We start from the raw sequence: 288358 nt of genomic DNA, 5'->3' as shown, positions 1-288358 counted from the left end.
AAAGAAAGAAAGAAAGAAAGAAAAGCACATATTTCGCCTAGTTTCTGTGGATCAGAAATCCAGGAGCAGCTTAAGTGAAGACCCTAGCTCAGGGTCTCTCACAAGGGTGCAGTCATCTCAGAGCTCAACCGGGGCAAGATCCACTTCCAAGCTCAGTCACGTGGCTGTCACCAGGATTCAGTTCCTTGAGGGCTGTTGGACTAAGGGCCTCAGCTCCTCTCTGGCTGCTGGTCCAAAGCCTCCCTTGGTTATACACTGTGTGGGCCTCTCCACAGAGAAGCTCCCAACACGGCAGCTGGCTTCCCTCAAAGGAAAAAAGCAAGAGAACAAGAAAGAGCAAGGAAGACAGGAAGCCAGTCTTTTTGTAAACTAACCTCAGAAGTGACATCTCCTCGGTTTTGCCACATTCTATTCATTAGAAGCAAGTCACTAGGTCCAGCCACACTCAAGGGGAAGGGATTGCACGAAGACATGAATATGGGCATTAGGGCTGACAGGAAACCAACTTAGAAGCTGCTACCACGGTGACACTGGACTTCATGCAACAGAAGGATTCAGGTCAGCACCGCAGGCCTCAGTGCTCACCCCTGCCCACTCTCTCCATCAACAGCAGCTGCTCAGTCCTGGATGACGCATTGGTACACTACCAGGACCTGCTCCAGACGAGGTGGGCTTTTGTTTCTGTGGGGTTGATTCCACTTGGCAATATTCCCTGAGATCTCAGTTCATCCTAATAGAGCAACACTACAGAAAAACACACACACACATTTGGGGTGAGCAAATAGGACAAAATGACAACATCGTTTTCATCCTTTTGAATGCAAATACATACCTAGGTATGTAACATCTCAAAGAATGAACTCCACAAAAGTGGTGAAAACAAAAAGACACTTGAAATATCAGATGAAAGTCTTGAGTGCTAGCATTGCCTAAAACAGAAACTAATTGTACAAACTTTGGCACATTATTTAACCTTTCCTCACCCACTAAAAGAAGAAGCAGAAAAAGACTTATCTAGTCCAACTTCCTCAAAGACTCCCTCCAGCTCCTTCTCAAGGAGAAAAGGTTCTCTCAACCCCTCCCTTAGGGAACCAATGTCAAAAGAGGTCATTTTCCCTCTTCCCACATACTCCCAGGGCATCCTGGAACCCTGGTTAACAAATGCATTTAAATTCCCACCGTAGCCAAAGGCTTTTTTGTTGGAGCCAGGTTATTCTGGATCAATACATGTACCAGGACATGTTTAAGCCATTTAATTGGTATTCAAATCGATGGCCCAGATTCCTTATCCTTCACAGAAATAGATGCTGGATGGTACACAGGATGCTGAGATATTCCTGTGGAGGGTATGCTTTGAAAAAGCTCTTGCAGTCTCATCCCTCCCAGCAGTCTCACATATAAAATGTTTGATAGCTGACAATTTAACACATCCAACCAGAAACAAATCATCATTGTTATGCATCACTGATAGGCCATCCACTAAGCAGATGTATGAGAATTTGTGTTGTAATTACCTACAGAAGAGTTGCCAGCAGCTATTGCCCCCGAAAATTTTTTCAGGCACACAGGCGTATTTTATATCTATTGTCTAATATGCTGGGAATCAAAGGTACTTTGGCAGCAGTATTAGCAAGCCAACTATCGGTAGTAACCTATTTGGTGTCCTGAGTCTCAAACCAGTACTCTTCCTAATTACTCTTAACTCCTTAATTTTCACTGTTTGTCTTAGTCTATTTTCTGTTGCTATAACAGAATACCTGAGACTGGGCAATTCATAAGGAAAAGAGGTTTAATTGGCTCACAATTCTGGAGCCTGGAAAGTCCAATATCTGGTGGCCACATCTGGTGAGGACCTCATGCTGTTTCAACTCATGGTGGAAAACAAAGGGAAAGTGGTAGTGCATAAAGAGACCAAACACGAGAAGCAGCCTCCCTTTACAACAACCCACTCTCGAAGTAACGAATCTAGTCCCACAAGAGCAAAACCCACTCACTCCTGTGAGATAGCATTAATCCCTTCAGGAGGGCAGACTCCTCATGACCTACATAGCTCTTACAGGTCTCACCACCTCTCATCACCCTTACGCTGGGGACCAAGACAACATGACTTCTGCTAGGGTCAAACAATATTCAAACCAAAGACTGTTTAATCTTAGGTTGCAACTATATTTGTGTGTGTGGTTTTGATTTTTTGTTTGTTTGTTTTTTGTGTTTTGTGTTTTTTTGAGACAGAGTTTGGCTCTTGTTGCCCAGGCTGGAATGCAATGGCATGATCTCGGCTCACTGCAACCTCTGCCTCCCGGGTTCAAGCGATTCTCCTGCCTCAGCCTCCCAGGTAGCTGGGATTACAGGTATGCACCACCACACCCCACTAATTTTGTATTTTTAGTAGAGACGGGGTTTCTCCATGTTGGTCAGGCTGGTCTCGAACTCCCAACCTCAGGTGATCCACCCGCCTCAGCCTCCCAGAGTGCTGGAATTACAGGCGCCCAGCCACAACTCTATTTGTAAACCACCATAACTTGGAAGCAGTTATTAAATGGCCCACCTCCTGGCCTCTACCAGTAGCACCCATGCCTTCACCCCCACAAAAAAAAAAAAAAAATAGAAACCCCTGCCTTTGGATTACTAGTATATGCAGTGCACATAGAATCCTTAGTGTTTATATCAAAACTTGGAATGTGATAAGCTACACTAAACTGTCCAATGGTAAATAAACTCCTCTCAACACTCCCGACACTTCTATCCCTCCCCACCACACTATCAACACCTATCTCTTTGCCCCAGTGACCCACAATTGCTTTCGTAGATTCAAATAACTCTGCACATTCTCTTTTTAGACTCCTTTTGTCTCTAATCCACTCTACTCTCTCCCTCCCCAGGCTCAATCAAGTCTTCTCTTTTCTTCAGCCATGCTCATATCAGAAGAAAGATTGTTTGAGTCCATCTGCCTCTCAGATCCTACCTCCTCTCCCCTTCCACTTCGTCTCCTAAACCGCAACCTACTTTTCCCCTTTCCCATGCCATCCAAGGAAGACCGCTGCTTCTCCTACTCACTCCAGTTCAATAAACCAGAAGGAAAAATCCACATATTTCTCCCTCCTTAGTCTACTTCACCACCTCCTCTTGTATCCTCTTGAATCAATTATTCCACCTGACCTCTCACCTACATTCTTCAGAACTTCCCAACCTTTGCTCCCATCATCGTTGCCAATATACCCTTCCTTCATCCTCAGAGATGTGAATATCATTCATGGTCCTGAAACACCCCAGTGGTCTCCCTTGCCTGCAAACACCCTCATGTATTGTGTGAGCATGGGCCTGTTTTATCTCCAAAACATCAAAGTGTAAGCTCTTGCTCTGAAACTCCTATCCAACTGCTACCTCTCCCTAGGGCCACAATCCCCTCTCTTACTGAGACTGTTTTGAAGCAGGTATTCAGCCCCTTTCTCCACTCAACCAGTCCCCCTCTGGCCTGGCTAGTCCCCAAGATCAACCACGTCTGATCAACCGCCACTTAATTCTGCTTTTACTAATAACCCAGGATTCGAATTGCTCCTGGCTTTCCACCCACTAGGACCGTACTTTGTAAGAGAACCAGCATTGAAGGGTGATTTTGCCTGGCAACATTAGACAAAGTCAGGCTGTCCAGTCACAGCTGGGTCCCAACTAGGGGTGAAGGATTGGGTTACAAGGCATTTCCCCACCCCTCAGTTGCACCCAATCATTTTCATTCTACTCGTCCTCGGTCTCACCCTCTCACCCTCAGAAAATGACCTCAACTCCCGTTTCACTGAGAAGAGCTACCTGTTATTCCTCCCTCGGTCTACTCTGATCTCTCTCCATCTCCACCTTCACCAACTCTCAACCCCAAACCTATCCCCCATCTCCCTGCCAACTTTTCCTTCCTTCTCTGAAGAACATATTACTTTCCCGTGTGGTTTTTGCCCAAGATGTTTGCATAGTTTGGGCTGGCAACTGCTTGTGCCAGAACCTCCAACCCCAGCTGGTTGAGTTACAGAGGAACCATCCTTTCACCACTGCAAAAGAAAGTAGTGGAAGCAGAGACTGCAAGCTTCTAGGCAAAAAGTAAGGGCATCTCATAGCATGCCTGGCCTCTTTCATCTTGCCATAACTGCCATTGCTACTACAACAGGGGACTTTCCTGTGCGGGGGTCAAGGCCCAGGCTGGGGATTTGCAACAAATAGATGCTGGTTTTGAAGGTGTTGGGTATTTGCTTACCAGGGAAACATTCTGGGTTTTCTACTTGTTTTTTGGGGGTTTTTTTTTTTAGCTTTTTTTCTTTGTGATTATTGCTGAGAATTTTATCTTGGTTTGTGCTCATTTAAATTTTCCTTTCCTTTACCTGGGTTGATTTTTATCTATTTTTCTAAATTCAAGCTTCTTTTATTTTCTTTTTAAAATATTTCTCTCTTAATCCTCTTTGTTAAAGTATTAACACCAGAAAGAGCATTCTTAATTCCTTAATCTTGTACTTAAGCTTCAAAACCATCTACTTTTATGTTTTTATCAGTTTTCCCCATGGGGTTTAGTCCGTTATCCTCTTAATCTTTTATCTCTTTCACTTTGATGTATTTAACCTTTTACCTTGTTGGTTTATATTATTTCATCTTTTATCTTAAATCTGATTTATTTATTATCTTGTCATAACTTTTTAGTTCTTAGTTTTTATTTTGCTTTTTAACTTTTATTCACAGTTTCTTAATTTTTTAACTTGGATTTAATTTTAGCCTTATTTTTTCACTCCTCTCATTTTCTTTTAGTAATGTCACTCTTCTGTATTCTTATCTTAAAACGTATTTATTTTATCTCTCACTGTGGCTTTATGTCTTAACCTTTTATCTGCACTGGGCTTTTATTCTGTGATTGTAATATTTATCCTGCTCCTTTTCCTTCACCTTTCTCTTACCAAGTATCAATGCTTTATTTTTAATATTCTCTTAAACTTCTACCCTTCCCTTGTTATTTTGCTTAAGTTTTCTCTCCTTCCTTTTTTCTCTTACGTTTGTATTTATTTTATGACTTGGTTTAAAAATCACTAGCAAGAGTAAGGTGAGAAAAATCTCATTTCCCTCATGCAGAAATTGGAAAGCTTCTCTCTCAGGGTGTTTGTTCTCCCTTACTGCTGCCCCTGTGGCCCCACACATCATGCACTGGTAGATTCCACAGCCCTTTTAAGGAGACTTGAGATACCCTCATCTCCAAGGTCAACATTCTTAGTGAATGGGGTAGGGCAGTGGACGCGATGTGTTTACTCAAGGACAGTGCTTCCTGACATCTTACACTATCCCATATATGTTTTAAATTTAGGTTTGTGGACATATTTTTTGGATTGGGGGGCTGCCCCAAGCCTCAGCCTACACTAAAGCATATTAAAAGAAATAGCCCTAGAAAAACCAAACAGTGAGGGTTGTTGAGGACGAGCCTTGTTACATTTTTGAGGGCCCATGATAGGAACATTATCCTGAACTTGGCATCAGGAATAGGAATAGTGACATGGGTTCCTCTCTCTTGCATTAACTGCTCATGTTTCTCTTGTTGTATTGGCTACTAAACATCTTAAAGGTTGGGCACGGTGGCTCACGCTTGTAATCCCAGCACTTTGGAAGGCTGAAGTGGGTGGATCACTAGATGTCAGGAGTTCAAGACTAGCCTGGCCAACGTGGTGAAACCTTGTCTCTACTAAAAATGCAAAAAATTAGATGGGTGTGGTGGCATGCACCTGTAGTCCCAGCTACTAAGGAGGCTGAGGCAGGAGAATTGCTTGAGCCCAGGAGGTGGAAATTGTAGTGAGCCAAGATCACACCACTGCATTCTAGCCTGGGCAAGACAGCAAGACTCTATCTCAAAAAATAATATAATATAAGATAAGATAAGTATAATATCAACATCTTAAAGCCGAATGTATGCCCAAGCCCCAGGCAAGTTCCCTCGGACAAGGCAGGCAATGCACGGCTAACTTCCCATCCCACTTCATCCCACCTTTCTCTCAGCTGCAGATTTCTTGTTTGTTTGTTTGTTTGCTTTTTGAGACAGGGTCTCACTTTGTTGCCCAGGCCAGAGTGCAGTGGCACAACCATGGCTCACTGCAACCTCATCCTCCCCAGGTTTAGGTGACTGTCCCACCTCAGCCTCCAAAGTAGCTGGGACTACAGACGTGTACCACTGCACCTGGCTTTTTTGTAGAGATGGGGTTTTGTCATGTTGCCCAGGCTGGTCTCAAACTCCTGGGCTCAAGCAATCCTCCCACTTTGGCCTCCCAAAGTGCTGGGACTACAGGCATGAGCTGCCACACCTGGCCTTCAGCTACAATTTTCTGACCTACTTGTATTTTACTTTACTTCATAGTGTTATGTGTATTTTTAAGCAACATAAATCCTTTTCAAGACAAAGCTGGTTTGACTTACTACTTGCGTGACCTTATGCAAGATCACTGTTCTCTCCCTACTTCATCTTCCTCATCTGTGAGGTGGAGATGATGATTATATTCACGGGCAATTGTGAGGATTAAATAAGATTACACATGTCAAACACTTAGCATGATGCCTGGCACACACCAAGTGCATTATAAATTATAGCTGGAGTCCAGAAGTTGGAGACCAGCCTGGGCAACATGGCAAAACCCCATCTCTACAAAAAAATTAAAAATTAGCCAGGCCTGGTGGCACATGCCTGTGGTCCCAGCTATTTGGGAGGCTGATGTGAGATAATCGCTTGAGCCTGAGAGGTAGAGGTTGCAGTGAGCCGAGATCTCACCACTGAACTCCAGCCTGAGCAACAGAGCAAGACCCTGTCTCAAAACAAACAAAAATGGTAGCTAAAATCAAGAGAGAGGTCTTGAGAAAGAACTGGAGCCACCTAAAAAGCTAAACAAAGCCAGGGTCCTGATTGATACCTTCTCATTTCAAACATTCAGCCTCACTAGGATCTTTAGATAGAATACATCCCTAATTTAAGTTTTAAAAATAAGGTCATCGTGTGCATTATGGGCTTCAAGAAGTACTGATCACTCAGTGACCAACTTAACCACAGCTCTATAACCCAGCTTTCAAGACATACATGAGCAAACCCCAAATCATTAATTATGCATAAAGATGATAAATGGGGTCTCATTTCATGTGTTAACATGAATTAGTGGGAAGGGGCTACATAGAACAGAGTACTGAGAAGAATTGTAGGGCTATATCTGGGCTCTGCAGAAATAAAATCTGTGATCAACTAGACATGCCTGCACAGAATGAGGAGTAGCAGCATTTGAAACACATGTGTCTTTTCAGGATATGGTTTTACTATTACTGCTGTATCACCAAATGCCACTGGTGCCTTCCATAAATACCTTTTTCAAACATTAACACATGAAGACCTACGATGACTCTTGCACTTTGTGCAAATCTATTTCCTTGAGTCAGAGAGTTTTTCAGATCAACTAGAAAATCAAGGAACTGAGCTGACCTGAGGCTTATGATCTTGAAGCCATCAATACAGAGCTCTGGCTGAATCAAACTAAACTTCAAGCTCCAAGAACTTCATACACTCATAAAATCTGTATTTCTTTTACTATGGAACCACCAGAGTGATTTTAAAATTTTCCTTAGCAACAGAACTCTTCATTTAAATTAAATCTCACACAAAACCATACACAGATAAAAGTAGATTTGTTCTGATTAAAGAGAGAAAAGCCAGCAGCCCATCTTGCCTTTGACCTCCACCTCAAGCATCTCATCAGGTCTCTGAGATCTGGAGGGCTGTTTGAACACTAAGAGGAAACCTCTTAAGTTGCTTGGAGCCCTATGTAATTGTACTACTACAATATTGCGATCAGTTAACCAACTCTTTCACCTTGATATCCTCAGTTATGTTGTACGAGTCAACCCCATTCATGCATCCAAACAGGAGGCATCCAATGCCTAAAGGAGGATTCATCCCATGGAACTGCAGAGCCAAATGGTCACATGATTAGCTTTTGTTTTCAAAGGCAAGGTCCAGATTGAGTTGGTCTGCCTGATGAATGCCGGGCTATACTACAGCAAAACTGAACCAGAAATATCAGGGGATTGGCACAAGAAAAGTTATTTGGGTTGGGCCTCCCCATTCTAGCTTTTAGCAACATCATCTGGAATACAGATGCCCTGAAGGTCAATAAGAGAGGAAGAGAGAATGGAGAACTCACACCCACTGTTAAATTCCTCGGCCTGTACATCAGTCAGTTAGGGCTGCCATCATAAAATGCTCTAGACCGGGTGGCTCAAACAACAGAAATTTATTTCTCACAGCTCTGGAGGCTGGAAGTCCAAGATCAAGGTGTTAGAGATTTGATTTCTCCTAAGGCTTCTCTCCATGGCTTGCCGATGGCCACCTACTCTCTGTGTGTTCACACGAAGTGTGCAGACCCCTACTGTTTCTTCCTCTTCTTATAAGGACACCAGTCAATTGGATTAGGGCCTCACCATTATAACCTTAATTACTTGTTTAAAGACTCTGTCTCCAAATACAGTCATATTGGAAGTTAGGGCTTCAACATATAAATTGGGGTTGAGGGGATGGGGTGAGACAATTCAGTCCCTAACAGCCTGGAAATATGAAATACTATTCCCATTCAAATTGTATTGGCTAGAACAGGTCACATGGCTCCACTAATTACAAGATGGGCTGGAAAGCTTCATCTTCACTTGTGCCAGGGAGGAAAGGATAACCAGGTATGAGTGAGCACTAGCAGTTTTTACCTCACAAGAATATGGTGAAATGATTTAAGAATATGTGTGATTGGTCACAGTTTTCCCACTCCTAGAATCAGAGCAGTGAAAGAAAAGTGAAGAGGGGAATTGACAAAGGGCCTTATTTGGAGAGACCGTGTGGACAGAAGCACAAACAGACAGCATCCAGAGACATACCCCCATAACCTACCTCATCTAAGCAGCAACCCCCAGCACCAGGGAGACAAACAGAACCTGAGTCAGTGCTACAGACAGTCAGATACTCCAGACTCCATTAGTGCTCTACGTGGCCAGGGCTGAGGAGTCACACTAGTCATCCTTCCCTCCGGCATCTGGGCAGGACCTTTGATCAACAGCAGCCAGCACACTGCCCGGTGACCATCCACACGACTGATGCCCACAGGAGCCCCCAGACTTAGTCATTATCTGACGACTCCAGTGGACAATCCCCCTCCACACACATTCACATCTTCTTAGAGATCCAGAGGCAGACAGTAGGGATGGTGTAGGAGGGTGGTACCCAGTTCATGGTACTCTGTTAGAGCAACAGAAAATAGATGAAGACAGGTCAGTACTCTAAATCTTTCTAGGTGGAGGGAAAGAACCTTCATCAGCCATCCTCCTCTCCTGTGGGATTGAAAAAAATAGCTCAAGATTTCCCCTTAGGCCAGGGCAAAACTGAACTAACCTTCTACTTTGAGAGGCACCAAACTAACTCCTGTTAACTCAAGGAAAGCCATACAGCCATCTACTGGTCACAAGTAAAAGGAGGAAGTCATCTAGACACAACAGAAAAAAGTAAAAATATTCATATTCATCTCTAATAACTTCACTAGAGAAATGTGATAGGAAGCATCCTCTCGTTCCCTTCAATATAAATACATGAGAATATTTTCTTAAATATAAGAAAATACAAGAGACACCTGAAGTCAGACATGCCTTTAGTAAATGTGTTTAGGGAATTAGCATCGTAATATACTAGGAGGTCATCTAGTCCAGAATTCTTAGGTGCTCTTCAGTTCTCTCAATTCTACATGTTCAAATTCTGTAAAAATGAGACACGAAGACATAAATTCATTTTTTTAAACCTGAAACCTGCAAGTTTAATTAAGGAATTCGAGATCCTCCAGTTTGGCTGACAAATGATCCACTCAGCACCCAATATTCTCCTATTAGGTGATCTGCAGTGCACAATCACAGAGCCTCTATGCCAGTGTAAGGCCAATTTTCCTGAGTAGTCATAAAGGTTTTTAACAAAGAAAGAGCTCCAAAAACTCGGGAATGGGATCGGGGCAATAAAGACTTCATTCAACCAGGGGCCCACTTTAAAGGGCAATATTGGATTGAAAAATTGAGCTACATCCGTGAAAGCACCAAACGGCCTTGCTGCTTAAAGATAGCTGATGAGTCATGTTCAACTCAACCTCCCCCCAGCCTCCAGAGACCTAGCATGTGACCCTAATGTAATTTGTGCTTCCAAATACAAAATCCAGAAACGACGCCCCGGCAAAGGCTCGGAAGAAACACCTTAGGGTCATTTTCACAGCCTATGAGCATCATTCCAACGCCCAGCCCAGGACATCATGCAGGGTACGGTGAATGCTACATTCGAGCACAGGACGGCTGACCTTCCATTTAGGGTCAGAAATTGGCTAATCTGTTTCTCAGACTTGCTCCACAGAAACTAAACCGATAGATCACGTTTAACTAAAATGATGCCAGACGCCATCCGTTCTCCAAAGAAATCTTCGAGACACACTGGCCACAGGCATCAAGTACACAGCGCCACCTACAGCATTATTGGTGCAATTCACCATCGCCCTCTTCACCGGTCGCGCTGGAATCGCAGATACAACCTGAGAGAAAAGCTACATCAGGCAGAAAGGATCTGACCTAGACTTTAAACGTCACAGGTATTATGCTTATTTGGGGATTAAAAAAAAAGAAAAGAAAAGAACGCGCGATAGCAGGGAGGAGGCTGCGCTGATTGGTTATATGCCTGTCTGCTTTCTTGCTTGTTTCAGGCTAACATCATTGAATTCTAACACGGCAGTTCTTTTTTTCCAAGATCTGCTGCAGGGCAAATCATCATGGCACATGTTTACCTATGCAACAAACCTGTACAGCCTGCACATGTACCCTAGGAACTTAAAATATAAAATAAAAAATAAACTTCATAAAAGACTGCTGCAGGAATTCACCAGGGTGTAAAATCAATCAGAAATAACCATCAAGAGCAGTTGACATGAAAATATGATGTGAAACTGGCATTCAGTCATCTGCCATCTATGAAATTAGAAAATAAAACCCTAGCTCTAAATCCTCAAACGCAGAAGATGGCAGGTGGGTGAGATCATAGCCGAAGATTCTAGAAAAAGTTGTTACAGGCCGGGCGCAGGGGCTCACGCCTGTAATCCCAGCACTTTGGGAGGCCAAGGCAAGCAGATCACGAGGTCAGGAAATCGAGACCATCCTGGCTAACACGGTGAAACTCCGTCTCTACTAAAAAAATACAAAAAATTAGCCAGGCGAGGTGGCGGACGTCTGTAGTCCCAGCTACTAGGGAGGCTGAAGCAGGAGAATGGCCTAAACCTGGGAGGCGGAGTTTGCAGTGAGCCGAGATCGCGTCACTGCACTCCAGCCTGGGCAACAGACCGAGACTCCGTCTCAAAAAAAAAAAAAAAAAGAAAGAAAAAGAAAAAGTTGTTTCAATCATCTTTTCACTAACTTCTAAAAGTCTGCCATCTTTCCCATCTCTCTCATCTTCGCAGGTCCTTCTATTTATATATTATTTATATAAAATTATAATGCTTGGCAGTATAACTTTATCACTTCAATATAACGTGCTCTAATATACAGTACAGACCCATGTTTTCTACTTGCTCTTTGCTGCTGTTGTTCAGAGAAGGATCACTGGGTCTGGGGCAATCAGAGGAGACCTCATGAGGATTGGAAAATCATATTTCTTCAAGTTTAAGCTCAAGTGTCAACAAGGAACAGCATGCCAAATAGAAGGAATGATATGAGCAAAGGTGGTGTGGAGGTAGGGAAGTTCTAGATGTGCTCTATGTAAAATATCACTTGTGCATCCACACACACAAGTAGAGAGACAGACACGCCCACAATCACGAAACATTCACTCTATCCCCTCACTCTGCTTTATTCTTTCTCACAACATTTATATTACCTGATTCATATGTATTTGTGTGATTACTGTCTCTTTCCAGGGCAAGCTCCATGACAGCAAGAACTTCATTTCATTCACTGCTGTGTCCTTAGTGCCTGGTTTGGTGCCTGGCACATTGCAGCTTCTAGATAAGCATGGATGGATGGATGGATGGACGGATGGATGGACAGATGGATGGACGGATGGATGGAAGGAAAGAAGGAAGGAAGGAAGGAAGGAAGGAAGGAAGGAAAAGGAAGGAAGGGGAAGGAAGGACAAGGAAGGAAGGGGAAGGAAGGAAAGAAGGAAGAGAAAGGAAGGAGAAGGAAGGAAGGGGAAGGAAGGAAGGAAGGAAAGGAAAGGAAAAGAAAGGAAAGGAAAAGAAAGGAGGATGAGAGGATGAGGAGGTGCTCAGAACATCCATGGAGAAACACATCAGGGAGTCTTGAGAAATTGAAGGTCAAGGCCGATGGGGACAAAGTGTGGAGCATCTGGAATGCTGCATGAGAAGCTTGGGTTTTTTCCTGCTTCTTCAAAGATGCCAGAATGGTCAAAAAATAAGGACAGTAGCTATGCTTTTAGAAGATTAATCTGGTGCAAATATTGGATGAATTTTAGGGAAAAGAGACTACAGGTAAAATTAGCAGTTACTTTAAAATAGATAATGATAGTGATGGGTTACAGCCATTGAATAAAATGGGAATCAATGAGACCTTAGCACATAAATAATTAAATAAATAAGTACAAAGTATAAGGTGGATTTGGAATATCTTGTTTCAGAAAGTAAAGAAGTGTTCGAAAATTGATAAGGACGTGTCAAAAGGACTTAGGAGCCAGCTTGAAGGGAGTTTCACTAGCCAAATTTGGAAAATTTGAACTTTGAAATAAATAATGATAGTGATGATTTACAATCCATTGGATAAAATGAGAATCTATGAGGCCTTAAATATATAAATAAACAAGTGGGTGAGAAGGCAAAGCTCTTCCTTACAGTGAATGCCAACTAATAAAGGTAGATAGGATGATAGAAATGGGAGATTATAGATCTTCTTCTATGATGTGGCAACCATGATAGAGGAAGGTGTCAATAATTGCTAAGGATGATGGGTAAAGGTTCAATGAGGAACAGGATATTGGTACAATGCCAGAATATCTCCCTACAAAATACTCATTAATCACAATGGAATAAAGACAGTGGCTTTTTGGAGGAGAAATATGGCAGAAATCAACTTGGCAAAGTGGTCAAGGTAACACCAGGGGAAGAATGTAGCATCCTGCGCCTCCCGATGTGATACACCAAGAAGAGCACAGCATCGTTTTCTGGAATTCTTCCGGGAATGCATGGCTTGAGTCTGGCCACGAGGACACATTGGACAGACCCAGCTCAGCCTTCAAACTCAAAGGTCATGCTGTGGTTTGAATGTGTCCCCAGAAGTTTATGTGTTGAAAATAGAATCCCCAGTGGGATTATATCTAGACATAGGTTTTTAGGCGGTAACTAAAGTTAAATGAGATCATAAGGATGAGGCCCTAATTCAGTAGGTCTGGTGGCTCTATAAGAAGAGCAAGAGAGACCTGAGATGGTATCTACTGGCCCTCTCACCATGTAAATGCCTTCTACCTACATCAAATGGGGGCCCTAGACCTCGAACTTCTCAAGACAATGAACCCAAGACATTTCACTATGATTTGTCAGGAGTGAAGATTAAAGAAAAAAGCAGGGGCCTGGCACGGGAGCTCATGCCTGTAATCTCAGCACTCTGGGAAGCCGAGGTAGGTGGATCACTTGAGGTCAGGAGTTCGAGACCAGCCTGACCAACACGGAGAAACCCCATCTCTACAGAAAATACAAAATTAGCTGGGCATAGTGGTGCATGCCTGTAATCCCAGACACTCGGGAGGCTGAGGCAGGAGAATTGCTTGAACCCGGGAGGCGGAGGTTGCAGTGAGCTGAGATCTCACCATTGCACTCCAGCCTGGGCAACAAGAGCAAAACTCTGTCTCAAAAAAAGAAAAAAGAAAAAAAAAGAAAAAGAAAAGGAAAGAAAAGAGAAGGGCCAGGAAGTTAGTAACATTTGCAGATAATCAGTGTTTATCAGTGGCTTCACTGATTTGTTTACAGCCCACCTCCCTCAAACTAAAACTTGAGGACTTCTCAGGCAAAGCACTGCTCTCATGGAGACAGCATAGGGCATTTAGACAAAACCTTGGATTCTAGCCTCAGCACCAGTGCTTGCCATGTGGCATTACTGTAGTTGCCCCCCAAGCCTCAGTTTCCTTATTTGTAAAATGGATATTTTACAAATAGTTGCAACTTCAGAGATAAAATATGCATAAATCAGTCCCATCTATTTTATAATTAGTGAGTGCCATTGTTCAGAAATCAAACATTTTAGCACTGAAACGTGCAGCTGGCTATAATCATGGAATGACATTGCTCTGCCTGGTTTTACTGGCTTGAACTTCTGACAGTGCTTCCAGCTGCCTAGTTTTCCATTCGTCCAGTCATATTGTTTACATGGAATGACACCCAAGATTTCCTGAAGCTTATGGCTTTATTTGCACTTCTGGCTTTGCTGACTCCCTCTCCGGTGCTGTCAGGAAAGTGAGCCAGAGCAGCCCTGGGCTCATCAGCCACCAGCACTCTTGCCTTACTAGGAATGGTGGCCCTGCACAACAGCACCTATGGCGGCCGAGAACGCACAACCTGCTTGCAAGGGAACACCAGACAGATGTAACATGAGGAACGTCCTATTAAAACAATAGGGGGAAGGGAATTAAAACAACATTATTAACCTTCAATAATGTCAAGGTTATAAAAGACAAAGAAAGGCTGTGGAAATGTTCCAGATGAAGGAAAGCTGAAGAAACAGGGCAACTAAATGCAGCCTGACCCTACATGGGATTCTGTGCCAGAGGGAAAAATGCTGGAGAAAACATCATTAGACCAACAGATAAAATTGATATATGAACAGTAGATCAAATAACATATCGTATCAGTGTAAATGTGTGAGGCTGACAACTGTGCTGTGGTTATAGAAGAGATCATCCTTTGTGTAGTATTTAGTACTCCTGGTATTATAGTTTAGTATTTGGTATGATGTAGTATTGAGGATTAAAAGCCATGATGTCACTCACCTTTAATTCCAAAAAAAAAAAATGGGAATGCATATATAATATGTGATAGTATAAATAAATATTTATATATGGATATACATCTATATCTGTATATATAAATATGTTTGTATATATATTCCACAAATATAGAGAGATAGGAAGAAAGATAAAGAACATGAACAATAGGGCCAGGCATGATGTCTCACGCCTGTAATCCCAGCACTTTGGGAGGCCAAGGTGGGTGGATCACGAGGTCAAGAGATTGAGACCAACCTGGCCAACATGGTGAAAGCCCATCTCTACTAGAAATACAAAAAATTAGCCAGGCGTGGTGGCAAGCGCCTGTAATCCCAGCTACTTGGGAGGCTAAGGCAGAAGAATCACTAGAACCTGGGAGGCAGAGGTTGCAGCAAGCTGAGATTGCACCATTGCACTCCAGCCTGGGCAAAAAGAGCGAAACTCCATCTCAAAAGAAAAAAAAAGAAAAGAACATGAACAATAAAGCAAATGGGAGTAAAATGTTCCAATGTGTGAATCTGAGTAAAAGGTATATAAATGCTCCTTGCACTATTTTATGCTTGCAATTTTTGTAAGTTTGAAATTATTTCCAAATAAAAAGTGGAGAGGAAAAAGGAAAGCAAGAAATGGTCATCCTGCTGCCTGTTGCTGGGTTCTCAAGGAGCCAATGGACAGGAAGAATGAGGCGTTTTTGGCCCTCATCAGTGACTCCTCTGTATCTCAACCTCTGTTAACAGTAACAATTACTAGCAAAAAAACACCCAATCCTTTTATAGTGCTCTTGTGCAACTGAGGCACTGTTTTACACACCTTATGCATATTAACTCATTTAACAATGGTTCACACACGGCAATCCTAGCTGATATGTTGATCACAGTTCTAATGAGAAGAGTATAAATGAGTAAGTCAGTAACTGTGATCCTCACCTCAGCCTGTGACAAAGGGAGGTCACCTTGGGCAAGTGATGGCACCAGGACTCACACCCAGCTCTTCCTCCTCCATGTTTCATCCTCTTTCCACCCCCTGGTGGTTCTTGACCCAAGGAGAGTACCTGACGTGCCTTAAGAGCCCTTAATAATACAGATTCCCACTCTGAGACCTCTAGTGTCCCACTGCACACACACTACCAGGCCTGACCTCCTGCTCCCTCTGGCCTCCTGTTCTCTATGGAAATACCTGCATTCAGAGTCCCTGGATGTCTCTGGGGGCTCTATCTAAGGGACATCTACCACAAGCTGATTCCACCTGAGGGGTCGAAGGCCCACCAGCCATTGCATCCTCCTTTAGGCTGCCAGGCCATGTGGTGTGTGGTGGGTCCAGAGGACCCCATGCTGGCTGCCAGTATCACATCTTCTCCACTGTGAAATGGGCCTCTCACCTGAAAAGCTGTTACATGGAACCCCGTGTTGGTAAATCCTTGGATGATACCAGCAGAGGCATTGGAAGGGCAACCTGATGGTATCTGACGGAATCAATTCCAAAACAGAATGAATCACTGTCCCCTGCAGGGTGAGAAAGGCCTGATGGAATCAAGTTTCCTGCAAATGTCTAGCTAGACTCTCCAAGAAGTAGGACCATACTGAGGGGTCGTCTTCGGTCTCCACCATCAACAGGTCGGGTATTCAGCAGTGGCAGTAACTGGACCAGATTTGGTCAGAGGGGGCCCTTGCTGTTGGTCCTCTGCAGAGCCTCTATCCCCACTACCGTAGCTCCTCCAGCCATGAGCCCAGGTGTGAGTGTCAGAGGTGTTTGAGCCAGAGCATCTTGAATAGGGGCTGGGTAAGATAAGGCTGAGACCTACTGGGCTGCATTCCCAGGAGGTTAGGCATTCTAAGTCACAGGATGAGACAGGAGGTCCACACAAGGTACAGGTCATAAAGACCTTGCTGATACAACAGATTGCAGTAGCAAAGCTGGTCAAAACCCACCAAAACCAAGATGGCAACAAAAGTGACCTGCTCATTTTTTGCTAATTATAATACATTAGCATGCTAAAAGACACTCCCACCAGTGCCAAGACAGTTTACAGATGCCATGGCAACATCAGGAAGTTACCCTATATGGTCTAGAAAGGGGAGGAACCCTCAGTTCTGGGAATTGCCCACGCCCTTCTTGGAAAACTCATGAATAATCCACCCCTAGTTTAGCATATAATAAAGAAAGAACCATAAAAATAGCCAACCAGCAGCCCTCAGGCTGCTCTGCCTATGGAGTAACCATTCTTTATTCCTTTACTTTCCTAATAAACTTGCTTTCATTTTACAGATTAGCCTCCAATTCTTTCTTGTGCAAGATCCAAGAACCCTGTCTTGGGATCTGGATCAGGACCACTTTCCGGTAACAGGAGCGCTGGAGTGACCAAGGGCAGAGGCTGGCAGGCGTCTACGAGACAAGTCGTCTGTCCACCCGGGTGTTGAGCGACTCCTCTGCTGTGCTCCCCATCAGCTGGGTATTGATGGCCAGCAGGGAGATCTGAGTGCTCTCTGCCCACCCCTGAAGGTTCATCCACGCCTCACCCAGGCTCCTGCTCTCAGATCTTCCACTCCTGCTCCTTCCAGACTTCCAACCAAATCATTCACCACTCCCCAAGAGTCCATGTGAGCGACCTCGGGCCCCTTCTCCTTCCATACAAGATGGACAAACAAGGGTACTGCTCACAGCTCTGCTCATTAGGAAGACTCCCTCCCCGCTGTCCTTTAAAGCCACACTGGAGAGGGCAGCAGTCCATTTTCCACTCCTACCAGCAGACCCAAGCTTTTCTGCAAGTGTCACAGGAACACCCTCTGGCCCCATGCAGCCATGATGTGAGCTGGGGAAGGCATCAGTGCAGCAGAGGCAGATGCCCCAGGGATGGAGACCAACTGTTCATGTAGCACAGTTCCCAGGCTTCATCCCAAACACCTCTAGACAGAATCTCCAGGTGAAGGTCCAGAAAGCCCTTTTTTGAAAAAGCTGATTGGGATGTGCCACCAGGTTTGGTTATCAGAATCGTGCAGTTACCCAGCATCAAGGCCCAGTAAGGATACACAGAAAGGCTTTCACGCATAACGTAGACAGAGTCTGCCCTTCAGAAGCCTAAACTCTGGCAGGAAGGATCAATGGATACAAAATGCCTCAGTGAAGATCTGAAAACTATCACTTTTTAAATCAATTGACAATTCAAAACTAGATTGTTTACTTACAGACGGGGCAGTCAGAAACAGCCAGTACTACTCCTCCATAAAGAATAAGTAGAATTTTGGCCAGGTGCAGTGGCTCACACCTGCAATCTCAGCACTTTGGAAAGCTGAGGGGGGCGGATCACTTGAGGCCAGGAGTTCAAGACCAGCCTGGTCAACAAAGTGAAACCCCATCTCTACTAAAAATTTAAAAAAAAAATTAAGCCAGACACGGTGGCTCATGCCTGTAATCTCAGCACTTTGGGAGGCCAAGCGGGGGCGGATCACAAGGTCAGGAGTTCAAGACCAGCCTGGCCAATATAGTGAAACCCCATCTCTACTAAAAATACAAAAAAGTTACCCGGGCATGGTGGCGCGCACCTGTAGTCCCAGCTACTCGGGAGACTGAGGCAGAAGAATCGCTTGAACCCAGGAGGCAGAGGTTGTAGTGAGCCAAGATCGCGCCACTGCACTCCAGCCTGGGCGACAGAGCAAGATTCTGTCTGAAAAGAAAAGAAAAGAAAAGAAAAGAAAAGAAAAGAAAAGAAAAGAAAAGAAAAGATTAGCCCCACTTGGTGGTGCGCACCTGTAATCCCAGCTACTCGGGAGGCTGAGGCAGGAGAACCACTTGAACCCGGGAGACGGAGATTGCAGTGAGCCGAGATTGCACCCCTGCACTCCAGCCTGGGCAGCAGAGCAAGACTCTGTCTCAAAAAAAAATAAATAAATAAAAAAGAGGTAGAATTTAGTTAAACATGCGGAGAGACTGCAGAAATTAACACCAGTGACAGGAAAAGCATGAGCAAATACACAGAGGTGAAGGAGACTTCAATCCTAAGTGTAATCAGGGAAAGGGAGAACCCAGGAGTAACCTGGAGGAAGCCCCAGGGAAGCTCGCAAGTGCATGTGTTCATACACACCCCTCGTGGCTTCCCAGCCACAACTCACCACGGCCGCTCATAGCTTTACAGTTTCCTCCCATGTGATACTGATGACCAACATCTAGATTTTACAAGACTCCCACATTCAAAAATGTTGCTTCCCGTTAGACCAGATGTAGCATAATTTTCAGTTCCAGAAATGTTGTCTTCCTACCTACAGCCCATATTCCCAAGGTTGCCCATCCCCTGAAATAGATAAATAAACAGAAAACAAGGAGGAAGAGAAAGATAAAAAAAACAAGTCAGGAAAGCGAGAGAGAAACTGAGAGGAGAGAGACAGACTGAGAGGAGAGAGAGAGAGACTGGGGAGGAGGAGGAAGAGAGAGAAACAAGGTGTTTATGTGGGGTTTTTACATTTGTGGAAGGCTCCCCTGAGGAAAAAATGGAAACTATAGACAACAGAGAACAGAAAGGGAAAGAGCGCCCTCTTGTGGCTCTGACCTGACCTTGTCGCTTCCTAGCCACGAGACCTGGGCAAGTTACTGTTCCTTAAGCGTCAGTCGCGGTAAAACACGGGTCAAAAGCACCCCCTTAAGGTGGTCGTGAGGATTAAATTAGAAATTGGAGGCAAAATGCCTAACCTGATGTCCGCCTCAAAGAGCTCGATCAATGGTAGTTATTAATTTTTATTACGATTGTGATTATGGCAATGGCGAGCAAACTCACCTCAGCAGGAAATGGTATTGCCCTCCTCCCAAAACCCGTTGAATTTAACCAAAAAGCCCATATTTAACTTCGAATTACTTTTGTCTCCTACTCTTACCCTTATGTACATTAAATCTCACCTACCGAAAACATAACCCCACGTCTCATTAACGGCTTGTCTCCCAAGCGTCATGTCTCACACTAGAAATTAGAAATCAACGTTCATCAGCTTTGCTCACAAATGCTTTATAATTAATATGGGGCTGAAGTAAAACAATATCATCTTCCTTTCTGTACATTTGTATAATGGTAAGCACTTTGTTATCTCACGCACTCCTTTAAGAGATTTTTATTGAGCACCTCAATAGATTCACTTGCCTTTGTTTAAGAGACGTTTATTGAGCACCTCAGCCGGAAAAGCAAAGCCCCTGCTCTCCCAGGCTCGGCGAGGAGGGGACCGAGAGCCTTCGGGGGACTGGGTGCCGTAGCGGGGGGCAGGGAGGGACTGGGAGCCGTGGCGGAGGCGGGGGACCGGGTGGCCGTGAGGGGACTGGGTGCCATGGCGGAGCGGGGGGACTGATGCTGGGGGGGTGGGGCGGTGCTGGGTGCGAGGGACTGGGTGCTGTTGGGGCGGAGGTGAGGGCGGGGAACTGGGTGCCGAGGAGAAAGAACTGGGTGCCGTAGAGGACCGGGGTACTGGGTGCGTGGAGGGGCCGGGTGCAGTGAAGAGGGAGCCCAGTGCAGTGGGGGACCCAGTGCGGTGGAGGGGACTGGGCGCGAGGCTGCAGCACAGCAGAGTGAGCTGCACTTTAAGGACTGTTGTTCCCTGAGGGCGCAGAAGAAGAAATCTTTCAGGTCTGTAGTTAGCTCTGGGAAGGAGTCTAGAAGGATGAATAGGAGTTCGCCGAGCAGAAGGGGTGGAGCACTCCGGCAGAGGGAACGCGCCTGGAAAGAGAGCGCGCGGCGCCTCTGGAAGCTGTGGTCCTTGTGCGTTGTGGGCTGGTGGGAAGGTAGCTGGAGAGAGGAGCAGGGGCTCCTGGAACCGGGGGTTCGGGCCCCCTTACCCAGCGCTGACAGTGCGCAGGTAGTAAACATTCACAGCCTGGCGTTACTTCTAACTGGTCAAGCCAAGCGTTTCTAAGCATGGCCTATAAAAGGCCAGGAAGCGAGGAAAGAGAGAGACCCTCTCATATTGTTTTATATTGTTTTACACTCAGTACCTGCTTTAAGAAAAAAACAAGGAAGTAAAACCAAAGACAGGCAGCCCCGCGCCAGGCCCAAAACCAGGCCTGGGCCTGCCTGGCCTAAACCCACTAGTTAAAAATCAACTCGTGACTTCGAAACCGATGTTATTCATAGATTCCCGACATTGTATAGAAGAACATTGTGAAAGTCCCTGCCCTGTTCTATTTCTCGCTGACCACCGGTGCATGCAGCCCCTGTCACATACCCCCTGCTTGCTCAAATCAATCACGACCCTTTCATATGAAATCTTTAGTGTTGTGAGCCCTTAAAAGGGACAGAAATTGTGCACTCGGGGAGCTCGGATTTTGAGACGGTAGCTTGCGGCTGCTCCCAGTTGAATAAAGCCCTTCCTTCTACAATTCGGTGTCTGAGAGGTGTGTCTGCGGCTCCTCCTGCTATGGGAGGACCGGGACCCCTCAGGTTTCCGGGCACGCAGTGGGCGGCCGCAGCCCTGGCTCCAGGAAGGAGCCAGGTGCATTCGCGCGCCCTCCCCGCGTGCCATTACTGGCACGGTTCTGTCACAGAACCCACCGACAGGCCCTGCGACGTTGAAAGGGCTGTGGTAAGCAGGTGCTGGCAGGAACCATGGTGTCCTCTGGCAAAACAAACAAACAAACAAACAAAACCTATCGACCCCGGAGGAGCAGCAGTTCCCTTCCTGGCCAGCAGGATGCCGCGCCAGTGTCCCAGGGGACCCTCTCTGGGAACTCTGGCTGCCTTAGACTGGAAGCTCCTCCAAGGCTGGAGCCCGTCTTACTCACCTGAGGAACCCCGGCAGACGGCCAGGCCCCATGCGGTTGCTGATTGTAGAATGAATGAATACATTAACACTGTGAATGGAAAAGGGAGGATGTGTCCACCTTCCTATCCTTGTAGTAAATGCGGGTTTTTAAACCCCACACCTACACTCATTCTCGGTCCGTGTGGCTCACACACGGCTGACCTAATCCTCTCCTTCAAGGGTGAGCACCTGGTTGGTTCTGGGAAGCTCACAAACCCAGCTTGAATCCTCAAAGTTCTCACCAGATTTTTACTGTTAACAGAAAAGAGGCATTGTCTCTGGGCCTGTGGGCTCTAGACCAGGAAAGTCCAACCCCGCCCAGGCCCACTTGGTCAACATGTGAAGTGAGTCTACCTGAGAAAGAACCCAACACAAAGAAAGTCAGAGCTGAAAAATCAAGAAATTAAGAAATTAAGCTTCTTGATCCACCCATGCTTGATCTCCTTCCCAGACTTCCTAGATACTTAAACCAATGAATGTTTTATTTTTATTTATTTATTTCTACTTGGCAAATGAAAGAATTTAGACAAATGCATCTCTCCCCTTTCCTTTACTTCCTAAGCAGAAATAGGACAGTGCTGGACAGGAAAAGAACTCCAAAGTAATCCTGACATCGACAAGATCCCCCGAGACACTGGGAGGACAGACTGAGGTTCATATCTCGGTTCTAATTCTCTGTCGCCTCGTCATCTCGCACATGTGTCAGGCCTTTTGACAATGAACATGTTGTTGCTAATCACAAATGACAGCCCTTTTCTAAATTTGTAAATTGAATTCCAGAAAAGTTTCATCTTAACCACAACCATGCAAATACTTTTTTAATCAGCTTGAGCTACTATAACAAAATACCACAGACTGGGGTGGATTAAAGAACAGAAGTTTATTTTCTTGCAGTTCTGGAGGTTGAAAGTCCAAGATCAGGTGCCAGCATGATTGAATTCTGGTGAGGGCCCTCTTCTTAGTTTGTAGACAGCAACCTTCTTACTGTATTCTTACATGGCAGAGAGAGTGTGCTCTGTGGTTCCTCTCATTATAAGGACGCTATTCCTTTTGGATCAGGGCCCTACCCTTGTGGACTCATTTAACCTTAATTACTTCTGTAAATGCTCTATCTGCAACTACAGCCACATTGGGGTTGAGGGCTTCAACATATGAATTTGGGAGAAATACAAATATTCAGGCTATAGCAATTACCATATTGTTTGTACCATTATTGATATTTAAGCACCTGCAGTATTGTATTTGCACATAAAAGTGATTGGAAGGCATTCCTCGTTTAGAAGACAATCGCTAACTAGTAGGATATAACATGGATTAGGGATTAGTAGGCTGTAAGGATGGATTTGTGAGCTGGATTACTACCAAATTGGGGGAAGTAAAGCTAATAAAACCAACTTTGCTGAAGTGAAAAGTCACACACCTGAGGTCCTTGAGTCTCTGCCCAGAGAAAGATATAGGATGGGGACGAGTTTTCTGCCAAATCTTGCTAAATTTCACAGCACAGTCCCCAGTCAACAGCAGGGAGCCTGCTCTGGAGGAAGCTGAAGCTCTGACTGACAATAAGCCAGGTGGAGGCAGAGGCCTGGGCTGGTCAGCACCTGCGGTCCCAGCACCCTTTCCCCACATCCTCCATTGCTCCTCCCTCCACGGGCATTAGGTGACCTCTCACCTCAGTAATGAGGCTCCTCCCCAGGGCTCCCTTGCTCTCCTCTCCACCCCTTTACCTCTCACCTCCTCTCCCTCCAGTCTACTCTCCTCACTTGGTGACTTTGCTTCAGGCCTCTCTGGCATTCACAAGACCATGCATGCCAACAGGGCCCCAGGCCAAACAAATTGCCAACGCTTTCCAATTCCTGGAAGGTCTCCTTGAAACCTACCAAAGGAAGATTTATAACTGTGTTAGCTTGTGAGCTAGATATCCATCAGCCATGGCAAAACCTGTTCATCCTGGGCTCAGAATACCAATGTTTTATGTCAAAAGTACTTTATGGTTTTACTCCATGAATCAATCTAAGTACAGCCCCACTGGGGCAGGTGGCTGTGACTCTACTCCACAGTTGGCAGGGGTTTGGGAACCTAACCTCCCAATAGAGCCTCCCCTCCTGTCTAGAATCTTCTTCTTTTCTTCTTCTCTTCCTCTCTGTGGGTATCACAATTCATCACTGTCACCAAAGCCTGGGAGTCCTCCCAGTCTCCGAATTCCTACCCTCTCTAGTCATCCCAAAGCCCCGGGCTTCCCTATCCCTGCCCCTTCTACGCTCACCACTGTATCAAGAGGAAAAGCTGGACAAGTACATCAGGTTTACTTCGTGCCAGCCAATGAGGGGCACTCGTGACAGATGGGAAGGCAGAAGAGAAGAGCCCTTCCTCCTGTGGTGTTGGTGGGCGTCTCCATCTACAGACATGAGGCCAGCATAGGTTTCCAGGTGGTCTCCTGCAATCACCTACTTTGATGTGGCTGATCCACAGCCAAGATCACTGGGACCAGTATTTCCGCAGTTTATTCAGCCCCCTGATCTGAAAACCAACAGTAGTTTTCCACGATTCTTGCTTGTTCCCCTAGAGGTCTGTAAACATTGCCGTCCCAGTATTCCAGGAGTCAGCAAGCCCTTTCTGTAAAGGGCCAGAGAGTAAATATTTTAGCCTTTGCAGATTACATATATGGTCTCTGTCACAACTGCTCAACTCTGCCTTTGTAGCGGAAAAGCACCCCAAACATCACATAAATAAATAAGCATGATCATGTTCCAATAAAACTTTATTTATAAAAACAGGCCACTGGTTGCATCCGGCTCAAAAGTCATAGTTTGCCACACTCTACAATATTTAATTCCTTTCTCCTTAAGCTTAATGGGACCCAAATTGTAGAGCTTAATGGGACCCAAATCTAAACAGGTTTCTGTTTTCCTGACAGGATATCTTCAATATCTATATATTTTTTCCTGCCCTTAGTACCACTGCCTTAGTTCAAGCCCTCAGCATTTTAAAGTAAGTTGGCCCTGGCATTGGTCACTCTGTCTGGTGTCTCCTCCCTAGTCCATACCTCACGTGGCTACAATCTCCTGTCATTCCTCCATAAACTCTCTCAGTAGCTCTGCGTCACTTTTAGGTTGCCTTGTGTCCATTGGGGTCCCAACAGGAAGCAGATGGCACAGTCAAATTAAGATAATTCAACATGGGCTTGTTTACAAACGAGGGGCCCAGGTGTAGGGGAACGACAGGCACAGAGTAGGTGCTCGGGTTGACAGCAGTGAAGCTCTTTCCCCTCCAAGCCCACCAGGATAAGGGCAGGGAGCAATTTCCAGAACCCAAAAGAGTGATGGAGAGTCAGGCTTCTCTAATGATCTGTGCTGAAGGACCGGGTTTGGGTTTCTGTCCTCATCGTGTTTGATTCTTTTTTAATCCTATTCTCCTCAGACTAGTGCTTTGGTAACTTACAATTAAAAATTATTAGGAGACAATGAGATGAGAAAACCCACAGAGAGTACCAGCCCAAATGTTTTTCATTACAAATTAAGTATCCCTTATCTGAAATGCTTGGGACCAGAAGTGTTTTGGATTTCAGATTTTTTTCAGACTTTGGAATATTTGCATCTACTGTGCATAATGAGATAGCCTGGGGATGGGATCCGAATCTAACATGAAATTCATTGTATTAGGTATACCATTACCCATAGCCTGAAGATAATTTTGTACCATATTTTAAATAATTTTGCTCATGAAATAAAATTTTGACTACAACCTATCACATGAGGTCAGGTATGGAGTTTTCCATTTGTGGCATCATGTCAACCCTCAAAAAGTTTCAGGTTTTGGGGCATTTAGGATTTCAGATTTTCAGATTAGGGATCCTCAACCCATATTAGATTCAAAAGATAAAATTCTCTATCAAATTGCTATAAGAATTTTTAAATGTATATTCTTTTTTTCTTTTTCTTTCTTTTTTTTTTTTTTTTTTTTTTGAAACGGAGTCTTGCTTTGTCGTTCAGGCTGGAGCGTAGTGGTGCAATCTTGGCTCATGGCAACCTCTACCTCCTGGGTTCAAGTGATTCTCCTGCCTCAGCCTCCCAAGTAGCTGGGATTACAGGCACCCATCACCACATCCAGCTAATTTTTTGTATTTTTAGTAGAGACGGGGTTTTGCTATGCTGGCCAGACTGTTCTTGAACTCCTGACTTCAAGAGATCCACCCACCTCAACCTCCCAAAGTTCTGGGATTACAGGAGTGAGCCGCTGCGCCCGGCCGTAAATGTATAGTCTTAATTTCCGTTCTGCCCTCATCATGGGGCCAAGACAGCCCTGCAGGGAGGGAGCCAGAGTAATAAAAAAGCCAGTCTCACTCTCCTCCCTCTCTCCCGTCTCCTACCAACACCCTCCACTGGCCAAACCCAACCCGAAACCAGATAATCAGGAGAGGACATTGATACCACGCCTGTTAGCCTCCTGGGGCACAGGGCAATGTGCACAAAGTGGAGGGTGGAGCTGAAGGAACAAAAGCAACAGAAAAAAAAGCAGCCCAAGGGACTTCAAAAGACCACTTCCCAGCCTGTCTTCAAGTGGTCCAGTAGGCCACCCCTACCAAACTAACTCTAGGTCCTACATCCCCTCACCTCTACCCCTTTACATATACTGTTCCCTGTGCCTGGGAACTTTCCACTCCTGTTTGGCCAAGTCTTGCTCTTGGTTCAGGACCATAGAGATAATAATGGTCTGGCACTGCTCAGAACATTTTTCTTCCAATGTCCTTCTCTGGGTAGCAAACCACTCCCCTGGGCAATGAAGTGGGCAATGACCAAAATTTAGCTAATTTGTTCAGTTATTCAACAAATATTTACTGAGTACTTAATGTGTGCCATATTTACTATTCTAGGTCCTACTAATACAGCACTGAACAAAAGATGACAAATTCCTGTACTCATTCTGATAAGGAAAACACATTTATTTATCAGGTGATAATGATAATCCTCACCTAAAATTGATCTATGAACACTTAGAAAGCAAAGTTTGTTGCTTTCCTCCAAAGAGACAAATCTGGGAGGCCATGAACATAGCCCTCTCCCCTGGCCACACTAAGAAAATGTGTCTATAGTAGAAGAGTGACTCAGAGATGGCCAGGGGTGGTGGCTCACACCTGTAATCCCAACACTTTGGGAGCCTAGAGGTGGGTGGATCACTTGAAGTCAGGAGTTCAAGACCAGCCTGACCAACATGGTGAAACACCATCTCTACTAAAAATACAAACATTAGCCGGGCTTGGTGATACATGCCTGTAATGCCAGCTACTCCAGAGGCTGAGGCATGAGAATCACTTGAACCTGGGAGGCGGTTGCAATGAGTCGAGATGACACCACCACCTTCAGCCTGGGTGACAGAGTGAGACTCTGTCTCAAAAAAAAAAAAAAAAAAAGTGCTTTAGAGGGAAAAATAATTGGGAGATGAAAAGAGAGAGCACTGTAACTATATTATTTGACTCCTGGATCCAGCCACACCTGAAGTCTACCCTTAGATTTCCCAGTTACACAAGCCAATAAATTCCCTCTTTTGCACAGGCTTATTTGGATTGGATTTCTGTCACTTACAGTCAAATGAGCTCTGACTAGTATAGGAATTCAGCTCAAACTTCCTCTTCTTTTCCCTGAATGTCTGATATAAGCCAGTGGGATATTCTAAAATATGCTATCAGAACATATACCTGGGACGTCTATCTTGGCAATTCACATGATAGACACATAAGTAATTAAACAGATCTCATTGAGGGCAAAGGCTTTCATCTATGAATCCCCAGAGCCCTACATATATTAGATGCACTAGAAGTGAAATGTTTATGGGAGTGACTAGTAAGAAATTTTTTCTTCATTGGTCCTCTATAGCAAATAGCATTTCTAATAGTATGTCTCTATGGTATGTATGTTTTCTGAGGGTTTTTTTTGAGACAGTCTCACTCTGTCACCCAGGGTGGAGTGCAGTGGCATGATCTCGGCTCACTGCAACCTCCGCCTCCCAGGTTCAAATGATTCTCCTGCCTCAGCCTCCCAAGTAGCTGGGACTACAGGCTCGCACCAGGACGCCAGCTCTTTTTTTGCATTTTTAGTAGAGACGGGGTTTTGCCATGTTGGCCAGGTTGGTCTCAAACTCCTGACCTCAACTGATCTGCCCTCCTCAGTGTCCAAAAGTGCTGGGATTACAGGCATGAAGCCCCTGCACCCGGCCTCTATGGTATGTATTTATATACCCTGTAGAGAGGAATTGATTTGAGATAAAGATAGGTTGAATACGAAGAGCCTTCCATAAGCTAAACCTGTCAGAATCCACACACCTTGGGTCAGACGGATTTCGCTCCAGTAAAGGAGCCATCTGTTTCTATGGGATATCTCATTACAAGTCACGAGGAAGCAGCCAGTCAATTTTCATTGACTTGAGGCAATTAATAATAGCTTATAACTAGAACGGTACTTGGTATTTGATTAGCATCATGTAAGAAGTATTTGACATATTTAATCTCCATAACAACTCAGCAAGGTAGATGCTATTTTAGTCCCCAATTTATAGATAAGAAAACTGTCATGCCTGTAATCCCAGCACTTTTTGAGACCAAGGTGGGGGAATTGCTTGAGCCCAGGAGTTTGAGACCAGCCTGGGCAACAGAGACCTTGTCTCTACAAAAAGTAAAATCATCCAGGCATGGTGGTGTGCACTTGTGTTCCCAGCTACACGGGAGGCTGAGCCTGGAGGATCACTTGAGCCCCAGGAGGCGGAGGTTGCAGTGAGTCAAAATCACACTACTGCACTTCAGTCTAGGCAACAGTGAGACCCTGTCTTGAAAAAGGAAGAAAGAAGAAAAACAAAGTAAGAAAGGAGAAGAAAGGGAGGAAGGGAAGGAAGGGAAGAAAGGAGGAAGTGAAGGAAGAAAGGAAATGAAAAAGAAAGAAAGAAAGGAAAGGAGAAAGAAAGAGAGGAAGGAAGGAAGGAAGAAAGGAAGGAAGGAAGGAAGGAAGAAAGGAAGGAAGGAAGGAAAAGGGAAGGGAAAGGAAGAAAGAAAGAGGGAAGGAAGGGAGGGAGGGAGGGAGGGAGGGAGGGGAGGAGAAGGAGGAGAAGAAGAGGAGGAGGAGGGAAGGAAGGAAGGGAGGGAAGAAATGAAGGAAAAAGAGAAAGAAGGGAAGGAGAGAAAGAGAGTGAGAAAGAAAGAAAAAGAGTGAGAAAGGAAACTGGATCACTTGAGGTGAGGAGTTCAAGACCAGCCTGGCCAACATGAGGAAACCTCATCTCTACTAAAAATACAAACATTAGCCAGGCATGGCGGTGGCCTGTAGTTCCAGCTACTCTGGAGGCTGAGGCGGAAGGATCGCTTGAATCTCAGAGGCAGAGGTTGCAGGAAGCCAAGATCTCTCCATTACACTCCAACCCGGGCTACAGAGCAAGACCCTGATTCAAAAAAAAAAAAAGAGGAAGGCAGGAAGAAAGGCAGGAAAGCAAGAAGGCAGGGAGGCAGGAAGGCAAGAAGGCAGGCAGGAACGAACGGAGGGAGGGAGGCAGGCAGGCCGGCAGGGAGGCAAAAAAAAATTAGGTAGGTGTAGTGGTCCCCCCCTGTAGTCCCGGCTACCGGTAAGGCTGAGGCAGGAGGATCAGTTGAACCTGGAGGGCGGAGGTTGCAGTGACCCGAAATGGTGCCCCTGCACTCCAGCTTTGGCAACAGAGTGAGACCCCGTCTCCAAAAAAAAAAAAAAAAAAAGAAAGAGAGAAAACTGGGGCCCAGAGAGTTGAAATGACTTCCCCTAGACCGTACACTCAATGAGAAGCAGATCTAGGATTCAAACCCAGAGGCGGGATCCACACCTGCACTTTTACCCACTACCCGACATTGGCAAATCTGTAACACTGGGAATTTCCCAATGCTGAAAGTCTGAAATGAGGCAGAGAGATGTAAGGGGGGCAAGTAACAGAATCTGCACTCTCTTTGACTAGTGCAAGGATGCTGGAAACCCCTGTCATGATCCCATTTCTGCAGGACTGATAGAAATTTCTAGTTTCAGGGGGGAGTTATACTTCTGAATGCTTTGTTGGACTCCTAGAGTTAACAACAGTAGCTACTGTCTAGGTGCCAAACTGCTCAGAGCTTTCCCTTGATTTACTTAATCCTCATATGAACTCTGTGGAAATGGTATTATTACCCATCCTGCAGGTGAGGAAATGCTGACTAATATGCTCGAGCTGGACACTCTCAGGCAGGAGTCGGTGGGAGAGCCAGGATCCAAATCCAGGTCTGGGGCTCCTAGTCCTCTGTTCTATCGGCTGCTCTTCAAGAAAACCCGACCCAGCTGGTCCCTAGTATACACCAGAGGATCTGCCCTTCCGCAGCCTCTGTTCTGCTGTAGGCCTCGGAGTGGCCCCAAATTGTCCCTGAGAGATGCAATCACAGGAGTTTTACTTCATGCAAATATGGAAAGTTATGACCTCATTTAGGATTGTTCATAGCATGCTATACTCCAGGGAAATTACTTTTAAAAAATCAATACTGAGGGAGAAAACTGCCTAGTATTTCACCATCCGTCTTCTTCTCAATTGCTTCTTGTGACCTTTCCACCTATCTATTGCCAAATGTTAACCTTGACTTCTTCCAGCATATAGACAAGCAATTTTCTTAGGTATTTGACAGTTAACCTAACTGGAGAAATATAGTTTGCCTTAATCCACTCAAAAGGCTTCATCTTATCCAAAGCATTTCTTCCCTCCCTGAGATGATCACAGGGAGGCCATCCTGAATGAAAACTCTGTGGTCTTAGGATGCGAAGGGGGAACTTTGTTTTAATGTCGGAACAGTTAACCACTACATTTAAACCCAAAAAATCCGGAGGAGCTACTTTTATACGTTGCATTGCAAAAGCCACCTTTCTCAAAAGGAATAATATTCCATGTCTTTGAAAATTTCTCCTGCAAGGTTGTTGTAAGAATTACATGAGAAAAAGACCAGGCGTGGTGGCTCAAGCCTGTAATCCCAGCACTTTGGGAGGCTGAGGCGAGTGGATCATTTGAGGTCAGGAGTTTGAGACCAGCCTGGCCAACACGGTGAAACCCTGTCTCTACTAAAAATAAAAAAATAAAAATAAATAAAAATTAGCTGGGTGTGGCAGCACAGACCTGTAATCCCAGCTACTCGGGAGGCTGAGCCTGTGAGGCAGAGGTTGCAGCAAGCAGAGATCATGCCACTGCACTCCAGTCTGGGCAACAGAATAAGACTCTGTCTTAAAATTAAAAAAAAAAGAATTACATGAGAAAAATACCTAATGCTGACTATGTACCAATACCCTACTTAGCACATGACATATATATGTTACATTAATTGGTTAATGAGCAGTTTTCTCAGCAGGCACAAATGCCTTCTCTCCTTGAGAGATTGCCCACTGATTACCTCCTCTCCACAACCAACCACTGGGTCTTCAATGTCTATTAAGCATAAAATGCAGGCCACAGAACACTACTTACAATATCATCCTGTTTTAGTTTTCAGAAACTTGATATGTAATCATATTAGGTCACTTGAGAGACTCCAACATGTTACTAGTTATTATAACTGGGTGGCAAATGTGGAAGTGATTTTTATTCCTTTTGTTTACACCTGTTCTCTAAATTTTCTGTAAAATTTATACAAAAAAAGCTTTTAAAATGTTAATATCGATTTTCCATTCCAAGATGGCTGAATAGGAACAGCTCTGGTCTGCAACTCCGAGCATGATCGACACAGATGACGGGTGATTTCTGCATTTCCGACTGAGGTACCTGGTTCATCTCACTGGGACTGGTTGGACAGTGGGTGCAGCCCACTGAGGGCAAGCCAAAGCAGGTGGGACATTGCCTCACCTGGGAAGCGCAAGGAGTCGGGGGATTTCCCTTTCCTAGCCAAAGGAAGCCGAGACAGATGATGGTACCTGGAAAAACAAGACACTCCCACCCAAATACTGTGCTTTTCCAATGGTCTTAGCAAATGGCACACCAGGAGATTATATCCTGTGCCCAGCTCAGCGGGTCCCACGCCCATGGAGCTTTGCTCACTGTTAGCACAACAGTCTGAGATCAACCTGTAAGACAGCAGCCTGGCAGGAGGAGGGGCGTCTGCCATTGCTGAGGCTTGAGTAGGTAAACAAAGCAGCTCGGGAAGCTCAAACTGGGTGAAGCCCTCTGCAGCTCAGCAAGGCCTGTTGCCTCTGTAGACTCCACCTCTGGGGGCATGGCATAGGTAAACAAAAGGCAGCAGACACTTCTACAGACTTAAATGTCTCTGTCTGACAGCTCTGAAGAGAGCAGTGGTTCTCCCAGCATGATGTTAGAGCTCAGAGAATGGAGAGACTGCCTCCTCAAGTGGGTCCCTGACCCCCGTGTAGCCAAACTGGGAGACACCTCCCAGTAGGGGCTGACTGATACCTCATATAGGTGGGTGCCCCTCTGGGACAAAGCGTCCAGAGGAAGGATCAGGCAGCAATATTTGCTGTTCTACAATATTTGCTGTTCTGCAGCCTCTGCTGGTGATATCCAGGAAAACAGGTTCTGGAGTGGACCTCCAGTGACCTCCAACAAACCTGCAGCTCAGTGTCCTGACTGTTAGCAGGGAAACTAACTAACAGAAAGGAATAGCATCAACATTAACAAAAAGGACATCCACACCAAAACCCCAACTGTAGGTCAACAACATCAAAGACCAAAGGTAGATTAAACCACAAAGATGGGGAGAAACCAGAGCAGAAAAGCTGAAAACCAGAGTGCCTCTTCTCCTCCAAAGGATCGCAGCTCCTCACCAGCAATGGAACAAAGATGGTCAGAGAATGACTTTGATGAGCTGACAGAAGTAGTCTTCAGAAGGTCAGTAATAACAAACTTCTCCAAGCTAAAGGAGGATGTTCAATCCATCACAAGGAAGCTAAAAACCTTTTTAAAAAAAAGTTTAGATGAATGGCTAACTAGAATAAACAGTGTAGAGAAGAACTTAAATGACCTGATGGAGCTGAAAACCATGGCACGAGAACGTGACACATGCACAAGCTTCAATAGCCAATTCAATCAAGTGGAAGAAAGGATATCAGTGATTGAAGATCAAATTAATGAAATAAAGCAAGAAGGCAAGATTAAAAGGAAAAGAAATGAACAAAGCCTCCAAGAAATATGGGACTGTGTGAAAAGACCAAATCTACATTTGATTGGTGACAGGGAGAATGGAACCAAGTTAGAAAACACTCTTCAGGATATTATCCAGGAGAACTTTCGCAACCTAGCAAGGCAGGCCAACATTCAAATTCAGGAAATACAGAGAACACCACAAAGATACTCCTCGAGAAGAGCAACCCCAAGACACATACTTGTCAGATTCACCAAGGTTGAAATGAAGGAAAAAATGTTAAGGGCAGCCAGGGAGAAAGGTCAGGTACACCCACAAAGGGAAGCCCATCAGACTAACAGCAGATCTCTTGGCAGAAACTTTACAAGCCAGAAGAGAGTAGGGGCCAATATTCAACATTCTTAAAGAAAAGAATTTTCAATCCAGAATTTCATATCAAGCCAAACTAAGCTTCATAAGTGAAGGAGAAATAAAATCCTTTACAGATAAGCAAATGCTGAAAGATTTTGTCACCACCAGGCCTGCCTTACAAGAGCTCCTGAAGGAAGCACTAAACATGGAAAGGAACAACGGGTACCAGTCATTGCAAAACATGACAAATTGTAAAGACCATTGCTGCTAGGAAGAAACTGCATCAACTAATGGGCAAAATAACCAGCTAACATCATAATGACAGGATCAAATTCACACATAAGAATATTAACCTTAAATGTAAATGGGCTAAATGCCCCAATTAAAAGACACAGACTGGCAAATCGGATAAACAGCCAAGACCCATCAGTGTACTATATTCAGGTGACCCATCTCATGTGCAGAGACACACATAGGCTCAAAATACAGGGATGCAGGAAGACCTAACAAGAAAATGGAGCAGAAAAAAAAAAAAATGCAGGGGTTGCAATCCTAGTGTCTGATAAAACAGACTTTAAACCAACAAAGATCAAAAGAGACAAAGAAGGCCATTACATAATGGTAAAGGGATCAATTCAACAAGAAGAGCTAACTATCCTAAATATATATGCACCCAATACAGGAACACACAGATTCATAAAGCAAGTACTTAGAGACCTACAAAGAGACTTAGACTACCAAACAATAATAATGGGAGACTTTAACACCCCACTGTCGATATTGGAAAGATCAACCAGGCAGAAGGTTAACAAGGATATTCAGGACTTGAACTTATCTCTGCACCAAGCAGAACTAATAGACATCTACAGAACTCTCCACCCCAAATCAACAGAATATACATCCTTCTCAGCACCACATTGCACTTATTCCAAAATTGACCACATAGTTGGAAGTAAAGCACTCTTCAGCAAATGTAAAAGAACAGAAATCACAACAAACTGTCTCTCAGACCACAGTGCAATCAAATTAGAACTCAGGATTAAGAAACTCACTCAAAACCACACAACTACATGGAAACTGAACAACCTGCTCCTGAATGACTACTGGGTAAATAACAAAATGAAGGCAGAAATAAAGATGTTCTTTGAAAACAATGGGAACAAAGACACAACGCACTAGAATCTCAGGAACATATTGAAAGCAGTTTGTAGAGGGAAATTTATAGCACTAAATGTCCACAAGAGAAAGCAGGAAAGATCTAAAATTGACGCACTAACATCACAATTAAAAGAACTAGAGAAGCAAGAGCAAACACATTCAAAAGCTAGCAGAAGGCAAGAAATAACTAAGATCAGAGCAGAACTGAAGGAGATAAAGACAGGAAAAAAATGCTTCAAAACATCAATGAATCCAGGAGCTGGTTTTTTGAAAAGATCAACAAAATTGATAGACCAATAGCAAGATTAATAAAGAAGAAAAGACAGAAGAATCAAATAGATGCAATAAAAAATGATAAAGGGTATATCACCACCAATCCCACAGAAATACAAACTACCATCAGAGAACACTATAAACACCTCTACGCAAATAAAAAAAAAAAGTCCAGGACCAGAAGAATTCACAGCCAAATTCTACCAGAGGTACAAACAGGAGCTGGTACCATTCCTTCTGAAACTATTCCAATCAATAGAAAAAGAGGGAATCCTCCCTAACTCATTTTATGAGGCCAGCATCATCCTGATACCAAAGCCTGGCAGAGACACACAAAAAAAAAAAAAAGAGAGAATTTTAGGCCAATATCCCTGATGAACATTGAGGCGAAAATCCTCAATAAAATACTGGCAAACCGAATCCAGCAGCACATCAAAAAGTTTATCCACCACAATCAAATTGGCTTCATCCCTGGGATGCAAGGCTGGTTCAACATATGCAAATCAATAAACATAATCCATCATGTAAACAGAATCAATGACAAAAACCACATAATTATCTCAATAGATGCAGAAAAGGCCTTCAACAAAATTCAACAGCCCATCATGCTAAAAACTCTCAATAAACTAGGTATTGATGGAACGTATCTCAATAAGAGTTATTTATGACAATCCCACAGCCAATATCATACTGAATGGGCAAAACCTGGAAGCATTCCCTTTGAAAACTGGCACAAGACAGAGATGCCCTCTCTTACCACTCCTATTCAACATAGTGTTAGAATTCTGGTCAGGGCAATCAACCAAGAGAAAGAAATAAAGGGTATTCAATTAGGAAAAGAGGAAGTCAAATAGTCCCTGTTTGCAGATAACATGAGTGTATATTTAGAAAACCCCACTGTCTCAGCCCAAAATCTCCTTAAGCTGATAAGCAACTTCAGCGAAGTCTCAGGATACAAAATCAATGTGCAAAAATCACAAACATTCCAAAACACCAATAACAGACAAACAGAGAGCCAAATCATGAGTGAACTCCCATTCACAATTGCTACAAAGAGAATAAAATAGGAATCCAACTTACATGGGATGTGAAGGATCTCTTCAAGGAGAACTACAAACCACTGCTCAATGAAATAAAGGAGGACACAAACAAATGGAAGAACATTCCATGCTCATGGATATGAAGAATCAATATTGTGAAAATGTCCATGCTGCCCAAAGTAATTTATAGATTCAATACCATCCCCATCAAGCTACCAATGACTTTCTTCACAGAATTGGAAAAAACTAAAGTTCATATGAAACCAAAAAGAGCCTGTATTGCCAAGATAATCCTAAGCAAAAAGAACAAAGCTGGAGGCATCACTCTACCTGACTTCAAACTATACTACAAGGCTACAGTAACTAACACAGCATGGTACTGGTACCAAAACAGATATATTGACCAACGGAACAGAACAGAGGCCTCTGAAATAACACCACACATCTACAACCATCTGATCTTTGACACACCTGACAAAAACAAGAAATGGGGAAAGGATTCCCTATTTAATAAAGGGTACTGGGAAACCTGGCCAGCCACATGTAGAAAGCTGAAACTGGATCCCTTCCTTACACCTTATACAAAAATTAACTCAAGATCGATTAAAGACTTAAATGTTAGACCTAAAACCATAAAAACACTAGAAGAAAATCTAGGCAATACCATTCAGGACACAGACATGGGCAAGGACTTCATGAATACAACACCAAAAGCAATGGCAACAAAAGCCAAAATAGACAAGTGGGATCTAATTAAACTAAAGAGCTTCTGCACAGCAAAAGAAACTGCCATCAGAGTGAACAGGCAACCTACAGAATGGGAGAAAATGTTTGCAATCTACTCATCTGACAAAGGGCCAATATCCAGAATCTACAAAGAACTTAAACAAATTTACAAGAAAAAAACAACCCCATCAAAAAGTGGGCAAAGGATATGAACAGACACTTCTCAGAAGAAGACATTTATGCAGGCAACAGACATATGAAAAAATGCTCACCATCACTGGTCATCAGAGAAATGCAAATCAAAACCACAATGAGATACCATCTCACACCAGTTAGAATGGCAATCATTAAAAAGTCAGGAAACAACAGGTGCTGGAGAGGGTGTGGAGAAGTAGAAACACTTTTACACTGTTGGTGGGAGTGTAAGTTAGATCAACCATTGTGAAAGACAGTGTGGCGATTCCTCAAGGATCTAGAACTAGAAATACCATTTGATCCAGCCATCCCATTACTGGGGATATACCCAAAGGATTATAAATCATGCTACTATAAAGACACATGCACACGTATGTTTATTGTGGCACTATTCACAATAGCAAACACTTGGAACTAACCCAAATGTCCATCAATGATAGATCATATTAAGAAAATGTGGCACATAAACACCATGGAATACTATGCAGTCAAAAAACGATGAGTTCATGTCCTTTGCAGGGACATGGATGAAGCTGGAAACCATCATTCTGAGCAAGCTATCACAAGGACAGAAAAACCAAACACTGCATGTTCTCAATCATAGGTGGGAATTGAACAATGAGAACACTTGGACACAGGGCAGGGAACATCACACCCCAGAGCCTGTCGTGGAGTGGGGGGATGGGGGAGGGATAGCATTAGGAGAAATACCTAATGTAAATGACAAGTTAATGGGTGGAGCAAACCAACATGGTACATGTATACCTATGTAACAAACCTGCACATTGTACATATGTACCCTAAAACTTAAAGTATACTAATAAAAACGAAATGTTACTATCAGCCAGGCATGGTGGCTCACACCTGTAGTCCCAGCACTTTGGGAAGCCAAGGTGGGCCAATCACCTGAGGTCAAGAGTTCAAGACCAGCCTGGCCAACATGGAAAAACCCCATCTTTACTAAAAATACAAAAATGAGCCAGGCGTGGTGGCATGAACCTGTAGTCCCAGGCACTTGGGAGGGTGAGGCAGGAACATCACTTGAACCTGGAAGGCAGAAGTTCCAGTGAGCCAAGATCGAGCTACTGCACTCCAGCTTGGATGACAGAGCAAGACTCCCTCTCAAAAAAAAAAAAAAAAAAATTAATACCAAAAAAATTATATTAAATCTCAAATGCTATGATCCCCAAGTCAACTTAAGCCTAGCCTACCTTCCTGTACCCCAGTGGTCCCTAAACTACAACCTCAGCTCTGTTATTACACCCACAGCTCACCCAGGGCTGACACCAAAGCAGGAATTGAGAAGGAAGAAGCTCTAGAGGAAAGGGGTGGAGGGTTTCAAGAGATTCCCCAAGTTGGCAGTCTCAGCACCATGTCAGTTATGGACTCTGAAGGCCTGAGTTTGGAACCTTCTGCAGGGTGGGACCTACAACCTCCTCCCCACCCCAAGGTAACACCCTTGGAGAAATCACTACCGTTATCCCTACCCTGGTCTTACCTCCTCTTCCTGCTGCCCACTCCTAAATATGGAGGCAGTGCCAAGGGAAGCCCTCTCCCTTGGCACCCCACATTTGTGGATAAGCTTTCAAAGGCTCAGCTTTTCTAGAATTCAGCACGTTTTGTCTTTCCCAGCCAGGGGAAGGAAAACTGTCCAGTCATGGTCACTGCTGTCTCCAGCCTTGGCAATACATCCTACCCAGCATAATGTGAACCCGGAATCAATTCCCTGATGCTTGAAGGTTTCATTCAGAATGCATCATCTAAAACAGACCCAGGAGGCTCGAGGTAACTCCGCAAGGGATTTCAAAGTTACTCCACCTGGAGTCTCAACCATTCCCAGGAATCACAGCCCCATTCTCTGAAAATGCAGAAACCTGCTTTGCCAGCACTTTTGTCTACATCCAGGGAGAGAGTCCTAACTGAATTATCCCCAAGCCTTCCTAGATCCTGCAGGGGAGAACCATTAGAGGCGAACAGCTCCCAGCCCTCCCTGACTTCCATGCCTGAGAGAGCGAGCAGCCCACCCGGAGCCAGGCGGCAGCAATCTTGGGCAGGAACTTCATAAAGGGATGGAGTTTCTTTGCCAGGACTCAGAGAACAAGGCGGACTAATCCTACTCCTGCTTGTCTCATGAGCACCATGGGAAGGCCAATGAGGTGACAAGTCCTGTCTTAGCACCATTCATAGCACTGCTCTCCCATTCTGGGACTGGGGGGTCGGGGGTGATCCCCAGAGTGCTCGTAAATCTATTGTCTAAATTGCGACATCTTGGAGAGCTAAAGGGGACACTATTTAGTTATGCCAGGACAATAGGTGTTAAACAGGACTATCCCAGGCAAACTAGGATGTGTGGACACCCTAGAGGACATCTTCCAGCCCTGTCACCAGGGTAGGGGCCTGCTGCTAGAGCAGTTAGTTCCCTGCCCTGCCCCAGAATGTATGCCCCTGAAGAAGGTCTACTTCCCTAATCAAGCCAGGACCTCACTCAACAAGCTCCCTTGGCATCCCAAGAAAAGAAAAGGAAACTCTCACAGGCACCACAAAAATGTGGACAAGGCCTTATTTGTCTGTTCAACACAGGATGCCCTGGGCCAAGAATAGTACTTGTAGTACTAGCAGGTAGCATCTGCTCAATAAATGTTTGTTGAATGAGTGAGTGAATGCCCAAAGTCTCTAACATCATCAAGAGAACTCTAGGAAAACGGACTTGGCCGTCTAGTAACACATAAAAGGGTTTGAACTCTAAACTTATAAAAATTTAAGGTACTGTGGTGGGCCGCGGTGGCTCACGCCTGTAATCCCAGCATTTTGGGAGGCTGAGGCGGGCAGAGCACAAGGTCAGGAGATCGAGACCATCCTGGCTAACATGGTGAAACCCCGTCTCTACTAAAAATACAAAAAATTAGCCGGGCGTGGTGGCGGGCACCTGCAGTCCCAGTTACTCGGGAGACTGAGGCAAGAGAATGGCATGAACCTGGGAAGCAGAGCTTTCAGTGAGCCAAGATCGTGCCACTGCACTCCAGCCTGGGTGACAGGGCAAGACTCCGTCTCAAAAATAAAAAAAAGAAAAAAGAAAAAAGAAATCTAAGGCATTGTATAGACTGCCATGCCTTTCCCTTTGGGGCAGTTTATAAATATGAAATGTACACAGCTTTAAAATGCCAGATTGAACTGAAACTATGAACTTCTACAATAAACTAATAGAAAACAAATTATTTTTAAGCCACTGCTGAACTTCAAATAAACTGGAACTATTTCCTGCAATATCTCTCGTACAAACTCACTCAAAACTTTGTTGGCAAAATTGGGACTGCATCTAGCAAGTGCTTGCTCTACACATCAGGATTCCTCTAACCCCAGTCTCACTGTGTGTAGGTTCCCTGAGAAACAGGTGCCTGGGGAGAGCTAGATTTGCAGGAGACTTAGTGGGGGAAATGGCTGGGAAGAATAAAGGAGAAGGAACAGGAGAAGGCAAGGCGGGCCTTCACACCACAGTGCAAGATGGACACCTATGAAAACAGAGGGGGAAGGAAGGAGGACTGGATAGAAGAACCTCAGACGCAGCGCAGTTCTAAGGAAGTTTCAGACAGGTTGATGGGGGGTCCTGGAGCTAAAGTTGTCCAGTAGAGAAGTCCCACATTCCAAAGAATGGGCCAGCACTGGTGCCCCACCATGTTCAGTCACTGGCTGGAAGAAAGTATGGCCTCAGCACAAACAGGGTGGTGGAACCAGAGGGGTGGCAGCTGGGCTCTTACTCCACTGTGCTCCCGCGGCAGGAGTTCTAAGCAGCACGTGTTCAGGGCTACTGCACACTATGTTTGAAACAATATTGTCCCTGGAATGACCCTTTTCAGTGAATCCAAATAGGCTCTTTGAAATCATGCCATCTGTCAGCTGAATACTCACAGTAGATAACACATAAGCTAGCTCACCACCACCATGGTTTTCTCCCAAGTGCTGGAACTTTTCATCCCTACCAGCCAAGATAAAATTTTCTCATAGAACACAATCAGTGACATTGTTATTCAGAAAATAAAAGCATTATTTTGTTTTATTATTCCCAAAGAATCAAGCCCGTCATGAGCAGCCCACATGGTTGCTGTTCAAAGGTACTGAAAAGGGAGGCATTTAGTCACCATTATCCATCAAGAAACTCTTTACAAGGATAGGTTCCAAGTCGTTCGTGCTGCTCTTGGTCATTCAGTGACTGCAGTTTTGGCCCAGAAGCCATCCAAATGAGCAAGTGCTGAGCCATCCTCAACTCATACCCAGATGAAACAACTTGCGCAGAATTGCTGGTCCGCCCCAGTAACCCCTGTAAGAAATAACACAAAAAAATGTACTTGCAGCAAGAGAGATGGGGCGACTTCAGTCAGGAGGATGCTGAAAGGGAAGCCGGGCTGCACACAGAGCACGTTTATCAGCACATGAAGCAAGATTGTCTAGTGAGTTGGAAAGATCCCATGACTAGTAGGGGACAACCTACTTTCAGTCCTAGCTTTGACACTGACTTGCTGTGTGAGCCTGGACGTGCTGACTCAATTTGGCAAACGTGTCTAAAGCCTCTACTACATGCAAGCTGCTACTCTTTCTGCTTCCAACAGCTCATAATTAACTGTAGGTCAGCATTTCACAATCTCCGCCCTATTGACATTTTGGACCAGATAATTCTCTGCTGTTGGGGGCTGACGGGGCATTATAGGATGTTTAGCAGTATCCCTGGCCTCTGCTCACTAGAAGCACCCCTCCAGTTGTAACAACCAAAAAACGTCTCCGGAAATTATCAAATGTCCCCAGGGCAGCAAGGGATAGGAAGATCACTCTTGGTTCAGGACCACTGGTGTAGACACCTTGATTTCTCTCTCATATGAGTTTGGAAAAGTAAAATGAGGTCATCAGCTTTTAGAATGAAGAGTGGCTGGGTGCACTGGGAGGCTGAGGCAGGTGGATCATTTGAGGCCAGGAGTTTGAGACCAGCCTGGCCAACATGGCAAAACGCTTTCTCTACTAAAAATACAAAAATTAGCTGGGCGTGGTGGCGCATTCCTGTAATCCCAGCTACTTGAGAGGCTGAGGCAGGAGAATCATTTGAACCCAGGAGGTAGAGGTTGCAGTGAGCTGAGATCGCACCACTGCACTCCAGCCTGGGTGACAGGGCAACACCTTGCCTTAAAAAAAAAAAAAAATGAAGAAGAAGAATTTTTATTCCTCTGTTTACTTATTGAATCCCTACTATGTACCTGCCTCTTTATGTGTTATCTCATTAACCTCCATCTTGTGAGGTAGGCAATGTTACTTTCATTTTGCAGATGAGAAATGTAAACAAAGAGAGTGTTTAAATTAAATTAAAGAGAACTTTCCCTGGGACAACAGCTATGTATGTCCTGCTAACAGCATGACACTGCTGATGACTTCTGTCATGCTAATGACAGAAGTATGACTCAAATACAGGTCTAACTCCAAAGTCTGTGCTCTTACTGTTTGGTTTTTCCTATAACATAATAAAAACAAAGGTAAGGGACCAGGCGTGGTGGCTCACGCTTGTAATCCCAACACTTTGGGAGGCCGAGGTGGGTGGATCACTTGAGATCAGGAGTTTGAGACCAGCCTGGCCAACATGGTGAAACCCCGTCTCTACTAAAAATACAAAAATTAGCCAGGCATGGTGGCAGGCACCTGTAATCCCAGCTACTCAGGAGGCTGAGGCAGGAAAATTGCATGAACCCCAGAAGTGGAGGTGACAGTGAGCCAAGATCGTGCCACTGCACTCCAACCTGAGGAACAGAGCAAGACTCCATCTCAAAAAAAAAAAAAAAAGTAAGGTAGCAGATGACAGAGTACTTGATATGTGAAAGTGATTTACTATTATTATTTATCCTGCAGCAAAAGAGGGCCTAGAGTATGGAAGACAGAACACTTGGTCACTGCTAACAATGAAGAAAAGAGGCTACATCCCGTGCGGGTGGAGATGTGCTATAAATCCCTTTCCTCATCCAGGAACCAGACAGCACACTTACCTTAGCATCATATTCCAATACAGGAAGGGCATCAGGTCAGCTTTCATGACATACATGGAAAGGCGCTCTTTGCTTTGATCAAAGGGGAAGGTTTCTAGCGGCTCTGCTTTGTAGTCAAACTCGGCAAGAATCACACGGTTGTAGCCGGTCACCAGTGGACATGATGTGTAGCCATCATACTAAAATTGTAAATCAGACTGAGTTGGAAAGTAGATTTTTTTCATGGTCCTATATGAACACTTTAGAATTTATTATTTGCTGTGAGTGATTATGTATTTTTTTCTTTTCTGTATATTCTTTTTGTACTGTGAAAAATGCAAATTATATTACAAAAAAAATAGTACTAATGGCAAAAACAGTAGTACCCACACTGGAGACGCTAATCAAGAAAGTGCAAAACTGTGGGAAAACATGACTTTCACACAGAATGGAAGATGCTCATTGAGACAGTGATTCTTATAAGGCATACAAACCTTCTTTGTTGGTGTTTGATTCTTCATAATCAGAGAAATTGTTCTATCAAGTATTCCTGACTGGGCAGCTATAAGAGAAATGGGAAAGTCGGAAAAATGTAAGCATCTAGGTTTTCCATGAAAACTAATTTGCAAATAACTTTAATGTAAACAAGTTAAGAAGATTCCATTTCCCATCCCTCGAAACGGTGACTAGAACATGAGCTTCTTACTAATTGAAATTGACTACCAGAGGGGATTCTTTAATTCGTGAAAGGCCTGCACATGTGTTTCCATGGGTTTGAAACTAAAGAGCCGACTCTCTCCAGTGTGGCTATAAGGATGGACCTACCCCAAAACCACTGCCTCTCCTCCTGGGGTTGAGGCTGTCAATTTAGTCTGTGTGTCAACTTAGTCAGTGTTCTTGGCCATGCGGGTTATCCCTGTGTCCCCGTTCACAGGCAGTCTGGATTGGTAGCCCCCAGGCATTTCCAGTAAGACAAAGCATGCCTTCCTCTCTCCTGCACTGTCCTGGCTGAGGCAGGACCAGGTGGATATAGATATACATATAGAGATACACCTGTATTTCCATCTCTCTGTCTCTTTCCTAGATAACCAGATGGACACAGACAGATACATACATACATCAGGATTTTTTTGTTTTGTTTTTCTTTGGCAAGAGTGGGGAGACTGCCTTTTTTATTAGGAAAAAGTTCAAATTCCATCATTTTGTTTAATCCATCTCATCACACATGCTATTTTTTTTCCTGCTGTATTTTTAGAGCAGATAACACATCAATTCACTCATAAATCTTCCTGTCTGTATCTCTCTGATGGGGAATTTTCTTCACACAAACCCACAGTATTTTCACACCCCAAATATTAGTAATAGTTTCTTCATATAATCTAAACCCAGTTTGTGTTCAATTTTGAATAATTAAGACTGCCCAGATGGGCACTGTGGCTCATGCCTGTAATCCCAACACTTTGGGAGGCCGAGGAAAGTGGATCTTTTGAGGTCAGGAGTTCAAGACCAACCTGGCCAATATAATGAAACCCCATCTCTACTAAAAATACAAAAATTAGTCAGGTATGATGATACATGCCTGTAATCCCAGCTACTTAGGAGGCTGAGGCAGGAGAATTGCGTGAACCCAGGAGGTGGAGGTTGCAGGGAGCTGAGATCGTACCACTGCACTCCACCCTTGGCGATAAAGTGAGACATCATCTCAGAAAAAAAATAAAAAGACTGACCTTTTAAGGAGACAGCAGTTTGTGGCCGAGCATGGTGGCTTATGCCTGTAATCTCAGCAGTTTGGGGGACCAAGGTGTGCAGATCACTTGAGGCCAGGACTTTGAGACCAGCCTGGCCAACATGGTGAAACCTGTCTCTACTAAAAATACACAAAATTAGCCAGGCATGGTGCTGCTCCTGCAATTCCAGCTACTCAGGAGGCTGAGGCACAATAATTGCTTGAATTCAGAGGCAGAGGTTGCAATGAACTGAGATCGCACCACTGCACTCCAGCCTGCATGAGGGAGTGAGACTCTGTCTCAAAAATAAAATAAAGATACAGCAGTTTGTGTCTCTAGAAGTAGAACATGGGATTCACTTTTGAGGAAAGATGGGTTACCTTTGTATTATAAAATGCTTATTGGAGTGGTTATTTTGTAATCTCCCAAATCAGGGGTTAGCAAACTTTTTCTGTAAAGAAAAATTGCAGGCCTTGTGGGCCAATGGCAAATCAAAGATATTATGTAATGACAAAAAACAAAATTTCCACTATACAAAAACAGGCAGTGGACTGCACTGGCCCATAAACTATAGTTTGCTGATGCCCAAATCGAAGAAGCAATGATATTTTTTCTGGAATGGGTGGGGGTCAAAAAAATGAAGAGTGAACAACTCTGCTTAAAAATATTAAATAAGGCTGGGCGTGGTGGCTCACACCTGTAATCCCAGCACTTTGGGAGGCTGAGGTGGGTGGATCACTTGAGTTCAGGAGTTCAAGAACAGCCTGACCAATGTGGTAAAACCACATCTCTACAAAAAATAGAAAAATTAGCCAGGTCTGGTGGCAGGTGCCTGTAATCCCAGCTGCTCAGGAGGCTAAGGCAAGAGAATTGCTTGAACCCAGGAGGCAGAGGTTGCAGTGACCCAAGATCATGACACTGCACTCCAGCCTGGGCAACAAAGCAAGACTCCATCTAAAAATATATATATATTAAATGAGGCCAAGCGTGGTGGTTAATGCCTATAATCCCAACATTTTGGGAGGCCAAGGCAGAAGGATTGCTTGAGCCCAGGAGTTTGAGACCAGCCTGGGCAATATAGGGAGACCCTATCTCTACAGATATTTTAAAAATTAGCTGGGTATGGTGACACATGCCTACAGTTCCAGCTACTTGGGGGTGTTGAAGTGGAGGGATCACTCGAGCGCAAGAGGTCAAGGCTGCAGTGAGCCATGATTGCTCCACTACACTCCACCCTGAGCAAAAGAGCGAGACCCTGTCTCTAAAAAAAGAAAAAAAATGAAATGGCTATATTCACTGTGGGCAAAGCAACATCTCTAAAGATCATATTTCCCTTTTGGAAAACTGTGTTCCTCTTTGAGGGCCATAAAGAGTTTGGAATCTGAACTGAGAACACCTGAGGAGGCCACAGCAGCAGGACATCAAGGCCAACAGAAAAGGAGCAGAGACATCCACTGGGTGCCACTGCAGACAGGTGAGGCCTGTGAAGCCAGGCAGCAGTCACTCAACATCTAGGCTTAAAGCGTGCATGGGTGCAGGTGTGCGGGAGCTGGGTTTTGCCCTGTATTACAATCCCCTTCTATCATGCCCAGGCCTTCAGTTAACTTTGGTTAAATGCCACATCCTGATCTCAGCTGTGTTGAGAGTGATTAAAGGAGCATCCTGGGGCAGAGAGAAGCAGAGAAGGGGACATGAGCTCAGGAAAGCCAGATTCAACATGGCAAGATGGGTCTTGCTCACAACAGCATAGGGGTCTGGACGGAGGCTTGGTGGCAAGTAAACCCAAGGACAGATTTGTGGGAAAAGTGTGGCATTGCCTTGGGATACTCAGAGGATTTGGGGAAGGGAATCTAAGAAGAAATGAAGATCTGCTTGGGAAAAGCTAGTACTATTGTAATTTGGGCATTGAAGAGAAGAGTAAACAGACTTTTACACAGGTGAACTATTAGGTTGGTGCAAAAGTAATTGCGGTTAATGGCATTACGCTTAATGGCAAAAACTGCAATTACTTTTGCACCAACCTAAATAACAGGTAAAGAGCACTCATTATGGTACTGTTTGAATAAAAATGGGTCGGACACAATCCAGATATAATTAAGAGTGGACTCATTATATAAGCTCTAGAGCAACCATAGAATAGGTTGCAGATTGTAAGACACAAATGTAAAAACAATGGGGACAAGCCCTCTGTGGTTGGGGGACCGTGGAAGCCACGCAGATGCACTGCAGGACTGGGAGCAAAAGACTTTCCACTTAGAATATTTTTGTTCAGTCATATTCAGTCTTATCTATCTGGAACATCGAGTTAAATATTTGTTTGAAGAAGGCTAAAAGCTGGGTAATCTGGGCCTCATATCACAGGTAGTTTCACCACATAAATTCAGCAGGCTTACATTAAATGAATGTCATTTCAAAGTATCACCCCACAGACTACCTATAAATTACAAAGAGAGAGAGTACTTTTACAATGAAAGAGAGAGAGAGAGAGAGAGAGAACACCCCTTAACCCAGTGAGAAAGTCAAGCTTCACCAAAGACAAGACAAACTAACATGACAGGCTCCTGAGGTGCTGCAGAGGGAGGTACACAGCCTCAGGCACGGAGATTTTTGCCAAAACATATAACCCGAATCGAACCATAAGAAAGCAACTAGACAATTCTAAATTGTGGGGTATTCTACAAGGTAACTGGCCTGGAATCTTCAAAAATGTCAATGTCATGAAAGTAAAGAAACAAATGTCAGAAGGCCTGCTGTATATTAAAGGGGACCAAAGAAGCATTTCGCCCAATGCAGTGTGTGATCCTTGACTGGCTGGTGGATTTAAGGAGGGGCTGGGATGACAAAGGACATCTTTAGGAAAATATACATAAATACAGGCTGGGTGCCGTGGCTCACACCTATAATCCTAGCACTTTGGGAGGCCAAGGGGGACAGATCACCTGACTCCAGGAGTTTGAGACCAGCCTGGCCAAGTTGGTGAAACCCCATCTCTACTAAAAATACAAAAACTAGCCAGGTGTGGTGGTGGGTGCCTGTAATCTCAGCTACTTGGGAGGCTGAGGAAGGAGAATAGCTTGAACCTGGGAGACAGAGGTTGCAGTGAGCTAAGACTGTGCCACTGCACTCCAGCCCAGGCAACAAGAGTGAAATTCTGTCCCCCCACCAAAAAAATATATATATATACACACACACACATTATATATATATACATAATATAAATAATATACATATATACATAAATATGATGAAGCAAATGTCACAAAATATTAATAATTGGTTAATACCTGAAAGGTATATGAGTATTATAATTTATTTCAAATTTGTATAGGTTTGAGATTTTTTTAAATAAAAAGTTGGGAGGAAGTTAACATGAATAATGAAAAAGACATTCAGTGAGTTTCCTAGATAGTCTACCTTGAGGTTGAAATAGTCAGCAAAAGCACCACAATCTGTTCCACAGGTGTCTCATTCACAGAAAACACTACTGTACTGGAGGTCTTGTGTTTTATAGCATCCAGAAAAGACAGTCCTGTCAGTAGAGGACAGAATCTAAAAGGCAATTCTCCCCATCACTGCTGGTGCAGAACATCGAGGTGAAGAATTTAGTTTTCCAGGCTGAGGCCTTAATCATGTACTACTCAGGACATGCTCCACTGTATTTGTCTTAACAGGACAATTTTCTGGTCTGCAAGTTTCATTGACTTGCATGTGTTTTCTGGGAAAACAAATGCTTCCCGAGCTTTATGGTGTTTCAGGCAGAAGAAAAATAGCCAACCTGCCGGATGGCAGAGGCAAAGAATACCAGGGATGCCAGTATGGCAGTATGAGAAGTAACAGAATTCAAGAGAGCTGGAAAAGTGATGCACTCCCTCTAAGTCCCCTTCTTCTGACAACAACCCCTCTGACCTAGAAAAGATAGATAAGATCATGCTATTCTGGGGCAAAACACTCAAAAGGCACTTTTTGCTTTCTATGACACTGGGTTCGTTGACAACTTGCTTCTGTCTTAGGAAGGTCAAAGTCATTTTTAGGACACAGAACTTTCTTCATTATTTGGAATGCTGTTGGTGCCAAGTCTTTTTTTTTTTTTTTTTGAGATGAAGCCTTGCTCTGTCATCCAGGCTGGAATGCAGTGGTGCGATCTTGGTTCACTGCAACCTCCACCTCCCAGATTCAAGCAATCTTCTGCCTCAGCCTCCTGAGTAGCTGGGATTGCAGGCGCCTGCCACATGCCTGACTAATTTTTGTATTTTTAGTAGAGATGGGGTTGCACCATGTTGGCCAGGCTGGTCTCAAACTCCTGGCCTCAAACGACCTGCCTGCCTGAGCATCCCAAAGTGCTGGGATTACAGGCAGGAACCACCATCTCTGGTCGATGCCAAGTTTTTGTTTTTGTTACAGTAGTGCCCCAAGGTGACATCTTTTTGAGAAAGAGAGAAATAGAGCTGGTTATTTTACCTACTGCAGCAGCGGTCTTTGACGTAGGAAGGTTGGTGCAGTCCCCAATCCCAAACACATTTGGGTACCTCTTGTGTTGCAGAGTTTCTTTATCCACATCCACCCAACCAGCAGCATCAGCCACAGGACTGGTCTTGAGGACATCTGGTGGGCCCATTGGTGGTGTGACATGAAGCATTTCATACTACACACAAGGAGAGAATTCACATTTTCATTTATTCAATATTTCCACAGCTCCACAAGCTCTCCCCTGACCTTCCTTACTCCATACACTGCGCTATGGCTGCACGAAGCATTATACAATCAGCACTTGTATCAGTCCACACCCTCTCCAAGATCTTATGTGTTCTCCTGGGGGATGGTGATAAGCTAAATAACCATTCTCTCAGTTGACATGATCTCCCCTTACAGAGACCAAGAGATCCCTGTGGCCACACACATAGGGGTACATGAGATATTGGAGTAAAGCTTACTAATAACTCTGAAAGAATCCACTGATGTTTTTATTAATACTAAAATAAAGGGGTGGTGTATTTCAGTTGCAGTCTCTCTGACCCTCAGCTGTCAACTTGTAAAGTTTAGCACCTCAGTGTTATTCTGTAAGGTGATGCTCAGCGTCCATTAAACTTGTAAAGGACGTGTTAGGAGCTGGTAAGAAAGCATCATTCCCAAATATGTGTCAACTTCAAAACACATAAAGGAAACTGTCAGAACACCAATTTAAGATGAAAAGGGGTGGTAAAAATATTAGCTAGCTCTTTGGAAAAGGAGCCAGGGGTCTGATTCAGTACTGGATTTACTTTTCAGTGCAGAAGGCAGAGGTGAATTTTTTTCCAAAACACCGTTATCAAAGCTACCCTTGGTAGTGGTGCACTGACCCATCCTAATCACTTTTCAGGGTTCATTTAATTTTTTTGTTTATGTAATATTCTTTCACATTTTGTAGTTGGTTCTTATTATGCTTTTTATTTATTTTTAACAAACTCCATCCAGCAACTTCATCAATTTGCTAGTGGGTGCAGTTAAGGACACACTGATTGAAATGTTCACGACATGTCATTAGGGTAAAAATGTAAGCGTTTCAAGACAATTCCAACCTTGTGAGATAGTCAATAGCCCTCCATTTCCATAAGGAGTCCAATGGTCCCATGCCCTCAGAAAGGCTCAGCAGTCACTGATGGCAATGGGAATTAGGAAGATGACTTGTACTTATTACAACTCTCAGACAAATATAAGCTTAATTAACCTCAGGGAAGGAGCACTGCAAATGGCTGCTGCTCATCTGCAGGATAATCTTGGGTGGAGGGTGGCTCTTGGGGACATGGGTCCCTGAGGCCAGGTCTGTTAATGAACATTAAAACTGAATGCATGTTTGCAGGATAATGGATGAAATGTCAACAACTATCATCCACCAAATTATTAATGCCCTGTCTGCATTTCTGCAGTCAACTAGAACTACTTTTGAGACAGTGTTTCATTCTGTTGCCAGACTGGAGGGGAGTGGCTTGATCATAGCTCACCATAACCTCTAACTACTGGGCTCAAGCAATCCTCCTGCCTCAGCCTCCTAAATACCTGGGACTACAGGCATGTACCACCACATCCAGCTAGTTTGTTGTTGTTGTTGTTGTTGTTGTTGTTGTTGTTTTTCTTTTAGTAGAGACTGAGTCTTGCTGTGTTGCCCAGGCTGGTCTCGAACTCCTGGGCTCAAGCAACCCACTTGTCTCAGCCTCTCAAAGTGCTGGGATTACAGATGCAAGCTACCATACCTGACCTAGAACTACATTTCTGAACTGAGGTCTAAACCTTACTAGCGTCATCTTGGTGGAGTTAATGTGTTTGAATTTCACAAGTACACATAAATTCCACACCTCTTTTCTAAAAGAAAAGCTAAATACTTTCACATAATCATCATAAAGGTATGGAGTTTGACCTAACACTCTACAAAAGAAGAAATACTAGGGTCTACTTTATGGATTTATTAGAAATTAATGGCCAGGTGCAGTGGCTCATGCCTGTAATCCCAACACTTTGGAGGCCAAGGTGGCCAGATGGCTTGAGCTCAGGAGTTCGAGACCAGCCTAGGTAATGTAGTGAAACCCCTCTCTACCAAAAATACAAAAAGTTAGCTGGGCGTGGTAGTACATGCCTGTTGTCCCAGCTCCTCAGGAGGTTGAGATAGGAGGATGGCTTGCTTGAGGCCGGGAGGTGGGGATCGTAGTGAGCCAAGATCAAACCACTACACTCCAGCCTGGGTGACAGAGCAAGATCCTGCCTCCAAAAGAAAAAAAAGAAAGAAAAAGAAATTAACACTGGGTCGGGTGTGGTGACTCACACCTGTAATTCCAACACTTTGGGAGGCCAAGGCAGGCAGATCACTTGAGCCCAGGAGTTTGAGACCAGCCTTGGCAACATAGTAAAACCCAGTCTTTACAAAAAATACAAAAATTACCCGTGCATGGTGGTGCATGCCTATAGACCCAGCTACTCAGGAGGCTGAGGTAGGAGGATTGCCTGAGCCTGGGAAGTAGAGGCTGCAGTGAGCCATGAGCCATGGTTGTCCACTGCACTCCAACCTGGGTGACAGAGTGAGACCCTGTCTCAAAAAGAGAGAGAGAGAGAGAGAGAGAGAGAGAGAGAGAGAGAGAGAGAAAGAAAGAAAGAAAGAAAGAAAGAAAGAAAGAAAGAAAGAAAGAAAGAAAGAAAGAGAAAGAAAGGAAGGGAAAGAAAGGGAAAGAAAGAAAGAAAGAAAGAGAAAGAAAGAAAGAAAAAAAAAAGAAAGAAAGAAAGAAAGAAAAGGAAGAAAGAGAAAGAAAGAAGGGAGGGAGGGAGGGAAACAAACATTGGCACTTAGTTGTAACTTGTTCATTATCCATCATTTATTTCTGTAACTATATAGGATAAATAACTTGGTTCTCCTTTGTTAACATACATAGTCCATTCAGTGTGGTGGTTTTCAAACTTTAATGTTTATTAGCAGCATTTGGGAGACTTGTGGAAAATACAGGTTCCCAGGCTGTACCATGCCGAGATCCCAATCTAGTAGATCTGGGTAAAGCACAGGAATCTATACTTTAACAAAATCTGCTAGTGATTCTGACATGTAAAATCTGTGGATCACATTCCTACAATCTCGAAGGAACAGGTTCATTTACAAAGAAAAATAGAATGCTATTACTTGGACAAGTCACTTCACCTCTTTGGTCTTTAATTTGCTTATCCATAAAGAAATGTACTAGACTAGACAATCTCCAAAGTCTCTTCTAGTTCTTGGACTCTGTGGTGTAAAACAAGTTTAGATTTGTTTAAACTTAGGGGACTGGGATCAATTCACAAGTTCTCTAATAAAGATTCAAAATTATAAACTTTGGGTTACATTTACTTTTTTTTTTTTTTTTTTTTTTTTTTTGAGACTGAGCTTCCATCTGTCACCCAGGCTGGAGTGCAGTTGCACAATCTCAGCTCACTGCAACCTCTGCCTCCCGGGTTCAAGCAATTCTCTGCCTCAGCCTCCCGAGTAGTTGGGATTACAGGCTCCCGCCACCACACCCGGCTAATTTTTGTATTTTCAGTAGAGACAGGGTTTCACCATCTTGGCCAGGCTGGTCTTAAAACTCCTGACCTTGTGATCCACCTGCCTGGGCCTCCCAAAGTGCTGGGATTACAGACGTGAGCCACCACACCTGGCACAATTCTTTCCATCAGTTGTTCTCAATCCTGGTTGAACATGAGAGTCATTAGGGGAATTTTTGAAATTTCCCATCCTCAATCTGTACCCCAAACCAATTAACTAAAACCTCTGGTAGGGAGACCAGGCATCAGCACATTTTAAAAGCTCCCTAATGTGTAGCCAGGGTTAAGAGCCACAGCTTTAAATCCTTCTGGTGGATTTTTTGAAATTCAGATTTTAAGAGTGGAACTAACTGTCTGACCTGAAATCCTATAATTCAAAAGGGACACAAATATCTTCTTTCATTACAAACTCTTTAGAAGAATAATAACCATTCATTTATCCACACCCCTACCTATAACCTCAGCTATCCAGAGGACAGTTGAGAACCAAAGTACTGACAAAATTAAGTTCATGCACTCAAGTTCATACACTTTGCTCATAAAAACTTGCTTCGGGCTCTCACTCATAGCCCATTTTAGTGAAAGCCCAACTTGGGCTCACTCAAATGGGCTCCTTTGTGAAGTAAAACTGAGCTCACTCATATGAGCTCTCACTCACAGCCCATTTGAGTGAGCCCATTTGAGGAGCAGCAATTTAAAAGAGCTAAAGCTGGAGGGACTGTCCAAAGTCACTTACAACTGCCTGACAGCCAGGAAGAAGGAAAACTACACAAAGGACACACATAAAAACAAAGAGCAGTAATTTGAGACCCTTCCATAAAGTGATAACTAGCTCCAAACATTCCGGTAGCCTCTTTGTGCATAACTACACAGGAGCTATTCAAAACGATGACCCTGAGCTGCTGCAGAGAGATGCTGGATGAGCCTGGGACAACCTGTGACACCAGAAAGTAAAGGAAGTGCCCAAACACATGATGGGGCACAAGAGCCAGCTGGAAGGGGCACCCACTGACCAAATCCAGAACAATTTGAGCACCAAAATAATTAAAAACAATAATGAATGATACACCATCGGAAAAAAAAAAGGAACCCATGAGTTCATACCAATAGTAAATTAACTAAGAGAGAAGCAAAGACTCTTGCTGAAAGAATGCCAAGAGCTTGCTGGCAAATGTGCAGGAAATATTACGGTTAGAAAATCATCATTTTGCAGCCACCCAGAGTAAAGATTTGATTAGGCAAGGATCATCAATGGATGCTAACTCTAGTGGGGAGACTTGAACGAGTAGATTATGTGCATGGTTTTAAAGTGTCTTCCCAGACTTCTTATTAGTAGCAAGGGAGAAAACAAATTGCAATTATTCAATGGAAAAACTGGACCACATCTTGTCTGCTGATCAAAATTAACATCACCAATGAAGGGCAGATGAACATTGTATGCTTGCAAATGTGATACCTTAGAAGGGCACAATGCTTTCGCGAATGTTCCAGTCTAAAAAACAGAGCCTGAGGCCGGACGCAATGGCTCATGCCTGTAATCCCAGCATCAGGAGGCCGAGCAGGCGGATGGTTTGCAATCAGGAGTTTGAGACCAGCCTGGCCAACATGGTGAAACCCTGTCACTACTAAAAATAAAAATAAAAAAATTAGCCAGGCATGGTAGTGCACACCTGTAGTCCCAGCTACTCCTGAGGCTGAGGCAGGAGAATCACTTGAACCTGGGAAGCAGAGGCTGCAGTGAGCTGAGATTGTGCCACTGCACTCCAGCCTGGGTAACACAGCAAGACTTTGTCTCAAAAATAAATAAATAAATAGCAGAGCCTGAAACTAATCACAAGAAAACATAGACAAACCCAAAATGAGGAACATTCTACTGAAAGAAAAGCGGTGGCAAGAGGGCTGTATTATTTCAAAATATCAACATCATAGAAGACAAAGAAAAGCTATAGAAATGTCCCAGATTAAAGGAGGCTAAATAGACCTCACAATTGAATGCAGTACCTGACTGTAGCCTGAGTCCTGCACTGGAGGAAAAAATGCTATAAACACAGTTGGGCCACTCAACTAAACTGGAATACAAATAGTAAGTTAAAAACTTGTATCTGTGCTAAATTTACTGAGTTGATAATTGTACTGTGGTTATGTAAGAGAACACTCCTATTTTAGAAAATTAACACTAAAGTATTTGGGGCTAAAGAGACCTGATGCATGATATATGTAAATTTCCTTTGGAAAAACTAGATATGGATGGATGGATGGATGGATGGATGGATGGATGGATAGATGGATGGATGACAGAAAGATATAGATAGACAAAGACAGAAGAAAGAAAGAAAGAAAGAAAGAAAGAAAGAAAGAAAGAAAGAAAGAAGAAAGAAAGAGAGAAAGAAAGAAAGAGAGAAAGAAAGAAAGAGAGAAAGAAAGAAAAGAGAGAGAAAGGAAGGAAGGAAGGAAATCAAATGATAAAGCTAAAGCAAATGGGGTAAAATTCTATAAGTGAATCTAGGTAAAAGCTACATACAATTTTCTTTGTACTATTTTTATTTTGCAACTTCTCTAAGTGAGATTCTTTCTTTTTTTTTTTTTTTTTTTTTTTTTTTTTTGAGATGGAGTCTCACTCTGTCGCCCAGGCTGGAGTGCGGTGGCACAATCTCGGCTCACTGCAGCCTCTGCCTCCTGGGTTCCAGCGATTCTCCTGCCTCAGCCTCCTGGGTAGCTGAGATTACAGGGACGTGCCACCACACCCAGCTAATTTTTGTATTTTTAGTAGAGATGGGGCTTCACCATGTTGGCCAGGCTGGTCTCGAACCCCTGACCACAAGTGATCCGCCTGCCTCAGCCTCCCAAAGTGCTAGAATTATAAGCAAGAGCCACAGTGCCTGGCCTGAGATTATTTCCAACCAAAAGTTTTTTAAATTATGACCCTGAATCATCAGTAACATTTCAAGTGATATTTAGTACACTATTTTAAAAAGGAAAGATGTATCAATAAGTTTTAGGAAGAGCAGAGCTAAAAAGCTTAAAATTTGAAGTTTTGAAGTTTCAAAGAAGTCTAGTCTTTGGTTCACTTCAAAATTCCTTTTTATGGAACCCTTCATTTCTTGAAAACTTCTGAATGAATAAAATGTGACTCTGTAACATTTTCTCATCGCCAACAGCTTTTGCCAAAATGATGTAAACAAATATTCTTCCATGCATGCTTCTCCAGATGCTTTTACATCTTGTTCTTAACCTCATAACACCTCCAGAAAGTACTATTCCCTCTTCACAGAAGAAGAAACTCAGACACCAAGACCAACCCCATGCAACAAAGGCCAAATCTTTCCAAGAAGCATGGTAGCTCTGGCCAGATCCTTCAAGGGGAAATATTTTTATATTTTTAAAGATAGCCTCTTCCACAGGTGAAAGACATCCCTGTTGTTCTTTTTTCTTTTTTTTTTTTTTTTTTTTTTTTTTTGAAATGCAGTGTCGCTCTGTTGCCCAAGCTGGAGTGCAATAGCATGATCTCGGCTCACTGCAACCTCCACTTCCTGGCTTCAAGCGATTCTCCTGCCTCAACCTCCCCAGTAGCTGGGACTACAGGCACCCACCATCACGCCCAGCTAATTTTCGTATTTTTAGTAGAAACAGGGTTTCACCATGTTGGCCAGCCTGGTCTCGAACTCCTGACTTCAAGTGATCCACCTGCCTTGGCCTTCCAAAGTGCTGGGATTACAGGCGTGGGCCACCATGCCCAGCCAATCCCTGTTTTCTTGAACTACCCACAGGGTTACTTCCTGCTCACAAGCAGGACTGTTTCTCACATGCTGCCAATTGAGACAATCACCAGGTCTTGCATGCGAGGAAGCCCTCCCTTACCTCTAAGCAGTAACCGAAGTTGTGGAATATTTTTGGCTACCTCAAGTCACTCGATGCCAGGAAAAGTTGAGTCAAAGGAATAGGACAAAAATTCCCTTGGCACCAGTTAAAAACACCTTCTCACCTCCCACTGACACAGCCTCTTACATCTTTCTCTTCCCCACCCATTTTGGCCTACTTTCTTGCCCTATCACTTCCCTAAGATGCTCATTTCACCCGGTCTTCCCCAGCACACAATGATGGCAGACAGGGTGGTGCGAGCCCCCATGTGTCTATGGCACGTTTCAGGAGACAACGCTGCAGACTGACAGCTTAGCCTCACCACTCACTGTAATCACTTGGGTCTCTCCAGGTTTGTCCAGGTTCTCGAATACAGCCTCTTGTTTATCGGCTCGGACTTCAGTGAGGTTTTGCTTGTAGTTAACAGTGAGGTTCCGCTCCCGGATGATCTCCTGCAGGGCATCTGCATACTTCTTAACCCCAAAAATGGCTCCAAGAGAAGTATTGAAAATGATATTGGCCTTGGATCGCTTCCCTGTCTGAGAAAAAAAAAAAACCATTAACACCAAAGCATGACTCCAGCTGCCTTCTTTTAAAAAAAAAAAAAATCTAGACAAGAATTAAAACCCTCAGCAGAGACTTGGCTAGTTTTTGCCACCATTATGTCCTGGCAGGGCAACGGGTAGACCAATCCACTGCCTCCTCCTTACGTTCTGCCCATGACATACAACTAAGTATACACTTGAGTTGGGGGCTGAGGTGGGCACTATTCAGCTGAAGGCCAGAGGTGAAGGTTAGGTCCAGGTCAAGATAGAATAGAGCAGAATGGAATGTTTATTCATATGTTCATCTATTCATTCACTCAATAAATATTTAACAAAGTTCTAGAGTTGGCCAGATACTATCCTAGGTGCTGAGGGAACAGCAGTGAGCAAAACTGAGTTCCAGCCAGGCGCAGTGCCTCACACCTGTAATCCTAGCATTTTGGGAGGCCGAGGTGGGCAGACCACCTGAGGTCAGGAGTTCCAGACCAAACTGGCCAACATGGTTCAAGATCAGCCTGTCTCTACTAAAAATACAAAAATTAGCTGGGCGTGGTGGCAGGTGCCTGTAATCTCAGCTACTCAGGAGGCTGAGGCAGGAGAATCGCTTGAACCCCAGAAGCAGAGTTTGCAGTGAGCTGAGATCGCACCATTGCACTCCAGCCTGGGTGACAGAGCAAAACTCTGTCTCAAAAAATAAAACTAAACTAAAAAGCAACAACAACAAAACCTTGATTTCCTACCTTCTTGATATTGTTCAGAGAGGCCAATATTCTCCCAAATGCCGAAGATCTTATGGTACACAAAAGAGAACTTTCCTCTTAGGTCATCCAAGACTTGGGAGAAAAGAATTACACAAAGGAAGTTTCCAGGATGGAAGAAACAGCTAGTTTCTTATTCTTTCCTTTGCTTGGCTCCTTTCAGGACTTGCTCACCCGGATCTCACCATTTGAAGAAGTTAGGTGAGTAAGTGCCTCAAAAGGTTATGCCAACCCCTTAGGACCCAGGATGAACTTTCTTGGAGTCAGAAATGATTACTGGAACTGTCTTTAATTCTCTACCTCACAGGGCTGTTGCAGTTTAAAGAATTCAGGGGATGGTCTTGCCCAGTCCCAGCCTCCACGCACACATTCAACCACTCCCCAGCCCATTCTTCCCCACCCTTCTTCCTGTGTGTTCCCGTACATGACTATGGGCTGCTTGGAACCCTGCCACGGTCTCAAGCCAAACCACACTTTGATAAACTAAATGTCACACCCCAGGCAAGAGCAGGGAGGGCAAGAGCAGCTTCCCTCACAAGATTAAGCCAGGTGTACTGGAGCTGCAGACACCTGCTCTTACACAGAGAGCATTTGGAGAATGCTGAGAAAGTCTCTTCCTGCCCAAATATCTCTTTCCATGAAGGTTTAAAGTTACATGAGAACATTTTTTTGCTTTCAAAGTTGGCATTTTGCCTATCCTTTTTTTAAATGTATACCCAAAGGACAGAAAATATTCATCAGCTTAAGCTTGAGTGGAAGTAGTTGATAGCATTATGGATAAAAATGAACAATCTGCAACTCATTGTCTAACTATATGGAAATATTTAAACAATCTCTCCAGTAGACTTTTTTTTTTGAAGACGGAGTTTCGCTTTTGTTGCCCAGGCTGGAGTGTGATGGCCCGATCTGGGCTCACCACAACCTCCACCTCCCAGGTTCAAGCAATTCTCCTGCCTCAGCCTCCCAAGTAGCTGGAATTACAGGCATGTACCACCACGCTCAGCTAATTTTTTTTGTATTTTTAGTAGAGATGGGATTTCTCCATGTTGGTCAGGCTGGTCTTGAACTCCCAACCTCAGGTGATCCACCCACCTCGGCATCCCAAAGTGCTGGGATTACAAGTGTGAGCCACTACACCCAGCATCCAGTAGACTTGTACACACATATTTTAAAAGTATGTAACAAAGACTATTTAATATTACATAATACATCTAAATTTTTCATGTACACTATGACTGTAACCCTATTTAAGTATACAGAAAAGAAGCTAGAAAGCCATGTCAAATTGAAAACTGCAGCTTTATTAAAGCAATTGGGTCATGAGTGATTTTCTCCTCTTTTCTATTTTATAAACTTCCAGTTATCTAATTTTGTACATATGTAACAAAAATGTAGAGATAAAAAAGGGATTACGATAGAGATAAAATGGAATTCCTGCAATGAGTGAATGAGCACCGTCTTCCCTGCTCATCTCTGTCCCCGGAAAGGAAGCACACCTTCCTGAAGTAGGCTTCTGATAAATACATGATCTTCTGGGGGGCTCCAGCACACTTCACTGGAGTATTTGGGAAGGTGAAGATGGCATTGCCCTCCTTGAAGTCCTGCAGAGCTTTCCATGTCTTCTCTACAGTCTTAACTGAATAATTCGACCCTATTTTGGGATGAGCAAAACCTTCAGGTAGGCCTTTAATCTGCAACAAAGTACACAAAAATCATTTTAAACAAAAGTGCCAATGTCCTTAGAGTCCTTGTTCTTTGCCATTTCTACAGCCTTTCAAATATTTCAGTACTATGATTATCCACCAGTACCCACATGCCTACAGCAGGCAGGTGGGTGAGGGTTCCAAGACCAGAGCTGTGGCACCTGCAGTCACCTGTCAAACTGCAGCATGGGCTCAGCTCAGAGGAACCCTCCAACTCCCTGGCCTTGAGAACATAATTTGAATACAACTTTTCCCACCATCAGAGTGAGGACAAGACGCCAGCCAGCCATCCTTTTAGGAGAACCAGTTGACTTACTGGAAAGAACAATTGGCAGGACCAAGAGCCATTTATATCGTCAAGAATTTAAATCACCCTTTATCAGGTTGTACCAGACCAAACTCTAGGTAAAGGCATAAAGCCAGGTACCTACAAACATGGACTTTAGGATCCCACATGCCAGTCTGAGTCCTGGCTCTTCCACTTACCAGCATTGTGACCCTGCATAAATTACGTAATACTTCTAAGCCAGTAGGTCTCCGAGTGTGGTGCTCAGACCAGCAACACAAGCACCACCTGGGAACTTGCTAGAAATGCGGATTATCAGGCCCCACCCTAGACCTACTGAATCAGAAACTCTGGGAGCAGGCCCAGCAATCTGTGTTCGAACAGGCCCTCCAGGTGATTCAGATGCACACTCAGGTTTGAGAATCTTAACGTTCACCATCTGTGAAATAGGGATAAGGTATCTGCTTCAGAGGGTTGTGGGCAGAAGCAAACGAGGCCATGCATGTAAAGGACACATGCACATGGCAAATATCCTGTAAATGTTAGCTGATTATTGCCAGTAAGATCAACTAGATACCTATTATAAATGTTAGAAGGCTCATAGAGTGCAATGAAGATGTCACCGACTCAATTAGAGACTTAAGCCCCAGTTCTTAGCAAGAACAGGTTCAACTTCAATCATCAAGAAACAGTCATCCAGCCAGGCGCCGTGGCTCATGCCTGTAATCCCAGCACTTTGGGAGGCCGAGGCAGGCAGATCACGAAGTCAGGAGATTGACACCATCCTGGCTGACACAGTGAAACCCCATCTCTACTAAAAATACAAAAAATTAGCTGGACGTAGTGGCGGGCACCTGTAGTCCCAGCTACTTGGGAGGGTGAGGCAGGAGAATGGCGCGAACTCGGGAGGCGGAGCTTGCAGTGAGCCAAGATGGTGCCACTGCACTCTAGCCTGGGCAACAGAGCGAGACTCCATCTCAAAAAAAAGAAAAAAGAAAAAAAGAAACAGTCATCAAGATGAGCCGGTCCTTCAGAGCCTCCCCAGGCCATTCTCTGGGACACCTCCAAAATTACTCCAGACACCCATCCCTGAGGTCTCAAGGAAACAAAGTCCTCTCATCTCCTCAGTGGCCTGGGTTCATTACTTATCCACACTCAATGTTAAAAGCAACTATTTCTTTGTTACTGTTCACCCCGTTCCAGTTAGATAGTAGTGACATTGGCAATCTCAATAATAATAACTCTATCATAAAATCACCTTGCATGTTAATGTTTTCAAAGTTTCAATCAATGCCAACACTGGACAGTCACTAGGTACCTCTGAGGGAGGCAGGGGAATATTATTAGCCCATAGAATGGATGGAGCCCTGCCCAGAATCTTAAAGAACCAGACACCAAGGCCTCTGCCCACCTGCCTGGGGGTCTTCCCACAGGACCGCCATACCTTCTAGTTCCCAAAGCAAATCTCATTATCCAAGAGATAAACAAGCAGTTGATGTCTTATCACCTTCATTATTTTTCCCTAGTTTTAAGAAAGTGTCGTTGATAGAAAAGGTGCCATAAAGTGGTGACCAAGCTCCTTTCAGGAAAACCTGTGTCAAAAACGGTGGTTTTGACCCCTCATCCAGTCAGAGTTGCTTCCCTGGGAATTCTGAAGCAGAGAGAGCTAGAGAGGAGGGGAGAGAGGAAAAGGGAGAATCGGGGAGAGAGGAAAAGAGAGAATCAGGAAGAGATGAGATGTGACTTCTCCTTTGGCTTCCAGCAACAGGCTATGCACTGGGGAGCTGTGGACTATCCTATCACAGAGAGTAGACTGGCAGGCAAGATGGCCTGCTGCAGAGACCCTGTGAAGCTGGCCTGAGAAAGAGGCCCAGAGAGATGGACAAAGAGACACTGCCTGAGTCCAACAGAACTCACAGTGGAGATCCAGTCCTGCCAGAGGCCCACCTACATTCCTGCCCTAGTGTTCCAGAAACATCTCAGTATTTTCATCAATGATCTCCAGTTTTTATGTACACCAACCTGAGTAGTTTCCTCGAATTTGCCATCAAAGAGTCCCAAGTAGCACAGCGACTATGGTTAAGTTACTACATTTCCTTAGCCTCAGTTTCCTATCTATTAAGTGAAGATAAAAATGCCTCCCTCAAAGTAATTGTAAAGAATCAATTTTTGATTCCTGGCTGGGTGCAGTGGCTCATGCCTGTAATCCCTGCACTTTGAGAGGCTGAGGCAGGTAGATCACTTGAGGCCAGGAGTTTGAGACCAGCCTGACCAACACAGTGAAACCCCGTCTCTACTAAAAAAAAAAAAAAATACAAAAATTAGCCAGGCGTGGTGGTGGGCACCTGTAATCCCAGCTACTCTGGAGGCTGAGGCAGGAGAATTGCTTTAACCTGGGAAATGGAAGTTGCAAGTGAACTGAGATCATGCCACTGCACTCCAGCCTAGGTGACAAAACTCCATCTCAAAATAAAAAAGAAACAACACTTGATTCCTAGCATGGTTCCTGGTATGTAATAGAGATTCCATAATAATAGCTACTTTTAAATTCTCTGTGACTTGGTTTGCTACGAGAGGCTGCTATGAACTCTGAGCACTGGCCTCTGCAGTCCTTCTCACATGACACTGGGACTTTGGAAAGACAGCACCATGGAGATGCATTGCCTTTGCTAGGTCAACACTGTGGGGGCTTTTTTTGGAAGGTATGCCCCTCTTGAAAGTAGTTGTAATAGGCACCTTTCTCCATATCGTCTACTTCATAGCTTGCCTGTCATTCTAACAGACTCATGGCCCATTGCACCATGACTCAAAGCCATCTTACAACATACACAACAACTTGTAGCTTCTCTGAACTTACCCACAACACATCCCAAGACATTCTCACTACCCTTCCTCTGGACATGTCACAGTTCAGGTTTCTTTACACAGAAGCACACTTCAAAGATGCTTACTGGGCCAACTCGGATGAAGCCCTTCACATTCCTGAAGCTTGTTACCCAGTTAGCACAGATGTTTCCTGTACTCCAACTATTTACCCGTGGTCCCCAACAAGCTTCTGGAAATGATAGTATTTACCGATTTACTCTGCTATGTTTTAGAAAAATAAGCTTGAATCTCACAACTTTCAGATAGCATCTGGCTCCCCAGCTCACTGAGAAGGGAGCTCTGAGGAACTTCTGGGTGGCATTTCCATTGCAGCGGTTACTTCACACTAAAACCCTGGCATCTACACAACAAAACCCAGATGGCCCTCCAGCAACTGAGGAGCTAACTGCTGGTGTTCCACCCCTTAAAGTCTGTTTTAAAATTTATAATCTAAACCCTCCTTCCAAAGTGGAATTTAATCTTCAATACAGCCAATTCAGTCCCACGTAGAAAGACAGGTTTCTTACAAATGTAAAAGAAAACTGCTGTTTTGCAGGAATTATCATTAAGGCATGAGCATGCTGAACTCTAATTAAAGCTTAAAGCTAGAACATATTATTATTGACAGAAACTTAGAGAAGACTTCCTTCAAACTATAAAAGGACTGCCAAGAAATAAAACCAGAAGAGATTTTCTTAGAACCCCTTTCTTGTCAAAATGAATACAATAAAGCAACTAAACGCAGCATTTGCTCTTGGCATAGATAAGCCAGCATAACACAGAAACAGTTTCACACAGTACCTTCTCATAGTGCAGCTGGATTCCGAGAGCAATAATAAGATATCGGTAGGAGATCTGTAACACAAAAAGACATTATTTTAGACCAGGACCCAAGAAGCAGCAGCTCAAGCACTGACTCAGGCCCCAGATGTGGTTCCGTGTGGTCTGCGGGAGGCAGGGAAATATTACTAGCCCACAGAACAGATGAGAAAACCAAAGCAGAACAAGGTTGGGAGTCCTGCTCAGGTTCTCATTTTTTAATCTGAATGTCCTGGGGCTGGGGGAGGTGGGCCGACAGGCCGGGAGGGATGCACGTCCACTCCCATCATGCCCTCTGCCATCTATGCCTCATACCTCACTGCTTCACAAGTATTCTGTAAGCTGCCTACATCCAGAAAGCTTGAGACAGCTATGTGTCTACACAGTGAGAGGCCACAGTTATTTGTACAGTGCTTGTATTAACACTTTTTCATATTGAGAGGTAAGAAAGGGCTTCCTAATCTTAAAAGACAATCCACTGTCTAAAATCTATGGGGCAGGCCAGGCACAGCGGCTCACACCTGTAATCCCAGCACCTTGGGAGGCCGAGGCAGGTGGATCACTTGAGCTCAGGAGTTGGAGACCAGCCTGGGCAACATGGCAAAACCCTGTTCTCTGCAAAAAATACAAAGATTACCCAGATGTGGTGGCATGCACCTGTAGTCTACAGGGGGGTTGAGGTGGGAGAATCGCTTGAGCCTGGGAGGTGGAGGTTGCAGTGAGAAGAGATCACACCACTGCACTCTAGCCTCGGTGATAGAGTGAGACCTGTCTCAAATATACATATAAATACATTATATGTTAAAAAACTAAAATCTATTGGGTAATATGTGAATCCCAAGCAAGTCTGACCTGTCATGTGGATTGGACCAATATCGTAATCGGGAGATTGCTCTTTTGAAGGTCATTGAAAGGCTATGACATAGTTCACCTGATCTTATTTAATGACCTGTATGGGGTGAAAAATGTCCCTTCTTCAAATGTGGGTATTGTATCCATAAGTAGCATGATGGAAATCTGGGTTTAGGACAAAGAGGAAGACAAGTTTAGGCCAAAAAGTGTAAGCAAAGTAGCCTTAAAGTACAAGAACTTGCCTGGAAAACTGGAGTTGAAGAATGATTGCAATGAGACTCAGGAGCCCAGAAAGAAGAAACAGGTGGTGATTACTACGATCCTGTACTAAATGGCGGAGAAGAGCAAGCAACCTGAGAGAATCATAGTTGGAGAGAGAGGACTCCAAGACCTGAGAGTGCTTGGCTCTGGCTGAGGAGCCAAGGGAAGTAACGTGCAGAATAGGTCCTGCCCTGGCATCCGGGAGCTTCAGCCCCAGGGGCACCTCCGCAGCAGGCTTTCCCATTATGACACGATCACCCTCACCACTGGCCCCTCCCAGGAGTTCCCCAGCACAGTGTGCATGAGGCTTCCTAGCACGTGTTCTCCCCACCACGATGGCCACTCCTAGAGGATAAGAGTTACGTCTTATTCCTTATATTCCTAGAATCTAGCACAGTCACTAAAGTGAGGAACTCTGTAATGTTTGTTGGGTGAATGGATAGATGAATGATTTCAGTTGCTTGTGAAAAATACAATTTCCCTAAGTGGATACATAATATAAGCATTTTCATCTGTATGTTTTCCCTATCCATAGAAAGATGATGTCTCGGCCAGGCACAGTGGCTCATGCTTGTAATCCCAGCATTTTGGGAGGCCGAGGTGGGTGGATCACGAGGTCAGGAGTTCGAGACCAGCCTGACCAACACAGTGAAACCCCGTCTCTACTCAAAGTACAAAAAATTAGCTGGGCATGGTGGCGGGCGCCTGTAATCCCAGTTACTCGGGAGGCTGAGGCAGACGTTTGCTTGAATCCAGGAGGTGGAGGTCACAGTGAGCCAAGATCGCGCCACTGTACTCCAGCATGGGCGACAGTGCGAGACTCTATCTCAAAAAAAAAAGAAAAGAAAAAAGAAAGAAAGATGATGTCTTGAAATTCCATCTTCTGCAGGAAAGGGCACTGGGCCCGTTAAGTGGCTGGCCAAACCGTGTTGAGCAATCCGGGCACGTTAGGTGAGAGCTAGCACGGCGTCTGGCAGTGATGATCTACAGGTGAAACACATGACCACTGCCAACAGAGGAGCTTTTGGTTTGTGCAGGCCACCACCAAGCATAATGCAACATAATATTGATTATGCTCTGTTTTATTCGAGCATAATATTCGTTATTTCTAAGGACTAAAACCACGCCAGCTTAAGATTATGGGGAAAAAAATCATTAAGAGAGAATAAACCCTCCATAGCAACAGAGCAAGAAAAAAACCTCAAGCCTTTTAAATGAGTTCAAGTTTTCAGGTTAGATGACCTGAACCCTCAGGAACAGCAAAAGATTATAGATAAGACTTTAGAGCAGTTATGCACAACAGTATAGACCTTGCCAGAAGGCTGAGTATCTGCAAGTATTCTCATATTACACAGGGGTCAGACGACGTAAATTCTGACATGAACGCCTTAGTAAATAGGCTATTAATCCTTTGCAAAAGTCTAGGCTCAACTACTAAATAGACATTTCATAGTACTTTTTTAAAAGATTAGCTGGGCATGGTAGTGTGTGCCTGTAAGTCCCAGCTTCTCGGGAGGCTGAGGCAGATCGTTTGAGCCCAAGAGTTCAAGTAACTTGAGCTGTGATCTCACCACTGCACTCCAGCCTGAGCAACAGAGCAAGGCTGAAGGGAGGGGAGGGAAGGGGAGGGAAGGGGAGGGGAGGGGAGGGGAGGGGAGGGAAGGGGAGGGGAGGGGAGGGAAGGGGAGGGGAGGGGAGGGAAGGGGAGGGGAGGGGAGGGAAGGGAGAAAGAGGGAGGAAGGAGACAAAGAGAGGAAGGAAGGGAAGGAGAAAGAAAGGAAGGAAGGAAGAAGGAAGGAAGGAAAGGAGGGAGGGAGGGAGGAGAAGGAAGAAAGAGGGGGAGGGGAGGAGAGGGGAGAGGAGAGGAGAGGAGGAGAGGAGGAGAGGAGAGGAAAACGAGCACCAACATAGGTTCACAGATGATAAGCCAGCTGCTTTCAATCAGCAATCCAGAACTGCTGGCATATAGTAGATACTCAGCAAATAAATCCTTTTCCTTTTCATGTATTCTTTTAAAAATAACAGCAACGTTTATCGAGCATTTGCTCTGTGCAAGGTGCTGTTCTAAGTGCTTCATGTGGTTTCATTCATGTAACACTCACAACTTCATAAGGTATCTAAGTACTATTATTATTTTACAAATGAAGAAACAGACACAATTTCCTCACAAATATTTACTAAGCACCTTCTATGTTCCAGATATTGTGCTAGGTCCTGGGCATAAAACAATGGACAAGAAAAATACACTTCCTGCCCCTCAGGAACTCCATCTAGTGCGTGAGATGGGCATTACCAGATAATGACACAAATAATTACTAAATCACAGAATGCTGTGATAGCACATCAAGGGGTAACCTGACCTAGTCTGGGAAGTCAAGGAAGCCTTGCCTGAAGGAGTCATATCGAAGCGAAAGATGAGTAGGAGATAGCTAGGGATAGAGGTGGAAATAGCATGTGCAAATGTCCGAGGGTAAGAAAAAGGCTGAGGCATTTGAGGAAATAAGAGGCCAGTGTGGCAGGAGTAGGAACAAGGGGAGAATAGAACTGGGTTAAGCCTGGAGAAGGAGCAACGGCCAGTCTACATGGGGCCTTGAGATGTGTTTCAGACAAACACACCCTTGGAACAGGGAAGAGTCAGAGACACACTGAGTCTGGGTTTCAGCAGTGCCTCCAGCTCAGTCTTTCACCAATAAGCTGGGAAAGTATAAACTAAGAATAGAATGGGCCGGGCACAGTGGCTCATGCCTGTAATCCCAACACTTTGGGAGGCCGACGTGGGTAGATCATCTGAGGTCAGGAGTTCGAGACCAGCCTGCCCAACATGGCGAAACCCTGTCTCTACTAAAAACACCAAAATTAGCTGGGCGTGGTGGCACACGCCTGTAATCCCAGCTACTCAGGAGGCTGGGGCAGGAGAATCACTTGAACCCTGGAGGCAGAGGTTGCAGTGAGCCAAGATCGCAGCACTGCACTCCAGCCTGGGAGACAGAGTGAGCCTCCATCTCAAAAAAAAAAAAAAAAAAAAAAAAAAAAAAACCAGAATGGAATGATTTGGTCAATTGAATAATATTTGCTAAAGAATATTGACTAATTTTATGCAATCTAAAAAAGCTCTCTAGCGACATGTTTGTTACAGAATTAAAACCTTGAACTTATATGAAACCACCTGTGAATAACAGGAAAAACTGCTAATGGAGTGAGAGTCATAAATCCAAAAGACCCAGATGGGTTGGGAGGATGAACTAAAACCAGCAGGATGATTTCTCACATGAGATGTCGAGTGTATTTCTGATTTCTGGATATGAAGTAGTTTTGCTTCATAAAATATTGGAAGAAAGTCCCACTACAGTGCACCAACTTCTCTAGCCCTAAAACAAGACACTACAGCTTTCCTAAGTGTCTAACCTTAGGAGTAATAGGTAGGACTCAGCAGTGAGAACACCTACGAGTGCCTGTCATTCCCAAGAGATGAGTAAAGTACCTGCTCCTTGAGATGAGCATGAACCCAACCACAGAGGGCTCCGAACTGCAGCTTGAAGGGGTCCAAACAATGAGGCAGGCCCTGCCGTAACAAAGAGATGCTGTGTGTGATATGAGAGAGGTCTCCTGGCCCTGTATGCAGAAGACTGGCAAGGTAAAAGAGCCACCAAGCTCAACCTTGTGAATTGAGAACAATCTTGACTGTAATTCAGTCCGGTCTTCTGGAGACATTGAGAAAAATTAAAGTTCTGAACTATTAACAGGGCAAAAGCCATATATAAAATCTTTAATTAAAATAAATATATATGCATATAGGTATTTGCTTATATATATTCATTCCTGCCTTTAGGTAAAATCAGTAACAACTGTACTTTTTCTGGATGGGGAAAGCCTGACTCGATTGTGGGTCGTATGAAAAGGGCCCAGATATTTGCACCGACCTCAAGCCCAGCATGAATCAGCACCATGGTAACTGTCACAAAAAAGGTAAATGCTAACTTAGGCAGCATGAGCTCCTGGGAGAGAATGGCTCCACTCTATTCCGGGCTGTTCTAGAAAGTTGCCTTCTCTTCCAGGCACCTCTTTCATGGGGCACTAACAAGCCAGATGGTGTTTAAAGCAGAATAAAGAGGGGGCTGGGGGGACCAGAAACCATGAAATGTGAGGAAGAATTGAGGGACATGAGGACAGGGGGGACACATCTACCTAAACAGAAAATTTATATAAAACGTAAGAGCCATCTTCAAATAGCTGAAGGGTTTCTCCACAGAAAAGAGAGAAGACATTCTTCTCTCTTCTTCATACACAACAGGACAAAACAAGGAATAAAAGTATTAAGAAAGGTATTAAGTGTATTAAAAGCAATAACATCCTGGGTGTCCAAGAAAGAATACAAAAAAGGTTACAGGAAGGTGGATTCTGGCTCAGTAAAGACAGAACTTTCATATAACCCACCTGTCTGAAAAAATGAAGTTAACTTATCAGAGAACTCCTTGGCCATGGACTATGTAAATACCAACCTATTTTAAATTCAATCCCCCACCTCCATGTGCCCCAATACCAGTTAGCTCCAAATCAGCTCTATTTTTTCCATGAATAACCATCATATTCTAACATAGTATATAAGTCTATTGTTGATTGTATGTTCTCACTGACTAGAATATAATATCCAGTTCAGTAAGAATTTTTGTCTGTTTTTGTTCACTCATGTATCCTTAATACCTAAAACTGCACCTGGCTTATAGTAGATGCTTAATAAATATTTGTAGAATGAATGAATGAATGGAGGCCAGAAAGCCAAGGATCATAAATGCTATATGGCAGGTACTCTTTTTTTTTGTTTTTGTGTTTGTTTGTTTGTTTGTTTCTTTTTTTGGAGACAGCTCTGTCACTCAAGATGGAGTGCGGTGGTGCACTCACGGCTCACCACAGCCTTGAACTCCTGGGCTCAAGTGATCCTCCCACCTTAGCCTCGCAAGTAGCCGGAAACACAGGCACACACACTACACCTAGCTAATTTATTAAATTTTTTTTTTTGTAGTGACAGGGTCTCACTATGTTGCCCAGGCTGGCCTCGACCTCGTGGGCTCAAGTGATCTTCCTACCTCAGCCTACCAAAGTGTTGGGGTTACAGGTGTGAACCACCATGCTCAGCCAAAGTAGGTTCTCTTGATCAGGGTCCAGGGAAAAGCTACAGAAAGTCTCTGAACTCCCTAAAAGCAAATGCAAAATCTGGTACATAGGTGCATTTTTCTAGAGAGGGCTTTCGTCTGGTACCCAGAAAGATCCATGACCTAAAAAAGCCTTAAGAATGCCTCAACAGGCTGGGCGCGATAGCTCACCCCTATAATCCCAACACTTTGGGAGACTGAGGCAGATGTATCACTTGAGGTCAGGAGTTCAAGCCAGCCCGGCCAACATGGTAAAACCCCATCTCTACCAAAAAGTACAAAAATTATCTGGGCATGGTGACACAAGCCTGTAATCCCAGCTACAGGGGAGGTAGAGGTGGGAGAATCACTTGAACCCAGGAGGTGGAGGTTGCAATGAGCCAAGATTGTGCCACTGCACACCAGCCTGGGCGACAAAGTGAGACCCTGTCTCAAAAAAAAAAAAAGAATGCCTCAGCAGATGAATCTCTGTTGGAGGGAAGGGTTGGACTTGAAAACATTTTAGGATCCTCACCAACTCTGATTCTACAATTCCGTGAAAATGCTGGAGTCTCCAGTTGAAGGGGGAAGAGGCAGAGGATTAAGACCAATAACACTCTGGGAGCCCCAAAACCACAGGAACCTGGAACAGGTCAGAGCACGGTGCTGCACTGCCTGCCCCTGTCCTGGGCTCAGCAGCAGGTGGGGGAAAGAAAGCTGCAGATGGCTTCCGAGCAGCCCTTCCACCATCCTGCTCTTATCACCTCAGTTAAACATGGGGCAGCCACTGCTGAAAAGCTTTGACCCCTGAGTGGTGAGAGTGGGTGACTTCTAAAAGGTGCTGAGCAGTTACGAGCCTCAAGCTGCAGCAACAATTCTCCTTAGCGCTGGCATGAACCTCAGAGTCACAGGATTCCCCTACAGTTCTGGCAGAGTGCCCCCTAGGGTGGCTGGATGGATACTTTCCAGTATCCTATTGCTCTGGGAGGCTAGGCATCAGGTAGAAAATCTGATTGCTTCAGAAAAAGAGAAAGAGGAAGGTGCTTGCTATTTTAACATGTAGCAACATATAAACAAATGGTTTGATAAACATTCAGGTGCCAGATACTATACTAAGCAATAGGGTACATGGTGGGTGTTCAACAAATACTTACCTTAGTTGTTTATTAACTCAATATCACTCAGTCCTTCCATCTATCCTCCACTTACCACATACCCTGCCATCTTGTGCAGTATTCAGCACACATACGTTCATGCACACTCATGCATATATACTGCTCTTTCAACACAAAGCTATCCAGTTTAAGATGGTTGCGTATTAATACAAGCCATCAGATTAACAAAAAATCCAAAGGCCCCAGTGGTTACCTGCTCGTCGTTGTCTGTGTGAATGCAGTTCTTGTCTGGGTTCAGCTCAGTCACTCTAGCTTTGATCCATTCCACACCAGACGGAATCACACTCGCCATGGGACGACCCGATGAGGACAATTGTTTGGCACCAGCACCCACCAGTGTCCAGATTGGCTGGTAGAAATGTCTCTGAGAAACAAAGTATTTGAAGATTTATTACAATTTGACACTGATCAAAAGGGTGTCATAGCTAACAGTATGAGCTAGATTCCCTCAGTTACTCCCTCCTGACTCTTAGAGCATTGTATGGAAAGGCCTCCACAAAGTTAGCTCCCTCTATTAGGCGTCTCCTATTATGGTAAGTTCTGAAGGACAGTCATTCAACACAAGAATCTTCCAAGATCATCAAAAAAGCTATAAACTATCTTTAGTGACCACTGCATTATTTATTGCTGAAAGTTGATTTGGTGTTTAATATGTACATGTTATATACACATGCATATCTACACATATATTATGGATACTTCATGTGAACAAATATTTTAAAAATTAAGCCCAGCAGCCTAAATATGGTCCCTCAGGAGCATGTAGAGACAGTGGTAAGCCTGGAAAGTTTACAGCCACTTCCAGGGGTCCTCTAAACTTCATTCACTTCCAACTGTGTTTCCCAAGCCCAGTGAGGGCTGTGTTTCCTGATCAGCCTTTCTTCTACTTTCTCAGACCCTCAGAGACTTTACACCCAAAGACAGTAAGTACTAGATCCTACTCCACAATGCAATGCATGCCCAAACTTTCACTATCTTCTGGAGTTTTCTTGCTTCAGATGGTCCATTCCTTTTTTTTTTTTTTTTTTTTTAAGACAATCTCACCCAGTCACCCAGGCTGGAGTGCAGTGGCATGATCTCAGCTCACTGCAACCTCCACCTCCTGGGTTCAGGTGATGCTTCTGCCTCAGCCTTCCGAGTAGCTGGGACTACAGGCATGTGCCACCACACCTGGCTAATTTTTGCATTTTTAGCAGAGAGGGGTTTCACCAGGTTGCCTAGGCTGGTCTTGAACTCCTGACCTCAGGTGATCTGCCTGCCTCAGCCTCCCAAAGTGCTGGGATTACAGGATGAACCACTGTGCCTGGCAACAGATAGTCCATTCTTGATCTAAGTTAGTTGTGAAAGTTCTGGACATGGGGCAAAGGGCAGATTTGTATAATGGCCTCTAAGAATTCCAATCCACTTAGAGTAGACCGTGGACCAAGAACTCTCAATATTGCCAAAATGCCTCAAAGTGGCGGGCCAGCACTGCCAAAACCCACAGAGAGGTGAAGAGGACACCAGGAATGACTCTGCAGTCTCCCTACAACCAATAATGTGATCCAAGAGGAGGAAGACAGTGGTCTCCATTTAAGAGAGCTCATCAATGGCCAGTCCATCTTGAACAGTAAGAGGAGCAAAAATACAAGCTCAGATTTTATTTTTAGACTATGAACATCAGCTCCAGCTATCACTAAACCAGACTCAGCAGGCAAAGTACCAAGCCTGGGGCTCTGGCAGCTCCTTCCAGAAATTCCTGCCCTGTACTTCCTCACAGGGCAAGACAAACTGGATTCTGGCCACCTGAATTGTGCCCAGGTCCCAGAAGAGCCAGTCTCCTTACAAAGAGAAGCCCGACTGGGAGACCCACCCATGCATTAGCTAAAATACAACATATACCAGAAAGAGTGGCCACCTGACACAGCTCTCAGACCACTGTCATTTAAAGTAAGGTTCCTGAATTGAAGAGATGCCACTTTACAAAGGCAATTGATAGAGACTGCCCCCTAGTTTCCTGTCAAATCATGGCCCTAGGTAACATCATTCCCTTGAATGGGACAAATCTTGAAAAGGAGTATGTCTTCCTTGTCCTGTCCTCCCCCTGAAACAGGCACCTGATCCATTTTGCTTTTTTCTCCCAAGGATGCAGCTCCCAACTGGTACATGCCTAGTTCCGCAGGAAACATTAGGCAAGCCACCAAAAATCTTGAGTATTTTTCTGAAGCTTTTGGACAATCTTAATATGTTTTTTGCGAGACAGTGCCTTACTCAGTCTTCCCTCCTAGTGTCAGCTACCTTTTCTCCCTTATAATCTGCCCTTGCATTTAAGTTTGTAAGCCCACTGACAGCTTTCCAGAGGCTCCCTGTGCCCCAATGCATCATCCCTTCTCCAGACAGGAATGGATAAGAAGGTGCAGTGGCCATTGATTTTCCTCTGGGCAGGAGGTTGGCATTGGGAGAGTGTCGTGGGTTGAATTGTGTCTCTCTCAAAGAAGGATGTTGACATTCTAACCCCAGTACCTGGGAATGTGACCTTATTTGGAAATAGGGTCTTTGCAAATGTAATCAAATTAAGATGAGGTCATTCTTGAAGAGTGTGCCATAAGTCCAACGACTTTGGATTTCTAGGAGGGTCATGTAAAGACACAGGGACACAGAGACACACAGAGGACATTCTGTGAAGATGGAAGCAGAGAAGGGAGTGGCACAACCGCAAGCCAGGGAGTGGCAAGGATTTCAGGGTAACCACCAGAAGCTGGGAGAGAGGCCTGAGACAAAGCCGCCTCCCATCCCTCTCACCCAGGCTGCAGGGGGAGCATGGCCTTGCCCATAGCTTGGTTTCAGGCTTCTAGCCTCCAGAACTGTGAGGGAATAGACGTTTGTTGTTTTAAGCTACCCAATTTCTAGTAATTAGTTATGGCAGCCCTAAGAAACTAATACAGAGGAGAACAGTAAAAGCCAAGAGATCTGTCCTCCCTCTCTTTCCGTCCACTTCCTCCCAGTCCTTTTGGATAGGCTGCTTTCTGTGCCCAGGAGAAGCCCTAGCCTGGACACATGAAGACCCATTGCTTGATAGTCATACCCAACCCCAGAACACACACACACACTCACACACACACACATATACACACACGTACACACACACCCAGGCCCTCAAAAGGGGAGGCTTACCTCACTGGGCTCAACAACGGCCACATTCTCTGCACCCACTTTCCTCTTCATGCGGGCGGCCATGGTGATCCCACCACTGCCCCCACCCAGCACCAGCACCTCATAATGGTTCCTGGCTGCATGGCTGGCCCCGGTGTGCAGCTGAAGGGGGCCGGCCTGCTGAGTGCCCAGCCTGAGCAGGCAGGCAAAGAGCTGGGCACGGGGCCCCGATACCACAGCCACCAGTGGCACCATCTTCAGGCAGGATCAGTCTGGAAGGGAAGAGACAGGGCTATGAGTGCCAAGGTAGAAACCATCATGGGACTGAAGCGTTTTCTTCCCAAGAGGAACGGAGGCCTGCATCTGGCCCACTCCCACTGGTCCCCATCATCTCTCAGGACCACTTTCCCCACTGGCTATGGTCCCAAGGCCTCCTGAGAGCACCCAATTGGTAGCTATCAACTGACTATACTTTCCATTTCTCCCCTTCCTCCTACACTCAGGCTATCGAGGACTTTGAACCAAATTCCCCAATTCTTTAATTCTTTCCTAATAACCTGTCTGTACCCATCCTTGTCCATCCATAAGATCCAGGGCACCATCTGGTTGCATCCAGCTGTTGGCCCATTCTCCACTGAGGTACACTCCCCAATGCTTTCTTTGGGTTTTCAGTCCATGAAAACTGATATACGAGTCCACAATCAGAGACCTACAACATTCCTTGCAGTAAAAAGCACCTGAGACCTTGCTGAAACAGAAACCAACTAGAAGAAACCCACCTTCTGCAACTCAGAGTACCCACCAAGGCCATCAAGGCCGCAGCCCCCCTCCAGAGGCCTCCTGGCTCTGCTTGCCCAGGGAAATACAATGTAATTAAATCACCGGCCACAGACACACAAGTGTAGGCCCTCCACACCTCTAGCAATTTCAACCAGATGATTTCAGAAAGCCATAAAAGGAGCCCTACCTGGTATCATAAAGTTTTATTTTACTGAAGGAATCTGCACATGCTGCTGACCAGTCTTTTATTACATCCAATTCAGTAAACATTTCTCCTTAACAGTTCCTCCGAGAGACTCACTTTACCTTTAAGAAAACCTGTTTCTGCTCTGAGCAGTGAGGAAAGTAAGGCTTCTCAGAGACTGACCTTTGCTTCACCCCACGCACAAAGCTGGCCCGACATCCAGGACCCCATCCACCTGTAAACCTTGAGTGACCCCCGACTCATATCTCCCTCCCTGGGTATGACAGTGCCCCAAATCCTACCGTCAAGTCCAGTGCTTAGGGTACAACACTGCTCCAAGAACCCTTTATTAAAATGCAAGTGTCCAGCTGGGGATTAACACTTACAGCTGCTAAGGTTACTAACTTCTTAATGAAATGACTTCATTATATCATTTCCCCCCTCCCGACTGGAGAAGAGGAAGTCTGCACAAGGGGATTAGAGAAAGCTGAGAGGGCAAAGGGGTTATAAAAAGAAAGGCCTTGGAGAGGCGGAAAAATAATAGGGAATGGGAAGGAGGAGCCGAGGGGCTGTGAAGATTAACTCTATTCCAGAGTTTTGGTGCCCCAATAACTTCTCCAATATTTCAGATCTGAGAAGCAACCTAGAGCTGTACGAAGGGGACTTGGAGGCCCACGGTAAGTAGAACAGGCACATACAGTGTTTCCAGGAGTCTAGAGTCAATACGACCCTTCTGGAAACTTACACTTTGACCCTGCATTTCCATTTCTAGGAATCTAATCTAAGGAAATAACCTCTAATACTGAAGAAGAAAAACCACTACAAAGATTTTTTCACAAATGTATTCATAATCTGATCACCCCTCTGTTAATTGGCTTGTGGATTAGGGCTAATTATGTCCTGGGGACAGAAAAAAAAAAACTGCAGGCTCCACACAGGCCGGGAAAGGCTCAGGTCACCACTTTAATATGGGGGCAGAGAGCAAACCAAATATCAAAACACTGGGGAAGGGTTAACTAAAACATGGAACCCAAGGTGATTTCTGTAGTCTTTTAAAATTATGTTCATAAAAAATACATAGGCCAGGTGTGGTGGTTCACACCTGTAATCCCAGCACTTTGGGAGGCCAAGGCAGGTGGATCACCTGAGGTCAGCAGTTCAAGACCACCCTGGCCAACATGGCGAAACCCTGTCTCTAGTAAAAATACAAAAATTTTTAGCCAGGCGTGGTAGTGTGCACCTGTAATCCCAGCTACTAGGGAGGCTGAGCCATGAGAATTGCTTGAACCCAGGAGGCAGAGGTTGCAATGAGCTGAGATCATGCCACTGCACTCCAACCTGGGTGACAGAGTGAGACTCTGTCTCAAAATATATATATATAAAATATATATATTATACATATTATATATAATATATGTGTAAAATGTATATAATATATATAAAATATATATTATATGTAAAATATATATATTTTATATATATATAATATTTACATCATGATCAGGAAACAAATTAGAAATGCAATATTCTCTCAACTATGTAAGAGAAAATGTATTAGAAAAATCAAAGCCAAAATCTTAACACTGGTAAGTGGTTTTCTCTGGGTTTTAGAATAATGAGTGATTTTGATTTCTTCGGCTTTTACATATTTTATAAAATTCTCTACTATACACATACATTAATATTGGCTGGGCATGGTGGTTCACACCTGTAACCCCAGCACTTTAGGAGGCCGAGAGTGGGGGATCACCCAGAAGTTTGAGACCAGCATGGAAAACATAGGGAAACCCCATCTCTATTAAAAAAAAAAAAAAAAATTAGCCAGGCATGTTGGTGCATCCAGCTACTAGAGAGGCTGAAGTGGAAGGATCACTCAAGCCCAGGAGGTCAAGGCCACAGTGATCTGTGATTTCTCCACTGTACTCGAGCCTGGGGACAGAGGGAGACCTTGTCTCAAAATAAATAAATAAAATTAATATTAATAAAATATTCCTTTAGATGATAATTAACATTTACTAAGTCCTTTACATAAGCATTTAACTTGTGAGTTGGCTACCACTATCATTCCCATTTAACAGATGGTACAACTAAGGCAGATAGCAGTTAAGTGACTGTCAAGGTTATACAGCCCATGGGTGGACTGTGATTTGTACCCAGGTATTTTGGTATCAGAGCCTCTACTTTAAACTACTACACCATACTATCTCTATGACCTTTAGAACAATATGTCTCAACAGCAACAAAACAATGCTTGTGTGATAACGTTAAATGGGAAAAAAAAAAAAAGGTATACTTTCTACAACTTCCCAGAAAAGGGAAACCATTTTTCAAGGTACTGATACCTAAATATTAGCAATGGTTTTAATATGATTATAATTATTTTTCCTCTTCTTTGTGTGTACTTTTCTCAAATTTTCTTTAATACATTATACATTTAAAATTTCTTAAATTACTCAAACAGATTTTTTTTAGATTGAAGAGAAGAAGAAATCACCAAGTAAGATATGGATGTTTCATACAGAAGGAAGAAGATATTTCATGGTGCATACCCAGTCATCGCATCCTGCCTTTCTTTCTTAATGTCCACAGAATGATAGAATCACAGCGCAAAAATTCTCACTTTCCAGAAAATAAAAATCATGTTTTCATGGTCCTGACACTATATCTATCCCCATGGAAAAAGCCCCATAGAAAGAACCCCATGGGGCAGGGGCAGGAGGAGGCCTGGCTAAGTTTCTGACTTCCAGCCACCCCATCTGAGGTTGTTTGGCCTCCTAGTGATACAAGAGTTAAGAAAAAATTATTTAGGCAGATAGTGAGGGTATGGAAGTCCTCGGTAAGGTTTTCATTTTAATGAAAAGCAGCCCCAAGTCATTTTCCTGTCTAACAAAGAGCAGCCTGTAAAATCGAGCTGCAGACATAGATGCTGGCAGTTGTGCCAATCATGTTCAAGATGGAGGCTCCATTTTCCCTCTGTCAGCCATGTGTACAGTAAGGAGCAGACAAGATGGCCCCAACTAAGGGGAACGTTCATTTGCATAATAAGATTAGGGTGGGGAGGCCAGCCTTCCTGACGCACTATGTAAATATCATACCTGATCAAACCAATCTGTGAGCCCTATGTAAATCAGACACGGCCTCCACCAACCTGACTATAAAATCTGACACATCCACCACCGGCCGGGTCTTTCCACTCAGAAGACCCCTCTCTCTCAATAGAGTTGTTTTTCTTTCTCTTTTCTTCTGCCTATTAAACCTCCACTCCTAAACTCCTTGTGTGTGTCCGTGTCCTAAATTTTCCTGGCGCAAGACAATAAACCATGGGTATACACCCCAGTCAATGTAGCCACTTCACTAGCTCCCTTCCAGGCTAACACCTCATGGTTCCTCTCTTGAAAATGTACACAAGCCGGGCGCGGTGGCTCAAGCCTGTAATCCCAGCTCTTTGGGAGGCCGAGGCGGGCGGATCACAAGGTCAGGAGATCGAGACCACAGTGAAACCCCGTCTCTACTAAAAATACAAAAAATTAGCCGGGCGTGGTGGCGGGCGCCTGTAGTCCCAGCTACTCAGGAGGCTGAGACAGGAGAATGGCGGGAACCCGGGAGGCGGAGCTTGCAGTGAGCCGAGATCGCGCCACTGCACTCCAGCCTGGGCAACAGCATGAGACTCCATCTCAAAAAAAAAAAAAAAGAAAAGAAAATGTACACAAATATTTCTCTCACTCAGCCAAGAAAGCTACTTCTGCTTTATTTCATTAATTATCCATAGCCTATTCCTGGATTCAGTATTTATAAACAAAAAGTCCTCTGAACCAGTTTTATTGACATCATTGACAGTCACATAGCAGAATGTCCTGACCTTTGCAGTCAAATTTCACTTTCGAACTATAAGCAACAACTTCAAAAACACAACAGAATATGTTAGAGGGAATGTCCAAGTTTCAAAATGCTGAAAAATCTCAATTACTCTCTAATTCTAACAATGTAACTTCACCCAAACTTCCAAATCAGAAAACCCAGAACCATGATCCAGCCCTGCCTGTGGAGAAGGTGGAGCATGATGCAATGTCAAAGAAACAAACCAGGGCAGGAATCATAATTTTTTAATGCCACTTCTTTTTTTTTTTTTTTTTTTCTTTTTTGAGTCTGGCTCTGTCACCCAGGCTGGAGGGCAGTGAGGAGATCTCAGCTCACTACAACCTCCACTTCCCGAGTTCAAGCGATTTTCCCGTCTCAGCCTCCTGAGTAGCTGGGATTACAGGCACGCACCCCCATGCCCAGCTAATTTGTTGTATTTTTAGTAGACACGGGGTTTCACCATTTTAGCCAGGCTGGCCTCATGTAATCTGCCCACCTCGCCGTCCCAAAGTGCTGGATTACAGGCATAAACCACCCCACCCAGCCTAAATGCCACTTTTAAACCATGGTGTAATATAAAACATATTCTGTCTTTGTTCCTGTTTCCTAGCTCAAAGTTCCTAAAACCTTTGGGATTACCTGAGTGATGGAAGTGTCATTTGTTTTTCATAATGAGTCCCTGAGTTTATGCTAGTAAGGTGACTCAAGGTGGGATCCCTAGATGGCTTCAGGATGGGGCTGGTCACCAGAAAAACCAAACATGTCACTATGATTAGAGGGCTGGAACTCTCAGCCCCGCCTCCAACCTTGGGAAGGGGAGTGAGGCTGGAAATTGAGCTCTATAAAAACTCTTCAACAATAAGACAAGAGCTTCCGGGTTGGTGAACTCACTGATGTGCTGGATGGTGGTGTGACCGGAGAGGGCCTGGAAGCTCTGCACCACCCTGCTACCTTGCCCTGTATGTCTCTTCCATATGGCAATTCCTGAGCTGTATCCCTTATACTAAACCAGTAAACTCAGGTAGAGTGTTCCCCTGAGTTCTTTGAGTAGTTCTAGCTGATTATCAAACCTGAGGAGGATGGATCATGGGAGCCTTGGAATTTGTAGTTGGCCAGACACAGGTGTGGGTCTCCTTGGGGCCAGCAGCAGATGCCCTGCCTGGCTGGCATCTGAAGTGAGGGCAGTCTTGCAGGACTGAGCTTTAAACTACGGGGCCTCCACTAACTCCGGAAGCTAATGCCACAATTGAATTGAATTACTGGGCAGCTAGTTGGTATTGATTGGTATTGAAAAAGATAACAGGCTGGGCGCGGTGGCTCAAGCCTGTAATCCCAGCACTTTGGGAGGCCGAGACGGCGGATCACAAGGTCAGGAGATCGAGACCATCCTGGCTAACACGGTGAAACCCCGTCTCTACTAAAAAAATACAAAAAACTAGCCGGGCGTGGTGGTGGGCGCCTGTAGTCCCAGCTACTCGGGAGGCTGAGGCAGGAGAATGGCGTAAACCCGGGAGGCGGAGCTTGCAGTGAGCTGAGATCCGGCCACTGCACTCCAGCCTGGGCGATAGAGCGAGACTCCGTCTCAAAAAAAAAAAAAAAAGAAAAGAAAAAGATAACATATATTTGATACTAGAATATTAGAAGTGGCATCAGAAAACATCACTTAGGAACCAACAGGAATTACTGACATTGACCTAAACTAAGTCTATAGCAACAAGCAGAGAAAGATAGAGTTGAAGGAAGCAACAGCCACACAATCTTTCTTTCTTTCTTTCTTTCTTTTTTTTTTTTTTTTTTTTTTGAGGCGGAATCTTGCTCTGTCGCCCAGGCTGGATCTCGGCTCACTGCAACCTCCACCTCCCGGGTTCAAGCGATTCTCCTGCCTCGGCACCCATGAGTAGCTGGGATTACAGGTGCCTGCCACCGCACCCAGCTAAGTTTGTATTATTAGTAGAGATGGGGTTTCACCATGTTGGCAAGGCTGGTCTCGAACTCCTGACCTCAAGTAATCTACCTGCCTCGGCCTCCCAAAATGCTGGGATTACAGGTGTGAGCCACCCTGCCCGGCCAGCCACACAATCTTAACCAGAAGGCACACAAAAAAAAAAAAGGAGGCTTATGCCTGTAATCCCAACACTTTAGGGAGGCTGAAGTGGGTGGGTCACTTAAGATCAGGACTTTCAGAACAGCCTGGCAATGTGGTGAAACCTGGTCTCTTCAAAAATTAGAAAAAATTAGCTGGACCTGGGGGGCATGGTTGCCGGCACCTGTAATCCCAGCTACTCTGAAAGCTGAGGTACAAGAATTGCTAGAACCCGGAAGGCAGAGGTGACTGTGAGCTGAGATCACACCACTGCACTCCAGCCTGGGCAACAGAGTGGGACTCTGTCTCAAAAAAAAAAAAAAAAAAAAAAGAAGACGACCAAACTGGACCCTAAAGTCAGCAGAGCAGAAATAGAAAACTGAAAACTTCTGTCAGCAAGGAGCATAAATCTGATATGATTTCCTAGTCTCCTCAGAAGATAGCCTGAAACACTTAACTTTTTTAAGAAATAAGAATTAACTATTAGCCGGACGTGGTGGCTCATGCCTGTAATCCCAGCACTTCAGGAGGCCAAGCTGGGCAGATCACTTGAGGTCAAGAATTTAAGACTAGCCTGGCCAACATACCGCAACCCCCTCTCTACTAAAAGTACAAAAATTAGCCAGGCGTGGTGGCACACACTTGTAATCCCAGCTGCTTGAGAGGCTGAGGCACAAGAATTGCTTAAACCCAGGAGGCAGGGATTGCAGTGAGCCGAGATCATGCCACTGCACTCCAGCCTGGGCAACAGAATGAGACTCTGAAAAAAAAAAAAAGAAAGAAAGAAAGAAAAAGAAAAAAATCAATAAAGTAAATTTAACTTTCACGTACCAAATGGCACATGCAATACATATTTTATAATCAAATAGTATTATGCTTTTAAGTTAGACTAATATTCCTCTATTCTAAATTGATTGCATCCCTCCTTCAAAGAATCGGAATGAATGCTTTGATATGACCGCAGTCTAACTGGAAAAGTAAAGTCCCTGTTGATTGAAAGATAAGACAGCTGACTGGGCACCCCCTCCTTCCATCACTGGCCCCTGGGTCCAGACCTGGTCTGGACAAGTCTTTGGGACTTCATACCTTTCCACTACAGCCCTTCCTGGACAAGCAATACGGACTGCCTGTGTCAAAAGTTTCCTAATCTTACGTCACACGACATGGTTTGTGAGCAGCCAGGGCACCTGGCAGAGTTCAAACAGAGCTGCTGGCTAAGCAAGAATTACTCAGAGCATTCTTAATGAAAGATCCACCAAGCCAAGGACTGTCATCAACTCTTCAGCTATTTTTGCTTTTGAGGACACAGTGGGTCTTTGACTTACAATTGTCTCCTCTCAAGCCTAGGCCAGGCTGGGCCCACTCTGCTTTGGGTTTCAATAACCACAGGGTCAACCTTTAACAGATCACTTTGCAGAACACTTCCAAAATCAAAGAGGAAAACAGACAACAAACAGGCTCCAGCTCTTGTCGCCTACCCTGTTCCTCCCGCCAGACCCGAGCCAAGCTTACTGTGAGCTGTCAGTCTGGATCTCTGTAGCTTCCTGTCTCAGGGCACCAGTGAGCACTGTGTACACAGCACGGATCAGGCTTACACCTGGTGCCCAGGTGGAGTGACTGCTGGAAAACTCCTCCTCCTCCTCAACTAAATCCTCCCACCTGGGCTTTCTGGGCCTATTAATTAATTAAGTCAGCCCTAATGCTATTATCCGTTATTTACACCTCTTAACCAAATGTTTTCTTATTTCACATCCAGAAGGCAGGATTTGGTAGGAAAATAACCTATTTTGGCCCGGTGTGGTGGCTCATGCCTGTAATCTCAGCACTTTGGGAGGCCAAGGCAGGTGGATCATGAGGTCAGGAGATCGAGACCATCCTGGCCAACATGGTGAATCCCTGTCTCTCCTAAAAATACGAAAATTATCTGGATGTGGTGGCGCATGCCTGTTATCCCAGCTACTGGGAAGGCTGAAGCATGAGAATCGCTTGAACCCAGAAGGCAGAGGTTGCAGTGAGCCAAGATCGCGCCACTGCACTCCAGTCTGGCAACAGCGCAAGATTCCGTCTCAAAGAAAAAAAACTATCATCGAAATAATAACTAACATTTCTTGTTTACCAGTTGTGCTTGTGCTGTCTCAAAGACTCCTCATAACCTTATAAATAGAATTCCCATTTTACAGATGATAAAATTGAGGGTTTGAGTAGAGATAGAGAACTTGCCTAAGGTCACATGACTAAGCAACAGAACTTAATTCAAACTAATAATTCAGGAAAAATGCCTATTGGCTGAAATTATTTTATTTTGTTTTTGAGACAGTCTCGCTCTGTTGCCCAGGCTGGAGTGTAGCAGCATGATCTCCACTCACTGCAGCCTCCGCCTCCTGGGCTTAAGCGACTCTCATGCCTCAAGTCTCTGGAGTAGCTGGGATTACAGGCACCCACAACAATGCCCAGCTAATTTTTCTACTTTTAGCCCAGCTAATTTTTCTACTTTTAGTAGAGACAGGATTTCGCCACGTTGGCCAGGCTGGTCTCAAACTCCTGGCCTCAAGAGATCCACCCGCCTCGGCCTCCCAAAGTACTGCGATTGACAGGCCTGAGCCACCAGGCCTGGCCCAAGCTACTTTAAATTTGAGTGAAAATAAAATAATCCCAGCACTTTGGGAGGCCGAGGCGGGTGCATTGCTTGAGCTCAGGAGTTTGAGACCAGCCTGGGCAACAGGGAAAAACCCTGTCTCTACTAAAAATACAAAAATTAGCCAGGTGTGGTGGTGTGCTCCTATAATCCCAGCTACTAGGGAGGCTGAGGCAGGAGAATCACTTGAATCCAGGAAGAGGAGGTTGCAGTGAGTGGAGATTGCCTCACTGCACTCAAGCCTGGGCCACAGACCAAGACTCTATCTCAAAAAAAAAAAAAAAAGTTAAAGTAGCTTGGTTGAATCCCATGGAGTGAGGTGGGAGATGAGAGTGAATATATGTTTTATTTTGTTTTTTTCTAACAGAGTTTCACTCTGTTGTCCAGGCTGGAGTGCAGTGGCATGATCTCGGCTCACTGCAACCTCCTCCTTCCGGATTCAAGCGATTCTCCTATCTCAGCCTCCTGAGTAGCTGGGATTACAGGCGCCCACCACAACACCCAGCTGATTTTTATATTTTTAATAGAGACAGAGTTTCACCACGTTGGCCAGGCTGGTGTCGAACTCCCGACCTCAGGTGATTCACCTGCATCAGCCTCCCTGTTATTAAATTTTAGCTTACTAAATAAACTGAAAAGAAGGAAATTAAGTTTTTTGGCAGAGAAGGGCAAGGTACAATAATAGTACTGATTTAATTTTTTAAGAGTCTTTATCTTTGAGAAATATACACTGAGATTCTTATAGCTGAAATGACTCAGAATGTGCTTGAAAATATTTTAGGAGGTGTAAGTGGGTAGGGGTGTAGATGAAACAAAATGGGCCATGAGTTGGCAATAATTTGAAATCAGTGGATGGATATATATGGGCGTTCCTTGTGGCAGTCTATTTTTGTACATGTTTGATGAAAGTTTACACAATAAAAATTTAAAATGAGTGAATGAATGGAAAATAAAAAAAACAGTATGTCAGAGTGAACACTGGTTTTGCTCTTTAGTCACTGAAATGTTAAGGTTTGGACATATTTCAATAATAGCAAGATATTAGCAATACAAGTAATAGCAACACAACTTATAATCATACATCCTCCCATGTGCATAGAGCTTTACAATTCAGAGGGCCCAAACCAGAGCCCACACTGGAAGTATTGATATCACTTTACAAATGGGGAAACTGAGGTTCTAAGAGGCGAGGTCACTCAAGGGTTTCACACACTGCATCAGCAGCAGGGCCAGAGCTAGCATGAATTCTTTTTCAGACGAGGAACTTTTTCTGAATATCCTTTGCAGCAGCAATGCAGGCATTAGCAGGAGCTAGCAATTCAGAGAGGGAGCAATTCCCAGTCTGCACCTTCCAGCTCCAGGGATGGCCCCTCTGCTGCGATGGGGCAGAACAGAAGAGTCTGGCATCCCTGGGTGGCCCCACATGCTGTCTCCTAGAGGGGCAGGCTTCTAAGAAGGGGCAGATCTGGGTTTTATGGGCATTGAAGCCTATATAATTTGGGGCTTCAAATTTGGGGTTTCATAACCCAAAATTACAAATACAAAATTAGATACCATATCTAATATGTATTTTGAATGAGAAAGTAAATCACAACAAATACCTGGATCCTTGGTGAGTCAGGACCCTTTGTTCTGAGATCTCTTTTAGAAAATTTATCAGAAATACAAACATAGCAATGCTTGCTAGTTACAGCCTGGCTACCTCCTGGAACATGGGAAAGCTCCCTGCGCCCACAGCCAATGAAGGGTCAAAACAAGATTTAACTAGAGGAGGTGAAAGGAACAAGGGAGGCAACCAAAACAAACATCATCATTTCCCTATTACATGAAGGACATTCCTGGAAACTGACTCACAAGATTATGGAAGCTAAGTCCCAGATCTGTAGTCAGCAAGCTGAAGACCCGGGAGAGCCTATGGTACAGTTTCAGTCTCAACACCAGCTCAAGACACAGGACAAGCCATGTTTCAGTTGAGTCTCCAGGCAGGAGAACATCCAATGTCCCAGCTCCAAGATACCCAGGCAGGGAGGGCTGATTGTCTCTCATTCATGGGAATGTTAGCCTTTTTGTTCTATTCAGGCTTTCAGCTGATTGCATAAGGCCAACCCACATTGGGGAAGACAATCTGCTTTGCTCAATCTACCCATTCAAATGTTACTCTCATCCAGAAACACCCTCACAGGCACACCCAGAATACGGTTTCACCAAATTTCTCGGCACCCCATAGCCTACTCAAACTGGAACATAAAATTAACCATCACACCCTCTGACTTAAACTCTAAGAAGGCAGGTCTAAATCTGGAAATATCTCAGAAAGGAAATTGTTACTGTCACCTGATTAGCACAACTTCAGGCGCCAAGAAAATGCTGAACAGCCCATAAATGAGATTCTTAGCGTGATCTCATCTTAATCTGAAATACATGCAAGTAATGGGTCCAGTAATATTTACAGCACATATCAATGGCACTGCATTAGATACTTCATGAAACCGGGAAGGCAACTGACTGTTTCCCCTTGCTGTAAATATTCTGAGTCCTGCTGTATTAATTCTGTTTTTCATTGTCTGTATTTTTTTTATGGTTTGACATTTGGGGGCCTCGCTAATCCCAGAGAGACTGCCCCTCCCACAACTAACTCATTCTGAGAGATGGTAAAAGGCTTGCCTGACTTGCCTATGACCACATCTTTGATGTGTAAACCAACCAATCCAGAGCCATATTCTGAACCAGCTCCTCTATCTGGCTTTTACACTCCAGGAGGCAATTTTCCTCTGCCCTGATTATTCCAGGGCCAGGCATCAGACAAATACTACTACAGGCAGCTCATGCACCCTGGAGCACTCTAAAATTATTCAAACTAGCCCATCTCAAACCTGGTCAGCCCTTTCCCCGGCCTCCCAATACCGTCTTTCGCCTGTTCTTTCCCGTCACTTTTTCTGCCCCCTGACCTACACAGGTGCTTTCCCCTATGGCCCCATGTGGGGTGTTATGCCTCCTGATTCTAGGGAACTGTAAGTAAGAGCTTCTTCCTTCATGGCAGTCACCTCCTGATCTGTTGGCCTCACCATACTTGATTAAAACAAATCCCAGGTACATTTTAATATATCTAGATTAAAATGCATGTGCTAACTATTCAGTCAGATAGAAGCTTTTACATGTTTAACAAATTTTTGCTCAGCTCCTTCTCCTCACATATGCACTAAACTGTCAGGTGGCATTTAAAATGCAATTTAAGCCAGGCGCGGTGGCTTATGCAGGTAAAAATTCTCCTAATAAAAATTCTCCTAATCCCAGCACTTTGGGAGGCCAAGGCAGGTGGATCACTTGAGGTCAGGAGTTCAAGACCGGCCTGGCCAACATGGTGAAACCTTCTCTCTAAAAAATACAAAAACTAGCCAGGCATGATGGTAGGTGCCTGTAACCCCAGCTACTCAGGAGGCTGAGTCAGGAGACACACTTGAACCCGGGAGGCGGAGCTTGCAGTGAGCCAAGATCCTGCCACTGCACTCCAGCCTGGGCAACAGAGCTAGACTCTGCCTTAAAAAGGAAAAAAAAAAAAAGACGCCACCTCTAAAATGCAATTTAATTACATATTACCGAAGAATGTTACAATTATGTGGGTGATTGAGCTAAATTTTTGCAACTAAATAACATAGTTACAGTTTGAGTTTTTAATGCAGTAACCGCTCTAGAAGCAGCAGCACGTGGCCTTCCTTTCCTTTGTCATATACTATCCTCCATTCTATTGAAACTTAAGATATCTTCTCTACCAAGAAAAATCTTCACATCTGTTTTATCCATTTAACCTTGATAAAGGAGGGCATCCGCCAGAAGTGCTGGGAGAGGAAGGTAAGAAACAGGTTTTCTGCAGCATATAAGTCTGTGCAAATTCAGGTTTATACCTACACTGAATTTGTCTCAATCGCACAGTGGCTAAATTTGCAGAAGTGAAAATCAGGAAACATAATCTAAGCTGAATTTTTCTTAGGAGAATTTTTACCTGCACAAATGATATAGGATTAAATTACTTACATTTAGCTATGCTAAATATGTAAGTGCATCTTTACAAAACAGACTTACATGAAATCCGCATAGTCACAATTCTGCTGCTATTTAAGAATGTTTCCAGCCTGGGCGCGGTGGCTCACACCTGTAATCCCAACACTTTGGGAGGCTGAGGCAGGTGGATCATGAGGTCAGGAGATTGAGACCATCCTGGCTAACACAGTGAAACTCCGTCTCTACTAAAAATACAAAAAATTAGCTGGGCGTGGTGGCACGCACTTGTAGTCCCAGCTACTCGGGAGGCTGAGGCAGAAGAATTGCCTGAACCTGGGAGGCAGAGGTTGCAGTGAGCCAAGATCGCACCACAGCACTCCAGCCTGGGCGACAGAGTGAGACTCTGTCTCAAAAAAAGAAGAATGTTTCCACAAGTATTCATTTAGCGCCTACTATATATAAGGATGCATGCTGAGAGACAGCAATTTCTCCAGGCCTGGCCCCCTCCCACTCTTTTAGCTAGGGCATTGAGGCTTTACACCGGAAAACAAAGTTCTGGAAAGTGATCGCACAAAGGAGCAGCTTTGAGTAGGAGAAACTTCTGGTGTTGGAACAAATTAACCCTGCTGTTGGAGGAGAAACAAAACCAGTTTGACACAGGCTGATTTTCACAAACAGTTAGGAGACTATTGGAGTGGTCCAGGTGTGAGCATTAGAAATGCAAATAAACATTCAGATAAGATAGAGGCTGGGAAGAGAGAAAAATTTCAGCAGATGTGGGAAAGGTTTCTGGAAGAAAAAAAAAAGCCAAAGCTGACATCTAGGCAGCTGAAGAAAAAGGAATTATATGAGCAGAAAAAGGGAAGTTATGGCAGGGACCTGTTTGGGCTACTTTTGGACAGTTGGGTTCAAGATTTTGAAAGTAGAATCACTTGCAATGAGAATCTCCTAACTGTGGATATAAAGGAGGGCAGTCGAGCGCACTGGGAAGAGGGAGAAAGAAGATTGGCTAGGCATGTGTTACTAAAGTTTACGTCTGAGAGCTTAATCCCAGACAATGGCAATTTGATCTAGGGGTCACAAAGCAGCAACCTGCAAGCCAAGTGCAGGCCGGAGCCGTGTTTTGCTTGGCTCACAGTGCTTTTCTTGAATTTTTAATTCAGCATCAACATTAAAAAATTTGGAAATCTCGCCAAAAATATTCCGGATTCTTGGCCTCTAACACTAAGCCCACATTCTCACATGGAAACTCTTGGCTGGAGCTGAGCAGTCATTGGTCTTCTCCACCCTGCACAAGGTTTCAGTTCACTCCAGCCCCACTCAGCCTATGTTGTTCATTTGTTACCTACTCAGCCCTGGTGTGCATTTAAGCCTGTGGTTACCGCTAATGGCAGTGAGAGCCCTTGGAAGGTTTTAATAAAGCTGGGTTTAGGCCGGGCGCAGTGGCTCAAGCCTGTAATCCCAGCACTTTGGGAGGCCGAGACGGGCGGATCACGAGGTCAGAAGATCGAGACCATCCTGGCCAATACGGTGAAACCCCGTCTCTACTAAAAAATGCAAAAAACTAGCCGGGCGAGGTGGCGGGCGCCTGTAGTCCCAGCTACTCGGGAGGCTGAGGCAGGAGAATGGCGTGAACCCGGGAGGCGGAGCTTGCAGTGAGCTGAGATCCGGCCACTGCACTCCAGCCTGGGCGACAGAGCGAGACTCCGTCTCAAAAATAAATAAATAAATAAATAAATAAATAAATAAAGCTGGGTTTTGAAAGACTTAGAAAGAGTCCCCAGGAGAAGTTGAGAGGATGAATTGGAGCAATTCAGTTGAGTTCAGCATTTTTGAGTGTTTACTAGATGCCAGGCATTGTGCTAGGCACTGCAGAGTCAATGACGGGTAAGAAGAGTCTATCTGTTATAAAAGGAAAGACCAGGAATATGAAGATCCATTAAGTGGCTGTTTCAGAAATTCAGGCACCAGTGAGGGCGGGGTCTGGGCAAAGGGAACAGAGATGAAGGGTGTGAATGTGAGACACACATTGACATTTTTGCGACAATCAGCTCTAGGGGATAAAAAAGAAGGAAGAATGTGAACTATGACATTATATCCACTTGTTCAGGTGAATATAATGAAGACAGGACGTAAGTAGCCATACTAGAATTATTCAAAGTGGAGTAAAGGTCCAAGGCACTGTGAGAGAGAAGAAAAGCACACCCCTTGAAAACTGAATGAGTGCTGTTCCGAGAAAGGATAGCAGCTGTGCTCTTCCTCTTGGCACACCTCCTCTTGAGTAATGACAGTGTTATTATTCTTGCCTGTGTGTTCAGGAACTGTATTAGTATATTGTTAACAAATAAAGAAAATGGAGCAATCTTCACTTAGCCCTGCAGGGCCATGTTGAAACTCTCCCTCTGTAGCTGTTATAAATCCAAACATTTGTTTAAATATTAAGCTGTGAAGCAAGTACACCAGTAGTGGGCCAGGACTGAGTCATCGGGAAACAGGAACAATCTATATAGCTCTCTGATGATTCAAGAACTGGAGCCGCACTGGGGTTCTTTAGTTCCCTCACTCTTCAGGGCAAAACTGTAGGAATTTTCTTTACAGAGTTACTGATTAAGAGTTGCTAATGAGGACTTTACAATGAAACAGTGGCTCCCTTTGCTCCTGAGAAATGTCCTACACATTTCCCTGGCCTATGCTTCTTTTACAATCAGAGAATGCATTATAACAAGAGAACTGACAATTTCACCAAACCAATACAATTGCTAAGCAGAAAACAAGAATTATATTTACACAAGGAAAATGCTTGCATTCAGATTCCAGGAAAGAAAACACATGTCAGTCAATTGGATTATTGCAACTGAAAGTTAAGAGTTTTGACTGAATTATATAGAAAAAAAAAAAGAACACCTTGTTTTTCTGCTTGCTGTAGCCAGTGGGAGCCTGACTTCTCACGTTCTAGTACATAAATAAGCACAACTTAGCTCTACTTCAACCCCACCACTCATAGTTGGCCTCTGGTCAGGTAATTTTCAGGTTTCCTTCCCTAGTCTGTATATGCCTGTGTGTGCCCATCTGCAGACTGTAGGACACGACTCACTGGAAAAAGAAGTCTGATGTGGAATCAATGTACTCCCAGTCACACAACAGGGATCAACTTGTTTTCCTGAGTTTGTTAAATCACCACATTAAAACTACTCATCAGCCTCAGGAGCATTGGGATTTCCACTCAGAATCTGACATGCAAGAAGTTCACTGTAAACCGGACTGGCCATTTCATTCAGGCATATCATTCCTTGGAATCCAGTGTGTGTGGTCTTACATAATGAGAAAACACTCTTTAATTACAAGGTATACATCTGCTATTTGAACATAGTTGGAAAGACTCTAAACTCAATCCTTTAATAGTTGGGATAGAATGAGGTGTAGACAGCTCACATGTCTCCTATGTCCAGCTAGATGACACTGACCCATTCCCAGTGAAGCTTTGTCTGAGGGCATATCAAAAGTCAAAAGACCGAGGACCACAGCCCGGGGAGTGCTAGGTACAGCTCATCCTGACCCATTTTGGGCCATGTTTTCTTCATCAATGGAATAAAGGAGCAGGCTGGGTGGCATCAAACTTTGCTATCCTCTAAAACTTTGCTATCTTCTAAACGACAAAAGGAAAATAGAAGTTCACAAGCAGGCTTTCAAATGGGGACACTTGTTCTAATAACTCCTTAGATTGACCCGAGATGTGAATTTTTGTGACAAAGAATAACAAGGCTTTAATAAGCAGGCCTGGAACATAATTAGAACGGAAACCATTCCTCCCAATCTCTCCCCCCAAGTCCCCAAATCATTTGTGGAAGTCTTGATATGTGACAGGCATTGTGCTATGCACTTTACATAATTACTCACAAAAACCAGAGAGCTGGGAATTACTATTCCCATTTTATATAAGTGAGGAAATGGAGATTGTGAGACCATGAGATAGTCATTTAGCCATTTTGAGTCCATTCCCTGAGTATAAAATAAGTGGAGGTGTCTAGTTGCCATTAAAGACCTTTCTTATTCAATGATTCAAAACAAGCTTGGATTTCATCACCTAGACCTTGAAAGGCTCATGACTTTCCTCCAAACTCAGATGCCCCTCATCCATCTCAAGCATCATTTATGTGCTCACAAAAACACGAAACCACATTTACTAGACCAGCACTGTCTTGAAAAGCTCTCACAATCTATACTGCAAACACGGTGGTTGTTAAAACGCATCATTTTCCTATAAAGACATCATGGGCTACCTTAGAACAAATAGCCAAAGATATAAAAAAGTTATCATAGAGTGAAATCACCACAATCCCCACTTCCAGAAGCAGCCCTCCCTCCCAGAAGTCAGAAATTGGTCCCAGGATAAAGACAAGCCATTTTCTCTCCATTCACGTAGCTAGGGTCAGAGCTGCTGGTTCCCAGCTGGGCAGAATGAAAATTCCCTGAGGACTGGGCTAGAGCCAAAACATGGAGATTCATTATGATCAGAAGGGAGTCACCCCATGGTATTCAAGGATGATCATCAACATCATCACCCATCACCCACCATGCATTTATAAAGTACTTACTATGTACATGGCACAACAACTAACCTGCATCACTTACTGAAGAGGCCAAGTTTCTCTCTTCCTAACAATCAAAATCATGAAGGTGAATATGACTTTAACAACCTCAGGCAGGATCCTAGGGACTACACAGGGTGTCTCTAGAAGGAAAGTACATGGGAGACTCTTCTGCCTAGGTGGGGTAAGGGATCCTAAGAGCAAGTGATGGACATGTCGGGATCATGACTTAAAAGAGATGTGCCCAGTTGTAGCCATTTTTTTAAACCAATTGTCCATTTGGTAGAACCAGTTGTATTAATTTGCTAGGGCTGCCATAACAAAACACTATAGACTAGATGAAGTCTAGAACAGAAATTTATTTTCTCAAAGTTCTGGAGATTGAAAGTCCAAGACCTCGGTGCTGACGAGACTGGTTTCTCCTGGGACCTCTCTCCCCAGTCTGCAGAGGGCCACCTTCTCACTGTGCCTTTGCATGGCCTTTTCTCTATGCACATGTGCTCCTGACGAGTCTTCTTCTTATAAGGATACTATTCATATTTGATTAGGACCCCACTCTAATGATCTAAATTTAATTATTCTTTTTTTTTTTTTTTTTTTTGAGACAGAGTCTTGCTCTGTTGCCCAGGCTAGAATGCAGTGGTGTGATGATCTTGGCTCAGTGCAACCTCCTCCTCTCGGCTTCAAGCGATTCTCATGCCTCAACCCCCTGAGTAGTTGGAATCACAGATGCACACTACCCCCCCCCACCAGCTAATTTTTTGAATTTTTAGTAGAGGTGGGGTTCCCCTATGTTGGCTAGGCTAGTCTCAAACTCCCAGCCTCAAGTGATCTGATCACCTCGGCCTCCCAAAGTGCTGGGATTACAGGCGTGAGCCACCATGCCTGGCTAATTATTCTTTTATTGAGACAAGGTCTTGCTATGTTGCCCAGGCTAGCCTCAAACTTCTGAGCTCAAGCAGTTCTCCCACCTCAGCCTCCCAAGTAGCTGGGGCTACAGGTGCTCACCACCACTTCTGACTAAGGCACTATCTCCTAATACAGTCACATTCTAAGATACTGGGGATTAGGGTTTCAATATATGAATTTGGTGAGTCCATAACACCAGTATTTGCCCTTCCCAAAGTTATAGACATAGATAGTCCCAGTGTGCTCTAAATTTCCGGGGGTTTTTTTGTGGTGGTTGTTCTGTTTTGTTTTTTCCACAAAGTTCTCTACCTCCTGTCCCAATTTAGCACTTTCTCAATGTAAATCACAGGGATGATTGGCTAGATCTACTTTTCTTTATTATTATTACCATCCACATCTGGGGATTACAAAGATTTTTAAGGTTGGGATTAAGAAGCTACTGGTTGCCCAGCGCAGTGGCTCACGCCTGTAATCCCACCACTTTGGGAGGCTGAGGTGGGTGGATCACGAGGTCAGGAGTTCAAGACCAGCCTGGCCAACATGGTGAAACCCCGTCTCTACTAAAAATACAAAAATTAGCCGAGTGTGGTGGTCCCAGCTACTCAGGAGGCTGAGGTAGGGGAATCACTTGAACCCAGGAGGTGGAGGTTGCAGTGAGCTGAGATCATGCCACTGCACTCCAGCCTGGGTAACAGAGTGAGACTCCATCTCAAAAAACAAAACAAAACAAAACAAAAAAGCAACTGGTTGGCTTCAAGCCAGGTCTGGGCAGCTTTTCATAAACTACCCAAACTGCTCCTATTTACCAAGTCTTCAGAGTCAACGAGGAGTTATATAGTAGACAGTGGAGCAAGGAAAGGTGAAAGGAGAAGAAAAAAGTACATCTATGCCCAGAAATGCCTTGTCATGGATCTGTCTCCATTCTTTATAAGACATTTCCTGTGTTACAACACATCGGATTAACAAAGCTAGACACAGGCAACATGGGGGAGAAACTGTTCTGCAAAGGAATCCAGTTTCCTTTCAACATTCAATTTCATTTTCACTGGCAGAACACCAGCCACGCAGACACGCACACACAGACCCTGGGCCCTGACTGACATTTCAAGCACCCCCGTTCCAGATGTGTTTATATATTTGTCCAGCCAGAAAAAAAAAAAAAAAAAAGCCCCAAATTTAAACAAAGTCATTTCCCAAACCACGAGCTGTCTCCTTAACAAATTTGGTTTTTTGGACTTAGTCACAAGCAACCCTTTCCAACCCAACTATTCATTCAATAAATATTGAGTACCTCCCCAGGCTTGGGGATATAAGGCCATAAGCTTGGGAAGGGATACAGATAAGTTCTGATAAATGGTACCTACTTCAGCCCTCTATACCAAGTGCAGTGCTGGGTGCCTTAAATTCTTGGGAAGGTGTTATCTCCACTGTACAATGAAGAAGCCGAGGCTCAAAGAAATTCAAAAGCCAAGGTTAGGTTGGGCGTGGTGGCTGCTTTGGGAAGCAGGGAAGGGCAGATCGCTTGAAGTCAGCAATTCAAGACCAGTCTCCCCAACATGGTAAAACCCTGTCTCTACCAAAAAATACAAAAATTAGCCAGGTGTGGTGGTGGGCAGCTGGTGTAATCCCAGCTACTAGGGATACTGAGGCAGGCGAATCACTGGAACCCACAAGGAGGCTGCAGTGAGCGGAGATTGCCTCACTGCACTCCAGCGTAGGTGATAGAGCAAAACAATCTCTAAAAAAAAAAAAAAAAAAAAAAGCCAAGGTTACAATGGACCTTGGAAATATCAATGGAAGTGTCAAGCCCAGAAGCCAAGTCATCTGGTCAGAGCCCTTTCTACTATCAGAGGATCCTAACCTGGACCCAAGAACGTAGAGGGAAAATTTTTTTACATCTTTATTTTTACGGATATTTAATATGTACATCTTTTATTTCTCTAGTATCTAACTGAAATTTAACATTTACTTCAATTATGTATGTAGCCAACAAACTACAGCAGTATTGGCAGTACTAAGACTTTGTCACCAATAGAAATCACAGATATTGGCCAGGCACAGTGGCTCATGCCTGTAATCCCAGCACTTTGGGAGGCCAAGGCGGGCATATCACGAGGTCAAGAGATCGAGAGACCATCCTGGCCAATATGGTGAAACCCCATCTCGACTAAAAATACAAAAATTAGCTGGGCATGGTGGCACGCGCCTGTAGTCCCATCTATTCTGGAGGCTGAGGCAGCAGAATCGCTTGAACCCGGGAGGCGGAGCTTGTGGCAAGCCAAGACCGCGCCACTGCACTCCAGCCTGGTTACAGAGAAAGACTCCGTCTCAAATAAATAAATAAATAACAGATATTTTCTTATATTACAAGTGTTACCTATATCTTGAAATATTGTTTATTTTCTTTACTACTTCAAAATTATGGTAACTGATCCACTGCTAGATCTTCTTTAATAACCTTGTTTTAAAGACATATATATTACTATAGCATAAATTCTTTTAACGTTTTGACAAGTGTTTTGCAATTGGTTTCCTTTATAATACTCCTCCTTTTGTTTTATATCTTTAAAAAAGCATTGTTCTGGTCCGGCCTAGTGGCTCACTCGTGTAATCCCAGCATTTTGGGAGGCCAAAGTGTGCGGATCACTTGAGGCCAGGAGTTCGAGACCAGCTGGACAACACGATGAAACCCGCCTCTACTAAAAATATCAAAATTAGCCAGGTTTGCTGGCCTGGGCCTGTAGTCCCAGCTACTCGGGAGGCTGAGGCAGGAGAATCGCTTGAACCAGGGAGATGGAGGTTGCAGTGAGCCAAGATCGCGCCACTGCACTCCAGCCTAGGCGACAGAGCAAGACTCTGTCTCAAAAAAAAAAGTATTATTCTGAGAAAGAGTCTTTAACCTTCCCAGAAATGCCAAAGGGGTACACAGCACAAAAATGGACCAGAGCCCTGCATTATAGCAACGGGCAGCCCAGGCAAAGCCAGGGGCTCTGCACAGTGTCTTTGAGCAAAAAGCCAGGTTAGAATTACCATAAATAAAAGAGACAGATGAAGAGGAAAGGAAATGAGCCCAGATTCCACCAGAAGACCCTTTCTCCCTTTCCGCCAATTCCTGTTCAGCAGGTGCCCTAAATCCTCTCCCCTTCAGGTTTCAGCTGCAGCCGACCCCTCGAGCGCCCCTCTGTCCCACGCGCAGTGTCGGTGGATGACTGTCAGTCCCTGGTCCCCGGATGCCGAGCACTCAGCCCCGCTCAGGGACGGTGCCGAGTGACAATCAACAGGTGGAAGGCGCCAGAAATGTCCACACACCAAGACCACGGATACTTCGGTTTTTAAGAACCCCTCTCGGCTTGGCCTCTCCGCGGCCCTGAGGCTCTGACACTCCGAGAAGGAAGCGAGTCCCAAGACCCGGGTTCTGGACAAGGGCAGCAAGAGCTGCGGGTGTCCGGAGTTGAGGAAGCAAAGTTTGGGGCGCGGCGCACCGGGTCTGCTGAGCCCCAGCTGCGGAAACCGAGTTAAGCCAACAAACAGCCTCAGTGGTAGGCACTGTCCCTGCCCAGTCTCCCTCCACTGGCCCAGGGCCAGAGATCGGCCGCCGATGCCTCTTACCCAGGCGTGAGCGGAGCCTTCCGTCACTGCGTTGGCGCAGCAAAAACCGCCGCTCCCTTCTGGGTCTCAAGGCCTGTACCCGGGCCCCGCCCGCCCGCCCTCCAGGCGGAGGCTGGAGGCGGGGAAAGAGAGGCTCCCCCCAGGAAAGGTCCCGAAAGGTCCCGCCGTGCCCCGCCTGGCGCCGCAGCCCTGGCACCATGGTCAGTGCACACATCAGGGCTTTGAGCGCTCACGGGGCACAGAACCAGGAACAAGCGTCCATCTGGCCTGGGGCGCTGCTGGCTGTGCAGACTCGCCCCTTGCGCGCCCTGAAGGGCGGCCCTGCAGGCTCGGGCGCACAGGCGAGGACACCGAGGCCACCTGACGCTTCCGCCCCCTGGGTGCCAACAGCGTTTTGTAATCAGGGCAGGCAAAAGCGCAGGCGGGGCGCTGTGCAGAGAGGCCCTGGCTGTTCCCACTGGGTCCTCCTATGTGCCCTGGGCTTCTCACCAGGTTCCCACAGCTGCCCAGAAACACAGGTATTCCCGCGCTCATTCCACAGAGAAGGTGACCGAGGTTCAGCTTTGGTATGCGCTGGAGCCCTTCCCTCAAAACGCGCAGGCAGGGGTAAGCTGGCTTCCAGCCACTGGCCTCCACAGTGTCCCGTCCCATATTCATGACTGGACATTTTCAATTGGTGGCTCTTTCCAGGTGGATGTAAAGTGTCAGTGAGTGGTTCTCCCCCATACCAGATTCAGTAACCCTTTTTACAATAAATACAGGGTGTCCCAAAAGTCTCGTAACCTAAGAAGTGCAAGTGCTAGAAGCGTTCAAAAAAACAACCCTTGAAAGTTTGAGTTTCTTTTAGGCTTACTTGGTTTTATGAATTTTGAATAATATATATATATATATATATATATATATATATATTTTTTTTTTTTTTTTTTTTTTTTTTTGAAACAGAGTCTCACTGTGTCGCCCAGGCTGGAGTGCAGTGAGCAGAGCAATCTCGGCTCACTGCAACCTCTGCCTCATGGGTTCAACCAACTCTCGTGCCTCAGCCTCCCGAGTAGCTGGGACTACAGGTGTGCGCCACCATGCCCGGCTAATTTTTGTATGTTTCAGTAGAGATGAGATTTCACCATCTTGGCCGAGCTGGTCTCAAACTCCTGGCCTCAAGCGATCTGCCCTCCTGGGACTCCCAAAGTGCTGGGATTACAGGCGTGAACCACCATGCCTGGCTTGAATTATTTTTAAAAATGTTTTCAACTGATGCTTTCTATCTTTAATCAAAGGAACTGACTGTGTCTAGGCAAAATCATCATGAACAATATAATACAAACACAGACTGTAGACTTTTATTGGTAACTCAATTCCATCTGCAGCATTGCTTCTGTGACATGATTTCCTTTTCTTTTTTTTTTTTTTTTTTTTTTTTTGAGACGAAGTCTCACTCCCTTGTTCAGGCTGGAGTGCAGTGGCATGATCTCAGCTCACTGCAACCTCCGCCTCCCAGATTCAAGTGATTCTCCTGCCTCAGCCTCCCGAGTAGCTGGGACTACAGGCATCCACCACTACCCATGGCTAATTTTTGTATTTTTAATAGAGACAGGGTTTCATCATGTTGGCCAGGCTGGTCTTGAACTCCTGACCAAGTGATCCACCCACCTTGGTCTCCTAAAGTGCTGGGATCACAGGTGTGAGCCATCACACCCAGCCAACATGATTTTTTGAAATGGCAAATAACTCTGGTAAAGAAGCTCTGAACAAAACAAAGTATACTCTTTCCTTCCTTTATTCCAATGTAACCATTCCTGGAAATTTTAGTATATTAAAGCCATGCAAAATACCTAATGTTTATAATTATCTGAACTAGAACCTAAATAACTTTACCAAAAAAAATTGATTTTGCATACTTGAATGTTGGCACAAGGCACAGGATACCAGAAATTGTGCAGGACTCTGGACAGTTAACTGGGTTTTTGGTATTTTTGTTTTTTTGGGTTTTTTTTCATTGAGACAGGGTCTTACTCTGCTACCCAGATTTGAGTGCAATGGTGCAATAACAGCTTACTGCAGCCTTGACCTCTGGAGCTCAAACAGTCCTCCCACCTCAGCCTCCCAAGTAACTGAGACCACAGGCATGTGCCACCATGCCCAACTAATTTTTTTCTGAATGTATTTATATTTTGTAGAGATGGGGGCCTCACTATATTGCCCAGGCTGGTCTTGAACTCCTGGGCTCAAGCCATCCTCCTGCCTCAGCCTCTCAAGATGCTAGGATTAGAGGAGTGGGCCACCATGTCCGGCCAGGACAGTTCATTGTTACATGGCACTGTTCACATAGCACGGGAGGTTGGCTTCCTTGGTTCCCGCTCTCTAAATGCCAATAGACTCTGTCCCAAATTTATGACAAATAAAAAGTCCCCTCCCATATTTCCAAAATGCTTCACCCCACGTCCCAGTCCCATCACCCTCCACATCCAAGCCAAGAAGCCCTGGTTTAAATGGGAAGGATGCAGGCAGGAAGGAGTCACAGGGGATGTGCTGCCTGCTGGGTGGTTTGAGACTAATGGCTGCGGAATCAGATTCAGAGTTAAGAAACATGTCCTGGGCCGTTGCGGTGGCTCATGCTTGTAATCCTAGCACTTTGGGAGGCTGTGGCGGGCGGATCACGAGGTCAGGAGCTCGAGACCAGCCTAGCCAGCATGGTGAAACTCTGTCTCTACTAAAAATACAAAAAAATTAGCTGGGCATTGTGGCACGTGCCTGTAGTCCCAGCTACTCAGGAGGCTGAGGCAGGAGAATTGCTTGAACCCAGCAGGCGAAGGTTGCAGTGAGCCAAGATCGTGCCACTGCACTCTAGCCTGGGTAACAGACTGAGATTCCATTAAAAAAGAAAGGAAGGGAGGGAGGGAGGGAGGGAGGGAGGGAAGGAGGGAGGGAGGGAAGGAGGGAGGGAAGGAAGGGGAGGAAGAGAGGGAGGGAGATGTCCTGACCATATCCCACATGCTGAGAGCCTCCAGTGTATTTGTTCTACTATCTCACTCAACAACCCTCCTTCCAGTGCAAAAGAGAACACTTCAAAGGAGAACAGAAGTTGTAACTTGCCCATCAGAAAAGGAAGGGGACTGAGAGTTGACTCACTCACTCTTGCAGTCATTCTTTCATCTGATGGATATTCTCTGAGTCCTCGCCTTCTGTGTCCAACTAGCCCTGTGCCTGCTGTCTAGGCATACACTGTTGAAAAAAATCAGACTTGATTCCTACCCATGTGAAGTTTGCAGAGGAATGAAAGTGCACTTGGGGATATGGGAAACTGAAAGAAGAATCATTAAAGGGTGGGAAGTGATAGGAGGAGCTAGCACTAAGAGGAACACACCCCAATTCAAGAACATCCGGGAGAAGGAACACAAATCCAAACCAGGGCTCTGGGAAGATCTGCAGGCACATGGGCAGAAAGGGCTGGCAACAGGAACGGGTGGAAATAGCGAACGGAACAGTGAAAGGGATCCTTATCACAAGAAAGGGAAGGCTCAGGAGGAAGATTAGAGCAAAGAGGCTGATCCTCCTGTACTGTCCTTCCTGCCTGATCAGCAAGCCCCACCCTCATCCCTTCCCTGCAGCAAACACTTCCTGGGTGAGTAGCTAGAGAAACAGCTCATACCCTAGCCTCCCCAGCAAACCCTCCCTAGCTGGGACAGTAACCTAGCCAAGGCTTCACAGCTGCAATGAGACTTGTGGGAGAGCTGGGAATGAGTTCCTGCTATGCATCAGGGAGCAAGCACCACATGGTGTTTCATCCTGCCAAACCATAAGGCAGCCTCAGAACCAGATAGGCAGATGAACAGGGTGTGTTAGTTTGTTTTCACACTGCTGATAAAGACATACCCAAGACTGGGAAGAAAAAGAGGTTTAATTGGACTTACAGTTCCACGTGGCTGGGGAGGCCTCAGAATCATGGAGGGAGGCAAAAGGTACTTCTTACATGGTGGCAGCAAGAGAAAATGAGGAAGAAGCAAAAGCAGAAACCCCTGATAAACCCATCAGATCTCATGAGACTAACTCACTATCATGAGAATAGCATGGGAGAGACCAGCACCCATGATTCGATTATCTCACCCTGAGTCCCTCCCATAACACGTGGGAATTCTGGGAGCTACAATTCAAGTTAATATTTGGATGTGGACACAGCCAAACCATATTACAGCATAATACTTGTGTTTTATGCCTTGCTTTTAACAGACATCCCCAACACCTCCCAAACATGCTGTTTTCCTCACAGCTAATCTGCTTATCAAATAATAACCAAAACTGCCATGGAGTTTCCTCATCTGTGTCATTGAAGGTCAAGTTATTGTTGTTGTTGTTGTTGTTGTTGTTGTTGTTTTCAGACAAGAAGCACTAATGTATATGGAGGTTCTATCTCAATCAGCATTCTCGGTTGCAAGAAAGAAACCAGCTCTGGATGCTTTAAGTAGAAAAGGGACATTAGGCTGGGCACGGTGGCTCACGCCTGTAATCCCAGCACTTTGGGAGGCCGAGGCGGGTGGATCACGAGGTCAGGAGATCAAAACCAGCTTGGCCAAGATGGTGAAACTCTGTCTCCACTAAAAATACAAAAATTAGCCAGGCGTGGTAGCAGGTGCCTATAATCCCAGCTGCTCGGGAGGCTGAGGCAGAGAATTGCTTGCACCCTGAGGTGGAGTTTGCGGTGAGCCAAAATCACGCCACTGCACTCCAGACTGGGCGACAGAGCGAGACTCCGTCTCAAAAAAAAAGGAAAAATGGGGGGACATTAAAAGGCTCTCAAGGATTCACAGAACCATCAAAATGATGGGTAATGATGGGAGGAGAAGTACACAGGAATGAGGACAGCTCTGGAGAATCAAAAAGCAGAAAGTACACCTCGTTTTAGCAGAAACAGCCCGGCTACCCACAGGATGCTCCCACGTCATCACAAATTACTCTAGAATGATTGACACAAATATAAAGAGAGTGAAAGTGAAAGTTCTCAGTGGGAGTTTCCAGTTGACCAACTGTATGTCAAAGGCCAGCATTGTAGCTGTCAGAGCAGGGAGAGAATGTACTTGGCCCTCTTACTTCTGCCAGAACTATTATGATGGGTATTCCTTCAAAAAATGGAAAGGGAGATTGAATACTAGCAGCAGCGGATTGGGGGAGAAAGCTGTCTACTATAGGCTCCACAAATATAAGATCTTCTTATCATATACTGTTTTCTACATATATAAACAAAGTGGTATAATAGTGAAAATTGGCCGGGCACAGTGGCTCATGCCTGTAATCCCAGCACTTTGGGAGGCCAAGGTAGGCAGATCACTTGAGGCCAGGAGTTCAAGACCAGCCTGAGCAACATGATGAAACCCCACTCTACTAAAAATACAAAAAAAGAAAAAGAAAGAAAGAAAAAATTGCCAGGTGTGCTGGCACATGCCTGTAATCCCAGCTACTCAGGAGGCTGAGACATGAGAATCGCTTGAGTCTGGGAGGCACAGGTTGCAGTAAGCCGAGATCATGCCACTGCACTCCAGCCTGGGCAACAGAGCTAGACCTTGTCTCAAGAATAATAATAATAATACTCAGTCCTAGTGCCACAAAAGGTTCTGCTAAATACATGTATTATTAGAGTACTGGAGAGCAGGGAGGGGTGTGGTTCAGGCAAGCTTAGACTCCACCCAGAAAGGTCTCCTAGGACATAAGAAAAGTACTGGATCTAAAATCAAGTCTTTCTCAGAAATCTAGTCTCAAATTGGGTTTGGGGCAATTCTTTACACCTAAATTTTGTCGTTGTTAAAATGGAGATAAGGCCATCATCATGGTTGCTCTTGTGCTACAACAGCTGAGCTGAGCGGTTGCCACAAAAAGCATATGACTTGCAAAGTCTGAAATATTTAGCCCTTTACCTGAACAGTTTGTTGACCCCGTCATAGATGCTAAAAGCATCCTTGTTGACTGTCTGCCTATTTTGCTTCTAAGTTCAAAAGAGACACTATGCTCCATTAACCATTTCCACAACCCCCTGCTGGTAAAGCCCAGTGATTGCCCCTCAAACCCTGCCTTTTGGTGGGTAAGGCAATTAAAGCCTCCTGGCTTCTGGCAGTTAAGTGCCACCTCCTGGCCCCATCATGCCCACAGATGCTGACAAGCTCAGATTGTAACCGCCACTCTTACCATCGTCCCAGCCTGCAGAACTTCTTAGCGATGTTGGTGCCCTTCTCATCAGTGCATTTTGATGGCTGGGAGAATGGTGTATCTTGTGTGCCTTCTCATGGGACATATTCTCTGGTAGGTCTTTTGGCCTTATATATTTTTGAATTTTAAAATAAATATAATATCTTATTACAAAACTAGAGATGGGGATTCACTGTGTTGCCCAGGCTGGTCTCGAACTCCTGATGAGCTCAGGCAGTCCACCAGTCGCAGACTCTCAAAGTGCTGGGATTACATGTGTAAGCCGCTGTGCCTGGCCCGGCCTTATATGATATAGCCCTTCGAACACGTCCACTTCCTTCAGCCTCTTTATTCTTATCTGTACTATCTGCCTGAGTGAAGAAGAAAAGGAGGGTTGGGGAAAAGCATTAAACTACCAAGCAGAGCTTCAGGAAAGCTAATACAGAGTCCTTCAACCAAAGTCAGAGAAGCCCCATGTCTTCCAGGAATGGGCCTGTCTTAGTATCCCTGCCAGCCTTAACTATTTGCTCGGAGTGGCCCGTGTAGGAAGCATGCCTGGGTGCAAATGCAGGTAGGTCTCAGAGCACAGCACCGGAGCCCTTAGGCCATTTTGCTCCCTGTGGCTGGAGGTGTGTGAGGCACATTCTCCTGGCCACCATAGGAGCCCAGGATGGGTGTGACACAGCCTGATTTAAACACCAGTCTGCATCTTTAATAACAGGTCTGACTGGTAAAGTAGCACAAGCTGCTGCTCAGGATAGCACTGCTTTCAGGAGTGTCTTTTGAGTCAGTAGAATAAGAGCGCTCCCAGGCAGACTGCATGGAGACAAAGTGATCTGTGTGTGCCTCACCTCCTCTCTCCCTGCTATTATACTTGTAATCCAAACAGGAAAGAAGTACTTGCCCTGACTCAGAGGCAGTCTGTTCCCTGTTCCTCCATTCTGAGAGGGTGAATTTACAGATCTTAGGATTCCTCACTTGAGGCCTAGGCTGTGAGGTGGTTAAAGGCCAAAAACAACCCACCTGCAATGAGTGCATTGTGCCTGGAAGCTGCAACTGCAGCAAGAGCCATTGATGTCGCAGTACGTAACGCCAGTAAGAGTCTTAGGGATCACCTCCTGTCTGTACATTTATCTCTAAGGGAAACGAACTTTCTCCAGTGATAAAAATTTGGCTTCTAGTACTAGCTATGCTCTTTCTTCAAAGCGATAACGGTGCAAAATAGATGGAGCTGAGTGGTAGGTTACAGACCCAGAAATGCAGGCCCAGGAAGGCAGCATCAAAGGTAGATTTCTGCAGATGGTGGTGGGGATGAAATGTTTCAAAATAGCCCCGCCTTAACGGGAATGTCCTAACCATCCCGGAGTTGTTAATTTCTCCTAGCAGCTTTGCCTTCCTTCTATCAGCAGCATTGTTATCTCAAGGAGACGCTCCTGCGCCAAATCTCACCCAGTTCCAGTCTCACTGTTGCTCATTTCTATCCCTAGAGGTGTGGAGTTTTAGTGGTTGTCTAGAATTAAAGCAACCTTGCAGGAAAATAACAGTTCTGTGTATCCTCACCACTAGGCTCTCTCGTAACAGAGAAACTCATGCCTCCTTCACTTTTGTTCTTCCAATATTATCAGACTGGATAAAGAAAAACAGCAGATAGATTGGTGCGGCCCCATAATTCCCCATTATGGATAGAGTTTTATCAAGATATTTAAAGTAAAACTCCTAAGGTCAATTTCTCTCTCTACTCCTAGGGTCTCCCACTTAAGAAAACTCACCTCTTTCCAGAAATCAAATCCCAGCCCCACCACTTATACCCGTGTGATCCTGGGCAGTTATCAGATGCAACGTGTCTCAGCTTTCTCATCTGTAAAATGGTAATAACAGTAGTTACCTCCTAAGGTTGCTGTTATGAGATAACATGTATAAAGCAACTGGAATACAATAGCTGCTCAACAGAGCTGGGGCTCTGAATTTTAGGTTTAAGAAGGAGCTGATGTAGATCTGGTATTAGAAATCCAGCCAAATATGAGAATAAGAAAAGAAATTGGACAAAATAAGGGAAACACCCAGCAACGAAATAAGGGAAACACTCAGGTGTGTGGCCGAGAGCAAGATTACATCTCTGTGCTGGTCATTGATATCTTCGTCCTTGAATTCCTGGATTAGCAGACATGGAAATATATAAACTGCTAAGTAGGATCCTTATTATTAAAGTCAATAATATACATTAAAACATTTTGAAAAATATAACTTACTAGAATAACCTAAAAGACAGTGATATGCTTATAGTTACAGTATGGTAAAAATGTTTGTGAAAATGTGGAAAACAAGAACCTTAGCCTAGGAATCAAATCCCATGGGAACCCAAGAAAAGTCTAGCGCTCAAGTCTCAAAGAGCCCATACAGGCAAATTGGCTCAGGATCCAAGGCATTTTGAGGGAGCTGATTACTTTGTCCCCTTTCAGAAGCAGAAGTTCATCGATCCCCTACTCATCTCCACTTAATACTCATCCAGTCTCTGTTAGTATCTGTGTGCCCTCTCACTTGTTTAATTACTAAAGGGCTGACTCTCTCTAACTATTCTAGTGCCTATTCCCAAGACAGTAATTGACTAAGCCATTGAGATTCCCTGCAGTCTCCATCTAGGCAGAGTTTCTCCGGCCAGACCAGTTCATCACTGACTAGCCCATGGGTTGGCTACTCTTGGGCCAGGTATCCACCCCATATCCAATCAGCTAAGGCCTGACATCATAGGCTCAGATGAATAAAAGCATGGAAATACATGGGATCCCAAAGATCCCAGCAAGATCTTTGGACCAGAATGTTTTTCTTAAATGACAATTCTGAGCATGACTGTTAATAGATGACAGATGAATTGATCATTAATTGATCAAAACCTCAAGCCTAACATCAAACTAGGAGACTCAAAAAGTTAGAAAATATCTTAAATCCTATAAAATGTTTCAGATAGATTGCTTTCAAGCATCTCACTGTTTAAACAAAGCTCAGACAATACAGAAAATCCTAACTTGCCTAAAAAGCTATAGTTAAAAAGGCTTAGGCCAGCCAGGAGCAGTGGCTTACACCTGTAATCCCAGCACTTTGGGAGGCTGAGGCCGGTGGATCACTTGAGGCCAGGAATTCGAGACCAGCCTGGTCAACATGGCAAAACCCCATCTCTACTAAAAATACAAAAACTTAGCTGGGGGTGGTGATGGGCACCTGTAGTCCCAGCTGCTTTGGAGCCTGAGGCACAAGAGTCACTTGAACCTGGGAGACAGAGGTTGCAGTGAGCCAAGATCGCGCCACTGCATTCTAGTGTGGGCAACAGAGCAAGACTGTCTCAAAAAAGAAAAAAGGCCTAGGCCGGCTGAACATCAGATCAATTGAGACAATACTAGAATTTGTAGAACTAGGGGAACAATACCACAAGATGGCAGCATTACCCCTTTTGTGCCTTGTCGTGTTAAAACGTCTGAGAGCCGGATTATCTGTTGAGCCTACTCTCAACTTGCCCACCTCTTTCTGAAGCTATTTTTAAGAGACCTGAGCAGCCCCTAGTTGATGGAGAAGATATAAATCTAAACAGATATGGCATCTATTTTTGTGTCCTCCAGTTCACTCATTATCTCTGAGCTCATTTTATTTCTAAAATCTCAGGACCTGTTATCATTATTTTTTAGTCTAACTAAATACATAATTAGGCATGGAAGCAGTGGCTTATATTATCCAAGGATTACAAGCTCCTTAGCAATGTCTGAATTGCAGGAATTCAATTTTTTAATTGTAATATTCTTTATTTGGCATTTATATAATCCAGTTTTTCATTATAGCTTTTTAAAATCTATGTATATCTCAGGCCGGGTGCGGTGGCTCACGCCTGTAATCCCAGCACTTTGGGAGGCCAAGGCGGGCGGATCACAAGGTCAGGAGATCGAGACCACGGTGAAACCCCGTCTCTACTAAAAATACAAAAAATGAGCCGGGCGCGGTGGCGGGCGCCTGTAGTCCCAGCTACTCGGGAGGCTGAGGCAGGAGAATGGCGTGAACCCAGGAGGCAGAGCTTGCAGTGAGCCAGGATCGCGCCACTGCACTCCAGCTTGGGCGACAGAGCGAGACTCCGTCTCAAAAAAAAAAAAAAAAAAAAATCTATGTATATCTCTTTGCTACAAGATTCAATGCAAGCCCAAAATACATATTGAAAACCAACTATGAATGTTAATTTTATGTGGGAACTTGGATAGGCCATGGTGCCCAGTATCTGGCCAACTACCAGTCTAGATGTTGCTGTGAAAGTATTTTTAAATGAGATTAAATTTAATTCAGTAGACTTAGAGTGAAGGAGATTGTCCTCCATAATAGTGGGGGCCTCATCCAAGCAGTTGAAGGCTTTAAGAGAAAAAGACTGAGATCCCCAGGGAAGAGGAAATTCTGCCTCCAGACCGCCTTTGGACTCAAACTACAACATCGACTCCTCCCTGGGTTTTCAGCTGTTGGCTTGCCCTACAAATTTCAGACTTGCCAGCCCTCACAATAAACTATAGATAGACCAGGCACCGCACCATGGAATACAAAGATAATTAAGAAATATCTTGGGCTGCGTGCCTGTAATCCCAGCTACTCAGGAGGCTGAGGCAGGAGAATCGCTTGAACCCAGGAGGCAGAGGTTGCGGTGAGCCAAGATCGAGCCACTGCACTCCAGCCTGGTGACAAAGCAAGACTCCATCTCCAAAAAAAAAAAAGAAAAAGAAAAAGAAATATCTTTGATCTTATGTTAGGAAAACTCCCTACTGGAACCAATAATGGCCTCCATAAGCGGAGGGCAAGCTCAGACCAAAGAAAGAAGCAGACCACTCCAGGTTGGTAGGTAGCCAAAAATTTATTCAGGGGAAACTTACATAGTAGGCAGTCTTGGGCAGCAGCAAGACAAGGTACATCTCAGGACTTGCGATATACACCTTACCTTTTATACCATGAAAATGAAAGTGCACAGAAAGTCTCTGATGACATGTTAAGCCATCTGGTTGCTTTCTTAATCTATTTACTCTAGTTACCTTCTATCTATTTACCTCCTACTTACAGGGATTGTTTGGGTTCCCTACAATCAACTTTCCTAAGCATGCTGGGCAGAGGGTAGGACTGCAGGGGAATGGGGTTGGGGTAGGTTCCAGGCAGCAGCAGTTCACTGCTTCCTACGACTCACTTCAGTCATACCCAGAACACATCTGAAAAACACATGAACACATAACTAATACTGTTTAAGTGTTAAGGCAATGTATTATGAAAGTACTGTGGGAACACAGAAAAATGAATTCTTTGGGTGGCAGTGAGAAAAACCATAAAGAGGTGCCATTTGACTTGCAAAGAATAAACAGGTGTCCAACAGGCAGACATTATAGGCAGTGAAAACTCCGATGAGCAAAAATAGATGTGCAAAAGGTGGCAAAATAAATAGTCCCCCATGTAGATATGTGACTTCGAGGTACTAAGATATAATATCCAACATTTGAGCTCTTACTATTTTGTTAATAAGGGCTTTTATATAGATATCATGAAACTTTACATCCTTATCAAGCTACAAGCTCTTAGTATCCTAACTTCACGGTTTTAGAAACTTAGGGACACAGAATTTAAGCAATTTGTCTAATGCCCCAAATCAAGCAGGAACATGAATCAAAGCAGTCTGACTTTATTTATTTATTTATGTAGCGACAGAGTCATGTTCTATCACCAGGCTGGAGTGCAGTGGTGGGATCATGGCTCACTGCCTCAACCTCCTGTGTTCAAGTGATCCACCCACCTCAGCCTCCCAAGTAGCTGGGACCACAGGCATGTGCCACCACACCTGTCTAATTTTCTCTTCTTCTTCTTCTTTTTTTTTTTGGTAGAGATGGGGTTTCACTATGTTGCCCAGGCTGGTCTCAAACTCCTGAGCTCAAGTGATCCTCCTGCTTCAGCTTCCAAAAGTGCTGGGATTATAGGTGTGAGTCATCATGCTCGGTTTCAATCTGACTTGAGTTCATAATCCTAACCACTATATTACTAAGGCAACTACATGCTTTAAAATTTTTAACTTTATAATCAAAGGGAAGGCTAAGAACCTTCAGGTTTATAGACATATTTTTGTTTCTTAGTATTCCCTTGTCTTTTTTTTTTTTTGAGATGGAGTCTCACCGTCACCCAGGCTGGAGTGCAATGGGACGATCTTGGCTCACTGCAACCTCCGCCTCCCAGGTTCAAGCGATTCTCCTGCCTCAGCCTCCCGAGTAGCTGGGATTACAGGCACGCACCACCACGCCTGGCTAATGTTTTGTATCTTTAGTAGAGATGGGGTTTCACCATGTTGGCCAGGCTGGTCTCGAACTCCTGACCTTGTGATCCACCCGCTTCGGCCTCCCAAAGTGCTGTGTTTACAGGCATGAGCCACCGCGCCAAGCCTGTAGTCCCTTGTACTGTTTAACTGTCTCCTCTAATGGACTAATAAAAGTCAGACCAAAAATAAGAGCGAAAATCATTCTCAGAGTGATTTTCAGCCCATCCTTATCAGGATTTGAACATTGCAGGCTTCCTAGAGCTCATTAGGAATATATTTATGGTTTAAACCAGGATGAACAGCTACAAACTTTTCCTCCATTTACAATAAAGTGACAGTAGGGGGCGACTTTTTGTTACTTTTAACCAAAAATAGGTGGCTTCTGTTTATTGTTCTTTACATGCCTGCAAGCCTCCCTTATTCAGGGTACATACATGAAGCATAAATTACCTTGACCTTCTACGTTGGTCTAGGCCTGTTGTTTTCTCTTTCTCAATCACCACCCCCATCCCATCCCAAATTTTACCCACCTTCTCTTTGATTGCCCTTCTTTTACATTGTGTTTCTTTGGAATTTTTGCTTTAAGTGCTTTTCAAATTGCAGTCATTAGAACTGTCTCTCTTGATTACTCACTTCATTCTCTTACAGGTTTTGAAAATAAACCTAGTCTCACTCAAATGCTAACCTGAAGACTAAATGACCTCATACATACGAACTGAGCTAAAACAGTAGGAATAAACTTGTAATCCCAGCACTTTGGGAGGCCGAGGCAGGCGGATCACGAGATCAGGAGATCAAGACCACCCTGGCTAACATGGTGAAACCCGTCTCTACTAAAAATACAAAAAATTAGCCGGGCGTGGTGGCGGGCACCTGTAGTTCTAGCTACTAGGGAGGCTGAGGCAGGAGAATGGTGTGAACCCGGGAGGTGGAGCTTGTAGTGAGCTGAGATCACGCCACTGCACTTCAGCCTGGGCGACAGAGCAAGACTCCGTGTCGGAAAAAAAAAAAAAATAGTAGGAATCAACTAGCAACAGAACAAATCTTAAATATCTGATTAATCTGAACGAACCTATATGGGAACTATCTTCATCAAAATAAATATTTAGAAACGAAGTAACTTTTTAAATATGTGCACAATGAGGCTTGGAGGTTTACTGATCAAGAATCACCGCTTTGTAGGAAATTTTACAGATTCATCATATGAATCTGATGAAATCTGGAGACCCAATCCTGGGAAATACACATACACAAAATTCTGTGGTACAATTATAAGGGTTTGTGTCCCCTCCAAAAGCCATTCACAGAAGTTCCTCCCTCAGGGATCCAAAAACTCCAAGGTTAAAAAAATTAAAAATCTGGATGAAGGGGTCCTAGCATACCACAATCACGTCTATTATGTCCTATAATGGAGGGCCTGTCATGGCCATGAAGGGGAAGAACTGTGTGGCTATCGCCACAGACAGATGCTTCAGGATCCAGGCCCAGATGGTGACCACGGACTTCCAGAAGATGTTGTTCATGGTTGACTGGCCATACACCGGGCTAGCTGGGCTTGCCACAGACGTCCAGACAGTTGCCCAGTGCCTGAAGTTCCAGCTGAACCTGTATGAGTTGAAGAAATGTTGGCAGACCAAACCTTATACTCTCATGAGCATAATGGACAACCTCTTGTATGAGAAACAGTTTGGCCCCTACTATACTGAGCCAGTCATTTCTGGGTTGGACCCAAAGAGCTTTAAGCCCTTCATTTGCTCTCTCAATCTCATCGGCTGCCCCATGGCAACTGATGACTTTGTGGTCAGTGGCACCTGCGCCAAACAAATGTACAGAATGTGCAAGTCCCTCTGGGAGCCCAGCATGGATCCAGAATACCTGTTTGGAAGCATCTCGGCCAGGCGCAGTGGCTCACCCCTGTAATCCCAGCACTTCCGGAGGCTGAGGCGGGCAGATCACGAGATCAGGAGATCGAGGCCATGGTGAAACCCCATCTCTACTAACAATACAAAAAATCAGCCAGGCGCAGTGGCGGGTGCCTGTAGTCCCAGCTACTTGGGAGGCTGAGGCAGGAGAATGGTGTGAACCCGGGAGGCAGAGCTTACAGTGAGGGATCGCGCCACTGCACTCCAGCCTGGGCGACAGAGCAAAACTCCCTCTCAAAAAAAAGAAAAAAAAAGCATCTCTCAAGCCATGCTGAATGCGGTTGACCGGGTTGCAGTGTCAGGCGTGGAGTTGTTGTCCACATCATTGAAAAGGACAAAATCACCACTAGGATTGAAGGCCTGAATGGACTAACCCTGTTCCCAGAGCCCACTTTTTTTTTTTTTAATAAAATATCCTTAAAAAAAAAAAAGTTAAAAATCTGACCTAAAATATTCTATAAGTTGGAAATTTTCATTTTTTATAAGTCATACCTGCAGGGATCCTTTTGAAGCACTTTCTACCTATCAAACTACTAATAGTAGGTATTTTTTTTGTTCTCAAAGAAAAGTGAAAAACTTTATGAAATTGGTTTGACTAGAATCTTTTCACACTATTTTTTTTGCGGGGGTGGGGGATGGAGTCTTGCTCTCGCTCTGTCACCCAGGCTGGAGTGCAGTGGCATGATCTCAGCTCACTGCAACCTCCACCTCCTGGGTTCAAGAGATTATCCTGCCTCAGCCTCCCAAGTAGCTGGGATTACAAGCACACCACCACACCCTGCTGATTTTTGTATTTTTAGTAGAGACAAGGTTTCACCATGTTGGCCAGGCTGGAGGCTGGTCTCGAGCTCCTGACCTCCAGTGATCCAACTGCCTCCCAAAGTGTTAGGATTACAGGCATGAGCCACTGTACCCAGTCTCTATCCTTTTTTTTTTTTTTTTTTTTTTTTCGGATACAGCATCTCACTCTGTCACCCAGGCTGGAGTGCAGTGGCGTGACCTTGGCTCACTGCAACCTCTGCCTCCCATTTCAAGTGATTCTCCTGCCTCAGCCTCCTGAGTAGTAGCTGGGATTACAGGCATGCACCACAACACCCGGCTAATTTTTGTAATTTTTGTAGAGACAGGGTTTTACCATGTTGGCCGCGCTGGTCTTGAACTCCTAGCCTCAAGTGATCTGCCCGCCTTGCCCTTCCAAAGCGCTGAGATTACAGGCATAAGCCACCGCGCCTCCCTTTTTTATCACCTTTCTAAAATAAATTTCATGAGTGGACCCATAATTTTGTGACACAATAGATGGAGAACATTAAGAGAAAGATAACAGGTGAGAAGAGAAGATAGTAGAATGTTTGAAATAATGTACATGAAGGGGAGTATATAGTGCTATGCACAGAAGGATGCTTGCTAAATGATATCAGATAATTCAGAGACTTTTTTTATTAAATGTGTAAAAAGCAGTTCTCATGTTACAAGCTCAAAATCAGACGAATGTATGAGGGTATATAATTGGTATATTTATAAACTGTATCACCCAAAAACTCAATGAGGACACAATCTACATTACATTCAACATTTGCATATTTACATGATATATACTGCAAAGTAAATACAAAATGAACTCCCATCATTTTAGTTCAGAACACAGGTGATATAATTTGAAAACAAAAGCAATTTTTTCAACAAAAAACAGAAGTCTCCCAAGTACCAATTCACTATTTTGTGGAAAAATACAAGACTAATTATGAGTTCCATTCCAGTTTAGTCAGTAAGATACCTTGTTTGTTTGTTTGTTTTGGTTTTAGAAACAGGGTCTCTCTCTGTCATCCGGGCTGAAGTTCAGTGGTGCGATCAGAGTTCACTGCAGCCTTGAACTCCTGGGCTCAAAGAATCTTCCCACCTCAGCCTCCCAAAGCACTGGGATTACAGGTGTGAGCCATCGCACTCAGTCTAGTAAGATATGTTTTTGTTACTGAAATACAGCTAAAGTTTTGGATTTTAATCACCAAAATAACAGTACTTCTGGTTTACAATTGACTTTAAAATAGAGGATACTAATATATATTCATTTTCACTTTTTAAAAAATCTTCAAAACTTAAATACAATTCTGAAAGTATTTGTGCCTTGCCATTTGTTCAATAAATATGATTTGTTTTTAAATACATCACAAAAGTTCAATTAACTAACCAGAATTCTATATCTATAGCCTGTCTACTGGGGTTCAGTCTTAAGTCTGACTATCAAAAGCAGCAGCTCAGAATTTATTTCATAAAATTAATCCCAAGAGTTACTGGGTAGCTTTTAAAGTATCTCATTGCTTATAACACAACTCACTAGATAGATAGTCTATACTAGTGACTCCTGACATCAGAATTATCTGGGGAACTTTTAAAAAAATACATGGGATCCACACCATAACTACACTAAGAATCGAGAATGTCTGTATTTTTTTTAACGTTCCCAGGTGATAATGCCATGCAGCCTAGTGTGGGAAACCCCGACCTACCACTAAGCCTGTGGTTCTCAACTTTTCAGGTGCACTGGAATCACTGAGGGAAACTTTAAACACAAAAAGCAAAGCAAAACACAGAAAAGAGCTGTGCTTCAGTAGATGGAGAGTCATGTGCAGGAATCAGCATTTTAAACAACCACGCAGTTGGTCCCAAATGACTCAGAAACACTGTACCACCTTTGTCAGATATCATATTATAATGAGTACATTCAGCAATTAGGTGACATTGTCCACAAGCCCCAATGAATCCTGCCCGAGGCAGTTTTAGCAAGTGTTTGAGGGCAACACTCAGCCTTTTCAAGTAAAATATATTTATATTCTTAAATATTAGGTCAAAGTCAACTGAATTCTGAGACCATCATTCATTAAAGGAGGCAAATGCTCTTTCCAACAATTTAAACCTTTAAACAAACCAGTTCTTAGCCCTCAACTTAAACCGAATGCTTTCTCCATCATTAGTCTGATATATGTGATCAGAGGTAGTGATTCCATCTTACCAAAAATGTATTGTGGACTATAAAAGATACACATTCATACATCTTCACAGGCTCTGTACAGTCCCTATGTAATGGAGATTGGAGACCACTTGGATATTAAATAATAGTGTGAAACAGTAAACAATACACTCTTGATTTTAAACAATGAAACCTCATAATATTTCCCTCAAACAATAAGTTCTTACATACAATATACAAAAAAAAATTCTAGAAAACACTAAACGTATCATGCTGCCTCTTTTGTGAAGTTATTTACTAGTTTTTCACCATCCCTGCAATTATCTATAAAGTCAGTAGTTGGTGTACATCATTCCACTTCAAGAAATTTTCTGGTTTTTTTTTTTTTGAGACAGAGTCTTGCCCTGTCACCCAGGCTGGAGTGCAGTGGCGCATCTTGGCTCACTGCAACCTCTGCCTCCCGGGTTCAAGCGATTCTCCTGCCTCAGCCTCCTAAGTAGCTGGGACTACAGGTGCCCGCCACCACACCCAGCCAATTTTTGTATTTCTCGTAGAGACGGTGTTTTACCATGTTGGCCAGGATGGTCTCAATCTTTTGACCTCGTGATCCGCCCACTTTGGCCTCCCAAAGTGCTGGGATCACAGGCGTGAGCCACCACGCCCGGCCTCACTTCAAGAATTTTTTTTTTTTTTTTTTTTTGAGACGGAGTCTCACTCTGCCGCCCAGGCTGAAGTGCAGTGGCCGGATCTCAGCTCACTGCAAGCTCCGCCTCCCGGGTTTACGCCATTCTCCTGCCTCAGCCTCCTGAGTAGCTGGGACTACAGGCGCCCGCCACCTCGCCCGGCTAGTTTTTTTGTATTTTTTAGTAGAGATGGGGTTTCACCGGGTTAGCCAGGATGGTCTCGATCTCCTGACCTCGTGATCCGCCCGTCTCGGCCTCCCAAAGTGCTGGGATTACAGGCTTGAGCCACCGCGCCCAGCCAAGAATTTTTTACAAGCACAGAAACTATATCTCAGTGTATGATAACTGTTATTATAATACTATATTGTATGATAAATATACAAGCTCATTTGAGTGTGTGATAGCTCCACCACCTCCACCAAGCTTTAGGAATAGATATAATCTACTCTGAACCCAAAAGCTGCAGAAAGCAGTGACAACGACACTAAGAAGCAGGGAGAGTATATGGTTAGTAGAATCTATCTGGCATCTTGCTCACCTGAACTACACCTAAAGTGCTGTTATTTCTCATGCATGCACTTCTCCATTATGTTCTTCACAAACGCTCATCTCTTCTCCATAAGCCACCATGGCCAGTCCACAAACCAAACTATTTTTAATGTTCAACAGAAAAGAAAGGTAGCAACAAGTTCCTTATTTTTGTTAATTCCTTGTTTCTTATAATAAAGAGTATCACTTCCTCTCACCAAAAAGCTATAGAGCTTCTGATGAAATTCAACTGTTCAAAAGGCTCACTCACCTCTTTTCCAGGGGTAGGTGTGATTAAACAGCTGGCATTTCTTCTTAACTAAGCAATGAAAAGGCAATTACTAAAAAATCAGCATTGTATTACCAGAAAGGCAAGTCATTTCATAAAATAAGAACTGGAGAGTTTTAAATCTGTATTCATCAAGAAGCTAAAAAATTCATACTAATTTTTAACCATTTAGAGTTTTGACTCACAATAATCAAACCATTTTCCGGTTTATAAATAATTCAAGATCAAAATAATAAATTTTAAAATTAAACAAAATTTGAAAAACTTACATATAAATATCAAAAACCAAGCAACATGACGTCTGCTACTTGGAAAAAAGGCATGGAGACACAGTAATACCGGAATAAGGATTTCAACATATGACATAATGGCATAAGGCACTACCTCAACTTCAGTCTACATTAAGTCATCATAACGCAAATATGGGACAGGAGAAGAAAACACACAAACACAACTTTTCACGTCCTTTTGGCTGGTCTGGCAGTTAACTGCTTTTCTCTTTCAAACTCCTTCTCTCGTTGCTGCTCCCTTTCCAACTCTTCTTTTTGCCTCTTCTGCTGCAGTTTAAGGGCTCTTTTCTGTGTTAAAAAAAAAATTAAAAACCAAGAGAGCAATCCGGGGTTACAGGTATGGTCTAATTTGAAAATAATAGTGCTCTGCTTTGAGGTAATTCATTCACACTAATAAATTTCATCTTGGACATTTAAATTTGGGATAATTTAAGGTCCTTCTGATTCAAAAAAAATTTGTTGCTCTAAGCTGTTATTAAATGAGAACTGTAGTGCATATCCAGAGAATCTAAGCCTATCAACCCAGCTATTAGTAAAAAAGCTCAGTGTGCAGTTCAAAAAAAATGACATTTTTTAGGCTGCATGCGGTGGCTCATGTCTATAATCCTAGAACTTAGGGAGGTCGAGGCCAGGGGAGCTTGAGCTCAGGAGTTTAAGACCAGCCTCAGCAACATAGTGAGACCCTGTCTCTAATATTTCATAAACAATGACATTTTTTAAAAGAAAACAATGTACCATGAATTAATTATGCTATTGTAAATGAGGGTATAAAAGTCAAAATAAGAATACTGGCTGGGCCAGGCGCGGTGGCTCAAGCCTGTGATCCTAGCACTTTGGGAGGCCGAGACGGGCGGATCACGAGGTCAGGAGATCGAGACCATCCTGGCTAACCTGGTGAAACACCGTCTCTACTAAAAAATATGGAAAACTGGCAGGGCGAGGGGGCGGGCGCCTGTAGTGCCAGCTACTCGGGAGGCTGAGGCAGGAGAATGGCGTGAACCCGAAGGGCGGAGCTTGCAGTGAACTGAGATCTGGCCACTGCACTCCAGTTTGGGCAACAGAGCGAGACTCCGTCTCAAAAAAAATAAAAATAAAAATAAAAGAATACTGGCTGGACACAGTGGCTCACGCCTATAATCCCAGCACTTTGGGAGGCCAAGGCGGGCGTTACCACCTGAGGTCAGGAGTTTGAGAACAGCCTGGCCAACATGATGAAACCACGTCTCTACTAAAAATACAAAAATTAGGTCGGTGTGGTGGCGGGCGCCTGTAATCCCAGCTACTTCGGGGGCTGAGGCAGGAGAATCACTTGAACCCAGGAGGCAGAGGTTGCAGTGAGCCGAGATCGCACCATTGCACTCCGGCCTGGGCGGCAAGAGCAAAATTCTGTCTCAAAAAAAAAAAAAAAAAAAAAAAAAACACAACAATTAAACCTCTACTTTTGTAAAGAATGTGAAAGAATTTTCAACTCACTTTTAACTTTGATGTTTTTTCATGAAGCATCAGCATCTCTTTTCTTATATTCACCAACTTGGCATGATAGTGTTTAGCCTCAGCAAACTTAACGTGGAAAAATAAATGAAAAGTCAAGTTAAAATAGACTAAAATATCAAAATGAATAAATAAGTCAATATATAAATGACAGTTCGTGCTTCCTAAATTGGTCAAAATTTTTACAACCTTATCTCAACATTTTAATTCCAAAATAAAGATTTCCTTATATCATTAGTAGGATTTGAAAGACATTTGATTTAGTTGGGATAGACAAAAGTATTACTAAATATAAAATAGACATATTAAGATGGGAATAGACAAGATTTTGCTTTAAAAACCTGTAATTATAAAATTTCAGGTAAGACTGTCTAACAATGCTATCAGTTTCACTGAAGAAAAGTAAAGCGTTCTCTCTGCCTTTAAAGAGAGAGACTGAGCCAGAGCACATGAAACAGTTTAAGTGAAGTGTCTGCCCATATGGAAAACCCAAGCTGTGGCCACAGAGCCCTGAACAGAGAAGACTGTGGACAAGTTTAATCCTATTCCTTGGGCTCTTTTAGTCAGATTAAGCAGAATGATCTCTGTGAGGACACTTTCATTCTCGAGGAATTGTAAGTACAGACTTTACAACTCAGCCAACCTGCATAATCTAAAATGAAGTCTTATGTCAGGAGAAGATGGGAGGATAATGCAAGCCTAGAGATGTCACAGAGAAGGAGAAAAGCACCCTATTTTCAGACAAGGTTACAGAAAGAGAAGAAATGAAGGAAATGTCAGTAGAGAGATTCACAGCCTTAATGTAGCTGCAAGTAAAGTCACTGTCTGGTTATCTCAGAAGTTACAGTCCCTTTTTACATATCCTGGGCCTTCCAGTTTTCAGTTCCCAGATGATAATAAAAACTACTCTTGACTAAGAGAAGAAAAAAGAGGAAGACTCCATCCTGCCCCTTCAGACCAAAGCAACAGTATTACATCTGCTTGGTTAATTCATTCAACATTCATTCATTCAACAAATATTCCTTCTGTTGCAACAGGATCTCAGTGGGGAACACAAAAGTAGGTCAGTGTAGCCTTGCCCACCTCCCTCACAAGAAACCAGGAACTACCGGGCAGATGACTCTGTATTTACTTCCGCAGGCCTCTGTCTAATGCCAGAGAATATGAATTTTGTTTTTAATTGTTATAAATGGAAAACATTAGTAAACCATCTTTGTCCAAAGAAAAGTCCATTTTTTGAGGTATGCATGAATGGCTACAGTCATGCAAACCCAGCTTCTTTTCTTCTTAATAGAGATGGGGTCTTGCTATGTTGGCCGGGTTGGTCCTAAACACCAGGCCTCAAGCCACCCTCCTACTTCAGCCTCCCAAAGTGCTGGGATTACAGTCATAAGTCACCATGCCCTGCCCACAAACGAAACTATTTTTAATGTTCATCAGAAAATAAAGGTAGCAACAAGTTCCCTTTTTGTTAATTCCTTGTTTCTTATAATAAAGAGTATCACTTCCTCTCATCAAAAAGCTATAGAACTTCTGATGAAATTTAACTGTTCAACTATTTATATTGAAAGCTATAATTGATCGTTCTCAAAGTGGCCACTTCAGCCTATGGCATTAATTTATTATAGCATTATGAATATGCCATATAATTAAATAAAATGCTAATTTAAGAAACCATGTAATTGGTAAAGAGAAATACACTTTCTTTAAAGAAAAAAAAATGGTACCCCAAAGGTTCTTTACTTCCAGTTAGTTTTGTTTTTTGTTTTTTTTTTTTGAAACAGGGTCTCCCTTTGTCACCCAGGCTGGAGTACAGTGGCACAATCACAGCTCACTTGTGGCCTCGACCTCCTAGGCTCAAGCAATCCTTCTACCTCAGCTCCTGGAATAGCTGAGACTACAGGCATTTGCCACCATACCGGGCTATTTTTTTAAATTACTTTTTGTAGAGATGAGTTCTCACTATGTTGCCCAGGCTGGTCTTGAACTGCTGGGCTCAAGCAATCCTCCAGCCTCAGCCTCCCAAAGTGCTGGGATTACAGGCATGAGCCGTTGTGCCCAGTCTCAGTCCTCTTTTCTAAGTCTTCAATTATGAGCAGGTCTATTCCAAATGCACAAATAAGTTCAACTTCTACAAATTACTACAATTTCTAAATTACTACAACTACTAAATTTCGTAGTTGAATTACTACAAATTCAACATTTGAAAGATAACAATTCAACACAATAGAAGTTCAATCAAGGTTTCTTGTTAAAAAGACAAATTCTAAACTTAAAATCTAGCTATTGCTAAGATGTCATTAAGTTACATCAACTAAATCATACTTACCAAAGCATTAATATCCAACATAGAATGACATTCTTTAAATTTTGAAATCTCTTGTTCCAGTGTGTCTAACAATACAACTTGGTTCTGTCTGAAACAAAAACACACAGCCAAGACAAACTCTACATATTTAAAATACTGGCCCATTAAAAGGAATCATATTCATCTTGGTTAATCGTAACAGAAATTAAGTAGGAAACGTATTAACTCTCCAAGGTTTATTTAATATAGAATAGGATTTTTCAAAATAATATTCTAAAGCCACATTCTGATAACTTTTTGTGTCTTTTATTCTTGCTTCAATTTCTAATAACTAAAATAATCCAATCATTTAAAAGTATTTTATTACCTGTTACTTTTAACAACTCTCTGTATTATTCCAAAAAAGAAGTTTTTTGTAGTATTTTGCCCAAGAAATTCAATGTTTTGTATATCTTAAAATTGCAACATTCCCATAAAGGAAATGAGGAACAATGGTTTTCAGATTAGAGTTGAGAAAGATGCAGTATCAAGGGATAGTAAGTCAAAAAGGATAATTAAGCAGCAAGATGAAAAAAGCATAGGACTGGAAATCATAGCTTTCCCCAGCCAACAGCCAGTTATGTGATCTCAGAAATTCAGTTTATTTCTCTGGCCTAAATCTCCTCTTTTACAAAGTGAGAAGGTCAGACCAGATAATTTCTAATGTTTCTCTTTAAAATTAGGATTCAAAACTCATTGAGGAAGAGAAGCCAACTTCCTTGATATTTCTTTCCACATCAATCAATGTTAGGATCACAGGAATAAGTGACATTAAAAGGGTCACCTTTTAAATATTTTAAAGAATATTTTAAAGAATGCTACAAAGAAAAATATGATGTGATTTGCTTGTAAAACTGTGCTATCTAGAGAATAATGATAAAAAAAGAAATAGCAACGAAGAGGCTGACGGCAATTACAACATCTCTACTATCCAGCACTGAGTCTGGCATAAATTTGTCTCTTGGCCAGACACAATGGTTCATGCCTATAATCCCAGCATTTTGGGAGGCCAAGGAAGGAGGATTGCTTGAAGCCAGGAATTTGAGACCAGCACGGACAACAAAGCGAGACCCTCTACAAAAACTAAAAAAAAAAAAAAAAAAAATTAGCTGGGTGTGGTGGCACACACCTGTGGTCCGAGCTACTTGGGAGGCTGAGGCAGAAGGATTGCTTGAACCCAGGAGTTAGAAGCTGCAGTGAGTTATAACCACACCACTGTACTACAGCCCATGTGACAGAGTGAGACCCCATCTCTACAAATATAAATAAATAAATAAATAAATAAATAAATAAATAAATAAATAACGTTGTCCCTCCAGCTTGGACTAGAGATCACAGAAAGTGAAATACAGAATGGATGAGAGGAAAACCCAGCAAGTCAACCATCCGAGATAAGCAGAACAGCAAAAATAGGCTGTTAGAACTAGAAAACAATAGAAGGGGGAAAACAAAAAAATCAATGAAACGAAAAGATCGTTCTTTAAAAGATCAATAAAATTGATAAACCTCTAGTGAGACAATCGAGAAAAAAAAAGACCCAAAGTATTAGTATTATTCATGAAAGAGCAATAATCACCACTGATCCCAAGACATTAAAAGGATAATAAATGAATACTTTCAACAATTCGGTGCTCATAAACGTGATAATGTGGATGGAATGGACTAATTCTTTGAAAGATACAAACTACCAAAACTTATACAAGGAGAAACAGAAAGTTTATATAGGCCTATATTTATCAGACAAATTCAATCAGTAAGTAATAACCTTCCAAAAAAGACAGTGCCAGGACCAAATGGCTTCACTGGTAATTTTTACCAAACATTTAAGGAAGAAATGATACCAATTCCCCACAGTCTCTTCCAGAAAATACATCAGCCCTCCTTTATCTGCAGTTTTGCTTTCTTCAGTTTGAAGAGGGGTCTCACAATTCCTATTCAACATCATACATTAAGTCCAAACTAATACAGTAAGACGAGAAAAAGAAATAAAAGATATACAAACTGAGAAGAAAGAAATAATACTGTCTTTGTTCCCAGATGATTTCCTAGTGGGAATTCCCAAAGATTCAACAAGAAACCTCCTGAAACTAATATGCAAGTATAGTAAGATTTCAGGATACAAGGTTAATATACAGAAGTCAATTTCTTTCCTGTGTACCAGCAATTAATTTGAAATTTAAAAACAATACCATTTACAGTAGTTCTGCATCCCCAGTGAAATACTGTGGTACAAATATAACAAAATATGTACAGGATCTAAATGTAAAAATTATAAAACTCTAACGAAAAATATCAAAGAAAATCTAAATAATAGAGAGACATTCCAAGTACATAGATTAAAAGACTCAACTGTTGTTGTTCAGATAGGGTCTGACTCTGTCATCCAGGCTGGACTGCAGTGGCATGATCATCACTCACGGCAGCCTAGAACTCCTGGTTCAAGGGATCCTCTGCCTCAGCCTCCCAAGTAGCTATCACTACAGGTGTACACCACCATGCCAGGTTGACTTTTTAAATATTTTTGTAGAGACAGGGTCTCATTACATTACCCAGGCTGGTCTCCAACTCCTGGCCTCAAGAGATCCTTCTGCCCCAGGCTCCCAAAGTGCTTGGATTACCAGTGTCAACCACCACGCCCAGCCCATCAATATTTTTTAAGATGTAAATTCTTCTCAACTTAATCTAAGGATTCAATGCAATGCCAATCAAAATCCCAGCAAGTTATTGTATAGATATCAACAAACTGTTTGAAAGTTCATATGGAAAGGCAAAGACATAGAAAAGCCAATACAATATTGAAGAACAAAACTGGAAGACTCACAGTACCCAATTTCAATACTTACTATAAAGCTACAGAAATCTGGCCAGGCACAGTGACTCACTCCTGTAATCCCAGCACTTTGGGAGCCCAAGGCAGGTGATCACCTGAGGTCAGGAGTTCAAGATCAGCCTGGCCAACACGGTGAAACCCCATCTCTACGAAAAATACAAAAATTAGCCCAGTGTGGTGGCACACACCTGTCACTCCAGCTACTTGGGAGGCTGAGGTGCAAGAATCAACCTCCCAGAGGCAGAGGTTGCAGTGAGCTGAGATCGTGCTACTGCATTTCAGCGCAGGCAACAGAGTGAGACCCTGTCTCAAAAAAAAAAAAAAAAAAAAAAAAACAATAACAACAAAAAGCTACAGAAATCAAGACAGCATGGTACTGGCAAAAGAACAAACATATTGATCAATGGAACAGAACAGAAAACCCTTAAATAAATCTACACAGAAACAATCAACTTCTCTTTGACAAAGTTGCAAAGGCAATGCAGTGGAGAAAGGATAGTCTTTTCAACAAATAGTGGCTGGGTACAGTGGCTCATACTTGTAATCCCAGCACTTTGGGAGGCCAAGGCAGGAGGATCACTTGAGCCTAGGAATTCAAGACCAGCCAGGGCAACATGGTGAAACCTTGTCTCTACAAAAAATACAAAAATTGGCCAGGTGTGGTGTTGTGCGCCTGTAGTCCCAGCTACTTGGGAGGCTGAGATGGGAGGATCACTGAGCCAGGAAATCAAGGCTGCAGTGAGCTGAGGCTGTGCCACTGCACTCCAGCCTGGGCAACACAGTGAGACCCTGTCTCAAACAACAACAACAACAAATGGTGCTGAAGCAACTGGCTATCCATGTGCAAAGAAATGAATCTATTAATAAACACAGACCTTACAGCCTCCATAAAAACTCAAAATAGGCTGGGCGCGGAGGTTCACGCCTGCAATCCCAACACTTTGGGAGGCCGAGGCGGGCGGATCACCTGAGGTCCGAGACCAGCCTGACCAACATGGAGAAATCCCATCTCCACTAAAAGTACAAAAAGTAGACAGGCGTGGTGGCGCACGCTGTAATCCCAGCAGCTCAGGAGGCTGAGGCAGGAGAATCGCTTGAACCCAGGATGTGCATGTTGCGGTGAGATGAGATCGCGCTATTGTACTACAGCCTGGGCAACAAGAGCGAAACTCCGTCTCAAAACAAAAAAAAAAAAAACTAACTCAAAATAAATCACAGGTCTAAATGTAAAATGCAAAACTAGAACTTCTAGAAGAAAACACAGGAGAAAATCTAGGTGACCTTGGTTTGGTGATGAGTTTTTAGATACAATACCAAAAGCACAATTCATAAAAGAAAAAACTGATTTAATTTTTTCTTATTTATTAAATAAATTTATTAAAGTTAAAAACTCCTGCTCTGCCAAAGACACTGTAAAGAGAGTAATAAGACAAACCACAGTCTCGGAGAAAATATTTGCAAAACTCATAAAGGACTCATATCAAAAACATACAAAGAACTCTTAAAACTCAACGATAAGAAAAATAATCCAATTTTAAAATAAGCAAAAGATCTGAACAGACATCTGTTATCTAACAAAGAATTTGTCTGATCTTTGTCCCAGGTTTCTGGCACAGAGCTTCTAAAATCCTTGGAATTTTCCAAGTGACAGAAGTGTCTTTGTTACCCATGAGCTCCCTGGATCACACGTGAGTTTACACTAATAAAGTGACTCATGATGGGCCCCTAGAGCTTCGAGATGGGAGACTAATGAAAAATAACAAAGAACATCTAAATAATAGAGACATTCCAAGTACACAGATTAAAAGACTGAATTTCTGTTGTGGAGATACGGTCTCACTCCGTCACCCAGGCTAGGGAGCAGTGGCATGACCACAGTTCACTGCAGGCTCGAACGCCAAGCTGCTGAACACACTGATGTGCTGGCAGCAGGGGTTTCCTCTCACTGGGAGAGGAAACAGAAGTTCTGTGTTCAGGAACCTCCCAGGCAGTACCCTGTGTATCTCTTCATTGGCTAGTCCTGATCAAACTGTAATTTTAAGTATAGTGCTTTCCTGACCCGTAAGTCTGGCCACTCTCAAAGAAGGTTCCAGAGAATGTGGCTGGGCACAGTGGCTCACACCTGTAATCCTAGCACTTTGGGAGGCCAAGGTGGGCAGATCAGTTGAGGTCAGGAGTTCAAAACCAGCCTGGCCAACATGGTGAAACCCGTCTCTACTAAAAATACAAAAAAAAATAGCTGGGTGCGATGGTGTGCCACTTGTAATCCCATCTACTTGGGAGGCTGAGGCAAGAGAATCTCTTGAACCCAGGAGGCGGAGGTTGCAGTGAGCCGAGATCCTTTCATATGCATTTAGCACCTTAACACCAAGGATTATAACATTACTTATAATTATAAAATTAGCACAGTTATTATTCCTCTCCTTTTGCCCTAATAAAGGCCTCTTAAGTAAGTTTTCAAAGGGTAGGTCTCAGAGCAGCAGCAGTTCGTGGCCAGTGTAAACATGACCACCACAGAAAGAAATGACAGGCCAGCCTGGGCTATCCAGAGAGGCTCTGACCCAGGAGGCAGAAGCTGAGTCTGTTGTCTGTGGATGGGAGCTGATAAAGCCTGAGTATATGTTTTTGTATACTGATCCCACTCTATGGGTTCTGTTCTATCTTATCCGTTTTCTTAACATAACCTCCAATCTTTTTTTTTTTTTTTTTTTGTGAGACGGAGTCTCGCTCTGTTGCCCAGGCTGGAGTACAGTGGCATGATCTCGGCTCACTGCAAGCTCCCCATCGCGGGTTCACAACATTCTCTGCCTCAGCCTCCCGAGCAGCTGGGACTAGAGGCGCCCGTCAACACGCCCAGCTAATTTTTTGTATTTTTAGTAGAGACAGAGTCTCACTGTGTTAGCCAGGATGGTCTCAATCTCCTTACTTCGTGATCCACCCGCCTTGATCTCCCAAAGTGCTGGGATTACAGACATGAGCCACCACGCCCTGCCCCATCTTTACTTACTAGTAAAGTTATCTACTGGGAATGAAACAGATCATCTCAGGAAAGATACTTACAGATCTCTGGCAACTCATTTGAACTAGCAACTGAAAACAAGTGTGACTTTTATGGAGGCAGTTTTTCAACTCTACTCGGAAACAGGTATATATCCACCTGAACAATCCCCAACAGGTAATACTTTAATAAAATAATGATAAAACACCAAACCTAATCACAGAGGCTAGGTAAGATTTAGGAGGACTTCTTAGAAGAGATCAAACACCCTAGGAGTATTCATTTCACTTTTTACATTTAGAATACTACGTACTCCTCTATTCCCATCTGCTATCAATAAAGATATAGACATACTCAATTATAATTCCATGTTAAAAAATATTATGTCTTAACACAGTATACAAGTATACAAATTATGACTATGCCACAGAGGAAATTAGTGTATATCTGGTTTTTTATTAGCTTACGTGAGTTCCTGGAGGGCTTGTTTTGATCTCTGCAGATCTGGCAAATAATGAGAAAGCAATCCTTCTGCCAGTTGCTCCACAGCTTTGTCTTCTACAGTCAAGTCCTCTATTAACCCTTCATCTGGAGAAGTGTCACTTAAACCTGTCCCCAGCAAAAATCAAATTTAGGAACCTTTTATTTATTTTATTTATTTATTTATTTATTTATTTATTTTTTAGGCTAGTCAACTGAAGCAGTGGGATTAGAGAAGGAACAAAGAAATCTGTAACTGGTTGTGATCAATTAGTTGTAAACACCACTGCACTCTGACCAGTCGGAACCTTTCAAATTGACACAGATAATAAAAGGAGGCTGGGGAGTAGCAGGTAGAAAGGAAGCCCACAAATGGGGTTGAGAGCACACACACACACACTCCCAACCACAGGTATCCTTCTTTTCTTTTTAAACTTTTATCTCTGAGCTTCCTCTAAAAAATGAGTTATGAATGCTCAAAAAATGTTTTTAAGTTACTACTATAAGGTAAAGCCTATGATAAATGAACATTTACACAAAATTCTGTATCTTTATATATTTTTCAGGGCAGAGGACTTATAGTTGTCACAGGATTATCAAAGGAGTCTGAAGGCCAGGAGCAGTGGCTCACACCTGTAATCCTAGCACTTTGGGAGGCCAAGGGAGGAGAATTGCTTGAGCCCAGAATGGCTGGGCATGGTGGCACACACCGGTGGTCCCAGCTATTCAGGAGGCTGAGGTGGGAGGGTAACTTGAGCCCAGAAGTTCATAGCTACAGCGAGCTATGATCATACCACTGCACTCCAGCCTGGGCAACAGAGTGAGACCCTGTCTCAAAAAAATAAATAAATATAAAAATAAAAATAAAATAAAGGAGACTGAGGCCAAAACGTGGGTAACAGTCACTGAACTAAAGCATTCTTGCTTTCAAAAGCATGAAAAAATTATATAAACAGAAATGCAATGCCTAAAGAAGTATGTTTTCAATTCTGTGGAAACAAAACTATAGGTCAACATTGATTTTGCATATAGTTTGATGTGTTATTTACATGTAAAAGGGGGGTTGTTGTGTTATTTGTTAGGGAGGAAAAGAGGGATTTTCTAAGAATTTCTTCTCTCTTAAGATTCAGCACCTTAATTTACCCTAGAAAATAGTGTATCATCATAGTCTTGTGTATAAATCTAGACCTGATGCTGGGATCAGTGCCTCATCACTTTCCTTTGAATAATAAAAGTGTAAGCATTGTGCCAGGTATTCAAAAACATCTAAGATGAATAACTATCAATCACCATTCCTACCAAGAAAAATACAATTTCTAAATAGGGTTTAATGGTTTGTAAGATGGAATCACTGATTTATAATCAGAGGAAAAAAAGTAAGATAGTCACTTTACTAAAATTATACACTAAAATTATGATTAATATTAAACTCTGAAACATCTCTCTTCAATTATAGTCTAGTAACCATCAGTAACATCAAATTAGATCACTCTACAGAATACAGTTATCACGACACATTACTTGTGACACATTTCTAAGTATAATTTGTACCACAGATTAAAATTTTGGCAAAACTGAGAAAAACCGGCTCGGCACAGTGGCTCACGCCTGTAATCCCAGCACTTTGGGAGGCTGAGGTGGGCGGATCACTTGAGGTCAGGAGTTTGAGACCAGCCTGGCCAACATGGTGAAACTCCATCTCTACTAAAAATACAAAAATTTCCCGGGCATACTGTTGTATGCCTGTAATCTCAGCTACTCGAGAGGCTAAGGCACAAGAATTGCTTGAACCTGGGAGGCAGAGGCTGCAGTGTGCCAAGATCATGCCACTACACTCCAGCCTGCGTGACAGAGCAAGACTCTGCCTCAAAAAAAGATTGAGGAAAACAACATGCTATCATATTCAAAGTAAACTTTTTGAAAATCAAAATAAAATTATGTAATTTTTATTTTAACCCTAAGAAACACATGAACAAACATTGGACTTCTCAAAGTTGCAAGGCAACGTTCAAATAGGTAAGAGCTAACTAGAAACTGAAGCACTCCACATATAAAATAAAAATACAAAAACCAACAAAAGAAAAAAATCTATATATATACATATATAGAGAGAGAGAGAGAGAGAAAAGTGAAGCACTTAGGGATATTAATGTACCAACTGTATAGGAAGTGAATAAATTATATCCACCAATTATGCCATTGCTTAAGGCTTGATGACAATAACAATGCAATCGGCAACTTTAAGTATTAATAAATATAGAAAACAATTTTCAGGCCGGGCGCGGTGGCTCACGCTTGTAATCCCAGCACTTTGGGAGGCCGAGGCAGGTGGATCACCTGAGGTCGAGAGTTCAAGACCAGCCTGACCAACATGGAGAAACCCCGTCTCTACTAAAAATACAAAATTAGCCGGGGTGGTGGCACATGCCTGTAATCCCAGCTACTCGGGAGGCTGAGGCAGGAGAATCGCTTGAACCTGGGAGGCGGAGGTTGCGGTGAGCCGAGATCGCGCCACTGCACTCCAGCTTGGGCAAAAAGAGTGAAACTCTGTCTCAAAAAAAAAAAAAAAAAAGAAAACAATTTTCTTAATGTTTTATGAAAGGAACACCCCAAAAAAGGACATTTCAACTTTAAGGAGTAACAACTAATTCACTTCACTTAAAATATATTCATACATTTTAACTCACAAACCCTCCTCCCACACCAATGTTCTGGTTAATGAGTCTCAGTTACTCATGTTTTTTGTTTGTTTGTTTGTTTTGTTTTCCTCTCTTTTACCCTCTGTTTCTAATGGTTAAGAAGCTACTCATGTTTTTATATACATTTAATTACTAAGTTCAAGGTGCTTTATTGAGGGAGAGTAAAGAAGAAAGGGAGAGTCCTTACTCTATTCACACAAGAAAGGTTTGCTGAACATCTATATTATGTACCAGGTTGTGAGGCTACAACAATAAATAAGGCAAGTCCCCTTCCCTGGAAGGGCACAATACAACGAATCACAGAAATGAGAAGTGCCATTAGAGAAACAGAAAATGTTATGAAAATTCAGGGGAGAGCGACTTTCATTAGGGAAGTCTAAGAAAAATTCTAAAGGAAGTGTGGACATTGAGCTAAAGCTCAAAGAATGGATGGAGTTTTCATTTCTCTTTGTCTATTTGAGTGTTACTCACTGTAAAAACTTAAAACACTACAGACGGAGGCACAAACTGAAAAGTAAAAATACTCCTTCTTACTCCAGCAGGAGCTACTCTGGAGTTTCTCACAGAGCCTTCCAGAAATTGTCTTTGCATGCCTATGCATATATTGTTTTTTATCACAAACAAAATATTACTCATACCATTCTGCAACTTTTAAAACATGTATCGTATGTATCTTTCCATACCAACATATAGGGATCTACTACATTCTTTTTAACAGAACAGAATTCTACCATAGTTTGTTTAACCAGTCCCCCATAGATGGATTATTTAGGTTATTTTCACTTTTTGCTATTTCAAACAATGCTGCAGTGAGCTTCCCTGTTTATCTGTATATTTGTGTCACTTTCCGTAGTATAAATTCTTAGAAGTAGACTGTTGGGACAAAGAGTTTATGCATTTTTTAAATAGACATTGCCAAACTGCCCTCCTAAGAAACTGGCACCAATTTGCACTCCCACCAACAATCTGTGAGGACTGTTTCCAAATGGGGAAGAAATCTGTGGCAGGAGTGGAATGGATGCAATATGGGTAAAGAAGGCAGCATGAGGAAAGGCTGGAATACAATACAGGCTTCTTCTGGAGACGCATGGAGCATATGCAGCATAGCAATAGCGAGCTTATTTAAGACCATGTGGAAGGTCAGTAAGGGCCTCTAACTGCCAAGTTAACGGTTTGGAGCTTTGTTAATAAGTAGTGAGGAGCTATTTAAGGTTTCTGAGTACAGGAATGACATGACTGAAGCTTTATCTTGGGACAGTGATGTGATAGCAGTGGGACAGATGCGTTGAAAGAGTAAGACTGGAGGTGAACTAGCCTTTCAACGGCTGTTTTAAGGGTGAAATTACAAGGAGATGGAATTGTATAGGAGAATCCCTTAGAGGTGGAAGGAGAGAAAGGAAAAAGTCCAGAGCATTTTCAAAGTTTCAAGTCAGAGTAACCTACCACCATTAACAGGATGAGACACGTTTTCATTTATGTACATGCCTTACTGTGAGATTAGTGCAAAACAGCCACGTCAAAGTATCCAGCTAGCAGATGGAGAAGCACACTAGAGTAAACAGAGGCCCAAGTTTCAAATACATACAAGGAAGTCACATTTATAGAAGCGACTTATGAAAGTGTGAAGAGATCTTTGAGGAAAAGCATGAACAGGAAAGTGCTGAGAGCACTATTTGGGGGTAACCCCTATATTTCTGAAACAGGAGGTAAAACAAAAAGCATATACAAAGCCCTGCAGCCTTTCTCATCTAGGGCCTCATCTGAATCAGAGAACACAGAAAATGCTCTGAGTGACCATTTTCTCACTTCTCCCAAGGATGGTACATAAATAGTACCATTTTGGGTGCACAGCAAGTTAATTCATTCCATTCAATGGATGCCTTAGGGCATTAGAGCTTAAATCCCTCCTGGAACTCGGTCGAGAAGACTGCTGCAGGAATAGGGATGAAGCAATTATCACCAAGCAGACCACGCATTTCATGAGTGGTCAATATTATAGGATACGTCACCTCTCTGAATTATAAGCTGATCATCTTTCTGGTAAATCCATCCCCCACCACTGCCGTATGAAAAATAACTAATGACGTATCGGAGTCAGAAACTCAGAATGGCTTCACCATCATCCGCCTCCAATTGCAGCCCAATACAAAGCTTGCCCTCGGGACTTCAGTTCTGCCCATTGCGCTGGGTAGAGGGGCCAGCGCGGTTCCCCATTTCTGCACTAGGGGCAGAGCCCGGCGGCCGTAGCTGCCAAAAGCCGCCTACTCCCTCACGGTTTCTCCGGAGTCCTACCCATTCCGGTCCCGGCCCCTCACACCCAGCCCGGGCCGCGCTTCCTACCCGACAGTACGTACCAGGGGTCGGCTCCCCGGCCTCCAGGCAGTAGGGTGGCCGTGTCAGGGCCCCGTCCGGAGACGACGGCCCAGGGACACTCATGTCCCTCCAGCTGGGAACAGAGAGAAGGGGCAAACGTGTGGCCCGTCAGAAGCAAGGAGGCACCTAACGACTCCAGTGTCTGGCCGGACAGAAGAGACTGTCGCACCCGGAAGTGACGGAAGCTAAAAACTGCAGGCTTCGGTCACGCGCTCGAGAGTTGGCTCTGCCCCATGGCGTTGTGGGGACCCCGCGCTGATGTCGTCGTCTGGCCCCGGACGCAGTGTCAACGGACTCAGCAGTGCGGGGCTCGAGGCCCTGCGACCCGATTGGTGGGAGCTGAGGGAGGACGGTGGCGGGTTTGGGCTGCTCACCGGGTGGGTCACGAAGACCGGAAGAGCGTTGTCTTTGTTGGACGCGGGCGAGCAGTCAGGCTTTGTTCACTGAAGCTAGGGAGAAAACAGGACTTTCAGCCTTCACGCGGGACAGCTTTTTAGTGTTATCTCCCTGTTTAGGGAAAAACTTAAGAACAGGGAGTGCGCGCTTTCCCTGCGGTTTGGACCATTAAAAAATTCGATGCCTAGGTCTCTGCGAGCCTCAGCCTTGCTAACTACGGTTTTGCCACTATTCCGGTCTCCCCTTGTTAAGTGTAGATGAAAGATTTAAGCCCTCCGTTGCAGCAGCTACTGAACAAATTCGACCAAATTATCAGAAACTGCACTTGCTGAGATCCTGTGGAATGATCTCATGAATTCTGTTGGAAAACACTTAGAAAAGGGCATATAGACAGCTTTGGACCAAAGAAAACGATTTAGCTCTGCCACCTCTAGCTTATACCCTCTCATCTCAACTGTAATGGTGGCCTCCTGATGTTGCTCCCCAACTATGCCTGTTCAGTTTTCTCAGCTGCAACCAAAGCTTACTTCAAAAAAATAAGAATTTGCAAGCCTCAGAAACGTGCACTGGCTCCCCATTGCCCTTATCAGTGCATTCACACCCTTTCCTCTTTGGGCCTCTTTTCCTCTTAGTATTAGCTCCTCCTTATTACCCATGGTAGGCAGAATAATAGCCCCTCAAAGATGTCCACAGCCTAAACACCAGAAGCTGTGATTGTGTTAGCTTGCATAGCAAATGGGAATTAAGGTTGTTAATTACCTGGTGTTGAAATAGATTATCCTGGAATCGCTTTAACCAGGGAGGCAGAGGTTGCAATGAGCTCCACTGCACTCCAGCCTGGGCAACAGGGCGAGACTCCATCTCAAAAAAAAAAACACATTATCCTGGATTATTCCAGTGGGCCAATTGTAATCATAAGGGCCTCCAAAACTGCAAAAGAGAGTCAAGAATGACCAATAACTATGAAGAATGATTAGAGAGATACAACATTGTTGGCTTTGAATATAGAGGAAGGGAGCCTCCAGCGTTGTGGGTGACCTCCGGAAGCTGGAACTGATAAGGAAACATTCCCCCGAAGCCTCTCTAATGCTCTGATGACACCTTGATTTTATCCTCATGCGATCAGTGTTGGACTTCTGACCAACAGAACTGTGAAATAATCTGTGTCTTAAGTTTGTGATAACTTGTTTTAACACCAATAACAATACTACCCTTCAAGACATTCTTTATTCCATCTGAGCATTCTCCTAAAATTATACCCTTTCATGTCTGCAGTGCTCTTGCTTGTGCTTCAACATGAAATATTCTATTATTTTGTAAACCAAAAATAAAATTCTAAACCCCACAACTGACTGATGGACCCCCTTTCCCCCACCTCTTGGCCAAGGGCATTCCAAAGTAAACCTGAAAATCTAGTTTTTCCATCATCTAGATGGAAGTGGGGATTGGGGGTTAGTCGGGGGGATGGGTCGGACATGCCTCATTACACCCCCCTCCCTTTGGAATTCAGGCTCAGCTGAACAGCATTCACATGAAAACAGATCTTAAGACTGCCAGAACAGACTTTTTCTAGCTTTTCTAGACTTTTATTTTTGACACCAAGCCAGCCTGACTCTAGTATAGCATCACAACAGATAGCAGGCCCTGAAAGAAATTGAATTATTTAACCCCAGAATATATTTCTTTGACATATTTTAAAATGGCCCTGCAAAGCTGTATCTTGTGGTGGGAAACCTACAGTCTGTAGAAAAAGCCCTGTTCCTTTCCAGGTGTTTTCCCTTACCCAGGAGAGAATTAACCAAGTCTGGCACCTTTTTAAGTCTGATAAGAGCTCTACCTGAGGCTTCATCTGCATGATAAAACCTTGATCTCTGCTGGGCTCGGTAGCTCACGCCTGTAATCCCAGCACTTTGGGAGACCAAGGCGAGTGGATCACCTGAGGTCAGGAGTTTGAGACCAGCCTGACCAACATGGTGACTGAAACCCTGTCTCTGCTAAAAATACAAAAAAAAAAAAAAAGAAGCCGGGCATGGTGGCAGGTGCCTGTAATCCCAGCTTCTTGGGAAGCTGAGGCAGGAGAATCACTTGAACGTGGGAGGCAGAGGTTCCAGTGAGCCAAGATCACACCATTGCACTCCAGCCTGGGCAACAAGTGTGAAACTCTGTCTCAAAAGAAAAAAAACCACCTTGGTCTCCACAAACCCTTATCTTAACCCAGACATTCTGCAGACTCCAGGTCTTTAGATAATAACGTAAGTCTTTTTTGTTTATTTCCTAATGTAAAGTCTCCCTATGTTGCCCAGGCTGCTCTGGAACTCTTGGCCTCAGGCAGTCCTCTCACCTCAGCCTCCCAAAGCACTGGGATTACAGGCGTGAGCCACCACACCAGCCTGATAATCTTTCAATTGACTGTGACCCTGGAGTCTCTGCTTCCAGGTGTCCCGCCTTTCAAGACCAAGCCAATGTACATCTTATGTGTTTTGATGAATGTCTTAGGTCTTCCTAAAGTATATAAAACTACACTGTAGTCTTGTCAGAGGCATTTGAACCAGAGCAACTCCATCTTGAATAGGGGCTGGGTAAAATGAGGCTGAGATCTACTGGGCTGCATCCCCAGGAGGTTAGGCATTTTTAGTCACATTATAAGATAGGAGATCGGCACAAGATACAGGTCACAAAGACCTTGCAGTAAAGAAGCCAGCCAAATCCCACCAAAACCAAGATGGTGCCAAAAGTGACCTCTGGTCATCCTCACTGCTCATTATTTGCTAATTATAATGCATTAGCATGCTAAAAGACACACCCACCAGCACCATGACAGTTTACAAATGCCATGGCAACATCAGGAAGTTACCCTATATGGTCTAAAAAGGAGAAGAATCCTCAGTTCCAGAAATTGCCCACCCCTTTTCTGGAAAACTCGTGAATAATCCACCCCTTATTTAGCATATAATCAGGAAATAACTATAAGTGTAATCAGTGAGCAGCCTAAGCCACTGCTCTGCCTATGAGTAGCCATTCTTTATTCCTTTACTTTCTTTTTTTTTTGAGACGGAGTCTCGCTCTGTCGCCCAGGCTGGGGTGCAGTGGCCGGATCTCAGCTCACTGCAAGCTCCGCCTCCCGGGTTCACGCCATTCTCCTGCCTCAGCCTCCCGAGTAGCTGGGACTACAGGCGCCCGCCACCTCGCCCGGCTAGTTTTTTTTTTTTTTTTGTATTTTTTAGTAGAGACGGGGTTTCACCGTGTTAGCCAGGATGGTCTCGATCTCCTGACCTCATGATCCGCCCGTCTCGGCCTCCCAAAGTGCTGGGATTACAGGCGTGAGCCACCGCGCCGGGCCTATTCCTTTACTTTCTTAATAAACTTGCTTTCGCTTTATTCTATGGACTCATCAGAATTCTTTCTTGTGCAAGAACCAAGCACTCTCTCCTGGGGTCTGAATCAGTACCCCTTTCTGCTAACAGCCTGACCACCTTGGGCATATGTTCTCAGGATCTCCTGAGGCTGTGTCATGGGCCATTGGCCACTCACATTTGGCTCAAAATAAAAAAGCTCTTCAAACATTTTACAGAGTTTGACTTAATCAACATTTTCAAAGTCCTACTTTTCAGCTGGGTGCGGTGGCTCACACCTATAATCCCTAGCACTTTGGGAGGCCGAGGTGGGCAGATCAACTGAAGTAAGGAGCTTGAGACCAGCCTGGCCAACATGGTGAAGCCCTGTCTCTACTAAAAATACAAAACTTAGCCGGGCGCGGTGGCTCAAGCCTGTAATCCCAGCACTTTGGGAGGCCGAGACGGGCAGATCACGAGGTCAGGAGATCGAGACCATCCTGGCTAACACGGTGAAACCCCGTCTCTACTAAAAAATACAAAAAACTAGCCAGGCGAGGTGGCAGGCGCCTGTAGTCCCAGCTACTCGGGAGGCTGAGGCAGGAGAATGGCGTGAACCCGGGAGGCGGAGCTTGCAGTGAGCTGAGATCCGGCCACAGCACTCCAGCCTGGGTGACAGAGCGAGACTCTGTCTCAAAAAAAAAAATACAAAACTTAGCTGGGCATGGTGGCATATGCCTGAAATCCCAGATATTCGGGAGGCTGAGGCAGAGAATCGCTTGAACCCAGGAGGTGGAGGTTGCAGTAAGCCGAGATGGCACCACTGCACTCCTGCCTGGGTGACAGAGCAAGACTCTGTCTCAAAAAAAGAAAAAAAGTCCTACTTCTCTTTCAAGGCTCAGTCTTAAAGCCTTTACTTTAAAATCATTCACAGTCCCACTTCTCCTTTCATTCAGAAGTTACAGTAATAACCCTTTATCAACTACAAAGCATCCTGCTATTTTAGCACTTAATCTGTTCTTTTTTCTCCCCCCGTGGTAGAGACGGGTTTTGCTATGTTGCCCAGGCTGGTCTCGAACTCCTGAACTCAAGTGATCTGCCAGCCTCAACCTCCCAGAGTGCTAGGATTACTGGCATGAGCCACCGTGCCCGTCCACTTAATTTGTTCTTGTATTAGTTATTTTCTTTGCCTCCCTCTTTTAGATTGCAAACTCCGAACATACACTCTTATTCACGCAGAATCATAATAGGTTCTCAATAAATATTCGATGAATGAAGGAAGTATTGATTCTCTAGCCCCATTTCCAGATATCTATAATCTTTAAAGTCTGCGTCACACAATATGGCATTTGATAAACTGCCTGGTAACCTTAGTTGGTTATTAGTATTATCTCCCAACTAGATAGTAAGGCCATTTAGAATAAAGCCGTGTCCTGTGGGTTGTCTGTAGCTCTTTATCTCTTAGCGGAGTATTAACCATATTACATGGATTTAAAAATACTGGTTATTTTTTATTATTATTAAAAATAAAAACAAGGTCTCACTATATTGCCCAGGCTCGTCTTGAAATCCTGAGCCTGAGTGATCCTCCTGCCTCAGTCTCCCAAAGTGTTGGGATTACAGGTGGAGCCACCATACCCGGCCAAAATACTGGTTATTTAAATTCAGTGGATGAAATTAAACTGTTACACCCTGCCGATTTTTCATTATCTTCTATTTTGCTTTACGGAACAATTCTTGTTGGAAATTTGATGATCTTTTTCGGCATTTTAACTTTACTTAATGTGACAAAAACTAATCAGCTAAATAGACAAGGAGGACTTTGTACCAAACCCATCTTGCTTTTCTCTTTCTCCTTTTCCCTCTACCCGCACAGATTTCAGCTGAATGCATCTGTTAGAGGCATGCCAAGCAGAGCGACTCCGTCTTGAACAGAGGCTGGCTAAAAGGAAGCTGAGACCTGCTGGGTTGCGTTCCCAGGAGGACAGGCATTCTTAGTAACAGGATGAGACAGAAGGTTGGCCCAAGATGCAGGTCACAAAGACCCCGCTGATAAAACAGGATGCAGTAAAGAAGCTGACCAAAACCAAGCTGGTGACAAAAGTGACCTCTGGTCATCCTCACTGATCATTATACACTAATTTTAATGCATTAACACACAAAAAGATACTCCCACCAGCGTCATCACAGTTTACAAATGCCATAGCAACGTTCAGAAGTTACTCTATATGGTCTAAAAAGGGGAGGAACCCTCGGTTCCAGGAATTCCCCACTCGTTTCCTGGAAAACTCATTGAATATCCACCCCTTGTTTAGCATATGATCAAGAAACAGCCATAAGTATACTGAGCCAATCGGCCCGTGCCACTGCTCTGCCTATGGAGTAGCCATTCTTTTTTATTTTTTGAGATGGAGACTCTCTCTGTTGCCCAGGCTGGAGTGCAGTGGCTCAATCTCCGCTCACCGCAAGCTCCGCCTCCCAGGTTCATGCCATTCTTCTGCCTCAGCCTCCTGAAAAGCTGGGACTACAGGCACCCGCAACCAAGCTCGGCTAATTTTTTGTATTTTTAGTAGAGATGGGGTTTCACCGTGTTAGCCAGATGGTTTCGATCTCCTGACCTCGTGATGTGCCCGCCTCAGCCTCCCAAAGTGCTAGGATTACAGGCATGAGCCACCGCGCCCGGCTCGTAGCCATTCTTTTGTTTGTTTACTTCTCTAATAAACTTGCTTTCACTTTACTTTGTAGACTCATCCCAAATTCTTTCTTGCATGTGACCCAAAAACCCTCTCTTGGGGTTACTAACACATCAGGTGCTTGTCAAATACCCTGTGTGTTCCAGTCTCTGTGAAATGGCTGCTACATGCTTAACATAACACTGCATGTGGCACAGAGCTCAAAAGCAAAATACTGGAATTTGATGGCAAGGACGTAAATACAGTTTGCTGATTTATATGTCTTTTAAAATGCCTTTCATCTCTCCCATTCCCTTTTATGCACCAAAGTTATAATTCACTCCAAACACCTGAATACCTAGAACTGGACTAGGCATTGTAGGGGGTAAAAGTAAAAATCCTAGTTCCTGTCCACCAAGAATTTTTATTCTACCATTTAAACATAGCAGAATTAGTGAGCATGACAATAAAGTGCTAAATTATGTGGAACAGACCTAGAGGAATATAAAGGACATGATGTCATCTTAGTTTCCTATAGCTAGTGTAACAAATTACAAACGTGGTAGCTTAAAACAACACAGTTTTTTTGTTTGTTTGTTGTTGTTGTTGTTGTTTTTGAGATGGAGTCTCGCTCTGTCACCCAGGCTGGAGTGCAGTGGCGCCATCTGTGCTCACCGCAAATTCCACCTCCCGGGTTCACGCCATTCTCCTGCCTCAGCCTCCGGAGTAGCTGGGACTACAGGTGCCTGCCACCACGCCTGGCTAATTTTTTGTAATTTTAGTAGAGACGGGGTTTCACCGTGTTAGCCAGGATGGGCTCAATCTCCTGACCTCGCGATCTGCCCACCTCAGCCTCCCAAAGTGCTGGGATTACGGGTGTGAGCCACAGTGCCCAGCCAACAGTTTTATTTCCTTACAGGTCTGGAGCTTAGAAGTCTGAAATCAGGCTCAGTGGGCTGAAATGAAGGTGTCAGCACAGCTCCGTACTTTCTGGAGGCTCCAGGGAAGAATCTGCTTCCCTAGAATTTTGCCTCTTCCAGTTTACAGAGAGGCTGCAACTTTTTTGTCTCATGGCCCGACATCACATGGCCTTTTTCCCCCTGCTTTCATTGTCACATAACCATCTCTCCCACCTGATCCTCCTGCCTATATAAGGACGCTTGTGATTACATTAAGCCCACCTGCATAATCCAGGCTACTCTTCCCATCTCAAGGTCCTTAATTTAATTACATCGGCAAAGTCCCTTCTGCCATGGAGGCTAGCATTCACAGACTCCGAGGACTTGAATATGGACATCTTTGGGGGGCCATTATTCATCCTGTCACAGATGTGCAGTTGTATAGTGCACAAGTGGAAAGTAACTAAGGAAAGCTTTAAATTTTAATAGAGGAAATGGGATTTAAGCCATACCTTAAAAGACAGGTAAAATGTAATCTGAAGAGAAAAATTAGTAAAGCCTTTCAGGCAGGAAAAAAACATCATAAGTAGCAAAAATCTACTTCAGAGTCAAGGGCCTCAAGGCACTAACTGTCCTCTGGAGAAGACAACAGTGACAGAGATTAAATGGTTAGTAGGAGGACCTAATGGAGAAAGGTATTGCATAGTCTGTTAGACCAAAAGAATTTAAGAAGACAAAAGAACATAAAATGTAGCTCTGAATAAGTTAGTTCAAAGAAACTATATCTCAAAAGTGTTAAACACTCTGTGTGTGTGTGTGTGTGTGTGTGTGTGTGTGTGTGTTGTATTCACAGCAAAAATAAGGCCATTGGATTTCAAGGACTATGAAATGCAAAAGAGGAAGAGCAAATATAATGCAATAAATACATCAAAACTTAATTCACCTTTTAGTTTTGCTGTTTTAAATTTTTCTATATCCTTTATTTTTTGCTGACCTAAAGGGAGAAGGTGGGTAAGAGATTCAAGTAAAGAAAGAAATATTAGTCCATGAATATTTTCTGTTCCTTTTACGGATCAGATGTCCTATATTTAGAATGTGTTTGACCTACTTATCTCACAGACATTTATTTCCACCCTCCCCTTTATCTCTCTCTTGATCTTTTTCCAAAAACAGAAGAAAGTATTGGAGGAAGACAAAGCAGGGGGTGGCACAAAAGATTTCAGTGAGTAAGAAGTAAGGACTGGCCAGGTGCAGTGGCTCATGCCTGTAATCCCAGAATTTTGGGAGGTGGAGGTGGGCAGATCACTTGAGGCAAGGAGTTCAAGACCAGCCTGGCCAACATAGGGAAACCCCATTTCTACAAAAAATACAAAAAATTACCAGCCGCGGTGGCTCATGTCTGTAATCCTAGCTACTCAGGAGGCTGAGGCACGAGAATCGCTTGAACCCGGGAGGTGGAGGTTGCAGTGAGCAGAGATTGCACCACTGCACTCCAGCCTAGGTGACAGAGCGAGACTCTGTCTCAAAAATAGAAAAAAAAAAGATGTAATTACCAGGGCTGCAGAGAAAAAGGGAGGGGAAAGGGGAAGATATACAAGAGAAAGATACTGCAGCCCATGACCTTATGCTTCTATTGGATAGATGTTGAAAATGTGAACACATTCATATAGGCTGAGGCTCTTGCAAAATAATTAAAAGGGAGGGAAGAAGTAAGTAGAAAATCAAAGAAATTGAAGTACTAAAGAAAAACAGTTTACCATTTTGCCTATGGTTAGCCACTTTTTTAAAAACCACTTTTCACTTGTATTTACATAAGAAATATTCTTTCACATTAGCAAAGTGCTGAAATACTTCCACCCACTGTAACTCTGCTATACTTTCCACACTCATTCCTCGCATTATATAACAAACATATTTTTACATGGGTTATTTCACCAACACCTCCTCCTAACTCTGCCACCAAAAAGTTTTGCAAAATATATGCAGAAGTCAAGAGCAATGGCTTTTGAAATTTTTAGAAAATGAACACAATTACTAGAAACATTTTATTTTAGGGATCATGGCTCACTGAAGCCTTGACCTCCTGGGTTTGAGCAACCCTCCCGCCTCAGCCTCTCAAACAGCTGGGAGCACAGTCAGGTGCACCATGACCCAATAATTTATTTTTATTTTTTGTAGAGATGGGGGGGTCTCCCTGTGTTGCCCAGGCTGGTCTCAAACTCCTGGCTCAAGCAATCTTCCCACCTCGGCCTCCCGAAGTGTTGGAATTATGGGCATGAGCCACCATGCCTGGCTGCAATATTTGACATAAACAAATACAAGCCAAGTTTTGTTCAAACTTCTATTTTCTTTTTTTGAGACAGGGTCTCACTCTATGCTCAGGCTGGAGTGCAATTTCACAATCATGGCTCACTGTAGCCTCAACCTTCCGGACTCAAGCGATCCTCCCACCTCAGCCCCCCAAGTAGCTGGGACTACCGGAGCACACCACCACACCTGGCTAATTTGTGTATTTTTTTGTAGAGCCGGGGTCTCACTATGTTACCCAGGCTGGTCTTGAACCCCTGAGCTCAAGTGACCCACCTGCTCAGCCTCCCAAATGCTAGGATTACAAGCATGAGCCACTGCACCTGACCCAAACTTCTATTTTCATATAAACACTAAAGTAATTTTTTTTTTTTTTTTTTGAGACAGAGTCTTGCTCTGTCACCCAGCCTGGAGTGCAGTGGCACAATCTTGGCTCACTGCAGCCTCTGCCTCCCGGGTTTAAGCAATTCTCCTGCCTCGGCCTCCCAAGTAGCTGGGATTACAGGCACGTACCACCACCCCGGCTAATTTTTTTTTTTTTGAAACGTATTTTAGTAGAGACAGGATTTCACCATATTGGCCAGACTGGTCTCAAACTCCCAACCTCGGTTGATCCACCTGCCTTGGCCTTCCAAAGTGCTGGGATTACCGGTGTGAGCCACCATGCCCAGCCTCAAGTAATTTATTAAAATAAGAGATTGAAAGTCAACTTTCCTTATCTCTTTTATGTTATTCGAGGGTCACTAGAGATACCATATCAGGTACTGTACAGTCAGGCAGGCTAGGCGATGGTCCTGTAATAACCTTCACATCTCAGGGCTTAACACACACACATCTATTTTATGAAGGACTCTGTTTCACAAAGTCTTCACTCAGAGACCCAGGCTGACAGTCTCCACCATAAGCAGGAACACCCCCAGTCATTACCATGGGAAGAAGAAACATGGCAAATTGCACCCTAACTCTTGAAGACTTTCACCCTCAAGGTGACAGAGGTTACATTTCATTGCCCACAGCCAGCCACATGGCTACATCCAACATCAAAGGGGTGGGGAAGCATTTTCCCAGCAGGTGCTTGGGAAAGGAGAAAAATAGAATGTGAATAGGATCAGTGACTATCACAGGTGCCAGCAATTAGAGTCTTTCTTCTATTAGCGTCTTTCTTCTTGAGGCAATCTGAGAAAAGGCAGGTTTTTTTAGAATGGGATTTTTTTTATAGCCTTTTTTTTTTTTTTTTTGAGATGGAGTTTCGCTCTTGTTTTCCAGGCCGGAGTGCAATGGTGCAATCTCAGCTTACCACAACCTCTGCCTCCCGGGTTAAAATGATTCTCCTGCCTCAGCTTCCCAGTAGCTGGGATTATAGGCATGCGCCTAATTTTGTATTTTCAGTAGAGACAAGGTTTCTCCATGTTGGTCAGGCTGGTCTAGAACTCCCGACCTCAGGTGATCCACCCTTCTCGGTCTCCCACAGTGCTGGGATTACAGACGTGAGCCACCATGCCCGGCCTAGACTTTATTTTTTGGAACAGTTTTGGGTTTACAATAAATTGAGAAAAAGTACAGAGGTGCCCTATGTCCCCTGCTCACACACACTCATACCCCTCACTACCAAAATATCCCACCAAAATGATTCACGTATTACAATCAATGAACCTACATTAATACATTGTTATCACCCAAAGTCCATAGTTTGCATTAGGATTCACTCTTGATATTCCCCATTCTCTGGGTTTTGACAAATGTATAATGGCATATATTCACCACTGGAGTGTCATACAAGATAGTTCCACTGCCCCAAAAGTCATCTGTGCTCACCTATTCACCCCTCGCTCCCTGCAGCTCCTGGCCACCACTGATCTTTTGACTGCATAGTTTTGCCCTCCCCAGATTGTCACATAATTGGAATCGTATAGTATGTAGTCTTTTCAGACTGCCTTCTTTCACTTACTAGTATGCATTTAAGCTTCCTCCATATCTTTTCATGGCTTAAGAACTCATTTCTTTTAGCACTGAATAATGTTCCATTGTATGAATATACCACAGCTTGTACATTCAGCCACTGAAAGACATCTTGGTTGTTCCCAAGTTTTGGCAATTATGAATAAAACTGCTATTAATGCCATGTGCAGATTTTTGTGTATATGTAAGTTTTCAGATCAGTTGGGTAAATACCAAGCAGTGAGATTTCTGGATCATAGGGTAAGAGTATGTTTAGTTTTGTTAGAAACTACCAAACACTCTTCCAAAGTGGCTGTACCATTTTGCATACCAACGTGCGATGAATGAGGGTTGCTGTTGCTCTACATCCACACCAGCATTTGGTGGTGTCAGTATTTTGAATTTCACCCATTGTAATGGTTGTGTAGTAGTATTTCATTGTTTTAATTTGCAATTTCCTAATGGCATATGATGTTGAGCATCTTTTCATATGTTTCTTTGCTATCTATATAATTTTCTTCAATGAGATGTGAGTTGAGATCTTTCACACATATTTGAAGCAGGTTGTTTTCTTATCACTGAGTTTTAAGAGTTCTCTGTATATTTTGCATAATAGTACTTTATCAGACATGTTTTCGTTTTTTTTTTTTTTTTTTTTTTTTTTTTTTGTAGACGAAGTCTCACTCTGCCACCCAGCTCAGAGAGCAGTGGTACAGTCTTGGCTCACTGCAACCTCTGCCTCCTGGGTTCATGTGATTCTCATGCCTCAGCCTCCCAACTAGCTGGGATTACAGGCATGCACCACCACACCCGGCTAATTTTTGTATTTTTAGTAGAGACAGGGTTTCACCATGTTGGCCAGACTGGTCTCAAACTCGTGACTACAGGTGATCTACCTGCCTCAGCCTCCCAAAGTGCTGGGATTACAGGTGTGCACCTGGCCTATCAGACATGTTTCTGAAAATATTTTCTCCCAGTCTATGGCTGGTCTTCCCATTCTCTTGCTTTAATTTTTAAAACTAACATTAGAAAGTAACTTAGGACAGTATACCTGTATAGAAAGAGGGCAGAATTTCAAATCACTCACAAAAGCACATGACCAGTTTTGACATTTATAGTCAGGGACACCTTTCTAAGGTATACCTCAGTAGAAATGATGGCAGCAGCAACTCATCTAGAGTGGCCATTGCCAAGACGCCAGCTACAGCAGGGAGGCACTGAGTATTTCCTTAAAGGAAAATACACTGCATGGAGCAGGCAGGAGCCCTGCCCTTCCCAGATGCCACTGCAGCTGTCCTGCAGTGGCTGCAGACCCAGGTGTCTCTGTGCTCTTGGGAGCCTGGGAGGGCCCCCCTCCCACTGCCAGCACCTGTTCCTGCTGCCTGGCTTCTCCCACTGTCAGTACCTGCTCCAATTGTGGAGCAAGGTTGGGGCCAAGCCCCAGCACTGTTGCAGCCTGGCCAGGTGGGCTTATGCTCAGAGCAGTGCTGACACACCAGCCCCCTGCTGCATCAGTCCCCTCCAGACTTTGGGTGATGAGGATCGTGGGAGGAAAGCTGAGGGGCACTGCAGGCAGCTCAACACTGGCCTGCAGGCACCTCTTGGCACAAACATCCTGGGTGCTAATGAATGGCCGTGAGAGGCAGACAGGCTCCTGGGAGGAAGGGGGTGGGTCCCCACTGAAGCCCCACCTTCAAGCCAGGGAAGGTCCTACCAGTCCTGCCCACCAGACAAGGAACTTGCAGTGCTTTTTCCTGAGCCCACCCATTGCTGCCCATGGACCAATCAGCATACACTTCCCCCCCACTCTGAATGAAGACCATAAAAACCCCAGACTCAGCCAGAGCAGGGCAGACATCTGGATGACCAGCTGCATAGAGGAACTACTCTCTCTGCTGAGAGCTGAACACTTGTGGGGATGACCTGTCAGCAAAGAGGAGCCACCCACTCCAGGCCTCCTCTATGCTGAGAGCTGCACACTCGATGGGATGACCTGCCCACAGAGAGGAGCTGCTCGCTGAGCATGAGAATCACTTGAACCCAGGAGGGTCTCCTCTGAGCTGTTCTAACACTCAGTAAAGTTCTTCTTCATCTTGCTCACCGTCCATTTGTCTGCATACATCATTCTTCCTGGACACAGGACAAGAACTCGGGCAAAGGCACCACCAGCCACAGAGGTTTCCGGCCAGAAAAACAACACCTCAAAGATCCCAAAGAAAGAAAGAGCAAACGGCTAAAGTCAAAAGATTTGTTTCAAGCCCAGCTAAGATAATCATTAGCTGTATTAGATTTTTGTCTAACTAACTAGCCAGTAAAGTCCAGACCTTCCTAAGCAAACAAAGGAAGTTTTGATCCACAGGATTCTCTCCCTCTCTCTCCCTTCAGTTCTCCACTCCGCTTTCTCCTATGTAGCATTTACTCTAACAGCTCTCTCAATGTGATAGGAAAATAGCTCCAGGGTTTCATGATCCTTACATCTCCCAAGTGAAGCCAGCTTGCTCCTAGCATTCAAAAAAAAAAAAAAACACTTGAAACCAGGCACAGTGGCTCACACTTGTAATCCCAGCACTTTGGGAGGCTGAAGCAGGTGGCTTGCTTGAGGTCAGGAGTTCGAGACCAGCCTGGCCAACATAGTAAAACTCCGTCTCTACTAAAAATACAAAAATTAGCCAGGTGTGGTGGCACATGCCTGTAATCCCAGCTACTTGGGAGGCTGAGGTAGGAGGATTGCTTGAACCCAGGAGACAGAGGCTGCAGTGAGCCAAGATTGCACCACTGCACTCCAGCCTGGGCAACAAAGCAAGACTCCATCTGGAAAAAAATAGAAATAAAAATAACTTGGATCACATGCCCACCCATACACCAATCTCTGCATCCAGGGGAATATAGTGGACCCTGATGGGTCAGTGTGGGTCACACATAACAGACAGAGGCAGAGCCCCTTGATTGGCAGACCTGCTAGGAGTTATAGAAAGGCACTGAGTAGTTCCTTAAAGGAAAAATCAGAGTCCTATTACCAAAAAGAGGAAGGAAATTGGCCCAACCAAAACAACAGATGTCAAAAATATCCGCTATGAGATTTTAGTCAAGTCACTTACTCTCTGAACCTCTGGGTTTTTTTGGTTTTTTGGGGGTTTTTTTTTTTTTTTTTTTTTTGAGACGGAGTCTCACGCTGTCACCCAGGCTGGAGTGCAGTGGCCGGATCTCAGCTCACTGCAAGCTCCGCCTCCCGGGTTTACGCCATTCTCCTGCCTCAGCCTCCCGAGTAGCTGGAACTACAGGTGACGGCCACTACTCCCGGCTAGTTTTTTTTGTATTTTTTAGTAGAGACGGGTTTTCACCGTGTTAGCCAGGATGGTCTCGATCTCCTGACCTTGTGATCCGCCCATCTCGGCCTTCCAAAGTGCTGGGATTACAGGCTTGAGCCACCGCGCCCGGCCTGAACCTCTGTTTTTTATCAGTAAAAGAGGCATGCTTATGATAATACTAGACCCATTACTCCGTGTAGTTCTTGTAAGAATCAAGCACATATTACATGAACAAGATTTGTAAACTGTTGCAAGACACTATTGTAAATAATAGCACCCACTAACCGAGCATTTATTATGGCTAGAAGAAATAGTATTATTTCTATTATTAGTGTCTTGGATACATATATTCACTAACTTTAATGTGATATCTTAAATAGACTTTAGGTTTCCTAAGTAACCATTCAACCTTAATTTGGCTTCTTATGTAGACTTTTCTGTTGAAATAAGAGGGACTAAATGACTTAAATGAATATCAGAGGGCTTGGCAATTCTATGTTTTATTAAAATTCACTTCGTTTTTGCAAATCAACTTCATACAATAGGCAGTTTTTTAGTGGTTAATGTCAACTGGCTAAGCTGGCAACTAAAGTTCCAAACCTGCAAAGTTAGATGGTCAAGCTGTGAGGGATAGAGAACATCACCAATACCAGTGTTCTGCTTCCATTGGCAGGTGGGGTATCTTTTTAATTTTTTATTTAGTATTATCAAATCTGACAGTAAATGAATATCCATAATATTGAGTGTTAATCATTTGAAATAGTATCAGTGTTTTTGAACTATTAGTAAAACTAGTCACAGATGGTGATTCATTCAAGTAAATTTAACTATTATTCAAAAAACAGCTATTCTTCTTCCACTTTGGGGTTTACACAAAACTCATTTGTTAATCTGATATGTAGACATCGAAGTAGCCATACGTCATTATTACTTTATTCTCTTTCTATGTTATGGAAAAAGTGTGATTTTAATGACCATAGGCATCATATATTATTCCAGAACTCAGCTTTCCTTTTAGGATAGATTTATTTAAATTAGCTAGGAGATAGATCATGCTTCATTTAAAATTGCTAAAATAAGTACTTGCATTAGCTTTGCAAAATAGTCCTTTTTTTACTTAAAATGTTCTCTTCAAAGTGTTTCAGTTGCTAAATGTGAATTATTTCCAAAGATTCTCCAGATCAAAAGGTGAGATGATATTTTAAAAATTCAATTTCCTTATAATGTAATGAGGTCAATAATACAAAGAGTTCAGAGTCTCCAATTCCTTTTTCAATTTAAAAATGCCAGTGGAGGCCGGGCACGGTGGCTCAAGCCTGTAATCCCGGCACTTTGGGAGGCCGAGACGGGCGGATCACGAGGTCAGGAGATCGAGACCATCCTGGCTAACATGGTGAAACCCTGTCTCTACTAAAAAAATACAGAAAACTAGCCGGGCGAGGTGGCGAGCACCTGTAGTCCCAGCTACTCGGGAGGCTGAGCCAGGAGAATGGCATAAACCCGGGAGGCGGAGCTTGCAGTGAGCAGAGATCCGGCCACCACACTCCAGCCTGGGTGACAGAGCGAGACTCCGTCTCAAAAAAAAAAAAAAAAAAAAGCCAGTGGATCAAGTAATTTCTAAATTATTGCCCTAGTCTTTGGACTTCCTGTAAATTTCTTGTCAATATTTTTTGAATTTATTTATGAAAGTGCTGTCTTTAAAATTAATTATTCACTTATCTTCATTTTAAAGTATTTTTTCTAAACTGCTTATTTGATGTAGTAGATGAAAGAGTATATTTAAAGGCATTAATTTTTATTAACAGCTAAATATTTCAAGATGTCATTTTTCCCTCTAAGTTTTCAGAAAAATCTCTATTACGTGCTCCCAGAGGGAAAAATAGACTTTAAATTAATTTACTTAATAAAGAGATAAATATAGTCTGTCTGTATCTCGTCATAAACTTAGCAGAACTAATCCCTGAATGCCAATGACTACTGCAGGATTTTATCAGTCCTGGTTACCCTCAGTCCCACCCTCACCTTCCCTGCTCTGCCCCCTACCACAGGGGCTGGCTTTCCTGGTCCCCGTGCCAGCTTGCTTCCAGCTGAGTTTGGCCAATGGGAGGCACTAGTAGAGGTTACAGGCTGGGAGATTGGAAGTGGGTGGTAAAGAAGAAATCAAGGTATTTCTCCTTCCTTTTTGCCTTAGAAGACAACTGGAGCAATGACTGGCTCTCCCATCTGGCCCCAGCTCCCAACTGAAGAGTCCTGCTGTGAGTCCAACTTTGTCAGATATATCAGTCAGGGTCCAATCAGGAAAAATAATGCACACAGTAATTTAAACAGGAAAAATTTAATATAGAAAATTAGGCCAGGCACAGTGGCTCACGCCTGTAATACCAGCACTTTGAAAGGCCAAGGAGGGAGAATTGCTTGGACCCAGGAGTTCAAGACCAGCCTGGACAACATAGCAAGGTCCCAACTCGAAAAATAAGATTAAAAAGTTAAATTAAAATTTAAAATAAAGAAAATTTATTAGAGAGATATTGGAGTAACGCAGTAAGAAAGAGAATTCTAAAGAATACAAGAATAGCAGATATAAGGAGCAGTCACAACCCTGGGACTGAGATAAAGCATCCAAGTAAGATCTCTGCAACCTCACCAAGACAAAAATCCAGATCTTGTTGGAGAGGGAATAGCCTTGGCTCACTGGATAGTGAAGCTGAGGTGCCATGCCAGAAGCACTTGCTGAGGTACTAACAGAAGCTGTCTACAGAGAGATGCCAAACCTTGCCACCCATTGCAAAGCTACCTTAGGCGATGCTGGGGAAATTCCCCATGGGGAGGTACTGTGTGCTGCCAGCTAGGAAATACTGCAGAAGCTGCATGCACAAGCTGGGCACTACAGAAGCCATGTGTGTTGCAGGAGCCAAGTATGGCAGATGCTGTACATACTGCAGGAACACCGTGAGAGGAGCACATGGAAGTCAGAAAGAGAGAGAAAAAAAAACCTTCCTGTGCAATGTCTCGCCAGCACCGTCTACCAGCAAAGCTTAATATCATGCAGGAGGAAAACTATTTACAGGGCCTGTATTAGTTTGCTATTGATGCATAACATATCACCACAAACTTAGTGGCTTAAACAACACAAAGTTATTATTGCACAGCTCCTGCGGCTTAGGAGTCTGGCACATCTTGTCTGGGTACTCTGCTTAAGGTCTCACACAGCTGAAATCAAGGTGTCAGCTGGCTACATATTCATCTGGAGGATCAAGTAGGAAGTGATCCACTTCCAAGTTCATTTAGGTCATTGGCAGAATTTAGTTCCTTGCAGTTGTAGAACTAAAGACCTTGTTTTTCTTGCTGGCTGTCAACCAGGGACCACTCTCAACAACTAGAGGGTACTCTGGCCATGTCGCCCCCTCCATGGGCCCTCTTAACTTTGAATCTCCTCTCCCAAGAAGAGTCCTCTTTCCCTTTCAAGAAAGCACCTGAGTCGGTCAGACCCACTCAGGAAAACCACCCTTCGATTAACTCGAAGTCAACTGATTTGAGATCTCAATTACATCTTCATCTTTGTCATCTGATGTAACCTCATCACGGGAGTAAAATCCATCATGTTCACAGTCCCATCTATACTCAAGGAAAAGGGATTACACAGGACCTGGACAAGGTCCTATAAGAATCTTGGGGGCCATCTTAGAATTATGACTACAGGCAATGAAGAATGGATTTGGAGTGAAGAGACAATAAATTGATGACTGGCATACCAGGTAACCCCTACCCCTGGGTTCCAGGAATACCACTTCTTCTCCAGCCAAGGGTACAGTGGCTGCCTATCATTGCTAATCTCTGGATTGCCTCACCATCCCCTGTTGATTAACAATTATCTATCAATAGTAACAATTCTCTATCATAAACTCTATTTTCAAATACTCAGAATCATTTATGTCTTCCTAATTGGAACCTTACTAAGACAAAGTTTTGCTAGTATCTTTTCACATAGGTAATGTTAGCTAAAACCATAAAAGTGGCAATGTCTGTCAATGTAACTGGGGTCTGTCAATGTAACTGGGGTCTGTGTGATAGCTGTGCCTAGGTGATAGCTGTACCCTCTGAGCCTGCTTGTACCCAGTCCAGATGTACCACTTCCCAATTACAATGGGTTGCTGTTAGGCCTACCTGACCTTATGACTTGGTGGTTCTTGTAGAACCCAGAAGCTAGCTCATAATGGGCCCTTCTGGTCACATGGATACATAGTACATAATCAGATGCTCTATTTCTGTCAAGGCCAGTAGCATACCAGAAGCTGATTTTTAAAAGGTCTATAAATTCTGTGTAGATGGTGGGCCGTGTTCCAAATCCTAGGGTCTATGTGGGCTTGCCATAAACTGCACAAGACATCTTTTCCCACCATTGATACCTCCAACATCATAGGGGCTTCTCCATCTTAAGGTCCAAATAACAGTGCTGCCTGCACCACAGGCTGGACCTGTTGCAAAGCCATGTCTTGCTCTGGAAAGCTTTCCACATTACACCATAAATGAGCTGGAGCTTGGTATATGCTGCCACCAGAACATAGAGTTCTACCAGGTATTGCGTTTCCTTCCTAGTGATGGCAGATACAAACTCAACAATGTATCCTTTACTTCAGAGGGGATGTCCTAGCATACCCTCCACTAGACCTTTAAAAACTCCGGCCGGGCGCAGTGGCTCAAGCTGGTAATCCCAGCACTTTGGGAGGCCGAGACGGGTGCATCACAAGGTCAGGAGATCAAGACCATCCTGGCTAACATGGTGAAACCCCGTCTCTACTTTAAAAATACAAAAAACTAGCCAGGTGTGGTGGTGGGCGCCTGTAGTCCCAGCTACTCGGGAGGCTGAGGCAGGAGAATGGCGTAAACCCAGGAGGCAGAGCTTGCAGTGAGTGGAGATTGAGCCACTGCACTCCAGCCTGGGCTACAGAGCGAGACTCCATCTCAAAAAAAACAAAAAAACAAAACAAAAAAAACTTCACTGATGTCTTAGAACACTAAATCTTCATAAGGTTTCTCTCCCACTCTCTGGAGCACAAATTTTTTTTCCAGGGCCACCCACATGTTGGCGACTTCTTGCTCATCCAGTTCAATGAAGTGATAGTTGTAATAAACCAATGTGATAATCTGCATCTCCAGGTGATCTGAATGTCTTTCTACTATATTATGTGAAAGGACAGAAAAGTTAACATAGCCCTAGGGTGGAAACATAAATTAATACTTATTGTGTCCATTTCCACATGAATGCAAACTGATTCTTTTTTTCTTCTTCTTTCTTTTTTTTTTTTTTTAATTGAGACAGGATCTCACTCTGTTGCCCAGTCTGGAGTGCAGTAGTGCAATCTTGGCTCACTGCAACCTCTGCCTCCCAGGCTCAAGCCATCCTCCCACTTCAGCTTCCCAAGTGGCTGGGACTAGAGGTGTGAGTCACTACGCTCAGCTAATTTTTGCAATTTGTAGAGATGGTGTTTCGCCATGTTGCCCAGGCTCGTCTTAAGCTCCTAAGCTCAAGGGATCCTTCCACCTTGGCCTCCCAAAGTGCTGGGATTACAGGCGTGAGCCACTACACCTGGCCTGAACTGATTCTTTTTTTTTTTTTTTTTTTTTTTTTGAGACGGAGTCTCTCTCTGTCACCCAGGCTGGAGTGCAGTGGCCGGATCTCAGCTCACTGCAAGCTCCGCCTCCCGGGTTCACGCCATTCTCCTGCCTCAGCCTCCCGAGTAGCTGGGACTATAGGCGCCCGCCACCTCGCCCGGCTAGTTTTTTGTATTTTTTAGTAGAGACGGGGTTTCACCGTGTTAGCCAGGATGGTCTCGATCTCCTGACCTCGTGATCCGCCCGTCTCGGCCTCCCAAAGTGCTGGGATTACAGGCTTGAGCCACCGCGCCCGGCCCTGAACTGATTCTTATTCTCCTTTCTTATCAGGGTGGAAATGACTGTATTCATCAGGCCAACAGTCTGTACCTGAGACCATACTAGTCTTCATTGGCAAGGATACATCTGGCACGGCAGACTTCACCCACTGGGTTCTGGACCTGAAAACTGGCTCAGATACAGAAACTGGCCAAGCAACCATGTCTTTTTATTTGGGCAGCTGCCCTCAGCCTCCTGATCATTCATTCTTAATTTCTTTTCATTTTATAGATTGAGCAATAGTCAAAACTTGTACTGGTTGTCCACCTTGTCCCTAGACCCATCATCTCACAACCATCTCCACAGCCCTCTTTGTCTCAGACCCCTCTGGGAAACGCTCTGTTTTTTTCTGCTTACTATGATAATCTCACCTACTTTGCATGTGATGGTTTAAGTGCTACTACCTAACCTCTGTTACATGATAGAATCCTATCCTACCCCTGTCTATTAGGGAGCCCAGTTTTACAATGGCTTATCTTACTTCTATGGCCTGGCCTACAGAAGATCACTGAGTTTCTCAATGATTCTGGTGCCTCCTTTTACCAGCACATTCCTTATCCCTTTAATAAATGGAGTATCATCTGGATTCTTCTGCAGAACATAGCAGATGGGTTTTCCAGACCTATATAACTACTCTAGATAGCACATATCTCTGAACCTTTTACTCCTTTGCTATGTTCCAAAGCAGTCTGAATTTTCTATTATATTTCTTCTAAGCTTTCTCAAAAACTATCTTGGCAGCAAGTTAACACTCTTTCCCAAGATGTTAAATCCTGTGTTATGGAAGAGTGCTCCCTTATCCATAAATTCTTCTTTATCTCTACTGATCCAGCCTCCTTAGCATCCAGTTCCATATATTCCCTCCCAGCTCCTGCCAATACATACTAGCTATACCCTGCATCTCTTTTAGCAGGTGATCCATGTTTCCCTTAGCAGCTAAGGGAGGTGCTAGGTACGGTGCTCCCTGATCCCAGCACTGGTCTGGTGGCCGGGTGGGGAGATGAGAGTTAATTATGGGGATGGATGGATGTGATCTTATGCATTATGGGGATGATGCAAGCCAAAGGCCTCTAAGTCATTTTTTAAAACTATTTACTGTTTATTTAAAACTTTATTCTTGAATTTGCAACATTCAAAAACGATATTCACAACTGGAGTCAGAGCAAGGGCAGAGACGCCAAAACAGATGGTTTTTTCCTTAATTCATCACTCTGGAGCAGAGTTTAAACCAAGCTGGAACCACTCAGCCACGGACTTGCAGCATCCACTTGGTCCAGAGCTTGTACAAATAGGAGCCAAAAACCATGACCTCAGTGAGATCTGAAGATTTCAGAGCCTTCAGCTCAAGCATGGCCTTGCTTACCTGCTCAGTGTAAGGGATCTGTGACCCTTCTGGGCCATACGTGGCTTCTAGCAGCCGCCTCTGGGCCTGAAACACCTCTGGATCTTCCAGGTCTTTGGGAACTTCCACCCACAGTGAGATATTTTTACATTCTGGAAGAATGCCCATCTTGCGGCCCTCACAACCAACCACTCTCCCGCAGAAGCTAGGCCTAACCATCTACATCATTTTAAGTAAAGTGGGATCATCGGCCTTTCACAGGAAGGACTGAGCTGCTTCTTCAGACCCAGAGGGTTCAGGGGAATCTGAGGATTCAAGATTTTCAAGTTTATCAACCTGGATTTTTCCATCTCAAGTTTCAGGATCCCACTTCCTCCCAGCAAAGACACTGACATTGATGTAACACACTTGGCATGGCTGAGGATTCACTCTTCTATGTATTTTTTTTTTAATTTTTTGAGACAAGATCTTGCTCTGCCACTATCATGGCTCACTGCAGCCTCAACCTCCCAGGTTCGGGTGAGCCTCTCATCTCAGGTGAGCCTCCCATCTCAGCCTCCCAAGTAGCTGGGATTACAGGTGCACACTGCCATGCCCGGCTTATTTTTTGTAGAGATGGGGTTTCGCCATGTTGCTCAGGCTGGTCTTGAACTCCTGAGCTCAAGGGATCCACTCGTCTCAACTTCCCAAAGTGCTTGGGTTACAGGTGTGAGCCACCCACAGTGCCCTGCCAATTCACTCTTCTTTTTTTTTTTTTTTTTTTTTTTTAGAAACAGTCTTGCTCTGTTGCCCAGGCTGGAGTGCAGTGGTGCAATCTTGGCTCACTGCAACCTCCGCCTCCCAGGTTCAAGCGCTTCTCCTGCCTCAGCCTCCCAAGTAGCTGGGATTATAGGTGCCCACCAACACACCCAGATAATTTTTGTAATTTTAGTAGAGACGCTGGGCGCGGTGGCTCACGCCTGTAATCCCAGCACTTTGGGAGGCCGAAGCGGGCGAATCACAAGGTCAGGCGATCGAGACCACGGTGAAACCCCGTCTCTACTAAAAATACAAAAAATTAGCCGGGTGCAGTGGCGGGCGCCTGTAGTCCCAGCTACTCAGGAGGCTGAGGCAGGAGAATGGCGTGAACCCGGGAGGTGGAGCTTGCAGTGAGCCGAGATCGTGCCACTGCACTCCAGCCTGGGCGACAGAGCGAGACTCCGTCTCAAAAAAAAAAAAAAAAAAAATTTTTAGTAGAGACAGGGTTTCACTATGTTGGCCAGGATGGTCTGGATCTCCTAACCTCATGATCTGCCTGCCTCGGCCTCCCAAAGTGCTGGGATTACAGGCGTGAGCCACCACACCTGGCCAAAAATTCACTCTTCTATGGAGCAAGTTTGGCTCCTGTTTTAGTCCTGGGCCTTTTCTTCAACTTTTGCTGCCATCTGACTTCAAGATTTGAGAGTCTAGTTATTTCCTGCCTAGGAGACCCTCTGGCTTTTGTATGTCATTATTTGTATTAGTCCATTTTCACACTGCTATAAAGAACTACCTGAGACTGAGTAATTTATGAAGAAAAGAAATTTAATTGGCTCACAGTTCTGCAGGCTTAACAGGAAGCATGGCTAGCCTCAGGAAACTTACAACCATGGCAGAAGGTGAAGAGGAAGTAGGCATTTGTTACCATGGCCAGGCAGGAGGGAGACAGAACAAGCAGGGAACTGCCACACACTTTTAAACCATCAGGTCTCATGAGAACTCTATCATGAGACAGCACTGGGGGATGGTGCTAAACCATTAGAAATCACCCCATCAAAGCACCTCCCACCAGGCCCCACTTTGAACACATGGGGATTATAATTTGACATGAGACTTGGATGGGGACACAGAGCTGACACTCGAGTAGCTGGAATTACAGGTGCCCGTCATCACACCAGGCTAATTTTTGTAATTTTTAGTAGAGTCGGGGGTTTCACCATGTTGGCCAGACTTGTCTCAAACTCCTGACCTCAAGTGATCCACCCACCTCAGCCTCCCAAAGTGCTGGGATTACAGGCATGAGCCACTGAGCCTGGCCCAAATTCCTTAATATGACATTCAAGGGCCATCACAATCTGGTCCCTACCTAGTTGGGCTATTATTCCTCAACACTCACTGATATTCTGCCTGTTCTAATGGTTATTTTCTAGATACGATGTGCACTTCTATGTCTTTGTGCCTTTACACATACTGTTCCTTCTTCCTGGAGTGCCTTGTTTATCCTCTTTCATTATCAGAATTCAATTCACTGTCCAAATCCCAAGTCATATATTGCCTCATTCAGGAAGTCTTTCTTAGTACCACTACAACCCGAATTAATGTCTCGCAGCAGCCTTTGTTTACATCTCCAATAAAGTCGTTTCCATAGTCTACCCTGTATTACAGTTACTAAGTTTGTGGCTATGTTTTCCACTTGGTTGTGAACTTGTTACAGAAACGCCAGGGGTTCAGTCTAGGTCCTGTTGCTCACTGTATGAAATGTCAATCACGGAGACAATGAGTAGGGCCAGGGAAGGGGCTTTAATTGGGTGCTGCAGCAGAGGAGAATGGGAGGTAAGTCTCAGATACGTCTCCCCTACCAACTAAAATTGGGAGGTTTATGTAGCGGGGAAGTTGGGGAGAAAAGGAATGAGGGAGGGGTAGGGAAGCAATCATGATGGATGAGGGAGTCTGGCCACTCATTGTCTGGATGTGGTGATCTCATGAGTTTCAATTCTTTGCCTGAGGGTCAGTTTCCTGAGGAAGGAACTGAGGTAAGACAAATGTAAGTTTCAAGTCTTAAGACCCGGGAGAATCAATTGCTACATTTATTCAAAAATCATAAATATTAGTTCTCTGAGACAACTGGGACAATTTCGAACTCTTTCAGGATTTGCACTTTCAAGTCATTTCACTCATCTTTAGATGTTTATTGCCTAATCCAGTCTCTTGCCCATGGTAGGATTTATATTAGAGTATATATTCAGCTGCTGTAACAAAGATCAAGGTAACAATGGTTCAAACAAGGCAGAAGTCTATCTGTTCACACAGGGACATGGGGTCCTGGTAGCTTGTAGCTCTGTCACCCTTTGGGTACTGGCCTCATCTGTATGGTCCCAGAGGGCCCCAGCACATGCCCGTGTCAGGAAGCAGGATGAAGGGTTGGAAAGAGAGGACACCTCTCTGTGCCATGAGCTGGAACTGCATGTATCACCCCCACTCAAATCCCAAAGACCAGAACTTAGTCACGTGCTAGTCTTAGTTGCAAGAAAGGCTAAGAGATGCAGTCTTTCACTGAACAGCCACGAACACAGGTAAAACACTGGAAAGACGGGGAGTATGGATGGCTGGAAAGCAACTAGCAGTCTTGCTACAGAATCAGTGGGTGTTTGCTTTTAAAAGTTTCATTAAAAACCATGAGCATTCATTTCACTGACAGAAGTATGCTGGAAGAATGGGAAAGGGAAAAGGTAAGACAGAAAAAAAGACACCGTTGGAACAAGATAGCAAGATAGCTGCTGAGCGGCAAAGAAAAGAGAGAGATGAGATGAGAGAGAAGCAAGAAAGAGAATCAGCATGCCCTGCCCCGTTGGCATTATCATGAGAGGCCCCTGGCTGGTTGGAGCCCAGTTCTCTCCCAATAGGATGGCCCTATATGCCTCAGCAAGGACTCCTTCAAAGTCACTTGAGACTACAATAGGATTCACATTTCTGGTGTGTCAGAAATAAGAAACAACTCAGGATTGTCACTACTAACAATTATTTCAAGAAACTAGGTATCTCAACTGTTTAGAGTTTTCTTTCTTTAAAAAAAAAAAAAAAAAGGTAGAAAACAAAAAACAAAAAACAGGGGTCTCGCCTTGTTGCCTAGGCTGGTCTTGAACTCCTGGCTTCAAGTGATCCTTCCACCTTAGCCTCCCAAAGTGCTAGGATTACAGGCATGAGCCACTGAACCCGAGTTATCTCTCTTTCAAGTACTATTTGCCCAAACCTTCTCTAGTTTTGGGAGTTATGGGTGCATCTTCCGTTTCCTTGCCCTTTTCCTTCCTCCCTTCCTCCCTTTTATTTAAGGGGAGGAAGATGGCAAGGAATGGCAAGATGAAACTGTCATGCCCGTCCATGTGAAGAGACCACCAAACAGGCTTTGTGTGAGCAACATGGCTGTTTATTTCACATGGGTGCAGGCGGCTGAGTCTGAAAAGAGAGTCAGTGAAGGGAGATAAGGGTGGGGCCGTTTTATAGGATTTGGGTAGATAAAGGAAAATTACAGTCAAAGGGGGGTTGTTCTCTGGCAGGTCGGAGTAGTGGGGGTCACAAGGTGCTTAGTGGGGGAGCTTTTTGAGCCAGGATAAGCCAGGAAAAGGAATTTCACAAGATAATATCATCGTTTAAGGCAAGGACCGGCCATTTTCACTTCTTTTGTGGTGGAATGTCATCAGTTAAGGTGAGGCAGGGCATTTGCCCTTCTTTTGTAATTCTTCAGTTACTTCAGGCCATCTGGGCATATATGTGCAAGTCACAGGGGATATGATGGCTTGGCTTGGGCTCAGAGGCCTGACAGAAACCACAGGAAAAAGTTAAGGAGAAATTGTTAGTCCTCCCTGCTTATACCATATTCTCTATATTAACCAAATTTTAAGTCTAGATTTGTTAGTGGGACTATGGGATTGCCAATGTCCCCTTCATAATGTAGTATCTCTCTCTCTATTCCTTCCTCCACCTTTCCTGTGCTATAAATAAATTAATATTCCTAGTCATTATATTGTTATAAAAGTTAATCATATTTCTTTCTTTCTTTTGTTTTTGAGACTGAGTCTTGCTCTGTCACCCAGGTTGGAGTGTAGTGGCACAGTTATGTCTCATTGCCCTGCTGACTTCCCAGGCTTATGTGATACTCCCACTTCAGCCTCCTGGAGTTGTTGGGATTACTGGTACATGCCACCATGCCTGGCTAATTTTCTTTTTTTTTTTTTGGCAGGGGGGATGGAGTCTCATTCTGTCACCCAGGCTGGAGTGCAGTGGTACAATCTCAGCTCACTGCAACCACCACTTCCCGGCTTCAAGCGATTCTCCTGCCTCAGCCTCCTGAGTAGCTGGGATTACAGGCGCCCGCCACAACACCCAGCTAATTTTTGTATTTTTAGTAGAGACGAGGTTTCACCATGTTGGCCAGGCTGGTCTCGAACTCTTGACCTCAGGTGATCCACCTGCCTCGGCCTCCCAAAGTGCTGGGATTACAGGTGTGAGCCACCGTGCCCAGCCTATGTCTGGCTAATTTTCTTGTGTGTGTAGAGACTGGGTCTCGCTATGTTGTCCAGACTGGTCTCAAACTCCTGGGCTCACATGATCCTCCTGCCTCGGCCTCTTAAAGTGCTGGGATTACAGGCGTGAGCCACCGTACCCAGCCCTTTTGTGGCTGTCTTTTTCACTTGGCATACTATCTTCAAGTTTCATCCATGTTGGAACATGTGTTAGAATCTTCTTCCTTTTTCAGGCTGAATAATATTCCACTGTGCGTACACACATTGTGTTTATTCTTTCACCCACCTGTGGGCACTTGGGTTGCTTCCTTCCTTTGATTATTGTGAATAATGCTGCTGTGAATATGGATGTACAAGCATCTGTTCAAGTTTTTGCTTTCACTTTTTTGGGGGTCTATAATCAGAAGTAGAAAGGCTGGATCATATGGTAATTTTATGTTTAATTTTTTGAAGAAACACCACACCATCTTCCATAGCAGTTGCATGGTTTTTATTGTTGTTACTGTCGTTTTTGGGTTTTTTTGTTTGTTTTTTTTGAGATGGAGTCTTGCCCTGTCGCCCAGGTTGGAGTGCGGTGGCATAGTCTTGGCTCACTGAAAACTTTGCCTCCTGAGTTCAAGTGATTCTTCTGCTTCAGCCTCCCAAGTAGCTGGGACTAGAGGCACGTGCCACTACACCCAGCTAATTTTTGTATTTTTAGTACAGACATGATTTTCCATGTTGGCCAAGCTGGTCACGAACTCCTAACTTCAAGTGTTCAGCCCATCTCCGCCTCCCAGAGTGCTGGGATTATAGGCATGAGCCACCATGCCCAGCCTAGTTGCATGTTTTTACATTCCCACCAATGCACAAAGGTTCCAATTTTTCCACATCTTGCCAACACCTATAGGTGTGTGTGTGTGTATAATAGCCATTCTAATGAGTGTAAAGTGGAAAGTAGTAACTCCTTGTATGCAGATTTTTTAAATAAATAGGATCTTGCAATGTTGTCCAGGCTGGAATATAGTGGCTATTCACAGGTGCAATTATCACCCACTCCTCAAACTCCTGGGCTCAAAGGATCCTCCTGCCTCAGCCTCCCTAATAGCCCAGACTCTACAGGCACATGCCACCAGGCCAGGCATCCTTGTGGTTTTGATTTGCATTTCCCTAATAATTAGTGATGTTAAGCATCTTTTCATGTGCTTATTTGCCATTTGTATATCTCCTTTGAAGAAATGCCATTCAAGTCCTTTGCCCCACTTTAAAAATTGGGTTGTTTGGTTTTTTGTTGTTGTTGAAATATATTTCTTCTTTATATATTCTAGATATCAATGACTTATCAGAGCTATGATTAGCTAGCATGTATTTTCTCCCATTCCCTGGGTCACCTTTATAATCTGTTGATAGTGTCCTTTGATGTACAAGTTTTTAATTTTGATGGGATCTAATTTATCTTTTTTCTTTTGTTGCCTATCCTTTTTGAGTTATAGCTAATAAATCATTGCTAAAACAATGCCACAAAACTTTTCCCCTATGTTTTCATTTGAGTTTTATAGTTTTAGTTCTTACATGTAGGTCTGTAATCCATTTTTATTTGATTTTTGTATATGGTGTAAGGTAAGGGTCCAACTTCTTTTTTTTTTTTACATGTGAATATCCAGTTTTCCCATCGTCATTTGTTGAAAAAGACTATCCTTTTCTTACTGAATTGTCTTGACACTCCTGTCAAAAATCATTTGACCCTATATCTGAGGGTTTACTTCTGAATCCACTGATCCATATGTCCTTCTTTAGGCCAGAACCACACTATTTTGATTATTATAGTTTTGTAGTAAGTTTTGAAACTGGAAAGTGTAAGAAGTCCAACTTTCTTCTTCTTTTTCAAGATTGTTTTGGCAATTTGGGGTCCCTGGAGATTCCTTATGAATCTTAGGATGTATTTTCCTATTTCTGCAAGAAAGGTTGTTAGATTTTTTTTGTTTTTTTGTTTTTTTGTTTTTTTGTTTTTTTGAGAGCTGGGGGCGTCTCACTATGTTGCCCAGGCTGGTCTTGAACTCCTGGCCTCAAGCAATCCTCCCTCCTCGGTCTCCCAAAGTGTTGAGATCACAGGGGTGAGCCACCATGCCCAGCCATTGTTAGGATTTTGATAGGGATCACATTGAATCTGTAGTTCACTGTGGGTAGTATTAACATCTTAAATAAGAAAACTTTTGGCTGGGCATGGTGGCTCACACCTGTAATCCCAGCACTTTGGGAGGCTGAGGCAGGTGGATCATTTGAGGTCAGGAGATCCAGACCAGCCTGGCCAACACGGTGAAACTCTGTCTCTACTAAAAAATACAAAAATTAGCTGGGCATAGTGGTGTGTGCCTGTAATCCCAGCTACGCGGGAGGCTGAGGCAGGAGAATCGCTTGAACCCAGGAGACGGAGGTTGACTTTGTCTCAAAAAAGAAAAAAAAAAAAAGAAAACTTTTTGATGATGAAAAAGTTCTGTATCTTATAATGATAGTTACATAATTGCATGTATTTTTCAAAGTTCAAGGCTGGGCATGCTAGCTCACACCTATAGTTCCAGATGGGAGGCTGAAGAAGGAGGATCACTTGCAACCAGGAATTCAAAAGCAGCCTGAACAATGAGCAATGCAGTGAGACCCTGCTATCTACCAAAAAAAAAAAAAAAAAAGTTAGCCAGGCATGGTGGCACATGCCTGTAGTCCTAGATACTCAGGAGGCTGAGGTGAGAGGATCACTTGAGCCCAGGAGTTCAAGGCTGCAGTGAATTATGATCATGTCCCCGCACTCCAGCCTGAGTGACCACAGTGAGACTGTGTCTCAAAAAAAAAAAAAAAAAAAAAAGCCCGGCGCAGTGGCTCACGCCTGTAATCCCAGCGCTTTGGGAGGCCAAGGCGGGCGGATCGCGAGGTCAGGAGATTGAGGCCATCCTGACTAACACGGTGAAACTCTGTCTCTACTAAAAATACAAAAAAATTAGCCTGGCGTGGTGATGGGCGCCTGTAGTCCCAGCTACTCAGGAGGCTGAGGCAGGAGAATGGCGTGAACCCGGGAGGCGGAGCTTGCAGTGAGCCGAGATCGTGCCTCTGCACTCCAGCCTGGGCAACAGAGCAAGACTCCATCTCAAAAAAAAAAAAGAAAGAAAGAAAAAGAAAAGAAAAAATTCATAGGACTGTATACTTGAAATGAGTACATTTTATTGCAGGTAAAGGATACCTAAAAAAAAAAATGATTTTAAACTTTAAAGGTCAAGGACAGTAGTTCACACCTGTAACTCGAGCACTTTGGGAGAGGCTAAGGCAGGAGGATCCACTTGAGCCCAGGAGTTCAAGACCAGCCTGGGCAACATAGCAAGTCCTTGTCTCTTATTTAAAAAAATAAAATTAAAATAGCTGGGCACGGTGGCATGCACCTGTAGTCCCAGCTACTCAGGAGGCTGAGGTAGGAAGATCACTTGAGCCCAGAAGGTCAAGGCTGCAGTGAGCTGTGATCACACCACTGCACTCTAACCTGGGTAACAGAGTGAGACTGTGTCTTCCCCCCACAAAAAAATAAAAAAGGAAAAAACTTTATAAAGATATCCTGAGCCTGAGCAACATAGCAAGACTTGTGCCTACCAAAAATTTAAAAATTGGCTGGGCATGGTGGCACACACCTGTAGTCCCAGCTGCTTGAGAGGCTGAGGCAGGAGAATTGCTTGAATCCATGAGTTCAAGTCTGCAGTGAGCTGTGACTGCGACACTGCACTCCAGCATGGGCGACAGCACAAGATCTTGTCTCAAAAAATAAATAAATAAAAATAAAAAAGATTTTGTGGACTATGTGCTGGAGAAGCTTGTGTCACTGTGCACAGGGGAGAAAAAACACCAAGAAAAGCCTGCTATCTCTAGCCAAAGGACTCAAACAGGGCAGCCCAGCAAGACAGAAAGCTGAGCACTGAGTCACAAGACATTAGATTTATGTCTGTGGCAACAAAACATAATTTACAACATCCTCCCTTGACTTTCGGGTATTGTATTCTCTGACATTCCACCTTTTTAACCACTTCTTCTAAATCTGTCCTAAGCCTTAGTGTCTTCTAATTATCAGTAGGCTTCAGTCTCATTTAAATGAAGTGAGGCTGGTGAAAACCTGGTGCCCCAAATGTGACTCTTCAGCCAGCGACATACTGCATCCAAATCCAGGAGCAGGCTCTGAATCATGCCTTCATCTTCAGGACTCCTTGCATTTGTTCATGTAGTCCACTAAACCTGAAATGCTCTTCTCCATCCATCAAAATCCTTCTTAACCAGCTGATGGACTCTATTCAGCTTTCCGAAATCCCTCAGTCAGAACACACTGCTTCTTCCTCTGTGTCCTGGGCTTCTAGCACACAGGGACAGGATGAAACAAGCCCAGGACACAGAGGAAGTGAATCCATTTATTTTATATGCACCACCTGCCATTGCCCTAGACATACATTTGATGGATGAATACATGAATACTTTGATCTTCATAAAGACTTCCACAGGAGACAAATTAAATATGAGAGAAAAGTGTGGTCCCTAAATATATGCACAGGGCTGAGAAGATGGGGGAAGCCTAAAAGTAGATGTTAGGTGTAGATCTCAAGGTGTTTTCATGGGAGGAAACCTGGAGGTGCTGGTCAAGAGCTGTTGGGTGGGTACATTGGTGGGGATGGTAGAGGACTACGTAGAGATAACATAAAAGATTCCGAATGGCTGATATTTCACGAGATTGAGGGGACAATGAGAAAGGGTGACCATGCCTGTGAGCAGTTCTTGCCTTTTCAATAGGTACCCCACCCCACACATACCTTTGCTATTTTTATTTCATATTGTTTCTTGAAGATTTCTTCATAAAACAAAACTACTCTTGAGCATTCAGCTTCTATCAGCTACATTTTAGTTACCAGTTGAGCCAGTATGTGAAAGCCAACTCCTGTAGGAAATAGAGTGCGATGGTCAGCTTTATGTGTCAGTTTGGCTAGACTACAGTCCCCTCTTATTCAATCAAACACTAATTTAGGTGTTTCAATGAAGGTAATTTGTTGATGTGAATTAAATCCATAATCAGTTGACTTTACGTAAGAGAGATTATTCTAAATCATCTGAGTGGGCCTGATTTAATCTGTGGAAAGGTTGTAATTGCAGAACTAAGGCTTCTCTGCAGAAGAAGAAATTTCTCTGTAGTTAACTTCAGCTGGTGTCTAAGAGACCAGGCCTGCTTTTCTAGGGTGTCTTGCGAGCTGCCACCATCACACAAGCCAATTCTGTGCAAAAACTCTCTTAATGTATATTTCCTGCTGGTTTTGTCTGTCTGGTTGAACCCTGAGGGTTGGAGGTTCAGCATAAGGGGGCTTGCACAGAGGAATAAAGGAGGAGAATCAGGCAGCAACGGGAGTACTGGCAGGGGGGTTGATTTGATAATTTTGCCTAAGGCAGGTATTATTTGGGGGGAAAAAAAGGGACAAAAAAGACAGGAGCCAGAGGAGACCAAGAATTCAAGAGTGAAGGTGGAAAAGGTGAGGAGACTGGCTATCCCACAAACTCACTCTTCTTCAGGTTATTCTTCAGAACAGCACAAGCTCACTTTGCCTTCTTTGTGCATTTCTTTTTCCCAAGCCAAACTGTATCCAGCTTTATTAAAGATAATTTCCATAAAGAATCGTGGTATTTTGGGCAGCACATGGGCAGACAATCGTTAACAGTATACAACAACTTTCAAACTCCCTTCTTCAATGGACTACCAAAAATCAGAAAGCCACTGTAACATCCAGTGAAGTCTTCCTCTGATGCTCTGAACAGGGAAAGTTTAGAGTGAGGGTTGACATTTCACATTTAGCATATGCTGTTTAACAACTTGTCGTGAGCTGACCCTGGCTTTCAGGAAGTGAAATGAAAATGACACAATTTATCTGAAGATCCCCAACCTAGAAACAGGAACCACTGCTCTTTTGAGGGGAAAGTCCAGATTGTCTGACACACTGGTAACCAGTTATTGGAGGTCAGCTCCTAGAAGATGTCTGGGTTTAAGGGATTTAAGTCTATTCTGAAAGGTAGAAAGAAGAGGACATAAAAAATGAATTTGTTTTTTCATACCACAAGGGTTTTGTACCAAGGTGGCCATGTGTGTCAAAGTCAGGGAATCGCTCCTCCTGGGGCCCAAGAGGAAGTCTCTCAAAACTAGAAGGAAAAGGTGTTTTCCCCACATCAGTCCAGCCTCGAGGACTTTCTATTAGTGACACATGGCCCTTCCCCTCAAAACAATAATTAAGTGTTCTGTGTAGTAACAACATAGCTTAAAAAAACAAAAACAAAAAAAAGCAAAACAAAATCTGCACTTTGATAAAACTTGATTAAAAAATAGTATTTCAGGCTGGGCATGGTGGCTCACGCCTGTAATCCCAGCACTTTGGGAGGCCGAGACGGGCGGATCACGAGGTCAGGAGATCAAGACCATCCTGGCTAACACAGTGAAACCTCGTCTCTACTAAAAATGCAAAAAATTAGCCGGGCGTGGTGGCGGGCGCCTGTAGTCCCAGCTACTCGGGAGGCTGAGGCAGCAGAACAGTGTGAACCCGCAAGGCGGAGCTTGTAGTGAGCCGAGATTGCGCCACTGCACTCCAGCCTGGGTGACAGAGCAAGACTCCGTCTCAAAAAAAAAAAAAAAAAAAAAATAGTATTTCAAACTGTACAGTCACCAGAAGTACACAGTTATCAAAAATGCACACACTTCGCTTGGCATCTACAGCACCTTCAGCTTTCCGTGCCTAGTCTGTTTTGGCATCTCTATTTTCTGCAGGGTTATTCCCCTCCTTGCCAGCATCAGCTTTTCCCTTTTTCTCTTTAGGTACCTTCTGTCTCTTTTTTGCAGAGGCCTTTTTTAGGCTTGGGCTCTGGCTTTGCAGGAGCAGGTTTAGCAGACAACCTTGTGGATCTTCTCTGCGGTTCTACCTCACCTTGGCTTTATCTCCTTTAGCATCCCCTTCAGCCTTGCTCCCGGGCATGGTGGCAGCGACCGTGGTGGGACATGGGCGCTGGGCGCAGGATGCAGCGGAGTGCGGGCTTTGGTCGGTCTGGGGATCAACGCCTCTTCTTCTTCACACTGCTCCTCTTTGTGCATTTCTGTTCTTTCTTGTAGCCAGAGAAGCAAATGCATACCTTTGCAACTAACACTTCCAGACTCGTCTGCAAAATCAAGTGCAGTAAATAAATAAATAATCACGGGTCCCTTTTAGATAGTGTTTCCCCCCAAAATACCATGAATAACTTCAGTAAATTTTTGATAAATGCTTGTAGGTATTGTAAACTAAATGTGTATTTTAATAACTCAGATGCAAAAATATAATCTAAAGCTGGAATAAATCAGATGTTTGGATAAATACACACGTCAGCTAATAAAAAAATGGCAATGTATGTGAGCTTTAAAAGAAGGAAGAAAATGGCCCTTGACTGTGGTACAGCCTTCAAGGGACTAGCAGAAGTTAAGTGCCTGGGCTTGACAAAAACCAGAAATAAGCAAAACGTTAGAGATCCAAAACTGGGCAAAGCTAAAACTGCAAATTTAAAATAATCTGCAATTGGATGAGAAATGTAAAAAATAGGCTAAAATTTTTCACATACAAATTAAATAAAAAGAAATAAGTTGAGATAAATTTGAAAATCTTTGTGGTAAAAATTTCTTCTGAAAGGAACAAACTATGATATACACCAAACATGGATAAATCTCAAAAACAGGCTGAGTGAAAGAAGCCCATACTAAAAAGTGTACACTGTGTGAATCCTTTCATATAATGGTCCTGAACAGGTTAAAACTCATCTACAGTGGAAACTAATCAAAACAGTGGCTAGCTCTGGGGGAATGGGGCTGAGGAAAGGGATTGACTGGCATGGGTAAGAAGGAACTTTCTAGGGCAATTATTAGTCATCAGGAAAATACAATTAAATGCAAATTAAGACTATGATGAATTGCCACAATTAAGACTACAGTGGGCCGGGCGCAGTGGCTCAAGCCTGTAATCCCAGCACTTTGGGAGGCCAAGACGGGCGGATCACGAGGTCAGGAGATCAAGACCATCCTGGCTAACACAGTGAAACCCCGTCTCTACTAAAAAATACAAAAATCTAGCCGGGCGAGGTAGCGGGCGCCTGTAGTCCCAGCTACTCGGGAGGCTGAGGCAGGAGAATGGCGTGAACCCGGGAGGCGGAGCTTGCAGTGAGCTGAGATCCGGCCACTGCACTCCAGCCTGGGCCACAGAGCGAGACTCCGCCAAAAAAAAAAAAAAAAAAAAGACTACAGTGAATTACCACAATTAAAACTATGCATAAGGATAGGCATATACATCAGTCGAATTGAGAGTCCAGAAATAAATCCATACATTTATGGTCAGCTGATTTTCCACAAAGGGATCAAGGCAACTCAGTAAGGAAAGAACCGTCTTTACAACAGATCCTAGGACATCTGGATATCGACATGCAAAAGAATCAGTTTGGACCATTTCTTCACATCAGGTACAAAAGTTAACTCAAAGGGGATCATACACCTAAAAGTAAGAGCTGAAGCTATAAAACTCTTGGAAGAAAACACAGGTGTAAATCTTTGTGACTTTGGATTAGTCAACAATTTCTAAGATACAATACCAAAAACACCAGCAGCAGCAGCAACAACAACAACAACAACAAAAACAAAACACATAAATTAGAATTCACCAAAATTAAATGAAAAAAAAAAACCCACCTGACAATACCAAATGTTGGTGAGATGAGGAATGATCACTCATACTTTCCTAATGGAGGTGTAAAACAATATAAATACTTTGACAAATTAGCAATTTCCTGCCAAGTTAAACATATATCTATCCCATAACCCAGGAATTCCACTCTTAGCTCTTTACCTAAGAGAAACGGTGAGTACCTATGAATATTCTTACCAAATTCTTTTTTTTTCTTTTTTTTGAGACGGAGTCTTGCTCTGTCACCCAGGCTGGAGTGCAATGGCACAATCTTGGCTCACTGCAACCTCCCTCTCCCAGGTTCAACCTCCTGAGTATCTGGGACTACAGGCACCTGTCACTACACCTGGCTAATTTTTGTATTTTTTTATAGAGACAGAGTTTCACCAAGTGGCCAGGCTGGTCTCAAACTCCTGGCCTCAATTATCCACCGGCCTCAGACTCCGAAAGGAAAATTCTTTTTATGAAGAATGTTGTTGACTCAGTAGCCCCAGTGTAAGGAAGTTTCTCAGGCAAGATGACAGCAAAGAAGCTCTGGTGCTCCCTATTTGGGGTAAGAGTTCAAGCTTAGGATATCTCTTTGGAAGTCTTTATCTAAATACCTAGTTATCAAAAATAGTCAGTAAGCTCTATTTCTTTTTTAATAAAAGGAACTTATCTGATCTCAGAAACTAAGCAGAGTTGGGCCTGGTTAGTGCTTGGATGGGAGACCTCTTGGAATACTGAGTGCCGTAGGAAGGCCAGGCATCATGGCTCATGCTTACAATCCCAGCACTTTGGGGGCCATAATGGGAGCATCACTTGAGCCCAGGAGTTTGAGACCAGGCAACAGAGTGAGATGTCATCTCTACAAAAAATAAACCAAAAATTAGCCAAGCACAGTGACACGCACCTGTAGTCCCAACTACTTGGGAAGCTGAGGTGGGAGGATTGCTTGAGCCCAGGAAGTTGAGGCTACAGTGAGCCAAGATGGCACCACTGCACTCCAACCTGGTCAACAAAGCAAGACTCTGTAAAAAAAAAAATTCACTGCAAAGAAAGAAAAAAGAAAGATAAATTGACCCCCATAATTATGCGTAATCTGTCCAAAAGTTGAACTAAAATGGGGTTATCGTTCCTGTTCTGGTTACCAATTATTATGTAACAAGCTACCCCAAAACAATTTTGTAGGTCATGAATTTAAGCAGAGACCAGGTGGAGAATTCTGTTCCATGAGGCATTGGTGGAGGACACTTGGCATTCATCTGGCATGCAGAGTGGTGTGGCGGGTCCAAGCTGGTTTCCCTCGTGTTTCTGATATCTTGGCTAGAAGACCAGGCTAAACAGGGATTACTGATCACAGCATCTACACATTGCCTCTCTAGCACAGTGGCTCAGGGTAGCTGGACTTTTTATGATGACAAGAATCTATAAACAAATGTCCTAGTTAACAAGGTAGAGGCTGCATGGTTTTCTATAACTTAGGCTTGAAATTCACAGAGCAACACTTCTGCCATACTCTATCAGTCAAAGCAGTCATGAATCCACCCAGATTCAAAGGAAGGGAATATAGATCCCACACTCAATGGGAGAAATGTCAAAGAATTTGTGATCATCTTTTAAAACCATTACAATCCTACTGGAAGACCCTTTAATAAAACACTGCACAGGCCATGGCCCCTGGCTCTCCTAGGAGCCAAGTATAAAGGGAAGAAAAGGTATAAATAACCTGGTATTGCTGGGGACAAATCTGGGCTGGGGACAGAACAAGGAAATATTTTGCTACAAGTTCCTTGTCTTGCCTATGATTCTTGGTACACCACTATGGAAACATCAAGCAATCAAAATTGTACTGCCAAGCAAATCTTTTTTTGTGGGATGGAGTTGCGGGAACATTTTGCACGGCATGGAAAGGAGAAGTAAGGCAGGGCATGTTCATTCTCTAACCCTGTAGTCAGTGAGAATTAAGTATCTTTTTGTTACTAGGACTAATAAAATAATAGTATGTTATATTTATTTGTATATTGCTTATAATTTTCAAAGGCTTTCATATAGGTTATCCCATTTGATCTTGGCAATAATACTGTGGGATTAATATTATTAACATCTTCATGATACAGATGAAGATACCAAGGCTCAAAGTCAATCATTTCATTGCCAAGGTCTCAAAAAGATTCTAATAAGTACCAGGGTAAATCAAGACCCAAAGTCCAGAATTCCAAAGCATGGGACAGATACCTTGTTACAGTCACGAAATATTAATTCTAGATTTGGGGATTTAAATTCCATGTGTTCTGGTGACATATGCTCAAAACCAAGCAGAGAAAGGAAATCTAACAATATAAAAAGAAACATGAGTCAGACTTTTGGTCAGCTCTGTGGTGACGTTAAGGCACAAGAGTGGAGTTATTTGACTCATAAACTTCCCTTCTGCAACAATACCATGGAGCAGAGAACCAGTGGATTTCCTCACTACAAATCAGTGTAAGATCCTGACTCTCATACATAACACCATACAACCGCATTTGGGCTCTTTCATGGCATGAAAAGAAAAGGAAAACACGCAGAATCACTTTAGCTTTGAACCTGCAGAATTGTCCATATACATTCATATTCAACGCACATGCTCCCTGAAAAATATCAAACAATATATAGAAGTATGGAAAGTGTCAGGCCTCTGAGCTCAAGCCTGCATGTATACATCCAGACGGCCTGAAGCAAGTGAAGAATCACAAAAGAAGTGAAAATGGCCAATTCTTGCCTTAACTGATGACATTACCTTGTGAAATTCCTTCTCCTGGCTCAGAAGCTCCACCACTGAGCACCTTATGACCCCCGTCCATGCCCACCAGAGAACAAACCCCTTTGACTATAATTTTCCACTACCTCCCAAATCCTATAAAACGGCCCCACCCCAATCTCCCTTCGTTGACTCTCTTTTCGGACTCACCCCGCCTGCACCCAGGTGATTAAAAAGCTTTATTGCTCACACAAAGCCTGTTTAGTGGTCTCTTCACACGGACGCGCGTGACAGAAAGTAATCAGCTGGGCACAGTGGCTCACGCGTGTAATCCCAGCACTTTGGGAGGTTGAGGCAGGAGGACCATGAGGTCAGGATTTCAAGACCTGCCTGGCAAATAAGGTGAAACCCTGTCTCTACTAAAAATACAAAAATTACCTGTGTGTGGTGGTGTGCACCTGTAGTCCCAGCTACTCAGGAGGCTGAGGCAGAAGAATCACTTGAACTCAGGAGGTGGAGGTTGCAGTGAGCCAAGATGGCGCCACTACACTCCAGCCTGGGCAACAGAGCGAGACTCCATCTCAAAAAAAAAAAAAAAAAGAAAAGAAAGAAAGTAAATAAAGTCTTTCTCTCCTCCCTACTCTTTCTTTATTCCTACACTTTGGTATATATCCTTCCAGTTTGGTATGCAAGTTTATCTACACACATGCACACACACACTTTGAAATAAATAGTATTATTCTAGTATCATTCTGCAATGTGTTCTTCTTAAAATTTGTATAGAGGTACCTCATTTTTTTTTTTTTTGGCTACATAGCACTACATATGACTAAGCAATCACTCATTGATAAAATATTTTTTACTTCATTTTTCTATTTAAAAAAATTTTTTTAGGCCCAGAACAGTGGCTCATGACTGTAATCCCAGCACTTTGGGAGGTCGAAGCAGGCAGATCACAGGGTCAGGAGTTTGAGATCAGCCTGGCCAACATGGTGAAACCCCATCTTAACTACAAATACAAAAATTAGCCAGCCGTGGTGGCACACGCCTGTGAATCCAGCTACTTGGGAAGTTGAAGCAGGAGAATTGCTTGAGCCCAGGAGGCAGAGGTTGCAGTGAGCCGAGATTGCACCACTGCACTCCAGCCTGGGTGACAGAGCAAGACTCTGTCTCAAAATAAAATAAAATAAAATTTTTTTAATTTATAGAAGTAACATTTGCACATTTGAAAAATTTAGACTGTACTGAGTTGTTTTAAATGAAAAACAAATGTCTCTTGCACCCATCTCCACAACACCCACACTCCACACCCATTACCCAGATTTATTAATAGTTTGCTTTTAAGTTATATTGTTGATTACCATTGAATCGGTATATGTAATATACTTATATTTGTTTTTCTTGATTTATTAACTATAAATATCTATTGACTCATCACAATAAAAAATTAGGAATGGTTTAAATTAATGAGTTCAACACAGAATGAAATATGGCTTTTGGCTATGAACATTCTAAGCCTGCAGCTAATAATGAGTCATTTCTTGTGGTAACATAACTTGGTGGCTATAACCAATATTTTTCTTACAGAAGTATCATAGGCTGGGCACAGTGGCTCATGCCTGTAATCCCAGCTCTTTGGGAGGCAGAGGCAGGCGGATCCCTTGAGCCCAAGAATTTGAGACCAGCCTGGGGAACATGGCAAAATCCTGTCTCTACAAAAAGTACAAAAATTAGCTGGGCATGGTGGCACATGCCTATGGTCCCAGCTACTCAGGAGGCTCAGCTGAGCCCAGGGAGGTCAAGGTGACAGTTAGCCAAGATCACGCCACTGCACTCCAGCCTGGGTGACAGAGTAAGACTCTGTCTCAAGAAAGAAAAGAAAAGAAAACAAAAGAAAAAGAAAAGAAAAGAAAAGAAAAGAAAAGAAAGATTGTAGCTCAAAGCTTAGTGATAATTTGGATTTAGATACAGATGAACTCCTCCAGGAGATGGAATATCTCAGTTCACATCATGGCTCTGCTATCAATTAACTCTGTGACCGTGAACGAATTACTTAACTTCTCTGTGACCTAGTGTCTTGTCTCTTTAAATAGAAATAATAGCTATCTCACAGATCTGAAGGAGGATGAGATTAAACCATGTCTTTGAGAACAATTTGTAAACACAGAGGAAGTTTTGCTTTAGCCATCTCTGTTATTCCAGGAGGCTAGTGCTGGGCAAACAGGGCAGAGAGGTTGGGCCACAGGTCAAGAATCCTCATACAGTCCTATTTCTCAGGTTTTGAAGCGGCTATGTTGTCTGGAGTATAAACTTGGGGTTCGTCGTCACATGCCAGGAAGATTGAGGACACACACACACGAGAAGTTACTACAGTCCCAGGGCGTGAACGTCACATGGGAGAGCTCAGACCCCAGAAGTCTCTGCCCTCTCTCTGCGCTCTTGAAATTAGGTTTCATTCTCTAAAAATGATCTTTCATTCACTCATTTGTAGACACACAAGGAAAGTTTGTCCTCGGGCCAGGTGCAGTGGCTCATGCCTGTAATCCCAACACTTTGGAAGGCTGATATGGGAGGATCATTTGAGGTCAGGAGTTCGAGACCAGCCTGGCCAACATGGTGAAACCCGACTCTACTAAAAATACAAAAAAAAAATTAGCAGGGTGTGGTGGTGCAAGCCTGTAATCCCAACTACTCGGGAGGATGAGGCACAAGAATTCCTTGAACCCGGGAGGCAGCAGTTGCAGTGAGCCAAGATTGCGCCACTGTGCTCCAGCCTGGGTGACAGACGGACACTCTGTCTCAAAAAAAAAAAAAAAAAAAGGTTTGTCCTCTAGTTAATCTAAACATTTCCATGAGAATGCAGCTGCTAGAGTTCCCTTTGACAGATAGGACTAGCTGGATTTCCTAGGCCAAGAATTCCTAAGCCTAGCTGGGGAAGATGACCGAACCCACCTTTAAACACGGGGCTTGATACTCAGCTCACACCCGACCAATCAGGTAGTGAAGAGGGCTCACTAAAATACCAATTAGGCTAAAAGCAGGAGGTAAAGAAATAGTCAAATCATCTATTATCTGAGAACATAGTGGGAGGGACAATGACTGGGATATAAACCGCAGGCATTCAAGCAGGGAGGGGAAACCCCCTTTGGGTCCTCTCCCCTTGTATGGGAGCTCTGTTTTCACTCTATTAAATCTTGCAACTGCACACTCTTCTGGTCCATGTTTCTTCCGGCTCGAGGTGAGCTTTCGCTCACTGTCCACCACTGCTGTTCACCGCCGCCACAGACCTCCCATTGACTCCCATCCCTCCGGATCCGGCAGGATGTCCACTGTGTTTCGGATCCAGCGAGGCGCCCACTGCTGCTCCCGTTTGGGCTAGAGGCTCACCATTGTTCCTGTGCAGCTAAGTGCCCAGGTTTGTCCTAATTGAGCGGAACACTAGTCGCTGGGTTTCACGGTTCTCTTCTGTGATCCACGGCTTCTAATAGCGCTATAACACTCACCACATGGCCGAAGGTTCCATTCCTTGGAATCTGTGAGGCAAGAACCTCTGGTCAGAGAACAAAAGGCTTGCCACCATCTTGGGAGTGGCCCACGCCATCTTGGGAGCTCTAAGAACAAAGAACCACCCATAACATTTGGTAGCCTCATACAAGGATTCTCCAAAGCGGTGACTCATATCGGACCACTTTCACTTGCTATTCGGTCCTATTCTTCCTTAGAATTGGAGGAAAATACTGGGCACCTGTCAGCTGGTTAAAAATGATTAGCGTGGCTGCCAAACTTAAGACTCAGGTGTGAGGCTTCCTGGGAAAAGGCTTTCTAACAACCCCCAACCCTTCTGGGTTGGAAGAGTTGGTCTGCCTGGAACCAGCTTCCGCTTTCACAATTTTCCTGGGGGAAGCTGAGGGCCGACTAGAGGCAGAAAGTTGTCATCCCGAACTCCCAGCATTGGCTGATGGAGATCATGGCATAGCCAGAAGTCTCTACTCAACAGTCACCATGCGTGCACCCCTACCTCTCCTTCTGACCCATACCTCCTGGGTCCCGACCACAACTTTCTTGAAAGTGTAGCCCCAAAATTCTCCTTATCTCGGAATCTACTTCCTCTGATCCCTGCCTGCTAGATAGTAGTGCTTCAGACTTTCACTCCCTCTCCCAAGTATTAAAGCAAGTTTTATCGCCAAAGGGATCTAGGGAAGCTCTACGCTACGTCCTTAGGCATCTAGGCTATGAACCCAGGGAGTCTTGCCCGGTGCCCCCCAAATTTAGGTATATAGCTTCGACATGGGCAGTTATGTGGGACCCATTCCCCACCACCCTTGCCAGGGCCCCAAGTTTGTAAATGGCTAAGAGAATTGCTTTCCCATTGTATAAGATGCTCTCCTCCCCCCAGTTTCTACCCAGTTTATCCTCCCTGCAATACAATCTCCAAGCCTTGGCTCCTTGGCCAGGGCCTTAGAACTGATAACCCAATACTTTAACAACTGGAACTAGGTCTACGACAACATAATAGATTAGGATGAAAGCGAATTGAGTAAATTAAAGGGAGGCGCATATTCCTATAGTGGCAAATGGGAGCAACAAGGGAACGTCCTTCCTCTGTGTTTCCAAAATCCATCTACAAAGAGAGGAAAGAGAGAGGAAAAGAGGCAGAGAGAGAGAGGAAGAGACAGAAAGTCAAAGAGGGAGTCAAAGAAAGAGACAAAGTCAAAGAGAGAAAGAAAGAGAGAAGTAGTAAAGAAGTGTACCCTATTCCTTTAGAAGCAAAGTAAATTTAGAACCTATAATTAATAATTGAAGGTCTTCTCCATGACCCTATAACATTCCAATACCAACTTGTTGTTAAACAAGGGCATAGCCCGAAAGCACTGAGACCACTGACAACCCCTAGCCTTCCTATCAAAAATCCTCAACCCAGTCACCCGTGGTGGCCCAAATGCATTCAATCTATAGCGGCAACTGCTTTGCTAACAGAAGAAAGTAGAAAAATAACTTTTAGAGGAAATCTCATTGTGAGCACACCTCACCAGTTCAGAACTATTCTAAGTCAAATAAAGCAAAAAGGTAGGTTACTAACTCAAAAATCTTAAAGTGTGGGGCTATTCTGTTAGAAAAAGGTGATTTAACATTAACCACTGAAAATTCCCTTAACCTAGCAGGTTTCCTAATGAGGGATTTAAATCTTAATTACCATACAAAGGTCTGACCAGACCTAGGAGGAACTCCCATCAGGACAGGACAATAGATGGGTCCTCCCAGGTGACTGAGGGAAAAAAAACACTCACACACAATAGGTATTCAGTAATTAATAGGGAAACTCTTATAGAAGCAGAGTTAGGAAAATTGCCTAATAATTGGTCTGCTCAAAGGTGCAAGCTATTTGCACTCAGCCAAGTCTTAAAGTACTTACAGAATCAAAAAACTCTATCTCAATCCTGACTTAAAAAGTTACCTACACCCTCTCTGAAATGAATTTGCATAAGAACTGTTGTTTATGGGAGTACATCTTGATGGGGCAGCTTGGTTGTTATGAAATACTCAGGAACCCAGCCCAGCTCTGGAACTCACCCCTGAGTGCAAAGGCAATGTTGGGCACGCTGGTAAGGGACCACTAGAATCCAGGAGCCCGGACCCCTTTGTTTGTGGTCAAGAAAGGTGGGAAAACAGGTGCAGCACTGCTACATGGGTGAGCGTAACTAATCCGATAAGCAGAGGTCCGTGGGTGGTTATGCACCCTGGAAAGCAATAAGCATTAGGACCATAGAAGACGCTCTAGGACTAATGCTCATCAGGAAATGACTAGGGGTGCTGGCATCCCTATGTTCTTTTTTCAGATGGGAAATGTTCCCTCCAAGGCAAAAAATGCCCCTAAGATGTATTTTGGAGAATTCAGCCCAGCCAGAGTGCATGTACCTTTTTCCCTCTCAGACTTAAAGCAAATTAAAATAGACCTAGGTAAATTCTCAGACAACCCGGATGGCTATATTGATGTTTTACAAGGGTTAGGACAATCCTTTGATCTGATATGGAGAGATACAATGTTACTGCTAGATCAGACATGAACCCCAAATGAGAGAAGTGCCGCCCTAACTGCAGCCTGAGAGTTTGGCGATCTCTGGTATCTCAGTCAGGTCAATGATAGGATGACAACAGAGGAAAGAGAATGATTCCCCACAGGCCAGCAGGCAGTTCCCAGTGTAGACCCTCACTGGGACGCAGAATCAGAACATGGAGATTGGTGCCACAGACAATGCTAACTTGAGTGCTAGAAGGACTAAGGAAAACTAGTAAGAAGCCTATAAATTATTCACTGATGTCCACTATAACACAAGAAAAGGAAGAAAATCCTACTGCCTTTCTGGAGAGACTAAAGGAGGCATTGAGGAAGCATACCTCTGTCACCTGACTCTATTGAAGGCCAACTAATCTTAAAGGATAAGTTTATCACTCAGTCAGCTGTAGACATTAGAAAGAACTTCAAAAGTCCACCTTAGGGACTGGAGCAAAACTTAGAAACCCTATTGAACTTGGCAACCTCCATTTTTTTATAATAGAGATCAGGAGGAGCGGGCAGAACAGGACAAACGGGATAAAAAGAAGGTCACCACTTTAGTCATGACCCTCAGGCAAGCAGACTTTGGAGGCTTTGGAAAAGGCAAAGGCTGGGAAAATCGAATACCTAATAGGGCTTGCTTCCAGTGGAGTCTACAAGGACACTTTAAAAAAACTGTCCGAATAGAAATAAGCCACCCCTTTTTCCACGTCCCTTATGTCAAGGGAATCACTGGAAGGCCCACTGCCCCAGGTGATGAAGGTCCTCTGAGTCAGAAGCCACTAACCAGATGATCCAGCTGCAGGACTGAGGGTGCCCAGGGCAAGCGCCAGCCCGTGCCATCACCCTCACAGGGCCCCGAGTATGCTTGACCATTGAGGGCCAGGAGGTTAACTGTCTCCTGGACACTGGCACAGCCTTCTCAGTCTTACTCTTCTGTCCTGGACAACTGTCCTCCAGATCTGTCACTATCCGAGGGGTCCTAGGACAGGCAGTCACTAGATACTTCTCCCAGCCACTAAGTTGTGACTGGGGAACTTTACTCTCTTCACATGCCTTTCTAATTATGCCTGAAAGCCCCACTCCTTTGTTAGGGAGAGACATCCCAGCAAAAGCAGGGGCCATTATACACTAGAATTAGAAGGAAAAAGGGTACATATATATACAGACTCTAAGTATGCTTACCTAGTCCTCCATGCCCACGCAGCAATATGGAGAGAAAGGGAATTCCTAACTTCTGCGGGAACACGTATCAAACATCAGGAAGCCATTAGGAGATTATTATTGGTTGTACAGAAACCTAAAGAGGTAGCAGTCTTACACTTCCAGGCTCATCAGAAAGGAAAGGAAAGGGAAATAGAAGGGAACTGCCAAGCGGATATTGAAGCCAAAAAAGCCACAAGGTGGGATCCTCGATTAGAAATGCTTATTGAAGGACCCCTAGTATGGGGTAATCCCCTCCGGGAAACCAAGCCCCAGTACTCAGCAGAAGAAATAGAATGGGGAACCTCACGAGGACATAGTTTCCTCCCCTCAGGATGGCTAGCCACTGAAGAAAGAAAAATACTTTTGCCTGGAGCTAAGCAATGGAAATTACTTAAAACTCTTCACCAAACCTTTCACTTAGGCATTGACAGCACCCATCAGATGGCCAAATCATTATTTACTGGACCAGGCCTTTTCAAATCTATCAAGTGGATAGTCAGGGCCTGTGAAGTGTGCCAAAGAAATAATCCCCTGCACTTCAAGCTATACGTTTCAATCCCTTTATCTTTAACCTCCTTGTTAAGTTTGTCTCTTCCAGAAGCGAAGCTATAAGTTCCTCAAATGGAGCCCTAGATGCAGTCCATGACTAAGCTCTACCACAGACCCCTGGACTGGCCTGCTAGCCCATGCTCCAATGTTTGATGTCACTGAAGGCACCTGTCCCAAGGAAATCTCAACTGCATGACCCCTACTATGCCCCAGTTCAGCAGGAAGCAGTTAGAGTGGTCGTTGGCCAACCTCCCCGACAGCACTTGGGTTTTCCTGTTGAGAGCGGGGACTGAGAGATAGGACTAGTTGGATTTCCTAGGCTGACTAAGAATTCCTAAGCCTAGCTGGGGAAGGTGACCAAACCCACCTTTAAACACTGGGCTTGTAACTCAGCTCATACCCGACCAATCAGGTAGTAAAGAGGGCTCACTAAAACACTAATTAAGCTAAAAGCAGGAGGTAAAGAAATAGTCAAATAATTTATCATCTTAGAGCACAGGGGGAGGGACAATGATTGGGATATAAATCCCAGGCATTCGAGCAGGGAGGGGCAACCCCCTTTGGGTCCCCTCCTCTTGTATGGGAGCTCTGTTTTCACTCTATTAAATCTTGCAACTGCACACTCTTCTGGTCCGTGTTTCTTCCGGCTCGAGGTGAGCTTTCACCCACTGTCCACCACTGCTGTTCGCTGCTGTCACAGACCCACCGTTGACTTCCACCCCTCCGGATCCAGAAGGGTGTCCGCTGCGTTTCTGATCTAGCGAGGTGCCCTTTGCTGCTCCCATTCCAGCTAGAGGCTCACCATTGTTCCTGCACGGCTAGGTGCCTAATTGAGCTGAACAGTAGTCGCTGGGTTTCATGGTTCTCTTCCGTGACCCACAGCTTCTAATAGAGCTATAACACTCGCCGCATGGCCCACGGTTCCATTCCTTGGAATCGGTGAGGCCAAGAACCTCTGGTCAGAGAACAAAAGGCTTGCTGCCATCTTGGGAGCTCTAAGAACAAAGACCCACCCGTAACACCTTGTTGAGGGCAGCATTTCACAATTCTGAAGTGCACTCCCTTGTCAGACCACAGGCTTGTTCATGGTGGACTTGAGCAGATTAGGTTTTTTGTTTTGTTTTGTTTTTTGACAGAGTTTTTCACTGGAGTGCAGTAGCACTATCCCCTCTCACTGAAACCTCTGCCCCACGGGTTCAAGTGATTCTCCTGCCTCAGCCTCCCAAAGTACTGGGATTAGAGCAGATTAGGTTTTAATTGTGCTATGTGCTGGATAATGGATAGCACTATCTGAGATATGGTTGGTGTGAGGAAGGAACAATAGTGAGGCACTCCTCAAGATTTGCAGATGAGAATGAGAATCACTTGAACCTGGGGTAGGGAGGATGCAGTGAGCCAAGATCACACTACTGCACTCCAGCCTAGGCAACAGAGCGAGACTCTGTCTCAAAAAAAAAAAAAAAAAATTTGCAGATGAGAGAATGAGTCACTCTCTGAAGGTTATTCTAGCAAGAATTCAATGCAAAGGAGGGAATCAGTTATCTGTTGGAGTAAACTAGGAGGCTGTAAACGAGCAATCAAAGAGATTGGGCCCCTCGAAGATGCTCTGTGAGTATTTTGGGGGAGGCAGGACTGTACTGAAGTTGTAATTTAGTAAACAGAGATCAAATCCGTTTTTTCTGAAGAAAGACATGAGAACAAAAACAGGTAGTTATCTCATTTTATACGGATAGTAGGTACCATCATTTGAATACGGCCCCTCCAAAATTCAGATGTTGCCAAAGTGATAGAATTTTTGTTTTGTTGAGACAGGGCCTCACTTTTTTGCTCAGACTGGAGTGTAGTGGCGTGATCTCAGCTCACTGCAACCTCTGTCCCCAGGCTCAAGTGATCCTCTTGCCTCAGCCTCCTGAGTAGCTGGGATTACAGGTGCACACCACTACTGCCTGGCTAATTTTTGTATTTTTAGTAGAGACAGGGTTTCACCATGTTGGCCAGGCTGCAAAGTGATAGTTTCAAGAGGTGGGGACTTTAAGTGGCAATCAGGCCGTAAGAGCTCCTCCCTCAGGTTTGGGATTAAGTGCCTTATAAAAGAAGCTTCGGGCAGTATTTGGTTAATTTATCCTTCCACCTCCCCTCCAGAGGATGAGGCCCTCACCAGACAACCAAACCTGCCAGTACCTTGATCATGGGCTTCCCAGCCTCCCAAACTGTGAGAAATAAACTTCTGTTCTTTTTAAGTTGCCCAGTCTAAGGTATTCTGTTATAGCACACACAGACTAAACCAGTAGGGCATTAATCTTCTGTGCTTGGATCCTACAGCTATCTGTCCTTGCTAGGATTGCAGGTGGACCCAGAAGTCTTAATCAAATTAGTTTTCTATGTTGTATATCCAGTTAAGGTAACTTGAATAATCAGGCCACCTGACTGTTTTATTTATTTCTGTAAATTATTGTCATTTTCTTAATATTTTTAAAATTTATATTACGAAAAATTTCAGGCTGGGTGCAGTGGCTCACGCCTGTAATGCCAGCACTTTGGGACGCTGAGGAGGGTGAATTACCTGAGGTCAGGAGTTCAAGACCAGCCTGGCCAACATGGTGAAACCCTGTCTCTGCTAAAAATACAATACATTAGCTGGGCATAGTGGCTCATGCCTGTAGTCCCAGCTACTGGAGAGGCTGAGACTAGAGAATCGCTCGAACCTGGGAGGCAGAGGTTGCAGTGAGCTGAGATCACTCCATTGCACTCCAGCCTGGGCGACAAGAGCGAAACTCTGTCTCAAAAACAAAAAGAAAGAAAGAAAAAAATTCAAACACACAAAAGTGGAGAAAATAATACAATGAATATATATAATTAATACTGTGAAATACCCTATAACTAGATTTAATCATTATCAAGATTTTCGTACACTTGCTTCACTTTCTCCCACTTTTAAAAACTAAACTAAACTATTTTAAAGAAACTTAAACAAATTTACAGAAAAAAACAACTCCATTAATAGGAACAGACACTTTTCAAAAGAAGACATACATGCGGCCAACAAGCATATGAAAAACAGCTCTACATCACTGATCATTAGAGAAATGCAAATCAAAACCACAATGAGATACCATCTCACACCTGTCAGAATGGCTGTGGTTAAAGTAAAAACGTAACAGGTACTGTCAAGGTTTTGGAGAAAAAGGAATGCTTATACACTGTTGGTGGGAGTGTAAATTAGTTCAACCATATGGGAAACAGTGTGGTGATTTCTCAAAGATCTAAAAACAAAACTACCATTTGAACCAGCAATCCCATTACTGGATATACCCAAAGGAATAGAAATCATTCTATTGTAAAGACACATCCACACATATGTTTGTTGCAAGACTATTCATAATAGCAAAGACATGGAATCAACCTAAATGTCCATGAATGGTAGACTAGATAAAGAAAATATGGTATATATACACCATGGAATACTATGCAGCCACCAGAAAGAGTGAGATCATGTCCTTTGTAGGGACATAGATGGAGCTTGAGCCCATTATCCTTAGCAAACTAATGCAGGGACAGAAAGCCAAATACCACATGTTCTTACTTATAAGTGGAAACTGAATGATGAGAACACATGAACACAAAGAGGGGAACAACACACACTGGGGCCTACTGGAAGGTGGAAGGTGGGAGCAGGGAGAGGATTAGGAAAAATAACTAGTGGGTACTAGGCTTGTAATACCTAGGTGACAAAATAATCCATGTAACAAACCTCCACGACAAGAGTTCACCTGTATAACAAACCTGCACGTGTACTCCTCAACTTAAAATAAAAGTTAAAAAAAAAGAAAAATTTGAAACATACAAAAGTATTCTAGATTTTTAAATAAGTAAAAGGAAAAAAGTGAAGGAAATAATATGATGAATATATATAAGGTATAATGAATAGTATGAAATACCCTATAACCATGTTTGATCATAATCAAGATTTTTTTACACTTGCTTCGCTTTCTCCCACTTTTAAAAACTAAACTATATTAAAGAAAATCCTAGATCCCTCCCTACTGCCATGGTGTAAATGTTTCTGTCCCCCAGAATTCATATGTTGAAATCCTACCCCACCCAGGTGATATTAGGAGGTGGAGCCTTTTTGGAGACGATTAAGTTATGGAGACAGAGCCCTCATGAGATAAGTGCCAAGATCTCAAGAGGCCCCTAGCCCCTTATACCATGTGAGGACAGAGGGAGAACACAGCCATCTCTTAAGCAGGAAGTAGACCCTCACCAGACATGGAATCTGCTGGCACCTGGATCTTGGACTTTTCAGCCTCCAGAAATGTGAGCAACATATTCCTGCTGTTTCTAAGCCACCGAGTATATAGTATTTTGTTGTAGCAGCCCAGGCTGACCAAGATAACCATTTACTTTAGTATGGATCTCTAAAACATACAAACACTTTCTTGCATACTCATAATATTTCCCTTTGTATGTACAAGTTTTCGTAAGCTAGGTTAGTGGGAGATGAAGGCACTCTCAGGCTGTTAATAAAATCAAGTTTCAGAGTCTGACTTCACAATGAACTTACCAAGATAAAGGCCACTTTGTGAGGACTCTTCTAGTCACCAGTATTCCTCTGTCTGAGCATGTTTTAATGATTGAACAACAATCCAGGTCCCCCTTGCTTTTCACATGTACAAGTCTATACACACTTGTGTGCACATGCATTCATCATGCACACTGATATGATTTGGCTCTGTGTTCCCATCCAAACCTCATCCCATTATCCCCACATGTCAAGGACAGGACCAGGTGAAGGTAATTGGATCATGGGGGCCGTTTCCCATACGCTGCTCTCATGATAGTGAATGAATTCTCATGACATCTGATGGTTGCATAAGCATCTGGCATTTCCCCTGCTTGCACTCACTCCATCCTGTTGCCCTGTGAAGAAGGCACCTGTTTTTTGCCTTCTGCCATGACTGTAAGTTTCCTGAGGCCTCCCAAGCAATGTGGAACTGTGAGTCAATTAAACTTCTTTCCTTCATAAATTACCCAGTCTTGGGCATTTCTTCATAGCAGTGTGAGAACAGACTACTACACACATACAAACACATGGAAAACCAAGGGAAAAAATGAAGTAGGCCGGGTGTGGTGGTTCACGCCTGTAACCCCAGCACTTTGGGAGCCTGAGGCCGGCAGATCATCTGAGGTCAGGAGTTCAAGACCAGCCTGGCCAACATGGTGAAACCCCATCTCTCCTAAAAATACAAAAAATTAGCTAAATGTGGTGGTACGTGCCTGTAATCTCAGCTACTCGGGAGGCTGAGGCAGGAGAATCGCTTGGACCCAGGAGGCGGAGGTTGCAGTGAGCCGAGATCACACCATTGCACTCCAGCTTGGGCAACAAGAACAAAACTCCGTCTCAAAAAAAAAAAAAAAAAAAGAAGTAAACCCCTTCTTAAGTCCAGTAAATCAGTTTAAAACTTTTAAAAAGCATAACTTGAATCTACTGTCACAATTCTGGTAGGCTGTTGAGATAAGTGCGGATGCTACATACACAGAGAACACAAAATGCAAAGGTTAACATCTATGTTGGCTGATTATTTATTTATTTATTTATTTTGAGACGGTCTTGCTCTCAAGACCTGATTAGAGTCAGAAACTTGATTTTTTTGGCAGCCTGAGAGTTGGCAGCCTGAGAGAGCCTTTATCTTCCACTAACCTAGCTTGCAGTGAGCTGTCATCATGCCAGGCTGGAGTGCAGTGACTCAGTCATAGCTCACTGCAGCCTCAACCTCCCAGGCTCAAGTGATCCTCCTGCCTCAGCCTCCCAAGTAGCTGGGACTACCACATCCATATGCTGCACCACCATGTCCATATGCTGGCCAATTTCTAAAAGTGGCTTGAAAAAAAGTAAACAGAACATCAGAGATATAGGAAAGTATCAGCTTCTGGAGAAGGGAACTGAAAATCATAAGGTACCACAAACAGGCAGTATTTCATGCTAGGGCAAAATTCTGTTGGTTTTGCCTTATCATTCCTATCTTGCTGTGTAAGAATCTCAATATCTTCCCCTGCCTTCCCCCATCATACTCATGTGTCCAGGTGAATGACTTCATAGGAAGTTCTTTCCTTTCACTTCCTTTCTCTTCTCCATCCCTACCCTAATCCCCCAACCCACCAATGCCTCTTCCACTAACTCCACAATGTCTTCATTTTAAAAACTAGGGACTCATTTCTTTGGCCTAAGACATGTTTAGCACATAGTATAGCATCTGGTATAGACTCTTAAGGAATATTGAATGGATGGGTAGATGGATAGATTGATGGATAATTACTGTTTTCAACACAAGGATGATACTTCAAGACCTACCCAACTTCTGATGGGAGTGCAACATGACATTGAGGGGCCATTGGCAAAATTGGGTAACTGGTTATAACAACTGGATGTACATTTAGGAGGTTGGAAAAGTAAAAATATGACACACATACCCTCCCCACCACCATTATGAACCAACAAGCATAAGAAGAGAGGAAAAACGTCAGAGTGAAAAGACAATGGGCACTTGACTCATACAAACCTGATACAAATTTTGATTCCTAACTGTGTGACTTAGAACAAAATATTTATAAAATTTTATTTATTCCATGTATACAATGGGAACAATAGTGTCCACTATGCAGGATTGTTATAAGAATTATATTAAATAGTGAGCTGGGCGTGGTGGCCCACACCTGTAATCCCAACACTTTGGGAGGCCAATGTGGGTGGATCACTTGGAGTTCAAGACCAGCGTGGTCAACATGGCAAAACCCTGTCTCTACTAAAAACACAAAAAAATTAGCCGGGCGTGGTGGCGCATGCCTGTAATCCCAGCTACTCAGGAGGCTGAAGCCCAGGAATCCCTTGGACCCGGGAGGTGGAGGTTGTAGTGAGCCTAGATTGTGCCACTGCACTCCAGCCTGGGTGACAGAGTGAGACTCTGTCTCAAAAAATAATAATAATTAATTAAGTAATTAGCGTATGTAAGGTTCCTAACACAGTGGGTGCAAAATATTAAAATTGTTATTACATGACAATATTTATTATCATTTAAAAATTTATAAAGGGAACCTAGGAAATTATGGTTCATTTGTGAAATAGGCAAGTTAAATAAATAAAATTAATTTCAGAGAAGACTGTCAAGATGGTATCTTCAAAGAAAAAATTTGACAAATTTCTGTTAGGTTTTTACATTTTTATGTGGTTAAAAAAATGGAAAAGTAGATAAAGAACAGCTTAGTATTATTCACCTAGAAACCTTAATAAAACCTTGGACAGGTTTCCAAAGGACAGGCTAATAACAAGAGTTGCATGAAAGTGAAATGTTTTGTGAGGCAATAAGGAACTAGCTCAGAAGCAAAAATAATGGGTGGGGCCTGTTGATTCAAGGTAGGGGAGGGAAGTAGAGGCCCAAGTGACAGTTCCTGGGAAGGCAGCAGATATATGAAGGGCATAGGTAGTCACATCTCTAATTCTGGATTTATCGATGGAAACTGTGCAGTTCTCAACAGAAAGATGGAGACCCGTGTACTTGGGAGAATCTGGGCAAGTGATATTTGGGTATCAGGTACCCACGGAATGGACCTCAATAAAAGGAAGGGAGAAGGAGACTAATGTTAATCTAGTAGTGACTAGATCGGGCCATGTGCCAGACACATTATCTCATTTAAGTCACCATAACCCAAAGACATTAGTTATGTTATTACCTCCATTTTACATAGAAGGACACTGAGACTCAAAGAGATCTTATAATTCCTCTAAGTTCACTCTGCTAGTAAAGGGAGGGAACTGTCATAGGCATCAGTGCCCCAGGCAGCAGGCTGTGGCCTACTGGGGTGCTTGTTGACCACCTACTCTGTGCCAGGCACAGTGCCAGGTGCAGAAGATACAGTGGTGTGCAAAGATACAGTCCCCCACTCTCTTGGAGCTTAGAGTCTAATGAGAGTTAGTAGCAGCCATTAGTCAAATAATGCCACTAATGAAGATAACATCACACAGTGAAACATGTAACAAATGGACTCATCCAGACTTGGGGCATGATGGGTGCCATGGAGGAGAGTGGCTCTAGCGAGCTTACGTAATTAACTAGCTAAAGGAATGATGAAGAAAGGCATTCCAAGTGAGGAAACTGCACATGAAAAGGCCTGTGGTCAGAACCCCAGAAAACATAAGTTTAGCGCAGCCACAGCTCGGAGGAAGGCAAGTGCCTGAGCTGAGGGTGGGGGCATGGAAGAGGTTGGAGACACAATCAGATTTCCATTTTGAAAGGTCCAGTGTATTTTCACAGGAGCCACTAAGAGGCTTGAACAGCCACAAGCAAGCACTCTGGTGGGTTCCGGGGCCCCAGCTATACCCGACCCAAACAAAGGCAGTTGGGTGGTATAAATACTGCCACCTTAATACTACATTTGAGGACCAGGCACAGTGGCTCATGCCTGTAATATCAGTACTTTGAAAGGCTGAGGTGGGTGGATCACTTGAGGTTAGGAGTTCAAGACCAGCCTGGCCAACATGGTGAAACCCTGTCTCTACTAAAAATACAAAAATTAGCCGAGCATGAGGCTGGGCGCGGTGGCTCTCACCTGTAATCCCAGTACTTTGGGAGGCCGAGGCGGGTGGATCACGAGGTCAGGAGATCGAGACCATCCTGGCTAACACAGTGAAACCCCTTTTCTACTAAAAATACAAAAAATTAGCCGGGCGTGGTGGCAGGCGCCTGTAGTCACAGCTACTCAGGAGGCTGAAGCAGGAGAATGGTGTGAACCTGGGAGGTGGAGCTTGCAGTGAGCAGAGATCGCGCCACTGCACTAAAGCCTGAGTGACAGAGCAAGACTCCATCTCAAAAAAAAAAAAAAATTAGCCTAGTATGGTGGTGGGTGCCTGTAGTCCCAGCTACTTGGGAGGCTAAGGCAGAAGAATTGCTTGAACCCAGAAGCTGAGGTTGCAGTGAGTAAAGATTGTGCCACTGCACTCCAGCCTGGGCAATAGGGTGAGAGTCTGTCTCAAAAGAAAAACCAATAAAAATAAAAATAAGAAATAAAATAGACCAGGTGCTTTTGCTCACACCTGTAATCACAGCACTTTGGAAGGCGAGGTGGGTGGATCACGAGGTCAGGAGTTCAAGACCAGACTGGCCAACATGGTGAAACCCCATCTCTACTAAAAATACAAAAATTAACCGGGCATGGTGGCGGGCACCTGTAATCCCAGCTACTCAGGAGGCTGAGGTAGAGAATTGCTTGAACCCAGGAGCACCAGAGGCTGCAGTGAGCAGAGATGGCACCACTGCACTCCAGCCTGGGCAACAGAGCGAGACTCTTGTCTCAAAATAAGTAAATAAATACATAAATACATAAATAAATTTTTAAAAACATTGGGAAGTGAGGATTGATGAAACCAAGAGCCTAAGTCTTGGGCATCCGTGCTAGGAAAGGACACACTAACATGTGTAATGATCTGGAGGAGAGCATATGCGATAAAACCTCTAACAACACTTCTACACAGATAGGTCTAGATCAGGGATCAGTAAGTGCTGGGCCAAATCCCGCCAGTGCCTGTTTTTGTACAGCCTGCAAACTAAGAATGGTTTTTACATTTTTAAGTGGTTGAAAAAAATGGAAAGAAACTAATATTTTGTGACACATTAAAATTATATGAAAGTCACATCCCAGTTTCCATAAATAAAGTTTTATTGGAACACAGCCATGCTCATTTGTTTACTCTCTTGTTGGCTGCTGCTACAAGGCAGAGTAACTGACTGACACCTGAGGATTGCTGCAAAGCTAAAATTATTATTATTATTACTTTTTTTTTTTTTGAGATGGAGTCTTGCTCTGTCACCCAGCCTGGAGTGCAGTGGCACGACCTCAGCTCACTGCAAGCTCCGTCTTCCGGGTTCACGCCATTCTCCTGTCTTAGCCTCCCAAGTAGCGACTACAGGCACCTGCCACCACGCCCGGCTAAGTTTTTGTATTTTTAGTAGAGACGAGTTTCACCATGTTAGCCAGGATAGTCTGGATATCCTGACCTCGTGATCCGCCCGCCTCAGCCTCCAAAGTGCTGGGATTACAGGTGTGAGCCAGCGTGCCTGGCCTAAAATTATTTTTTTAAAAGAACAAGAAACAGCATTATTCAAATACTGAATTATATTTTTTCCAAGTCTTCTTAATTTGTTTTGAAATGGATCATCTCCTGCCAAACAAAACTACAGAATACATCTTGTGTCTGTCACACATATGCCTACTCTCTGTTTTGCTAAGAAAGAGGTGTTTAATCCTCTTTTCTTTCCCACAGAGAAATGCAACAACTGCTACCATAAGAAGAGCTGCAGACCAATAGTGGTGGAATTGACATTATTTATTATCTGGACTTCTATAGAAAAAGTCTGCCAATCCCTGAGCTAGATAATCAGAAGAGCCCATAAATCTGACCATGTGATCTGACAATTGACAAACGAGCACTTGTGGGAGCAAGTGCAAAATAATGCACTTTGAGATAAAAATATCCAAACTATTTACAAAAGGAAGACAGGCCTATGAGCTTTGAGGTCACAACTCAGGACAAAACACAACTGGGAGGATTAAAGAGAGTTAGAGTAGTAGTACGTGAGTGTCCTCCCCTAAATTATAAGAATCAGTACATAGTAGAGGGGTTGGTTATCTGTGGGCCTCATCTGATGTGGGCCTGGGGAAAAATTTCCGGGAAGATTAGACTAGGATTCTGCACTTTCACTTAAAAATTACACATAGGGTCTGGGCATGGCGGCTCACGCCTGTAATCCCAGCACTTTGGGAGGCCAAGGCAGGCGGATCATGAGGTCAGGAGATCAAGACCATCCTGGCTAACACAGTGAAACCCCGTCTCTACTTAAAAAATACAAAAAATTAGCCGGGCATGGTGGCGGGCACCTGTAGTCCAGCTACTCTGGAGGCCTCGGCAGGAGAATCACTTGAACCTGGGAGACAGAGTTTGCAGTGAGCCGAGATTGCGCCACTGCACTCCAGCCTGGGCAACAGAGCGAGACTCCGTCTAAAAAAAAAAAAAAAATTACACATAGGAAGAGGCAGAGGTGACCCCAAATGACACCACTGCACTCCAGCCTGGGCAGTAGAGCAAGACCCTGTCTCCAACCAACCAACCAACCTTTTTCTCCTTTCAAAACCTTTGTTCTAGGCTGGGTGCAGTGGTTCATGCCTGTAATCCCAGCACTTTGGAAGGCCGAGGCGGGCGGATCACCTGAGGTCAGGAGTTCAAGACCAGCCTGGCCAACATGGTGGAACCCCGTCTCTACAAAAATACAAAAATTAGCCAGGCATGATAGCGGGTGCCTGTAATCCCAGCTTCTTGGGAGCCTAGAGCGAAGAATCGCTTGAACCCGGGAGGCGGAAGTTGCAGTGAGCCGAGATTGTGCCATTGCACTCTAGCCTAGGTGACAGAGGGAGACCCTGTCTCAACAAACAAACAAACAAACAAACAAAAACCTTTGTTCTAGCTCTAAGGTAACTTGGCTCCTCATATCACTGGTCCTGTGAAGGGGGCCATCCAGGGAAATGGCAAAGGTGTATTCCCCCAGGATTAGGAAGATTAGGAACAGTAATCCACCCAGTCTCTCAGGGCAGTTGTTTAACATGCATTCGTTCCCCCAGCCTGACCCACAGGTGTCATTTCAACACCTGCAAAGCTGCAGAACTGACCTGGGACCTTGGTGGCTCTAGCAGGGTTCTGGCCATGGGGGCCCTGCCTGGATGTGGCTGGCCTCCCTCTTGGACAACTCTGACCTCTTCCATTTTCATGTACAGGAGTCACATCCAGAGTTCCCTGAGAAGACAAACCCAGACCAGTGTGCTGCGGGAACCAAAAGGAACAAGGTGTGTTTCCCAAGTAAGATTCTCTCCCCACCCAGAAAAGACTCTGCCAATATCAGGGTCCCAGACCCTAATCTAATGCCCAGGTCAATTAGTTCCAGTAAACTGAAAGTCCCATGTCCTGGGAACCTCCCCCCTCAGTCCCAAGCAAACCAGGTTGGTCACCTGCCAGACAGGTTCCTCATTTACAACAGGCCTCTTATCCCGCTGTTCCCCAGCGCCCACCTGGGGCTGCTCCACAGTTTCTGCTGCCCCAAGCCCAGCACTCAGAATATTCAGAGCTGCTCCTTCTTGGGAAGGGGGGAGGACAGCATGGGCTGAGGGGGTCATTGGGTATAAGATTGGGATCAGAGAAGACCAGGAGACTAAGGAGAAGGGGTTCCCAAGGAGCCCTAGCTGTTAGACAGTTGAATCTAAGACTCCTGTCTTTAATATCTGCTTGTGCTTCTGTTCATACAATGAGGATTAAACAGTTACTGGAATCAGGAAAGTTTTTCAGCATTTACATTGTTTAGGGATAAGGCTGCTTTAAATCCTATTGTAAATGAACCAAATGTAAATTATCCAAATATAAATAACAAAGAGGAGGGTAAAACTTTGTTGGTCACTATAAAATAGCTGTAATAACTACAGTAATTTATATGTAATTACCATGGGGCATAGGGATTATGAGACACTGCATCATGCATATCATACACCAAGCTCTTTGTGATAAAGGCAACAAATTGTGCTCCATTGTGTGTGCTCTTGTGGTCAGCTTAAAATCACCAAAGGTAAAATTTGGCTTAGTCGTGGGTTTTTGCTTCAGGGAACACAGGCAGTTCAATAGCAGGTGAACTTGTTACATTTGATTCTGGGAGGACCGACATAAAGATACCTCAAAAAAAAAAATTAATGTCATCTTTATTTATAATGGAATTCTGGGAAAACTTCAAAGCACTTTGCAGATTTTAATCTAATTAATTCTCACAATAACCCCTCAAAGGAGTTTATACAATGGCCTTCATTGTTTGAAGCCACAAGTTACTAGAGGCCACAAAAGAGTCACTTTGTCTGCAGTTGCTTCTTTGTTCTGGCTTGATTCCTAAATGTTATAATGTTCTTTGAAATAGATATAGTACAAATACGAACTATCAGTGTATTAATAATCACTGATCTTACAAGACACATTGACATCACCACTTAAAAAATTCCTCAGAAATGGCCTTACACTCCAGCTTAAAGAAATAGAAATGTTTATGTTAAAGGAGAATTTAAGGTTATGGATAAACTCTCTCTGATTAAAATATTTGCATATATTTGTCCATGAGTATTTACAGGGTTCCTGCTGCAAGTACGAGGTCAGGTGCTATGGATGCAAAAACAGCTTAGGATAGGAATGAAGTAACAATGTGTGGTGGAGTTCTAAGTAAGTTCTAAATAAGTCTGAATGTGTCATTAATAAACCAAGGACTGGGTTTAGCAATCCTAAGAAGAGACAAACGTAAGTGGAAAGTTCTTTTTTGAGACAGAGTCTTGTTCTATCACCCAGGCTGGAGTACAGTGGCGCAATCTCGGCTCACTGCAACCTACGCCTTCCAGGTTCAAGTGATTCTCATGCCTCAGCCTTCTGAGTAGCTGGAATTACAGGCGTACACCACCACGCCCGGCTAATTTTTGTATTTTTAGTAGAGATGGGGCTTCACCACGTTGGCCAGGCTGATCTTGAATTCCTGGCCTGAAGTGATCTGCCTGCCTCGGCCTCCCAAAGTGCTGGAATTACAGGGGTGAGCCACCACCCCCGACTGAGAATTCTTGATGATTGGCATTTGTCCATACCCTTGCTTTGTAGTTTAGTTCAGGTGGCATGGTCTTTAATGTCTCTTTCTGGTAAAGTGGTGAAGGAAGATGCTTTCATATACTGTAGCAGGACGAGCGGCAGACAAAACTCCTCAGACATCGAGTTAAAGAAGGAAGGGGTTAGGCCGGGCACAGTGGCTCAAGCCTGTAATCCCAGCACTTTGGGAGGCCGAGACGGGCGGATCACGAGGTCAGGAGATCGAGACCATCCTGGCTAACACGGTGAAACCCCGTCTCTACTAAAAATACAAAAAACTAGCCGGGCAAGGTGGCGGGCGCCTGTAGTCCCAGCTACTCGGGAGGCTGAGGCAGGAGAATGGTGTAAACCCGGGAGGCGGAGCTTGCAGTGAGCTGAGATCCGGCCACTGCACTCAGGCCTGGGCGGCAGAGCAAGACTCTGTCTCAAAAAAAAAAAAAAAAAAAAAAAGAAGGAAGGGGTTTCTTCGGCCAGGGGCATCGGCAACACCTCTGTCTCAAGAGCTGAGCTCCCCGAGTGGGCAAGTCCTCTCCCTTTTAAGGGCTCACAACTCTAAGGGGGTGCATGTGAGAGGGTCGTGATTGATTGAGCAAGCAGGGGGTACGTGACTGGGGACTGCATGCAGGGATAATTAGATCGGAACAAAACAAGACAGGGATTTTCACAGTGCGTTTCTATACAATGTCTGTAATCTATAGATAACAGAACCAATTAAGTCAGGAGTCGATCTTTAACTGCCGGGCCCAGGGTGCAGCGCCCGGGCTGTCTGCCTGTGGATTTCATTTCTGCCTTTTAGTTTTTACTTCTTCTTTCTTTGGAGGCAGAAATTGGGCATAAGATGATATGAGGGGTGGTGTCCTCCCTTAATACAAAATCCCATTTGATTCTTACAGTGTTGCTATGAAATAGGTAAGACAAACATTATTTTCCACTTTTTACAGACAAGAAAATAAGCTGAACAATTATTAATATTACACTGCTAGGGATCACAGTGAATGGATTACAAAATTAGAAACTGAATCAGGTTCTCTGAGTTCTCTTGTGGTGCTCCTGTCTATGATGAAACTCCCAATGCATTTCCAAGTTCAGCCTTCCACCCTCAACTTTAAGCTCTTCCAGTCCAGTCACCACCTCAGGCTCTGGGGCTGGTATCCTAACACTCAAAACCCCTTCTCATCTTGGATCTCCTACTCCCGCTAATTTCAGCCAGATATGCTTAGAGAAATCCATAGGAACATTTACTTTAAAACTAAGGGTCTCACTTTGGCCGGGCGTGGTGGATCATGCCTGTAGTCCCAGCACTTTGGGAGGCCAAGGCAGGCAGATCACCTGAGGTCAGGAGTTCGAGACCAGCCTAGCCAACACAGTGAAACACCATCTCTGATAAAAATACAGAAATTAGGCTGGGCGTGGTGGCTCACGCCTATAATCCCAGCACTTTGGGAGGCCGAGGCAGGCGGATCACGAGGTCATGAGATCGAGACCATCCTGGCGAACGTGGTGAAACCCCGTCTCTACTAAAAATACAAAACAAATTAGCCGGGCGTGGTGGTGGGCGCCTGTAGTCCCAGCTTCTCGGGAGGCTGAGGCAGGAGAATGGCGTGAACCCGGGAGGCGACAGAGCTTGCAGTGAGCAGAGATCGCGCCACTGCACTCCAGTCTGGGAGACAGAGAGAGATTCCGTCTCAAAAAAAAAAAAAAAAAAAAAACAGAAATTAGCCAGGCATGGTGGCACATGCCTGTAGTCCCAACTACTTGGGAGGTTGAGGCAGGAGAATTGCTTGAACCCGGGAGGTGTAGGTTGCAGTGAGCCAAGATTGTGCCATTGCACTCCAGCCCAGGCAACAAGAGTGAAATTCTGTCTCAAAACAAAACAAAAACAAAACTAAGGGAAAGCAAAAAACAAAGCTATGAATACAATGAACTTGACTTCATTTCGGTTTTGGCTGGCAGGTTGGTTTGCCTTACAGGGTAGAGGGACTCTTGACCCTCTCCTTTATCTCCTCCCTGTCCAAAAGGGGGCCTTTGCCATCTTTGGGCGATTCTCTTATCTATTTTGCGTCCTTCTCCTTCTCTTTCTCCTCCCTGAGAGGAGGTATTAAATTGAAACTCCAGTCACTCTGTCAGAGGCATTTAAACCAGAGCAACTCCATCTTGAATAGGGGCTAGGTAAAATAAGGTTGAAACATACCGGGCTTCCTTCCCAGACACTTAAGGTATCCTAAGTCACAGAATGACATAGGAGGTCAGCACAAGATACAGATCTTAAAGACCTTGCTGATAAAACAGGTTGCAGTAAAGAAGCTGGCCAAAACCCACCAAAACCAACATGGTGATGAGAGTGACCTCCGGTTGTCCTCACTGCTACCCTCCCACCAGCATCATGCCAGTTTACAAATCCCATGGCAATGTCAGGAAGTTACCCTATATGGTCTAAAATGAAGAGGCATTGCCCAACACAGCGGCTCATGCCTATAATCCCAGCTCTTTGTGAGGCTGAGGCGGGTGGATCACATAAGGCCATGTATTCGAGACCAGCCTGTCCAACATGCTGAAACCCCGTCTCTACTAAAAATACAAAAACTAGGCGGCCTGAGCAACAGAATGAGACTCTGTCTAAAAAATAATAAATAATAAAAAGGGGAGGCATGAATAATCCAGCCCTTGTTTAGCATATAATCAAGAAACAACCATAAAAATGGGCAACCAGCAGCCCTCAGGGCTGCTTTGCCTATGGAGTCACCTTGCTTTATCCCTTTACTTTCTTAATAAACTTGCTTTCACTTTACGAACTTGTCTCAAATTCTTTCTTGTACGAGATCCAAGAACCCTCTCTTGGGGTCTGGATCAGGACTCCTTTCTGGTAACAACTCATAGAAGGAATAAACAATTACACTCACTGTAGTTGTGTATCACATCACTAATCCTTGTTCCATGCGTTCAACAGCTTTCATCCCCTCCTGAAGAAGATAAGGGGACACATTCTAAAACATCCTATGGGAACCTCCTACGGCCACATACTCCAATAGAGATGCATTCTCGGGATGGGGAATATGCAGAATTTGAACCTCAACCAAGGAGCACCTTCTCCCATATTTCAATTTTAAAAAACTTTTCCACTTTCTTTTTGCTGATTTTCAATGGGGATTTCACAGGATGATACTGAAGTCTCAAGGTTCTGAAAAATCATTGATATGCGAAACAGGCATCTCTCCTGACATGCTTCGGAGTCTAGATGCTTTTCTGTAGATCGTTCCACTTTGGGCAGAAAGAAACTGAGCAGATAGTGTGGTATGGTTAAGAGATTGAGCTCAGAAACAAAGCTGATCCAAATTGAGTTCTTGCTCTGTTTGCTAATTGCATGATCCTGACCAAGATACTTAACCTCCCTGAGACTCTATGTCTTCATCTACATAAAAAAATAATAGCTTGGGGCACATGTCCTCAGGACCTCCTGAGGCTGTGTCAAAAGTAAAAAAAAAAAAAAAAAGGAAAATAAAAATAAAAATAATAATAGCTGGCATTGATTGAACACGTACTGTGTGCTAGGAATTATGTATGCTAAGTTTTACATGCTTTACTGGCATTATCTTATTTAATCCTTACTACAACCCTTGTGAAGTGGGTACTATTATATCCGTTTTATATGTAAGAAAATTGAAGCAAAAAGAGATTAAATAGTTTGCCAGAGACCATACAACTATAAGTGGTGAGGCCAGGACTCAAACACAATTTGTCTGACTCCAAGACCCATGCTTTCAATCACTACCTTCATCACAGTGATGTGGTAATGATTAAATTAGTTAATGTAAGTCAGGTGCCCTCATAGTACCTGGCACACAAGCCTTAAGTATCCTAGCTATGATATTATTTTCAGTAGGTTTTTTGTTTGTTTGTTTTAATGAGACAGAGTCTTGTTCTGTCACCCAGGCTGGAGTGCAATGGCACAATCTCAGCTCACTGCAACCTCCGCCTCCCAGGTTCAAGAGATTGTCCTACCTCAGCCTCGCAAGTAGCTGGGATTACAGGCACCCGCCACCACAGCCGGCTAATTTTCTTTTTTTTTTTTTTTTTGAGAGGGAGTCTCGCTCTGTTGTCCAGGCCAGAGTGTAGTGGCATGATCTCGGCTCACTGCGACCTCCGCCTCCCGGGTTCAAGCAATTCTCCTGCCTCAGCCTCTTGAGTAGCTGGGATTACAGGCACGCACTACCATGCCCTGATAATTTTTGTATTTTAGTAGAGATAGGGGTTTCACCATGTTGGTCAGGCTGGTCTCGAACTCCTGACCTCGTGATCTGCCTGCCTCAGCCTTCCAAAGTGTTGGGATTACAGGCGTGAGCCACCACACCTAGCCCTAATTTGTATTTTTAGTAGAGACTGGGTTTTCACTATGTTGGCCAGGCTGGTCTCAAACTCCTGACCTCAGGTGATCTGCCCACCTCAGCCTCCCAAAGTGCTGGCATTACAGGCGTGAGCCACAACAACCAGCCATGTTTTTCAAGAGATATGTGAACCAGAAAACAAATTTTGACATAGGAAATTTTGTGTCCATCCCATTAAACTGTCCCAAGGTATGTGTTTTGCAATTCAGTTGACAGGCTTCTGCTGTTGCCTAAATCTGCATATTATGAGTTGCCTGGTTGAGAGACTAGCTAAATGGCTGGCAACCTTTTCCATCTGACATGCAAAGAAGTTATTCAGGTTGGGCTTGGTGGTTCGCACCTGTAATCCCAACACTTGGGAGGCTGAGACAGGAGGATTGCTTCAGCCCACGAGTTCAAGACCAGCCTAGGCAACATAGTGAGACCTGTCTCACTAAAATAAAAAATAAATAAATTCTTCAGACTAGAAAACCATACGAAGTCTCTTAAAAGAGAATGACCTACTGAGCAATAGCTAGCAAACAGAATTGCAGGCAGTACCGAGATTATAAGTGGGCACTGTTTCAAAAGTTCATTTGTCTATTGTTAAAAACTCTGAGTGTGTAGAAATAAGGTTGCAAATTGCAGTTACATTCCAAGCCTATTTGCAGAAGTCTATGTATTTAGCCCATTTTGAAGCTCAATGATAGAATCATGCCACTAGTCTGAAGACAGGCTGAGGAACAAGAGCCCATGTGATAAAGGAATAAGAAAAGTGTCTTTCCTGGTACAGAGGAAAATTGATACGTAACATATTAGTTATCTATTGCTGTGTAACGAAGTATCTCAAAACTTACCATCTTAAAACAAACATTTCTTATCTCAGGCAGTCTCTGTGGGTCATCTGCGAATGGCTTAGCTGGGTGGTTCTGGCTCCGGATCTCTCGAGGTTTTAGTTAGCACTGCCCAGTCTATAGTTATCTGAAGGCTTAGCTGGGACTAGAGGGTCCTCTTCCAAAATGGTTCACTCACACGGCAGTTGGCAAGAGGCCTCAGTTCCTCATCATACAGGCCTTTCCACAGGGCTGCGTGAGTTCCTCATGACACAGTAGCTGGCTCCTCCTAGTGCAAGTGATCCCAGTGTGAGGATAAGGAGGCAGCTGCAATACCTTTTATGACCTAGTCTTATAAGTCACACAGAGTCACTTCTGCCATATTCATTATAGGACACATGCAACTCATTTAGTGCAGTCCACGCTCAATAGGAAGGAAATTAAGCTCCACCTCTTGATGGATAGAGTATCACAGAATTTGTGGATATACTTTAAAATCACCATATAGAGTTTCTGTTGTCCTCCTATCACTTTCTCCAGGTACCCAGTGAGACAAATAATAAAAACAAACTGGGATGCAGAACTGCAGGCCTATTCAACAAAGCTTGCTGTAAGTACCCCAAACAATCCATGCTCTTGCCTTAACTTTTCTTAAAAACATCTATCCACTTTCCTTTAATGGAATCTTCTTTGAAGGATTTATACTAAAGAGAAAATGATCCTACACTCCTAAAATACTTTCTTTATTAATTTGTATCTCTCATTAGAATTTCAGACAGTATAACAAAGTGAAATGCAAAACAACTACAAAAAAACCTACTCCCAAACCCGGTGGATTAAAATATTTGGAGTTAGGAAAGCAACTCCCAGTAAGATTTCTCCTTTCAGCTGATTATTACCAGAGTGCCCTGGTTAACCGGGAAATAGTTTTCCCTTCCTGGTCTAGGGAACATGGAATCTCTGATCTAGGTTTCCTACCTTGATTCCCATGGCTGCAGCTCTGTAGAAATATGGTGGGCATTTAAATCCGAGGAGTCATATTTAAAGGAGTTTATTTCTTGCATCTGAGGCATACAAGATTCTAAAGTGCCATTTCAATCTTCAGAGGAAAATGATGTTTCATGTGACTTTTTATTGTATTTCTTGTGACTTGAAATTTGGTAATACATGTGGACTGTTATAAAAATACAACATTCATAAACGCTAGATGGCTGGGTGCGGTGGCTCATGCCTGTAATCCCAGCACTGTGGGAGGTCGAGGTGGGTGGATCACGACGTCAGGAGATCGAGACCATCCTGGCTAACATGGTGAAACCCCGTCTCTATTAAAAATACAAAAAATTAGCCGGGCATGGCGATGTGCGCCTATAGTCCCAGCTGCTGGGGAGGCTGAGGCAGGAGAATGGCATGAACCCGGGAGGCGGAGCTTGCAGTGAGCCGAGGTCACGACACTGCACTCCAGCCTGGGTGACAGAGCCAGAGTCGGTCTTAAAAAAAAAAAAAAAAAAAAAAAAAAAAAAAAACGCTGGATAAATAGGAGTTTGCCCTACAATTCAACTCAAGTAGAAGCTAGGGGCTCGACCTTTAAGATGAGCTCTCCTGACAATGTTATTGTTTTTAACCTAATTTGACTCAATCCAATTTGAGAATATGATGAAAGCTAAAAGACTTATTCCAGAAAATATACACGTCCACAAAATTTTGCACATAAGTTTAAGGCCTCCCAAACTCCCTAAAACCCACTCAGAAAATCTAGATTAAGAATCTCTAAAACAGTCAGGCGTGGTAGCTCATGCCTGTAATCCCAGCACTTTGGGAGGCTGAAGTGGGTGGGTCACTTGAGGCCAGGAGTTTGAGATCGGCCTGGCCAACATAGTGAAACCTCGTCTCTACTAAAAATAGAACAATTATGCTGGGCGCAGTGGCTCACGCCTGTAATCCCAGCACGTTGGGAGGCCGAGGCGGGTGGTTCACCTGAGGTCAGGAGTTTGAGACCAGCCTGGCCAATATGATGAAATACTATCGCTACTAAAAATACAAAAAATTAGCTGGGGGTGGTGGCAGGCGCCTGTAATCTCAGGTACCCAGGAGGCTGAGGCAGGAGAATTGCTTGAACCCTGGAGTCAGAGGTTGCAGTGAGCAGAGATCGCACCACTGCACTCCAGCCTGGGCAACAAGAGCAAAACTCCGTCTCAAAAAATAATAATTAATAAATAAATAAATAATAAAAAAATTAGCCAGGGATGGTGGTGCTTGCCTGTAATCACAGTTACTTGGGTGGCTGAGGCATGAGAATTGTTTGAACCAGGTAGGCAGAGGTTGCAGTGAGCCAAGATCACACTACTGCACTCCAGCTTGGGTGACAGAGCAAGATCCTGTCTCAAAAAAAAAAAAAAAAAACCCCAACCAAACAAAAAAACTCTTAAGACTTTGCTAGGGGTGCATATTGCCATTCCATTGTGACATTATAATTTAGGTTTAACTCAGAAGCTACTACTCAGAATTTAAATATTGGCTGGGCGTGGTGGCTCACACCTGTAATCCCAGCACTTAGGGAGATTGAGGCAGGAGGATCACTTGAGCCCAGGAGTTCAAGGCCAGCCTGGGCAACATGGCAAAACACTATCTCTACAAGGAAAAAAATACAAAAATTAGCCGGGCATGACGACAAGCGCCTATGGTCCCAGCTAGTCAAAAGGCTGAGGCAGGAGGATAGATTGAGCCCAGGAGGTCAAGGCTGCAGTGAGCTGAGATCGTACGGCTCCACTCCAGCCTTGGCAACAGAACGACACCCTGTCTCAAAAAAGCAAAAAACAAAAAAACCGCAATTATTTCTTCTTCCTCTTTTTTTGGTTTTGTTTTGTTTTGGTTATAAAGATGGGGTGTCACTCTATTACCCAGGCTGGAGTACAGTGGCACAATCATAGCTCACTGCAACTGCCAATTCCTTGGAGGCTTTAAAAAAAATTTTTGGAGAGATGGGGTCTCAATATGTTGCCCATGCTGGTCCTGAAGTTCTGACCTCAAGAGATCCTCTCCCCTTGGCTTCCCAAAGTGTTGAGATTACAGGTGTGAGTTACCGCATCTTGTTGTTTTTTGTTTTTGTTAAACAGATCCAAAAGCCAAAGGACATCTCTACAGGCATACCTTGTTTTACTGTGCTTCACTTTCTCGCACTTCTCAGATATTGCCAGTTTTGCAAATTGAAGGTTTATGGCAACCCTGTGTCAAGCGAGTCTGTCGCCATCATTTTCCAATAACCTGGGCTCACTTCATGTCTCTGTGTCACATTTTGGTAATTCTCTTAATATTTCAAACCTTGTCATTATTATTATATCTGATATGGTGATCTGTGATCAGTGATCTTTGATATTACTATTGTAATTATTTGTGGGCATCACGAACCTTGTCCATAAAAGATGACAAACTTAACTGATACATGTTGTATGTGTTCTGACTGCTCCATTGACCAGCCGTCCCCCTTCACTCTGCCTATCCTTGGCCCTCCCTATTCCCTGAGACACAATATTAACATTGGGCCAGTTAATAACCCTACAATGACCTCTAAGTGTTTAAGTGAAAGGAAGAGTTGTATATCTCTCACTTTAAATCAAAAGTTTGAAATTATTAACCATAGTGAGATAGGCATATGGAAAGCTGAGACAGGGATGGGCATGGTGGCTCACGCCTATAATCCTAACACTCTGGGAGGCTGCGGTGGGAGAACTGCCTGAGCCCGGGCAGTAGAGGCTTTAGTGAGCCATGATTGTGCCTCTGCACTCCAAAAAGGAAGGAAGGGAAGGAGGGAAGGAGGGAAGGAGGGAAGGAAGGAAGGAAGGAAGGAAGGAAGGAAGGAAGGAAGGAAGGAAGGAAGGAAGGAAGGAAGGAAGGAAGGGAGGGAGGGAGGGAGGGAAGGGAGGGGAAGGGGAAGGGAGGAAGGGAAGGGAAGGAAGGAAAGAAAAAAGAAAGTTGAAATAGGCTGAAAGCTATGCCTTTTCTTTTTTTTTTCTCTCGAGACGGAGTCTTGCTCTGTTGTCCAGGCTGGAGTGTAATAGTATGAGGCTCACTGCAACCTCCACTTCCCGGGTTCAAGTGATTCTCCTGCCTCAGCCTCCTGAGCAGCTGGGAGCTACTCGGCATGTGCCACCACACCCAGCTAATTTTTGTATTTTTAGTAGAGACAGGGTTTCACCATGTTGACCAGGCTGGTCTTGAACTCCTGACCTCAAGTGATCCACCTGGCCACTCCCAAAGTGTTGGGATTACAGGTGTCAGTCACCACGCCCTGCGCTATGCCTTTTCTTACCCAAGTTGTAAATGCAAATGAAAAGTTCTTTTTGATTGTTTGGGTTTGTTTGTTTTAAACTTTTATCGCTTGACTCTGGGAAATGGAAAAGTTCTTGAAGGAAAGTAGAAATGTCCAGACCAGCCTGGGCAACATAGTAAGACCCTGTCTCTATTTAAAAATAAATAAATAAAATAATTTTTTTTAACAAAAAAAGAAAAGTTTGAAGCTAGCAGAGGTTGGTTCATGAGGTTTAAGGAAAAAAGTGATTTCCATAACATAAAAGTGCAAGCAGCAGCAGCAAATGCTGATGGAGAAACTGTAACAAGCTGTCCACAAGGTGTAGCTACAATCATTAAAGGTGACTACACTAAACAACAGATTTTCAATACAGGGGAAACAGCCTTCTATTGGAAGAAGATTCCACCTAGGGCTTTCATAGTTAGAGAGAAGTTGATGCCTGGCTTCAGACTTTCAAAAGGACAATCCTACTCTTAATGGCATCTGGAATGCTGAATCCTTTCCAGAAGTTTTTCAATCTTACTCTCTTGTTAGAGGCTAATGCAGCCCATAGCTTTAAGTTAAGGCCAGTGCTCATTTACCATTCTGAAAATTCTAGGGCCCTTAAGAATTATTCTAAATCTACTCTACCTGTGCTCTATAGCTCATCTGGCGCAATGGCTCACGCTTGTAATCCCAGCACTTTGGAAGGCCAACACAGGCGGACCACCTGAGGTCGGGGGTTCGGGACTAGTCTAGCCAACATGGTGAAACCCCGTCTCTACTAAAAATGCTGGCCGGGCGCGGTGGCTCACGCCTGTAATCCCAGCACTTTGGGAGGCCGAGGCGGGCGGATCACGAGGTCAGGCGATCGAGACCATCCTGGCTAACACGGTGAAACCCTGTCTCTACTAAAAATACAGAAAATTAGCCGGGCATGGTGGTGCCTGTAGTCCCAGCTACTCAGGAGGCTGAGGCAGGAGAATGGTGTGAACCCGGGAGGCGGAGCTTGCAGTGAGCCGAGATTGCGCCACCGCACTCCAGCCTGGGCGACAGAGCCAGACTCCGTCTCAAAAAAAAAAAAAAAAAAAAAAAAAAGAAAGAAATTAGCCAGGTGTGGTGGCACATGCCTGTAGTCCCAGCTACTTGGGAGGCTGGGGCAGGAGAATCGTTTGAACCCGGGAGGCAGAGGTTGCGGTGAGCTGAGATTGCACCATTGCACTCCAGCCTGGGCAACAACCGTGAAACTCCATCTCAAAAAAAAAAATAAATGAAGAAGAAATACCTTTCATAAGGCTATAGCTGCCATTGATTCCTCTGATGGACCTAGGTAAATTGAAAAACTTCTGGAAAGGATTCAGCATTCCAGATGCCATTAAGAACATTCCTGATTCAGGCCGGGCGCGGTGGCTCAAGCCTGTAATCCCAGCACTTTGGGAGGCCGAGACGGGTGGATCACGAGGTCAGGAGATCGAGACCATCCTGGCGAACATCGTGAAACCCCGTCTCTACTAAAAAATACAAAAAACTAGCCGGGCGAGGTGGCGGGCGCCTGTAGTCCCAGCTACTCGGGAGGCTGAGGCAGGAGAATGGCGTAAACCTGGGAGGCGGAGCTTGCAGTGAGCTGAGATCCGGCCACTGCACTCCAGCCCGGGCTACAGAGCGAGACTCCGTCTCAAAAAAAAAAAAAAAAAAAAAAGAACATTCGTGATTCATGGGAGGTCAAAATATCAACATCAACAGGATTTTGCAAGAAGTGGATTCTAACCCTAGTGGATGATTTTGAGGGATTCAAGACTTCAGTGGAGGATGTAACTGTAGATGTGGTGGAAATAACAAGAGAACTAGAAGTGGAACCTGAAGATGTGACTGAATTGCTGCAATCTCATAAAATTTGAACAGATGAGGAGCTACTTCTTATAGATAAGCAAAGAGAGTGGTTTCTTGAGATAGAATCTACTCCTTGTGAAGATGCTGTGAACACTGTTGAAACGGCAACAAAGGATTTGAATATTCCATAAACTTAGTTGATAAAGCAGAGACAGGGTTTGAGAAAACTGGATTGACTCCAATTTTGAAAGGTCCACTGTGGGTGAAATATTATTAACCAGCATCACACGCCATCAGGAACTCTTTCATGAAAACAAGAGTCAACAGATGTAGCAAATGTCATTGTTGTCTTATTATAAGCAATTGCCACAGCCACCCCAACCTTCAGCAGCCACCATCCATATCGGTCAGCAGCCATCAACATGGAGCAAAGACCCTCCACTAGAAAAGAAAATGACTTGCTAAAGGCCTAGATGATTGCTAGCACATTTTTTTTTTTTTTTTTTTAGACGGAGCTTTGCTCTTGTTGCCCAGACGAGTGCAATGGCGCGATCTCGGCTCACCACAACCTTCGCCACCCGGGTTCAAATGATTCTTTTGCTTCAGCCTCCCTAGTAGCTGGGATTACAGGCATGCACCGCCACTCCCGGCTAATTTTGTATTTTTAGTAGAGACGGGGTTTCTCCACGTTGGTCAGGCTGGTCTTGAACTCCTGACCTCAGGTGATGTGCCTGCCTCAGCCTCCCAAAGGGTCGGGATTACAGGCATGAGCCACCACGCCCAGCCGATTGTTAGCATTTTTTAGCAGTCATGTATTTTATTTACTCGTTTATTTTTAGAGACAGGGTCTCACTCTGTCGCCAGGCTGGGGTGCAGAGGCACAATCATAGCTCACTGTAATCTCCAACTTCTGGGCTCAAGCGACCCTCCTTCCTCAGAGCAATTAACCAAAGTACATATACTTTTTCCTCCCTCTCTCCCAATATTTTAAATTAAGGTACGCCCATTGTTTTAGACATAACACACTTAATAGACTACATTATATATATGATTGTATTTGCACTGGGACATGAAACATTTGTGACACCTCACTTTATTGCCATATTGCGGTGGTCTGGAACCAAATTCGCAATATCTCCGAGGTATGCCTGTACTAGATTTTCTGTGCTTGGGTTTAGTCCATATCGTAAATACCCTGAAGGAAAAAGGAACATGGCAGAGAGCACAAAGAGGACAATACATATTTGCTGAAAAACAGTAGGACACAGAACTGCTGACGACAGCCTTGCCCTCTCCAGTTGACTGCAGCACATGTTGCCAATTTGCCAGAGACAAGCAATTCGAGGAGAGAAAAGCTGCTTGCCTTTCCAGTTAGCAAGAAAAGTGCTGGGTTTGTCTTCTGCCGAGCACCCGCAACCCAGATCCCGACCCAAGAATCCTGAGACCCACTTTTGGTGAAGGGAACTCCTAGCAGCAACGCCCAGCCCCCGGCGTGACCCTCCGACCGCACTTGCCTCCCAGCCTGGGGAGGTGGAAAGGGCCGTCCGGAGTCCCCTTGGTTCGCCAGTGAGTGATCCCTGGGCGGAGGCGGCGCGGGGTCCCCCAAGCCAGCCTCGGGGCGAGGGGCGGGTCGGGTCGGGCCGCGCGCCCCCGCCCCTCGCGGGCGCCCCAGCCTTGCGCGCCAGGCCTGCGTGTCCTGGCGCCGACCCCTCCCTCGCGCGCCTCGCCCGGCGCACGCGCGTGGCCTCGCGCAGGGCGCGGAGAGGCGGCGGCTGTGGGCGTCCGGCCCCGAACCTGTCAGACCTGGGAGCCAGCCTCCAGCGGCCGGCGCGGCGGACGCGAGCACTATCCGCCTCTCCCGCTGCCCCGGGTGGAGCAGCGCGAGCCGGCCTCGCTGAGCCGGCTGGGGGCGGGGAGATGAGCTGCGGCCCCGCGGCAGCGCCCCAGGTATTAAATAGATGTGCCGCCCCCTCGCGGAGCCCTGGCGGAGACTCGGGGCCGGCCCTGCGACCCGCCGCCAGTGGCTTCGGAACTTGAGGACAGGGTTGGGCGCCTTTAATTTATAACGTGTTTCGTTTTCCACAGGATGGGGAGGGACGCGCGGCACTGCCCTCGAGAACTGGCGCTCCGGTGAAGTAGGCGCCGCCGGCCGTCCGCCTCCCCCAAGCCGTTCCGCACAGCGGCCGTTCAGCCTCTGCCATGGCCGGCTCTGGCGCGTGGAAGCGCCTCAAATCTCTGCTGAGGAAGGATGATGCGCCGCTGTTTTTAAATGACACCAGCGCCTTTGACTTCTCGGATGAGGCGGGGGACGAGGGGCTTTCTCGATTCAACAAACTTCGAGTTGTGGTGGCCGATGACGGTTCCGAAGCCCCGGAAAGGCCTCTTAACGGGGCGCACCCGACCCTCCAGGCCGACGATGATTCCTTACTGGACCAAGACTTACCTTTGACCAACAGTCAGCTGAGTTTGAAGGTGGACTCCTGTGACAACTGCAGCAAACAGAGAGAGATACTGAAGCAGAGAAAGGTGAAGACCAGGTTGACCATTGCTGCCGTTCTTTACTTGCTTTTCATGATTGGAGAACTTGTAGGTGAGTTGTGTTGCCAACTCACTTTCCGTTTACCTTTCCTCGAGAGTCTTTGTCAAGCTGTAGTTACACAGGCTTTGAGGTTTAACCCATCTTTTCAGGAAGTTTGTATTTATCAAGACACTGATCTCATGGGAAAAGGCCACACGGTTCCAAAGTGCAGCTCAATCTAAGTACAACATAAACTCCCCGAGATAACTTTGACTTTATCTTCTAGTTCTTCAAACACTGTCATCTACCGTAAAGTTAAGGACGTTATCTTCATTGTATGTCGTGTAACTTCCTCTTTTTACAAAGTTCTGGTAAAATACCAGGTTAATTTTTGCAACGTTTAAAATAGTAAATGATCGTAAATTACTTAGGATCATTGAATTTTACAGTATGAAGGGACCTTACTGAACACCTACTTCACCTCCTTTTTTTTTTTTTTTTTAAACATGTAAGGGTTTCCAGGGCTCAAACCGGTGAAATAAGTCGTGAGGGTCACTTAGGGAGTTAGTGGAAGAGCCATATCTACAGTCCCAGCATTTTTTCCCTCTACATTTGACCTAAGTGGTTTCTTTTATGCTGTTTCTTTTTGTATTTATAGCCAAGAGATTTGTAAAATTAATTACCAACTAGCATGAAAATTTTACATTATAAGGAGGGCCTGAAATGAACCAGAGAACTCCGCAAGATTTCTATGAGCCTGTTTTCTTGTTCATTTTTTAATTATACGAACAATCCGTTCTCAATATAAGATACATTCTTAATTTAGAGGTTATTTTCAGTCACATCGGTGTAACTACTAACTTTTCAGTGACAGTTTACAAAGTGACATTAAAGCAGGGAGATGATTCTCACATGTTATCTCTTAATGATGAACCATGACAAAAACAGGTGGCAGTCCAGATTTAAGATGCTTGACTGTAGGGTTCTATATAGGAAAAATTACATGCATTTCCTACCTCCTTTCATAACACTCCTCCCCAGGGCTCACTTCAGCCATGCTGGTCTTCTTTTTCCTCCTCCAACTCCAAAGCTCTTTTTGCCTCTAAGGCGTTCAGAGTGGCTGGTCCTTTTATCTCAGTGGCTTTCAAGCATTTTTTGACCTCACTATAGTAAGAAATACACTTCATATTGTGACTCATTTAGGCATGCATGCTTTCATATGTATGAGAATACACACAGGTCACATGTGTATAATATACTTATAACTGAAACAAAAGTTTTCCTTCGTGTGATGTATACAAACAGTTTTTCAATTGTGGTCCCAGCTCACTAAATGGATTTCATGTGTCCACTGCAGTAGGTCAGGGCCTTAGTTTGAAAAACACTGCTTTACATAGACTGCCTTTCCCAAATCCTTTCTTGGCCAGTTTCTTCTCATTCTTGTCCTATTTAAAAAGACACCCCGGCTGAGTGCGGTGGCTCACGCCTTTAATCCCAGCACTTTGGGAGGCCGAGGTAGGTGGATCACCTGAGGTCAGGAGTTTGAGACCACCCTGGCCAACATGCTAAAACTTTGTCTCTACTAAAAAAAAAATACAAAAATTAGCTGGACGTGGTGGCGGGCACCGGTAATCCCAGCTACTCGGGAGGCTAAAGCAGGAGAATCGCTTGAACCTGGGAGGCGGAAGTTGTGGTGAGTCAAGCATGGGCAACAGAATAAGACTCTGTCTCAAAAAAAAAAAAACCAAAAATGAAAAACAAACAAAAAAACACCTTTGAGAGACCTTTTCTGACTGACTAAAGTAAATCCCTTTTGTCCCCTGTTCCCTCTTCAACTTTCAAAGTCCTCAGCATCTGAGATATCTTATTTATTTACTCATTTAATGTTACCTGTCTGTTTCCACTGAAATATAGGCTGAATTCCTAGCACCTAGAACAGTGACTGGCACAAAGTAGATACTCAATAAGCTTGTTGAATTAGTTAATTTTTATTCTGTTAGATAATTATAAATGCTTAAGCTGTAAAGAAATTAAAAGACGAGTGAAACTGTGCCCCACATGAAACACCATGGTCTCAGCAGACTAAGATTCGGTGACTTGCCCAAACTAACACAACTAGAATATCAAGTCATTCAGGTTTAATGATTTTTGAAGTTAACATTAAATATTTGAAGTTAAAATAACATTAATCACAGCATCCCTCCTTAAAGTGATTAATAATTCAGAGTTTATTTCACCTAAGTAAAAATCATTAAGATATAATTGTCTTGACTTCTCAATTCTGAAATCTGTTTTTTTTGTTTGTTTGTTTGTTTGTTTTTTTGAGACGGAGTCTCGCTCTGCCGCCCAGGTTGGAGTACAGTGGCCGGATCTCAGCTCACTGCAAGCTCCGCCTCCCAGGTTTACGCCATTCTCCTGCCTCAGTCTCCCGAGTAGCTGGGACTACAGGCGCCCGCCACCTCGCCCGGCTAGTTTTTTGTATTTTTAGTAGAGACGAGGTTTCACCGTGTTAACCAGGATGGTCTCGATCTCTTGACCTCGTGATTCGCCCGTCTCGGCCTCCCAAAGTGCTGGGATTACAGGCTTGAGCCACCGCGCCCGGCCTGAAATCTGTTATTTGGTAAATGTTGTTTTATGAAAGCCACAATAAGTATTTCCTTTCAAATACTGACTTTATTCTCAAATGTGGAAATATTTTGTTAAACAATACAGAGATGATAGTAGTACTTAGGGTAAGCATGAACAATATTATTCAGAATGTTATATGGAATTCAGTTGTATACAATACAGCATTTATTTATTTATTTATTTATTTATTTATTTATTTTGAGATGGAGTCTGGCTCTGTCGCCCAGGCTGGAGTGCAGTGGCCAGATCTCAGCTCACTGCAAGCTCTGCCTCCCGGGTTTACGCCATTCTCCTGCCTCAGCCTCCCGAGTAGCTGGGACCACAGGCGCCCGCCACTTCGCCCGGCTAGTTTTTTGTCTTTTTTAGTAGAGATGGGGTTTCACCGTGTTAGCCAGGATGGTCTCGATCTCCTGACCTCGTGATCCGTCCGTCTCGGCCTCCCAAAGTGCTGGGATTACAGGCTTGAGCCACTGCGCCCGGCCAAATGCAGCATTTATTAAAGTGTGTCCGAAGCGCTTATAAATAAAGCATCTTCGAGGCAGGCAGATCACTTGAGGTTAGGAGGAAAGCATCCTGGCCAACATGGTGAAACCCCATCTCTACTAAAAACACAAAAAAATTAGCCAGGCATCACAGCGTGCCCGTAGTACCAGCTACTGGGGAGGCTGAGACACAAGAATTGCTTGAACCTGGGAGGTGGAGGTTGCAGTGAGCCAAGATTGCACCACTGCACTCCAGCCTGGGCGACAGAATGGGACTCTGTCTCAAAAAAAGAAAGAAAAAGAAATAAAGCATCTTATGTAGGAAGTATGGAGAAATAAAAAATGAAGCAATTTGGCCAGGCACGGTGGCTCACACCTGAAATCCTAACACTTTTGGGAGGCTGAGGCGGGCAGATCACTTGAGGTCAGGAGTTCGAGAGCAGCCTGGCCAACATGGTGAAACCTCGTCTGTACTAAAAATACAAAAATTAGCTGGAAATCGCTTTGACCTGGGAGGCAGAGGTTACAGTGAGCTGAGATCATGCCACTGCACTCCAGCCTGGGCAACAGAGTGAGACTACATTAAATGAAATAATTTTTTTTTTTTTTTTTTTTTTTTTGAGACAGAGTCTTGCTCTGCCGCCCAGGCTGGAGTGCAGTGGCGTGATCTTGGCTCACTGCAAGCTCCGCCTCCCAGGTTCACGCCATTCTCCTGCCTCAGCCTCCCGAGTAGCTGGGACTACAGGCGCCCGCCACCTCGCTCGGCTAGTTTTTTTGTATTTTTTAGTAGAGACGGGGTTTCACTGTGTCAGCCAGGATGGTCTCGATCTCCTGACCTCGTGATCCGCCCGTCTCGGCCTCCCAAAGTGCTGGGATTACAGGCTTGAGCCACCGCGCCTGGCCAAATAATTTTTAAAAATGAAGCAGTTTGGCCAGGTATGGGAAGTGTCTCATATAGGAAATATGGAGTAATAAAAAAAGAGGCAATTTGGCAGGGTGCGGTGGCTCATGCCTGTAATCCCAGCACTTTGGGAGGCCGAGGATCCCTTGAGCTCAGGAGTTCAAGACCGCCTGGGCAACATGATGAAACCCCCTCTCTACCAAAAAATACAAAAACTTAGCCTGACCTGGTGGTGTGTGTCTGTGTCCTAGCTCCTCCGGGGCTGAGGTGGCAGGATCGGTTGAGCCCAGGGGGCGGAAGTTGCAGTGAACTGAGATCTGGCTACTGTACTCCACCCCAGGTGACAGAGTGAGACTCTGTCTCAAAAAGAAGGGAAAAAAAAGAAGTAATTTAATGATCTGAGATAGACTTGGTTGGCTTTACCACTTAACTTGCTTTGAGACCTTGGTCAAGGTCCATTCTTTTCTTCTCTTTGGAAGTATATTTTGAGTACTTACACTATGTGCCAGGCACTGTGCTACATGTTCTGAATATACAATGCAGAACAAAACTATTACGATCCCTACTATCTGGAGAATCTAATGCAAGAGACAAACATTAAGCACTTAAGTAAATTTAAAATTTAGATGGTCCTAAGTGCTAGGAAGAAAAAGAACAAGGTACAATAAGATGTAGTAACCAGTAGGACATAGTTTGTGCATGGACCAGGTACATTTAAGCCAAAAAAACGAATAGTAGGAGTTACCCAAACAGAGTGAAGGAGTTTTCCAGGAGAAGAGAACGGCATGTACCAAGGTCCTAAAGCCTTCAATTCTTCAAAAGGAATTAGAAAGAAGGCCAGTTTGGTTTCAGTGTGTAACCATGAGGGAAAGAGGCAGGAGGAAGAGATCAGGCAGGTCCTGGTAGGCCATGTTAAATGAGTGTAGTTTTTATTTTAAGTGCAGTGGAAAACCAGATAAGGTTTTAAGCAGGAGGGTAACAAGATGAGATTTACCTTTTTTGAAAGATTTCTCTGGCTGTTACATAAAGAATGGATCAGGAGTTCGAGACCAGCCTGACCAACATGGCGAAACCCCATCTCTACTAAAAATACAAAATTAGCCAGGCACAGTGGCACATGCCTTTAATCCCAGTTACTCGGGAGGCTGAGGCAGGAGAATCACTTGAACCCGGGAGGCGGAGGTTGCAGGGAGCCGAGATCATGTCATTGCACTCCAGCCTGGGCAACAAGAGCAAAACTCCATCTCAAAAAAAAAAAAAAAAAAGAATGGACTAGAGTGTATATTCTTGGAAGCAAGAGCATGAGTCTGTGGTTAGAAGAGAGGTCAAGGTAGAGAGAGATACGTATATAATGCCGTAGGAATAGGTAAAATTACCTAGAGAGCTCAAGTCTCTAGGAACTCCCAACTTTAGAAGTCAGGCAGAGGGAAAAGGTGTTCCAAAATTTTTTTTTTAAAAAAAGAGAGTATTGGCCAGGCACGGTGGCTCAAGCCTGTAATCCCAGCTCTTTGGGAGGCCGAGGTCAGGAGATCACGAGATCAGGAGATCGAGACCATCCTGGCTAACACGGTGAAACCCCGTCTCTACTAAAAAATACAAAAAACTAGCCGGGCGAGGTGGTGGGCGCCTGTAGTCCCAGCTACTCGGGAGGCTGAGGCAGGAGAATGGCGTAAACCCGGGAGGCGGAGCTTGCAGTGAGCTGAGATCCGGCCACTGCACTCCAGCCTGGGCGGCAGAGCGAGACTCCATCTCAAAAAAAAAAAAAAGTATTTCAAAGTGGAAATAAATAGGTTGAAACTGTTGAGAGGCCTAATTAGATGAGAACTAAAATATCCTTTGGATTTGGTAACAGAGTTACAATTGCATTTTTATTGAAAATGAAAATGCTTAATTGAGAGTGAATATAACCTTCCAGGTAAAGATGGCAAATTGAACTTATGCATCTAATTTTGCTTGTTCCTGATGCCTCTCTTATACAATCGGGATTTTTTTTTAATGGAGTCTCGCTCTGTCACTCAGGCTGGAGTGCAGTGGCACCATCTCAGCTCACTGCAGCCTCCGCCTCCTGGGTTCAAGTGATTCTCCTGCCTCAGCCTCCTGAGTAGCTGGGACTACAGGTGCACACCACCACACCCAGCTAATTTTTAGTATTTTTAGTAAAGACAGGATTTCACCATGTTGGCCAGGCTGGTCTTAAACTCCTGACCTCAAGTGATCCTCCCACCTTGGCCTCCCAAAGTGCTGGGATTACAAGCATGAGCCACCATACCTGGCCTCTTATACAATAAAGATTTTTTTTTTAAGATATAAATCCATGCATATGAGGAAAACTGGAGAGGAAAAGATAGCTAAAAAAATTTTGGAAACTGGAAAGGAAACAGATAAAGAGGTAACTGACTTAGTAGACTCAAGAAAGCATACACCTAAGCCAGCAGTGGAGAAGGCTGAGAACCAACCCAGTTTATACTATAGCAGTGATTCTGAAGCTTTAGTGTGCATCAGAATCACGTAGAGAACTTGTTAAAACACAAGATGCCAGGAGATGCTAACACTGCTGATTCAGGGACCATATCTGAGAACTACTGCACTAGAAAATCCTAAGTAGGCTCCAGATTGGTTGTACCAGGTACCTCTGGAAGTGTGGGTGAAGAAGGTGGCTAAAATAAGGAAAGCTAGTTAAACCTATTTAAGAGCCAGTCAGATATAATAGTAAAATTATATAATTAGTATACTCAGAGATAAAAGAAGATCATGTATCCATGAAGCAAGAACAGACTGCTTTAAAATAGAAATTCAGGGTGGCCACAGTAGCTCATGCCTATAATACTAGCACTTTGGGAGGCTGAGGCAGGAGGAACACTTCAGCCCAGAAGTTCAAGACTAACCTGGGCAACATGGCAAGGCCCTGTCTCTACAAAAACAAAAAACAAAGAAAGAAAAATAGTAGGTCATGGTGGTGCCTACCTGTGGTCCCAGCTACTTAGGAGGCTAAGGTGGGAGGATCACTTGATGCCAAGAAGTTGAGACTGTGGTGAGCCCAGTGTTTGTGCAATTGCACTCCAGCCTGGGTGACAGTGAGATCCTGTCTCAAAAAAATTAAACAAAGAAATTCAGGATAAAGAAAAGAGCTTTTGCACAGTAAAAACATATAGTTGAAATTTCTTTTAAACTCCACAGAAAAGTTAGAAGATAAATTAAGGGCTGGCTGCAGTGGCTCATGCCTGAAATCACAGCACTGTGGGAGGCTGAGGTGGGAAGATCACATGAGCCCAGGAATTCAAGATCAGCCTGGGCAATATAGTGAGACTTCATCTTTACTAAAAATTGGGGGAAAAAAAAAAAAAAAAAGCCAAGCATGGTGTCATGCTCCTGTAGTCCCAGCAACTTAGGAGGCTAAGGCAGGAGGATTGCTTAAGCTCAAGAATTCAAGACCAGCCTGGGCAACATAGTGACACCTTGTCTCTAATAAAAATAAAAAATTAGTGAGGTGTGGTGGCACATGCCTGTAGTCCCAGCTACAAAGGAGGCTGAGGTGGGAGGATCACTTAAGCCCAGGAGGTCCAGGCCACAGTAAGCCATGATTGTGCCACTGAACTGCAGCCTGGACAACAGAGCAAGACCCTGTCTCAAAAAAAGAAGATGAATTAAGGTACTGTCTCATAGAATTGAGCAAAAAGTTGTATAATTGGAGAGAAAGGGCAAAAACAATTTAGAGGCCAGGTGTGGTGGCTCATGCCTGTAATCCTAGCACTTTGGGAGGCCAAGGCGGGCAATCACCTGAGGTTAGGGGTTCAAGACCAGCCTGGCCAACATGATGAAACACCATCTCTACTAAAAATACAAAAATTAGCCGGGCGTGGTGGCACATGCTTGCAATCCCAGCTACTCAGGAGGCTGAGGCAGGAGAATTGCTTGAACCCAGAAGGCGGAAGTTGCAGTGAGCTGAGATTGCACCACTGTACTCCAAACCTGGGTGATAGAGTGAGACTCTGTCTCAAAAAAAAAAAAAAAAAAAAAACCAAAAAAAATTAGAATATCAGTCTAAACTCCAAATAACAGGAAGGAGTTTGAGAAAGAGAGAAAGCAAAGTTGATGAAATCTTCAACACTATAGTTTATAGTTTAGGAAGTTTTCCCGTAACTGGAGGATACCCATTTCTATAATTTTTTTTTTTTTTTTTTTTTTTGAGACAGAGTTTCACTCTTGTCGCCCAGGCTGGAGTACAATAGCACAATCTCAGCTCACCACAACCTCCACGCCCCCCACAACTTCCACCTCCTAGGTTCAAGCAATTCTCCTGTCTCAGCCTCCCAAGTAGCTGGGATTACAGGCATGTGCCACCACACCTGACTAATTTTGTATTTTTAGTGGAGACAGGGTTTTTCCATATTGGTCAGGCTGGTCTCGAACTCCTGACCTCAGGTGATCCACCTGCCTCAGCCTCCCAAAATGCTGGGATTATAGGTGTGAGCCACTGTGCCTGGCCACAAATTTCTAGATTGAAAGAGCAAATTGGGGGAAAAAAGATCTATGCCAGGGTAGACATTGTGAAATTTCTGAACACAGGGAACCATCATTACCTACCTCAGGAAGCTGCAGTATTAGTTGCCTCTGATTTTTGACAAGCATGGGAAGATGGGGGCTGTTCATACAAGGCCAGCTTCAAGTGTCCAGTCAAATAAAAGCATCCTTGCACATCTTTTAGGGAACGACTAGGCAGGTCAAATAATGACAGTTCTCTGGGAATGGGGCATTGAAGGAGCTCCAGACTCATTTTGTATCCTCCAGTGGCTGCCAACATGAGGTTTTCACAGTGATTGTGGCCTGTTGGTTTTCAAGGCTACCACAGAGCTGGAGGACAACAAACGGGTACACCGCAAATTAAAACACCACAAAGGTAACTGTTCTTGTTGAGATTCAGCTATTTTTCTTGATTAAGTGCTATGTGTATAAGCTTTTGGCTAACTTCCGAAGTTCTGAAAAAGCTCATTTTGACTATTTTTGTCAATGTTTTCATTCTTTTTGTGAAGATGATTTTCAGAGGTCCTTAACGTGTTTTTTTTTTTGTTTTGTTTTGTTTTTTTTTTTTTGGCTGATGTCACCAACATGTAGCTTTTTAAGTTTAGGTTAATTAAATAATTAAGCCTAGGCAGCATAGCAAGACCTCATCTCCTGAAAAAAAAAAAAAGATAAAAAGATTAGCTGAGCATGGTGGTGCATGCCTGTAGTCCCAGCTACTCAGGAGGCTGAGATGGGAAGATTACATGAACACAGGAGGTTGAGGCTTCAGTGAGCTATGATCACATCACTACATTCCTGCCTGGGTGGCAGAGCGAGACCCTGACTCTTTAAACAAACAAAAAAAAAGTTTAATTAATTAAATTCCTTAGGTTCACTAACCATTTTTCTTTTTCTTTCTTACTTATTCTTTTGGTAGAGATGGGGTTTCACCATGTTGCCCAGGCTGGTCTCGAACTCCTGAGCTCAGGTGATCCGCCTGCCTCAGCCTCCCAAAGTGTTGGGATTACAGGCGTGAGCCACTGCACCTGGCCCCATTTTTCTTTCTTTTTTTAGTCAGTGTCTCACTCTTCTCACCCAAGCTGTAGTGAACTGGTGCCATTATAGCTTACTGCAGCCTCAGACTCCTGGGCTCATGTAGTCCTCTCACCTCGGCCTCCCAAACGGGGGATTACAGGCATAAGCCACTGTGCCCCACCCTTACTAGCCATTTTTCAAATGCTGAAAAGCCACATGTGACTAGTGACTACACCATTGGACAACTCAGATACAGAACATTTCTATCATCTTGAAGTTCTGTTGGACAGAGTTGCTTTAAGGAATTATCCTCATTATAAAATGATGAGTATACTGAGGCTCAAAAAGATTAACTCATTCAGACTTTCTGAGACTCCAAAGCTTCATGTTGTTTACCTCCAGCCTTCTCTTGGTGCTTTCCAGCTTTTTCATGTTGGGGAATACATAAAAATGCTATTTGTATAGAGCACACTGGGGTAAATGGATGTGACTAAAAGATCATCAGCCCCTAGTCTCCTGCTGCTCTTGTCTCTACACACCTAGCCCAGGAATGAGGAGGATCCACAGCTCAGCACACTTAACCTGATCATGCAGTTCTGCTGTACATTATAACAGTGATTCTCAAAGTGTGGTTCCAAGACTTGAAGCATCAGCGTTACCTGGGAGCATGTTAGCAATATGCATTCTCAGGTGCCATCCCCATCCCCATCCCAGACCTACTGAATCAGAAATTCTGGGAGTGGGGTTAAGCAGTTTGTAGTTAAACAAGCCCTCCAGGTGATTCTGATACACATAAAAGCTTATTCAATGAGTAGTGCTGGGAAAATTGGTTGTCCATTATGGGACAATACAGACACACAGTGAAACAATGTATAATATATATATTAAATGCCTGGAAAATCAATAACAAAAATTGTATCCTCAATACCACCTTTTGTACCCCTCTTCAGAGATACTGCTAAGTGAATCAGGTAATTTTTACATATTTTATATCAAACTAACATACATTTTGTAGGTTTCCTCACTTTAATTTTATGTTCAAATGCCCCTCAACAAGTGAACATCCTTTTCTTCAGCTTTGTTGTAATATTTAGATATTATGGTTATTAATTCACTGTCTAATAGAATTAGTAAATTGAACAAAAGCTTCAGTACCAAGACACAAAATCTCTCTCTATATATTTGCTTTGTGGTTCTTAACTTTCTAAAGGTCATTGACTCCTTGCAGAATGTGTTACTAGAAATGGATATTCTGACTGAACACATTGGCTCATGCCTGTAATCCCAGCACTTGGGAGGCCAAGGCGAGCGGATCACTTGAGGTCAGGAGTTTGAGACCAGCCTGACCAACATGGTGAAACCCTGTCAAATACAAGAATTAGCTTGGCATGGTGGTGCATGCCTGTAGTCCCAGCTACTCAGGAGGCTGAGGCACAAGAATCACTTGAACCCAGAAGGCAGAGGTTGCAGTGAGCAGAGATTGCACCACTGCACTCCAGCCTGGGCAACAGAGTGAGACTCCCTCTCAAAAAAAAAAAAGAAAGAAAGAAAAGAAGTTGATATTGTACCTGTATCTAATATTTTGAATACAATTTCAGAATACCTTGATTTAATTGTAATGGGACAAAGATTTAGTTAGAAGTTCATGTTTTGTAGGATATTGCATATTTCTAGTTTGATTGCTTGCTTTTTAAAAAAATTAACTTGTTCCTTTTTTCCTCCTACTTGTAACTCTAAGGTGGATACATTGCAAATAGCCTAGCAATCATGACAGATGCACTTCATATGTTAACTGACCTAAGCGCCATCATACTCACCCTGCTTGCTTTGTGGCTATCATCAAAATCACCAACCAAAAGATTCACCTTTGGATTTCATCGCTTAGGTAGGTAGTTGGCGTTTCTTTTGTTTTATAATGTTTTATAGTAAAACCACAATGAACTATAACCCTGATTAACTGAACTCGTTCCAGTGATATATTGTTTGAACAAAGCAAATGAAAATAGATAAACAAGATTTATTCAAAAACATCTTTTCCAGGGTACATTCAGCCCAGTCAGCTAAACAGTTTACACATATAAAATTATATGATAATCATTAATCTTCAAACGTTGTTCCCTGTGTCCTGAAGATATCATCAGAATAAAGTTTACTTTCAGTTAATTGAACAAAGCAAAACCACATGGGTTTAACCCATTAGTGAGCATTAGCTTCTCCCTTTTACTTCAGATATTTCAGCCAAAGCTACCATGGCTTAGATTTTAAGCAGAGCTATCACATGCTGTGTGGCTGAGCTTGACTGCAGCCATTGTATCAATATAAGTGTGCAAATGCACACATATTTTTATTTGCCTGTTTTGAACAATATTAAAGTTTAATTATAGAGTTAAAATCATACATTGTGATCTACACAGCTCTGCTTCTTACTATATTACTGTTTTTAAATTTTTTGCTTATTTTGAAAATATATATAAAATAATTACCTGAACTATTATGTGAAGTAACATTTATCCAGAGTCAGAATGCAAAAGTTGACATTTAAGTAGCTTCAGCAAAACTTGCCTCAAAGAACTAGAGTTAATATCTGATAATTTCATTTTGTAGGAATACTGATGCTCCTGGCTAATATATCAATCAATTCCTCATCTTCTTTGTTATTTTTTAGCCTAAAAAAATTTTAGACTGTAGATTTTTTGTTTGTTTCTTTGCCTATGTTTTCTTTGTATTTGTTGTTTGATTTTGCTTTTAAGACAGAGTCTTGCTCTGTTGCCCAGGCTGGAGTGCAGTAAACTTTTTGTTTCTTTACCTGTGTTTTCTTTGTATTTGTTTTTTGTTTTTGCTTTTAAGACAGAGTCTTATTCTGTTGCCCAGGCTGGAGTGCATTGGTGTGATCTTCTTGCTCTGTTGCCTAGGCTGGAGTGCAGTGGTGTGATCTCAGCTCACTACAACCTCCACTTTCCAGGCTCAAGTGATCCTTCCACCTCAGCCTCCCAAGTAGCTGGGACTATCAGTGTGCACCAGCATGCCCGGCTAATTTTTGTGTTTTTTGTAGAGACAGGGTCTCCCTACAAGGGAGTCATCCCTTGCCCAGGCTGATGTCAAACTCCTGTGCTCAAGCCATCCTCCTACCTTGGCCTTCCAAAGTGCTGGGATTGCAGGTGTGAGCCACCATGACCGGCCCACAGCATCTAGGACTTCTTACTTAGTGACTAGGTCTTCTGGTGCAAAATTTGACACTGTACCTAAATGGTGATATTCCAAGTAGCTATCCAGGTCATTGGGTTGAAAAATTATTTAGCATCCCCAGCCCTCAGTACTCTCAGCTACTGTACAAAAGAGCTAAAGCCCCAAGTGAAGTTTTTCTTTTGTTAAGCTACTGCATAATGCATGTGAATGTGTTCGTGGCGGGTGTGATGGCTCACGTCTGTAATCCCAGCACTTTGGGAGGCCGAGGCAGGTGGATCACCTGAGATCAGGAGTTCAAGACCAGCCTGGCCAACATGGTGAAACCCCGTATCTACTAAAAATACAAAAATTAGCTCTGCATGGTGGTGCACGCCTGTAATCCCAGCTACTCAGGAAGCTGAGGCAGGAGAACCGCTTGATCCTGGGAGGCAGAGGTTACAATGAGCCTAGATCATGCCAGTCCACTCCATTCTGGGTAGCAGAGTAAGACTCTGTCTCAAAAAAAAAAAAAAAGAATGTGTTCCTAAAAGAAACCCCACTGCTTCTCAACATATTATATAGTCGTTTGTTTACTGGTTGCCTTGGGATTTTTAAACAGCTTCAAAATTATTTTTAAACATTAATTTTTTTGTGATTTAAACACCTGCAGTTAAGATCTAAAATGTAAACATATCATCATGGAATGGGAATCTTTTAACACTGTTTGAGAGAGTACATTTATATAGTCCTGTGGTTCTTAAACTCTTTTAGGTTATAAACCCCTTGGAATTCTGATGAAAGCAGTGAAACACTCCCTCAGAAACATGCAATAACAGAATATAGAAGATGCTACACATATAAGAACCCATAATGATGAAAATTCTGTTAAATATTAAAGAAGTACTTAGTGTTTGTTCTACATAGTCACTTTGCTTCTTCATAAATAAGTACTGTGTAAAAATAAGAGACAATAGAACTGACTGGTCCTATTGTGTCTCTGGAATTTTCTATAGAAAGTCAAATCTTTCCCTTTCCTTAAAAGTACTAAGTTCCAAGAAGGTAGACCAGACAGCACCATTTGATTCCTGTCTCTCTGAGAGTCCATTAAAATAAAAACATAGAGGTACCAAAACACCAAAGAGAATTACATGATTGGGTTACCAATAAACAAATTTCCAGAAATTTTTGGAAGTTGTAAAGTAGATAGGAGTGGGTTGAAGGAGAAAACAAGCCAAGAAGCAATGTGTAGAACATACTCTGAACTAGGAACCGGACCAGCCCAACAGATCTTAAGGCTTAGGGACAGAGATGAGCAGAAATGAGAATTGGGGCTGAAAACAGGGAAGATTAATTGAATAAATGGGAAGCCATTCCCAGTGGTCACTATGCCCCTACCTCCCTTCCTACTCCTACTTCTACTCGGGCAGCTTACACTTTCCCCCAGGTAAAACACCAGATATTTCTTCTAGAAAAAAAACTGAACAAAATGTTTGGGGAAAACTGAGAATTAGTGTAGATGTTGATGTTCCAAAATAAGTCTTATTTTTACTAGAATTCAGAGTTCTGCCACCTCATATCCTGATTCTCCATCTACTCACCCTAAAGGAATATAGTTCTCTGCCCTGCCCTACACCACATATTAATAACCATTTTAGGCTGGACATGGTGGCTTATGCCTGCAATCCCAGCATTGTGGGAGGCTGATGCAGAAGGATCCCTTGAGCCCAGAAGTTCGAGACCAGCCTGGGCAACATAGGAAGACCCTGTCTCTACCAAAAAATATTATTTCAATTCATTTCTGGCTTATCCTTCCAGCGTTTCCTTTTTACAAAGGATAGTTTCCCTATCCTTCTGCCCTAAGTATGAATAGACAACCAAGAATCTTCCAGCATGTGGGAAGAACCAGCAGCATGAACTAAAATGATCAAAACCAAACTAACAGAAAAATTAACCCTAAAGGAAAGAGAGGTAACTTAAAGAACCAGAAGAGGCTGGGCGCGGTGGTTTACGCCTGTAATTCTAGCACTTTCGGAGGCCAAGGTGGGCTGATCGCTTGAAGCCAGGAGTTTGAGACCAGCCTAGCCAACATGGTGAAACCCTGTTTCTACTAAAAATACAAAACCTAGCTGGGCATGGTGGTGCCCACCTGTAATACCAGCTGCCTGGGAGGCTAAGACAGGAGAATCACTTGAACCTGGGAGGTGGAGCTTGCAGTGAGCCAAGATCCAGCCACTGCACTCCAGCCTGGGCAACAGAGTGAGACAATGTCTCAAAAGAACAGAACAGAACCAGGAGAAAAGTTTTTAAATTATCTTATTAATGTGCTCAGAATAATAAAACAGTAAAATGTTTTAGAAAAATAAATACAAGAATAGCTCTTTGAAATTAAAATTATTCCTGAAATTTATTTTTTATTTATACCAGTTCTTTTTTTTGAGAGTCTCACTCTATCACCCAGGCTGGAGTGCAGTGCCGCGATCTTGGCTCACTGCAACCTCCGCCTTCCGGGTTGAAGTGATTGTTGTGCCTCAGCCTCCGGAGTAGCTGGGATTACAGGTGTGGACCACCATACCCGGCTAATTTTTGTGTTTTTAGTAGAGACAGGGCTTTATCATGTTGGCCAGGCTGGTCTTGAACTCCTGACCTTAGGTGATCCGCCTGTCTCGACCTCCCAAAGTGTTGGAATTACAGGCATGAGCCACTGCGCCCAGCCTATTTTTTTTTCTTTTCTTTTCTTTTCTTTTTGAGACAGAGTCTTGCTTTGTCACCCAGGCTGGAGTGCAGTGGTGGGATCTTTTTTTTGAGAGAGTCCCACTCTGTCACCCAGGCTGGAGTACAATGGCATGGTCTCAGCTCACTGTAACCTCTGCCTCCGGGGTTCAAGCAGTTCTCCCACCTCAGCCTTTGGAGTAGCTGGAATTACAGGTGTGTGCCACCACAGCCGGCTAATTTTTGTATTTTTAGTAGAGATGGGGTTTCACTATGTTGGCCAGGCTGGTCTTGAACTCCTGACCTTGTGATTCATCCGCCTCGACCTCCCAAAATGCTGGGATTACAAGCGTGAGCCACTGCGCCTGGCCTAGTGGTGGGATCTTGACTGTGCAACCTCCGCCTCCTGGGTTCAAGCAACTTGTGCCTCAGCCTCTCAAGTAGCTGGGACCACACCAGGCTAATATATATATGTATTTGTTTTAGTAGAGGTGGAGATTCACCATGTTGGCCAGGCTGGTCTCGAACTCCTGGCCTTAAGTGATCCACCCACCTCGGCCTGCCAAAGTGTTGGCATTACAGGCGTGAGCCAATGCACCCAGCCATTCCCGAAATTTAAATTTATTTTATTTTTTTGAGACAGGGTCTCACTCTGTCACCCAGGCTGTAGTGCAGTGGCACCATCATAGCTTACTGCAACCTCAAACTCCTGGGCTCAAGGGATCCTCCCACCTCAGCTTATCCTAAGTAGTTGGGACTATAGGCACACGCCACTGGGCCCTGCTATCTTATTTTATTTTATTTTATTTACTTATTTATTTTTATTTTTATTTTTTGGTAAAGACAGAGCTTCACTTTTTTGCCCAGGTTGGTTTCGAACTCCTGGGCTCAAGTGTTTCTCCTGCCTTGGCCTTCCAGAGTGCTGAGATAACAGGCATGAGCCACTGTGCCTGGCCAAAATTTTTATTTTTAACAGAAGGCCTAGGCTGGGTGCAGTGTCTCACACTTGTAATCCTAGCACTTTGGGAGGCTGAGGTGGGAGGACTGCATGAAGCCAGGACTTCAAGACCAGCCTAGGCAACCAAGTGAGAGCCCATCTCTACAAAAATTTTAAAAATTAGCTAGGTATGGTGGTATGTTTCTGTAGTCCCAGCTGAAGCAAGAGGATTGCTTGAGCCCAGTAGTTTGAGGCTGCAGCGAGCTGTGGTTCTACCACTGTACTCAGGCCTGAGGGACAGAGCAAGACTCCACCTCTAAAAAAAAAAAAGGCCTCACTCCTGTAATCCTAGCACTTTGGGAAGCCAAAGCAGAAGGATCGCTTGAGGCCAGAAGTTTGAGACCAGCCAGGGCAACATGGTGAAACCCCGTCTCTACCAAAAATACAAAAATTAGCTGAGTGTGGTAGTAGCACACCCTGTAGCCCCAGGTACTCGGGAGGCTGAGGTGGGAGGATAATTTGAGCCCAGGAAGTGGAGGTTGCAGTGAGCCGAGATCACATCATTGCACTCCAGTCTCGGTGACAGCCAGATCCCATCACCAAAAAAAAAAAAAACACTAGAAAATATAGTCAAGAAAGTCTTCCAGACTACAGAACAAGAAGATGTGATAGGAACAGGAGGAAAAAGTTAAAAACTATAAAAGAACAATCTAGGAAATCCAAAGCCTTATTTATTTATTTATTTGTTTATTTATTGAGACAGAGTCTCGCTCTGTCCCCCAGGCTGGAGTGAAAAAGTTAAAAACTATAAAAGAACAATCTAGAAAATCCAAAGCCTTATTTATTTATGTATTTATTTATTGAGACAGAGTCTCGCTCTGTCCCCCAGGCTGGAGTGCAGTGACGCCATCTCGGCTCACTGCAACCTCCGCCTCCTGAGTTCAGGCGATTCTCCTGCCTCAGCCTCCTGAGTAGCTGGGACTACAGGCACACGCCACCACAGCCAGCCAATTTTTGTATTTTTAGTAGAGACAGGGCTTCACATTGTTGGTCAGAGTGGTCTGGATCTCCTGACTTTGTGATCCACCCGCCTCGGCCTCCCAGAGTGCTGGGAATATAGGCATGAGCCACTGCCCCCAGCCAAGTCTTACTATTAAGAACCTCAGAAAAATATAACTTAAAAAATAAAAAGAAGTAGCCACTTCATGCATATGGTATTTCTTTTTGAGGTGTTGAACATGTTCTGGAATTAGTAGTGATGATGGCTGCATAACCTTGTACATGTACTGAAAACCACTGAATTGTACATTTTAAAATGGTGAATTTTGTTACATGAATTTTATCTCAATTTTTTAAAGTCATCTAAAAAAATGAAAGGGAGGGAATTGTTAAAGATATAGATAGATGGGTATTTCCAGAGCTAAGGAGGCACTCAAGCTTCACACTGAAACTTTTGGGATCTTCTTTTCTCTGTTTTGTATTCTAAAATACTATGAGGGGATATCTAGACCTTATTTCACTTATTCTGCTCTATGAAGTAATGGTAGAGATTTGGGAGAAAAAACTTAGTTTGCTTGAGGAAGATTCAAAGATACATAGAATTTGATTAATAAAGCTGTAAACCAAAGCAGTTGGTGTCCCTGAGTTCCACAGTACCATTGCTTCAGAGTAATCTCTTGAAGTTCTGTGGAGAGAGATATATTTACATTTGGACACACTTAAGTAGGGTAGCTTATGTGATCTTTAATTCCAGACTTGGAGATTCAAGTCCTGAAGAACTTTACAGAGGGAATCCCTACAAGAAACTTGGTTTTTACCATTGTTGTTGATTTTGTTTTGATGACATGGCAGCGTGGGACAGGGATGGGTTTTCTCTCTGTTGACTTATTTTGTAAATATGCAAAACATGTTGCAAAAGTCAAATTTTATTTTATTAATTAATTTATTTATTTGAGAGTGGGTCTCACTCTGTTGCCCAGACTGGAGTGCAGTGGAGTGATCTCAGCCCCCTGCAGCCTTGATCTCCTAGGCTCAAGCAATCCTCCCACCTCAGCCTCTCGAGTAGCTGGGACTGGGACCACAGGCGTGCACCACCATGCCTGGCTAACTTTTGTATTTTTTGTAGAGACGAGGTTTTGCCATGTTTCCTAGGCTGGTTTCAAACTCCTGGGCTCAAGTGATCCACCCACCTTGGCCTCCCAAAGTGCTGGAATTACAGGGATAAGCCATCGTGCCTGGCCAAAAATTATTTTTTAAAAGAAAACACAGAGAAGTCTTGCTTTCATTCCCCTCCACTCCATCCCCCCATCCCATTCCATAGGAGTAGACCCTTTTAATTGGTTTCTGGCCTATCCTTCCAGCACTTCCTTTTGAAAACATAAGGAAATACATATATATGTTCATATCCTGCTTCTTACCACCCTTTTTTATGCAATAAGTAGTATACTGTATACCCAACTCTAGACCTGGAGGCAGTGATTCTATATAGAGTTCCACCTCCAGGAGATCACTTTATAACAGTACATAGAAGCTTCTGGTTTGAAAATGTCAGAGCTTAAAGAAGGAGAACAACCACTTAACTCTTCAGAAAGAAGTAATATTCCCTTGCTCCTTTTGAATAAAAATTGAACACAGGATATTGTCTTGGCATTCTGCACGAGGAAGCAGAAAATTAGATTTCCTGGAAATTTCTTCTACACTGAAGAATGAAATTTTATACGCTATCTGACAATAGTAAATATCAAACCATAGCTTAGCTGTAATTGCCATTTTAGTTGTTATATGGATGTGTTTTCTACTTTATTTATTTATTTATTTATTTTTGAGACAGAGTCTCGCTCTGCCGCCCAGGCTGGAGTGCAGTGGCCGGATCTCAGCTCACTGCAAGCTCCGCCTCCCGGGTTTACGCCATTCTCCTGCCTCAGCCTCCCGAGTAGCTGGGACTACAGGTGCCCGCCACCTTGCCTGGCTAGTTTTTTGTATTTTTTAGTAGAGATGGGGTTTCACCATGTTAGCCAGGATGGTCTCGATCTCCTGACCTCGTGATCCGCCCATCTCGGCCTCCTAAAGTGCTGGGATTACAGGCTTGAGCCACCGCACCCAGCCTCTGTAGGCTTTAGATTGGTTTATATTTATGTATGGACTATTGATTGTAGACTTTTTTTTTTCCTTTTTTTTTTTGAGATGGAGTTTTGCTCTTGTCACGCAGGCTGGAATGTAATGACGTGATCTCAGCTCACCGCAACCTCTACCTCCCGGGTTCAAGCGATTCTCCTGCCTCAGCCTCCCAAGTAGCTGGGATTACAGGCGTGTGCCACCATGCCCAGCTGAGTTTTGTATTTTTAATAGAGATGGCGTTTCACCATGTTGGCCAGGCTAGTCTTGAACTCTTGACCTCAGGTGATCCGCCCGCCGCAGCCTCCCAAAGTGCTGGGATTACAGTCATGAGCCACCGCGCCTGGCTGATTATAGACTTTTGATTGGTATTGACAAGGACCCATGAGAAACAACAAAGAGAAGTCGCCGAGAGAACAGACCCTGAGACTAATAGTTTGGCTCAAGCCCTGGCCCCCTAACTTCCTACCAGTTTGACCTTGGGCAAGTTACCTGACATCTTTGTGCCTCCATTTTCTATTTGTAAAAGGAAGCTAATAATAGTGCCTACCTCAAAATAGAGTTATTACAATTATTAAATGAGTTAATATTTGTAAAGTAATTAGAAAAATGCCTGGCACTTCAAAAGCAGCCTTCATTTATTCTTTGGAAATAATTTTCAATGAATTCAAGGTTTATATGTAGCTTTTAGGCATATATACATAAATGTCACTGTAAACTGTAGGATATCCGATCTGTAAAATTTTTTGGTTAAATTTCATCATAATATGGTAACAAATCACATTTATTGCTTTTAGGTGTTAGTGATAAAACAGTTTGTCAGTTTTAGTCCCTTACGAAATACGATGAGCCCAGCGGGAGAAAGCCGGAGAGATTCTTGTCAGTCTCTACTTTCACCTTTTGTTTCTTTTGAGTTACTAAATGTTTTTGACACTGACTTTTGCCTACGAATAGTTTTGAAGTACCAATAAAAATGGGTTCTCACCCAAGTGAGAATAGTTTTGCTAAAAAGGTAGAAATAAAAGAAATTGAAGGGGCAATTCTACTTGATGGTAAAACAGTGATGTTGTTATGTGCTATTCACCTTTTAGTTTTCTCCTCTTCCCATTAGTTCTTTCTGTATAGTTTAAACTGAATCTGGAATTTTCTTAATAGAGAATTAGCTTTACATGATCAAGTACTGTCCGTTTAGTTACTCTGGAGACTATGACTTCCCCTCTCAGCTCCTCCAAATGGTCTGGAGTGAAGAAGGAATCATTTTTGTTTCTTCTGTAACCCAAAGATTAGCTATTTTTTCTTATTTTTAAATTTTTATTTATTTTTATTTTATTTTATTTTAACTTTTTGGAGATTGAGTTTTGCTCTTGTTGCCCAGGCTGGAGTGCAATGGCACAATCTCGGCTCACTGCAACCTCTGCCTCCTGCGTTCAAGCAATTCTCCTGCCTCAGCCTCCCAAGTAGCTGGGATTATAGGCATGCACCACCACGCCTGGCTAATTTTGTCTTTTTAGTAGAGATGGGATTTCTCCATGTTGGTCAGGCTGGTCTTGAACTCCTAACCTCAGGTAATCTGCCCACCTCGGCCTCCCACCTCCCAAAGTGCTGAGATTACAGGCGTGAGCCACCATGCACGGCCTGGTTTTTTTTGTTTGTTTTTTTGTTTTGAGTTCACGACCTGTTTGTTTGTTTGTTTGTTTGAGATGGAGTCTTGCTCTGTCACCCAGGCTGGAGTGCAGCGGCTCGATCTTGGCTCACTGCAACCTGTGCCTCCCAGATTGAAGCGATTCTCCTGCCTTAGCCTCTCGAGTAGCTGGGACTGCAGGCGCCCACCACCACGCCCAACTAGTTTTTGTATTTTTAGTAGAGACAGGGTTTCACCATATTGGCCATGCTGGTCTCAAACTCCTGACCTTGTGATCCACCCGCCTCGGCCTCCCAAAGTGCTGGGATTATAGGCGTGAGCCACTGTGCCCGGTGAGTCCATGACATTCTAAAAGGATTAGCTTTTATTGAATAAAATACAAAATGAGGAAATGAAACTTAATTTCGGGTCTTCTTTTGTCCTGTTGATCTAGGGTAAATAGTTTTACTGTGCCTTTGCTTCTCCTTGTGTAATAAAGAGTTTTTAATATTTATTTCTAATATTGTGGTTAATGTCAAATTACAGCTGATACATGTATCTAATTTGGATTATCTAGTAGTATTCAATAAAAGTATATTATACATGTGAAGGTGTATAGAAACTGATAGTAGACAAACAGGCAGATGTATTTCTGAAATTTTTGTGTAAATTATCTTTAGATGAATGGAGTCTTTTTTTTTTTTTTTTTTTTTTTTTTGAGACAGGGGCTTGTTCTGTTTTCCAGGCTGGAATGCAGTGGCACCATCATAGCTCACTGCACCCTTGAACTCCTGAGCTCTAGAAATCTTACCCTCATAGCCTCCAGAGTAGCTAGGACTGCATGCACATACCACCATACCCAGCTAATTTTTTAATTTTTTGTACAGACATGGTCTTGCTTTGTTGCCCAGGCCGGTCCTGAACTCCTAGCTTCAAGTTATCCTTCCACCTCAGTCTCCCAAAGTGCTGGGATTACAACCATAAGCCATTGCACCAGGCCTGATGAATGAAACCTTTTAAAGTCACTAATAGTCCAGGCATTGTGGCTCATATCTCTAATCCCAGCACTTTGGGAGGCCAAGACAGGAGGATCACTTGAGCCTAGGAGTTGGAGACCAGCCTGGGCAACATAGTGAGACCCCAAAAGAAAATTTAGCAGATGTGGTGGCACACGCCTGTGGTCCCAGCTACTTGAGAGGCTAAGATAGGAAGATTGCTTGGGCCCAGGAGGTTGAGGCTGCAGTGAGCCATGTTTAGGCCACTGCACTCTAGCCTGGGTGACAGAGCAAGACCCTGTCTCAAAAAAACAAAAAAATATAGGCTGGGCGTGGTGGCTCATGCCTGTAATCCTAGTACTTTGGGAGGCCGAGGCGAGCAAATCACCTGGGCTTGGAGTTCGGGACCAGCCTGACCAACATGGAGAAACCCCATCTCAATTAAAAATACATGTGGCACATGCTTATAATCCCAGCTACTCAGGAGACTGAGGTGAGAGAATCGCTTGAGCCTGGAAGGTGGAGGTTGCAGTGAGCCGAGATTGTGCTATTGTACTCTAGCCTGGGCAACAAGAGCGAAACTCCGTCTCAAAAAAAAAGAAAAGTAAAAAGTCACTAATGTAAAAATATGTAATGAAGAATTGTTTTTAGAATGAAGTCACCCCTGTTTGATTTGTTTATAAGTTTGGATTTTTTTTAAAAAAAGGATTTGTGTCTGTGAATGACAGATATTAGTAGTATCATCCTCTAAGTTTATTTCATGTTCTCATAACAATTTATATGTGGTTAACAGCATTTATCACATCTTTTATAGCTTTTTTTTTTTTTTTGAGACAGAGTCTCGCTCTGTTGCCCAGGCTGGAGTGCGGTGACATGATCTGGGCTCACTGCACGCTTCACCTCCCAGGTTCACACCATTCTTTTGCCTCAGCCTCCCGAGTAGCTGGGACTACAGGTGCTCACCATCACGCCTGGCTAATTTTTATTTTTTTTGTATTTTTAGTAGAGACAAGGTTTCACCGTGTTAGCCAGGATGGTCTCAATCTTCTGACCTCATGATCCGCCTGCCTCGGCCTCCCAAAATGCTGGGATTACAGGCATGAGCCACACCGCACCCGGCCTTTGTAGCTATTTTTGTGAAACTCTGTCTCCTAGACGATGAGTAAATCAGGACAGGAACAGGTAATATTAAACTCTCTGTGTCTGGCACTAATTGTTGGATAGGCGTGGTGGCTCGGTCCTATAATCACAGCATTTTGGGAGGCCATAGTAGGAAGTTTTCTTGAGCCCTTGAGTTTGAGACCAGCCTGGGCAATAAAGCGAGACCCCTATCTTTACAAAAACTTTTTAAAAAATTAGCCAGCCATGGTGGCACGCACCTATAGTCTCAGCTACTCAGGAGGCTGAGACAGGAGGATCACTTGAGCCCAGGAGGTCAGGGCTTCAGTGAGCTATGAGCATGCCACTGCCCTCCAGCTTAGGGGACAGAGCAAGACTGTCTAAAACAAGACAAAAGCGTAAGTTTGCGTATTCGGGCTGAATAAATAAGGGCATGAAAGCTGTGAAACAGACAATTTAGAACAATGCATAATCCTTAAATCATTTGTTTTGGGAGTAAATGAAACCAGTTGCCAAACTTGGAGTAGTGGTGTTTTTGTAATTTGGGGACTAAATATTTGGAACTTGAAAATATTTTTCTGTAATTCTAAAACTGTGGTCATGTTCACAGAATAGACTAAAAATACTCAAGCCGGCCGGTCCTGTTTGTTTGCTTTAGTACTTACCACTTAGAACTTCGTGGTTAAATAAATCATCTTTGGTTCAAATCTGAGATCCATCTATATGACCTTTTGGAGAGTAAGTTACTCTTTTGAACTAGAAGTTTCTTCTTCTGTAAACTAGGGGTGATAATATTTGTATTGCAGAATTGTGAAAAGTAAATAATGTGGTAAGGAAAATAAAGTACCTAACATGGTTCTGGCACAGAGTAAATTCCCAATAAAAGTTAACTTCAGCCTTCTGTTTTTCCTCTTCTTCCTGCCTGTATATCATCTTACCCAGATTTTTCGTATCTCTCAAGATGCACCATGGTCCAGAATGGCCTACTGTTATTCTCCCCCAATCAGAATTCTTATCTCAGCTAAATAGTAGGGAAAAAGATGATTCACTCTGATGATTAAATAACAGTTTTTAAAGACATGCTTTTTAAACTTGTAAGTCTTTGGTAATTTATTTGCAATGTAACAGTTCATTTTAGCAAAAATCCGTCAAGGTGAGAGAAGGGCAGTCTTAGATTTGTGGGATACAGTGGCTATTCCAGGAGTCAGTTCTGTTTTGTTGCTACTTTTCCTTCATGTGAGACTACAGATTGTGTAAAACCATTCAGGTTTTTATTTTTCATCTATTTTATTTCATTGTTTTATAATGAATTACAATCACAGCTTTGTGTAGGAAGATGGAGAGCAGGGTAGGAGCCATATGTGAGTTATTTTTACATGCCTGGATTTATTTGATTGTGGGCATGTAATCTTATTCTGGAAGCTAATATAATTTTGAATGTAATGAAACCACACTGCAGGAGAAATCCCACAAGTTCTCAGGAGGAATAGCATTCTCTTCCAGACAAAGAGGAGATGCCATTCTAAAGAGAACAGGCTCCACCCCCTTGCTTACTTTCTGCCTCTATCCTTCTATCCTTCTGTCCTTCTGGTGAAAGTAATTGACTATATTTATATGGTTTTTCTTCCAGATGGTGGGCTGAAGAGGTTGTGCGAATTAGATAAAGATAACAATCATGTGAAAGGACTGTAGCACGCAGAGTTGTTTGTATTTGAAATAAAAAGCAAGATTTGCACTATGGTAATAAAAATCTTCAGCCTGGGCCGGGCACAGTGGCTCACGCCTATAATCCCAGCGCTCTGAGAGGCCGAGGCGGACAGATCATGAGGTCAAGAGATTGAGACCATCCTGGCTAACACGGTGAAACCCAGTCTCTACTAAAAATACAAAAAAATTAGCCAGGCATGATGGCACGCACCTGTAGTCCCAGCTACTCAAGAGGCTGAGGCAGGAGGAACGCTTGAACCCAGGAAGCGGAGGTTGCAGTGAGCTGAAGGTTGCACTCCAGTCTGAGTGACACAGTGAGACTATGTCTCAAAAAAAAAAAAAAAAACAACCTAGGCTCATGGCTAAGTGACAGTATAGGATAGGTGTCTTTCCTAATGATGTGTAGTTTTACTGAGCAGAAACCCTGGCAGAGCTGGCTAGATGATGCATTGTCCTGGGTTAGGTACCTGGTTACAATGCTAATTCTGTGTAGTTGGGTTTTTTAATCCCCTCATGCTCTAGGGATAGAAAAGTATTCAGCTAAAAAGTCTTCCCACAAACACACAGCCAAAAAAAAAAAAACCCATAATCTCCTAGTGATTGATTTTGACAAACTTCCTCCCACCACTGACAAAAGTTATGCCTATTAATTATTCACGTCTTAGTGAGAATTTAATCACATCAAATAAACATCTATAGGAAAAGAATAAATTCCTAGAATTTCCTAGGGATGGGAGTTTTTATTGAAACTGAAAGAAGGCATGAGTGAGGTAGTCCACGCTGGATAGCTAGACGTCACCTTGAGAGTAGAAGGCACCTTGGGTGTGGTGTAGGGGGAGCAATAAGGCAGGAGTAGGAGATTATTTATAATGGAAGGGGAGAAGATCGAAAGACAAACTTTGGAGTTTAGCTTGCCATTCTGGTGGTGACAGTGGGCCACTGGAAATCCTATATGATGTCTTTAGCCTGAGTTGAAATACAAATGCAGATTGAGCATCCTTAATTCAAAATCTAAAATGCCCCTTTGAGCATCATATTGGTGCTCAAAAAGTTTCAAATTTTGGAGCATTTTGAGTTTTGAATTTTCTCATTAGGGGTGCACAAACGTGTACTAGTTTAGAAGTCCTAGGCAAATCCAATATAGCCCACTCTTTTTCCTTCTGTTTCCTTGCTATCCTCTATTGGAAGAAGGTAGAAAAGAAAAATAGCGCAGAAGGAAGTAGAAGAGAGAATATAGCTCCACTCTCCTTCCCTATTCATTTTTATAGACCTCTGAATGTTTGCTATATATAGTTTTTTTCAGCAATGGAAAGACAAGTGTTACATAGTTTAAGTGAAACTGACTGAGTTTTGTTCAGTGAACGGTACTCCTTACTGGCATCATAGCGTTAGCAAAGTTAACAGTTATGGTAGGTCAGTACATTTATATAACACCCCTGAAAATAAATATGCTTGGGTTGTGTGTGGTTTACCTAGTTGAAGCAAATTGTTATAGTGCCTCATAGTTACTTGTTGAATGAATGAATAATAGTATATAGGTAGGGAAATAGGTAGTACGTATGTATACAAACATAAAAATAATAACAAATTGTAATAAATGCTAGGAAGAGAAAGAATAAGGTACTTGATGGAAAATAACAGGATGACAGAGAAGGACTCCAGTGTTTTTCATGTGAACCTTGCAAACTCCTAGTTTTGGCAATGTATTGATGTTTTAAAATATACAGTAAACAATTTTCATATTTTATGGCACTATTAAAACTTGATAATCATCTATGTTTTCTCCTATTTAACTTTTTCTTTTAGCATTTATTAGCCATTCAAACTGTTTATTCTCTATATATGAAATTCAGGGTGTGTTTTAGTTTTTATTAGATCATTGACTATAAACATTTGTTTATATTTCAGCTGAATGAAAAGACCCGTGATCTTGTAGCAAATACACATAATCACTAATCTTACTGCCTCCTTTCATGCTCCAGTTCAGCCAAGTAGAGTGATTTAATTATATATATGTGTAGACTTAGTTGGCAAAATATATTTTAAAACTATATTAGGCCGGGTGTGGTGGCTCACGCTTGTAATCCCAGCACTTTGGGAGGCCGATATGGGTGGATCACCTGAGGTCAGGAATTCGAAACTACCCTGGCCAACATGGTGAAACCCCGTCTCTACTTAAAATACCAAAAAATATTAGCTGAGCGTGGTGACATGTGCCTGTAATTCCAGCTACTCGGGATGCTGAGGCAAGGGAATTGCTTGAACCTGGGAGGCAGAGGTTGCAGTGAACCGAGATTGCATCACTGCACTTCAGCCTCGGTGACAGAGAGAAGCAAAGCAAAGCAAAACAAAACAAAACTATACTAATGGGTTTTGTAGTATTTTCATAAAAATCTTTTTTTTTCTGAGACAGGGTCTTTCTCTGTTGCCCAGGCTGAAGTGCAGTGGCATGATCAAGGCTCACTACAGCCTTGACCTCCTGTGCTCAAGCTATCCTTCCACCTCAGCCTTCCGAGTAGTTAGAACTGTAGGCATGTGCTACCACACCTGACTTTTTTTTAATTTTAATTTTTATTTTTTCAGAGACAGGATTTCACCATGTTTCCCAGGCTGGTCTCAAACTCTTGAGCTCAAGCAATCTGCCCTCCTCAGCCTCCCAAAGTGCAGGGATTATAGGCATGAGCTACCACACCCGGCCATTTTTCAAGACTTTTAAATGCTAAATTTCTATTTTGATTGAAATATGACCATTCAAGTTCACCTAAAGTGGCTGAGGTGAGAGGATTGCTTGAGGCAAGGAGTTTAAGACCAACCTGGCCAACATAGTGATACCCGGCCTCTATTTAAAAAAACGAATTTACCTGAAGTTAATGGGGTGGTAGCTTTCACAGAAATCCAGAATTTTAATTGTGAAAGTTCCTGCGTCTCTTTTAAGAAAATGAAGTAGTCATCCGATATGTACTCCTTTTGTCTTGGAAAACTTTATTGTAAGTTATGTGACCGAAGACCAACCCAGAGCAAGAAGGAGAAAATTGGATATATATAATTATATTTTATATATATATAAAATAATATAATTTGGTTGTTGATTGAAAGCTTCCCTCTGTCTTAAATAGGGGAGTGGGAGGGAGCAGAATCTTGCCTATTTTTATCTGCATTCCATCATGTTAAGAATATCATGAAGGAAAAATTTTTAAACCCTAAGTTAGTCCTATTTATGGTATTTCACCAAAGCTTAATGTATTCAAATGAAAGAGTTTTTTGTTTTATCAGAATAAATGATTATATTTCTGCTCTTAGAATTTTTAGATAGTATTGTCTGTGCTTTATACTTCCAATTATAAGTCTTAGCCCTAAAAATCTACTTAAAAGTTTACTTTCTTTTTTTCCCTTTTGCATTTATTACTACTGTATCCCAGAAGACATTTTGGCAGGTGATTAGAATAAAAGATAACAGACGAGTGTCTTTGCTTTTCACCAAGGGAACGATATTCCTTATTAATGAGGCATATTCTTTATTAATGACTAGAAAAGGAATATCATTGATAGCAGTATCTTAATATGCTATTTTGGGAGTTTCTAGAAATCAGCTGAATTCCTTTACTGTTAACTGTAGGCAGGTATTAGAATCTCTTATCCTGCTCATGTGGGTGAAAACTGTGGCATAGAGGACTGACTTTTCAGCCGCAGGCTGCCAGAATATAGTGGGCCTTGTAAGGGTGGGAGTCCTTCTGCCAGGGAGCTCTGTTCATGCTTTTTGTTTGACTTTCATTTCACTTTATCTTGAATGTAGGTTTGCCTTATCTGAGAATTCACAAAAAGGTGATTTTTAAGTGGTTTAGTAAAATCACTGGAGTGTGGGGTTTGCCAGATTTAGCATACTCACAGCATGCCTAATATATCTGAAATATTGAATAGGACATATTTACACTAAAAAATTATTTGTTGTCTGAAATACAAATTTAACTGGGCATCCAATATTATATCTGACAGACCTACTAGGGTAACTATAATTTATCATCCAAACCAGAACAGTTTTGAGAGTGAAACGGGGCACTATTCATAATTATGCCAGAACAGCAAACATAAACTGGGACTATCCCAGAAAAATTGGAAAGTATAGACAACCTAATTTATATAAGGGGTTTTGAAGTAATTTTTAATTATGGGTTTTAAATTTTCATAACCAAGCACATCTCTATGTCATTAACTTGTGTGGCTGTGAATCTTTGTAAATGTAAAGTGTATTGCTTTGTAATTTTTTTTTTTTTTTTTTTTGAGAGACAGGGTCTCACTCTCACCCTGGCTAGAGTGTAGTGGCACTATCATAGCTCACTGTAGCCTCAAACTCCAAGTGATCCTCCCGCCTCAACCTCCCAAGTAGCTGGGACAACAGGCATACACCACCACACTTGGCCAATTTTGGGTGGAGAGACAGGGTCTCACTATGTTGCTCAGGCTGGTCTTGAACTCCTGACCTCAAGTTATCCTGCCCCCTCAGCTTCCCAAGTAGCAGGGATTACAGTTGTGAGCCACCACATGCTTTATAATTTTTGTATTAAAATTTTGATTAGGGCACCTTAAAAACTATGGTGAGCTAACTGCTGGCTTCAGCCTTGATACTTGGTTAAAGTTCTCCTGGTGGTAGGAGGCTACCACAAGCACACGAGATTCTACAGTTTCGAATTTTTAAAATTATTTCTTCTTTACAGTTTTATTTTGTTTTTGTTTTTTTTGTTTTTTGGGTTTTTTTTGAGACGGAGTCTCACTCTGTCACCCAGGCTGGAGTGCAGTGGTGCAATCTCAGCTCACTGCAACCTCCACCTCCCAGGTTTAAGCAATTCTTGTGCCTCAGCCTCCTGAGTAGCTGGGATTACAGGTGGCTGCCACCACACCCAGCTAATTTTTGTACTTTTAGTAGAGATGGGGTTTTGCCATGTTGGCCAGGCTGGTCTTGAACTCCTGACCTCAGGTGATCCACCCACCTCGGCCTCCCAAAGTGCTGGGATTGCAGGCATGAGCCACTGCCACCAACCTCTTTACAGTATTTTTATATGTGTACTTTACCATCAGCAGTTATAACTTTGACAAGAAATCCCATGTATTTTCTTTTTTTTATTTGGCTTACGCCTTCTCTTTCAACTTATTACTTTTTGTTTTTTGGGGGATTAAGTAATAACCTATTATTCATATTTAGCTTCATTTTCTTAATTGTATAGCCTTTTATCATCTTCCCTTGCTTAACCCTTCACTAATTTCATTCTACAAAATCATCTATAAATATTTGAATACCTGCTATATGTGAACTACTCTCCTGAGTACTACAGTAAATATGACATGGAATAAGACTTGGACCATATCCTCAAAAAGCGTATAGTCTGTACTTAATATAGAGGTCTCTCCATAACTTTGTATATTTCATTTGATCTTTTCTCTTTCAGCTTATATCTCTTTTTTTTTTTTTTTTTTTTTTTTGAGACGGAGTCTTGCTCTGTCGCCCAGGCTGGAGTGCAGTGGCCGGATCTCAGCTCACTGCAAGCTCCGCCTCCCAGGTTTACGCCATTCTCCTGCCCCAGCCTCCGGAGTAGCTGGGACTACAGGCGCCCGCCACCTCACCCGGCTAGTTTTTTGTATTTTTTAGTAGAGACGGGGTTTCACCGTGTTAACCAGGATGGTCTCGATCTCCTGACCTCGTGATCCGCCCGTCTTGGCCTCCCAAAGTGCTGGGATTACAGGCTTGAGCCACCGTGCCTGGCCCAGTTTATATCTCTTTTAAAAGTATATTAATATATCTCTTTCAAAGTATGATTATCTGTGTGTTAGTAATAGGTGTTCCATGGTTTTTGAATAGAAATGGTATGTTTTTGTTTTATTCTAATATCTGTTCTGTTGATGCACAGGTTTTTATAGGAGTGTTTTTTTGTTTTTGTTTTTGAGACAGAGTCTCGCTCTGTCGGGGAGGCTGGGATGCAGTGGCATGATCTCGGCTCACTGCAGTCTCTGCCCTCCCAGGTTCAAGTGATTCTCCTGCCTCAGCCTCCTGAGTAGCTGGGGCTACAGGAGCCTGCCACCACACCCGGCTAATTTTTGTATTTTTAGTAGAGATGGCGTTTCACCATATTGGCCAGGCTGGTCTCGAACTCTTGACCTTGTGATCCACCCGCCTCGGCCTCCCAAAGTGCTGGGATTACAGGCGTGAGCCACCGTGCCTGGCAGTTTTTATAGGAGTTTTAGCTACATTAGGTGTCTTCAGGAAATAGCCTATAATTGCTAGATAATTGTTTTGTGTTATAATTTATAAGTTGCAATGAAAATGTGTCAAAGTCCAATATACTTAAACAACTTTTGAGCAATGATTTGTCCTACGTAACCGTTTTCCAGATTATTTTACCTATTAACACTTACAGGATTAGTGTCAGTTTTCTCTAAAGGAAAAATATTCCTTAAATTATTTTCTTGCTTTTATTGTTTGAGGGTTAATGCTTGTTTCATATAATAATGTTAATTTTCACCCAGGCTGGAGTGCAGTGGCATGATCTTGGCTCACTGCAATCTCCGCCTCCTGAGTTCAAGCGATTCTCCTGCCTCAGCCTCCCAAGTAGTTGGGACTACAGGCACCCACCACCAGGCCCAGCTGATTTTTGTATTTTTAGTAGAGACAGGCTTTTGCCATGTTGATCAGACTGGTCTTGAAATCCTGACCTCAGATGATCCGCCCGCCTTGGCCTCCCAAAGTGCTGGGATTACAGGCATGAGCCACCGCGTCTGGCCTTATTGTTTTCAAATGTACTTCACATTGCTCTTTTTGTTGTTTTGAAAATATATAAAATTATTTTGCTTTATATTTACATAGTAGAAAATTCAAGTGGTACAAAAGCATATATAGGGCAAGGTCATCCCTGTCTCCCAGCCACCAGTTCTCCTCACCTGAGATAACCAGTTTTTTTTTTTTTTTTTTTTTTGAGACGGAGTCTTGCTCTGTCGCCCAGGCTGGAGTGCAGTGGCGCGATCTCGGCTCACTGCAAGCTCCGCCTCCCGGGTTCACGCCATTCTCCTGCCTCAGCCTCCCGAGTAGCTGGGACTACAGGCGCCCACAACTGCGCCCGGCTAATTTTTTGTATTTTTAGTAGAGACGGGGTTTCACCGTGGTCTCGATCTCCTGACCTTGTGATCCGCCCGCCTCGGCCTCCCAAAGTGCTGGGATTACAGGCGTGAGCCACCGCGCCCGGCCGATAACCAGTTTTTTATGAGTATTTTGTATAATCCTTCTGGAGATTGCATTTACAGGTGATTATTCATATATTCTCTTTTTTCTTTTTCTTTTTTTTTTTTTTTTTTTACACAAATGGTAATGTATCATACACAGTTGTGTACTTTGCTTTTTTTCACATAATACTATGTCTTGGGCATTATTCCTTACCAGAATAAGCTTTTTTTTTCTTTATACATGCATAGTATTCCATGTTACAGGGTCCCTACTAATCACTTTTTTGGTTGTTTCCAATAATTTGCTATTATATACAGCATTTAATTAATAGCCTTCATGAAGGCATGAATATTTGCATGCCTTAAAAAAAATTTTTTAGTTTAAAGGTAATATGTGTTTATGGTAAAAACTTAAAACACTTCAAATATTACCAAAAATAATACAGTGAAAAATAAATCCCCTAAAGGTCTAGTACCACTTCCCAAATGTAATACTTTCTTGTGATTATCAATTTGATATTTTTCTTTTTTTCCTTTTTAGAAAAATAAATGGTTGTGTGATATCCCCACTATATATAGATATAAATCATAACTTATGAAGTTCCTCTTTGGTGGACATTTAGGATGTCTCCAGATTTTTTTTTTTTTTTTGGATACTACAGACAATGCTACAGTGAAAGCCTTGTAGGTATCTTTGCACACGTGGAGGTGTTTCTATCAGGTAGAGTCCTAAAAGTACAGTTGTTAGATCAAGGAATATATACATTTTAAGTTTTGATTAGTTTTACCAATTGGCTCTCCAAAAAGGTAATACTATTTGATACTTCCACCAGTAGATCCTTGCTAACTCTGGCTATTATCAAACTTGATTTTTAAAAAAAAAGTTTGCCAGTTTTGTAGGAGGAAATAAATCTTATTCCTATTTGAATTTCATTTATTATGACTGATTTTGAGAATTTGGCCATTTCTGTTTACTATGAATTTTCTTATTGATTTTTTTTTTTTTTTTTTTTTTTTTTGAGACAGGGTCTCACTCTGGACAGGCTGGAGTCCAGTAGCACATGGTTCACTGCAGCCTGGACCTCCTGGGTTTAAACAATCCTCCCACCTCAGCCTCCCAAGTAGCTGGGACCATAGGCACTCACCACCATGTCCAGCTAATTAAAAAATTTTTTTTTAGAGATAGAGTCTTGATCCTCTTGTAGTTCATGAGCTTGGTAATTAAGTGTTCGCATACATGTGTGACATGTACCACCCTGGAACCTTGTTATAACGTTGGCACATTACCCATTTGACATGAAGGGAAGGGAAGAACAAAGAGAGATGGAGTCTCACTATGTTGCCTAGGCTGATCTCAAACTCATGGGCTCAAGGGATCCTTCCATCTCAGCCTCCCAAAGTGTTAGGGGATTACAGGCATGAGCCACCACACCTGGCCTGTTACTGACTTTTGAGTGTACTTTTTTATATCAAGAAATTAGTCGTGATCACATATGTTACAAATATTTTTTCTCATTTTGTCATTTTTTACCTTGTGCATGGTCTGTAAATATGCTTAATTTGACCCTGGAGAGAGATGAGTGGAGGGTAGGGAGAGGTAAGGGTAAATTAGTGGAGGATCCAGATCAGTCAAGCTGCTAAACATTTTTTTTTCTGTAAGTGCTAAACACATTTTAAGTAAGAAAAATGATTAGCCAGGTGTGGTGGCTTGTGCCTACAGTAGTACCAGCTACTTGGAGGCTGAGATGGGAAGATCACTTGAGCCTGGGAGATCAAGGCTGCAGTGAACCATGATCATGATCAGGTCACTGCACTCCAGTCTGGGTGACAGAGTGAGACCCTGTCTCAAAAAAATAAAAAAGAAAATTGACGTGACAGAAACGATATAGTGCTTTTATCTCCTTAGAGGAAAGAATATAAAAAAGACTGTATAATATTTAGTTGGTATGAAGTGTAATAACCATGGTGAAAATGTATTTGTTATATGTATTTTTCCCTCTAGAGGTTTTGTCAGCTATGATTAGTGTGCTGTTGGTGTATATACTTATGGGATTCCTCTTATATGAAGCTGTGCAAAGAACTATCCATATGAACTATGAAATAAATGGAGATATAATGCTCATCACCGCAGCTGTTGGAGTTGCAGTTAATGTAATGTAAGCTGTATTTTTTCACATTAATATTTTCAAGTACTGAGAACTATTGCATATGCATTCAGTAATATTCAGTGATATTTTGATATTTTAAAAATGATATAGCTCATTAATTTTTCTGATAAATGAAACACTATGGACATTATAAATTCCTCATTAGTTTGCCCAGGTATATTGGAGATTGAGTCAAAATTATGAATTTAGGTAGGACAAAGTTTTTTGTTTTTAACTTTTAGAATACTTTTGTGTTAACTAGATTTTTTTTCTTAAGCTATCAATTTTTTTCCCTTAAAACTTTTTAGGGGAGAAACTTTTTAAAGTTTTAAGTTAGGCCACATACAGTGGTTCACACCTATAATCCCAACACTTTGGGAGGCCAAGGCGGGCAGATCACTTGGGCTCAAGAGTTCAAGACAGCCTGGCTAACATAGTGAGACCTCATCTCTACTAAAAATAAAAATTAGCCTGGCACAGTGGCTCGTGCCTGTGGTCCCAGCTACTTGGGAGGCTGAAGTGGGAAGGTCACTTGAGCACAGGATATCAAGGCTGCATTGAGCTCTGATTGGGCCACTGCACTCCAGCCTGGGCAATAGAGCAAGACCCTGTCTCAAAAACAAACAAAAAATAATGAAGTTACAGATTTAATCATTTAGACTAGGGTCAGCAATTTTTTTCTGTAAAAGGCTAGATAGTAAATATTTTAAGCTTTGAGATGTATATATTCTCTTTCAAAGCTACTCAACACTGTTGTTATAAAACAAAAGCAGCCACACTTAGCATGTAAACAAATGAACATGGCTGTGTTCCAATAAAACTTTATGTACCAAAAAAAAAAAAAAATTGGTGAGCCAAATTTGATCTACCAGCCACAGTTCACCAATCCCTGCCCTAGTGGCTTCTATTTATACTTAGAATGAAATCAAATTTTTACTGCAGCCTTGTTAATAAGACTCTGTGTACCTCTACAACTCATCTCCTAGCACTTTTGCTCACTTTGTTCTGGCCACAGTGGCTGTCTTTTTTTTTTTCAAGTCCATGGAGCACATTTTCATGTTAGGGCCTTTGCTCTGCTATTCTTCTGCCTAGAACACTCTTCTACCATTTGCTCCCTGACCTCCTTCAGGTATCTGCTCAGAGATAATCTGAGAGGCCTTCCCTTACCACTCTGCCTATCATCCTCCATTCCCTTACAATGCTTTATGTTTCTCCAAAGCATTTCACATTGCCTGGCTGTACATTATGTATTTTTTTTTTTTTTTTTTTTTTTTGAGACGGAGTCTCGCACTGTCACCCAGGCTGGAGTGCAGTGGCCGGATCTCAGCTCACTGCAAGCTCCGCCTCCCGGGTTCACGCCATTCTCCTGCCTCAGCCTCCCGAGTAGCTGGGACTACAGGCGTCCGCCACCTCGCCCGGCTAGTTTTTTGTATTTTTTTTTAGTAGAGACGGGGTTTCACCATGTTAACCAGGATGGTCTCGATCTCCTGACCTCGTGATCCGCCCGTCTCGGCCTCCCAAAGTGCTGGGATTACAGGCTTGAGCCACCGCGCCCGGCCCATTATGTATTTATTTGTTGGCTTCTCTGCCTTCTCTACTAGAACATAAGCTCCATGGGGATAGGGATATGTCTGTGTTATCACTGTTTTGACCCCAGCACCTAGAACAGTACCTGATAAATAATAGTTGCTCCAAATTTATTAAATAAATGAGTTCCATGTTACCTCATTAGTGTCTGACTAGTAACAAATGTTTTTGTCAATATTAGGAAAAATAATAATGTTTTCTTTTATTTTTAACAGAATGGGGTTTCTGTTGAACCAGTCTGGTCACCATCACTCCCATTCCCACTCCCTGCCTTCAAATTCCCCTACCACAGGTTCTGGGTGTGAACGCAGCCATGGGCAGGATAGCCTGGCAGTGAGAGCTGCATTTGTACATGCTTTGGGAGATTTGGTACAGAGTGTTGGTGTGCTAATAGCTGCATACATCATACGATTCAAGGTAATATGATTGGTAATTTTTCTATTTTAAAATGTATTTAATTTCAACATGAAAAGTAAGGCTGATTGTCTTATCAGTATACTGGACATCAATGCCAGTTCTATTCATTTTACATTGATATAAGTTTACTTGACAGTCATTATAGTTCTTTTGTTAGCAGTAAACAAGATGATATCACATCACAGGGTAACTTATCTATATTTGGCTTTTGTAGTGCCTTCACTGGATAATTCAATTTTCTTATTTATTTATTTGTTTATTTATTTTTGAGACAAAGTCTCAGTCTCTCGCCCAGGCTGGAGTACAGTGGCACTATCTTGGCTCACTGCAGCCTCTGCCTCCCAGGCTCAAGTGATTCTTGTGCCCCGGCCTCCCAAGTAGCTGGGATTACAGGTACACACCACCATGCCCAGCTAATTTTTATATTTTTAGTAGAGACAAGGTTTCGCCATGTTGGCCAGGCTGGTCTTGAATTCCTGGCCTCAAGTGATCCACCAACGTCAGCCTCCCATAGTGCTGAGATCACTAGCATGAGCCATGATGCTTGCCCAGATAACTCAATTTTAAAACTCGTGATTGAATTGCTAGTAGTAAAATGTGCACTGGACTAAAAATCCAGAGACCTGGGTGGGTTCTAGTCTTGGCTCTGCCATTAATGCTTTGACCTTGAGAGCAAATGCCTCAACTCTAAACTTGAGTTCCCTCTTTATTGTAAGGGGCTTAGACTAGTGGCTGCTAAAACTTTTTCCAGAGCTGGGTGCAGTGGCTGTGCCTGTAATCCCATTGAGACTGGAGGATCACTTGAGCCCAGGAGTTCAAGACCAGCCTGGGCAACATAGCAAGACTTTGTCTTTAAAAATACACACACACACACACACACACACACACACACACACACACACAGACGCAAAATTCTTTCCCACTCTGATATTCTAGAAGATTTAGAGACGGCACAAGGAGCAATAGAACAAGTGATTACATTTCTGGAAATAGGTCCCATGAGGCAAGTAATGTAAATAGTCTAGGATAGAGTGAAGATGCTTTTCAATTACAATATCCAAGTTTTAAAGATATTCTATAATTCTGCTAAAGAAAATCAAGGAAGAAGGGACATATTCCTTGCTTTGCTTCGTAGTCTGTTTTATGTCTGTCTATATTTAATCATAAATTTTGATCTATTACCCTTTAGCCAGAATACAAGATTGCTGATCCCATCTGTACATACGTATTTTCATTACTTGTGGCTTTTACAACATTTCGAATCATATGGGATACAGTAGTTATAATACTAGAAGGTAAGATCTCACTAATATCCTCATTATGAGTTTATTACATCCCTAAAGCAGATTGGGAGTCAGGGGACATTCTGAATAGGAATTACATCTTTTACTTTCTACTAATACCTATTAGGCTATATAACAGTACCTTACATGTATATAACATTTAAGAATCAATGCACTCTCCCATCTTTTACCCATTTGACACTTATAATAGCTAAGCAGAGTAGGTAAGGCAGATAATGTGGTAAATTATCCCTATTTACAAATAAGAAAATTGAGGTTCAGAGGGATAACATACTTTGTTTAAGGTCATGTTGCTAATAAACTGTGGCACTAGGACAAGAATGCAATTCTAGATTATGTATTAATTCCTTAATTCCCACTTAACTTGTGACTTTGTTGTATTTACTGCTTCCTTCCCTTACTGATATTATGTGTAAGCATGAAAATAAAAGTTCTTAACAATAGGTTTATCATCATTATATGTTCTTTTCTTTCCTTCTTTTTTCCTTTTTGTCGTAGCTTATCTGTTAATGAAGTATTCTAGTTTGATTGGCATTCCTTTTTAGTGAGAATGAGTATGTCTTTAAAGTATGCATTACACTCTTGTATATATCTTACATTTTCAATAAAAATATATGTGTACATGGTTTATCTTAAAGTATTAATGTTTTAAAGTATTTGTTTAAACTGAATTTAGCAAAGCCATTTGTTTTCTTTGAGAAATGTCTTATCAGTAATGTAAAAGTTCCTTTTTTCTAAAATAAATTTTACTTTTAAATTATATATTCCTAATAGGTGTGCCAAGCCATTTGAATGTAGACTATGTCAAAGAAGCCTTGATGAAAATAGAAGATGTATATTCAGTCGAAGATTTAAATATCTGGTCTCTCACTTCAGGAAAATCGACTGCCATAGTTCACATACAGCTAAGTATGTTGCTGGTAGTAAATGGGCCTGGGTTTGGTGGACTTCTGCCTTTGAAACTAAACATCCCTGCTTGTAATTATGTAGGAAGACTTTTCTGCTGAAAAGATTTAAGACCAAAGCCTTGTCTTTAAAAAACAAAGGCTTTTGTTAAGAGCCTTAAACAAAAGGCTCTTTAAAGGGTAAGTTGCAGGTCAGTATTGATACCAGAACAATAATTTTCTGTCTCTTAAAGATATTACAAATTGATTTTAACCTTCAGATTAAAGGCATTAAGAATATTTCCCAGCCGACTCAGTGGCTCACGCCTGTAATCCTAGCACTTTGGGAGACTGAGGCAGGTGGATCACCTGAGGTCAGGAGTTCGAGACCAGCCTGGACAACATGGTGAAACCCCCGTCTCCACTAAAAATACAAAAATTAGCTAGACGTGGTGGTGCATGCCTGTAATCCCAGCTACTCGGGAGGTTGAGGCAGGAGAATTGCTTAAACTCATGAAGTGGAGGTTGCAGTGAGCCGAGATCGCGCCATTGCACTCCAGTCTGGGTGACAGAGCAAGACTCCATCTCAAAAAAAAAAACAAGGATATTTCCTGGCCTGGCACGTTGGGTCATCCCTATAATCCCACCACTTTGGGAGGCCAAGGTGGGTGGATCACCAGAGGTCAGGAGTTCAAGACCAGCCTGGCCAACGTGATGAAACCCCATCTCTACTAAAAATACAAAAATTAGCTGGGCGTGGTGACATGTGCCTGTAATCCCAGCTACTTGGGAGGCTGAGGCAGGAGAATTGATTGCACCCAGGACACAGAGGCTGCAGTGAGCCAAGATGGCGCCATTGTACTCCAGCCTGGGCAACAGGAGCGAAATTCCATCTCAAAAAAAAAAAAAAGAAAAGAAAGAAAGAATGTTTCCCATGCTCTTTTCTACATAGGAAAAGCTAGATTCTTTTTTTTTTTTTTTTTTTTTCCCCGAGACAGAGTTTCACTGTTGTTGCCCAGGCTAGAGTGCAATGGCACAATCTCTGCTCACTGCAACCTCCGCCTCCCAAGTTCAAGTGGTTCTCCTGCCTCAGCCTCTCAAGTAGCTGAGATTACAGGGATACACCACCATGCCTGGCTAATTTTGTACTTTTAGTAGAGACAGGGTTTCTCCATGTTGGTCAGGCTGGTCTTGAACTCCTGGCCTCAGGTGATCGGCCCCCCTCAGCCTCCCAAAGTGCTAGGATTACAGGCGTGAGCCACCGCACCCGGCGGAAAAGCTAGATTCTTTTTTTTTTTTTTTTTTTTTTTTTTTTGAGACGGAGTCTCGCTCTGTTGCCCAGGCTGGAGTGCAGTGGCCGGATCTCAGCTCACTGCAAGCTCCGCCTCCCGGGTTCACGCCATTCTCCTGCCTCAGCCTCCCAAGTAGCTGGGACTACAGGCGCCCGCCACCTCGCCCGGCTAGTTTTTTGTATTTTTTAGTAGAGACGGGGTTTCACTGTGTTAGCCAGGATGGTCTCGATCTCCTGACCTCGTGATCCGCCTGTCTCGGCCTCCCAAAGTGCTGGGATTACAGGCTTGAGCCACCGCACCCGGCCAAAGCTAGATTCTTAACATTTTTATTTCTTCGAGTCATTTCACAGATTCATGCTATTGATGCTTTTTAAATCAAAATAATACATGCATGAGGTTTTACTTTTAATGTGCATAAGATCTTTTAATGACAGGATTGTAATTGATGTCTGGTATTCTTTCTCTATGTGAGAGTAGACTGGAGAAGTTAGAATAATGAGAAGCCATTAAGGATGTGTAAATTGACATACTTATCTAACAGAATAGCTTAGAGAGGGTAGAAATCAGACTAATTAAAATATATTCCCAGTATGTTTCAGTTGTTTTTTTCCCTGTATCTCATTCAAGATGTAACTGTACAATGGATAGTAATGATACTTTCTTGACATTGCAGTTCCTGGAAGTTCATCTAAATGGGAGGAAGTACAGTCCAAAGCAAACCATTTATTATTGAACACATTTGGCATGTATAGATGTACTATTCAGCTTCAGAGTTACAGGCAAGAAGTGGACAGAACTTGTGCAAATTGTCAGAGTTCTAGTCCCTAATTTTATACATTTTGGGGACTCCTGCCTTATTTATCCTGCAGTCACAGACTTGAGAGCAATAAATGCAAACCTAAATGAGAAAATGGAATCCCTGACAGCTGTGTCCATATCAAGCATCAGTCTCTCAAACAGTCACCCCAGCCTGACAGTGCTAGTCTCTGTTTAATGGTAAAAGGAGACTTTGCCATAATTTTCAGATGAAGATGTTTCCCAAACACTGTTTACAGAATGAGACGTGACTCTACAGATACCTCATAGAAGACAATCCAAGATCATACTTCATTAATTTGACAGAGTACATATCTTAAAGGAAGCATCAAGAATTCAATATTTGCATTTAAAAATACTTTTTAAGTCCATTTTATATTAAGCCAGTGCTGGAAAACTGAATTTTTTTATTATGTACAATAATCTCGACACCCAGCTTCTGGAATTGCTGCTTTCTTTTTACAGAAATCACTACCCAACATATTTCAGAAAGTACTAGTAGTTATCCCAAAAGTGGAATAAGCATGTATTCTAAGTGTTTCAGAAATGTTTTATTTCACAAGTAAGTTTTAATGTTATTGTTATGGTTATACTTTATAAACAGCCTTTTCCAGATGCTACAGGGTTTTGAACCTCAAAGTTAACATTTTTGATTATTTGTAATCTTAGAACCAAATCTTTACTTATTGTGGTCGCTGTTATTAAATGATTTAGGAAATACTTTCAATATTATTCTGAATGGCTGAAGTTAGTCTTAAACTTAAATTACTATATAATGATTTAAAACAAAATAAAGGAGCGAGGATGGCTGTTGGAGTTTCAGGTTTATGTCTTCCCGACATCACTTTTATCATTCATGGAATTGTCTTAAAAAGGCAAGAGACTGCAAAATGTAAACAGTAATCTTCTGTCCCTTTAAGAACTGCCAACAATTTGTACAAAAAGTGTGGTACGTTGGTTCCTGCCTCCACACCAGGTCATCTGTGTGTGCCTTTCAGGGTAAACGCTAGAGGGTTCAGTTTATAATTCCCACCTTTCACATATAGTTTCACTACATTACTCCAGAGAGAATTTTATGTTTTATGATGTGGGTTATGTTTTATTATATATTTAATGTTTTATGATATGGGTTAGGATTCTCCGTGGACTCCAGAAACCCTAAAATACAATTTTGAGGTCTTCCAATAATACCATAGCAGAAATGTCCAAGGGGTTGGGGGAAGACATTACTTTGAGAAAACAGAAATGTAAAGGATTTTTGACCTTATGTATGTGTGTGTTTTTGTTTTTGTTTTTGAGACAGAGTCTCACTCTGTCACCCAGGCTGGAGTGCAGTGGTGTGACCTCTGCTCACTGCAACCTCTGCCTCCTGGGTTCAAGTGGTTCTTCTGTCTCAGCCTCCCAACTAGCTGGGACTACAGGTACACCACACCCAGCTCATTTTTTTGTATTTTTAGTAGAGACGGGGTTTCGCCATGTTGGCCTGTCTGGTCTCAAACTCCTGACCTCAGGTCCTCAGGTGATCCGCCTGCCTCGGCCTTCCAGAGTGCTGGGATTACAGCATGAGCCACCATGCCTGGCCTGTGTGTGTGTGTTTTAAAGCACTAGATAGGGATGGACATTAAATCTGTGTTGCAGGGAAACAAAACATAGAGGTTTCCAAACTGAAGGCAACCTGATTGTAAATGCCTCTGTTAAAGAAGGAGCTTAACTGTTCATCTTTCATTTTGCAACCATTGGTTTTAAGATTATCTTTTATGTACATTTGGAGTCCCTTTTCAACAGTGACAGTTTCTTACACAAAAAATGGATATGGTTCTTGGGCTCCTCTAAGAATCAGAGTAGGGTAACAATGTACCAGGCAAATTGTGAGTTGAAATTCTAGATAAGGATGCAGATGACTTACAATATAAATGAAGAATAGGAAACATTTTATCTTCTTACCAAGTACCTTACTATAAGCAAACCTAAGATAAGAAAACCCAGATTTACCTATAAGATTGTTGGGAGTTAATGGTGTCAATAAAAGGATTGATGGTCCCTCTAATGAAACCCAGTAGATGTTTGTTGAACTGAACTGAAAATTTATGTGGCCAGACACAATGGCTCATGCCTGTAATCTCAGCATTTGGGGAGGCAAAGGTGGGAGTATCACTTGAGGCCAAGAGTTCACAACCAGCATGGTCTTTTGTGGAGACCCTGTCTCTATAAAAATATAAAAATTAGCCAGGCGTCATGCACACCTATAGTATCAACTACTTGTAAAGCTGTGGCAGAAGTGCTTGAGCCCGGAAGGTTGAGGCTGCAGTGAGCCATGTCCACATCATTGCATTCCAGCCTGAGTAACAAAATGAGACCCTATCTCAAAAAAAAAGGAAAAGAAAATGTACATGATGGGATTCCTGTTGTAAAGTCATTTAAAATAATGACTTGAATTTCTCAGAAATTTCAGGAGCATATAAACTATTTAAATCAAAATATTCTTACATATAGAAACCAAGTAAGAATAAATGAGAGATATTTCAGTGGACATCTGGACATATTTATGAACTTTTGAGTATCTAGCAAGTAGAAAGGAAAAAAATATTCATCATACTCTAATCTTTTTTTATATCTATTGAGCTTCTTATAAACTTTATCTTATAAAGGCATATCTCGCTTTTTATATCGACCTGTTCCTTAAAAATGTATTTGATAAAACAGGCTAAAATTCATTTGAGTATTGAAAAGAATTTTTTTTAAAATTTTTTAAGATGCTATCTCACTGTCATCCAGGCTGGAGTGCAGTGGCACAGTTCGGCTCACTGCAGCCTCCGCCTCCTGAGCTCAAGCGATCCTCCCATCTCAGCCTCCCAAGTAGCTGGGACCACAGGCATGCAGCACCACACCCAGCTAATTTTTTGTATTTTTGGTAGACACAGTGTTTCACCTTGTTGCCCAGGCTGGTCTTGAACTCCTGAGCTCAAGTGATCTGCCTGCCTTGGCCTGCCCAAGTGCTGGGATTGTAGGCATGAACCACTGTGCCCAGCCAAAAATAATCCTTTTGTAAAATACAGAAACACTGCAAACCTTTGTAAGTCTTTTTTTTTTTTTTAATGAGATGGGGTCTCCTTATGTTGCCCAGGCTGGTCTTGAACTCCTGGGCTCAAAGAAATCCTCCCATCTTGGGCTCCCAAAGTGCTGGGATTACAGGGTGTGAGCCACTGCACCCGGCCAAAAGTTTAAGATTTAAACTTTTGTAAATCTTAACTATTGTGTTCTGCTTAAAGTGAGGTACACATAAAGTTTCCTGTGCTTTGTTTTTGTAGCAAGAACTACCTAGTTTGTATCTGTACCTTACTGAGTCTATGAGATTTGAGAATTTGATTTCACTTTTTGTAACAACAAAACCCACAGAAAAGGACGTTAAAAGCAGATAGGACCAAGGACTGAATGACTTCTGACAAAAAGCGTTTGGTCTACCCTTCACTTGTTGAGCTACAACCATTCATTACACTTCTCAGCTGAGCTCTCAACAAGCTCTATGCCCTGTGAAAAGCAGTGACTAAGTTGGATGAACACATAGCATTGTTAATTTTGCACTGGGAAAACAGATTACGACAGGGCCACAGACCACAATATAAAAACTTGGCAGTTCTTTGGTGTGACATATTTTAATTAATATTTGCAAATAATCAGAGTTACTTGTGTACATAAACCTGTGTTTTACAACTATGGCCAGATGCAGCCTTTTGATCTGTTTCAGGAAAAGATCTATTATTCCACTAACAAATATGCTGCCTTAGAAACGTAATGGGAGTGTAATTGAAGAAGGCATATCTCAGAAGGTTTTGATATGCAGAACTGGAAGCTATTGTAATTCCTACATACGTTTCCATTAGCTATGCCTTATGTAATGTGAGTGCAGATTTTTACAACTTAAGAGTTCCCATCAGTGTTTTTTGCAACATCACCGGTTTTCTTATTTTACTGTTTTCTTTTCAACTTTGGGTGCTTTATTTCCATTCTCTAAAACCAAGTTTCTTGCTCTTATGAGACTTAGTGTTCCTCTTGAACCCAGGTGTCCCACCTGACAGTGTTTGTCTTTGGTAGACTTTCCAGAATAGACATAATCAAGATCAGACACATGAGCTTTTCTCTCATTTTAATGTGAGGAAAATCATCTTTCAGAGACAAGGCACCACTTAGAAATGTATTTCCAGGTAGGAAAGAACCTTTTTAAAATGGCTGGTTGTTTCTGATCCAGATTTCTCTGCATGCTGGACTTCGTAGAGTAAGTGTGGTAGACAAAGAGACTACACTGCGCAACCACCAGTGAATATCATTGCTAAGAAGACTCTGCGTCATGTTTCTCAAAACAGCCATTCTCACAGCTTTTGTAGAATTAATCATTTGATTCTGAAACAAGCAGTTAGCTAAATCTGTTTTCCTTTTATGCATATATGTTATTGGTTCAACATAATATGGTGTTCTTACAGAATATGAGCCCCTTTGAAATAAGGTTTTAGGCAGTTTTGCTGTCGGCTCTGATTTGTATATAGCAAATTTAAAGTTACAGAGTGTTTCCTAGATATAAGATTAGTTCATTTGGTTCAGTTTGTCTTTGAACCAAGCCAAGCTCATGAGCCAGTTGGTTATTAGTCATAAATGAACACACATCACTATATGCTATGTTGAGGGGAGGCAAGTCTGATCTCCAAATAATTGATAAAGCTCAATATCTCTGTAGCCAAAATACAGTTTGCAAAACCTAACTCCAGATGTGTCGTGTGAATCTTGACAGCCAGGGCTTGAGATTTGTTTCACTGATTGCCAATCAGGTATATTATTTGTGATGTTCGTGGGAGCATGCAAATTAGAAGACAGTGTTGTGGGAGTTCCTCAGTATTGAATTACATGTGTGCACTCGGGCCCACCCGTCATTGAATTCTCGCTTATAAAGGGTTTAACCTGCTCTTCCAATCACTGAGGACCAATTTGATTTCTGATAAGACTGGAAAACATTTATGAAGACTTTCCCAGTTAAATCTATGACAGTGTCCATTTAAATAGTGTAATTTAGTATATTCTCAAATAACTGCAACACAAAATTGAAATGTGCCAGTATGTCGTCTTTCTACCTGGAAGATACTGTATATTTGGAAAGTTTATGCTTCTCTCAATAAATACATGTTATTAAATAAGCCATATCACAGTTTAAGAAATTGTATATACTTTATCATATGCCCTTTCAGAAACCAGGTATTTTGCATATAATTGATTTTAGAAAGATTTTGAAGCTGGGGTTTGTCCATGTTAATTAAGATCAAAGTATATATATATATATATATATGTACTGTATTTGCAACTTACAAATTGTAATTTCCTATACATTTATTAAAGTGTTGTTTTGCCATGTGGTTTATTAAATAAAAATGTACAGTCCCTTAAATATCTGTTCTTTTTATTAAGTAATATTACTAGGCCTAAAAACATTGTTCTTAAAAACAAAAGAAAATCTATTATAACCTATCTAGTTTTATTATGTCATTTTATGATACCCTGTTATATGTTTAAGAAATAAAACTGAAAAAAATCTTCTAGATAGTATGGAAAGATTTATTAAAAGAACCTTTCTCTTTTGGTGTCAGTCACATGCAGTGACCTTACAGTCCCATCAACAGTGGCTGAAAGGAAGAAGCCACTACAAAATAGACTGGTGAGGACCAGGAAGTCTGAGAGTAAGAGCCTGCTGACTCTCCAATCATGTGGACCAGTCCGCACTATACCTCCCAAGCCAAATCTGGCCTGCAAGCCTGTTTTATTTGCCCCAACAACTAAGAATGATTTTTACATCTATTAGAAATAAATCACTGCGTGCAGTGGCTCACACCTGTAATCCTAACATTTCAGGAGGCCAAGGCAGGTGGATTGCTTGAATCCAGGAGTTCAAGACCAGCCTTGGCAACATGGTGAAACCTCATGTCTACAAAAAATACAAAAATTAACTGGGCATGGTGGCATGTGCCTGTGATCCCAGCTATTCAGGAAGCTGAGAGATAGGAGGATCGCTTGAGCTCAGGAGGTCTAGGCTACACTGAGCTGTGATGGTGCCACTGCTCTCTAGCCTGAGTGACAGTGAGACCCTGTCCCCCACCAAAAAAAAAAAAAAAAACAGTAGAGTAATATTTCATAGCATGTGAAAATTATATGGATTTTAAGTGAATTTCTGTGTCCATAAAGCGTTGCTGGAACACAGCACACTAATTTAGTTATGTATTGTCTATGACTGCTTCCATGCTACTGTGGAGAGTTGCATAGTGACATAAAATATTTACTATCTGACCCTTTATAGGAAACGTTTACCAACCCCTGGTGTAGACTGTTTTAAGACTATAACAAGCTGGGTGCGGTGGCTCATGCCTGTAATCCCAGCACTTTGGGAGGCCGGAGTGGGCACTTGAGGTCAGGAGTTTGAGACCAGCCTGGCCAACATGGTGAAACCCCATCTCTACTAAAAATACAAAAATTAGCTTGGCATGGTGGCAGGTGCCTGTAGTCCCAGCTACTTAGAAGGCTGAAGTGGAAGAATTACTTGAACCCAGAAGGTGGAGGTTGCAGCAAGCCAAGCAACAGAGTGAGACTCCATCTCACAAAAAAAAAAAAAAAAAAAAAAAAAAAACTATTAACAGCATATATGGATGCAGTGAAGTCTCCTAGAACCTGCTTGCAAGTTTTTGTCACTCGTAAATCTGAAGCCACCTGAGTCACCAAAGGTTCTTTCATACCTTTACCTTTTTTCTCTTTTTAATCTTCCTTTGGGTTTGGGGCAGAGTATAAGAAAAGAGTAGCAAGATATCAAATATTATTCATGTGCAATATGCTGTAACATCACTAGCAGAGCACTTTCTTACTAGAACACCGTGATCAGCAGGATCATTTAAGTATTCTTTTTTTTTTTTTTTTTGAGACGGAGTCTTGCTCAGTCACCCAGGCTGGAGTGCAGTGGCGCGATCTCGGCTCACTGCAAGCTCCGCCTCCCGGGTTCACGCCATTCTCCTGCCTCAGCCTCCCAAGTAGCTGGGACTACAGGCGCCCGCAGCCATGTCCGGCTAATTTTTTGCGTTTTTAGTAGAGACGGGGTTTCACCGTGTTAACCAGAATGGTCTCGATCTCCTGACCTCTTGATCCACCCGCCTCGGCCTCCCAAAGTGCTGGGATTACAGGCGTGAGCCACCGCGCCCGGCCTAAGAATACTTTTCAACATAAAAGCTTATTCAGTTGATTTTTAGAGTTTTCACTTGTTATCACAAAAAGTTAAGAAAAGGTAATTTGTGCCAACTGAGAGCTCACAAATGATGTTCTTTAAGGTTTTTAGGTTTCCTAGCAAAGGACAACAATATTTAACACATATTGTAATAAAATATAGTTGTAAACATACTAGTAAAGACTGAGCCTGTAATCCCAGCACTTTGGGAGGCTAAGGCAGATGGATCACTTTGAGCTCAGGGGTTGAATCCAGCCTGGGCAACAATGGTGAAACCCCATCTCTACAAAAAATAAAAAAATTAGCCAGACATTGTGGCACGTCTGTGGTCCCAGGTACTCGGGAGGCTGAAGCTGGAGAATTGCTTGAGTCTGGAAGGCAGATGTTGCAGGGAGCCAAGACTATGCCACTGCACTCCAGCCTGCTGCGCGACAGAGTGAGACCTTGTTTAAAAAAAAAAAAAAATATATATATATATATATATATGTATTATATATACTAGTAAAGGCTGAGATGTTAACATATTATTTGATTGTCTACCTAGCCATATTTCTATTTTGATGTGTCATTTTTTTGGTCCATGTCAGATGTTAAATACTAATTTGTGGTCTTACAAGCTCTTGTTTATGCTAAACTTTAGTGTATTCGTAGGATAGTATTATTGGGTTATATTTCGACTTCAACTATGATCCCATAATAATTGCTATAAGCTATGATGAAATAGACTAGGCACAAATAGAAAGTATGAAACCTATGACAAAATATAATCTGTGCATGAGTCATGTGTTTAAGACAGGAGGTTTAAAAATTCAGTCTTATCACCAAAGATAACATTTTCAAGCAGCATTCTGCTTAACAGGCTCTCATGTAACTTTTACAGAGCACTACAAATTAAAGTTGGCAATGGGTCTTACCCTACAAACATGAAGGGGATACTGTGTGAGTTATCAAATTGCTTCCATGTCTCATGGACTTAAAATTTTTTTTTTTAAGACCATCTCTGCTCCCTTGACTCTCCTAGCATTTGAAGATCTGACCCCACTTCCTTTCCAGAGGAAAACTGCTAACAGCTTCAATGGTTACACCAGTAGTTACCTTTGAACAGTGATCACAGTGAATGTTTGACTTCAGTCGGGGCATGAAGGACTGAGGTGAAAGTAAGAAGTGTTTCATTAATCTATCATACTCACCTGTGAAGGCTATGGGGCAATTCCTAGTTCCAACACGTTCTTTCTCAGTTTACAGCTTGACTGGAATTCAGTGTTAGCACAAGTCTATTCCATCATCTTTTTGCTTATTTATATAAGAATATTTTCCAAAGTCCAGGATATTTTTTAAACCTTAAAACAGAGTGTTATATAATTTAGTGTATTAGTCATTGACGTGTATTTGGTTTTAGAAGTGTTTCTCAGCTGGGCGTGGTGGCTCACCCCTGTAATCCCAGCACTTTAGGAGGCTCAGGAGGGAGGATCGCTTGAACTCAGAAGTTCAAGACCAGCCTGGGCAGCATGGTAAAACCCATCTCTACAAAAAATTAGCCAGGCACGATGGTGCGCACCTGTAGTCGCAGCTACTTGGGAGGATCCCTTGACCCCAGCAAGTCGAGGTTGCAGTGAGCTGAAATTGTGCTGCTGCACTCCAGCCTTGGTGACAAAGTGAGATCCTGTCTCAAAAAAAGAAAAAGAAGTGTTTCTCATCTTTAAGATACCATGATATTGAAATTTTGACATCTCAAAAAGTTGGTTCAGGCTAGATGCGGTGGCTCACGCCTGTAATCTCAGCACTTTGAGAGGCTGAGGCAAGCAGATCACCTAAGGTCAGGAGTTTGAGACCAGCCTGGCCAACATGGCATGGCAAAACCCTGTCTCTATTAAAAATACAGAAAAATAAGCTGGGCATGGTGGCATGCACCTGTAATCCCAGCTACTCAGGAGGCTGAGGCAGGAGATTCGCTTGAACTGGGAGCGGGGTCAGGGCACGGAGGTTGCAGTAAGCCGAGATCGCACCACTACATTCCAGCCTGGGCGACAGTGAGACTCCGTCTCAAAAAAAAAAAAAAAAAAAAGGTTGGGTAAAGAGGTTGGAAATGGTTTTTTTCTTTTTCCTTCTTTTTTTTAATTTTCTTTAGGCAAAGTCTCACTCTGTCGCCCAGGCTGCAGTGGTGTGATCTTGGCTCACTACAGCCTCATCCTCCTGGGTTCAACAGATTCTTGTGCCTCAGCCTCCTGAGTAGCTAGGATTATAGGCCTGCACCATCACGCCCAAGTAATTGTTATATTTTTAGTAGAAATAGGGTTTCACTATGCTGGCCAAGCTGGTCTTGAACTTCTGGGCTCCAGCAATCCACTCGTCTTGGCCTCCCAAAGTGCTTAGGATTATAAGCATAAGCCACCGCACCCAGTGGGAATTTTTTTTCTGAAGTGGACTGAGATTATTCCAAATGTCATCCATTTTATAGTTACTCAACCAAGAATTACCTAGGAAGATCATCAGCCTGACACTGAACATGCTGTGAAATAGAACACACAATAGCTGTGGGTTTTTTTAAGTTAAACAAGAAACAAAACACTGTTATGTTTTTGGAGGGCTTCTTGGGCCATAGCCCCACTCCTGTAGGTGGAAGATCACACTTGTCTCCCGTTAGGAATGGCTTCAGAAATTGTGACCAGGACGATAAAGTCCATCCTCTTGGTAATGACATGCAAAGTCCTGGTCTGGTCACTGCTTATCTCGACACCCTGCAGTTCCAGCCTTTCCCACCACCACTAGCCTAGTTCCCATGTGTCAGCCGTACCAAACTATAGGCAGCTTTTGGTTAACCAAGGAAATAAATAACTGCTAACACTTATTGAGCCCTGACTGCATTCCAGACACTGCTGCGCACTTTGTTTGTGTTGTTTGTTTTTTTGAGACAGAGTCTCCCACTGTCGCCCAGGCTGGAGTGCAGTGGTGCCATCTCGGCTCACTGCAAGCTCCGCCTCCCGGGTTCACACCATTCTTCTGCCTCAGCCTCCGAGTAGCTGGGACTACAGGCGCCCACCACCACGCACGGCTAATGTTTTGTATTTTTTAGTAGAGATGGGGTCTTACCGTGTTAGCCAGGATGGTCTTGATTTCCTGAGCTTGTGATTCACACGCTTTGGCCTCCCAAAGTGCTAGGAAATGCTGCATAGACAATATGAACCCACTGGAAACAAAACAAAAACATAAGCCTCTGGTAATTCACAGAAACACCCAGGAAGGCACTGAAGTTTCTACAAGTCACAGAATTGGAGGTTAAAACTGATCTTATCTTGTTTGAGGAATGGGTAAGATCCAGCTGATATCTGGGTTAGTTACTAGGTAGCTCCAAACCAAATACTTAGATGTTTTCCTTGTGAGATCACACAGAGTCAGGGACTCAGCAGGCTGCCTGGGTTTCCATCGTGGCTCTCCCTGGCAGTGAGATTTGGGGAAAGTTGCTGAACTTCTCTGTGCTTCAGTTTCTCCATCGGAAAACGGGGATAATAACTGTCTCTAATGTGACTTTTACGAGGATTAACTGAGCTATATCACAAATATACTGAGAACACACAAAACTCAAATGTTAGCTATTATTACTACAAGTTGATTTTTCTTTTGTTTGTTGTTATTTGTTGTTGTTGTTTTTGAGATGGAGTCTCACTCTGTCATCTAGGCTGGAGTGCAGTGGTGCGATTTTGGCTCACTGCAGCCTCCGCCTCTGGGTTCAAGCAATTCTTCTGCTTCAGCCTCCTGAGTAGCAGGACTATAGGCACACACCACCATGCCCGGCTAATTTTTCTATTTTTAGTAGAGATGGGGTTTTGCCATGTTGGCCAAGCGGGTCTCAAACTCCTGGCCTCAAGTGATCCACCCACCTCGGCCTCCCAAAGTGCTGGGATTACAGGTGTGAGTCACTGTGCTTAGCCACAAGTTAATTTTCACAAATGCATTGCCTGCTGTTATTTTTACTGGACTAAGTGAGCATTGCTCATCTTGCAGCTCATCTTTGCTCCCTTCTTTACGTAGAAGATCTTATTCCTCAACTTCTGTACCTCACTGAAACCAACGGCTCCTTAACGACTTCCCTCCAGAATCATCTCCAAGAAGGTTTCTTGCTCCTGCATGTGAAGGAGGCCTCCATGGTTTGGTGCCTCCATCACTTGGTCACCATGGAGAGCCATGGTGTCGATTACCCACAGCCACTGGGGCAGGACCTAGGTCTTTGAATCTCCAGTGTGGGAGACAGTGAACACTCATAGGCTACATGAATGTCCCCACAGTTGGGGATTCATTAAATATCTATCTCTGCACAGAAAAATTTTAAAGAGCCCTAAGAACCCCCACTGTCAAGGCTCTAACCTGTCTCCTGTAATGTAACTGAAACCCTAACATAAAACTGCCCTTCTATAAAAATATTCCAGATTTGCCATCTCCCAATTACAAAGACTTGGGTTTTTATACTTAGAGTATGTGTAGTTATATACTGTATCTATGCAAGTCTTTACGGTTTGTGTTATCTCTTTAAGTTTACAACAGAAATTAGCTACATTTCTGAAACACTCCAGACAATAATATAATTACAACTAAAAGTGGTAATGGCCAGCAGTTATTGTCCCTTACAGAACATGATCATCTCCCTGTCAGCCCAGTGGTAGCACTGAGCTGGTTCACAACAATTCTAGCCTTGCTAATAACAGCTTGTTTTTTTAATAACAGACTATTTTTTAAATGAATTAATAAGGTGACTCTTTGCAGCTTGAAACTGTGGGAGAGCTCACTTACTACTTTTTTTATTTTTTTAAAGAGACAGGGTCTCACCATCACCTAGGCTGGAGTGAAACGGTGGGATCATGGTTCACTGCAGCCTTGACCTCCCAGGCTCAAGCAATCCTCCCACCTCAGCCCCCCAAGTAGCTGGGACTGTAGGCATGTGCCACCATGCACAGCTAATTTTTTTGATTTATTTATTTATATATTTTTTTGGTAGAGATGAGGTCTCCCTATGTTGCCCAGGCTGGTCTTGAACTTCTGAGCTCAAGTGATCTTCCTGCGTTAACTTTCCAAAGTGCTGGGATGACAGGTGTGAGCCAACATGAAAGTAGCTGACGATACTTTCAAAGTATTAATGGATTTAAAAATCAATAATCTTTATCTTCACTGTTAAAATATTTAACCAAGTATATACATATACCCTGGATTAAGAGACAGCCAGGCACAGTGGTTCACCCCTGTCATCCCAGCACTTTGGGAGTCCAAGGTAGGAGGATCACGTGAGCCCAGCAGTTCGAGACTAGCCTGAACAATATCGTGAGACCCTGTATCTAAATATAAAATAAAATGAAATAAGAGACAGAAGAACTGGTTCTGGTCCCAGCTTTGCTAAACGTGTCTCGCTGGACACGTTACTCTGTTTTGCTAGGGCTCAGTCTAGCTGTCTGTATAATGATAATAATAATAAATGTCGATTGAGTGTTCCACATTGTACTTGCCAAGCACTGTTCTAAAAGCTTTTTTGGTGTTAACTCAGCGAATCCTACCAAACAGTCCTATGAATTACTATCACCCCTGTTGTATGCATGAGGAAACTGAGGCAGAGAAAAGTTAGGTAACTTCCCAAGATTGGCTAATTAGTAGCAGAGCTGGGATTCCAATACAAATTGATCTGGCTCCAGCATTCCCAGTCTTAACCTTCATGGTGAGATTCTCCAGCTGGGACCAACACTGTCCATGATCTAGTGCAGAATTGCATGACATTCTCATAAGCCTCCTGAGGAGGCTGGGTGGCTGCCCCAGGCCACAGACAGAACCAGCCTGCAGGGGAAGCTGTGTGGATGGGGCGGATGTGAGTGAGGAGGGCCCGGTGGGAAGGAGCCTGCTCTATCAATAATGGCCCAACTGTATATACACTTACTTTCACTCTGTCCCCATCTCTCCTAGAACTACCAGAGGATTTCTGAATTTTTCTGCAAATAAAGACCCTGAGGGGGCTATGCTCTTACCGTCTCTTCTCTTGTCCACTTTGTTAGTGAACCAGCACGGTAGGATGTTAAGGAGAGGGTTTGGATCCAGGCTGAAGTGGGTTTTGTTTCAGTTGTATGAACTTAATAGCTGTGTGATCTTGGGAAGGGTCGAAACCTCTCTAAGCCTTTTTTCTTCAGTTGTACAACAGAATAACACCCTGAACTTCATTCACAAGGTTGCTTTAGGGATTAACTAAAAGTGCATACAACATCTAGCATAGCTAGGCGCGGTGGCTCACGTCTGTAATCCCAGCACTTTGGGAGGCCGACATGGGTGGATCGCCTGAGGTCAGGAGTTCGAGACCAGCCTGACTAACATAAGTGAAAACTCGTTTTTACTAAAAATACAAAAAAGTAGCTGGGAATGGTGGTGGATGCCTGTAATCCCAGCTACTCAGAAGGCCGAGGCAGGAGAATTGCTTGAACCTGGGAGGCGGAGGCTGCAGTGAGCTGAAATCATGCCATTGTACTCCAGCCTGGACAACAAGAGGGAAACTCACTCTCAAAAAAAAAAAAAACCCGCATCTAGCATAGTTCTTGATACATTATCTCTCCCCACCTCCCCATCCCCCAACCCCCGGCACTCCTTACTCTATGATTGAGAAATTGAGGGCCTCCCTACTGGACACATAGTTAATTTAGTCTAATTCAGGTAGATTCTCTCCTCAGGGATTAATCTAAGGATGGTGTAAACCAAAAATGAAATTCTAAGGCCAACCATCTGAATGTGTTATAGGACTTTTCCTTAGTTCAGATACAGGCAGGGTCTTTGTCACACGACCATGAGAAATTAGGCTCGCAGACAATTTGAAGGGTGAGAAAAATGGGATTTATTGGGCGAAAAGGAAAAAAAGGGAAACAGGGAATCTGCAAAGCCAGAGTCCTGCTAGTGTGCTTCCTGCCTCGCAGATTGAATCCCAGGTACCATATCCCGCAGCGAGAGAGAGGCCAGGCTCCTTCCCTGCCAAGGGCGCTAACTTCCTAGGGCTCCACCCCAGTGTGCATTTCTCCCAGTGTGCGGGCTGTCAGAGGTTCTGCCAGGGAGCCCTTCCCACCCAGCTGTCTCAAAGGGACTTCCTTCTTGGCCAAGGGACTCATAAATTTTTTTTTTTTTTTTTTTTTTTTGGAGACAGGGTCTCTGTTGCCCAGGCTGGAGTGCAGTGGCGCAGTCTTGGCTCACTGCAACCTCCACCTTCCAGGTTGAAGCGACTCTTCTACCTCAGCCTCCCAAGTAGCTGGGATCACAGGTGTGCACCACCACACCCAGCTAATTTTTGTATTTTTAGTAGAGATGGGATTTCACCATGTTGGCCAGGCTGGTTTCAAACTCCTGGCCTCAAGTCATCCACCAGCCTTGGCCTCCCAAAGTGCTGGGATTACAGGCGTGAGCCACTGCGCCTGGCCAGGACCCATAAAATGTAACCTGAGAGACTGGTTCAGGCCATGACTGGAAGTGGGGGACATATACCCCTCATTATACCTGTCAGCATTAAACATTAACACATATCTTAAGTCTGATCAAAAGTATTTACAGCCTATTCTCTCTGCAGCCTGATAACTGAAGGCTTCATCTGCATGATAAAACTTTGGTCTCCACAACCTCTTACTGCAACCCAGACATTTTCTTTCTGTTGCTTCCAGGTCTTTAGATAAACTCAACCAATATTCAACCAGAAAAATTTTAAATCTACCTATAAACTAGAATCCCCACCCACCCCTTTGAGTTGGCCCACCTTTCTGGACTGAACCAATGTATTTCTTTTTTTTTTTTTTTTTGAAATGGAGTCTCATTCTGTCTCTTGCCCAGGCTGGAGTGCAGTGGCATGATCTCGGCTCACTGTAACCTCTGCCGCCCAGATTCAAGTGATTCTCCAGCCTCAACCTTCCAAGTAGCTGGGACTACAGGTGCCTACCACCATGCCCAGCTAATTTTTGTATTGTTAGTAGAGATGGGGTTTTGCCATGTTGGCCAGGCTGGTCTTGAACTCCTGCCTCAGATGATCCACCCGCCTCAGCCTCCCAAAGTGCTGGGATTACAGGCGTGAGCCACCGCGCCCGGCCTGAACCAATGTATTTCTTAAATGTTTTTGACTGAAGTCTCATGTCTCCCTAAAATGTATAAAACCAAGCCATCTCCCAACCACCTTGGGCACCTGTTCTCAGAATTTCCTGAGGGCTGTGTCATGGGCCATGGTCACTCATATTTGGCTCAGAATAATCTCTTCAAATATTTTACATAGTTTGACTCTTTTCGTCGACAATAGAAAGAAACTGTTATCAGGGGTTTTAGGCCAGGTCATTTCATACATATAGCCTCGCAATGGGGAAGAACTGACCCTGAGTTTGAATTTAGATTCAGCTGGTGTGACCTTGGATAAATTATTTGACCTCTTTGGGCTCAGATTTTTCACTGGTAAAGTGGGTGTAACTGAAATGCAGGTTGGTTGCTCGTTGCATGTACAGTCCAACAAGAGCAAGGCCTGAGAGTAAAAAAGTGAATTTACTGCAAAGCTGGTGTGAACCCTGAAAATCTGAGACAGGTCTCAGTTAATTTGGAAAGTTTATTTTGCCAGAGTTGAAGATGTGCACCCGTGACATGTACCCAAGGTGGTCAGAGCAAAGTTTTCCCTTTTATACCTGCTAGGGAGACATGCGACTGCAGTTGACATGTGCAAGATGAACGCTGGTTCGATCTGGAAAGGGGGAAGCGGGGAGGAGGGGGCTTACAGGTCCTATAGGTAGGTAAGAGACAAACGGCATTCTTTTGAGTTTCGGACGAGCCTCTCCAAAGGAGGCAATCAGATATGCATTTATTTCAGTGAGCAAAGGGCCCTAAGCAGTTCCCGGCTTGACTTTTTCCTTCAGCTTCATGATTTGAGGGTCCCAAGATTTAATTTCCTTTCACACTAGCTTGGGGAGGAGCACCAAGTGTCCTGCCTTCAAATGTGCTGCTTCCCCTCTGGAGCGGAAAGGAGACACTTTGATAAAGTAAGAGGGGAATGCATAAGGGCAGGGGGTGCCTCTGCTACTTTGGTGCCTTATTTACCATCCAGTTGAGTTGGCACCTTCCTGGGCAGAAGTTGTAAAATGGCCAAGTGGGAAAAGGATGTGCTTTTGCTGTGCCCTCCTGGTGGATGAATGTCCCAAGGCAACCCTCTGGAGGTGAAAGTTCCGTGGTGGGCATGACACAGTCGGCAAATCTGCCATCTCTCAAGAGAGATCTGTCTTGGAGCACACAGAAGAACTTGTCTGCAGGGAGTGTCTGGTGAGGGGGAGGTGAAAGGTTGTATTTGCATTTCTGAAGGGCTAAGTAGAAAATAGAGAACAGGGGGAATGGGGAGAGAAGACAGCTCATTTCCGGGCACTCAGTGACATGGGGACTCATAATATTAGCTGACCTCATCGGACTGTTGTGAGAATTAAATGAGATAATGCATGCAAAATGCCTGGCATATGTTAGTAGTCAATAAATGGTGGCTATGGTTGTCATTATTCCTATTGAGGGTTCCTGAGCTTCCCTAGCCTCATTAGAAGCTTCCCTGGCCTCACCATCTTTCCAAGCACCCTTCTAACAGGTTCAAAATCACGGACTTAAATATACCAGTAGGATACAGAGTCTGCTTCAGAAGCCATCACTCATAATCATCCCAGCTCAGAACGTGTCATCAGCTCAGGAGTGACATCCTATCACAGCCCCTTCCCTCATCTTTCCACCAAAAGCCTATGGTTGGAGCTGCTTCTGCAGAATTAGGAGCAGAACCTGATGAGTCATGAGCAGAAGGACCTAAAAATTCTTCAGAAGCTTCTTGGTTCAATGCATCCACACCCACTCAATCATGGCCTAAAAATAGTTTTTCTCTAGGGAGAGACCTAACGAGAGATGTGTGTATGTCGTGTCACAGTGACAGAATGAGAGCTCGGATTGCTAGGAGTTTCTCAGGAGCTGAATCTTCCCCCACTGTTCCCCCACCACATCCCCAGGACAGGCACAGCTGTACTAGCACAGTACGTCCTCCTCCTCCCCTTCCTTCTCAATAAGCACCCCACACACACCTGAAACACCAGGTTCACAGACAGCTACACCCCATCCTCCAAACTCACCTCCCTCATCCCTGTACCTGCTTCTCATTTTACAGATTATCTCAGTAGGAGTGGGAGAGCCTGGATCCCTCACCAAACCCCACACCTCTCCTGGGGACATCTCAATGCCGAAACAGAAATCACTCCGCTTTATAAATTTGCTTTGGATTCATCCTCCCATTTCTCAGCTGACTTCAATGTTGAACACACTCATAGCCCAACCAAACTGAGTCCACTAGACTATAAGCACCTTGAGAACAGGGCCCATGTCCAGCTTGCCCCATCCCATCCTTAGTAACCACCACAATGTAGGGCACAAAGTAAGTCTCAATAAATCTTTGCTGAGTGAATAATGAGCAAATAAATTCAGATTTTAGAGAAGGAGTGGAAGTCTTTCCCTGTTACAGAATCACTGGATTAAGGAATATCCAGAGCTGTGCTGTCCAATATGGTAATCACTAGCCACATTTGGCCATTTAAATGTTAATTAAAATTAATCAAAATTAAATTCTACTAAATGATCTAGCCATTCTATTCTTCAGTATTTACCCAAGAAAAATTAAAGCATACGTCCAAAGACTTATATAATGATGTTCATAGCAGCTTTATTCACAATGGCTAAAAACTGGGGAAAAAATATTTATCCACAGATGAACGGATAAACAAATCATAGCATATCCGTACAATGGAATACTGCTGGGTGATAAGAAGGAATTAATTATTGATAAACACAACGACATGGATGAATCTCAAAATAATTATGCTGAGCAAAAGGGACAGACAAAAAAGAGTAAATACCATAGGATTCCACTTACATACAATTCTTAAAAATGCTCAGCATCGTAAGACGGGGCAAAAGTAAAATTCTAAAAAATGCAACCTATCGTGACGCAAGGCAGGTCAGTAGTTGTCTGGGGATGAGTGGCAGCAGGGAAGGGCAGGAGGGAGGGATTACAAAGATGCCGGAGGAAACTCGTGTGGGTCCTGCATGTGTTCACTGTCCTGATTGTGGTGATGGTTTCACAGGGGTGCACTCATGTCCCAAAACTTACCAAACTGTACCCTTTAAATATGTGCAGAACCTGATATGTCAGTTATATCTCAATTTAAAACAAGAGTTAAAAACATTCAATACGTTTAGAAATTCCGTTCCTGAGTCACCCCAGCCACATTTCAAGCACCCAACAGTCACATGTGGTTAGTGGCTGCCATATTGCACAGCACAGGTTTAGCACATTAACATTACTGAGAAAGTTCTGTTGAACACCACTGCTCTAGAATCACAGAAAAACAGGGGCAGGGGCCTCAGAAGCTATCTGCACAACCCTCCGCAAAGCACAAATATCCCAAAATCCAAAAATCCTGGGCTGTCCCTGTGACTCCACACCTATCCAGGCCTCAGGCCACCCTATGCCCGGCCCCAGCGGGGCTCACTGGGCTGCTTGGGCTCTCAGTTCCACCCCCCTGTGCTCCATCGTCCTCCATCTCCAACCTTCCATCTTCTGATCTCTCCCAAGCTGGAGGAACAACAAACTAGGCCACCCTGACCTTTAGTCTACCTCTGGCACTGCCCTGCTTCCATCCCTCCTCTCACAGGCAAAATCCCTTTCGTCCATTCTATGAGTCCAATCTCATGTTGCTATAAAGAAATACCTGAGACTGGGTGATTTGTAAAGAAAATAGTTTGTTTGTTTTTTTTTTTTTGAAACGGAGTCTTACTGTTGTTGCCCAGGCTAGAGTGCAGTGGCGTGATCTTGGCTCACTGTAACTTCCGCCTCCCAGGTTCAAGTGATTCTCCTGCCTCAGCCTGTCAAGTAGCTGGGATTACAGGCACCTGCTACCACGCTGGCTAACTTTTTTTTTTGTATTTTTAGTAGAAATGGGGTTTTACCATGTTGGCCAGGCTGGTCTCAAACTCTTGACCTCAGGTGATCTGCCCACCTCAACCTTCCAAAGTGCTGGGATTATAGGTGTGAGCAACCACACCCGGCCAAGAAAAGAGGTTTAATTGGCTCATGGTTCTGCAGGTTGTACAGGAAACATGGCAGCATCGGCTTCTGGAGGGGCCTCAGGGAGCTTCCAATCCTGGTGGAAGGCTAAGCGGGAGCAGGCGCATCACGTGGCTGAAGCAGGAGGAAGAGAAGAGCCAGTAGTGGCTGAGTCCTAGTCCAAAAGCCTCAAAAGTAGGGAAGTTGACAGTGCAGCCTTCAGTCTGTGGCCAAAGGCCTAGGAGACCCAGGCAGGCCACCAGTGCAAGTCCCTGAGTCCAAAGGCCAAAGAACCTGGAGTCTGATGTCCAAGGGCAGGAGGAACCACAGGAGAAAGATGGAAGCCAGAAGACTCAGGAAGCCAGCCCATCCCTCCTTCGTCTGCCTTCTTGGCTCTAGCTGCACTGGCAGTCAATTGGTGGTGCCTACTCCCGCTAAGGGTGGGTCTGCCTCTCCCAGTCCACTGACTCAAATGTCAGTCTCCTTTGGCAACACCCTCAGAGACACACCCAGAAATCATGTTACCAACCATCTAGGCATCCCTCAATCCAATCGAGACATCTAATATTATCCATCACACCTATTGATCTATTTTATTTGTTTTTTTTTGAGACAGAGCTTTGCTCTTGTTGCCCAGGTTGGAGTGCAATGGCGCCACCTTGACTCTGCAACCTCCACCTCCCGGGTTCAAGGGATTCTCCTGCCTCGGCCTCCCCAGTAGCTGGGATTATAGGCATGCACCACCACACCTGGCTAATTTTGTATTTTTAGCAGAGACAGGGTTTCTTCATGTTGGTCAGGCTGGTCTTGAACTCCTGACCTCAGGTGATCCGCCCACCTTGGCCTCCCAAAGTGCTGGGATTACAGGCATGAACCACCGTGCCCGACCCATCGATTAATATACTTTGGATTTCATTGTCTCTGCTTGACCAAAATTTCTCCCCTGAGGTCACCAATGCTATTCCAAGTGACATAGCCACTGGACATGTTTCAGCCCTTTAAGTTACTAGATTTAAATATTTTTCTTTTTTGTTTTTTGAGATGGAGTCTCGCTGTGTCGCCGGGGCTGGAGTGCAGTGGACGGATCTCAGCTCACTGCAAGCTCCGCCTCCTGGGTTTACGCCATTCTCCTGCCTCAGCCTCCCGTAAATATTTTTCTTTATTTTCAGCACGTAAACCTTCATACGGTCCAAAAATCAAAGCAATCTAAAAAGACAGTGAATAGCTCATCCTCCTGCTCCCGTTGTCCTCACTGTCTGTCCCCTAATAAAGTAACCACTTGTATTAGCTTCTTGGATGTCTTCTTCCAGAGTTTACATCCCCAAGCCTCTCCTCCGCCCCCGCCACACACAAAGGAACGTGCCACACACACACCTCCTGCTAGCGGCTTTGCCCTGTTCACTCCAGAACCTAGCTCAGCCTCTCCCAAGGGAGGACTTGCAGAGCTGCCTCCGGCTCCTGTGCAGCTGAGTTCTCACTGGCCCTGCCCGTTCTGACCCTGTGACCAGGGTGCCCTGGAGACACCTCCTTGCTTCCATGCCTGCACTCTCCTGGCTCTCCTCTCACCTCTCTGACCACTTCCTCTGGCTCCTTAAATGCTGGAGCCCTCCAGAGCCCAGTCCTTTCTTTTCATGCCCCATGTTCAGCCTGGGGAGGCTCACATCTTCCTGGCGAGGGCTCCTAGGGAAGCAGTAGCAGAAGGAGTGAGACTATTTTCATCAAGTACAAACTATTTGAGTTGCCGGGCAGCCATCTGCCTCCACTGTTGCCACCGTGGCCATTTTCACAGCTGCCAGAAAGAGAACCTGAGAAGGAAGAACTGTAGCACAAAGGTCATGCTTGGTACTTTTATGGGCATGCTTGTAAATTCCTAAATCCTTATATTTGGGGAAGCAAGACCTTTGCTTTCCTGCTAATCAGAACAGCAAAATCAACTAATAAGAAAAAGAATCACAGAAAAGGGCCGGGCACGGTGGCTTATGTCTGTAATCCCAGCACTTTGGGAGGCCGAGGTGGGTGGATCACTTGAGGTCAGGAGTTCGGTGATGGTGATGGTGGTGGTGGTGGTGATGGTAGTGATGGTGATGGTGACAGTGGTGGTTATGGTGGTGGTGGTGATGCTGATGGTGGTGGTGGTGGTGATGGTGATGGTAGTGATGATGGTGATGGTATGGTGGTGGTGGTGGTGGTGGTGGTGATGGTGGTGTTGGTATGGTGGTGATGGTAGCTGTGGTGGTGGTGGTGGTGATGCTGTGGTGGTGGTGGTGATGATGGTGTGGTGGTGGTGGTAGTGATGGTAGTGGTGGTGATGATGATGGTAGTGATGGTGGTTATGGTGGTGGTGGTGGTAGTGATGGTAGTGGTGGTGATGATGATGGTAGTGATGGTGGTTATGGTGGTGGTGGTATTGGTGTGGTAGTGGTTTTGGTGGCCGTGGTGGTGGTGATGATGGTGATGGTGTGGTGGTGGGGATGGTGATGATGATGGCAGTGGTGGTGGTGATGGTGATGATGATGGTAGTGGCAGTGGTGATGGTGGTGATGATGGTAGTGGTGGTGGTGATGGTGGCACTGGTGGTGGTGGTGGTGATGGTGATGATGATGGTAGTGGTGGTGGTGATGGTGTGGTGGTGGTGGTGGTGGTGGTATGGTGGTGATGATGGTGATGGTAGTGGTGGTGATGGTGTGGTGGTGGTAGTGATGGTAGTGGTGGTGATAGTGATGGTGGTGGTGGTGGTATTGGTGTGGTAGTGGTTTTGGTGGCTGTGGTGGTGGTGGTGGTGGTGATGATGGTGATGGTATGGTGGTGGTGGTGGTGGTGATGGTTGTGTTGGTATGGTGGTAATGGTAGCTGTGGTGGTGGTGGTGATGCTGTGGTGGTGATGGTGGTGGTGGTGGTGGTGATGATGGTGTGGTGGTGGTGGTAGTGATGATAGTGGTGGTGATGATGGTGGTAGTGATGGTGGTTATGGTGGTTGTGGTGATGGTGATGGTGGTGGTGGTGGTATTGGTGTGGTAGTCGTTTTGGTGGCCGTGGTGGTGGTGATGATGGTGATGGTGTGGTGGTGGGGATGGTGATGATGATGGCAGTGGTGGTGGTGATGGTGATGATGATGGTAGTGGCAGTGGTGATGGTGGTGATGATGGTAGTGGTGGTGGTGATGGTGGCACTGGTGGTGGTGGTGGTGATGGTGATGATGATGGTAGTGGTGGTGGTGATGGTGTGGTGGTGGTGGTGGTATGGTGGTGATGATGCTGATGGTAGTGGTGGTGATGGTGTGGTGGTGGTAGTGATGGTAGTGGTGGTGATAGTGATAGTGGTGGTGGTGGTATTGGTGTGGTAGTGGTTTTGGTGGCTGTGGTGGTGGTGGTGGTGGTGGTGATGGTGTGGTGGTGGTGATGATGGTGGTGGTGATGGTGGTGATGGTGGCAGTGGTGGTGGTGGTGGTGATGATGGTGATGGTGTGGTGGTGATGATGGTGGTGGTGGTGATGGTGGCACTGGTGGTGGTGGTGATAGTGATGATGATGGTAGTGGTGGTGGTGATGGTGATGGTGGTGGTGGCAGATGTCAACTGGGAGTACAGGGCAGGAGCAACAGCTGTGACTGGGCTTGATGTGGATCAGCGTCTGGGCTAGCTTAGACAAGCTACCTCAGTTCCCACATTTGCACAGTGGGTTTCTGAGTAATATATTAATACAACGTGACCAGCACACGACAAGTACTCACTAACTACACATTTTCCCTCCATGGCTAACCCTCCCCATCTCCCAAGTATTCCTCCCCCAGGAAGGGCTAGCCGTCCTGGTGGCCAGATGGGTCTGTGCAGGCTCAGTGTTTCCAGTTACCTTGCAGCCTCTGCTGTCATGCTTATGCCTCTAGCTGGCAGGTACCTAGGGAAGCTGAAACCTCAGGTACCACTTAATGTTAGCAACAATTGAGGGCGAAGAAATTGAGTTTTGTTTATTTTGGATACAGTTATTCTTCATAAACCAATGAAACAAAATAAATATGCCAGAAATTCCCAAATTATAGAAAAGATTCTATTCAACGAACAGAAGACAGCAAAACCAAAGAGGAATTATATTTAATAAATTCTGCTAAAAATATGGATGAATTGAGGAAAAATGGAAGTTGATTCATATTCTTTCACTTCATGCTGGAACAAATTCTAGATTCTGATATTCTGTGGAACAGTGTAAAAGACTAAGTAGGGGAGGCATAAAAAAAGCATTTTGGAGCAGCCAGGTACAGTGGCTCTCAACTCTACTCTGAGCATTTTAGGAGGCCACGGAGGGAGGATCACGTGAGGCCAGGATTTGGAGACCAGCCTAGGCAACACAGTGAGATCCCATCTCTACAACATTTTTAAAACTTAGCCTGCCATGCCTGTAGTCCTAGCTACCCGGGAGAATGAGGCGGGAGGATCACTTGAGTCCAGGAGGTCGAGGCTACAGTGAGCTATAACTGTACCACTGCACTACAGCCTGGGTGACAGAGTGAGTATCTGTCTCTAAAAATATATAAATAAATAAAAATTAAAAAGTTTTGCTCAAATACACTGGAAAAAATCTGTATATGATATCCCTGTCTTGGAAATAGACCACATGCATTTGTCTCTTTTGTTCACAGCAGTACAAGCCCCTAGACTGCCTCAGAGTAGGTGCTCAACAAATATTTTCTTCAATGAATCAATTACCATCGTTAAGGTTTTATAATTACTGTAAATAAAGGAAGGGATTTATTTTTGTGTAAATATTTTCCCAATTTATTTGACCATGGAACTCCTTCAGAAAAGTTTTCAGACCCAAAGAAATAAGAGAAAATCAGTCTGGAAAACACTCTTTAGAAGAAAACAAATTTATCACAACTTGGGAAGAAATATGTGTAATACTACGGGTAATAGAAAAAAAGTTAGAGTTAAAAATGGAAAAGCGTAACTACAAGAACATTCAAGTATATTTCAAAAGAAAATAATAAAAATTAAGATTAAAAAATAGGCCGGGTGTGGTAGCTTATGCCTGTAATCCCAGCACTTTAGGAGGCTGAGGTGGGTGGATCATTTGAGGTCAAAAGTTCGAGACTACCAGCATGGTCAACATGGTGAATCCCATTTCTACTAAAAATACAAAAATTAGCGGGGCATGGTGGCAGGCGCCTGTAGTCCCAGCTACTTTTTAGACTGAGGCACGAGAATCGCTTGAACCCAGGAGCTAGAGGTTGCCATGAGCTGAGATTGCACCACTGCACTCAAGGCCTGGGCAACAGAGCAAGACTCCAGCTCAAAAAAAGAAAAAAAAAAAAAAAAGTAACTATTAGAATGGGAGAAACTGTGACAACCTTGATAGATAAAAAAATTTACTAATATATAGAGATCAAATATAGATACATAAAGAGAACATATTTGGCTGGTGCAAAAGTAGTTGTGGTTTTGGCATTAGTAGTAATTATGTAATTAACAGTAATGGAAAAGACCGCAGTTACTTTTGCACTAACCTAGTTGTCTGAACAGGCAAAGGCCACCTTGACAGGCAGTGTGTATAAGAGGAAATCATTGTCAAGCATTTTAAAGGAAAATGTTTTGTTTCACTAATAACTAAAGATATGTAAATTAATCCACTTTGGTACTACTGTTTTGCAAATGTTCAATCAACAAGCTCTTTAAAACCTACCATTTTAAAAGTCTACCATTGAATGACTTAGGAACACAGTTTGACGCTTTGTTGGGTGGCTATCGATTTGTGCACTCTTTCTGGAGAACAATCTAGCAACATTCATAAAATAGGGCATTAAAATAGTTATATCCTTTGGCCAAATTATTCCTCTTATGAAAATTCTTCCCATGGATATATTAATTAAAAGTAATTGCGGCCGGGCGCGGTGGCTCACGCTTGTAATCCCAGCACTTTGGGAGGCCGAGACGGGCGGATCACGAGGTCAGGAGATCGAGACCGTCCTGGCTAACACGGTGAAACCCCATCTCTACTAAAAATACATTTTAAAAAATGAGCCGGGCGTGGTGGCGGGCGCCTGTAGTCCCAGCTACACGGGAGGCTGAGGCAGGAGAGTGGTGTGAACCCGGGAAGCGGAGCTTGCAGTGAGTGGAGATCGCGCCACTGCACTCCAGCCTGGGTGACAAAGCAAGACTCCGTCTCAAAAAATAAATAAATAAATAAAAATAAAAAGTAATTGCAAAAACCCAAATACTTTTGTACTAACCTAGTAATTCAAGGGAGGAAAAAAAAACACATCGAAGCAAATGTTTGCGTAGGGCAAGAACACTCGGGGCAAGGAGAGGGAGGCACGCCCTATAGTGGGGAGAATCTGAATTACCTGGAGGTGTTTTGATGGTTTGTTTTGGTTTTGTTTCTTGCAGCCTACACCTGCTTTTCTTCTTTCCCAAATTTTCGATTTTGCCCCTCACTCTTGCCTAATTCTATTGGTTAGAAATCCCACTCTACCATTCCATCTGTAACTTTTTAAAACTTTATAATTGAACTGTTAAATGTATTTTTAAAATTTATTTTAAATATTTTCCCAATCTCTGCCTTCATTCTCCGGTCCTAAATGTACCATGATCCTGACATTTAGCACTATAAAATGTTTTTCCTGCTTTGGCCTTTATATATGACCATGATTATTTTATACCTGGCTTCGTTTACTCAACATTATGTTCATAAAATCCATCCATCCATATTGTCGCCATTTGTAGCTGCAGGTTCTGTTGGCTTGTTTGTCTGTTTTTCCGTTAGATATTCCATTGCATCAATATACTACCATTTATTTTTCCAGCCTATTCTTCGTGGGCATTTGAATTGTTTCCAGTTCTTGTTATTACCTGCCAATAATGCTGTTATAAGCAATCTTGTATGCTTCTTAGTGTCCATGTACTCACATTTTTGTTGGACATATAACAAGGAGTGAAGTTGCTATGACACAGAATACCCCTATGCTTTAACTTTTTTCTAGATAATGCCAAACAATTTTTCAAAGTTATACCAATTTGCACTTTCTCCAGCAGTGTATGAGAGTACCCGCTACCCCCCATTTTTGCCAACTTGGCAGGCTGCAGTGCAGTGCATGTCGTTGCGGTTTTATTTTGCATATTTCCCTAGGGCAAATTTAAAACATCTAAAGTGGGTGGCACGCCCTCTAGTGGGTAAAATCTGAATTACCTGAATGATTCTTTACAGAATATACAGGCTTCCTGGGCTTTCCTCCGCCTTCTCCTCCACCAGCAGTCTCGAAGAATAAAAAGTTGAACATCTTTCACAAATTTATTGTGCATTTGATATCCTCTTTTAGAAATTGCCCCTTTAAGCCTCTTGCTTATTTTTCTACTGATTTTTTAACAGCCCAATCGCTAAGATTTTTTATATTAAATTGTAAGAGTTCTTTATAGATTCTGACTAAAGTGCCTTATCAGTTACATGTGTTTCTGCTCACACCTTTCCACCTATAACTTAAATCAGCTGATTTTCACCTGTATAAACACGAGGCTCAATCCAAGTTTAATTTTGTCGTATTCAAAATCGACCAGGAGATGGAGCCCTAGCCTTGCGTCTGAGCCTTCCACAGGCTGTGCCTGGGTTTAAACTAAGCCTCCCAAAATATTTTGTAAGGGATGCTAAAGAGATATTAAACTTACAACCACTGTAAACAGATGGTATATAGCTAGAGCTGGCCTCTTAGTGAGAACAACATATTAATATTTTAGGGGAAAGTGACTGCTCAAAATAAAGAAATAAGCCGGGCGCGGTGGCTCAAGCCTGTAATCCCAGCACTTTGGGAGGCCGAGACGGGCGGATCACGAGGTCAGGAGATCGAGACCATCCTGGCTAACACGGTGAAACCCCATCTCTACTAAAAAATACAAAAAACTAGCCGGGCGAGGTGGCGGGCGCCTGTAGTCCTAACTACTCGGGAGGCTGAGGCAGGAGAATGGCGTGAACCCGGGAGGCGGAGCTTGCAGTGAGCTGAGATCCGGCCACTGCACTCCAGCCTGGGCGACAGAGCGAGACTCCGCCTCAAAAAAAAAATAATAATAAAATAAAAAATAAAGAAAGAAATAAAAAGCTCTTTATCACAAGGCAGGAAGCTGGGGTGAGGTTGCCCACAAACAGGTGAGGACCCCGTAGAATCCACGGAAACGCTCTCTGAGAAGTAACCTCCGGGCTGATAAAGAAAGTAGCCCTACCTCGCAGCCCTGGGGTGGCTGTTGCACTGTTTACAAGGGCACCCGCCAGCGCAGGGCCTCAGAAGAGGGTAGAACAGGGGTTTGGTGTTTTCCCACCTCCCTTCCCTTAGTCCTCTTTTTGGTTTTGTTTTCATTCGTTATATTTTGTGACTGCTTGAAACTTCCGTCCTCCTGCTTCCCAGCACCCCCGCCCCGCTTGCTGAATGAATGAATGAATGAATGGCAAGGTCTTAACTTTCTTGAGCTTAGAAACCAGTGCACATAAACCCCAAGCTCAAAGGAAGACCCCGGGGGAGAGCCCTAGGTGTAGAGGAGGCTCCTCCAAGAGGGGGCTCGGGCTGGGCTGGGCTGTGCGCTTGAGAGAAAGGAAAGGCATCTGCGGCCGAGGGCCATGAAATGAACAAGGGGCCGAGGCACACTGTGGGCGTGGTAGGAAGGCGACCCCTTTTCTCCAGCTTTCACAAGCACCTGGCAGGAACCACTACGTGGACATCGTGAGTGGTTCATCAGCAAGAGCACAGTAACATCAAGCCACAGATGCCACTCATTTCCTGGGGTAGCCAGGGCAGGGTTTTTACCGCTATGAGTCACCACCCTGATGCCTCCAAGGCCTAGTGCAAAGAGGAGCACATGTGGAATGTGGTGAATGACGCCATCACTGCCGTTCATTCTCACTGTCCAGAAATGGCTCCGGGTTGAGTTGCATCCCCAAAGCTTTCCTCTGTTTCCCCTCTGTTCTGACCCAGTGCAGGCCCCTTGCAGCCCAGGGGAAGAAACATACCTAGAAATAGGCCGTGGCCGCTTGTTCTCTTTTGTTTTCTTCACTGGGGATGATTGAGCAAGCCCACTGTCTGAGCAATGTGGAAATTCCAGCCCTCACGGCTTCACACTTCCAAGGGGAAGGACATTGCACCATGAAACTTCCTTGCTCTAGGCCTGCCAGGGTAGGTTTCCGGGGGACTGGGTTCTGCCCGGCACCAGGTCCCCAGGTCCAGGCCAGGAAAGAGCTGGTCTGCTGAGTGGGAGGGGCTGCCTGGGGCCACGCTCTGCTCCCACTGGGGTTGACCCAACACAGGCATTCTGAGGCCTGCTGCCCACAACCTGATGCCCAGACTGACAGTGTCCAGGCAGAGGGAGGGTGGAAGCTGGATGCTGGGAGAGGATACACAGCCCTGTGAACATGTCTCTTGGAGTGTGGGGTTTGGAGCCTCCTCCTTTCTTCCTGGTGCTAGTAGTTTGCTGGATCCAGTTTGTACTGCTTGCAAGAGCTAATTGTGGAATTTTCAGAAATTTTGCAAAGCAGTTGTTAAATTGTCATCATTTTAAAAATTAAATTATAACAACTTATGAGAAAATAAGGTTTTGCTTTTGTTTTTGTTTTTGAGACAGAATCTTGCTCTGTCACCCAGGCTGAAGTGCAGTGGCGCAATCTTGGTTCACTGCAACCTCCATCTCCCGGGTCCAAGTGATCCTCCAACCTCAGGCTCCCGAGTAGCTGAGATTACAGGTGCATGCCACACACCCATCTAAATTTTTTATTTTTAGTAGAGACAGGATTTCACCGTGTTGCCCAGGCTAGTCTTGAACTCTTGAGCTCAGGTGATCCTCCCGCCTCAGCCTCCCAAATTGCTGGGATTACAGGCGTGAACCACCGTGCCTGACTGAAAATAAATTATTTAAAAAGCAATAAATACTCAAAACATATCACTTCCTAATTCTTGTAGTCCGTTTTGCAATTATAGATATTCTTGAGGCTACTCCTGTCCATTGGGTCTGTGGAGTGGAAATATCGTATGGCAGGTGCTACTGCACACCTCTTCCCATTCTGCCTTCAGTAACATCATGGTGGTCGCCTGAAATTGTCCGTGCTGGGAGTATTTGTGTCATAGAAACCAGCGAATGCTGCACTGCTTTCCCCCAGAGCCTGTTGTTATCCATTTAGCAACACACTGCTGCACCTGGGCCACAGCTCCCAGAACCTGAATGTGCAGCAGCTGGGACAGCCATCCTTGGGCTTTCCACCTGCTCTGCCAGCTCTGGGCCTTTTCCTCAGCCAGACCAGAGGGAAGGGAAGCAGGAGCATGGAGGCAGTGGGAGGGAGAGGTAGTGTCATGCCCAGGAAACACCCTTGAGCCCACTCAGAGCGCAGCTGGGAAGAGCCTGGCTCACTTGCAGGGTGGCAGGACCACTCTGGGGGTGGGGCGGAGGCAGGGGAAACCGGGGTTATGAGGAGGGTGATAAGGTTCGTCTGCAAAAATGAAAGAAGTTCAGTGATGGAGCTGAAGGAAAGTGCGGCAGGCAGGCCGTGTGACCGCGCGGCGGGAAACCACAGGATTCTGCATTCTTCTGACCACAAGAGGAAGGTGAGCCAGAACCCGGAAGAAACAAAACCCCAAGGCACTGGCTTGTTCATAAAGTGCTGGCCCCTCTCCCAGGCCCCTGGTCACCCTGCTGGGTAACGGCACAGGAGAAGAGGCAACAGGACCTCCGGGCCTGAGGTGGCCCTCCCGGTGTGTCCCCGAGCTCCCTGGCCACTCGATTCTCTGCCCCCTCCTTAACAGTTGTTTCTCCAGGTCACTCCCAGCCTCCTCTCCACATCTCCAGGATGTTCCATTGCCCAGGGCCGGGCAGGAGACAGATGCTTTTCTCTACCTCAACTGCCAAGAGGCCTTCTTTCCTCTTGTACTGGTCCCCTCAGCACAGACCCTTCACGGGTGCCAGGCTGGGGGACGATCAGGTCTTTCCCTTCCCACGAGGCCATATCTCAGACTATCACATGGGGAGAAACCTTGGACAATACCTAGCTTTCCTGGGCAGAGGTCCCTGCGACCTTCCGCAGTGTACGTGTCCCTGGGTACTTGAGATTAAGAGAATGGTGATGACTTTTAACCAGCAAGCTGCCTTCAGGCACTTGTTTAACAAAGCACACCCTGCACAGCCCCAAATCCTTTAAACCTTGAGTCACCACAGCACATGTCTCTTGCAAGGACAGGGTTGGGGGTAGGGTCACAGATTAACAGCATCTCAAATACAGAACAAAATGGAGTCTCTTATGTCTACTTCTTTCTATGTAGACACAGTAACAGTTTGATCTCTCTTTCTTTTCCCCACACCCAGGATAGTCTCAAACTCCTGGCTTCAAGCAATACTCCTGCCTCGGCCTCTGAAATTGCTGGGATCACAGGTATGAGCCATTACACCTGTCCCTGAAATGATTTTTTTCTTTTGGGTGCACTATGTCTAAGACATTGCATTTACTAAACAGTAATTTATCTCCCACCCTTCTGAAAACAAAGCTGTATACACAAATTCCAACCAGAATTTCATCCACTAAACATTAACTGAGCAGTTACTATGCTCAGAGTAACTGAGCAGTTACCCTCATATGATGGGCATGAGAGCTGCAAAGGTGAACAGGGCCCGCCCTGGCCTTCCCTCCCTGGCCCACTTGCTGGGGCGAGTCCCATAAAGAGACGATCAATCAACAATGCCCTGAGGTAAGCATGGCAATGTGGGCGTGTACACCGTCCTAGGGGACCACAGTGGGAAACCTGCCAGGGCTAGAAGCCTGGTGTCCTCCCAGCCACCTCTGTCTCCCTCACTCCTGGCATCCAGTCACTCCCTGCACCCCTGAATCAAGTCTCCTTAAACTCTCAAAGCTGTGCTGGCCCCTCCAGAGACACCACTGACTTCAGGTCTCAAGTGAACTCTCTGATCCCGGCCGTTCTCCACACCAAAGCCAAAAAGGGATTTGTAAAGGGCAAAAATGACCATGACATTCCTCTATTTAAAACCTCCGGTGGGCCGGGCGCAGTGGCTCACGCCTGTAATCCCAGCACCTTGGGAGGCTCAGGTGGGTGGATTGCTTGAACTCAGGAGTTCGAGACCAGCCTGGGCAACATAGTGAGACTCCATCTCATAAAAACAAAAATAAAATCATTTTTTATTATTATTATTATTTGAGACAGAGTTTCACTCTGTTGCCCAGGCTGGAGTGCAGTGGCATGATCTCAGCTCACTGCAATATCCGCCCCCTGGGTTCAAGTGATTATCGCGTTTCAGCCTCCCCACTAGCTGGGATTACAGGCCATGCCTGGCTATTTTTGTACTTTTAGTAGAGACGGGGTTTCACCATGTTGGCCAAGCTGGTTTCAAACTCCCCAAGTGATCCACCCACCTCAGGCTCCCAAAGTCCTGGGATTATAGGCATGAGCCACTGCACCCAAAATTCTAAATGATTATAAGAAAAAAACCCAAAACCTTCAGTGGCTCCTGTTGGCCCTGGGATAATGTCCAAACTCATTAGCATGACTTCACAGCCCCTTCTCACCCACATGAGAATTATTTCTTTTACTTGTTCCTGTGACACCAATTTAAGTGAACACTTGCTATGTGCTAGGCCAGTGGTTCCTGACTTTTTTGGCACCAGGGACCAGTTTCATGGAAGACAAGTTTTCCGCTGGCGGGGCAGGCTGGTTTCGGCATGAAACTGTTCCACCTCAGATTATCAGGCATTAAATTGTCATAAGGAGGGTGCAACCTAGATCCCTCACACACACAGTTCACAGGAGGGTTCAAGCTCTGAGGAGAATCTAATGCCACTGCTGATCTGACAGGAGGCGGAGCTCAGGTGGTAACGCCAGCCGCCTCCTGCTGTGCACCCGCTTCCTAACAGGCCACGACCAGTACTGGTCCTTGGTCTGGGGGTTGGGGACCCCTGTGCTAGGCATCGTGCTGGGTGCTAGGATGCAACAGTGAACATACACACTGTACCCACTCCTGGAGCTTGTGGTCTAGCAGGGGATACAGACACTAAACAAATAGCAACACAGATCATTACAATTGTGTGAGTGCAGGAAAAGGAACATTTCCCTGTCAACTCCCTGTTTCAACCACAATAAACTACTCACAGTCCCTGCCTCCTGGCCCTGGCTCAGGCTGGCCTGTCTCCTTCAGTTGGCCACATTTCTCCAGCTCTCCTGGTCTCAGCTCAAGGTTCTCCTCTCTAAAGGAGTCTTTCCTGAACCTCCTAGGCAGTTCCATGGGGTTCTGCTCCCACCCTGGGTCCTGGGTCCTCCTGAGCCCAGCACGGGGCTTGGCATACTAAATGCTCAGTAAACGTTTGCCGCGCGAATGGTGAACAGATCCTCTTAATCCATGTGTGAGTGTTTGCTTTAAAAAAAATAATTATAGGCTGGGCGCAGTGGCTCACGCCTGTAATCCTAGCACTTTGGGAGGCCGAGGCAGGCGGATCACGAGGTCAGGAGATCGAGACCATCCTGGCTAACATAGTGAAACCTCATCTCTACTAAAAATACAAAAAAAAAAAAAAAAAAAATTAGCCGGGTGTTGTGGCAGGTGCCTGTAGTCCCAGCTACTTGGGAGGCTGAGGCAGGAGAATCGCTTGAACCCAGGAGGCGGAGCTTGCAGTGAGCCAAGGATCGCGCCACTGCACTCCAGCCTGAGCGACAGAGCGAGACTCTGTCTCAAAATAATAATAATAATAATAATAATTATAGAGATTTTTACTTTGATTTTATATCTTCACAAAAGGTTGGTGCTGGGTGCTTATAAAAGTAGAGAGAACCATTGCTTCAAATAGAATCCTTGTGAACCCGGGGACTTTCAGGGACTGTGACTAAGATGTGGGGATTGAGGGGTCCCCAGGATGCCTCAGGCCAGCAGGAGGTGGGTGGGGGCTGAGGGGAGGTGAGCCCGCTACCTAGCCTCACGTAGCCTGTGCTATGGCCACCAGCTATTCCCTGGGCTCTTGGCCCAGACGCCTGGCTGATCTCCCACTGCCACCCTCTACCCTTCGGCAGAAGCCTGAGGTCTGCCCTGGATTTAGCTCCTGTGGGCTATACAGTGCTGGGGAGGAGAAGAGCAGCTGGGATCGGGATCAGAGGTGCCTGGGGCAGCTGTACCCTAGCACTTCTCCCGGGCCGCCTGGCTGAGGCTGCTCCGCTCGGCTCCTCTCTGCTGGGTGAGGGGAGGAGCTCCACTCCCCCACCTCCTCAGTATCTGCCGGGGTTTGAGGCTGCACCAGGCCTAGGAGCAACAAAGGAAGGTGAGCTCCGCCACCCACCCACTCTGAAAAAGCTGCTGCTCCCTCCAGAAGAGACTTTGTCCTGTCTGGGAGTCCCCACCCTCGGCCCCTTATCTACAAAATCCACACCGCTCCCTGAACTTCCTTCTTCCTTGGAATTAGAGAGTTGAAAGATCACCTGGCCCACGCCATTCAGTTTACAGAAGATGACACTGAGGTCTCGAGTGAGGGGTTAAGTACCCAAGATGTCACAGCAAATAATGGCAGAGTCATGATTTCTAACAAACAAACAGAAGAGGCAAGTCCCCGGCCAGGCAGCAGCCGGGGCCCCTCTGCTACGCCTGCTCCCCCGCCCGTTTCTCATGGACTGCCCCATCTTTTGCCTCTAGTTTGAGCCTGAAAGTTACACCTCCAGTGAATGAAACTCCCAGGACCATTGCCATCCAATCTTCCTCCTCCTCCGCACCCACTCTCGGCCATCTGCCCTTCTCACCCACAGGTGGGAGCAAAGCTTGGTCAACCTGAGAGGCCTCTTCTAGGCAGGGACAGGAGAAGGGACAGCACAGCAACTCTGAGTCAGGACTCCTTTCAGTAAGGCGTGGTTGCCAGGACGGCCTGAGAGAAGGAAACCAGCCCAGGTGCTCTCTGTTTACCTTCTCGGAACACAAACACGACCAGACCCTCCCTGGCTGGCAGATTGCCGCTCGCCCTCTTGGGCCTTTCTGGCCTCGCAGGTACTGTTTCCTCAGCTCCAATACCCTTCCCTGCCTCTCTACCCAGCAAACTCCTTCTCCTTGTATCCTCTGCACTAACACTTCCTTGCTCCCTCCCCTTCCCCTCTTCTTCCTTTGTGCCTCGGTGGCACTTCTGAGACAATGTTACAAGCATAATAAAACAACAAGGTCATGAATCTGTGTCCTCCGCCAGACTCTGCTCAATGACCGTAATTGTGTGTTTATCTTTAAATTCTCAGAGCCCAGTAGATAGGAAGCACTCAATAAAGGAAAACATTGCTCAACAAATCAACATATGGACTCTGGATTTATTCCAGAGCTAAATTGGGAAGCAAGTTCTAATGTCACATAAGGATTCCCTTCCGATTCATTTATTCATCAAATAGTTATTGAATACTGCTACATGCAGAGGATGGTGTAGACAGGGTGCGGGGAGCACGAGGCTGGGGTGGACTCAGGCTCAACTTTCAAGGAGTTTGCATTTTGAAAGTACAGACAAGGCAGAAAAGAATTTGAGTTATAAGAAATGGCTAGCATTTACTGACCACCACTGTTATAAGCAGATGATTGCATTTAATTGTACACTAACCCTATAAAATAGGTACTTTTATTATTAGCCTCATTTTACAGATAAGAAAATTGAGGCTTGCAGAAGTGGAGAGACGTGGCCATGGCACAACTAGGAAGTCATGGAGGCAGGATTTGCACCCAGGCATGGCCCGGACCCCACCAGAATTAATGATGGTGGGGAAGCAATTAACTTCGCCTCAGGAAACTGGGAAGTCAAGGAAGGCTTCATCAAATGGGGGGCGGTTGAGATGTGCCCTGTAGAACAAGCAGGATTTCCATAGACAGGAAAGTAGCTTACCCCAAACTGTAGAAAGATCTGGTGTAAGAATTTCAGGGTTTAAATTAGTGGCCCTGAACCTTGTCGGCACACTGCAAACCCCTGGAGGACTTTTAAAAAGCATGGATGCCCACAGGTCCTGCCCTAGAGATTCTGATGTGATTGGTCCAAGAGGCTCTAAATGGGAGGCAGGAAGGGGCCTGGTGTAAAGTGTGTAAGGCGACACCTACCTGCAGCCCAGACGCTCCCTGGACGCTCCGGGTTCTGTTTGTGGAGCTTTCCTGTCGCCTTGGTAGGGGCCCCAGACAGCATGGGCAGGGCTGGTGCTTCCTCCCTGGAATTCATTCCTTGTCTGACCATTTGTGACCTTCCTGTGGCCTGGAGTTGCCGCAGACTCCTTGCTGGGGAAATTCCATGGTTTCCTTGCAAGGGCGCCTGGGTTCTGTAGAAGGAAGGCACCCAGCTTGCAGTATGCAGGAGCCGAGACCTGCAGGTCAGAGCGAAGACAGCTGATCTGAGGACCCTGGGCAGGCAGTCTGTGTGCTACAGACCTGACATGGGACAGGAGGGGCTGGGACCCCCTCCTCCGCATCCCAGCAGGCAGGCTCCGTGGGCCAAGGGCGGCTGTAGGGAGAGGGCACCTGGCTTCACCGTCACACAGCTTGATACCCACAGAACAGTGACATCCCCCAGAGCTGGGGGAGCCAGGCCATGTGGCTGCAGCAGGCAGGGGCTGGATTTCCCCTACTCAGGCCCAGGCAGTGACTCAGGTATGAGTGTTGAAAGCAGACTGTGACCTCAGCTCCCTTGCCCACTGGGGAGTGTCACCATGCCCCAGAGTCCCCTCAGGAGCACAGACAGCCTGGGGACCGGTGAGATGGAAGTTAGCAGTGTGGTGTCATGTGGGGCACACATGACTCTTGCCCTCACCAGCTGGGTGCCCAGAGCTTCCTGTTCCTCATAGAAGTGACATGAGCATCCAAGGAGGTGACGTTCATGAACGTCAGGAAGGCGCATAAACAACTACAACCCTGTCAGTGCCTGCTGCAATCCATGTATTTATATATTATTGTTTTTCACATATTAATCGGGTCTTATTTCCTTTAAATTTTTTTTTTTTATTATAAATACCACTGCATTTCCTTTTGAAATACTCCTCAAACTAGCCAGGCGTGGTGGCTCATGTCTGTAATTCCAGCACTTTGGGAGGCCAAGGTGGAAGGATCACTTGAGGTCAGGAGTTAAAGACCAGCCCAGCCAACATAGTGAAACCCTGTCTCTACTAAAAATACAAAAATTAGCTGGGCGTGGTGGCGTGAGCTTGTAAACCCAGCTACTCGGGAGGCTGAGGCATGAGTATCACTTGAGCCTGGGAGGTGGAGGTTGCAGCGAGCTGAGATCCCACCACCGCACTCCATCCTGGGTGACGGAGCAAGACTCCGTCACACAAAACAAAACAAACAAAAAAAAAAGAAAGAAGAAGAAGAAAGAAAAGAAAAGAAACACTCCCCAAAGCGAACCCCTAGGGTACAGTATCTAAAGCTCTAGCTACATGTTGCCAGGTTGTCCTCCAAAAAAGTTGAACTAAGTTGCAGTGCTCCTAGCAATACATGGTTTGTACCTATTTCCCTATGGCTTTGTCAATGGTAGGTTTCATATTGTTAATTTATTTTTGATAACTGAATGGATGTGCAGTGTGGCCTCCAAATAGTTTGAACGGACATTCATTTAATTTCTATCATTGCATAGAGGATCCACCTGCCTACTACAGAAGTTGCTCCTGTGGGCCAGGCGCGGCAGGTGACATCTGTAATCCCAGCACTTTGGGAGGCAGAGATGGGCAGAGACTGTTTGAGGCCAGGAGTTCGAGACCAGCTTCGGCAACACAGTGAAACCTCATCTCTACTATAAATTTTTAAAAATTATCTGGGCATGGTGGCACCCACCTGTAGTCCCAGCTACCCAGGAGGCTGAGGCAGGAGCATTGCCTGAGCCCAGGAGTTTGAAACTGCAGTGAACTAGGATCTCACCACTGCACTCAAGCCTGGGAGACAGAGTGAGATCCTGTCTCAAAAAAATGGAGGGAAGGAAGGGAAGGAGGGGAAGGAAGGGAAGGAAGGGAAGGAAGGGAAGGATGGGAAGGATGGGAAGGAAGAGAAGGAGGGGAAGGAAAGGAAGGAGGGGAAGGAGGGGAAGGAAGGGAAGGATGGGAAGGAAGAGAAGGAGGGGAAGGAGGGGAAGGAAGGGAAGGATGGGAAGGAAGAGAAGGAGGGGAAGGGAAGGAGGGGAAGGAAGGGAAGGATGGGAAGGAAGAGAAGGAGGGGAAGGGAAGGAGGGGAAGGAAGGGAAGGATGGGAAGGAAGAGAAGGAGGGGAAGGAGGGGAAGGAAGGGAAGGATGGGAAGGAAGAGAAGGAGGGGAAGGAGGGGAAGGAAGAGAAGGAGGGGAAGGAAAGGAAGGAGGGGAAGGAGGGGAAGGAAGGGAAGGATGGGAAGGAAGAGAAGGAGGGGAAGGAGGGGAAGGAAGGGAAGGATGGGAAGGAAGAGAAGGAGGGGAAGGGAAGGAGGGGAAGGAAGGGAAGGATGGGAAGGAAGAGAAGGAGGGGAAGGGAAGGAGGGGAAGGAAGGGAAGGAAGGGAAGGATGGGAAGGAAGAGAAGGAGGGGAAGGAGGGGAAGGAGGGGAAGGAAGGGAAGGATGGGAAGGAAGAGAAGGAGGGGAAGGAGGGGAAGGAGGGGAAGGAAGGGAAGGAAGGGAAGGAAGGAAGGTAGGTCTCTCTGGAATGTGGTCCCTACTAGATGGTAGGTGGGTGGATCAATGTGCAAGCCTTCACCTCAGGGATGCCTCCCTGAAGCCCAGGCAGGCCTCTTGCCTATGCTTCCACAGTCTGTGACCCTTTCCTTCAGTCACCTTCTCATAGCTGTCATTTTATGTGCATTTGGGAAACTGATTAGTCCATTTCTTCCCCACAAGACTGTAACCCCATGAGGACCTATTGTTTTGATCACCATTGGATCACGTATCACCTGGTGTGTGCCTGGCAGAGAGTAGGCACTCATTTAAATATTTGTTGAAGTGTTAACAGCTCTTTTAGAGTTTGTCTAGCAGGCTTTCTGGTTTTTGCTGGAAAGCCCCCCTCCCCCAAGAAAAGTAATTTAAAAAATGAAACAAAATAAATAAATACATACATAAATATTTGTTGAATAAATGAATGCTTAAAAATCTCATGAGTAAGTATGCCAGAGCTCAACTGTGGTATATATCTTTGCAAAAGGATTTGTCACTGGGTTTAATCAGAAACGTTTAAGGAACACGTACCACGTGCCGTGTTCTCTGAAGCATGGGGTAGAGGGGCAGTATACAAAAGTGAGAAGACAAGGTCTCTGCCCTTAAAAACACAGGCTGGTGGTGAGAGCCATGCATCTGCTGTGGCTGCTGTGGGGTCTTGCCCTGTTCTCCCTGTAAAGGAAGCTTCGGGGCAAGTGAAGCTGTTTACCCATGGTCATGGCAGGATGCAGCCATCTGGGACATCCTAGCCCCCAAGATCAGAATAAGTGTGGCCAGCCTAAGCCATAGTCTCCCACAGTCAGATGGCCAGTGATTTAGAACTAGAGAAAGCAGGAAGTCTGGGCACTGGGAAGGATCTCGGGGATGCGCTAACACTTAGCTTCATCCTGGACCCCCAGGCGCAAATCCCGGCTCTGCTGATTACAGGGCCCTGGCAGCCAGGCAAAGCACCCGCCTCTCAGCATTCACTGAAAAAGCCTCAAGGGCTGTGGGAGGATTCAAAGGTGCCTGGCACACGGTAAGCACTGACACACATTAGCTGGTGAGTGATTTCCCCAAGGTCCTGCAGATCGAGAGGAAAACTCCCATCTCCTGACCTCGCAGCCGTCAAAGCCATCCTCATAAAGCTTTTGGTGTAAGTATTCCCATCAAGAGGAAGATGTTTCGTTTTTTATGCAAAGCAGCTTCAACTGAAACTGACCTCATCATGGGCGTCTGAGTTTGTTTTTGGAGAGGAGGGAGGGAAGGAGCCAACTCTCCAGGAACGGCGGGGACACACCCAGGTTACCCAATCCCTCAGGGCAGTGGAGCCAAGTGCCTCCCAGGTCCCTTTCTGGGCTGGAGGGCCCTGTGGGGGTGCCTTCCTCAGTGCCAGCTCCTCCACAGCCCTGGGTCTGCAGGGGAGAAACCCAGAGAGAACCTTCCCCAGGATCAGCACAGGGTGAGGTTATCACAGGCAGGCCTGGAGTGACCCTCGGGACCAGCAAGAAAAGTCACATAGGCCACACTGTCTCTCACCACCCAGGACAGGGCAACGACTGTTCCCACTCATGCTTTGCCTCTGAAGCTGCCCTCACTGCTTTTCAGGGCTCCTGGCTCATAATAGTAATCCCGCCAGCCCTGGACGCATGCTGTCCCGCCTCGGCTTCCTTCTGGTTTTCCGCACAGTTCCTTCCCCAGATTGCCTCCCTCTCTGTCTCTAGTCCCTCCATAAATTGGGGTGCCCGGTGCCCCTGTGATGGCCTCTCAGCCCTTTCTTTCCTCCAGTTGTATACCTCTGGCTGGAACTGTCTGCTACTTCACCTCTTGGGGGACAGTCTGACCCACCCAGTAAACCTTTTCAAGCCAGGGCCTGGTGGGGTGAGAAGGAGGCTGTACCCTGCAATTCCTCCGAGATCTAATCTCACCCCATCTGGTCCTGCTCTGTTTCCCACTGATCCAACTGTTCTTCCTTTAGGGATAGAGAGGGCTTCAACACAAATGCCTCCTGACACCACGGTTTGTAACATAAACTCTGTGCTTGGTTTTCTAAGCTTTGGCCTCCAAAGAAAAACCCTTTCTCAACATACTGCATACAACATATGCATACTGTTTTTCAGACCATGCTGTCAACGATGGATTTTGAAGCCTCTACACTGAAACTTTTTTGTTCTAGGCCAGAGCTGCTCAGTCACCTGTGTATAATAACCTGAGGACGTTATATGCTAAAACACAGATTTCTGGGCCTCATCCCCAGAGACTGAGATGGAGATTCAGTAGATGTGGGCTGTGGTCCCAGAATTTGCTTCCCTCCCAGGTAATGCTGATGCTGCCGGTCCACCAATTCCACCTGCAGCAGGACTGTCCTCAAAACCTCAGCCCTTACCCCAAAGTAAGGAATGCTCCCAGCTTAAAGGGGAGAAGAGGAATGAAGGAAAAGATGCAGGCAAGAAATATCTCACTTAAAACATTTCCAAATACTGACCAATCCACAGGCTTACCCTTGCAAAGTAATGAGTTCTTTGCAAAGCAAGATTCTGAGAAGTAAGGAAATTTGCCCAGGTCACACAGCTTTTGACTGGCAGAGGCTGGATCCAGCTGCTAACCTGTCTGCTTTGTCCTGGCCCACTGAGTCATTGAATTCATGTGAGATTGATTGTCACTGGCAGAACCATCACTAGACTCTTCTGGCACGGCTGGTGAGAACTGTCATCTCTGCTACCCACACAGTGTTCACAAATGCACATGCAGCTATCTCTACACCTGATACATCCCACTGCTCCCCAGGTTAGGGTGCTGGGGTTAGTGTGTCTGAACAGTGGCCGGAGCAGCCTAGCTGGAAGAGGCATTCCCACTCTTGGGTCTTTCATGCCTGGCTTGATCCTTCTCTCCAGACAGCGTGACCAGGACTGATAGGTCCGGACTGTCCTAGAATATTGTTGACTGTGTGAGAATTCTCAAGCACCAAATATTATAAGGAGTAGAAAGCTAAACCAAGGGTTTAGCACTTTCTCAAAGTGTGGTCCCAAACAGGTGTGGTGGCTCACGCCTGTAATCCCAGCACTTTGGGAGGCTGAGGCTGGAGCGTAGATTGAGACCCAGAGTTCAAGACCAGCCTGGGCAACATAGTGACACCCCCATCTCTAAAAACTATTTTAAAACAATTAGCTGGGTATGGTGGTGTGTGCCTGTAGTCCCAGCTACTCAGGAGGCTGAGGTGGGAGGATCACTTGAGCCCAGGAGTTCGAGGCTGCAGTGAGCTCTGATCAGGCCACTGTACTTCAGCCTGGCTGACAGAGCAAGGCCCTGTCTCAAAAAAAAAAAAAAAAAAAGAAAGAAAATTAAATAATTTTTAAAAATAAATAAAAATGTGTGGTCCCCAGACCAGGAGCATCAGCTTCACCTGGGAACTTGTTCGAAATGCAAACACTTGGATTCCAGCCCCGACCACTGAAGCAACAACTTTGGAGTTAGGGCCCAGCAGTCCATATCTTAACATGCCTTCCAGGATTCTGACGCACAGCTAAGGTTTGAGGACTGCCGTTCTCTGGAGAGAGTTAGCCAGATCCCTAGTATGGCTGGGGAGGCTTTGATTTGGTGGCATGGAGGGTTCCCTGCTCTCTGGGTTAGCTCTGACAGTCACCCGTGGAGGAGGAGTTTGTGGAGCACATGGTGATAATCTAGCTGTGAGGTCAGCTGCACACTCCCGCCTCCCTCACTTGCAGCCTTGCCCTGGAGAGGATTTATTGCCAGGATAGTCTTGTTGCTGTGGTAACTCTTGCATTCAGGCCAGGCCCTTCCTCGGTGGGGGATAAATTTACATCACTTAGACACTAGGTAAACTCGATGTCCTTCTCCGTTCCCCAGAGCCCAGGAAGCCTATTTATTGTCACTGCAGTGGAAGGCCGAACCACCGCCCCGGCCCAACTGGCCTTGGTGTCTTTTCTTTTCTTTTCTTTTCTCTTCTCTTTCTTTTCTTTCTTTTCTTTTCTTTTCTTTTCTTTTCTTTTCTTTTCTTTTCTCTTCTCTTCTCTTCTCTTCTCTTCTCTTCTCCTCTCCTCTTCTCTCTCTCTCTCTCCCCCCTTCCTTTCCTCCCTCCCTCCCTCCCTCCCTCCCTCCCTCCTTCCTTCCTTCCTTCCTTCCTTCCTTCCTTCCTTCCTTCCTTCCTTCCTTCCTTCCTTCCTTCCTTCCTTCCTTCCTTTGAGTTTTGCTCTTGTTGCCTAGGCTGGAGTGCAGTGGCACGATCTCGGCTCACTGCAGGCTCCGCCTCCCAGGTTCAAGCGATTCTCCTGCCTCAGCATCTGAGTAGCTGGGATTACAGGTGAATGCCACCACGCTTGGCTAATTTTTTGTATTTTTAATAGAGATGGGGTTTCATCATGTTGGCCAGGCTGATCTTGAACTCCTGACCTCAGGTGATCCACCCACCTCAGCCTCCCAAAGTGTTGGGATTACAGGTGTGAGCCACCATGCCCGGCTGGTATATTTCTTACAATGTTCACGAACTCCCAATTTTCTGTTTTAGGGAAAAAGTACATTGAATGTTATATATGGGGTCGGTGTGGAGGAAAAGTTAAATATTAAATTTGAATTCAATTAAACATGGACACAAACAATGATCACCAATTCCCAGAATAGGTTGTGTGAGTCTCTTGAGGTGTTCATCCAGCACTGTTCGGAGAAATCTCTATTTCAATCTACTCCTATACGCTAGTTATTGAAAAACAATAGACGATAGCAAAACAAGTTCACCTTTTTGTGTTCCTTGAGCTCAGTCATTAAGGGCCCTCATGACTGGGCCTCATGCCAAACAACTAGTTACAAAAAGAACTAGGGTTCCAGACTGCGCTGAAGCTTCGTGAGACGTCTCCTCGTCTGTGCACCGACAA

The 288358-nt window shown here is 44.0% G+C and overlaps 4 protein-coding genes, 3 long non-coding RNA genes, 3 other non-coding genes and 1 pseudogene across 29 annotated transcripts; 4 read left to right on the top strand and 7 right to left on the bottom strand.

Annotated features, from left to right (window-relative positions):
• Nucleotides 1-40678: 40678 nt before the first annotated feature.
• SQOR (sulfide quinone oxidoreductase) lies at nt 40679-100390 on the bottom strand. Of its 11 annotated transcripts, none has more exons than XM_077939347.1 (10): nt 100346-100390; nt 73813-74063; nt 70853-71023; nt 63225-63278; nt 59066-59260; nt 56596-56805; nt 48836-49019; nt 43145-43212; nt 42672-42850; nt 40679-40969 (listed from the first exon to the last, which is right to left on the bottom strand). In XM_077939347.1, the coding sequence occupies exons 2-10, from the start codon at nt 74044-74046 to the stop codon at nt 40912-40914; spliced, it is 1353 nt and encodes a 450-aa protein (XP_077795473.1). In that variant the 5' UTR covers nt 74047-74063; nt 100346-100390; the 3' UTR covers nt 40679-40911. The 11 variants fall into 11 exon arrangements, with proteins under 11 accessions (XP_077795473.1, XP_014997635.3, XP_028706711.2 ...); XM_015142149.3 differs by lacking the exon at nt 100346-100390 and adding an exon at nt 99568-99729; XM_028850878.2 differs by lacking the exon at nt 100346-100390 and adding an exon at nt 99564-99727.
• Nucleotides 100391-110175: 9785 nt separating this feature from the next.
• LOC714470 (proteasome subunit beta type-3 pseudogene) lies at nt 110176-110965 on the top strand (annotated as a pseudogene).
• A 1286-nt stretch (nt 110966-112251) lies between these two features.
• Nucleotides 112252-130941, bottom strand: BLOC1S6 (biogenesis of lysosomal organelles complex 1 subunit 6). Of its 9 annotated transcripts, XR_013395560.1 has the most exons (8): nt 130792-130941; nt 125726-125867; nt 119413-119500; nt 117066-117152; nt 115758-115880; nt 115285-115332; nt 115024-115134; nt 112252-112784 (listed from the first exon to the last, which is right to left on the bottom strand). XR_013395560.1 is itself a non-coding variant. In XM_077939343.1 (6 exons), the coding sequence occupies exons 1-6, from the start codon at nt 130871-130873 to the stop codon at nt 112758-112760; spliced, it is 474 nt and encodes a 157-aa protein (XP_077795469.1). In that variant the 5' UTR covers nt 130874-130941; the 3' UTR covers nt 112252-112757. The 9 variants fall into 9 exon arrangements, 4 of the variants coding, with proteins under 4 accessions (XP_077795469.1, XP_001111943.1, XP_028706713.1 ...); XR_013395558.1 differs by having other exon boundaries at nt 115285-115880; XR_013395559.1 differs by lacking the exon at nt 115024-115134.
• A 110-nt stretch (nt 130942-131051) lies between these two features.
• Nucleotides 131052-132104, bottom strand: LOC144329861 (uncharacterized). The gene is made up of 2 exons (XR_013395562.1): nt 131966-132104; nt 131052-131259 (listed from the first exon to the last, which is right to left on the bottom strand). It is a non-coding gene; the product is annotated as an uncharacterized LOC144329861 (long non-coding RNA).
• Nucleotides 132105-162596: 30492 nt separating this feature from the next.
• LOC106999170 (uncharacterized) lies at nt 162597-204663 on the bottom strand. The gene is made up of 4 exons (XM_028851969.2): nt 204570-204663; nt 203977-204494; nt 189167-189290; nt 162597-165378 (listed from the first exon to the last, which is right to left on the bottom strand). Exons 1-4 carry the CDS (start codon nt 204661-204663, stop codon nt 165146-165148), a joined length of 969 nt encoding a protein of 322 aa, XP_028707802.2. The 3' UTR covers nt 162597-165145.
• LOC114680005 (small nucleolar RNA SNORA41) lies at nt 187692-187819 on the bottom strand. Its single transcript, XR_003732082.2, has one exon. It is a non-coding gene; the product is annotated as a small nucleolar RNA SNORA41 (small nucleolar RNA).
• Nucleotides 204262-250977, top strand: SLC30A4 (solute carrier family 30 member 4). Of its 2 annotated transcripts, XM_015142145.3 has the most exons (8): nt 204262-204409; nt 204548-205052; nt 216265-216411; nt 239102-239255; nt 241049-241250; nt 242440-242545; nt 243329-243463; nt 245404-250977. In XM_015142145.3, exons 2-8 carry the CDS (start codon nt 204662-204664, stop codon nt 245556-245558), a joined length of 1290 nt encoding a protein of 429 aa, XP_014997631.2. In that variant the 5' UTR covers nt 204262-204409; nt 204548-204661; the 3' UTR covers nt 245559-250977. The 2 variants fall into 2 exon arrangements, with proteins under 2 accessions (XP_014997631.2, XP_077795467.1); XM_077939341.1 differs by lacking the exons at nt 239102-239255; nt 241049-241250; nt 242440-242545; nt 243329-243463; nt 245404-250977 and adding an exon at nt 224521-238220.
• Nucleotides 211955-213709, bottom strand: LOC144329860 (uncharacterized). Its single transcript, XR_013395556.1, has 2 exons — nt 213576-213709; nt 211955-212073 (listed from the first exon to the last, which is right to left on the bottom strand). It is a non-coding gene; the product is annotated as an uncharacterized LOC144329860 (long non-coding RNA).
• On the bottom strand, nt 213706-281585 carry LOC144329859 (uncharacterized). The gene is made up of 4 exons (XR_013395555.1): nt 280937-281585; nt 255883-255979; nt 253983-254132; nt 213706-213842 (listed from the first exon to the last, which is right to left on the bottom strand). It is a non-coding gene; the product is annotated as an uncharacterized LOC144329859 (long non-coding RNA).
• On the top strand, nt 238293-238396 carry LOC114680055 (small nucleolar RNA U13). The gene has a single exon (XR_003732129.1). It is a non-coding gene; the product is annotated as a small nucleolar RNA U13 (small nucleolar RNA).
• Nucleotides 281586-283776: 2191 nt separating the features above from the next.
• Nucleotides 283777-283839, top strand: LOC114679817 (U7 small nuclear RNA). Its single transcript, XR_003731911.1, has one exon. It is a non-coding gene; the product is annotated as a U7 small nuclear RNA (small nuclear RNA).
• Nucleotides 283840-288358: the final 4519 nt, after the last annotated feature.

This window comes from Macaca mulatta, chromosome 7 (genome assembly GCF_049350105.2).
Source record: "Macaca mulatta isolate MMU2019108-1 chromosome 7, T2T-MMU8v2.0, whole genome shotgun sequence".
NCBI lineage: Eukaryota > Metazoa > Chordata > Mammalia > Primates > Cercopithecidae > Macaca > Macaca mulatta.
The sequence above is the reverse complement of the archived record's forward strand: the minus strand, read 5'-3'. Positions and strand labels throughout refer to the sequence as shown.

Coding starts and splice junctions, on each gene's coding strand:
- SQOR (XM_077939347.1), bottom strand. CDS start 74,046: ATGGTGCCACTGGTGGCTGTGGTATCGGGGCCCCGTGCCCAGCTCTTT. Junction 63,279..70,852: donor ACACAGACAACGACGAGCAG/GTAACCACTGGG, acceptor TTTGTGTTACAG/ATCTCCTACCGATATCTTAT. Junction 49,020..56,595: donor GAGAGACCCAAGTGATTACA/GTGAGTGGTGAG, acceptor CCTTGTGTGTAG/TATGAAATGCTTCATGTCAC.
- BLOC1S6 (XM_001111943.5), bottom strand. CDS start 130,873: ATGAGTGTCCCTGGGCCGTCGTCTCCGGACGGGGCCCTGACACGGCCA. Junction 119,501..125,725: donor CAAGCCCTCCAGGAACTCAC/GTAAGCTAATAA, acceptor TTTTTGTTTCAG/ACAGAACCAAGTTGTATTGT. Junction 117,153..119,412: donor TGTTGGATATTAATGCTTTG/GTAAGTATGATT, acceptor TTCCACGTTAAG/TTTGCTGAGGCTAAACACTA.
- SLC30A4 (XM_015142145.3), top strand. CDS start 204,662: ATGGCCGGCTCTGGCGCGTGGAAGCGCCTCAAATCTCTGCTGAGGAAG. Junction 216,412..239,101: donor CTTTGGATTTCATCGCTTAG/GTAGGTAGTTGG, acceptor TTTTCCCTCTAG/AGGTTTTGTCAGCTATGATT. Junction 242,546..243,328: donor AGTAGTTATAATACTAGAAG/GTAAGATCTCAC, acceptor TATTCCTAATAG/GTGTGCCAAGCCATTTGAAT.
- LOC106999170 (XM_028851969.2), bottom strand. CDS start 204,663: ATGGCAGAGGCTGAACGGCCGCTGTGCGGAACGGCTTGGGGGAGGCGG. Junction 204,495..204,569: donor AGCGCCAGTTCTCGAGGGCA/GTGCCGCGCGTC, acceptor CCTGTCCTCAAG/TTCCGAAGCCACTGGCGGCG. Junction 165,379..189,166: donor TAGAGCCACCAAGGTCCCAG/GTCAGTTCTGCA, acceptor TTGATTTTGCAG/ACGAGTCTGGAAGTGTTAGT.